The sequence below is a fragment of the Pelophylax lessonae genome (genome assembly GCF_965119305.1).
Source record: "Pelophylax lessonae genome assembly, chromosome: 8".
NCBI lineage: Eukaryota > Metazoa > Chordata > Amphibia > Anura > Ranidae > Pelophylax > Pelophylax lessonae.
In genome coordinates this window covers 215,037,776-215,280,524 of record NC_138775.1, presented here as the reverse complement: position 1 = coordinate 215,280,524, position 242,749 = coordinate 215,037,776, and the positions used below count along the sequence as shown (strand labels likewise).

The 242,749-nt window shown below is 42.7% G+C and overlaps 2 protein-coding genes across 2 annotated transcripts; both read right to left on the bottom strand.

Annotated features, from left to right (window-relative positions):
• Positions 1-354: 354 nt before the first annotated feature.
• Positions 355-119,274, bottom strand: LOC309561256 (putative ferric-chelate reductase 1). The gene is made up of 16 exons (XM_082265056.1): positions 119,118-119,274; positions 100,087-100,288; positions 84,461-84,600; positions 74,308-74,399; positions 62,973-63,036; positions 60,017-60,208; positions 54,176-54,277; positions 53,940-54,087; positions 53,174-53,287; positions 52,236-52,348; positions 34,823-34,909; positions 33,071-33,168; positions 13,186-13,244; positions 12,921-13,058; positions 7,064-7,089; positions 355-758 (listed from the first exon to the last, which is right to left on the bottom strand). The coding sequence occupies exons 2-16, from the start codon at positions 100,280-100,282 to the stop codon at positions 675-677; spliced, it is 1,653 nt and encodes a 550-aa protein (XP_082121182.1). The 5' UTR covers positions 100,283-100,288; positions 119,118-119,274; the 3' UTR covers positions 355-674.
• A 58,196-nt stretch (positions 119,275-177,470) lies between these two features.
• Positions 177,471-209,142, bottom strand: LOC309562228 (putative ferric-chelate reductase 1; the record flags this gene model as incomplete). Its single annotated transcript, XM_082266352.1, has 7 exons — positions 177,471-177,521; positions 178,694-178,826; positions 186,836-186,927; positions 189,549-189,679; positions 198,253-198,468; positions 207,734-207,748; positions 209,124-209,142. 7 exons carry the CDS (start codon positions 209,140-209,142, stop codon positions 177,471-177,473), a joined length of 657 nt encoding a protein of 218 aa, XP_082122478.1.
• Positions 209,143-242,749: the final 33,607 nt, after the last annotated feature.

Sequence of the window (242,749 nt, the reverse complement as noted above, 5' to 3'; positions counted from 1 at the left end):
AAGCTTAATTGAACAAGCTAGCCCTCATTCACATTGGAGACGGGTTTGAAATCTTGTGAGTTTAGCTGAATTTCAAAGGCACCAAAAGTAGCGCAAGAACTACTTTTGGAAATCGTTGCTGCGCCGCAAAGCCAACATCGCACCGATTCAGTCGTGCCATTGCCGACAATAGGGTGCGATTTGACATGTCAAATCGCATGTCTAATCTCCCCGATGTGAACGGGGCTTAGAAGCTGATTGGCTACCAAGCACAGCTGCACCAGATTCTGTGTGCACCAGTTTTAGTAAATCTCCCCCACATCTTAAATAATAATAAGCAGTCACATACTTATTTTAACTATGCTAAAAAAACAAATATGGACATACACATGGAATAATATTTATAAAACAAAACATAAGCTTTTTACACTTTATATAAAAACTTAGTAGGTACAATTTTGACTTGATTTTTGTAAATACAGTCATCTATCCCAGTGTTTACTCATTCATACCCAGATATCAGTCATTGTAAACACTTTACATGGATTCTGCACAATGAAAATGTATCTGAACACATCGGATATGGACATTGGTCATTTGCAAATGAAGAAGTAGAAATCTATTATAGGAGGAAATAATTGTAAACAGTCTTTTGGCAATTAAAAGAGTAGCCCCTCCAAATAGCAATTCTTCTACTACGATTGTCCAATGCCCACCAGTAAGGCTATAAGGAAGGCCAAGTTTCCAGCGATGAATACATAGAGGACTATTGTTTCAGGCTGTAAATACAGAATAAAGTACATCATTAAATGTTGCAGAGTATTTAGAATTTTACTATCAAAGTGTGCCTGTTCCTTGAGTGGCTAATTCGGAACTGTACATTTTATTTTAGGCGGTATTAACCTCCCTGGCGGTATGATTATGTCAGGAATTACATACCAAAAGCGGTACAATTGTTTTCATGGAAATTTGGCGTTATGTATTATAGGCCTACAATTCTTAGTAATTACTGACTTAAACCTGACCAAAATAAGACTCTAGTAGACATCCCAGATGTGATAAATTTGAAACACAAACGCCGGAATTATAATCGAATCAATAATATTATGTTATTATTTAATATATAATATATATAATAAAATTACATTATTGATCAGATTATAATTCATGCATTATATATTATATATAGATATGTGTGTGTGTGTATATATATATATATATATATATATATATATACACACACACACACATATATATATATATATATATATAATATAACGCATGAATTATAATTGAATCAATAATATAATTTTATATATATATATGTGTGTGTGTGCATATATATATATATATATATATATATATATATATATATATATATGTACCGGTATATATATATATACCGGTATATATATATATATATATATATATATATATATATATATATATATATGCATATATATATATATATATATATATATATATATATGCATATATATATATATATATATATATATATATGCATATATATATATATATATTCATATATATATATATATATAATATAAAATGTGTTTTGTGTTTTGTTTTTTTTTTTTGTTTTTTTTAATTTCCCTCCCTAGTTCCGCTCCCATGCAGCATTGCTGCTGCAGGGAACGGAACTAGGAAGTGATCACACCGACGGAGGACGGAGGAGTGGCGGGACTCTCGGCTGGCGATCTCAGCAATGAGAGATCATCGCTGGATCGCCAGGACAAGGTAAGAGAACACCGCTGCGCTCTCTGCACATCCACCCCGAGCGTGACTCGGGGTTACCGATCCTGATATGAAAAATCCACCCCGAGTCACGCTCGGGATTACCGCCTAGGTGGTTAAACCCAAAAGTAAAAATTCAATATATAGTAGCTTACCAATCATTAGATGTGGTGGCTGCATTATTTTCCTTTTTTTTTTTTTTTAGGCTTTTTTCTCTCTGGTTTTACTGAGGGTTAATTTCCAGTAACACACCTCTTGTATTAGAGTGCCTACTGTCTGGATGAAGGAGTAACAGAGACACAGCTGTTGTCCCCTGAAGACGAAATATGTTGGGCGAGGACTTGGTTGTGATGTCATCACGCATGCGAGTTCAATTGGCAAAAGTAGTTCAGGAACTACTTTTTCAAATCAGTGAAGCACCCCAAGTCAGCGTCGCACAGATTTGAACAGTTCCCTTTCCGAATATAGGGTGCGACTTGTCATGCTATTTGGACCTGTCAAATCGCATGACAAGTCGCACTGGTGTGACCGGGGGCTAAGAAGTGAATGATGTCCATCTTATGTGTTACATTTAGGTGTGTTTAACCTCATGATCTGGAGATGATATTATCTGGTAAGGAGGTGGCGTGCAATTATGGAGTTTGCAGTGTGGAGGGTCAGCACTTGTCATTGGAGTATTAGCACTTTGTTACTCACATGATACATGGACTAGTATTATTAGTATGCTTATGGTCTTTTTTTATATTGGGTTGATGCATTTGTTTATCACTGAAGTTATGATATTTTTACAGTATGACATGATATTTATTATATTTATTATCACATGTTGGGTAGTAATCTTTAAAGAGGTTGTAAACTCGTTCAAACATCGCATACTAGCTCATTATGAAATACTTACCTTAGAACGAGCCCCCGCCGTGCCGCTCTCTTACCTGTATGACGAGCGACATGTTCAGTCGCCAGTCTTCCGGGATCGCGGCATCCGGCCATCTGATTGGCCGGAGCCGCGGTGACGTCACTCCCGCGCACGCGCGCGGGAGCCGACGGTCACGGCACGGGGCTCTGAAGGAACGGCACGATCAGCCGTTCCTTCAGAGCGCATGGGCCAGTGACGTCACTGGCTGCATTAAAGGTAAATATCTCCTAAACCGTACATGTTTAGGAGATATTTACAGTACCTATAGGTAAGCCTTATTATAGGCTTACCTATAGGTACAACTTCCTGAGGAGGGTTTACTTCCTCTTTAAAGGGATAGTGCAACTATTATTGTACTGTTGTTATTATTGGTGTATGTAGTCTAACACTTTTTATAGTTTGCAGCCCCCAGGTAGTTTATTTATTCACTATTCACTAAGTGCAGACTAAAAATGTAAGAGGCAATTTAGAACTTCTTTCTTACCAGAGTAGTCCATTAATGAGCATTGAGTTAGGCCTGGACATTATCAAAACGCCAGTAGAGAGCTGTAGCTGTACAAGGAGTTTTTCAGCTTTTTTGCAGTAGCGTTTTTCAGCAGTAGCCTTTTTTTGCCTTTTTTAGCAAAACTATACTCCCACAAAAGCTTATTGCTTGAAAATGCTGATAAACGCCTAATAGCCACATTTTTCAGTGTTTTTTTTTGGGTGTTTTTAAGCTTTTTTAAGCTTTTATCAGAGTTAGAGCATTTTTACAGCTGAAAAATTCCTCTCAAGACCCACTAGTTCTGGGTTTATTTTTTTCCAGCCAGAAAATGCCCCTGCCAAAAACTGCAGATAACAGCTTTTGTGTGCATGGACACATACGATAACATGCTGGGGAGTTTATTGGCTGCAGAAAAAAATGCCTGACACCCAAAACAGCAACTGTAAAAACATTCAGTGTGCATGAGGCCTTAAAGTTAGGACACCACAGTAGAAAAAAAAATTGGACATCAGTGGCGGCCGGTGTGTTGGGGGCGCAGGGGCGCCGCCCCCCCCATCCATGCGTCCGGCCCCCTAGTCTACATGCATTGATTGGGGGGCACGCTGTGGCATTCTGCATTGATGGGGGCATGCTGTGGCACTCTGCATTGATTGGGGGGCACGCTGTGGCACTCTGCATTGATTGGGGGCATGCTGTGGCACTCTGCATTGATTGGGGGGCACGCTGTGGCACTCTGCATTGATTGGGGGCACGCTGTGGCACTCTGCATTGATTGGGGGGCATGCTGTGGCAATCTGCATTGATTGGGGGGCACGCTGTGGCATTCTGCATTGATTGGGGGGCAGGCTGTGGCACTCTGCATTGATTGGGGGGCACGCTGTGGCATTCTGCATTGATTGGGGGGCACGCTGTGGCGCTCTGCATTGATTGGGGGCTTGCTGTGGTGCTCTGCATTGATTGGGGGCATGCTGTGGTGCTCTGCATTGATTGGGGGCCCGCTGTGGAACTCTGCATTGATTGGGGGGCACGCTGTGGCATTCTGCATTGATTGGGGGCATGCTGTGACACTCTGCATTGATTGGGGGGCACGCTGTGGCACTCTGCATTGATTGGGGACACGCTGTGGCATTCTGCATTGATTGGGGGGCATGCTGTGGAACTCTGCATTGATTGGGGGCACGCTGTGGCATTCTGCATTGGTGGGGGCATGCTGTGGCACTCTGCATTGATTGGGGGGCATGCTGTGGCAATCTGCATTGATTGGGGGGCACGCTGTGGCATTCTGCATTGATTGGGGGGCAGGCTGTGGCACTCTGCATTGATTGGGGGGCACGCTGTGGCGCTCTGCATTGATTGGGGGCTTGCTGTGGTGCTCTGCATTGATTGGGGGCATGCTGTGGTGCTCTGCATTGATTGGGGGCCCGCTGTGGAACTCTGCATTGATTGGGGGCATGCTGTGGCACTCTGCATTGATTGGGGGCACGCTGGTCACTAATTTTTCTGTTTGCGCCCCCCCCAAAAAATTTTGAGCACCAGCCACCACTGTTGGACATGCACCTAGTTTGATTATTCCAGCGCACCACCAAAGTAGTATATTACTGGGCACACTGGTGTAAATAGGCCCCCATTGCATGTAACTGTAATGTGAATACTGCGCAGTGGCGCATTGTGGAGCCATTCATTTTAAATGCTACACTAACACACCCCCAAGGCACCGCACAAATGTGAATCTTTAAGAAACTTTACAGAAGGAAGAAGAGAAAGCATATGACAGGCATCTTTCCACCGCAGTTTCCAGCTAGATTGCTCAGGTGTCAGCACCCATCTACTCAAACTAGTAGTAAGCCCTCGTTCACATTGAACGTGGCTTTGAAATCGTGCGACTTTATCTGAACTCACAATTTCAAGGCTGCATTTCCGTACAACTTCGGGGGGCAACTTGAAAGACATCTGTGAGGGTTCATGCACAGGTGTCTATTGAAGTCGCCCTCAAAGTCACCAAAAGCTTTTGGAAATTGGTTCAGCGCCGAAAGTCCGCTTCTCACCTATTGGGATGGTGCCATTGCTGGCAATAGGCTGCAATTTGACATGTGATTTGACCTGTCAAATCGCATGTCAAATCGCGCCGATGTGAATGGGGGCTAATGAGCATACTCTCTGGGGTGTAGCTGGGGGGATAAGGGGGTCCAAACCCCAACCCCCATCCCTTCTCTGAGCATCAGAACCAGGACATGTGAGCTGTTTGCTGGCTGAGCATTACCTTTCCAACCTTGCAGCATCTCAGTAGCAAACAATGACACCTGCCACAATTCCCTGCTTCCGAACTCCCCTGCCAGCTTAGAGCATCCAGCTCTTAGTGTAGGTTCACATTGGGGGCAGGTTTGAAGTCGTGCAAATTTAGCTGAACTCGAACTGTTTCAAACCAGCATTTTCAGTCTGACTTCGGGGGGGGGGGGGCGGGTTGGGGTGGTGATTTGACAGACATCCGTGCGGGTTTCTGCACAGATGCCGGGCCATCTTACCGAATGGGCATGCTGGGCACTTGCCCGGGGGCCCCACTTGCCCGGGGACCCAGCCCCAGTCAAGAATTATTCCTGATTCCTTTGTGCATCCTGCCGCCGAACTTAGCAGGTGGCAAGCGCCTGTTGGCCCTGTGCTGCTGTCAGACCACTTGGGCCATGGAGGGGGAGCCCACAACTGCAGGAATGCCTGTCTGCCTCCACGGAAACAGGCACACACAGGACAGTCTGACTCCCGTCCAAGTGTGTTCACCGGACCCAGCCGCCGAACTTGGAAGCTGTCATTAGCCTGGTACTGCTGTACCAATAAATATAGCCTTATTGATAAATTGATAATTTGCATTTTTATTCTCGTGGATGATTGTTTAGGCAGGGCCCCAGTGCACCGCATTGCCTGGGGCCCTTTAATGCTCTTACAGTAAGATGGCATTGCAAAGATGTCTATTGAAATCGGAAGTCACCAAAAGTAGTATAGAAACTACTTTTGGGAATCTGTGCGACGCCGCAAATTCGGAGTCACATCACAGACAGTGCCATTCACATTAGGCCAATTTGACATGCAATTTTACATGTCAAATCGCATGTCAAATCAGAGCCTATTGCTGGCAACGACACCGTCTCAATCAGTGCGACGCCGTCTTTGCAGCGCTGCACCGATTCATAAAAATAGTTTCTGCACTACTTTTGGCGACTTCGGGGGCAATTTCAATAGACATCTGTGCAGGAAACCGCACAGATGTCTGTCAAATTGTCCCCAAACTCGCAGCTGAACTTCCATGATTTCGAACCCACCCCCAGTGTGAACAAGGGCTAAATGTAAATCATGTGAAAAACAACTAAAGGTGAAAAACTTGTCATTTTATTTTATTTTTTACATATGAAACCATGATGTAATGTATGGATGAACTAATCTGCCTATCTGCTGTTCCATGGTATTTAAAGGGACACTTGTTATAATTACACTTTCCTATTTGATTGATTTATATTTATTATTGTGTTTGAGCACTGCATTGTTTTTACTTTCACTGAATTGAACTGCGTAGTTGCTATTTGTTGTCCCACATTATTCATAGGGACACTAGTCATTACTACACTGTTTCATTTTTCAGTTGATTGACACACAGGTTTTGCACTGCTTTTACTATATTATTCAGGAGAATGAAGAGTTCAAGCATCCCCCCTCACCTCCTTACATGAAAACACTGCATCGGGGCAGCTGCCCATCCTGTTCCCCACCTGTCACAGCCCTGAAAGTTGTAATTTTGTAGATGTGAACATTTTATCAGAATATATGTTATGAAGCTACTTAAGCTGTGTACTGACCCAACACAACAAGTATGTAACTCCTAGAGATGTAACCTAATGAAAATTACAATGGTTTTATTCTATTCAAAATATCACATAACTTACCTTCATACTATCATGTTCATACATATCTGAAAGACAGTGAATACAAACACATAAAAATGAAGTCTTAATATATTATCTTTATAATATTTGTTCACACCATTATCCAACACCCCTCAACTGTATGCTGGCTACATGATCATGATTTTTAGATAATGCTCCGGATGCTGCAAACTCTTTTGTTCCATTTATAATTTTAGCTTTGAAAAGTAAAACAACAAATTCAAACACTGCTTGTCTGATGAGAATTGGTAAAACTGGGATATATTACTCAAACGAATAAAATGGCGACTAGGGATGACAAAATGTGCCCAGGTTCGGTTTGTGAACAGTTGTCAATAATTTTCCTTGAAGTCTGGGCACATTTTGGCCAACTTTTTTTAAGTCTATGAAGTGCAAACCTTGCTGAATTCTGGCCAATTTCATACATCCCAACTTTTTGAGATTGGAACAAGGGACACCAATTAGCAAAAGTCTGTAGGACTGGGACACACCCCCTTAACCGGTTCCGGAACGCCCACCGCATATATACTGCCGCAGGCTGGCCCTCCTGCGCAAACCGATGTAGGTCTACGTCGGTCACGTGCCGGCAGCTAGGGGGTGAGCGCGCGCGCCGCTGGAGCGCTCCCGTTCCCACTGGGCAGCGGGGACACCGATGCATGGGGCAGGCGGCTCCAATTGCCCCATGATCGCTCCCCGCTGAGAGAGAAGAACAGTCAGCTGTTGTAAACACAGCTGACCGTTCTTCTCTCTGGAATGATCACAGAGCTCCTGTGATCCTTCTATATAGGATCACAGGTCTCTATGGTCATTCCATAAGCCCCGCCCCCATACAGTTAGAATCACTCCCCTAGGCTCACATTTAACCCATTGATCACCCACAGTGTTAACCCCTTCCCTGCCAGTGTCATTATTGCAGTAACAGTGCATATTTTTAGCACTGATTACTGTAGTAATGTCACTGGTCCCCCCAAAAGTGTCAAAAATGTCAGCGTCCGATCTGTCCGCCGCAAGGTTTAGCCCTGGGAAACACTTTTTGAAAGATAAATAGAGCATGTTATATACAATTACATAGATCAGACCAAAATGAGGGACAAATGAGGAGGAAAGAGGGACAGAGGGACTTTGTTCCAAATCAGGGACAGTCCCTGGAAATCAGGGATAGTTGGGAGCTATGCAGGGTTATAAGCAAGGTATTATCAACAAACAACTGGTCGTGGGAAGCTGGGCACTGCTGAGTGGGGCACGTACCTATGTCAGAATGAAAAAACAAAACAAAAACATACAACAGGGAAAAGAACCTTTCCATGTTGTTTTCAGGGCAACTTTAAAAATACTATAACTTGAAAATTTAAGATACCTGAAAATGTTTCAAAGCTGTGCATTATATTCCAAAACAGTACAATTTTTCCTAGAGAGGATGAGGCAAAAGCCTAATGGAAACTTCACATAGTTACCTGCCTCGGCTGGCGTCCGTATATAGTAACAAATGAAGAAATGGCTGCACACCACGACTTGTTCCAAAAATCTTTTATTGGAGTACCCCAATATGACACCACAGGATACCAACAGGCTGAATGGTAGACATGTTTCATGCAATGAAAACGTAAAGGCAAAATTTTTGTTTAATTTTGGACAGAGGGGAGAGGGATTAGACTCGTGTCCCCCATTAGGGAGATTCATCCTCTTTCTTTTGACCTGTTTACCATTATCATTGAAAGTACAAAAAAATCCCAAATATTGAATTGTCCCCAGAAAAATAATAGAGGGAAAATCTTCCAATGGGGACACTAGGGTCCCCAAGGAATTCCCCTAATTTGCAGGGATTTTATGTCACTTCCTGTTTGGCTATGGGACAGGAAGTGAACTAAAATCTCTGCTATGGGAAATAGATGGTGGAAAAAAATACTGACTGGGGTCATAACCCTCCCTTACCCTACCCAAAATGAAAAAAAAAGTTTTGCCTATAGTTATGCTTTATTCATTATGACTAAGCACATTTTCATTGTGTGAAATGTATCTATCATACAGCCTGTTGGTGTCCTGTGGTGTCATATTGGGATACTCCAATAAAGGATTTTTGGAACAAGTTGTGGTGTGCAGCTATTTCTACATTTGTTACAATTTTCATAGACAGCCCCAGTGATTTTAGAATAAGTGCAGAAGCAGCACCTCCAAACTGATTTATTTTAGCCACTTAAGCCCCAGCCCTATTTCGGACACTTTTTTTTTACAAGTTAAAATCAGTATTTTTTCCTAGAAAACTACTTAGAACCCCCAAACATTATATATATATTTTTCTAGCAAAGACTCTGGAGAATAAAATGTCGGTCATTGTAATATTTTTTGTCACGCGGTATTTGTAAAAACGCCATTTTTTTTGAAAAATTACAAAAAATCACATTTCACTGCATTTAAAAAATATTAACAGTAAAGTTAGCCCATTTTTTTTGTATATTGTGAAAGATGATGTCACGCCGAGTAAATAGATACCCAACATGTTATGGTTTAAAATTGCGCACACCCGTGGAATGGCGACAAACTACGGTCAATAGAAATCTCAATCTGCGACGCTTTAAAAAGTTTTAATGGTTACCAGTTTAGAGTTAGAGTGCAGCTCTTTTTTTTTAATTATTGCTCACGCTCTGGCAATTTTTTTTTCCTATTTATTTTATTTATTTTTTTTAACTTTATTACAGGTTTTTAAAAAAATAAATAAAAATCTGATCACTTTTATTGCTGTCACAAGCAATGTAAACATCCCTTGTGACACCAATATGCAGTGACAGATACTCTTTATGGAGGGATCGAGAGATCCTAGACCCCTCCACTACACTTCCATGTATTCAAAACGCCGCAAACTGCATTTTTGAATACAGTCGTTTTTTAAATCTGCCGCCTTTTGCAGCAGAGTAACCCGGAAGTGACGTCATGGACGCCGCCTCCGGGTTATGTCATCGGAGACCCGATCAAAGCCACTTCCGGCTTAGATCGGGACTCCATCCAGCCGGCGGACGTGTCGGCTGAGTGCCTGGGACAGGAGGCCCGGGCAAAGTCACGGAAAAACAAAAAACCTTTGGGTAATTTTAGAAGCAGCGCATTTTTTCATCAGACTGTACTAAGAGTGTGGAAGCATCAGCTGCGACAGAAGATCTAAAGGCCATATAAGTGTCTTCTTAAAAAAAAAAAGCTAAAGCAGGTATAGTCTGGTAAAAATTGGCCAATGGCACAACAGTTTGATGGCACAGTTTGTGAGCTTCTTTTTATCACACCTTAAAAAAAAAAAAAAATTCTATCATTTGAGGCCTGACTCAAAAATTTACAGAGTCAGCAATAGGTTAAATATAAGTGCAAAAGTCTTTATTTAGTTTCAGAGAGAGTGGAGAGGGATTAGAATATCTGTCAGGTTTTTTTAACTGTTTTCTGTGCCCCTTTTTTTAACCTATTTGTCCTGATTATCATTATTACTGAAATTTTGGGTTGTCATTGTGTAGCACCTTCCTAGGTAGGTGCTAGTGAGAGAGAATCGTTTTTGGCTCTGTCTGCCTATCAGAGGAGCAGCAGGCAAATCTATATTGCTCTCTGCCTATTAGAGAGCAGGATTTGTTAGTGAGGTCTGCCCTTTGTGCTCAGTATGTGATTCATTATGTCTAAAGAGTGTTTCACACTGGTTCAATAGGGAGGCATGATGGACAGTGGGAGCAAACCTGACAAATGGATGCATAGCCTTTGGTACAGTCCTGATGATTGGCAGGGGCAGGTCGCCTCTGTGCATTCTGGGATACTGTATAAAAGCCAGAAGCACATGTGCTGCGGGGTCTTTGGCTGGAGAGCAGAGTCCCAGAGGGAGGGTGGCGGCTGCCTCCTCCTCTGTAGCATTGGAACCTGGCTTCAGGAGGACATACTGAGGGCCAGATGAACGGAGCTGAATCCAGAGGTCCAGGAGAGCTGACTGAGGGGGAGACACTGGAGACCCTAGAAAAACAGTATCGTGAGTACAGGAGCTCGTGTCAAGGGGCCTGACCTGAGGGGGACCCCCCCAAAGAATAGGATAGTGGAAGGACGGGTGTCGGCAGTTGAGAAAGAGGATACTGAGGAGAGTGTCCTGAAGATAACCTTAGTTCATCAAGTCATCTTAGGAAAGAGACTTAAAATTAAATCCACCTCAGTGGCAAGGTGGATCAACAGCCTGGCTGTACCGAGAGATAGAAGTCCTCCAATATTGTGCATAGTTAATTTGGAGTATTCCACTATTCCCTTCTCCCAACCCCAATTTATTATTAAACATAAAAACAACTACATACCCCTGGACTGATTATTGGACGAGCCAAGAAGGAAAAGAGAGAGACTGTCCATGTCAAGGTTGCTACTGGTAACTCAGGGGGACCCGTAAGTGTGACATCTTGCAGTCCTTAAGGGGGTAGTGCTACAATCAGAATAGAGGGGACATCTTCCAACGGGGACACTAGCTTTGGTGACCCTATTGATATCCAAGGATTTGCTCACTTTGGAGGGATTATCTCTCACTTCCTGTTTTGGCTATTGGACAGGGAGTGAATTTAAATCTCCCTAATGAGACACACATGGCAAGAAAAAGCCTACAGAGGTAATAACCCTCCCTTACTCTACCTAAAATTAAAAAATTGGAATTGTACAGTCCTCTCCTCCAGGAAAGGGCTTTATTAAAATTGGTTGTTCTGCAGCAACAGTGAGCCTCAGACGAGCCTGAATGTATGCCCACAGGACTAGAACTCTCAGAATTCAGAGGGGTGGGCAGGGTTGCCGTATGCGAGGACAAACTCTTAACCCAGCCATAGACGATTCAAATCTTGGCCAGTTCAGCAGGGACCGGCCACTATTCGAACCATGTATGAGCAGGCTGATTGTACCAAACTTGATTGATCAATCAACTTGGGTACAACGAGCCTGTTGGATTTTTCATGCAATTTTTGCCAGTGGCTATAGCCATTAGGAATAATCACTGTGTGTTTTCCAGGCCTAGACAGCTCCCCCCACTGGGAGAACACAATAGCTCCAAGGAAGAAATCATCAACACTGACTGTGTTGATGGGGGAAATCGAACGGTTTTCTTTCCTGCATTCCATGGTTGCAGAAAAGAAAATCACTCCATCTCTGGCTGGCTTTAGACACCAGGGAATCATTTGTACCAAATGCCAAATCAGCAGTTAATAATGTAGACTACAAAACATACAGATGAGGGAAGGCAATTATAGGATAAGAATCAAAATACAAATAGAAGTGTGTTTGGCACATGAAAAAAAGGAATCCATAAGACAGGCTTGGGTTATGGTCAGAATGATGAAGGCAATTGCAAATTAGCATACTAAAGTGTCAGGAAGGAGCAGAAGGAATTAATGCTCAGAAAATATCTCTGTGCACTGAGCAAAATTATTCTGTGCTGCCTAGTGATGCCAAAGGCATGCCTATTAGAGCCTGGGCTGGTTTCTTTGTTTTAGCCAACAGGTGGCATAGACACACTAGCAATCACTTCTCCCTGAAAAGCCATACTTGTTAGTGAGAGTGATAATATGAACATATATATCCTGCAGGAAATAAAGAAAATGGCACCTGTACATTTTACCTAATATAGAGATATCAAAGGGGGAATTGAACAATTGAATAGGAATACAAATAACATGACTTTAATTGGAGAAACTACAAAAAATACCCATTCAGCAAAGTGGCCCCACAAGCCAAGTTCCCTAGCCACTCTCATCTCATTTTGTCTTTAGGGTGTAACAGTTTTGAGCATCCTATAAATTATAACAAATTGTTAGAGTATCATCATAGTAGTATTAGCAGGTAAGGTTTTACTTAAAGGAATCCATGTGGCACTTACCTTCTTTTTTTAAGTGCAAGGTAATCTCCAGAATGATATAAAACAGAACCTCCCATGCAAAAAATCCACCCATAGCCTTAGGCATCCATTTGGTGGAGGTTGTGTCTATCAGAATCAGCCCAAGAAAGATGGTGGCCACTACAGAAAAAGGTCAAGTTTATATTAATTAGCACAAGGTGTTAATAACAATACTAATCATTTTACAAAAAAAAAAAAAAATAAATAAACCCGTATTCTTCATATGTGAAGATTACAGAACTCTTACCTGCAAGCACTTTTATAACCAGTGCATTGAGTCTGTGTCCCCAGTTAAAGATATAGCGCCTGCAATCAAAAGATAGATGAAAATATGCACAGGAAAAATACAGATTTCAGAATTGCTTTGAGGTTCTTACATTGCCCTAAAAAGGAGTAGTACTCTGGATGCAAAAATGGCAGGTGGAGGGCAAAGAACTATTCACCAGCATTGCTTGTGGTCCTCCTGCAGCTGATCTTTCCCTATTACTGGCTTACAATGCATTGATCTAAACTGTGTCTTTGTGTGGACACCATTTTGGTAGAGGCTAGTGTTGAGCGAACACGGACTGTATTATTCGTGTTCGTACCGAATAATTGGATTTTTTTTACCCGAACACGGACACGGACACTTTACTGTATGTTCGGGTAAAAATCCGTGTTCGGTCGTTTTATTTCCGGGTTTTGCATGCTTTGGCGCTCTTTTCATGGCGGGCTTTCAACAGCCAATCAACAATCGTTTAACTGGTGTGCCTTAAGCCATCCCAGCCATGCCTGCAAATGTCTTAGTAGCTGTGATTGGCCGTCTGAAGCATGTGACCAAGTCTTTATAAGTTCGAGGCAGCCGCCGCAGCAGCGTCATTCTGCTGCTTAGCTAAGGGACAGAGCACACATCAATGTGCTGGCTGCTGATTAGGGAAAGATAGGCAGGAAAAAACCATTTGTGTCCGGATAGAATTGAGGGACAGGTCGGAGTGTTTAGGCAGGGCGAGTTGCTGTGTGGGGGGTGGGGTGAATCTGCACTCAATCCTGATCTACGATCTCTTCTCAATCCTGTTAGGGACAGAGTCTGCTGAATTTTAGGGAAACTGTGTTCTACAAACTACAATCGATATTGCTGTGTGGTGTGGGATTGGAGATAGGCAGGTGTCAGTGATCCACATCCATTTTTCTGTGTGTGAGCTGCAGTGAACACAATCTTTTTGGGCTGCAGTGAACACAATCTTTTTGGGCTGCAGTGAACACAATCTTTTTGGGCTGCAGTGAACACAATCTTTTTGGGCTGCAGTGAACACAATCTTTTTGGGGTGCAGTGAACAAAATCTTTTTGGGGTGCAGTGAACACAATCCTTTTTGGTGTGCAGTGAACACAATCTTTGTGGGGTGCAGTGAACAAAATCCTTTGTGGGGTGCAGTGAACACAATCTTTTTGGGGTGCAGTGAACAAAATCCTTTTTGGGGTGCAGTGAACAACATCCTTTTTGGGGTGCAGTGAACACAATCTTTTTGGGGTGCAGTGAACAAAATCCTTTGTGGGGTGCAGTGAACACAATCTTTTTGGGGTGCAGTGAACACAATCTTTTTGGGGTGGAGTGAACAACATCCTTTTTGGGGTGCAGTGAACAAAATCCTTTTTGGGGTGCAGTGAACAAAATCATTTTTGGGGTGCAGTGAACACAATCTTTTTGGGGTGCAGTGAACACAATCTTTGTGGGGTGCAGTGAACACAATCTTTTTGGGGTGGAGTGAACAACATCCTTTTTGGGGTGCAGTGAACAACATCCTTTTTGGGGTGCAGTGAACACAATCTTTTTGGGGTGCAGTGAACACAATCTTTGTGGGGTACAGTGAACAGAATCTTTGTGGGGTGCAGTGAACACAATCTTTGGGGGGTACAGTGAACACAATCTTTTTGGGGTGCAGTGAACACAATCTTTGTGGGGTGCAGTGAACACAATCTTTTTGGGGTGGAGTGAACAAAATCATTTTTGGGGTGCAGTGAACAACATCCTTTTTGGGGTGCAGTGATCAAAATCCTTTTTGGGGTGCAGTGAACACAATCTTTTTGGGGTGCAGTGAACAAAATCCTTTGTGGGGTGCAGTGAACAGAATCTTTGTGGGGTGCAGTGAACACAATCTTTGGGGGGGTACAGTGAACACAATCTTTTTGGGGTGCAGTGAACACAATCTTTGTGGGGTACAGTGAACAGAATCTTTGTGGGGTGCAGTGAACACAATCTTTGGGGGGTACAGTGAACACAATCTTTTTGGGGTGCAGTGAACACAATCTTTTTGGGGTGCAGTGAACACAATCTTTGTGGGGTGCAGTGAACACAATCTTTGGGGGGGTACAGTGAACACAATCTTTTTGGGGTGCAGTGAACAACATCCTTTTAGGGTGCAGTGAACACAATCTTTGTGGGGTGCAGTGAACAACATCCTTTTAGGGTGCAGTGAACACAATCTTTGTGGGGTACAGTGAACAGAATCTTTGTGGGGTGCAGTGAACACAATCTTTGGGGGGTACAGTGAACACAATCTTTGTGAGGTGCAGTGAACACAATCTTTGTGGGGTGCAGTGAACACAATCATTGTGGGGTGCAGTGAACTCAATCTTTGTGGGGTACAGTGAACACAATCTCATACTTCTGAAGATTTGAGGGTGCTGCCTGTTCCATACTCCCCCTACTCCTCATCTAGCCTTTTAGGGGTACAAACAATAGTAATTGGGGCCCAGTGTGGTTGTGTACGTGTGATATACATACACTTTTTTTGGATCATATTTTCTATTCCGCTATTTAATCAAAAACCTTTGGGGATCAGTTAAATTGGGGGATAGTCTGTGTTGGTACGTGTGAGAGAGATCCACCTTTCCAAGTTGTTGGGGTTCATCTCATACTTCTGAAGGTTTGAGGGTGCTGCCTGTTCCATACTCCCCCTACTCCTCATCTAGCCTTTTAGGGGTACAAACAATAGTAATTGGGGCCCAGTGTGGTTGTGTACGTGTGATATACATACACTTTTTTTGGATCATATTTTCTATTCCGCTATTTAATCAAAAACCTTTGGGGATCAGTTAAATTGGGGGATAGTCTGTGTTGGTACGTGTGAGAGAGATCCACCTTTCCAAGTTGTTGGGGTTCATCTCATACTTCTGAAGGTTTGAGGGTGCTGCCTGTTCCATACCCCCCCTACTCCTCATCTAGCCTTTTAGGGGTACAAACAATAGTAATTGGGGCCTAGTGTGGTTGTGTACGTGTGATATACATACACTTTTTTTGGATCATATTTTCTATTCCGCTATTTAATCAAAAACCTTTGGGGATCAGTTAAATTGGGGGATAGTCTGTGTTGGTACGTGTGAGAGAGATCCACCTTTCCAAGTTGTTGGGGTTCATCTCATACTTCTGAAGGTTTGAGGGTGCTGCCTGTTCCATACTCCCCCTACTCCTAGCCTTTTAGGGGTACAAACAATAGTAATTGGGGCCTAGTGTGGTTGTGTACGTGTGATATACATACACTTTTTTTGGATCATATTTTCTATTCCGCTATTTAATCAAAAACCTTTGGGGATCAGTTAAATTGGGGGATAGTCTGTGTTGGTACGTGTGAGAGAGATCCACCTTTCCAAGTTGTTGGGGTTCATCTCATACTTCTGAAGGTTTGAGGGTGCTGCCTGTTCCATACCCCCCCTACTCCTCATCTAGCCTTTTAGGGGTACAAACAATAGTAATTGGGGCCTAGTGTGGTTGTGTACGTGTGATATACATACACTTTTTTTGGATCATATTTTCTATTCCGCTATTTAATCAAAAACCTTTGGGGATCAGTTAAATTGGGGGATAGTCTGTGTTGGTACGTGTGAGAGAGATCCACCTTTCCAAGTTGTTGGGGTTCATCTCATACTTCTGAAGGTTTGAGGGTGCTGCCTGTTCCATACTCCCCCTACTCCTCATCTAGCCTTTTAGGGGTACAAACAATAGTAATTGGGGCCCAGTGTGGTTGTGTACGTGTGATATACATACACTTTTTTTGGATCATATTTTCTATTCCGCTATTAAATCAAAAACCTTTGGGGATCAGTTAAATTGGGGGATAGTCTGTGTTGGTACGTGTGAGAGAGATCCACCTTTCCAAGTTGTTGGGGTTCATCTCATACTTCTGAAGGTTTGAGGGTGCTGCCTGTTCCATACCCCCCCTACTCCTCATCTAGCCTTTTAGGGGTACAAACAATAGTAATTGGGGCCTAGTGTGGTTGTGTACGTGTGATATACATACACTTTTTTTGGATCATATTTTCTATTCCGCTATTTAATCAAAAACCTTTGGGGATCAGTTAAATTGGGGGATAGTCTGTGTTGGTACGTGTGAGAGAGATCCACCTTTCCAAGTTGTTGGGGTTCATCTCATACTTCTGAAGGTTTGAGGGTGCTGCCTGTTCCATACCCCCCCTACTCCTCATCTAGCCTTTTAGGGGTACAAACAATAGTAATTGGGGCCTAGTGTGGTTGTGTACGTGTGATATACATACACTTTTTTTGGATCATATTTTCTATTCCGCTATTTAATCAAAAACCTTTGGGGATCAGTTAAATTGGGGGATAGTCTGTGTTGGTACGTGTGAGAGAGATCCACCTTTCCAAGTTGTTGGGGTTCATCTCATACTTCTGAAGGTTTGAGGGTGCTGCCTGTTCCATACTCCCCCTACTCCTCATCTAGCCTTTTAGGGGTACAAACAATAGTAATTGGGGCCCAGTGTGGTTGTGTACGTGTGATATACATACACTTTTTTTGGATCATATTTTCTATTCCGCTATTTAATCAAAAACCTTTGGGGATCAGTTAAATTGGGGGATAGTCTGTGTTGGTACGTGTGAGAGAGATCCACCTTTCCAAGTTGTTGGGGTTCATCTCATACTTCTGAAGGTTTGAGGGTGCTGCCTGTTCCATACCCCCCCTACTCCTCATCTAGCCTTTTAGGGGTACAAACAATAGTAATTGGGGCCTAGTGTGGTTGTGTACGTGTGATATACATACACTTTTTTTGGATCATATTTTCTATTCCGCTATTTAATCAAAAACCTTTGGGGATCAGTTAAATTGGGGGATAGTCTGTGTTGGTACGTGTGAGAGAGATCCACCTTTCCAAGTTGTTGGGGTTCATCTCATACTTCTGAAGGTTTGAGGGTGCTGCCTGTTCCATACCCCCCCTACTCCTCATCTAGCCTTTTAGGGGTACAAACAATAGTAATTGGGGCCTAGTGTGGTTGTGTACGTGTGATATACATACACTTTTTTTGGATCATATTTTCTATTCCGCTATTTAATCAAAAACCTTTGGGGATCAGTTAAATTGGGGGATAGTCTGTGTTGGTACGTGTGAGAGAGATCCACCTTTCCAAGTTGTTGGGGTTCATCTCATACTTCTGAAGGTTTGAGGGTGCTGCCTGTTCCATACCCCCCCTACTCCTCATCTAGCCTTTTAGGGGTACAAACAATAGTAATTGGGGCCTAGTGTGGTTGTGTACGTGTGATATACATACACTTTTTTTGGATCATATTTTCTATTCCGCTATTTAATCAAAAACCTTTGGGGATCAGTTAAATTGGGGGATAGTCTGTGTTGGTACGTGTGAGAGAGATCCACCTTTCCAAGTTTTTGGGGTTCATCTCATACTTCTGAAGATTTGAGGGTGCTGCCTGTTCCATACCCCCCCTACTCCTCATCTAGCCTTTTAGGGGTACAAACAATAGTAATTGGGGCCTAGTGTGGTTGTGTACGTGTGATATACATACACTTTTTTGGATCATATTTTCTATTCCGCTATTTAATCAAAAACCTTTGGGGATCAGTTAAATTGGGGGATAGTCTGTGTTGGTACGTGTGAGAGAGATCCACCTTTCCAAGTTGTTGGGGTTCATCTCATACTTCTGAAGGTTTGAGGGTGCTGCCTGTTCCATACCCCCCCTACTCCTCATCTAGCCTTTTAGGGGTACAAACAATAGTAATTGGGGCCTAGTGTGGTTGTGTACGTGTGATATACATACACTTTTTTTGGATCATATTTTCTATTCCGCTATTTAATCAAAAACCTTTGGGGATCAGTTAATTGGGGGATAGTCTGTGTTGGTACGTGTGAGAGAGATCCACCTTTCCAAGTTGTTGGGGTTCATCTCATACTTCTGAAGGTTTGAGGGTGCTGCCTGTTCCATACTCCCCCTACTCCTCATCTAGCCTTTTAGGGGTACAAACAATAGTAATTGGGGCCTAGTGTGGTTGTGTACGTGTGATATACATACACTTTTTTTGGATCATATTTTCTATTCCGCTATTTAATCAAAAACCTTTGGGGATCAGTTAAATTGGGGGATAGTCTGTGTTGGTACGTGTGAGAGAGATCCACCTTTCCAAGTTGTTGGGGTTCATCTCATACTTCTGAAGGTTTGAGGGTGCTGCCTGTTCCATACTCCCCCTACTCCTAGCCTTTTAGGGGTACAAACAATAGTAATTGGGGCCCAGTGTGGTTGTGTACGTGTGATATACATACACTTTTTTTGGATCATATTTTCTATTCCGCTATTTAATCAAAAACCTTTGGGGATCAGTTAAATTGGGGGATAGTCTGTGTTGGTACGTGTGAGAGAGATCCACCTTTCCAAGTTGTTGGGGTTCATCTCATACTTCTGAAGGTTTGAGGGTGCTGCCTGTTCCATACCCCCCCCCTACTCCTCATCTAGCCTTTTAGGGGTACAAACAATAGTAATTGGGGCCTAGTGTGGTTGTGTACGTGTGATATACATACACTTTTTTTGGATCATATTTTCTATTCCGCTATTTAATCAAAAACCTTTGGGGATCAGTTAAATTGGGGGATAGTCTGTGTTGGTACGTGTGAGAGAGATCCACCTTTCCAAGTTGTTGGGGTTCATCTCATACTTCTGAAGGTTTGAGGGTGCTGCCTGTTCCATACTCCCCCTACTCCTCATCTAGCCTTTTAGGGGTACAAACAATAGTAATTGGGGCCCAGTGTGGTTGTGTACGTGTGATATACATACACTTTTTTTGGATCATATTTTCTATTCCGCTATTTAATCAAAAACCTTTGGGGATCAGTTAAATTGGGGGATAGTCTGTGTTGGTACGTGTGAGAGAGATCCACCTTTCCAAGTTGTTGGGGTTCATCTCATACTTCTGAAGGTTTGAGGGTGCTGCCTGTTCCATACTCCCCCTACTCCTAGCCTTTTAGGGGTACAAACAATAGTAATTGGGGCCTAGTGTGGTTGTGTACGTGTGATATACATACACTTTTTTTGGATCATATTTTCTATTCCGCTATTTAATCAAAAACCTTTGGGGATCAGTTAAATTGGGGGATAGTCTGTGTTGGTACATGTGAGAGAGATCCACCTTTCCAAGTTTTTGGGGTTCATCTCATACTTCTGAAGGTTTGAGGGTGCTGCCTGTTCCATACCCCCCCTACTCCTCATCTAGCCTTTTAGGGGTACAAACAATAGTAATTGGGGCCTAGTGTGGTTGTGTACGTGTGATATACATACACTTTTTTTGGATCATATTTTCTATTCCGCTATTTAATCAAAAACCTTTGGGGATCAGTTAAATTGGGGGATAGTCTGTGTTGGTACGTGTGAGAGAGATCCACCTTTCCAAGTTGTTGGGGTTCATCTCATACTTCTGAAGGTTTGAGGGTGCTGCCTGTTCCATACCCCCCCTACTCCTCATCTAGCCTTTTAGGGGTACAAACAATAGTAATTGGGGCCTAGTGTGGTTGTGTACGTGTGATATACATACACTTTTTTTGGATCATATTTTCTATTCCGCTATTTAATCAAAAACCTTTGGGGATCAGTTAAATTGGGGGATAGTCTGTGTTGGTACGTGTGAGAGAGATCCACCTTTCCAAGTTGTTGGGGTTCATCTCATACTTCTGAAGGTTTGAGGGTGCTGCCTGTTCCATACTCCCCCTACTCCTCATCTAGCCTTTTAGGGGTACAAACAATAGTAATTGGGGCCTAGTGTGGTTGTGTACGTGTGATATACATACACTTTTTTTGGATCATATTTTCTATTCCGCTATTTAATCAAAAACCTTTGGGGATCAGTTAAATTGGGGGATAGTCTGTGTTGGTACGTGTGAGAGAGATCCACCTTTCCAAGTTGTTGGGGTTCATCTCATACTTCTGAAGGTTTGAGGGTGCTGCCTGTTCCATACTCCCCCTACTCCTAGCCTTTTAGGGGTACAAACAATAGTAATTGGGGCCTAGTGTGGTTGTGTACGTGTGATATACATACACTTTTTTTGGATCATATTTTCTATTCCGCTATTTAATCAAAAACCTTTGGGGATCAGTTAAATTGGGGGATAGTCTGTGTTGGTACGTGTGAGAGAGATCCACCTTTCCAAGTTGTTGGGGTTCATCTCATACTTCTGAAGGTTTGAGGGTGCTGCCTGTTCCATACCCCCCCTACTCCTCATCTAGCCTTTTAGGGGTACAAACAATAGTAATTGGGGCCTAGTGTGGTTGTGTACGTGTGATATACATACACTTTTTTTGGATAATATTTTCTATTCCGCTATTTAATCAAAAACCTTTGGGGATCAGTTAAATTGGGGGATAGTCTGTGTTGGTACGTGTGAGAGAGATCCACCTTTCCAAGTTGTTGGGGTTCATCTCATACTTCTGAAGGTTTGAGGGTGCTGCCTGTTCCATACTCCCCCTACTCCTTATCTAGCCTTTTAGGGGTACAAACAATAGTAATTGGGGCCTAGTGTGGTTGTGTACGTGTGATATACATACACTTTTTTTGGATCATATTTTCTATTCCGCTATTTAATCAAAAACCTTTGGGGATCAGTTAAATTGGGGGATAGTCTGTGTTGGTACGTGTGAGAGAGATCCACCTTTCCAAGTTTTTGGGGTTCATCTCATACTTCTGAAGGTTTGAGGGTGCTGCCTGTTCCATACCCCCCCTACTCCTCATCTAGCCTTTTAGGGGTACAAACAATAGTAATTGGGGCCTAGTGTGGTTGTGTACGTGTGATATACATACACTTTTTTTGGATCATATTTTCTATTCCGCTATTTAATCAAAAACCTTTGGGGATCAGTTAAATTGGGGGATAGTCTGTGTTGGTACGTGTGAGAGAGATCCACCTTTCCAAGTTGTTGGGGTTCATCTCATACTTCTGAAGGTTTGAGGGTGCTGCCTGTTCCATACCCCCCCTACTCCTCATCTAGCCTTTTAGGGGTACAAACAATAGTAATTGGGGCCTAGTGTGGTTGTGTACGTGTGATATACATACACTTTTTTTGGATCATATTTTCTATTCCGCTATTTAATCAAAAACCTTTGGGGATCAGTTAAATTGGGGGATAGTCTGTGTTGGTACGTGTGAGAGAGATCCACCTTTCCAAGTTGTTGGGGTTCATCTCATACTTCTGAAGGTTTGAGGGTGCTGCCTGTTCCATACTCCCCCTACTCCTAGCCTTTTAGGGGTACAAACAATAGTAATTGGGGCCTAGTGTGGTTGTGTACGTGTGATATACATACACTTTTTTTGGATCATATTTTCTATTCCGCTATTTAATCAAAAACCTTTGGGGATCAGTTAAATTGGGGGATAGTCTGTGTTGGTACGTGTGAGAGAGATCCACCTTTCCAAGTTGTTGGGGTTCATCTCATACTTCTGAAGGTTTGAGGGTGCTGCCTGTTCCATACTCCCCCTACTCCTCATCTAGCCTTTTAGGGGTACAAACAATAGTAATTGGGGCCCAGTGTGGTTGTGTACGTGTGATATACATACACTTTTTTTGGATCATATTTTCTATTCCGCTATTTAATTTAACTGGGCCTCCATGCGAGACCTGTGTGCCTTGTTGCGCTGTTTTGAGTACTCCACCAACATGGCCAGTGGCAATGACGCCGTTCTCAGCTTAACTATCCCACTTCTATGCCTCCTTGAAAAAACAATTCGGGCGATGATGGAAGAGGATGTGGCACAGGATGAGGAGGAGGAGGAGGATGAAGAGGTAACATTTCCAAGGCTTTCAGGGCAGTCATTCGCAAGGGGCTCCGAGGGTGGGTTCCTGCACACGCAAACGCCAGGGACGCAATTGTCCAGCAGGGGCACAGTTCTGGAGGATGAGGAGGATGAGGAGGAGGAGGAGCTGGAGGAGGAGATGGAACCATGTTCACAGCAGGGTGGCACCCAGGCCAGCTCATGGCCATCACTGGTGCGTGGCTGGGGGGATACAGAGGACACGGACGATACACCTCCCACAGAGGACAGCCTTTCGTTGCCTCTGGGCAGCCTGGCACACATGAGCGATTACATGCTGCAGTGTCTCCACAACGACCGCCGAGTTGCCCACATTCTAACTTGTGCTGATTACTGGGTGGCCACGCTGCTGGATCCCCGTTACAAGGACAACGTACCGTCCTTAATTCACTCACTGGAGCGCGATCGCAAGATGCGCGAGTACAAGCGCACGCTGGTAGACGCCATGCTGCTGGCATTCCCATCTGACAGCGGGGCCACAGTGGAAGCACAAGGCAGAGGAGGAGGAGGAGGAGGAGGAGGTCGCCAACGCAACCAGGGCACCGCCAGCACCTCAGAAGGCAGGGTTAGCATGGCCGAAATGTGGAAAAGCTTTGTCAGCACGCCACAACAAACAGCAGCACCAGCAGCTCAGATGGAACGTCTTAGCAGGAGGCAGCATTTTACCAACATGGTGGAGCAGTATGTGTGCACACGCCTACATGTAGTGAATGACGGGTCTGCCCCCTTCAACTTCTGGGTCTCCAAATTGGGCACATGGCCTGAGCTTGCCCTTTACGCCTTGGAGGTGCTGGCGTGCCCTGCAGCCAGTGTATTATCTGAACGGGTATTTAGCACGGCTGGGGGCGTTATAACAGACAAGCGCAGCCGCCTGTCCAGAGACAATGTGGACAAGCTCACGTTCATTAAAATGAACCAGGCATGGATCCCACGGGACTTTTCCGTACCTTATGCAGAATAGCAATGGATACCGACCTTACCCACCCATTGTTCCATTTTTGCTCTTTCTCACTCTTTTGGGGTGTACCCTCATTTAAAATTTTTGAAAAGAAGCAGTGTTGGCTACCTCGTCCTCCTCCTCAGGGCCAGATTAATGTAGGGGCTATTGGAGCTGCAGCTCCAGGCCCCTACCTTTTATATAGGCCCCGGGTTGGCCATATTCACTGTTACCGCTCTTCTGTCACTTGTAAACACAGAAGTCTGGCTTCTATGCTCGCTTCCCCAGGCAGCACCCTCAGAACCTCCCCACACAGCGTGAAGGCCGGACAAGGAGGGACAGTTGGCGATGCATGGATGTGTTTATGGGCTTCAGAGACAGCATCCCATGTTGAATTAGGCATGCATGGCTGCACCCTTCCTCCTCTGGGTGCATGGCAAGGCACGGCCCTTAAGGCCCTTCAAAATCCTCAGCACCAAGCCCATGATGCTGTTAATCCGGCCCTGGTCCTCCTCCACCGCCGCTTCCACCTACACCGCCCATAGGTGTGCGCAGCCTATTGCATTAAGGTGTGCACCCCAAAGTTGAAATACACATGCATGTGTTTGCCAGCAGGGAGAGTAATGTATCGGGGCCATGTACCTGTAGGCAAGGAGAAATAGAGCAGAGCAGGTCCCAGGGAGATCTTTCCCATCTCCTCACTGGCAATGCTATGTGCCCTAGGTGATTAGGGTGTGCCCAGGCACACCCAGCACACCCTGTGCGCACGCCTATGTCACCGCCACATCCACCACCACCTCAACCTCCCTCCTACTCCATATGGGCCTCGTCCTTCAGAGATGAAGAAGAACATTGTTTTATTTTTCTGTTTTTTTTTGTTGTTTTAAGTTATTTCCCTATCCACATTTGTTTGCAGAGCACTTGCCATGCTCTTAATTACGTTTTGCTGCCATTTGCAGCACTCTAGCCCTTTCCTTTGGTGTTTTAGAGCCATTTTAGTGCCTTAAAGTTCGGGTCCCCATTGACTTCAATGGGGTTCGGTGTCCGGGAAAAGTTCGGTAAAAGTCCGGGACACGGACCCGGACTTTTTTTTAAAGTTCGGCCGAACCCGTCGAACACGGACATCTAGGTGTCCGCTCAACCCTAGTAGAGGCAAGGTTTTACTATGTCAGAGCCTCAAGCAAGGAGAGCAATGGACAGCCCAGTAGTGAGACTACTGCAAGCTATGTATGGGGATGTACAGTGTGGTCCAGTTGCAGAAACAGAACTGTATTGAGGTTAAAGTTTAGCAAAGTACAACTAACCCGGCGGGGAAACCACCCGACACAAAATGTTACAGCGTTGAGTAAAGCAGCTGGTCTGGGCTGCGCCACCAGCTTCTGTCTTGAGGGGCGGAATGCAGCCTGGCTGGTCTGTACCCAAGTAGGAAGCTTCCAGGAAGGATGGCATGTCCCTGTACTTTCCCTATTTATCTGGAACCTCTCTCTGCCACTAAATATGTCCCTGACCTGTCCCTACACTGACCACATGCAAAATGCGCACCAAGCCTGGGAGCCAGGGTCTTAAATAGAATCTGCCTGACCCAAGATGGCTGCCAGAATCACATGGAGTGCCAGCATCCAATTGGATAGCTCCCCAAGTGACCCAGGAAACCATAAAATAACCATGTTTCTCTTGGCTCCCTCTCCCTCTGCAATGCCGCTGCCTTTTCAGTGCTACCTGCAGTGGAGAAAGCAGACTGCACCTGCCTACACATACATTGTACAACGAATGGTTGAAGGAAAGATTGCTTGATTCCCTCATCAACACAGTCAGTATTGTATTATTTCGCTATTGTATTCTGAAAGTGGAAAGTTTCCCAGCCGCCAGAATTCAATTATCACTGCCGGCAGCTATAGCCACTGACAGGGTGGTTTTACAAAAGTCGATCAATGGATCAACATCAGTACAACCAGCCTGCCCATAGATGGATTCAAATTTGGTTGGTTCAGCAGGAACCAGCCAAATTTTGATCCTTCTTTGTCTGGCTTAACAGAGGCAGCAGTTCCTAAACCTGGCCAAGCACCAAGTTTTTTTAGCTCAGTCTACAGAATTAAAAATCTAATTTAAAAGAATCCTCTATTCAAGCAATACAACGTGGGTAGGCAAATCTGCAGTGCAAGCTACTGTATTCAGACAGAAGCTGTCGGCAATAGTCAGAATACCCCAACAGCAGCTGCATCTGCTTGGATGCAGCCACTGTTTAGCCAACAGCTTTCCGTCCCGCTCCTTTGATTTTTTAGTCCAAGGATGTCGGATGGGAGGATGTGAACAAGGCCATCCATGAAGCAAATTTTGGCTGCTTTATCAGGAACTCACTGAAATTCACTCAGTGTATGGGCAGCTTTACATTTACACTGCTGATATACAGTTATGCCGCTGTCAGTACAGGAGTACTTAGACACCCCACATAGCAGGGCATGCACTGCTATTATTAACCACTTAAGCCCTGGAAGATTTTACCCCCTTCCTGACCAGGGCCTATTTTGCGATTCGGCACTGCGTGACTTTAATGGACAATTGCGCGGTCGTGCAACGCTGTACCTAAACGAATTTGACGTCCTTTTTTTCCCACAAACAGAGCTTTCTTTTAGTGGTATTTGATCACCTGTGCGATTTTTTGATCATGCGCTATAAACAAAAAAAGAGCGTCAATTTTGCAAAAATAACAATATCTTTAACATTTTTTATATGAAATTCCCCAAAAAAAATGTAAAAATCAAATTTTTTTAACATTTTAGTCCAATTTATTTTATGCTACATATGTTTGGTAAAAAAAAATTAGCAAAAAGCGTATTTTGATTGGTTTGCGCAAAAGTTATTGCGTTTACTAACTAAGGGAAAGATTTTTGTCATTTTTGTTGTTTTTTTTTAATGGCGGCGATCTGCGATTTTTTTTGCGGTACTGCGACATTGCGGCGGACAGATCGGACCCTTGACTGACATTTTTGACACTTTTGGGGTTACCAGTGACATTACTACAGTAATCAGTGCTATACATATGCACTGTTACTGTAAAATGACACTGGCAGTGAAGGGGTTAACTTTTTTTTTGAGAGGGAGGGGTTATGTGTGTCCCTAGGGGCGTGCTTCTAACTGTGATTGGCTGTGGCTTGAGGTGTAGGAACAGTGATCAACGGTCCTACATAGTAGAACCGTATGATCACTATTCTTACAGAGGGGAGAATGACAGGCGCCTTGTTTACATTAGCCGCCTGCCTTTCTCCTGCTCTAACGGACGATCGGCGAGTGACCGGCAGACATCGGGTCCGCCGGGCACACGCGCGGGGGGGTCCGTGACCGCGTGGGAACGCGCCTCCGGCGGCGCGTGCTCGCTCCCTAGACCCTCACAGGCTAGCGATGTAGCTCTACGTCGCTTTGCCTGTGAGGGGCTGACTGCCGACGTAAATAGTCGTGCGGCGGTCGGCAAGCGGTTAAGGAAGAATTCAAGACAAAATAAGGAAACATTTTCAAGGTATTGGTTGAGCGCAATAACTTTTTTTGTTTCCTATAATATAGCAAATTGCAAATAATATTTTCTTTGAGTTAGGTTCACTTTAGGTTGGAGAATATAATACGCTTTTGCAGTGTTTTCTTTTTTTTTGTATTTTTAGAGACCATTGACAGCGCATTTATCCTATTGTGATGCATTAACATGCCTGTTGGGCAATACATGAGTTAATGTGTCTTTCATTTTGAATGGCACCCCAACACTGTAGGTCAACGCACCTGCATGCAGCACACTGTAGCGCTTTGCAGTGCATTGCAACACACAATTTTGTGCATTCTAAGCCTATATATTTCAATGTGCTGCCCTAAGGCAATTCACATTATCGTACGTTAACATAGTGCATGTTAACGTACAGCAAAAATGTACACGGGCCCCTAAATCACCCACATTAGTAACACCTAGTAATATATGATTTAGAGATAAAGTCCCTCCCTTCTCTGTGTTTAACAAGTATCTTCTTTGTAGCACTATCTGGTGATGGGAAATAACTGGAATAGATATAATAGTTTGGCAAACAGAAACCCTATACTTTTCTTGTTTACCATAATCTTACATTAGTGATAAGAGAGAAGCTTTTGTGCCAAACAAAAAAACTCCAAACAAATTGGAATTGATTGCTAATCATGTCAATAGTGGAAAAGGGTTTAAGGTTTAAATGGTTGGAGAGATATACTTATTAAACCTGTTTCTTGAAGAAAATATGCATGATAATGTATAATCAAGACATGTGGGGAGAAGGACATCTTTGGAGAAGTGGTCACAATCTAGTGATTCCCAGAGGGCAGGGGTGCGCTTTTTATTCTTAAATCGTTAGATACCAGCAGATACCATATTTTATGTATATAGTATATGCTATGACGCATCTAAATTGATTTTATTAACAGGATATTCTTTTAATCAGTAGGTACAAAGCCGTAGTCCAATGTGTGATTGTTATAAAAAACATCACTTTATGCTACTCTTTACTAAAGTCAAGGCTATAGTTTGACTTTAAATTTCTCCACTAAATGCATGGGGGTTGAGTTACGAAAGGCAGAAAAACTGTGAACTTTGCAAAGTGCAGTTGCACACTGCATGAGCAGTTGCTCTAGAGTTTAGTGAATGAGCAGAGGCTCTTCTAACTTCCATCATCCAATCATGTACAGGCCAAAATTGTGTTTTTTTTATTTCCCTTGCACATGATGGGGTATTCTTTGACAAATGAGGCTTTACCCCATTTACTAAGCTCTGGAGCAACTGCAAGTGCAAAGTGCACAGTCTATTCGCCTTTAATAAATCAACCCCATGGAGTCAGGAGTCCTTGGCACTACTTTCCCCTACATACTAATAGTAATTATTAACCACCTCCCACCCGGCCATTGTACATATACGGCCGGGTGGGAGTCTCATCCTTCTGATCGGACGTTCCGGAACGTCCTTCAGAAGGAGAGAGATCGCGCCGCCGCGGGCACGCGCATCGGCGCGATCTCGATGTGCCTGTGTCCCTCGGACACAGAGCAACAAGATGCAGCAGGAGGGCCCTGTGATTGGCCCTCCTGATCACATGACGGCTGTGTCCTATCACAGCCGTCATGTAATGTAAACACAGCCGTTGTAATGGCTTCGATCTCTTCTCCTCCTGACAGATCCTGTCAGTGAGGAGAAGAAGAAAGGGTCTGTTCTGCAGCCGGGGGGGATCAGTGAGTATTTCTAATTACTCACTGATCACAGGGGGGGGTCTGTGCTGGTAATCAGAACATTGATTACCAGTGCAGCCCTGGGGGGGGGGGATGCCACTAGACAACCAGGGATGCCCAGTGCCCACCCATGACCACCAGGGATGGCCACCAGGGATGGCAAACAGGGCTCAGAGAGCCTGCCAGTGGTACCCTCCCTATCAGTGCTGCCCACCAATGCCATCTATCAGTGCTGCCCACCATTGCCCATTATTGCCAGCTATCAGTGCCGCCCACCAGTGCCCATTATTGCCCACCAGTGCTGCCTATCAGTGCCCATCAGTGCCGCCCATCAGTGCCGATCAGTGCCGCCCATCAGTGCCGATCAGTGCCACCTATCAGTGCCCATCAGTGCTGCTGATCAGTGCCCATCAGTGCTGCCGATCAGTGCCCATCAGTGCTGCCGATCAGTGCCCATCAGCGCTGCCTATCAGTGCCCACCAATGCTGCATATCAGTGCTATCTATCAGTGCCACATATTAGTGCCCATCAGTGCTGCATATCAGTGCTACCTATCAGTGCTGCATATCAGTGCCACCCGATCAGTGCCACCCCATCAGTGCCACTCCATCAGTGTCTCCTCATCAGTGCCTGTCAGTGCGGCCTCATCAGTGCAGGAAAAAATGTATCTATTTACAAAATTTTATAACCTAAACAAAAAAACTTTTTTTTTTTCCCCAAACTTTTCGGTCTTTTTTTATTTGTGCACCAAAAAAGAAAAAACCTGGCGGTGATCAAATATCACCAAAAGAAAGCTCTATTTGTGGGGAAAAAATTACACAAATTTGGTTTAGGTACAGTGTTGCATGACCGCGCAATTGTCATTCAAAATGCAACAGCGCTAAAAGCTGAAAATTGGTCTGGGAAGGAAGGGGGTTTAAGTGCCCAGTATTGAGGTAGTTAAAAACGGACAAAACCCACAGTAAAATTAGCAGTAAATTATAATATTAGCCTTACACTGACAGATAATCAACATTTATTATTCAATTACTAAACTGCTGCATCTCAAATTGCTTTTTTTTTTTTAAAGTACCATCTATCCTGCTTTTTGGGTGTAGCAGGGACTCGCCTACTATACAGGGCCTCTGATCCCTTAAATAAGGTAATAATATTAAATTGTCCTTTGTTACAATATGAAACTTTTACAAAGATAAGCTGGTCTGATGTACTGGCACAATACCAAGGTCTGTAATAAGAATAACACTCAACTATAGTTCAACCACAGCTTCCTTCCTTTTTTGCCTATAATTTAGAGGAAAAAGATGTTGCAGAATTGTACGTGGAGGCTGTTTCTAACAGTCGTTTCCTCTTAAGTTTCTAAAAAGATCACTGACTTGAGCCCAGCTTGCACCCCTTTTACTGAGTAATTTGCAGGATGTTTGGCTTTCAAACTGTGCCCCAGCTTATCTACTAATATCACCTATATACAGTGCTGTATCTTGGCCTAGGCCAACGAGGCAGAGGCCTAGGGTAGCACTTTCCAGGGGGGCAGCAAAAAAGCTGCACCCCGCACAAAAAAAAAAAAAAAAAAAAACAGCCTCCTCCCTGCTCCCGCACGAAAAAGGGTCCCCGCAAGCTTGCGCTACACTTTTAGTATAGTGCCAGTCTTATGGGGCGAATTGGGCTAGAGGGCAGGGTCTAGGAGGCAAATCAGTCTGGCACCCCCATAAAGCGGTCACACTGCTACTTGCCAGTATGATAATACCGGCCGGTGAGGACATTCGAACAGACCGCAGGCCACCAACCACACTTAATTCAACTGGCCCACCGGCCGCCAATGCTAATAAGTGTGGCACTCCCTAATGCTCTGCCTACCCTCCTCCACCCCAGGTATGGCAGGCATCATGTCAATAATATAATTTAATTTCTTTAAACTTCCTTGTCCTTGAGCGAGCATATTGAATTGCATCATATACAATTAAGACTTTGATTTGTATATGATGGCAATAATATTTTGGACCTGCTCACCTCATATGTGCTATCGCAATATGTCACTGGATTAGTAAGATTACTCCTATTTTATAAGATATTTGGACTTGTGTTTGCTGCCACTGATTATTTCACTCTATTTGTATAATGACTCTGGACGTCCTAGTCATTATACAAATAAGTGAAATATTCCTATAATTACAATCAGTGGCAGCAAACACAAGTCCAAATTTCTTAGGCTGCACTGATAGGCTGCACTGATGGCCACTGATGAGGCTACATTGATATGCTGCACTGATGAGGCTGCACTGATGGGCACTGATGAGGCTGAACTTATGGGAACTGATGAGGCTATGCTGATGGGCACTGATACACTGTGGTTGTGGTCTGTGGTTAACAGATGACAGAACGGGTCAGAAACAGGAAGGGGTGTGGCCTTTACATGAAGGGGTGGGTCGTATTTAAATTAGGGGGTGCACAAGTTTATTCGGGCCTAGAGCAGCACAAAACCTAAATACGCCACTGCCTATATAATATGGCTACAGCTTTGAGCTTCCATAGTTGAGCCTGTAATGCTCTATGACACATGTTAGGGGACCTCACAATACCCCCAAAGTATTTTTTGCTAGGTTATGAGCCAGCCAGAACATTTTAACTGATTGCCAATTTCTACCATGAAATTATTGTATCTGCAATATATTTGAGCATGTATACATTTACAATATAAGTGAGTGTGTTTGGAGTGAGGCTTGGTTGGCTATCAGCTTATGTTAAATTTATATTTTATTTAGCTTTCTCATATTGCATTTACCAAGATATAAACATGGAATGCAGGTGCTATTGTTGTAACAATGTTTACATCCTTTAAAACATTTTCTTTTCATTTAGGCTGGGTTCACACTGGTGTGAACAGAGACATTGGGGGGGATTTACTAAAACAGATGCAATCAGAATCTGGTGCAGCTGTGCATAGTAACCAATCAGCTTCTAACTTCAGCTTGTTCAATTAAGCTTTGACAATAAAACCTGGAAGCTGATTGGTTACTATACACAGCTGCACCAGTTTTAGTATATCTCCCCCATTGTATGTGATTTACTCTGCATTGCAGTGCAAATCACATGCGGTTTCAATGCAATGCAATGAATTTGCATAACATTCAGACCAAAATGATGCAGGACCTTTTTTGCAATCCAATTCCTGTACTATTTCACAGTTCGCACTGCAATCTGCAAACCATTTGAGGGTTCATTAACCACTTAAGGACCAAGCCTATTTCTGACACATGTTGTTTACAAGTTAAAATCAGTCATTTTGCTAGTAAATTACTTAGAATCCCCGAACATTATATACGCATATATATATATATATATATATATATTTTCTTTTCCTTTAGCACAGACTGTGTAGAATAAAATGGCGGTCATTGGAATATTTTTGTAACGTGGTATTTGCGCAGCGGTCTTTCAAAACGCAATTTTTTTGGAAAAATACACTTCACTGAATTTAAAAAAAAACATTAAAGTTAGCCCAATTTTTTTGTGTATTGTGAAAGATGAGGTTACGCCGAGAAAATAGACATGTTACGGTTTAAAATTGTGCACACTGGTGGAATGGTGACAAACTACGATACTTAAAAATCTCCATAGGCGACGTTTTAAAAATTTTAATGGTTACCAGTTCAGACTTGCAGAGTAAGTCTTTTGCTAGAATTATTGGGTAATTATACAGGTACGTCAGTTTCCGGAAAGTGGTTACGTTTACATTGAGACCAGCAGCGGTTCGCAGACGTCAGTGGGAACCATCTTTGATTGAGGTTCCCGCACAGGATTCACAGAGTTTCCCCCATCGCACTAGTGGGAACCCAGCTTTAGGCTATTACGATAACCATGGGAATTTAGCAGAGTCAGAGGATTAAAACATTTACCTTTTGCTCTTTGGGTCTGGACGGAACATCGCAACAATTGGTTGGAAGAAGGACAAGATCATTACAATGCACCCGAGAACAGGATGGGCCCCTGCGTCCTAAAGAATAACAATGTTCAGTTATTTCTATGCTATCATATGCTTATGTAACTAATTAGGATATTTAAGCTAGAGTGTCAGAACTAAAAAAGGAAAAGTAATGTTATACATGTAGTTAAATACCCCGTACATGGAGTCATTCCTATCTTCCTATATGTTTCAGATTCTGAAACATAAAGATCACCCTGCTTTCAAGGCTGACTCCTCCCAGAAACTTAGGACGTTTCCATCCACCATTGCAATCTCTATAATATGGTATCAAACAGGGAGAGAGGGAACATCTTATAATGCCCACAACACTGCAGGTATGCAGAGCCAGTAATTCAAGCACAGAGGTATTGATAAGTAAATTGCCTCCAGCACAGTAACCAAGCTGTCTCTAGTAATGATGGGACCGGCGGAACTACCTCCTGGCCATATGACCACTGTCCTAGACAATCATAGTGGTCACATAATCAAGCATTCTTTCCTGCCCCCGGGTGTAAAGACCATGTTAAAGGAATGCTGTTACTGAGCCAAAGGGGTTGTCTACCCAGTATCTGTAAAAACCAGAAATATCAGTTTTGTTTTGTATAATAGGCAGTTTTGTATGATTTAATAGGCTAGTATAAAGAAATGTGTATGAGGCCACAAATATTTACTGACAATGTCACAATATTCAGGGTGTCAGTAACAGAACTTTTCAGTCTTTGCAGTTGAATAGGAGAAGAACCTTGGTCTATAACACTGCAATTTGCAGGAATATTTTTTTTTTTACTGTTCCTACAATTATTAGTGATTAGAGACTTCCTGACAACCCTTTAAATATTCTTATACATAAACATAGATAATATAGTGATAGGGATACATTTAACTGCACCTGCATAACAATATTATTATTACAATTGCTAGTAACTAATGCTTCATTCACATCAGTGTGCTGTAGTAATCAGTGCAAAATTGTGTGCTTTCCTGCAACACAGACAAACACGCTGCCCCTTTGTAAACGTGCAGAACCCGCGAACCTTGCAAATGTGTTCATGTTCCAAAACTGAGGTACGATTCTTAACATGGTGCAGGTATCCTTTCTGCATGTTTCTAATCCATAGGGAAGCCAATTAAAAATAACAGAATGTCCTAAATGTTGACACACAAGAAAGCGCAAAAATGCGCAAAAAAAAAAAAAAAAAAAAGTGCGTTTGGCTTCACCAAGGGAAACACTACAATATTTTATGGCTGGCAAATCACCAGGAAAAACCGTGGCTCAGTTTGGATCTGCTATTAAAGTATATCTAATCCCATTATCCCAAGAATGACAGTTTAATATATTGCAGTTTACTAGTCGTTAGATATGGTAGGTGTATTTTTATTTTTATTTTTTTTTTTCAAGAGGAGATACTGTAATTTTTAGCGATTACAGAAAATATCTGTTGATCCTGCCAGAACTGCCATACCCTGTCCTTCACACTTCTTGTGAAATATACTGGAAGCAAAATAAAAGGGAACAAACCTAAATAACAACACTATTGCAAGCACCTTATTTATGAACTAGTAACTTGCAATGTATTACTATTTTGTCTTTTGGTTTAGATACACTGAAATGCTTACTGGCAGTGAACTTTCAAACTAATCCAAAACGAAAAGGGTTTGAATTAGGAAAGTAGAAAATACATACCCCACTCCATCCAGCAGCCTCAACAAAGATCATGATAAATGCTATGATGGTTAGAATTACAGTCAATATCATCAAGAAGAAATGAGTCTGCAAAAAACAAATAAAAAAAAAGAAAAGAAAATAATAAGAAAGCATTAAGTTTGAAATGTAAAAGAAATTAATTAAAATAGTAATAAGTAAATTCTTTATACTTTAGGCTTGGTTCACACCTGAGCAATCTGGATTGCGGGCAGAATCGCGGTGATTCTGGCCTCAATTCCAAATCTCAGGACGCTTGTGCAATGCCATTACTTCCTATTGGCACCCCAATCGCGCCGCGATTTTGCCACAATTGCAACCGCGGAAAATTGCAACATGCGGGGCTTGATGCTCAAAAAGAAGCAGGAGCTTCTTTTGAGCGAAGCGCATTGCAATTTGCTGCAATTGCAATGGGATTTATTGCGCAATCGGGGTACCATTAAGAAGTAATGGCATCGCACATGCCTCCTGCGATTTGGAATCATAGGCAGAATCGCAACCTTTCCACACGGGATTCAAATCATTCAGGTGTGAACGGAGCCTTAAAGTAAAACTTTACTTACCCAAATATGTAAACAGTGAAATTATAATTCATAATCTGATTCATGCACAGCCTAAACAGTCTAATTGCTATTAGTGATATATTTTTGTAAAGATTCATCAGCTAAGCTTCACTCTCCCTGACCACTGACATAGGTAGAGATAAGTGACACATAACTATCACATTTAAACTGCATTCACACTTATGTAGTCTTTGAGCCTACTAAAAGTTGTGAAGTTTTGCTTTTGTTTACAAATTGCGCAAAAAATGCATGATGTGTTTGCAGTGCCATTCATTGGTAATGGCACCCCAAACATGGCAAGCAAGACTCACGGTTTTGTGCTGGAAAAACATGTAGAAAAATGCATAGTTAAAGTGCTACTAAACCCAAAATAGTAAAATCAGTCTGTATATGCAGTAAAGCATGCTAGTTTTACTCACTGCGGAACCTAAGGGGTTAATCCTCTGCATTGTGTAAAAAGGCTGTTTGATCCTGTATGCACAGATCCTCCCCTTCTCGCATTGTCCCCATAACATGCCCAGATTGGACAGTTACTTAACCTTCCTAGCGGTATTCCCGAGTGTGACTCAGGGTAAGATTTTAGAGCCAAAAGCGGTAACCCTGAGTCACACTCGGGGTAGCGCTAAGAAGATCGCTGGATGCTGGAAGAGGTTTTACTTACCTTTTCTCCGGGATCCAGCGAAGACTGCGAGCGGTATGCGGCGGCGGAGCTCTCTCCCGATCGTCTGCGAGCCCCGGCTTCCGTCTCTGGCGACGTGACGTCCGCCGGGGGGTGGAACCGGCGGCAAATTCAAATGTAAAATGCACCAAACACACTGATACCGTTCAAAATAAAATAAAATCACATTACATTGCCCCCCCAGTACCCTTTCCTGCAGTTTTACTGTACTTTTTATGTAAATATATGTATATATATATATATATATATATATATATATATATATACATATATATATATATATATATATATATATATATATATATATACAGTATATATATATATATATACATATATATATACACGTAATTCTTGTGAATGAGCAGCCCAAACCAACTGTATACATTATATATATATATATATATATATATATATATATATAATAATATATTAATGGGGGACTTTGATAATGGTGGGCTTGAGCACGATATGGCCATATGGTGGGACTAAACCCCCATTTTTATTTATGGATTGTCTCCATATTTAATAGTCATTTCTTTTGCATGGTTGCGCTATTTTTTTTAATATACATGTTGCTTGGTCCATAGCTGCACCGGCTTTAGATATACATGTTCAGGGCTTGCTCCCCCAATTTTTTGCTTGTTTATTATGTATTCAGTCTGACCAGACTTCTGTGGTTGAGCATCCCACCCCCCACACACACCTGTACTCTATCAGAGTCCACCATCAAGTAGATACAGGAGGAGTCCTTTGTAGTGCATTAGCACATCCATCCCAGCAAGGAGTGTTGTCTCCAAGGGTTGGAGAGGCTGGATTCACCCCTTTTCTATGGATAGTGTAAGACCCACTGATAATGGGGTACTTTGACGCAGTGGTGGGCTTGAGCACGATATGGCCATATGGTGGGACTAAACCCCCATTTTTATTTATGGATTGTCTCCATATTTAATAGTCATTTCTTTTGCATGGTTGCGCTACTCTTTTTTAATATATATATATATATATATATATATATATATATATATATATATATATATATATATATATATATATATATATATATATATATATATATATATATATATATATACATATACGTATATATACGTGTGTATATATATATATATATATATATATATATATATATATATATATATAATATATGTATACATAATATATGTATACATACATATATATATATAAAATATATATAATAAATGTATACAGTTGGTTTGGGCTGCTCATTCACAAGAATTACATGCAAAATAATGGTACCGCTTTCAGCACCTAAAATCCAAAAGAATCATACCGCCAGGGAGGTTAAGTCAGGCTGCACATGCTCAGTTTTGGTCTGTATTGCTAGAGAGTTTTTTTTTCTTGGAAGGGTGCATGTGATCAGCCCAGGGCCAATTAGCACAGAGGGTCAGGGGTCCTGCATCCTGATAGTACAGCCAGTGCTGGATGAAAACTCTTCCTACAAGCTTTAACCAGGCACTGATAGAAGTCACAAGACTGCTATATACTGCTAATGAGAAAAGGTATTTAGCAGTTTATATTTTCTAAAATAATGGTTTTTCCATGTTCTGTGTATGTGTACTGCAAAAAACTAGATAAAGTGAATGAAGGGTCCTGGGCTCAGTAACACTTGGGGGTTTAGTAACAATTGGGGGCTAAGGGTAGAGGTGTTAAAAGTGTTGGACATTATTGTTGGACATTATTGACCTCACCCTGTGCGAGAGGGCACACTGATTTTGCTCTAATCATTTATTTTTTAGCTGACTAATTCATATTTGGAGGCATTTTCTGTAAACATTAGCAGAAAAAAGGGTTTGTTCAAGGTATTCTTGTGGAAAGTGGAAAGGCTGACAGATTTCTAAAGATTTTGCATTTTAGTCTTGTTTATTGGACAATGCATTGTTTGACCGATGCAGGAATTAGCGTGACCATTGGAAAATAGGACAGCAGAAGTTTATGTTGCTGCAGAGACTCACTGGAGCAAAGATAACATATCAGTGAAGATAAGTTTTATATGTAACAGTCACCTCCAAGTGCCATTGGATTTAGTCCCATGTCTTTTCCAGTGCAACAAGTGCAACTTTAGGAATACTTACCCATAAGGCCTCTTGCACACTGCAGCTTGAAAAAACTCAGTACAGCTTTTTTTTTTTTTTTTACTGAGCTAAAGTACAGCCCATTATTTGTAATGTGCCTATGTATACAAGCGCCGTGCATTCTTCAGTAAAAAAAATAATAATTTACGCCTTATGCGCAGAAACACGTGTGATTGCGCACATGTGCGCAAATGTCCATTTACATATTGTGCAGAATAAGAACGCGAGAATAAGTTTTCGTGCATTTGCACGAAAATACGCTGAAATACATACGGAAAAAAAAATGTCTGAAAAAGTAGATGCTCAAATAGGAGTATCATGTGCAAGGGGCCTAACAGGTTTCAGGTCTGAAACTCCTAGTAAGAATAGATTACACCAAGTTTGTGGGAAGCACAAAAGATTTTCTGAAAGATTAGTGGGGGGGCTAGCTCAAGTGTGGATCACCTTCCTCTGGAAAAAGACAGTCTAAACAGCAGGTCTTTTCTTAAAATTCTGACTTGTAGTCAGCTTTATTTAACCAAACTTTGCCAACAGCCCTTTAGCAGTTTGACCCCTGCAATGCTGGGTATCGGGTGCGAGTACGCACTGCCGGTAGCTCGCTTCCGCTGTGATTTTACACAGTGGGAGCTGATCAGCGAGTCCCTCGGACTCGATGTCTGTGGGAACCACAGATCGTTCGGTACACAGGTAGAACGGCGATCTTCCTGTGTAAACAAGGCAGATTGCTGTTCTGTCAGTACAGAAGGCATGGATCCTGTGTTCCTGTAAAGCAGGGACACCGATCTATGCCTTCCACTAATAAAAACACTGGCAAGGCACAGTTAACCCTTTAACTGCCCCCTGATGTTAACCCCTTCTCACCCAGTGTCATGAGTACAGTGACAGTACATATGTTTAGCACTGATCACTGTATTAATGTCATTGGTTCCTATAAAGTGTTAAAAGTGTCAGTTATTGTCCGATTTGTCCACCGTAATATCGCAGTCCCACTATAAGTCGCTGACTGCTGTCATTACTAGTATAAATAAATAAAAATTCCAGAAATATATCCAAGAATTTGTGGATGCTATAACTTTTGCGCAAACCAATCAATATACGCTTAGTGGGATTTTTTTACCAAAAAAATGTAGCAGAATAAATATTGGTCTAAATTGATGAAGAAATTCGTTTTTACATTTTTACATTTTTTCTTGGATATGTTTTATAGCAGAAAGTTAAAAAATATTGTTTTTTTTTTTTTTTTTTTTTTTTAAATTGACAGTAATTTTTTGTTTAAAGCACAAAAAAATAAAAACCACAGAGGTGATCAAATACCACTAATAGAAAGCTCTATTTGTGGGGAAAAAAAGGACATACATTTTTTTGGGGTACATTGTCGCACTACTGCACAATTGTCAATTAAATTAATGCAGTGCCATATCGCACAAAATGGCCCTGTCATGAACGGGGGTAAATGTTCCCGGAGCTGAAGTGGGGAAAAGGTTGCACGCAAAAGAAAAAAAACAGAAAAAAAGGCCTTGCCATCAAGGCACTAACTCAACAATACAGATTCATCTCTCAGAAGTGAAGGGCTTCTCCCAGTCACCAACACAAAACAAGCATTCCCAGAATGTTTTTTTTCTCTTAAGCCAGCTATACACGGTTCAAATCTTGGCTGGTTCAACAGGGACTGATTGAGATTGGAACCATCTATGAGCAGGGTGTATATAAATATATAAAAAAATATATAAAAGCAGGAATTGACCAGCGCTATGGAGTGTGCGGTGAAGCGTGAAGGAGTAACAGGTGTAAGCGGCCAACAACCAAACCCCAAAAGGGGTCAAGAAATTAGTGGAGTGCAAAGAAAGGTTGTAAACGGCGCTACCTGGTGCAAATAAATATTTAGATAAAGATAAAGTGCAATCTCTTATAATCCATATTAAAATGAGGGGGTGTGTCCCATAAAACCAAAGGAATAAAGATATATACACTGTGTATCAAGTGATTATAAATAAATTAACCTGGTATGTGATGGATAAAACCCAGAAAGTGCTAAAGTGCAACAAATAAATAGCATAGACAGTGTTTTTTATTTATTGTGATATACAAATAATAAAATCATCAACTGTGAGAAAAAAACAAATATTGGTGAGTACTTCTGGCAATGTTACTGTCAAGGGTGCAGCATGCCAGTAGAAACCATTTAAGTGAAAAAAGGTGAAGTCAGGGATTTAACCCTAGTGAAAATAAACCAACAAAAAGAAAACCAGCTGCAATCACCTGTGTGACCACTAGGTGTCGCGCTGTATATACAACCTGCCCTAAGCAAATGTTCAGGCAAGATGGATCCTCACAGGTCCCCTCTCCACAATCAGCCAAGCACCAATTGGCGAATATCCATATGGGGGGAAGAAGAAAGGGGGAGCCTCGTGAAGTATACAATCAAGCGGCCGCTCCAGCAGACGTCGATGACGAAACGCGTAGGGCGGGTCCATTGCATCACAGCGTCACTTCCGGTTTGAGACTCTACCGCCGTGGAACGCGGAAGCTTCCCGGCGATTGCAACTGATGCGAGGCAGCTACCACGGCTCCATACAGTGAGTGGATGCTACGTTCTTTTCACTGCAGTTTATGATTGTATACTTCACGAGGCTCCCCCTTTCTTCTTCCCCCCATATGGATATTCGCCAATTGGTGCTTGGCTGATTGTGGAGAGGGGACCTGTGAGGATCCATCTTGCCTGAACATTTGCTTAGGGCAGGTTGTATATACAGCGCGACACCTAGTGGTCACACAGGTGATTGCAGCTGGTTTTCTTTTTGTTGGTTTATTTTCACTAGGGTTAAATCCCTGACTTCACCTTTTTTCACTTAAATGGTTTCTACTGGCATGCTGCACCCTTGACAGTAACATTGCCAGAAGTACTCACCAATATTTGTTTTTTTCTCACAGTTGATGATTTTATTATTTGTATATCACAATAAATAAAAAACACTGTCTATGCTATTTATTTGTTGCACTTTAGCACTTTCTGGGTTTTATCCATCACATACCAGGTTAATTTATTTATAATCACTTGATACACAGTGTATATATCTTTATTCCTTTGGTTTTATGGGACACACCCCCTCATTTTAATATGGATTATAAGAGATTGCACTTTATCTTTATCTAAATATTTATTTGCACCAGGTAGCGCCGTTTACAACCTTTCTTTGCACTCCACTATGAGCAGGGTGATTGTACCCAAGAAGATCGATCAATCAACTTGGGTACAACCAGCATGTCTGATTTTTATGCAGATTATTGCCAACGGTTATAGCCGCTAGCAATAATCACTGTATGTTCTCCCGGTAAAGACGGCTCCCCATGCCCCAACGTCGGGAGAACACAATAGCTTCACATAGGGATTCCCCCATCTACACTGACTGTGTTAATGCAGGAATCTAGTGATTTCCTGCAGGAAAGAAGATCGCACCATCTATGGCTGGCATTACAGAGAGATTTCCACATGTAGCTCTAACTCAGGGTAGCTTCCTGAGTCCCAGGCCAGAGCAACCCTTGCTCCAGCCCTTCCCTATTTATCTTACCTACTGGTCACAAGTGGGAAGCAAAACCCAGTTCAGATCTCACCCTGTCAAGGTGACCCAGAAAACCCGAAGCAGATTCCACCTTAGTTTCCCACATAAGAAAGCATGCAAAGTGAAGCATACTGTCCCTCCACCACCTCGCCTTTCATTATGTCACTTCAAATAAAACATTTTTTGTACTACACCTGGATTAATAAATTCATTCATTGCAGAAGATTGAGCTGACAGTTTTCCTTCACCTTTATGTTTGCTTAGGTGCTAGGAGGACACTACAAGCCAGTTCACCAACCACTCACCAACTCTGGGAAATGCAACAGGTTTTTTCTACTATATTTAATCTCTGATACCAGCACCTTTATAAATGGATGCTTTTAGAAAATCTATTTTTGTTCCCTAGATGTCCAACTTCTAAAACCAGCTCATGGTTCGCAGACAGGGATCAGGAGTATGCAGAGCTAAGGTGCTTCAAAAAATACCTTCTTTCTGCAGCTTCTGGCCACCTGTACTCCATTTTGCATTGTAAGCCTTCTAAAAGTGCTGCTAGTTCTATGGCAGATCTCAACTTTCCAACGTCTCTAATGAGATGTTTTCTTCAGAAGTAGCACTGTATCTAGAAATCAGGTAATGGTAGCCTCCAGCCTTGGAGACCCAGGTGTGCAAGTTAACCGTTGCTCTTTCCTTTAAAAAGGTCTTTTAAGAGTGGTAACCATACTCCTTTTATGTCTGATTTCAAAAGTTAATTGTTTAATCATAACTTGATTATTATAGCATATTTTCAACATTTTGAAAAGGTTCGTTAAAGGGCTTAAGTTAACAAAAAAAAAAAAAAATGAAAAGCAGCTTATAGGATTAATGTGCTTGTACAGCTAAACCTTTTGAGAATAGAGACAACAGAGTTCAGAGGACTTAAAACAGGTAAGCCTTGTAATCTGCCATGAAGAGATTTCTAACAAAGACCTACCCTGCTTTAAATGTCTTCAATAGTAGCAACAGAAATATAAAAAAGAATTCTAAAATCATTCATATACTGACAGTAGCACAGCCCGTCATTGTCTTTGTATTATATTTTTTATATGTTGTCACCTCGTGGCCTTTTGGTTTTCCAGGTGCATCTCTAAAAACATGCCCTTTGAGATCAGGAATCCTAGGGCTTTATAGAAGGAGACTGAACAGATTGAATCTAGTCCCACAGAACCCACATGGGAACGACGGGTAACACTCATAGAGATTATGGACTTCCACGTCTGCTACATGGCTTATGTCCTAGCAAATTGCTATTTTGGACACTTCCAGTTCTTCTATGTGACATCAGTCCGATTTATCCATATACTTTATCTAAATTTTGCAGGGCTATATGTGACAGGCATCTGTATTGTGGTCAGACAATGAGAGCATACATGGCACAAAAATTATCTATTGAGCTTGACATTTTAATTGGTGGTCACGTTTCATTTTAATTTTATATTTTTATATTTTAATTGTAAGGTTTTAAGCTGTGCGTGTGTGTGTTTATGTGTGTATTTTCTCAAAAGTTGCTTAATACATTTATTCCTGCTGGACAAGAAGTGTTCTTGAAATTAGCATTTTTATTTTACTTGTAAACTTTATCTCTAAATAAAATCTTGTATGGAGCCATCTGAATGAAGGGTGGAGTCATAGGATGAGTTACTGCTCCTCTGTGCATAAAATGTCAGCTGTAGCTATGGAGCTCTATAAACAAGCGATTTTAAAGGACTTAAAGTATACCTAAAGTCAAAACTTTTGGATAGAGTGCAGAGGAATTAGAAAGCTTGTCAGTTTTTATTCCTATCTGTGCCCCCCGATTCACCCTCTCTATTTGTCCTGTTTATCATTAACATTGAAAGTGAAAGAAAATTGTAAAAGTAATAGGGGAGAAATTTTCCAATGGGGACACTAGTTCTGGTGAACTGGGAGTCCCCAAGGAATTCCCTTAAGTTGTAGGGATTTCCTCTCACTTGCTGTTTGTCTATGGGACAGGAAATGAAGGGAAATCTCCCAATGGGGCACAGATGGCGAAATAAAATCTGACAGCGGTTATAACCCTCACTTGCTCAGTACTTTGCCTTTAGTTCTACTTTAATGAGACCATTTTAATTTGAGCCTAGATACATAATTAAATATAAAATATTATAATTCAAAATTGTATATTTAGCTGATTAAATTTGATGTGCATTGTTGTTTACTTAGTCCTGGCTATAGTACCTATAGACAAAATATATTCAAATGCACTACACATTACCTTTAACATAGTCAATGGCTAACCTCAACGATAGATGCTTCCCCTGTTTTTTTATGTCTAAGGCTCCGTTCACATATTGGTGTCCCAACGTCTGCCCGTGATCCGGAATTATGGCAAATCGATGGACGTCCGTTCCATTCCCGTCACTTCCAATGGCATCCCAAATGTGGTGCAATTTTGCCGCGATTGTCGCCTGATGAATCGTGGGACGCCTGGCGCCCAAAAAAAGTTCTTGTACTTCTTTTGGGTGACAGGCAATTCTGCCTGTGATCCAAGACGCCAATTTATGAACAGAGCCTTAGTGATGTAGAAGTTTAAAATACCTCTGTTGAGGTCAGAATTTATCTAAACACTAAATCTTGTAAATAAGGGAGACCTGCACACTGGATACCCTGCATAGAAAATTTAAACTGAAAGGCTCTTGCTAATTGGTTAAAAAGGATTAACAATCTGTTATTTTTTATAATTAAAGTGCAAGCCCATCCAAAACGTTTTACATTTTTTTTTTGTTTTGGTATTGTATTAAAGGATTTATAGCCCAAATCATCATAAATAAACCTTTTACATGTGTTTGTATTTTACATTTTCACCTCTTGCCAACTGCATAATACATAATTTCATGGGCAAGAAAAGTTGGTTTTAACCCCCAGCTGCCACATAAACTAGATTACCAAACGTATTGGGATGCACATGAACTTAAAAACCATCCCAGTCTAAAGCCCCGTACACACGCGTCGAAAATTGGCAGGGAATTTTCGGCCAACGTCCGATCTGCCGATTTTCAGCTTGTTAGTATGATGCTTCCGACAACCAACTCCGACTTTTCGGCCGAAAAAAAATCTGGTGTGCAGACTATAAAATTTTTGTTGGCCGTCAACATAATGGCCGATTTTCGTGCAGTCCGTACAGATTTCGACAGGGAAAAATCTGATGAGCAAGTCTGGGCATGCTCAGAGAAGAAAAAACACAAAGAAAACTAACCAACACATGACATCACTTCTGAAGTAGAATTTTGTTGGCCGAGAAAATTCGTGTGCAGTCTAGGCACATTCCAACCAACAAAACACAACTTGGACAAAAGTCGGACGATCGGTCGGCCGATAATCGTTGCGTGTGTACCAGGCATTAGTCCGTAGAGTTTATTATTGAGTTGGCCCACCCTTTGCAGCTATAACTGCTTCAACTCTTCTGAGAAGGCTGTGCACAACGTTTAGGAGTGTGTCTATGGGAATGTTTGAGCATTCATCCAGAAGCACATTTGTGAGGTCAGGCACTGACATGGATGAGAAAGCCTGGCTCACAGTCTTCGCTCTAATCCTTCTAAAAGGTGTTCTAATGGGTTGAGGTCAGGACTCTGTGCAGGCCAGTCTCCACCCTAAACTCGCTCATTCATGTCTTTATGGACTTTTATGGACCTTGCTTTGTGCACTGGTCTAAATCATTTGGTGAAGGGGGATATGGTGTGGGGTTGTTTTCTCTCCTCCAATTTTCCCCCTAGCAGACAGCAAAAAAAAAAAAAAAGGTTGCCATCCAAATCTATCCGAATACAAAATAAGTTTTTGTTTTTAGATACTCTCAATTTAACTGATACATACAGTACAGGTCAAAATATGTAAGCGCAGACAACATTAGGTTTCCTAAACTGATTATTATTTTAAATGCTGATTACCCTGCACTGACAAGTGGGAGAGTAATTGCCGTATGTCAAGATGGACAAGTATGCTTTACAGTGGATATAAGAAATGCCTTCCTCTTTATTTGGCTTTTCCTAAAATAATTTCTACTGCCATCATAACATTGCTTGCTTGGGTGGAGCTCTATTAGCGTACAGTTTAAAATTGAAAGAACTAATGTATTAAACTGATAAGAACAGATACTACACTTGATCTGAGCCAAAAGGCTGAGAAGCGATTAAAGAACTAATGTATATACCTACAGTATATCATCTTGCATTGAACTATGCACATAGTAGATATAACAAAGTTATGTAGCCCCCTTGTCCTAAACAGGGGCTACTGTGTCAGTTTAGTTTTTGGTTGAGCTGTGGTTAGTTCAGACTGATTGTATAGCTTTTTCCCCTAAGCCTAAAGTGGAACTTTAGCCAGAAAATGAAGTCCTGCTAGATCACTTTAGAATGGCCCATTTTGTAGGTATAGCATTTGTAAAACATTAAAAATAAGTGTCTATACTGTTTAAAATCCAGTAATACACTGTTTCACCCTGCTCTGCACATGCCCAGTTGTTCTCCATTTTTAGGCACTGTGCCAGGTTTATACTTTACTGCCAAGGAGGCTGCTTCTATTTAAACTGCAACTGCCATGGTGCTGCACATGTGATCAATGATCAGTTATGACATATGACCATTTCATGGTTTGACAGTTTGGTTGAGCAAATGTGCCAGTTAGCAATTCCAGCGTTCCAGAAATGTAACTGTTTTTTGAAACTGTTAAATCAATGGGTTTGATCACACTTTATGGTTTACTGCTGTTTGGGGGCTCTGGGCTTCAGCAAAATGGCAGCCTCCAGCAAAAAGCAAATTGTTATGTGTAAAGTTCTGCTTTAACCTCCCTGGCAGTATGATTGTTTCTGATTTTAGGTGCTGAAAGCGGTACCATTATTTTGCATGTAATTCTTAAAGCGGAGTTCCACCCAAAAGTGGAACTTCCGCTTTAGGGAGTCCTGACCCCCCGACATGCCACATTTGGCATGTCATTTTTTGGGGGGGGGAGCGGGTACCTAGTTTTGACAGGTACCCGCTCCCACTTCCGCTCGGAGCGCCGCGGCGCCCTGAGCGGAAGTTCTCCTCTCCCCCTCCCTCCCTGCAATCTTCTGGGACACGTCAGAGGTCCCAGAAGATTGCCGGCCAATCACGGCGCGCAGCGCGACTCGCGCATGCGCAGTGGGTACCCGGCTGTGAAGCCGCAAACTGTAACAGCCGGGTGCCCACAGCAGTGATGCCGGCGCCGAGGGAGAGGATCGAGGCTTCCGGCGGCCGCATCGCTGGACCGTTGGACAGGTGAGTAAATGGCTGGAACTCCGCTTTAAGGACAAGCAGCCCAAACCAACTATTTACATATGATTTATTTTCACTGTGCGTTCTTCTTTATAACATCTCGGGTATGATAAAGTTTGAAACACAAAACCATGAATTATAATATAATAAATAAATAAGTTAAAGTATATATATATATATATATATATATATATGTATATATATATGTATATTTATATATATATATGTGTGTGTATATATATATATATATATATATATATATATATATGTGTGTGTGTGTGTATATATATATATATATATATTTATGTATGTATATATATATACGTATATATATATATAAAAAGTACAGTAAAACTGCAGGAAAGGGCACTGGGTGGCAAACTAATGTCAATTTATTTTATTTTGTAATGTAATCCAATAGGATTACAATATATCAGTGTGTTTTACTTTTCAACTTTGCCGCCGGTTCCACCCCCCTGCGAGCGTCACGTCGCAGGAGACAGAAGCCGGGGCTCACAGCATCAGGCGGAAGATCCAGCTGCCGTATGCTGCAGTGACACATCACAGGATCCCAGAGACAAGGTAAGTAACCTCTACCAGGATCCTGCGATACTCCCTGGTTGTACCCCGAGTGTGGCTCGGGGTTACCGCTAATGGCACTGAAATTCCACCCCCAGCCACACTCGGGAATACCACCAGGGAGGTTAAAGAAGAACTGCAGTCTGCTCACATAATTTGTAATAAAAACATCTTTGCCATTCTGAAGCTTCACTCCAACAATATTGCATAATATTTTATATGTACTGTGATTTTGTACTTGCCAAATATGCTGCAGAAATCTCCCTCCACTAAGTCTGGCTGCAGCCATTTTAACTGTGGGCAGCTGAAGCTGCTGCCTGTTCACTTCCTGGCTTTACACAGACACACAGAGGCACACAGACACACCAACACACACACACACACACACACACATACACATACATACAGACAGACAGACAGACAGACACACTCACACCACTGCTAGCCTGCACATTTCTCGTCTCTTGATAAATACTCATGGATCTTTTCAGTCTCCTGTTATCTCTGCCCTCATCCAGCCCCCTCCAGCTCTGCAGCTTTCATTGGGTCTCCTATGACTCACCCCTCCTCCCTTGCTGGCAAACTTTTATGAGTGAGAGAGAGAGAGCCATGTATGATGCCATTAGCCTAGGCTAATGACCAGACAAGAAAAAGGAAGTGGGCTGTATAAGGTATTTACTGGTAAATGTTTACTATTCAAAGTTAAAACAACAAAGGCAGAAGATTTAATAGATGGAAAGATGAAAAAATGACCTTATGATTTCTCACTGTCACTAGTAGATGACACTACTATTCTTGGTCATAGTATGAGATTTCACAAATAAAGCAAAGTTATATATATTTATATTTACTTCAGCCAATCCAGTGGGAGGTTTATGTCATTGGTGCCTGCTGGAGAAGGATAAAAATATTTCAAACAGGCCATGTGCTTGCTCTCTTTCCCTGGGCTGAGGCCTAAGGAAGTGCTGCTGGATGAAGCACTACTGTTAGGCCCAATAGCGTGTTTGGGGGCCTAACGTGTGCTGAAGTGGTCATAAAGCTGTCCTGCTTGGTCTGGAGGAAGCTATGCCAAGAAGGAGACTCAGGGGAGGCCCCTTGCTGGATAGAGCCAGGAAGAAGACTGGTCTTTCAGAAGGGCCTGGTGACTCACTTGGAGAATGCAAGAACGTGCTTACAGTGTTGTAGCATCAGCTTAAAGGTTTATCTGGGACACCTAACCCTTACTTCCCTAATCCCTCCCCCCTTTAGCCATGGACTCAGCCCTGGGTTGAAATGCTAGCCTTCCCCTGCCTCTGGGGGTGCTATCCTGCCTTTGGGTTGTCGGAGGGGTTCTACAGTTAGGTAAAACAGAAAAAATAAATGTTTGCAGTGACAAAAATAGACAGATACAGTGTGCAACAAAAACTTAGTAATAATGAAATAAAATGTCATTCAATCTTATCTTATCTTAAGCTTATCCATGAGATATATGAATGAAAGCACATTATTCATAAATTGCCCATGGTTAACTAAGTGCCAGTGTGCTTATTGCTGCCAAATTACTAGATGTCTCTGGAGAATGCAGGTGCTGATACTCACTGACACTTCTTTTAGTGCTTTAACACCTTGGATGCTAAGTGCACCACCTGAGATGTGTTTTATAATAAATCACGTGCAAGCAGTAGACATTGCTATTCCCCAGAGAGAGCAAATTCTCACTTGACAACACATAGTTAGCAAAAAGAAGATCTTTCAAAGTGCCATTTTTTTTTTTAAATATACTAATGATCATATCCCTAAAATACATACCTGATCACATACTTAAGAAAAAACCTATTCTAACACAACAGAGCTGATAAAAGATATTACACATATACTACTTGGAAACAAAGAAGCGCGCCATTATAAAACCCATAAAAATATAGTATTAGGGCCAGTTCACACCATAGAAACACAGTATGGATGTGTTCCATTTTTTTTTTTCAAATGCGCATGTGTGATGCATTTTTTACCAATTTTTGGAGCATTTTTTGATGCGTTCCAATGCTTTTTTTTCTCCCTCTTTTTTTCTTCACATTAAATAAGGACATGCATGTTCCAGTGAGTTTTTTGGTGAGTTTAGGTGCATTTGAGTGAGTTTTACCACGTTGCAGTAAAGTTCAGTGCAGAAAAATGCAGCATGTTCTACTTTTTTTTTCTGGAACTGAAACACACTGAAAATTGACTGCACTGGTGTGAACTATGCCACTGAAAAACCATTGAAAACCATATAACCTACTGTCCATGCATTTTTGATGCAGAAACAAAAAAGCATGGGACTGCATGTGGTGTGAACTGGCCCTTAAAGTAGAACTATGGGCAAAACTTTTTTTTTTCATTTTGGATAGAGTAAGGGAGGGTTTTAACCCCTTTTAGATTTTTTTTCGCCATCTCCCATTGCGGACAATGGTTTGGAACCGTTCATTATTATTCTTCCTTTTATTATCTCCCTCTGGTAGCTGTTGCTGACTGGCTGTTTTACACAGGTTAGTTTTGTACTAGCTACATGGGAGCCTTACTTACTCCATGTTGTTGATTACACTGCTCTCTCCTTTTCCCTCCCCCCCCTTTTTTTCCCCTTTTTCATCCTTCCCCCCCCCCTCCTTCCTCCTTCCCCCCCCTCTCCCCTTCCCCCCCTTCCTCCTCCCCCCCTCTTTCTTTCCTTTCCCCCTCCCCCCTCCTCATTGTTGTTCCTCCCTAATAGACCCAGAGTTCTAAGTCTGTACACTTACATTTTGCTATGACTGTTATACAGCACTACAGCATCCACCCATTATTGTCCCCCACGTCCGCCGTAGGGGGATTTTGGCGGAGCAGCTGTCTGATTGGTAAGCACCTGTGCCTCATCCTACAAAATATTGGATTACCTTGTTTGCATATAGTGGTAATTACTTTTTTATTCCTTCTATTGTTCATTTGTAATACTAGCAATCTATGATTATATCTCCGAACTGTCCTAGTGTTCCTCATGAGCAGTATCCAACCGGGAAAAATGTAGCGGAAACTGCACCCAGTGAGGATCCATCATACTTTTTTGTTTCCTTATTAGAGTGCATTTAGTACTAGTGGAATCAATGTCAGACTTACCTTCAATGGTTTTGATGTATGTTTGTATGTTTCCATTTGCTATAAATGTATTTGCTTATGCTACCTTTATCCTTTTGTATAAATGACAATTGTATTTTATTTTTACTTCATTTACATTTTTTAAGGTACAGAGAGAGTCCGAAAAAAACTCCCCCATTTTCCCCTTATCCTTGGAGACTGCTTTTGGGGAACAATCTCCTTTTTTTGTTTTTTCTATTCTACTATATGAATGATGGTAACCCCAACTGATACTTGACTTTAAAGTCTTGCTTCCTATACACTTGCCCATTCTATCCAAAACTGAAAAAGAACATTTTTTCTTTAGTTAAACATTAATCTATTTAATTCACTGACTAATCCACCTGCCCCTTCAGCCTATAAAGCATTTTACTTAATGATGAGCTCACAGGCTAAACTCATCTTTCAGGGAAAAATAATATTGCACATATTTTTACAGAGAAAAAAATTTTAATTTTTGTTAATTTTCCTAGCAGGAACCTGCAAAGCATTGCATCTGCGATCAGTAAATCAAGGGTGCAATATTAGGCTCTTGCACACTCTTGCTCTAGTTTCTCGCCCATACCTCTGGACAAGTTTTCATTTTGAAAGCTGGAGGAAGTGTCAATGAACTACAAGAGTGTTCATAAGCACTCTCGTAGTTCATCAAGAACCACAAGCTGTCTACCGTGGTGGCAGACAAGACTTGTAGTTTATTCATTCACAGATCTCTGTGACTTAAAGGCAGAGCTGTGTGGGTGGAGCTCCACATAGCCCCGCATATTTTAAAATGTGACAGCAGCTGTGGCGGAAAATATCCCCCGGCCGCTGACACAGGGAAGGTCAGGGTAATAGGGTGCTGCTGGAACATGGTACAGCCTAAATATGGGTGTAACATGAAGTGTTCCAAAGGTGAACCTATCCTTTATTTGTAGAGTGGGGATTTCCAGGTCAGAGGATACAGTTGTTTAATTTTAATTTTGGGCGTGAGCAGTAAGTGACATAGGGGGAAGTAACCTAACGGAAGTGTTGGAGAGTCGGCACCCATTAGTCGGGAGGGTTGGAGCACAGTGTTTAGAGCATAGCAGTGAACTCTTCCTTTTATGCCCAATTAAAGATACTCTATTTTGCCTTAGATTAAAGATGTACATAGCATGCTAGGAAAAAATATCCTTATTGCATGATTACAAGGGAACTCTGGGGATGCCATGGATTTTTTATGATGTTTATATCAATTTCCTTTAGTAAAACAATGTTACCTCTTCAGACTGTATGCCCGTAATATTGTGCAGTTACTGCGGAGGTAAATAAAAAAACTTCATGTGGTACTTCAGCTCGCTGTAATATGTAGTTTAGAACAAAAGTGGACACTGTTTGGCTGTGCTGCACACCTGCTCAATACCAGATTAAAAGGTACCCTACTACAAGGTATATACACACACGCACACAGTATACTATATGCACACACACACACTGTTGGTGGCATTAATGTAATATCAAGGGCTCTGTGTAGTCTTACCTGGAACCATATGGCCTTCCCAAATATTGGCTTCCCAGCTGCACTCTTCATATAGCGAGCCATGATCATCCCAATACCGCCAGTAGTCATCCAGGCAATGAGCATTAGTGCACCTGAAACATAAGACATTCTATGGGATAAAAAATGTACAACACCTTTTTATAACTTATATGGGTGCTCAAACAATTAACTATCAGCAACTTGAACCTCATGTTCTTTGAAAATGTTGTGAAATAATTTATTTTGTGTATATGCTTGTGATGTACAGTTTAAACTCTGAAAAAAATCATCTTTTCTAATAATAGGATACTATATGCAACTGCTACTGAAGATGGCAAGAGAAAAATGTAGATTTACAAAAACTTCTCTGAAGCTTTCTTCCCTATGGCGGTATGGCTGTTTTTGCTTGTCACACTACCAATTTGCTATCTCAAAACCAATGTTGCTACAAAGGGGAAAAATCTAAATTATTTTTCTGCCTTTCTTGCGTACAATGATGACTAGACATACAACCAATAACCACAGTTTTTACTCCAATCTCTTCTGCAAAACAATATTGCAAGCAATAGGGCAATGTAACTAACTTGCCATCCTGTACCAACTTATGAGATGAGGTCTTCAAAAGATCTAATGGAAAGAGTAGGCCTTTACAAAGTCACGTCAATGGCGGGGGCAAATTGACACATATAATGTAAAATCTCCCGTTTTCAAACTACTGCTGCCTTATGTAATTACCTGTTTTAGAAAGTATCAACTAAGTGGATGATTGCACTCAGTCTTGCACTCTGTGAGATGAAAATACTGGGAGGATAATTGGAAGTACCCCTTTACTTCTACTATTCTTTGAACATTGCCCCAGAGGAATCCATTATATCCTCCCCCATAACAGGAACTAAAATAAAAAAACAACATTAATGAAGTGACAATTGAACACTCACCATGACCAAGAACTAAAGGACTTGATCCACTTGGTGTGCTAGTCACATTGGAAATTGACAGCATATCAACTGTAGCACTGGATATCCGAGTCTTCGTGTGTAACTCGATTTGTCCTATTTACAATGGATTAGAATAAAATTTACTTACAAAATATTAGTGCATTTAAGAGATACAATTTCCAGGTCAGTACTTATTTTATATGCTGTCTGTGATTTGTTTAAGGAGAGTTTCTCTCACTTCCTCATGGGCATCAACAGGAAGTAAAGGAGATCTCCAAACAAGTCAAAGACAGCAATAAAAAGGTGACAGAGTTTGAAAGTTTTGCCCACTGGATCGAAAACTATGGAAATGATGTGGTAATGATGGATGATTTGATCAGATGAATCTGAAATTTATTTATTTTTGCTTCTCGTAACCATTTACATGTAGGCATGTCTGATGTCCACAGTTGCCAGTTTTAGGAATCCAGGCATTCTCATTTTATACATTGTAATGGCTGTCTGCAAATTTGAGAAATCCACATGCAAGTATTGATAAGAATCAAAACATACAAATTTTGTTGACTTTTAATCTCGATGCAGTATATTTGATATGTGTTTGGAAAAGTTACCACCGTATAACACTTGGATTCAGTTCAGTTTGCTGTAGTACCAGATAGATTAGATCTGAGCCCAAAATTGTGATAAATAAATAGCACAGAGGAGGTGTACTAATAGAATTGACTATGCATTGGTTGAACTTTAGATACATGTGTTTTACACTTACCATTATTAACTGATGGGCCACTGACTAGAAAAATGTAAAAGCTTGAATTGGCACTAGATCGTTGCTGAGTAGAAATGGCACTCTGAGTAATAAAGGAACATTTCAATACGCCATTTATATAGGATGCGACAATATATCCTGCTGTATTCTGAAGCAGAGAGAAAAAAAAAGTTACATTAAAAAAAGGTTAGAACTTCAGACTGAATATTTTGAAGCCTTGTCAAAGAAACACTTACTGTGTTGCTGATTTGAGGTGCCACATGCCCTGTGGTATACCCATGCTGTACTAGAATGTTTCCTGATGAATTTTTGGTACAGATATACACATCATCATTGCCCTGGAAATTAAAATAAATCATATCAGTGCATTTGAACATATGAGAAATATGCTAATTACTTTTAATGTATAGTGGAGAAAGTGAGGAGTGCCGGACTCCTTGATGTCTTATGGTTTTTGATGAGAGGTATATGAAGATCGGTAAGCATCTCTTTGGTCCTAGGGACCTTTTTTGAGGGTTTCTCTTTGTAATTGTTTTAAGAAATTGGAAGATAATGGAGCTATCCCACTGGAAAAGACCAGTATAGACTTTGTGTTCAACAATATGTGCTTTATGCATTTTAAGGGCTACGGGGATCCTTCTACGTCAGCACTGGAATATTACAGTTTTAGAGTTTGGACTGGGCTCAGGGGTCAGTGAAACAAATAGTTGCTGGGAACTGTGTATATCACCTATTTCAGCTTAAGTTCACCTGTCTTAAGACTCTTTTTTGGGAAGGTCTCTGTGGAATTGTGGAAAGAAATTGAAAGACGAAGGCACAACTCTACTGGTAAAAGACCAGAATAGACTTTGCGTTCAAGATGTGGCAATGTGTTTTGGGGCTACAGGAATCTCCCTTCATCAGGGCTGGAATAATAGATAGTTGTAGTCTGGACTGAGCTCAGGTATCAAGGAAACAAATAGTTGTTAGTTACTATGTATATAACCTGTTTCAGCTCAATTATGGCTGCCAACAGCAGGAACTGGCTTTTTTACAGTCCTTAGCAAGTATTTATTTCACAGATCCCTCACCCAGTCTAGAGTCTTATCTATGAATATAATCTAAATCTTTCAAAGGTGCTGCTTCCATTTTTGGCAAAAAATTAATTTTACCATACATACATATATTTTAACAAATAAATTGTCAACATCTGGTGTTAAAAAAGCAACTTATTTTGTCAAAAAATAACCATTTTATTCCAGAAAAGCAGCTTTTAGCAAACTCAGTTTAGGACTACATTTTTAGTTCTTGGGACTAAAAAGAAGAAAACTTGCCAACACAAACCTTTATTCTTTAACAAAACTTAAATACATTGACTGTAAATATGGCTAGATGGTTAATTGAACTAAAACTCCAAGGTCTTTTGTAAACACAGTGCTTTATTTTCCCCTCCAAAAGTGCAACTTTTAGCATACTGAGTTTAGAAATAAATTGTCAGTTTCTTTGGCTAAAAACTGCATCAAGAAACCATGTATTATTCCTAATTAATACATCAAGTCTGGAAATAAGCTTACAGCTGCTTAGCCTGTAACAGAAAAATATTTTTTTAACACTCAGTCTGTTTTTAGTACATCAACTGCCGAATTGTAAAAAAAATCTCAACATTTTTGACTAAAAATTCAGCTTTTACAAGGACTTAAAAAAGCGCATACACGCAAAACGCGTAGTCCCTGCAACGGGGACGCTTGCTCTCCACACTGGTTCTCTTTCAGATGAGTGGCCTTCCTTCTGGATACTGCACGTTTGCCTTGAGCGCCACAGTGATGGCTTATCCATGTGCCAGCAGACTCCGGCTTGGTTTACCTCCAACCACCATTCCTGTGAGACTCGGCATCTGGCATCCTTACTTCAATCAGTGCTCTTGCCCCCTCTGAGACCTGGTGTGTTAATGTGCCTCTATGTTCCTGGTTTTATTCAAATAAAATATTTATTGTTCATTGATTGTTCCCTTTTGATCCTTCCATGGTATTCATGTTTGTCAGTTCCTGTGCACTGTCAACTATCCTTGTGTATTCTTGTAGCATCAATTCCTATGCTTCTGACTGGCAGCACAGTGACACTGACTTTGCCCATTGGAGTCCATCTGTGTTCACCCTTCCGCATAGGGGTCACACTGGAGAACGCCTGGAACTTTTTGGTTTGACTTATTTTGTAAGGACAGCATTTAAGGGGTTAAAAATACAGACTTTAATTAGTGTAGGAACAGATTTTCAGCTGCTGGGACTTAAAAAGCAGCATATTTAATCAAATTCTGCAAATAGTTCAACTTCTAATAAAATGACCCTGGAAATGGAATGTCAAAAAAAGTGGGTCTTAACGTAGTGTATATCTAATCCATAGAACAAACCTTTAAAGCGTTTGTTACCCCAAAACTTCCTATTTCTAATATGTGGCTGCTGCAACATGTACTTGTATGAGAAAGTATCCTTTTCTCTTTGTATTGCTTCCTTTATGTGAAATCCCTGGTGTTCCTGTCAGTCCCTCTGCTTTCTTAATATGAACTGAACCCACTACGCAAGAGAACACTCGGTGGTCAGTTCTCTAGCTATGCTAGGCGTGCTCTCCTCCAATGATCAGACTGATCACACCCCCGCTGTACAGCCAATCACTGGGAAGCTCATTGTGCTGCTGCTTACTCTGCCCCCAGCTCTTAACCTCTCTGGTGGTATTCCCGAGTGTGGCTCAGGGTGAGATTTCATTGCCATAAGCGGTAACCCCGAGCCACACTTGGGGTACCGCCAGGGAGCATCCCTTGATCATTGTAGAGGGTTACTTACCTTGTCACCGGGATCCAGCGATGTGTCCCTTCAGCATACGGCGGCCGGATCTTCCGCCCGATGCTTGTGAGCCCGGCTTCTGTCTCCTGCGACGTGACGCAGGCGGCAAATTTGAAAGTAAAGAACACTAACACACTGATTTCATTACAAAATAAAATAAATTGATATTAGTTTGCCCCCCAGTGCCCTTTCCTGCAGTTTTACATATATATATATATATATATATATATATATATATATATATATATATATATATATATATATATATATATATATATATATATATATATATATATATATTATATACAGCCCTTTCTGCAGCCCTTTCCTGCAGTTTTACATATATATATATATATATATATATATATATATATATATATATATATATATACACAGTATATATATGTATATATTATATATACACACACACACATACATACATATAATATACGTATATATATATATATATATATATAGTGTGTGTGTATATATATACTTTAACTTATTTATAGTCATTTATTATATTATAATTTTTGATTTTGTGTTTCGAACTTTTTATCATACCCGAGATAATATGAAAAAGAATGCACAGTAAAAAAAAATCATATATAAATAGTTGGTTTGGGCTGCTCATCCTTAAGAATTACTAGCAAAATAATTGTACCGCTTTCAGCACCTAAAATCGGAAAGAATCATACCGCCAGGGAGGTTAAGTAGCTGATAACAGAGGGAATGTGATAACTTACAAAAAAGAGAAAAAAGGTATTTATAATATATTTTTATATCTATACAAAAATATTTTGCCTTTCATTTCGATGTTAAACTGAATGGGTTGTTTTACAAGGTGATCGTTTACAATCACTTTAAGCTTACGAGTCCTTAGAAGTTGTGACTGCATTCTTTTTCTTTTTCAGTCTAAGCTTATTTTCTGCAGGGGAAGAAAATGCTAGTTGATTTTGGTAGAAATCTCCCTTGTAAGTTTCTGTGCACTGAACTGAATTCTTAAAGAAGAATCCCAATTATTGCAGAAGTTTTATAAAGCTGCTTGCTTATAAGGGATTAAGTCCAATGAAGTGCATGCCACCATCTCTTTTATTTACTATTTACATTTTTACAGCTTTTGCTGTACTCCCAGCGCTCTGACAGGAGAGATAAAGCTGCTGTCGGTTGTTGACTGTTGGTCTAGTTTAAAAACAAAGTTATTAAATCAGTAAAGCAAAAGTAAATTTCTGGAGAACAACCCTGTGAGTACCACATAAGAACTAATACAAAGGGAAAGGGTGGCCTAGAATTTCAAATGACGGTGACTACAAGCATCCAAATAGAAGCTAACCTCAGTCGTTAACAAGATGGCATTGAAGCAACAGAAGGCATTTCGGTTTCCAGTTTATCAAGACTGAGTCTATAATAATGACAGTATGCAGCATGTGTTTCAACAGCATTTGGGGATTGATCCACCAGTGGCAAAGAACATTAGTTGTTGGTATAAACAGTTTGAAGAACTGGGGTGTTTATGTAAGGGGAAGAGTCCAGAGTGACCACGCACTTCAGAGTAAAATGTGCAAATAAGGCTTTCAAATTTGTTATCCCTTATACGACTGGTGTGTGTTGAGATTCTGAGGCCATACCAATTGCAACTCGTGCAAGCTACTTGTGTAAGTGACAGAGGAAAATGTTTAGATTTCTGTCATATGCTTAGAGGACATGGGGGACAACAGATTCTTATAGCGGTTGATGGTTTATGATGAAGCACTATTTCATCACAATGTTCGCATAGAAGATTTTGTTTACAAAGATTTATGGTGCTTTGCTTTTTGAGGGAAACACTGTTACTGGGCATTCCTATCTTGAAATGCTGAAGGACTGGCTTTTCCCACAACTTAATGAAGACTCTAAAAATTTAATTTTTCAGCAAGATCCAGCACTGCCACATTGGCACAACCAAGTCGGTTTCTAAATGAAACATTGCCTTAACGTTGGATAGGTTGGACCCCAAGACATGGCACGACACTCTTGGCCACCAAGATCTCCAGATTCTACCATAACATTTTCTTGTGGGGATTTGTATTGTTTATGTTCCACCATTAGCTGCTGACTTGGATGTGCTCAAAAAAAGAATCACAGCTGCAGTAACTTCTGTGGAAGAAGACACTCTTAGATGTGTTGGGGACGAATTCAGCTATCGTCTTGATGTTTGTCTATGCAGCAGGTGGAGGGCACATAGAGCATTTATAACATGGTAAGTGAAACTTGAGGACTTACTTAATAGTTTGTAATTTGTTATGTAACTGTAACACATTTTCATTACTAGATATAACTATTTAAAACTGAGTCATTCTTTTTGAAACACACTGTTTTACATTTTTATTCAAGGGCGTAACTACAGGGGTTGCAGGGGTTGCAATTGCAACGGGGCCCTATTCTCCAGGGGGGCCTGTGCGGCTCCCCTGTACACCTGGATAGGGTAGGATAGGATGACACAATAAAGAACCAGGAAGGGGTCGGTAAATATGTAATTTGCCAGCTCCTTCCTTTTCCAAATGGACAGAGTCATAGTCAGTGACATTGTAAAAAAAATAAAATAAAATGATAGAAAATAATACAATTAAAATACCAAAAAATAAAAAGCTACTGACACCAGTGGATGAACTAGCAGGATCGCAAAGGTCACACTTGCAACCGGGCCCTTGCATTCCACCACTGAGGGGAGGACCCAAGATGGCGGTAAGGGGGCCCACTACAGATCTTGTGAAAGGGTCCCGCTGCGGGACTGTAATAAAGGGCCCGGCAATGAGAGTAAAAGGCCCCAGGATCAGTGGGAGAGCCCCAGGCTTGAAGGGAAGGGCCCCAGCCAGGGGTCCGGGGGGCCCTTCATGGTTTCTTGCACCGGGGCCCTGAAGGTTCTAGTTACGCCTCTGTTTTTATTGTTGGGTTAAGGTTTAGAAATAGTATTTATACACAAGTAGGCCTATATGCTTGGGGATTTGTCACCCACCCATGGAAAGCATACTCCCACCCTCTCCCTCCCTCACAGGGGTAGTGGCTTTTTATACAGGGAGGCACTGTGCACTTCACCTCTGCTGAACCGCTGATGCAGGTGTTTCCTAGGTTAAAAGGGATTATCAGTGACAGTAAGCACACATTTGCTTGTGGGTGACACCACAAGTTTCTTCATAGTAAAAGAAATAAGATCACTGGTTTTGTCCATTTGTGGCAATACAGGCTAGTAAATACTATTATAGATTTGTAAGTTATTCATACCATTATTGTATCATATGAAAATCCAATAGCCACATATCCCGAAGTTGGCCCACTTATTTCAAACACATAGCCAATGCCATTACTGGAGGGAGATGAGGACATGAAAAGACAACCGCTATCATTTGGACTGCAGTTCGCTGGATCAGTCAGGCAATTCTTCTGAGTACCACAGGTGATATTGGACATCTGTGACTTTAGGAATAAAGGAAGAAGAGATTGACATACTTTATTATGACAAAAATACAGTTTCATATATCAATGAGTTTCTCAAATTTATCTTATTACCAAAAAATGCTGAATATCCCCAATCAGCTATAAACATATTTGCCTTCAGCACCTAATGGAATGTGTATCCTAATACTACATATATATTATTTGTTCACATTTAATTTGGAATAGTATATCATGTGTATGTGCTCAGAGTTTACATGCCCCCCCCCCCCTCCAAAAAAAAATAGGTTGTAAGACGTGGACCATCTTTTAATAAAACACGAGTGATCAGAGCAAACACGTATAATGTGATTCAAACTAAACTATTAGGCATCACAGTATATCACAATTATTGAACAAACTAAAACTCTGCATTCTCAATATTGTGCATTGCTTCCCTGAGCAGCAATGACAGCTTGCAGTATTTTCTGATAGTTATGAATGAGGCCCATTATTTTCTCATGTGGTAAAGCTGTCTATTCTTCTTGGAAAAAGCCTCCACTTCCTGTAAATTGTGTGGTTGTCTAGCATACATGGCAAGCCTAAGATCTCTCCAAAGTGGCTCTGTGCTGTTAAAGCCTAACTCCATGTTTACTTTCACTTTACATACTGTAGTTCATTTGAGCCAAGCTAGTCCAAACAAACTATTTCCTTTATTAATTGATGCAGTGGCTGTCAGTTTTGTATGAACTGTATGTAGCACAAGTTTCAATTTACAGCACTGTGTTCCATCAGCAGTACAGGGAACTCTCATCTAATGCCAGAACAAAATTAAGTCAGTCTGAGCACAGCCTAGCCATTCATAGGAAGCTTTGTAATTTTATGAATGAATACGGGGCTTCCTGTGATTGGCCAAGGTGGAGATTGTCATGTCATCTGCCCACCTCTCGCCTTTTATTCATTGATAAAATACAGAGCTTCCTGTGAGTGGCTGAGCAGCTCTCATGTAGACTCATTTAAAAAAGAAGTCACGCTGGCAAATGTGGAAAAAGCCACTAGCAAAGGTACAGTCGGATATGCTGTACAATCAAACATAGAAACAAATTTTTGCAGCGCTAATAATGATTATTTCCTATGTGCAAAAGTGTGCAAATACAGGAAAGTAAAACAAACAAAAGTCCAACAGCATATGGTAGCAATGGTAATCCCAATAATGTAATAGAAGACAAAAGAGATTCAAGATTTACCACATGGACCATCACCAATATAAAAGGTAGACTTTTACCAGAATCAATGGACTCTATTACGGAGGTATATCTAATATGCTGTTGGAGAATTTAGACACCGTGAGGATTTGATTGAACCATGCCATTCTACATATTGTGACAGGTTACTTGTTTCACTCTAATTTGACTCTGTAATAGAGTCTGTTGTTTCCGATAAGATTCCACCTTTTATATTGGTGATTGTCCACATGGCGAATCTGGAATCTCTTTGAAAACATTTATCCTCCATTACACGGCGGTGTATGTAATACTAGATTAGGATTACTATTGCTATCACATGCACTACAGTTGGACTTTCCTTTGCTACCTGAAAAAAGTTGAGTCTGGATGAGAAAAATAAACAAACGAAAGTCCAAATGCAGTGCATGTGATAGCAGTGATAATCCCAAACCAGTATTACATACACTGCTGTGTAATGGAGGACAAAGGTTTTCAAAGAGATTCCAGATTCATTACATGGACCCTCACCAATATAAAAAGTGAACTCTTACCAGAATCAACAGACTCTATTACGGAGTTATATCTAATATGCTTTTGGAGAATTTGAAACCCCACGAGGATTTGATCGAACCATGCGGATCCAGCATATTGTGACAGGTTACTTGTTTCAGGCTAATTTGACGTAATAGAGTCCGTTGATTCTGGTAAGAGTCCACCTGTTATATTGGTGATGGTCTATGTGGTGAATCTGGAATCTCTTTCAAAACAATTTTCCTCCATTACACAGTGGTGTATGTAATAATGCATTGGGATTACCATTGCTATCACATGCACTACAGTTTGAATTTCTTTTTATTTATTTTTTCTCATCCAGACTCGACTTTGTTCAGGCAGTTTGTTCAGGGACCTAGTGGTCCCCGTACCACTGCCAAACATGGCACTGTAAACTGTATGTAGCTATTTCTGCATATTGTTTATACAGCCCACACAGCTGTTGCATCAATTAGTAAAGGAAATCGTTTGTTTGGGCCAGCTTGGCCCAAAAAAAACTATTTAAAGTGAAACTAAACATGGGTTAGTTCACCTTTACCAAAAAACTTCCTGTGCAAATAAGGGATGTCTGCTTGAAAACCAGCTGACGGTTTTGACCAAAACTGAATAATGCCCTTGCTGTTGGTGTAAGCTATTTACATATCTCAAGAAGTCTGACTAGAAAACTCCCAAAGAGTGGCTAAGAAAATCCCAGCTTTTACTGTTCACCTTAACCTTTGTGGTTAAAACATGGCCATAACCAGCCCTAAAAAGGTATCACCTTTACCAAAGGTAAGTGACCATGTTCCTACCTCTGACAGCCCTATCACCCTAGATCACAGTTTTTATTGGATAGCCAAAAGTCCATCTGCCCCTGACAGCTCTACCACCCTAGACCACAGCTTATTTTGGCTATAAACAAATCTGTCCCTGTCCACAGAAGTGTCTGTAAATTAGACTGACCACAAAATCAGTACGTAGTGCTGCCTCAGCGCCAAGCAATAGCAACTAATAATTGACATAACTGATCAGTTCTAGAGAAAACTTACTGTTAAGATGATGTCACTCTTAACTCCAGTCCAGAAGGTAGAATAATCTTGCAATACAGTTGCTCTGAAAAGAAAAAAAAGAATATAAATGTAATGTTATGTTCAGGAAACAGCCCACTACCTTGTGACTGGTCTTCCCATAGTTTTGTTCTTGCTCATGCTGACAGCACTTAAACAATGATTGAACCAGGGTAATGAAATCAAAATACTAGTATGGGTATAGTTGTCCACTACCGCATTTAGGTAGAAAAAAAAAAAATATTTAAAAATGTGAACATTTCCTTAAAGCGGAGTTCCACCCTAAAAAAAAATATCAAAAAATACCCCTAGGGCTATTGCATTTAAGCAACAATAGCCTCTGAACTGTCCCCTGTTTAACTTACCTGTAAGAAGAAAAACTTACCTTGAAAATGTCTTGTCCAGTGCTGCCATCTCAGGTGTGGGCAGCTGAAGCTGGAGCGTCCCTCTTCGTGTCCTCTTCCGTGATGTCGGAGACTGGTTCTGCGCATGCCCAGAAGCTTTTCAGCAGGGAATGACGCGCCTGCACCGGAAGTGACGAGTGACACCGGTGCAGGCGCATTGACTCCTGGGATCGATGACGCTCATCTCTTAGGAGTCAATGCAAAGGAGGAATTGATGTCGGGGGGCCGCGGCCGCAGAGGGAGGAAGTGGAAGGAAGGTAAGTTAATTTTCTGAAAAAATAAGGTAAGTGAAAGAAAAAAATAATAACTATCCAATTCTTTTTCAGGTTTTTTTTTTTTAAGCTAACGGACGGTGCAAAGTTTATTTTTAGGGTGGAATTCCGCTTTAAATTGACACAAAGGGGGAGAATGACTAAAATCGGTGCACATAGAATCTGGTGCAGCTGTGCATAGTAACCAATCAGCTTCTAACTTCAGCTTGTTCAATTAAGCTTTCATGATAAATCCTGGAAGCTGATTGGTTTCTTTGCTAAGCTGCATGCAGTTTTAGTAAGACTTCCCCAAATGGACATTATTTAAAAAAAAAAACAATCCATAAATATCCACTACTTCATAGTCCTGTAATCTATTTTCATTAAATTGTTTATTTCCGTGTTTTTCTGCCTCCTTATGAACTCCCAGACCACTCTTTTTACTCTTACTTCATTTGTTCGTAATGAGAAGTGCACATTAGTTATGTCATGTGCCCTGCTCTTTGCAAACTACATATCCCATAGTCTGATCTCTGGAATGAGAGAGGGTGGCTTAGTTCCTACATTCAGTGGGACCATAGAGAATGAACGTAGCCACCCTCTACAATATGTAGTAAAAATAAATGCAATATGTTTAAAGTAGAATGTACTGCTGTCTCTCTCTTCTTTTGTTTTATCTTTTAAATACAAGCCTTTTTTCTGCTATTCTCAGAGTTCCTGATCTAGGGTGGCTGTGTTCATTCTCCATGCCCTCCTTTGTGTATGTGAATGTAGCCACCCCCCCCCCTTTGTGTATGTGAATGTAGCCACCCCCCTTTGTGTATGTGAATGTAGCCACCCCCTTTGTGTATGTGAATGTAGCCACCCCCCCTTTGTGTATGTGAATGTAGCCACCCCCCTTTGTGTATGTGAATGTAGCCACCCCCCTTTGTGTATGTGAATGTAGCCACCCCCCTTTGTGTATGTGAATGTAGCCACCCCCCTTTGTGTATGTGAATGTAGCCATTCTCTGAAGCTCACCTCTACACATTTACCACACATTTAGCTCAATGGAATTTGTAGTACGCATAGAGCGAATCATGTGACCAGAAATAGCGGCACTGTTTCTCTAGTAGTGTTAACTCCTTTTTTATCAAGAATGAATCTTGTGATAATAATAAAATGTTTTCATTTTGTACCCTATTTGCTTTATTTTTTTGTCATAACAATAGCCTCTTTTCATCTCTGTCCTTGATACAGGGACCATTTTTTCTGTCAGTAGTAAAGGAAGGCCTCTTCAAAGTGAGGAAAAACTGTGAGGAAAATGTCACCAGCCTGTCGACATTTTTCCTCACAGATTGACCTCACTTTGAAGAGGCCTGCCTTTTTTGTTACACAAATCCTCAGGTTTTTATTGTGCAGAATTACAACTTTGGGCACCGTGCAGGCCTGCTTTCCTGACATTGAGGCTGGGTTCACAGATATGCGGCCACAGTTTAAGTGTGGCTGTCCGGGGCGGTTCTGTTCACCAGTCCAGGAGCAATTCAGGTGCAAATTTTTACCTGAAATCGCACCTGAGATTGCACCAGATCCAAAATTGCACAGGACCCTTTTTAAAACAGCACCGTGGCCGCCCCCCACATATGTGAACCGGCTCTATTGAAAGCTGGTCTGATTGACATGTTATGCGAATTGGAACTGGTCAAAAATGCTTCCAGTTCACATATATGTGAACCAAGCCTTTATTACTGAATGCACAGGGCCCTAAACACTGGTATCACTTGCTACAGGCTGTCCACAGTTGAGCTGGACATTGCACCTGTCCCTTCTGTGTATAGTAAATGCTGGGAGGGACCCACTGCAGCTGGACAACCCATAGTGCAGGGGGCCCAACTCGTAGGTGTTTGTAGTCAGTCACAGTAACTTTAGTTATGCATTAAGTAAAGCTGGCCATAGACGGTGCAAATCTCGGCCAGTTCAGCAGAAACCAGCCGAGATTCAAATCATGTATGGGCAAGCTGAATATACCCAAGTTTATCAAGTTGGGTACAACCAAGCTGGGTACAACCAAGCTGTCAGATTTTACATGGGATTATTGCTAGCGGCTATCATAGCCACCAGCAATAATCACTGTGTTCTCCCGGCGGGGATGGTGTCCCCTGTCCCCCAGCCAGGGGAACACAATGGATCCACGACAGGGATTACCCCATCAACACTGACTGTGTTAATGTGGGAATCAAGCAATTTTCTTTGTATATAAAAAATTGCTCAGTCTATGGCCGACTAAATGGCTTGGTTGGCAAAAAAGAGAAAATATGGAACGCAAACAAAATTGTTGGCTTTGCAGCATATTGCCTGAACAGTGAACATACACATTGGGGGGATGTAAGAACCGTCTGAACTGTTTGTTTCTGAATATTCAGATTCCTCTTTATGTTGCCACCCCTTTAGCCTCCACGGCCAAACAAAGCCAAAATGCTTCAGCCATTTATGGCCAAGACTTTGCTCTGCTAATAGTGTACATACTGCTTGAGTAGATATTTACACTGTCACTTCAGTCATCTTTAGTTTATATAAGCCATTAAACAGACCGCAAAGAAATGGAGCACCACACCTCTGCAAGCCAAAGAGTGGAGATTACATTATTTTTGCAGTGACGTAAATGATAGCAGGTTTCTGCAAATGTTAAAAGGTTATCCAATATCACAAAAGCATCATCAGGTTCCTGGCCTGTTCCTCCTTTTTAGCGACTACTGTAATCTCCTAAGTGATAACATTAAAGCAACACTAAACTCTTTAGGCTGGGTTCACACTGATGTGATGCGGGAACCACAGGGATTCCTGTGCGGGTTACTGCACCGCATTAGACTCCCAGGCAGTTCACAATGCGCTCTGTGAACCGCTGCGGGTGTCAATATAAAGTTAATTACACCCCCAAATCGGTTCTCAGAACGCAGTATTAACTGTGGAATCAGACGGAATCGGATTACATGGGTCTAAACACCCATGTTATCTGATTCCAGTGCAAACAAAAAAAGGGTCCAGGACCTAATTTGGTCGAATGAGATTTCAGCCATACAAACAATATGGCTGCATTTACATTGCACAGACATCGCATATGATGTGTACAGTAATGCGGTGCGAATCACATGCGATGTCTGCAAACGCATAAGTGTGAACGCATAAGTGTGAACTTTGCCTCAAAAAGAAAAATTCAGGTATGTATTCTTAAAGTGTTACTTAACTCAGGACCCTGCATTCTGGTCTGCCGCAGTGCACAGAACATGGAAATGCAATTATTTCGTAAATATAAAAGGATAAATACCTTTTTCTCATCAGCAGTATATAGAAGCCTTGTGACTTGTATCGATTCCTAGTAAAGCTTGTAGGAGGAGGTTTTTATTTCCCCCGATTCTCTGTCTGGACAATGCTGATTGGCCCTGTGCTGATCACATGCACTCTCCCAAGAAAAAAAAAACTTTCTAGCTATACACACCAACTGAGCATGTGCAGCACGTCCCCTGGGTCTGTAAATATCAGGGTTTTTTTTTTGCAGACAGTGAAAGAAGAGGAGGATCAGAGGAGCCAGGATCAAATAGCCTTTATGCACAATGCATAGGATTAACCCCTTAGAATCCACAGTGAGTATAACAAGCATGCTTTACTGCATATACAGACTGATTTTACTGTTGTGGTTTTAGTAACACTTAAGGAGTAGTAACTAAGGACCCCCCCCCCCCTTTTCTCCATTACCCTACATGTTCCTTCTCCTACATTCTCTTCTTCTCTTTCTTTACATTGTTTTTATTTTACTTGAAAATGAAAACCCCTCACCTAATAATCTTATTGTCTAAACCCATCTGCACCGCAATATCGTCTCTTGGGGTAACTTTATAGCATAACCCATGATCGTACACATCAGTGTTGCCAACCGCCCGTAGATTTACGGACAGCCCGTAAAAACAGGGCACTTTTCTCCTGCCCGTAAGTGCCCGTAAATCTATGGCGGCGGCGGCACTGTCAGAACTGCGCGTGCGCGGCGCGCAGTTCCGAAGATCCCCGAGCTCTCTCGCACTCGCAGAGAGATGCAGACTCGCACTGGATGATGATCGTCGCCGGACGAGTGCCACGGCCCGCCTGCGCCCGCCCCTGCCTCCGCCCCCCGCCGTCATTTAAATTTTCCCGCCGGCCGCCAGGCGCTGCGCCAGCAGTATGGAGTGGAGTCTGTGCTCCAGCGCAGCTGTGGAGTGTGGACAAGAACTAGAACTCTAGAAGATGCCGCTGGACGGACGGATGGTGGAGTGGAGTGGACAGAGCAGACAGGCTGCGACAGCAGAGGCAGAGAGAGCACACAGAAGAGCAGGAGGACTGGTCTGGTGAGTGGGGTTCTGAGCCACCGAGGCTCAGACACTCAGTACACTGAAGTAGTAGAGAGATGAGTCAGGGGGCAGAGGACATCAGTGTCCTGCTCCTGTGCCCCCTTCACCTCTCCACAGGCAGTGTCACACAGCTTCACTCTGCAGTAATGTCACTGATATTGCTATGGAGAGGTGAAGGGGACTTAGGAGGAGGACACTGATGTGGAGAGCTAAGGTAAGGGGGACAGAGGAAGAAACTACTGTGAGGGGGTGAGGAGGGCACTTCCATTGTCCACGCAGGCTCTGACCACCCCCTGTACCATGACCGCAGTCTCTGACCACCCCCTGTGCCATGACCGCAGTCTCTGACCACCCCCTGTGCCATGACCGCAGTCTCTGACCACCCCCTGTGCCATGACCGCAGTCTCTGACCACCCCCTGTGCCATGACCGCAGTCTCTGACCACCCCCTGTGCCATGACCGCAGTCTCTGACCACCCCCTGTGCCATGACCGCAGTCTCTGACCACCCCCTGTGCCATGACCGCAGTCTCTGACCACCCCCTGTGCCATGACCGCAGTCTCTGACCACCCCCTGTACCATCTCCGCAGTCTCTGACCACCCCCCTGTGCCATGACCGCAGTCTCTGACCACCCCCTGTGCCATGACCGCAGTCTCTGACCACCCCCTGTGCCATGACCGCAGTCTCTGACCACCCCCTGTGCCATGACCGCAGTCTCTGACCACCCCCTGTACCATCTCCGCAGTCTCTGACCACCCCCTGTGCCATGACCGCAGTCTCTGACCACCCCTGTACCATGTCCGCAGTCTCTGACCACCTCCTGTACCATGTCCGCAGTCTCTGACCACCCCCTGTACCATGTCCGCAGTCTCTGACCACCCCCTGTACCATGTCCGCAGTCTCTGACCACCCCCTGTACCATGTCCGCAGTCTCTGACCACCCCCTGTACCATGTCCGCAGTCTCTGACCACCCCCTGTACTATGCCGCAGTCTCTGACCACCCCCTTCACCATGCCCGAAGTGTCTGACCACCCCCTTCACCATGTCTGCAGTGTCTGACCACCCCCTTCACCATGTCTGCAGTGTCTGCCCACCCCCTTCACCATGTCCGCAGTGTCTGCCCACCCCCTTCACCATGTCCGCAGTGTCTGCCCACCTCCTGTACCATGTCCGCAGTGTCTGCCCACCTCCTGTACCATGTCCGCAGTGTTTGCCCACCTCCTGTACCATGTCCGCAGTGTTTGCCCACCTCCTGTACCATGTCCGCAGTGTTTGCCCACCTCCTGTACCATGTCTGCAGTGTTTGCCCACCTCCTGTACCATGTCCGCAGTGTTTGCCCACCTCCTGTACCATGTCTGCCCACCTCCTGTACCATGTCTGCCGTGTCTGTAAGGGGGAACTCTGTGCTGGCTGGGTTATGGTAACCCAACCTTCATGTAAATTTGAGAAATATGTTTTTTGACTTTTGTTTAACTTTAACACATTGCTAATAGCACTAGCTATATGTTTATAGTTAAAATATTGATATTTGCACGGTTTAGCACTGAAAATTTTTATTTTAGGTACTTTTTTCAGTGTCCGTAAAAAATTGGTGCTGTCCGTAAATTTTGGACGTTCTGCCAGTAAATTTCCCTCCGGGGGGTTGGCAACACTGGTACACATCTCCATATTAGCATTTTCAACTGAAGAGCTTCCACCAACATATAGAAAACAGTTATAATATTAAATGCTGACCTAGCCTTGCTCTTTGTCTTTTGATGATAAATGTATAATATACAGATACATTTCGATTCCTGTCTCTTGGATACTTTGTGTAGGGAGGTGTTTTCCCACCCTTGCCTGCAGCCTTTTATGATTATACAGGTGGTCCCTGGGTTACAAACAAGATAGGGTCTGTAGGTTTGTTCTTAAAGCAGAGTTCCGGGCACAAAATCGACCTAATCGATTTTGTGGCCATCAGCTTGCTCTTCTTCACCTGAAAAGGAATTGGATAGTTAGGATTATTTTTTTTTTTTACTTACCTTGTAATTGTAGAAAGAAATACTCACCTATTTTCCACTTCCTCCCTCTGTGGCCGTCGGCCGCGCCGTCACTTCCGGTTTGCAATGATTCCTGGGAGCTGAACGTCATCGCTCCCAGGAATCAATGCGACGGCACCGGCCCTGATCGTCACTTCCGGTGCGACGCCGCATCCCCTGCTAAACAGTTTCTGGGCATGCCCAAAAGCTGTGTAGGAATGCGGCGCCGCACCGGAAGTGACGAGAGGGGCCGGTGCAGGCGCATTCTGGGAGAAGAAGACACGGAAGAGGACGCACTGGCTTCAGCTGCCCACAACAGAGATGGCAACGCTGTAGAAGACATTTTATAAGTGAGTATTTCTTCTTGCAGGTAAGTGCGAACCGGGACAGATCAGAGGCTAGCCATTGTGGAATGTACTAGCCCTGACTGTCCCGGGGGTATGTTCATTGAAAAAATATTTTTGTGCCCAGAACTCCGCTTTAAGTCAAATTTGTTTGTAAGTCGGAACAGGTACACTTTTTAGGTGTAGCTCCAGCCAAAAGACTCATTTTTAAGTTTTTTGAATAGCATAGGGAAGGGTTACCACCCCTGTACCATTTGTTTTGCTGTCTGTACCCCTGTTCAGAAGATTTCACTTCACTTTCTGTCTCTTTGACAAATGGACTTTGAAAATTTTGGGCTGTTGTGGAATCAAGGATTGGTGATAAAGCTTCAATGGAGACACCTTTTCCCCATGATAACTCTGAGGCTCGGTTCACACTTATTGATTGATCGCATATCGCAGTGCGATCTTGCAGTTCGCACAGGATCGGATCGCACAAGTGTGAACCGCTGTGCGATCCGATCCTGATGCAGCTGCCAAAAAGGGTCCTGTGCAAGTTTGCTGCGGGTGCGGGTGCGAATTTAGCCATACAAAGTGTATGGCTAAACTCACACCGCACAGCCGATCGCATTGCAGTGCGCTCCGACATTACATGTGAACCCCGCACTTGCACAAGTGTGAACCGGGGCTTATAGGAGTGAATTTCCCTTCCTAGGGGTAGATTTGCTCTCACTTCCTGTTGTCTCCCTCCGTTTCTAAGTAGGAGTCATTTGTAAGTCGGATGTTTGTAACCCGGGGACCGCCTGTATGTCCAATAAATATACATTTTTGTTTTTTTGGTACCCCCCTATAGGTGTTTTTTTCCTTTGGTGGTTTCCTTCATGTGTTCATTGTTGGAAGCACCTCCCCTCAATATATAGGGTGCGGGCACCATTTCAACACTCAGCACTTTGTAAGGGTATTTTTATATACCCAGCAAGTATTCCACTTGGCATGGTGCACTATTTTATTTTATGGTGTTATGATTATTGATTGATGTTATCACCTTTGATTGTTTTGGAATTATGTTGGATTATTAATTTAGTCCACACTTCTATATACACTGCACAATTTGGCACCACAGTCCCCATTTCCCTTGAGCAGGTAGCGCCATATACCAACATTGGTTTTTATTTTTGTCTATTGGACCCCAGGACTTCCAGGGGTAGGTTGTTGGCAGCTTACACCTGACGGTTATACTTAGGCACACCATAGCGCTGGTCACACCTGATTTTTTACTATTTCATCACACTCCCAAAATTTTTATTTTAGTTTTTTTACAAACATTTTGATTCCTGTACACCAGTTAAAAGGGTTTTCTCAAGGGACTGCAATTTTACATGATCATATATTGGAATAAGAATGTAAGGTTATATTGCAAGACTGTTGGTCTACATTATCATTGCATATTGCAAATAATATAATGTACATGTTGCATACTTTAAATAAGAGTTTGTTGAAGCAGAGAACACCTTCTATTTCTCTCAGTCTCTTCCAAATCTCCACACTTTTTTTATTTTGCTGTGACTTGACTTTCTGTTAGAGGGTGGCTACATTCGTCCTCCATGTTCCCCCTGCATGTAGGAATGTAGCCACTTTCTCTTGCTTGCTCACAACGTGGACTAGAAACTATGAACAATGGGATTTGTAGTGTGTAATGAACAGTAATGCATGTCAAAACATTTGTTATAAACAGTCAACCATTTTTTCTTACTGAATAAGTATAGTTCTCAACATAACACAAAAGACGTTCGCCATAGTCAGTGAACGAGTAGTGAATGAGTAGTGAATCTGAGCATTAAATGGAGGTAGAACAAAGAAAAGTGAGCATGCTGTTATTTTTGAGTATGGTGCATTCAATAACGGCATTTACTAAAATGAGATTTTCATATAACTCAGGCTCAGCGCCAGATTTCCCTATAAAACAAAAGGTGTGACACTAACCACAATCCACCACCACAAATTGTACCTTCTGCCTCTGTGTGTTTTGTATCACAATGAATTCATCATAGGTGTGTGCAACCTATTGCATTAGGGTGTGCACCCCAAATATCTGTGTGTGTGTGTGTGTGTGTGTGTGCACACACACAGACATTCATATATAAATGTAAACAAACATTTCACACTGTATTAACTACCTCAATACTGGGCACTTAAACCCCCTTCCTTCCCAGACCAATTTTCAGCTTTTAGCGCTGTTGCATTTTGAATGACAATTGCGCGGTCATGCAACACTGTACCTAAACCAAATTTATGTCATTTTTTCCCCACAAATAGATCTTTCTTTTGGTGATATTTGATCACCGCCAGGTTTTTTCTTTTTTGGTGCACAAATAAAAAAAGACCGAAAAGTTTGAAAAAAAAAAAAAGTTTTTTTGTTTAGGTTATAAAATTTTGTAAATAGATACGTTTTTTCCTGCATTGATAAGCACTGATGACGCCGCACTGACAGGCACTGATGAGGAGACACTGATGGGGTGGCACTGATGGGGTGGCACTGATATGCAGCACTGATGGGCACTGATAGGTAGCACTGATATGCAGCACTGATGGGCACTGATATGTGGCACTGATAGATAGCACTGATATGCAGCATTGGTGGGCACTGATAGGCAGCGCTGATGGGCACTGATAGGCAGCACTGATGGGGACTGATCGGCGGCACTGATGGGCACTGATAGGCGGCACTGATAGGTGGCACTGATGGGCGGCACTGATCGGCACTGATGGGGGGCACTGATAGGCAGCACTGGTGGGCAATAATGGGCACTGGTGGGCGGCACTGATAGATGGCAATAACAGGCACTGGTGGGCAGCACTGATAGATGGCATTGGTGGGCAGCACTGATAGGGGGGCACCACTGGCAGGCTCTCTGAGCCCTGTTTGCCATCCTTGGTGGTCATGGTGGGCATCCCTGGTGGTCATGGGTGGGCCTCCCTGGTGGCTCTAGTGGCACCCCCTCCCCCCAGGGCTGCACTGGTAATCAATCATCTGATTACCAGCACAGACCCCCCCCTGTGATCAGTGAGTAATTAGAAATACTCACTGATCCCCCCGGCTGCAGCACCGATCCTCTCTTCTTCTCCTCACTGACAGGATCTGTCAGGAGGAGAAGAGATCGAAGCCGTTACAACGGCTGTATTGACATTACATGACGGCTGTGATTGGACACAGCCGTCATGTGATCAGGAGGGCCAATCACAGGGCCCTCCTGCCGAGTCTTGTTGCTCTGTGTCCTAGGGACACAGGCACATCGAGATCGCGCCGCTGTGCGTGCCCGCGATCTCTCTCCTTCTGAAGGACGTTCCGGAGCGTCCGATCAGAAGGACGAGACTCCCACCCGGCCGTATGGTTAAAACATGGATGGTGTCAGTAGAGTAGTTGACGTGTCAGTAGGGCAGAGGATGATGTCAGTAAGACAGTGGATGGAGTCAGTCAGTAGAGCAGAGATTGGTGTCAGTGGGGCAGTGGGTGGTGTCAGTAGTTTTTATTATTTCATTTCTTTATTATTTTTTTTTTAGAATATTATCCTTTATTTTTTCCAGTTTTTTGAGAGCTTCCTTGGGGGCTTTGGTGAAATATCAGCACCAGACAGTAGGGGGAATTGGCGCTGCACAGGGTAATTAGGGTGTGCCCTGCGCATGCCTATGAAAATCATATAAATGGAATATATTTTTTTTATAAATTTTATTTATATGTATTTATTGTGATACAAAACACAAAAAAGCACAGGATGCAATTTGTGGTGGTAGATTGTGGTTTGCCTCACACCTATTACTGTATTTGTTTTTGTTTTTTTGCTACTAGACACATATGAGAATGTTAATGAGTCGAGGCAGCTTTAAGGAATTAAGGTTGTCATTATAGCAGCCCACAAGTTTCAAGTACTGTACATATATAGCCGGATTCCCCTATACCTACGTGAATCGCACAGGTCCTGCTCCTTGGGGTGCTGTCCACACGGCTGTCACAGACTGTTTAAATAAACTGTTGGTATGGCTGACAGCTGTATTCTGCATAGAAAAAATAAATAAATAAATGAATAAAAAGGAGTTCAGGAATGTAAACCCTAGCTGCAAACGTCTTATTTGCTCCCTTTTGGTCTTTTAAATTTACCATTAAAGCATTTTGACATATCTTTTTGATAAATGTAAAAAAAGTATTGAACCTGCCATAAATATTGAGCTGTCCTGTCTCCTATATACTATGCAGTGCTACGTGACAACATGTTATCAGAAATCTGTGTAGTAAGATTACAGAGCACCTTCATCTGCGTTGTTAAGTAGAAGTAATGACTAAAACAAAGTGTAAAGCCTTACTTCCCTACTGATGATAAACATGCTACCTACTGTTTGCAATAAATCACAGTGTAACTACCTAGTGTATTAGCATGACAATCAGGACACCATTCACAAAGGGAGGTCAACAAAAGCAGTACAGGTTTCCCGAAAGGCTCGTACACACTATAAGAAAATTGGGCGAACATTTTCATCCAAAGAATTTTCGTATAGTGTGTACAGAACTTTCTACAGACTATTCAGAATTTTCTTACGAAAATTCTCGAAGGGACAAACTCCAAAATTCTTCTTGTGCGGGAAAAAACAAACAGTACCCTTTTCGTACAATTGTTGTACAAGAAAAATCAGAAAAGAAAGACTGCGCATGATCACAAACAATAAACAACAAAAAAAGCCTTTGTCGTACGAGAGTTTGCGTACAAATTTTCGTAAGATAATTCTTTCATCGGTTCCGATTTGCTGTTAAACAACGAGGAAAATCAGACAATCGTTCGCCCGATTTTCTTATAGTGTATACCCCACTTAAATCTGCATTGTACAGTGAAATTTAAAGCCCAAGTTTATTCACCTGTACCGCTCCTCACCAGAGCTGTCATGGATATTACCCTGCACAATAAAATGCTGAATTTTACTGTGTGGGTTAAGCCTAGTATACAACATTAGACGCTGACAGCTGACAGCTCAGGTCCGAGCTGCTGTAAGAACAAATGTTTTTTTTCTCAAAATTGTCGGTATTTTTTGTTTGTTTAGCAAAAAAATAAAAAATCCAGTGGAAATTAAATACCAACAAAAGAAAGCTCTATTTGTGTAAAAAAAACAGATAAAAATATCATATGAGTACAGTGTTGCATGACCACGCAAATGCCATACAAAATGCAACAGTGTTGAAAGCTGGAAATTAGCCTGGGCAGGAAGGGGGTAAAAGTGTCCAGTAGGAAAGTGGTTAAAAAAGAAGTTTGGGAAATTAAAAAAAACAAACACACATACTCACGTAAGTGAATGCGGCATTGATCTGATGCTGCATCTGTCCCCTGCTGCCTCTAATGGGCCATACACACTATAAGATTTTCTGTAGACTTTTTCCTTTAGACTTACCAAAACCATATAATATGAGGTCAAACCTAAACACTTTCAATTTGTATGCAATCAGGCAGGCCCTTGCACTACATAGAAAAGGTAAATCTGAAGGAAATCTAACCACAGAAGTTGGATAGTGTGTATCCAGCTTAATGCCCTGTACACACTATCAGATTATCTGAAGACTTTTGTCTTCAGATTTACCTTTTCTATGTAGTGCAAGGGCCTGTCGGATTGCATACAAATTGAAAGTGTTTAGGTTTGACCTCATATTATATGGTTTTGGTAAGTCTGCAGACAAAAGTCTTCAGATAATCTGATAGTGTGTACAGGGCATAAGACTGAAAACCAAGCAATCAAAGACAGCTGATTGTTCAGTTCATGGTCTTCAGTGAGCAGAGAGAGGTGACTGCTTTTCCCCTCCAGCGCTCACTGAAGCACTGAACTGTAGAGAGAGCGGAAGCGACTGGTTCAGGCTTTCAGCTAAGCAGTGAGAGGTGGCCGGTCAGGGATCAGGGTGAATCACGACATTAAAGTTGGGATCTCTGCAGAGCCTGGACCAGCTGAGTGACGTCAGCCAACAACATGCTTTATGCTGGTGTCGACTGAATACAGGGCACAGGACTGCAGAACAAAGTGCATTCCTGTAACCCATTGAAGTAGGGCTAAAAGAGCGTTGGCCCTACCTCTCCTTTAAGTAAAACTGTGTATTTTAGTCCAGATAGGCATGATGTCTGATAAATATCAATCATTGCTAAAGTGATTCTAAACCTCAGTTGTTTTAAGCACTTTCAGCAGCTGATTTAAATCACTTCCTGAGAATACTGCTTCTTTATCTTGTAATCCTTGACTATGTTCCAGTTTAAGCTGGTGCCGTTTTCACCATCCCAGGTTTCCCATTTCAGGGTGTCTTACTGCAACATCCTATGGAGCACCCTTGTAAACAAGGACTAGATTTGTGTCTCCTGTAGTCCTCTGTGCAGCCATCGCTAAACTGTTGAGTTATCCATGGACTACACCTACCAGTGGGCCATCCTCTCCAGGGGAGAATTATGCGAGAGGCTTTAAAGGGATCTGATGAACAGGCCCACTCTCTCTTGCTTCCCGGGATCCATCAAGCATCGGTTCATCACTCCTTCTGGAGGATTGCGGCCTACCAAGCCACCCACTGCCACCGTGGTTCCAGCCCAAATGGGACGAACTTTGCTCCTCCACATCAGGGGTATCCTTGTGTAGAACTGTCCCCGTAGGGCTTGCTGTATGATGACTTGTTAGGCCCTTCTCTGACTACCAGCAGACGGGCACTAAGGTATAGTTCACACATTCATCCTTACTCCCAATGGCTCGTCACTCAATAAACAGTCCAGGGGTTTTGGGTTTTTGTATTTATTGTGGAACTTGGATGGGAGAAGGGAATAGTGGGATTCTCCAACTGGAACTATTTATATTGGGTAAGGACAAGTCTCACTTGACCTCACCAGGTTGCATGTGGAAGCAGTACCACTGCTTAAACCATACTGCCACGTGTATGGAAAGAGTTAAGTCTCCTCGTGCTTTCTCTAACAATAGACTTGGTGATCTACATTATCTTCAGGATACTCATTAGCATCCCCTTTACTGACACCCGTCCATTGACTCTTCTGAAGGGATGGCCTCCTCAGATCAGGCCCATTGACACAGATCTGTACTCACTGTATGCAGAATCAGATCCTTCGAGTCTCCATTCCAGTCAGCTTTACAGGGCCACACAGCAACTTCTACAGAAGAGGAGACAGCCGCCCCATCCCTCCGGGACTCAGCTCTCCAGCTGAAAGACCCCAAGCACGTGTGCTCCTGGCATTTATACAGTATCTCAGCATGCACCGAGGCACTTTCCTCTGCTAAATCACCAAGGCTGTAATAAATGCCTGTGCTCTAATTTGTCAGGTTTCCTCCCACTGTCCAATATGCTTCCCTATTGGACCAGTGTGAAGCTTCAGACAAACTGAGGTGCACTTGAGCAAATTGAGCAGACCTCACTAGTAGGGATGATCGAACTTTTGAAAAGTTCGGTTCGGCCAGAACACCCGAATTTCCCAAAAATTTGGTTCGGATTCCAGAACCTCATTGAAATCAATGGGACCCGAACTTCTGGAATCAAAAAACACAATTTTGAAGCCCTAAAACCCAATAAATGGCCCTAAAAAGTGCCTAGGGTTCTGGGTCATGCCCCAGGGACTATGAATCAGGCAAAAAAAAGTTTTAAATTCTTAAAAATTGTCGTTTTTGATAGAGAGCCAATTCTTGAAAAAATTATTGAAAGAATGCGTTTTTCAGGCGTTTTTTTTTTTTTTACTTCTGTATAGGGGTATATATATATATATATATATATATATATGTGTGTGTGTGTGCGCGCGTGTCGTGTGTGTGTGTGTGTGTGTGTATATATATACATATATATATACACACATATATATATATATATACATATACCCCTAACCCAGAATCTGCATAGTGGGGTCACCCTGACATGGCAGAGTTCGGTCACCCTCACATGGCGGAGTCAGATCACATTAAACTACACTACGGTCACCATGACATGGCAGAGTCAGATCACCCTAAACTACACTACGGTCACCCTGACACTTAAAGCTATCCCTACAAAAACTAGATTTTTTAATCTAACTATAGTGGTATATAGTACCCTAACTACACTGCATATCCCTTTCCTCACACTAATAACTGCAAAATGACACTGGAGCTTTACAAGCAGCAGGAGTAACAGAAATGCTTCCACTCTCTTCCACAGCCCCTGTATTACAGTGCTAGAGGTTTGGCGGGGCTATGTTATATACTGGGGGGCGTATGGGGGGCGTATTCACCACTGATTGGCCTCTGGACCCCGTAGTCACTCCAATCACATTCCTAGCAGACTCCTGCCCCCTCAATTGGCTTTTACTGATGTTTCTGGGCCAATCACGGGCTTTTAAAGCCCAGTTCCTGTCCCATTGCATTTTGGGTGGTTCTGGTGGCCGAATTCCGAACTTTTACTGCAAAGGGTTTGGAATTCAGCCGAATTTCGAACACCCAATGTTCGGGTCGAACCGATGGTTGACCCAAACCGTTTGATAATCCCTACTCGCTAGCAGATCCTGCTATCTGGTAGGCAGGGAACAATATAGATTTACTTGCAATCCCTCTGGTAAGCAGAAAGGATTCAAGACTATACTCTCTCTCCAGCACCTACCTAGGAGGGTGCCACATCTTCATCATCGCTGACAGCAGAGGTGCCAAGCAGATCGCTGAATCAGCTGACCAAACAGCCCTCTCGACCTGATCACTAGGGAAGGACCGACTTGCAAAGCTTACAGGATAATCGTTTGTGGTCTTCAGGATTGGTGAGAGGGCATCACTTTTGAACACTGTACACAGACATCACAGGCTCGGATTGGCAAGAGGACCTGTCATTAGTCAGACCAAGTATCTTTGCACTGATTACTGATCACTTTTGCCTTACTTAACCACTTCAGCCCCGGAAGGTTTTACCCCCTTAATGACCAGGCCGTTTTTTGCGATTCAGCACTGCGTTATTTTAATGGAAAATTGTGCGGTCATGTGACACTGTACCCAAATACAATTGATGTCCTTTTTTTCCCACAAATAGAGCTTTCTTTTGGTGGTATTTGATCACCTCTGTGGTTTTTAGATTTTGCACCAATTTTGAAAAAAACGCCATATTTTTTACTTTCTGCTATAAAACATTCCCAATAAAAAAAATTTTAAAATGTTATTTCTTTATCAGTTTAGGCCAGTTTGTATTCTGCTACATATTTTTGGTAAAAAAAAATCCCAAAAAGCGTATTTTAATTGGTTTGCGCAAAAGTTATAGCGTTTACAAACTACCAGATAGATTTTTGGACTTTTTATTTTTTTCATTAGTAATGGTGGTAATCAGCATTTTGTAGCGAGACTGCAACATTGCGACGGACAGATCTGACCCCTAACTGATATTTTTGACACTTTTTGTGTACCAGTGACATTAATATAGTAATCAGTGCTAAATATTATGCACTGTTACTGTATAAACGACACTGGCAGGGAAGGGGTCAATACTTGGGGTGATCAAAAGGGTTATATGTATGCCTAAAATGCTTGCTCACTGTGTGGGGGGATGTTTCTGTGACAGGCACAGAGAGATCGAAGTTTCAGCTCAGCTGAAACTTCTGATCTCTCCCTGCCTGTCTGACAGAAGATCTTCTTGCTTTGTTTACATAAGCAGGCGGGTCTTCAGTCAGTTTCTCTGACGATCGCAGGAGGACAGTGGCAATTGCCGCCGCTCCTCACCCGGCCTGCCTCCCGCTGTGTCAAAACACAGCGGGAGCACGGCTCTGCACAATATCACGTAGTACTGCGTTATTTTGCGCAGCTGAGCCGCCCTGCCGCAGTAATACTACGGTGGGTGGTCGGCAAGAGGTTAAGGATCCTTTGCTTCTCTGAGATTCAACTACCGGTAAAGATAATTACAAGGCCTTTTTTTTTTCAGAACACTACCCTTTTTGCTCTTAAAGCGGAGTTCCGGGCACGAAAACGTTTTTTAACTAAATATACCCCCGGGACAGTCAGGGCTAGTACATTCCACATTCCACAATGGCTAGCCTCTGATCTGTCCCGGTTCGCACTTACCTGCAAGAAGAAATACTCACTTATAAAATTTCTTCTCTAGCGTTGCCATCTCTGTTGTGGGGAGCTGAAGCCGGCGCGACCCTCTTCTGCGTCCTCTTCCGTGTCTTCTTCTCCCAGAATGCGCCTGCACCGGCCCTCTCGTCACTTCCGGTGCGGCGCCGCATTCCTCCACAGCTTCTGGGCATGCCCAGAAGCTGTTTAGCAGTGAATGCGGCGTCGCCCCGGAAGTGACAAGCGGGGCCGGTGCCGTCGCATTGATTCCTGGGAGCGATGACGTTCAGCTCCCAGGAATCATCGCAAGACAGGAAGTGACGGAGGAGCCACGGCACAGAGGGAGGAAGTGCAGAATAGGTGAGTATTTTCTATCTAAAGTTACAAGGTGAGTGAAAAAAAAAATATACCTAACTATCCAATTCCTTTTCAGGTGAAGAAGATCCAGCGGATGGGCACAAAATCGATTAGGTCGATTTTGTGCCCGGACCTCCGCTTTAAGGGGGACACGCTTCTGGTACCTGTGCTACACATTCTCTCATTAGGATTAGAGGTATTATAGGCTGGCCCAGGTTTTCCCTTTAGTAGTAGTAGTACTGACATCAACTAATGATAATCTGATTGCCTAATGCCTGTTAATGTCTGTTACTTTGGATACATTTGTCATTCATTTGTTATTGCTATTTTTATTCTACTGCTCTGAGAGTTACCTCAACTGAGTCTTGGTTGCTGTTTTCCAGGATTTGGCTGATTTAAAAACTCTTATAGCTTCTTTCTCTGACTAAATAAAACAGTTCCGACAGGGCTGCACATATGCCACAGCCACAATGATTTGCTTCTCAGTTGTGCGAACTTTACTCAGGCTGCAGAGTTTAACAAGTTGCACCCCCAGACAAACTTGCCCATTGAGTTCAATGGGGTCACACCGCAAACCATGAAAAGTCCAAATGCAATTGCCATCCTGTAATTTAAATAGAAACGGAAAAACAAAAAAAAAAAAACACGTCAGCAGCAGCACCTCCTGAATGCTTGCCAGCTGCTGCTATCATAGGTGTGCGCAGCCCATTGCATTAGGGTGTGCACCCCAAAGCTCAAACCCACATGTCTTTCTCTGTAGCCTCAGCTGCACTGCACAGTGAATGAATGGGAAGGGCTCTGTACTGAGCAGCTTCCTGTTCATTTACAAACGGAAGCATAGTAACCACAGCTTACTATGCTTCAGTCATGACTGAACACAACGAGTGAGTGTGTTCATTTAAAAAGGGAGAGGTTGGTAAATGACATATTGATTAGCCCCTTCCCCCACTCTCCATACTGAAACATCCCCCGCAGCAGCCAGGAGGAGAGGAGAGGAGGGAGGCCAGCAGCACTGTGGTGGGGGGATCGCAACACAGGGGGAAGCCAGGGCAGAAGGGGGGAATGAGCACTGCACAGAGTGATTAGGGTGTACCCAGGCATACCTGGCACAACCCCTGCGCACGCCTATGGCTGTTTTACTGTCCTTTAGAAAGAGATCCATGGTGAATCACTTTTCAGAGGGTGGTAAGCATAACTGCTTTCTGAAGAGCCCTAATATTTGCATTTGTGTACTGTAGTCTTCAAACTAATGATCATCTATGATTAAGGAAAAGATTCACTCTTTACTACCCTAAAGTCACTTTAACAAGCAACCTATAGCAATAGCATTGTTTTCCTGCAACTCCCAGCATCTGAGAGAATGTAAATATATTTTCCCTTTAGGACTGGTTCACACTGGCATTAAACGCAGGCCATTGAGGAACATTTTTATAACGCCCCTCAAACGCCTAGTAAAGCAGTCTGAAATGAACAGTGCACAGAGCTGTTCACATTATCAAAACATGAAGTGTTTGCGTCATGTCACTGCGCTTCAAAAATGAAACTACATGTCGAGTTTGGTTAAAGCATCTCAACTCCTTCCATTTAAGTCTATGGTTAATGCCCATAAACGCACTGATGTGTTACGCCTTTGTTCACAACAGCGACAAAAAATAGGCATATGGGTGCGTTTTTTTAACGTGCGCCAAGCGTTTGGAGAGCGGTTTTACGCAAGTTAAACACTCAAGAAAAGCGCCAAACAATGCTCATTAACCAATTGGCGACCGCATGTGGTTTCGGCGGATTGTGAATGCTGCTGCCCTCCCACGATCGTCTGGGAAAATCGGGAGAAGACCCGCCTGCTTATGTAAACAAAGCGAGCGGATCTTCTGTCAGACAGGCAGGGACAGATCTGAAAACTAAGCTGAAACTGCGATCTGTCTGTGCCTGTCACAGAACCCCCCCCCCCCCCCACACACAGTCAGTAAGCATATTAGGCATACATTTAACCCCTTTGATCATCCCCAGTATTAACCCCTTCCCTGTCAGTGTCCTTCATACAGTAACAGTGCATATTTTTTAGCACTGATTACTGTATTAGTGTCACTGGTCAACAAAAAGTGTCAAAAATGTCAGTTAGGGGTCCGATCTGTCCGCTGCAATGACGCAGTCCCGCTAAAAATCGCAGATCGCGTCCAAAAATCTATCCCGTAGTTTGTAAACGCTATAACTTTTGCGCAAATCAAATAAAATACGCTTTTTGGGATTTTTTTTTACCACAAATATGTAGCAGAATACAAATTGGCCTAGCCTGATAAAAAATTTAATTTTTACATTTTTTTTTATTGGGAATGTTTTATAGCAGAAAGTAAAAAATATGGCTTTTTTTCCAAAATTGTCGCACTTTTTTTGTTTATTGCGCAAAATCTAAAAGCCGCAGAGGTGATCAAATACCGCCAAAAGAAAGCTCTATTTGGTGCAATTTTCCGTTAAAGTAACACAGTGCCGAATCCCAAAAAATGGCCTGGTCATTAAGGGGGTAAAACCTTCCAGGGCTGAAGTGGTTAATTATGGTAAAAGTGATCAGCAATCAATGCAAAGCTACTTGGTCTGACTAATGACAGATTAACCACTTGCCGACCGGTCACGTTGACCGTACTGCGGCAAAGTGGCTCGTTATCGTCCAGCGACGTAGACCTACGTCGCTGGACTCCTCCCCTTGTGGGCTGCGTGCGCGCGCCGCCGGAGGCTCGCTCCTGCTGTATTCAGTTACAGCGGGAGTCGGGCCAGGGGAGGAGCGGCGGTGATCACGCGGTGATCACGCAAACCAATCAAAATACGCTTATTGTGATTTTTTTTTTCCAAAAATATGTAGCAGAAAGCAAATTGGCCTAAAATGTTAAAAAATTTTGATTTTTACATTTTGGGGGGGGGGGGGGGGAATTTCATATAAAAAAAATTTGAAAAATATTGTTATTTTTTCAAAATTGTCGCTCTTTTTTTGTTTATAGCGCAAAAAGTAAAAATCGTACAGGTGATCAAATACCACCAAAAGAAAGCTCTATTTGTGGGGAAAAAAAAGAACATAACTTTATTTTCCGTACAGAGTTGCATGACCAGGCAATTGTCCATTTAATTAACGCAGTGCCGAATCGCAAAATATATCCTGGTCAGGAATGGGGTAAAATCTTCCCGGTCTTAAAGCGGTTAAAAATATGCTCATTGAGAATTTTTTTGTCAAAGACATGTAGCTAAATACATTTTGGCTTAAATATATGACAACAATTGAATATATTGGATATTTTTTAACTGTCAAAGTAGAAAAATATTGTTATTTTTTCAAAATTGTCAAAATTGTCACTTTTTTTTATTAATATCGCAAAAAATGAAAATCACACAGGTGATCAAATACCACCAAAAGAAAGCTCTGTTTGTGGGGAAAAAAGGACGTAAATTTCGTTTGGGTACGGCGTTGCATGACCGCGTAATTGTCAGTTAAAGTTGCACAGTGCCGAATCGCAAAAAGTGGCCTGGACTTAAGACAGCAAAATCCTCCGGTGGTAAAGTGGTTAAGGTTTGTTCAGCTATAGTATTTTGAGCAAGTGTGAACAAGGCCTCAGTTATACTTTAAATTAAGAAAGTTCAGTTGGGCTTGAAAAATAAATAACATCAGTTCACTTATGGAATGGATAACAAAAAAAAAAGCTTACCGCTCCTGCGCTGCAAGATAGTAATTGAGTGTTCTTATCTGTAGTGCTGAACGTTCCAGTCATCCCATTTCCTCCCATTAATCGAGCTTCTAAAAGGAACCCTTTAAAACCACTAGGTGATCCATTGTTTTTTATGGTTACTAAATGGAATGAAGTAGAAAGATTAATGACTATGTGGATACATACAATGAGGTAGATTTACTTAAAGTGTATATGGTCAATACGTAAAATCATATATTACTTTTCACAATGTATTTCAATTATGTCTACCCTACTCCTATTATTATGATCAATTTTGAAGTGTGTAAACTTACTTTGTGAAGTCCCACACACATTTACTGCCTTGACTTTTGTGACACGTATTCATTATGCCCTGTGGGTAGCCACTCTGTGTCACAGAATTCACGGAGCCTGCATGGAGGTGCTAAAGGAGGAGTTACAGGAGGCAGAGTCAGTACAGGAATTACTGCTTGCAGGCAACAAGGGACCATGGGATATGTAGTCCTTAGAAATTGGGAGTAAACACTGATTTCTAGGGTCTGTCCCTGATTTGAAACAAAGTCCCTCTGTCCCTCTTTCCTCCTCATTTGTCCCTCATTTTTGGTCTGATCTATACAGTTTTACATGACCAATGTAGAATAGATGTCACCCCCAAACTCTTAGGCTGCTTAAAGCCAAAGGCTCCACCCCCATGCCATAAACCTTTCCCTTTACCTAAATAATTGAGACCACACCGTGCTTGGAGTTAATTGGCCACAGCAGCCATTTTATTAACCCTTTTACCTTAAAATTAACATAAGGAGAAAAAACATTCCTTACAAACATAAAACAATCAGTCATTAGGCCTGTTGGTCTTTGAGGCTCCTCCAAATAATTCCAAATCCTGCACTGCGGGACCTGTGCCCTGATAGGCCTCCAGCCGCGTCACCGGCTCGGAGACAAACCACTCCCCGCAGTGCCACCATTTTGAATTCCATTTAAACTGACATTAAATGGAATGCACCATAGGGACCCATACCAACGATGAGTCCCAACCATACCCTTATCCTAAACTGTTCACCTCCCCCGCCAGCAAAGACCAACAAAACGCCCAGCTGCCATGACAATATAAAATTCCCCCAGAAAGGACAGAAAGCACAAAAGACATGAATCAAAATCAACCATAACAGTCCCAGAAATTAGGGAGGGCGGGTGGGAAGCTTCTTCTTCCTTCGTCCGTTGAACTTCCACTGACCTCCAATCTGAGGGGCCACCCCTCCTAACTGTACCTCAACCCCTCCCAAACCTGATACACCAATCCCTGAATACCCCCCAACTCAAAACAATTTAATTTAACTCACACCTGCCCTGTCTCCCCTCTTCACATGGTCATGTCTGCCCTGCGCTATTTTTTTTTTTTTTTTTTTTTTTTTTGCTTCGGGCCTTGCTTGATCAATGTAGAATAGATGTCACCCCCAAACTCTTAGGCTGCTTAAAGCCAAAGGCTCCACCCCCATGCCATAAACCTTTCCCTTTACCTAAATAATTGAGACCACACCGTGCTTGGAGTTAATTGGCCACAGCAGCCATTTTATTAACCCTTTTACCTTAAAATTAACATAAGGAGAAAAAACATTCCTTACAAACATAAAACAATCAGTCATTAGGCCTGTTGGTCTTTGAGGCTCCTCCAAATAATTCCAAATCCTGCACTGCGGGACCTGTGCCCTGATAGGCCTCCAGCCGCGTCACCGGCTCGGAGACAAACCACTCCCCGCAGTGCCACCATTTTGAATTCCATTTAAACTGACATTAAATGGAATGCACCATAGGGACCCATACCAACGATGAGTCCCAACCATACCCTTATCCTAAACTGTTCACCTCCCCCGCCAGCAAAGACCAACAAAACGCCACCAGCACCCAAGGGTGACACCTTACCCTTGCGTGCCCCTCCAAACCCTCAAGGCTCGCTGGATCCCATCCTGTAATCCCAGGGCCCATAAATCTATACCCACCGCATTGAGGTGGACTCCATCATCCCGCAGATACCGCCATGTGTCCACTTCCAACTCCAGGTGGCGAACCACCAACCCCCCATTCCGACACACAAAGCGCCCCACTTCCTTGTTCAACTTAATCCGAGCCTTATTAAGGCGCGCGACCGACCTGGCCATGCGCCAGGACGTGCGGGCCACCATATCCGACCAAACTACAAGCAGCGCCGGAAAAGCCGTGCGCAGCCTAAGGAAATCCAACTTTATGTCCCTGATCAAGGCCCGCGCGGACCTGGCCCCCAAATCGTTGCCCCCGGCATGCAGCACCAAAACATCTGGCTGCCTGTCCAACCGGGCGAAACGATGCACTTCGGGAAGGACCCTGCCCCAAGTAAGCCCCGGCACCCCCAGCCACCTGACACAAGCCTCGTGCCGAGAAAAACCAAGTTGTCTACCATTAGGACGCACATCAGCTCTCCGGGCCCCCCAGAAAACATACGAGTGTCCCACGATCCAAACAAGGCAGGGTTCCAAACCTACAAGAAAAGGGGACAAAAGGAAAAGAAAACCAACCAATAATCAGATAACCAGCCGGGCCCACACCCCCCCAGCGACAAAACCACCCCCCGTACATACCCTACACCAACAGCTGTGGACGAACGTACAACAAGAACCTCCTAGACTCCCAGCGCCCAATGCGTTTGACCGCATCGTCATTCAATCCCCAGCGTGCAGCCTCAGTGGCCGCCCCGATCCGAAAGGAATGAGATGCAAACCTACTGGCATCCAAACCCAAAGAGCCCACACACCTTCTGAACACCGATACAAATTGAAAACGAGATAACGACGACCCGTCCGCATGCATTAAAAATGAACCGGGCCGCGAAGGGCGGATTGCCCAGTAATCCCGAACCGCCCCTACCGGGCACAGCGGTGAAGACGGCACCGCGAACAACCGGACACGGACCCCCTTGCCACTCTGGTCCGTTTTGGACCGTCGAAGGAGGATAGTAACCCCCTCCCGACCGACAGAGACATCCTGACCCAATAGGCCCCCCGGCACCGTCCGGGAGGAGCTGACCAATTCCCCAATCCAGAAAGCCCCGAAAAAAGCGAGAGAAAAGGCCGCCCTAAACAACACCACCTCGTAACTCGAGGCGCAGTGCTCCCCCAATTGCCGGCAGACGTCCTGCAAAAGAGCGAAGGACACCGGGCGCCTAGTGTCCCTCCTCCGATAAGCCCTGGAATAGCCCCGTAACGCTTGTCTCACCACGAAGTCCTTCGTGTAATCCTGACAACCCAGAAATTTAAACAGAAAGGCCAAGCCGGACAACTTGCGAGCCACAGCGGAAGCCGACGCGCCCCTCTCAAAATGATCAGAGACAAAAGAAAGCAACACCCACCTGACCTCCGGACCCAGAGGATCCACCGATGCCACCCGCAACACCTCCAGCCACTCCAACCATACCTTGCAATAAGCCGACCACGTGGACTCGCTCACCGACTTCCTGATCCATCCAGCGAGGACCCCAAGGCAATCCCCCATAGCCACTCCGGACACGTGACTCCGCGTTGCTCCGCTGCCGGTGCCAACTCCCGGAACCTGTCCCACTGAAAACGAGACAGCGCGTCAGCAATATCATTCTTAACCCCCGGAATGTGCACAGCGTACAGGAAAACATTCAACCGTAGACACCGCAAAACCAAATACCTGAGGAGGCGCACCACCGGCTGAGACGAAGCCGACGCGCGGTTGATCACCTGAACCACCCCGAGATTGTCGCAATGGAGGCGAACCTTCAGGTTCCTGAACTCCGCCCCCCAAATCTCCAGGGCCACCACCACCGGGAACAGTTCCAGCAACACCAAGTTGCTGACCAGCCCCGCTACCTGCCATGCCCCCGGCCAAGGGGCGGCGCTCCACGCCCCCCGGTGAAAAGCCCCGTACCCCGCCGAACCAGCAGCATCGGTAAACAGTTCCAAATCAAAGTTGCTGATCGGCCCGGTCATCCACAAGGATCTACCATTGTATGTGGCCAAAAAACCGTGCCACAGGCGCAAGTCATCCCTGTGTTCCCTGTTGAGCCTGACGAAGTGAGTGGGCAACTTCACCCCCGAAGTCGCCGCCGACAGCCGTCGGCAGAAAACCCGGCCCATGGGCATAATGCGGCAGGCAAAATTCAATTTACCCAGCAACGACTGCAAGCTGCGCAACTGAATCTTGCGCAAACCCAGCACCCCTTCAATTTCAGCTCTCAAGGCCCCCAATTTATCCTCCGGTAGGCGACACTCCATGGCCTCCGAATCCACGACAATGCCCAGGAAGCTGAGCACCGTGGTCGGGCCTTCCGTCTTGTCGGGGGCGAACGGAATGCCGAAGCTCCCGGCCACATGCTGCAACGTGGCAAGCAGGATCGCGCACCCGTTGGAAGAGGGCGGGCCCACACACAGAAAGTCGTCCAAATAGTGGATCACCGAATTCACACCGGAAACCTCCCGAACCACCCACTCCACAAAGGAACTGAAGGTCTCAAACAGCGCGCACGATATGGAGCAGCCCATAGGAAGGCAGCGATCCACATAATACGCCCCTTGCCACCGGCAGCCCAGCAATCGAAAACTGTCCGGGTGAACCGGGAGCAACCTGAACGCCGCCTCAATGTCCGATTTGGCCATCAAGGCCCCCCGCCCATAATGTCGCACCCAGGCCACCGCGGCGTCAAAGGAAATGTAAGACACCGTACAGGCATCCGGGTCGATGGCGTCATTCACAGACCCACCCTTGGGGAAGGAGAGGTGGTGAATGAGGCGAAACTTGTTGGGTTCCTTCTTGGGAACCACCCCCAACGGCGAAACCACCAAGTCACGCACCGGCACCTCCGAGAACGGGCCCGCCATGCGACCGAGAGCCACTTCCTTGTGCAACTTATCCGACACCACCAAAGGGTGGCGCAATGCCGAACGCAAATTCCTCGCCACCGGCGGCACCGAGGCCAAAGAGCAAGGGATACGAAAACCCACCGCAAAACCCTCCCCCAGAAGTCGGGCAGCCGCCCTATCGGGGTACCTATCTAGAAAAGGCCGCAGCCTTTCCACCCTCACCGGCGTCGTCCCCTTTGTGCGAAGGCTCTCCGGACCGCCCTTTTCCGGACTTAAAACACCGAGCCAAGGCATGGGAACCTCCGCAACCGGAGCATTCATGTTTGAAGCGACATGTGCCACCGAACTTACAGGAACCCTCATTAAATTGCCAGCAGAAACCCCTCCTCTTTGCGGCCGGCTGTCCCGGGGTCGCAGAACCACCGGCCCCCCCTGGAAAAAACTGAGTCGGAGCCTTCGCAGACGACATGAGCCGCATCCACAGGCTGATGTCCTTGTGGTCCCACCGCAAGGACGGCCTAACCGCCTTCCGCTGCCGGAACTGTTCGTCGTACCGCAGCCCGGCCGACCCCCCGTAAACCCGATAGGCTTCCCCTACAGCGTCCATGTAGCAGAACAGGGCCGAGCAGTTTTCCGGCGCCTTTTCCCCTATGACGCCCGCCAGAATGGCAAAGGCCTGCAGCCAATTGGCGAAGGTCCGAGGGATAAGCCGATAGCGTCGCGCCTCCTTGTCCTCCTTCGTGCGCTCCTCCGGTTTAACCCTGTCCAGGTGAAACTTCTCGAGGGGCAACAGCGTGAAGATTTCCACGTACTCACCCTTCCAGATCTTCTCCCGGACTTCCTGCTTCAAATGTGCCCCCAATGGGCCCTCAAAACAAACATATACCTCACCTTTCGCTGAATCGTCCAGGCGAACAGCGTCCGCCTTCCCCTCCTTCGCCGTCCCGGTCTTGTCCCCCGCCGCCCCGGCCGTCACTGCCACCACTGCCGGCGCACCAACAACCTGGGGAGGGGCCCCAGCCCCCCCCGCAACTAGCCCCGTGGAAGACGGCCCCGCCAGCCCCGGGGCCCCCCCCGGCTCCGTGCCCGAGCCCCCCGCCGGAGGCACCCAAGCCGCCGCTGGAGACAAGCGGCCCCCGTCCCCCGGGGGCAAACGCCCCAAGAGGTCCCGTAGACCCAGGAGGAAGCCCCTCAAACCCCCATCATCACCCCCTTCCGGGGTCCCCGCCCCCACTGGCCGGGACACCCCCACCCCCCGAGCCCCTCCAGCACTCCCACCCCCCACATCAAACAAGCCCCGCAAATCAGACAAAGCCAGAGAAGGAATTGTGACCTCACCTGTCTGCCCAGGGGGGGCGCCCCCAGCCGCCGATCCAGCCTCCCTCGTCGCCGACCGACCACCGACATCCTCTTCCACATCCGATCCGGACACCTCGCCTTCCGAACGATCGTCCCCGGGCACCGCCGACATCCGTCCACCAGGTGTCGCACTCCCGCCATCTGCAGAGCCGAGCGACAGGCGTCCACGCCCCCGTACTCCAGCTCCGCCCGACGGAGACCTCTGTGAACCAGCCGAACTTCCGATGACCCGGCCACGTGACTTGCCCCGCCGCGTCATCTCTCTGCGCCCAGCCGAGGCCGACTCCGAGTCCCGTCGATCACTGCTGCCACCGGCCGCCATGAAGCCGCTCCCACGCCGAGGCACCCCTCCGACCGGAGCATCGCCAGTAGGGGAGCCCGCCAGTCCAGCAGCACCCCGGCGAGAGGGACGGGGAGAGACCGAAGGCCGCCTCCCCCCACTACCCCCAGAGCTCCGTCCATGCAGAGGATTCCTCCCAGAGGCTCGCACGGCCGCAGCAGGAGTACGCTTAGCCGGCGGCCCTGAAGGGTCCCTGTCGGGGCTCCTAGGATGACGCTGAGCTCGAGGGGAAGGGTCCGGTGAAAAACGCTCCGGCGGCCGTGACCGCCGAGCCCGCGGGACCGCAAGCCCCTCCGAATCCTGTGCAGAGTCCTGAACCCCCATCAACGTGGAGACCTGGGACCGGAGCCACGCAGTCCCCTTCACCGCGGCAGCGGCCTTGATTTGCTCCAGCAAAACGTCCAAATCCGCCATCACAGACCAGGGAAGCTGAGGTGAGATGCTCTGCAGAGAAAAAGGTGGGTGACCAAGCTTCTTCTTCCTTCGTCCGTTGAACTTCCACTGACCTCCAATCTGAGGGGCCACCCCTCCTAACTGTACCTCAACCCCTCCCAAACCTGATACACCAATCCCTGAATACCCCCCAACTCAAAACAATTTAATTTAACTCACACCTGCCCTGTCTCCCCTCTTCACATGGTCATGTCTGCCCTGCGCTATTTTTTTTTTTTTTTTTTTTTTTTTCGCTTCGGGCCTTGCTTAAAATTCACTATTTATTTTTCAAAATGTGTTTCCCAGTGCTAAACTCTTCATCCAATTTCTAAATTTCTGCATTGGTAAATTTCAAAAGTCAGTATAAAGAAATGGTAGTGGTAAAAGAAAAAAATGCACTTGTGGATTTAACCAATTGTAGAACACTCCTAGGTAGGTGCTAGGCAGGGGAAATATAGTTGCTCTGTCTGCTTATTGGGGGAGCCTGATTAGTAGTTAGGTCTGGTGCATGTGTCCAGGGTATGATTCATCTGGGCTAAGGGAGTGTCCCCACTGTATCCATTAGGGGAGCCTGTTGGACAGTGGAAGAAACCCAGCCAGTGACACACAGGCTTTTGTAACTATCTCAGTGGGTTGGCACAAACAGTGGTGCATCCTGGGATACGTTATAAAAGCCAAGGGCACATGTGACAGATTGTCTTTGGGTGGGAAGCCAGGTCCCAGGAGGAGGGTGATGGCTGTCTCTCCTCCTGTTTGCTGTGGATGATGGTCACAGGCAGTCAACCTAGTGGACCAGAAAGTGTGTCTGAACCCAGAGGTCCAGTGAAACTGACTGTGGAGGTGAAAGCAGAGCAACTCTGGAAAAACAGTGTCCGTGAGTACAGGGAAGCTTGCCAAAGGGTCTACCCAGGAAGGGGACCACTCCAGTGGCTAGAGTCAGCGGACAGGTGTCAGCACACAGGCACTGAGAGAGTAAAGAGGGTGCCAAGTTGTTAACCGTGAAGAGAATATTCAAGCGGGAACAGTGAATTTATCTTCACTTCAGTGGCAAGGTGAAGCAGAGGCCATGCCGCATTCTGCAGTCAGTTGTCCTCAGAATTGTGCATAGTTCCTAAGTTGGAGTATCCCAGTCATTCCTTCTCCTATCCCAGTTCTAAATAAAACATAAAAACCAAATCCCCTGGACTGATCATTGACTGAACCAAGAACTTTTAATGCCGTTTATCTATTGTCAGTTGCTAATGGTAACCCAGGGGACCCAAGAAGTGTAATTCTCAGCAGCCCTCTATGGGGCAGTGCTATGCAATCATTTTTTTTTTCTAATTCTCCTTTAACCACTTCCTGCAAACCGATGTACGTGTACGTCGGCTTGCAGAAGTTGTTGTACCAGGATGATGCCTGCAGCTGCAGACATCAACCCGGTACTGTTTTTTAGAGTCAGTGGTCGGCTTTCAGGAGATAACAGCTGATGTGTCTCAGCAGCCACACGGCCGTTATCCCAGCAAGCGGGAGTCCCCACCCTCCCACAGCTCTGCCCGGGTCTCCCATCCCACCGGGAGATCCGAGCAACCAGCCAGCACATCTGCCGGCTGGTTGGAGCCCCGAACAAAGTCAGGTTCGGCTTCGATCGGGTCTCCGATCATGTAACCAGGAAGCAACATCACAAATTCACTTCCGGTTTACTCGGCTGCTAATGGAGCCAATTTAAAAAAACTGTCATTATTCAAAAATGCTTATTTTGGCATTTTGAATACTTTGAAGTGTAGTGGAGGGATCGGGGATCTTTTAGACAGGTACCTTCCATTAAGGGTACCTGTCACTGCCTATTACTGTCACAAGGGATGCTTACATTCCTTGTGACAGCAGTAAAAGTGATCAGATTTTTAATTTTTTTTTAAAAAAGTGTTAAAAAATAAAATAAAATAAATAGGAAAAAAAAGAATAATTTGAAAGCGTCCCTGTCCCCGTGAGCTCATGCACGAAAGAAAACGCATAAGTACGTAAGTCACGCCCGTAAATGAAAACGGTGTTCAAATCACGCATGTGAGTTATCGCCATGATCGTCAGAGCGAGAGCAATAATTCTAGAAAAAAAGACCTCCTGTGTAACTCTAAACTGGTTGCCGTTAAAATTTTTGAAAGCGTCGCCTAAGGAGATTTTTAGGTATCGCAGTTTGTCTCCATTCCACGAGTGTACGCAATTTTAAACTGTAACGTGTTAGGTATCTATTTACTTGGCATGACATCATCTTTCACAAAATACAAAAGAATTGGGCTAACTTTACTGTTTAGTTTTTTTTAATTCAGTAAAATATATTTTTTCACAAAAAATTGTGTTTGAAAGACGGTTGCGCAAATACCGCGTGACAAAAAATATTGCAACAACTGCCATTTTATTCTCCAGAGTCCTTGCTAAAAAAAAAAAAAAATATATATATATATATATATATATATATATATATATATATATATACTGTATATATATATATATATATATATATATATATATATATATATATTGTTTGGGAGTTCTAAGTAATTTTCTAGCAAAAAATACTGATTTTAACTTGTAAACAACATGTGTCAGCAGGGCTTTTTTTCAGTGGGAACGTGGGGGACGTAGTTCCGGCACCTCCAGCACTGAACAGGGTGCTGGGATATGCTGGAGGGTTTATTGATTCTGGTTGCTGGGGGATCTATTGTCACTGGGGGGGTATTTTGTTGCTAGGAAGGTCTATTGTTGCTGCTGGGGATTTTGTTTTTTGTTGGGGGATCTTATGTTGCTGGGGGAATGAGTTTTGCTAGGAGGGACCTCCTATTGAGGGAGGGGTCTATTGTTGCTGGCTGCTGTAGGGTCTATTTATGTTGGTTTCAGGGAGATCTACTGTATTGTTACATTGGAGGGTCTATTGTTATTGGGGTGGTATAATGTTGCTTGGGGAGAATCTATTGTTCCCGTGGGGGATCTACTGTATTGTTGCTGGGGGGGGGGATTTATTATTCCTGGCTGCAGAGGATCATACTCAGAGGTGGGTAGGGGACAGAGACAAGGGGTGACTCAGATGGGGGGAGTACCTGCACCTTTTCTCTGAGAAAAAAGCCCTGTGTGTCAGAAATAGGCTTTGTCCTTAAGTGGTTAAATGGGCGTGACGGGGGGGGGGGGTCCTATGCCTACATACTTTTGCTAATAGATGTCCCTCATTCCCATCTCAAAAAGTTGTGAGGTATAGTAAACAGAAGAGGGGAAGCTGCAACTTTAATCAGCCATAATGAGTCAACTGACTTACCAGGATTGACATACTAAGTGCCGGTTCACACTTGTGCGATGCGGGAACGCTGCGAATATGCAGCGTGTTACCGCATCGCATCCGCACATCTGGCAGTTCACACTGCCATATGCGATACGCAGGGGGTGTCAATTAAAAGTTAACGACACCCCCAGTTGCGATCGCATATCGCAGTGCGATCTGCAAGTACGCACAGAATCCGATCGCACAAGTGTGAACCACTGTGCGATCCGATTCTACTGCGGCTCAAAAAAAGCCTCATGTGCCTCTTTGGTGCGGATACAGTGCGAATTCAGCCATACAAAGTGTATGGCTAAACTCGCATCCGCACATCAGATCGCATGTAATTAGGAGCATGCAATCTCCGCAAACGCAGAAGTGTGAACCGGCACTAAAGGAGCAAAAGAATGTTTGTAAATAAGGTGCAGCAGTGTTTACTTTGAACATTTAATTAGGTTTTAGAAAAAAAATTGTTAATTACATTTCCCTTGCACAACTGGGTATTCAATTTTTTCAGTGAGCAGGTTTTACTCCTTAAGTAAAATCAACCCTAAAGACTTGTATTGGGAAAAATCCCAGTAAAGTATAACTATTGTGCAGCACTGCAAAATGGGGAGCAAAGCCTGCAGAAGTGGAGAGACAGCAAGGGAGAACTGCTACCTATAAACTTTAAAAAATATTAAGTAACTACATCAAACAGATTTATTTCAGATATTTATTAAAAAAAAAAAATTTGACAAGCAAATCTGAATTGACTCATGAACCAGGCCAATTTGCAAATTGTGAATTTTTTATTTGCCTGTGTGCTTGTATTCAAATTTGCCTTAATTAAGCCATACAATTAAAGAACGCTGAGTGCAGAATTATTGCAGCTCAGGATAAAAACCTTGTAAAACCTGTTCTGCTAATAAGGTGTGCATCTCCTCCTTCCCCCATATTATTGTGTGGCAGCCATAAAAATGTTCCTGTGAGGTCACGCAGTTTTTCACAATAGTAGATATGTCATCACTTTATATCCAGGGTGTAACTGATGAAAGTAGCTGTGTAGGGACATGTGACTTTTATTTTTCCCCTTCTGTAACAATATTCCGAGAAACCTGCAGATCTGTTGGAGTTCCCTCGCGGTGAAGGTTTCATTACGTCGGCTAAATATACGACAAACCTGAAAACAGATGTTCTTTGCCTAGTAAGGCATTTTCAAACTCTAAATTCTATGCAGATGCACAGTTTATCTCAGATTAAGCTCTTATTATAGAAGAGAAACTAATATTAACATAATCAACTTGTTGGTGTTATGTATTGGTAATACGTTTTACACAACTCTGACAGCAAAATGTATTGACATTTCAGTATTCAGCCAAAGGAAGTGTGACTTGTCTTTGAATTGGGAAGGTACTATATAATCAGAACGCTTGATGTTACAGGTGCCCAAGATGTCATGTTTATGTAAAGCTCTCAACCCTGACAAACAACAAAAAAGGCACAAAGGGCACAAATGCCTAACGCATTACCTTCAAGAACTTTAAGAAATAATAAAAGATACAACTTATACTCACAAAGTCAATGGCCTGGTATGGTATATACATAAATTACATTGGCCCTAGTTGAATCAATGTAACTATGTATAAAACAGCCATACCTGGAATTATTCTTTAACCTTCCTAGCGGTATTCCCGAGCGTGGCTCGGGGTTAAATTTCAGAGCCGAAAGCGGTAACCCCGAGCCACACTCGGGGTACCGCCAGAAGCATCGCTGGATCCTGTAAAAGAGGTTACTTACCTTGTCACCGGGATCCAGCGATGTGTCCGGCGGTGTCTAGCGGCGGTTCTTCCTCCCGATCCTCTCCGTGCCCCGGCTTCCGTCTCCTGCGACTTGACGTTCGCAGGGGGGGTGGAACCGGCGGCAAATTCAAATGTAAAACACACCAAACACACTGATACCATTCAAAATAAAAAAAAAAAAAATCACATTAGTTTGCCCCCCAGTGCCCTTTCCTGCAGTTTTACTGTACTTTTTATGTAAATATATATATATATATATATATATATATATATATATACACATATACAGTATATATATATTATATATATATATATATATATATATATATATATATATATACATACACACATATACGTATATATATATATATATATATATACGTATTTCTTGTGAATGAGCAGCCCAAACCAACTGTATACATTATATATATATATAATAAATGTATACAGTTGGTTTGGGCTGCTCATTCACAAGAATTACATGCAAAATAATGGTACCGCTTTTCAGCACCTAAAATCCAAAAGAATCATACCGCCAGGGAGGTTAATTAGGCCAGGAAACCTGCTCCAATCTCAATTCTTTCCCCCTAGAAATAAGCTGCCTTGACATCATCTCCCACCAGTGCTCATCAACACTTTTTGATTTGAGTACTGATACTCTAATTGTATATGTTCACGTTATTCATTTTATTATAAACTATATGTCAAACCAAAAACTTTCTTTCAATTTTTGGATGGGGAAGGGTTACACCCCCTGTCAGATTTTTATAGCTATCTGATGTTAAGAGACCCTCACTTCCTGTTTGGCCAACTATGAAAAATGTTTATTTTTGTCTGTTACCTCACTTCCTGTCTGGATAAACTGCTTGTAAATCTCCAAAAGGTCAAGTAAACATATGGGTTTGTTCAATGCTATATATTACCATTTCTAACAAATACATATACCAAACGTATTATCATGTGTAACAAATATTTAAAACTGTGCAATATTTTTTTTTTTAAATGTAGCACCCTCTAGCTTAATGTGCTAGTGTACCTTGGAGAAGCTTCCAGAAGAATGGATGGGTAGTTAGGAGGGGCTGCCTGGAGTATTGATGAGGGCCCCAGCCAATCCCCCTCCAAGTGGGCTGGCATAGGGAAAGCACCTCTTAAATACTCCTGGGTCATGCCAGCAGGGGCAGTCAGGTGAAAGATGGAGAAGGAGGGTTGAGAAGGCTGTTGGTGGCCCTTGAGGGTAACCCACTAGTCTGTTAAGGGGGCTAGTTTGAAGACAGCAGCGGAGAGAGTAAGCACATCTACGAGGTCTCTATGAGAAGTCAGCCGGGTGGGCTGGTGAGTGTGCAGTCTGGGAGGAGTGTGGGAAGTTTCCAGGAGGGTTAGTAAGAGAGGCAGCTGCAGTGCCTGAAAGGTGGTGCTGGGATCAGTAGCCACAGGAGGAATGTAAGCTGGACACTGAAGTTTGCTACACAACCAAAGGGGCCCGCGTTCCCTCCCTGTAAAGGGCTTTTGCTTGATCTGGCTGAGTGCTTTGCCAGATTAATCAAACAGTGTCCCAGCTGGATCTGTGTTTTTTTTTCTCCAAGCAAGTGAGTGCTGGAGGAAGAGGAGTGTATATAGATTATATATAGGAAAGTTGTCCCTGAAGAGTTCTGAAGTCAAGTGGGCATCCCATAATTTCCCTATCCCCTATCTAAGTTTTATCCCCTCAATAATACATAAAAACAAGCACTGGACTGTATCTTGACTCTGGGGTACTGTGAAGATTTGGTGTGCCTGGCTGTGCAGGGTGGGGGGTCCCACTTCACCAGCGGCCCCTACGTGGGATGCGCTACATAAATAAAGTGCAAAGTTCATGTGTCCTCATAAAGAATGCAAATACAAGTTCTGTGATCATCAGAAAAACATGTGCACTCCTTTTCCTTGTAATCTTCTTGTGAACCAGAGAACACCTCCTCCATTAACACCACCATGTGACATGTGCGTTTGTGAATCTGCTCACCTTGATACTGGCCTTCAGATTATAAGAGGTCTGAAAAGGCACAATAGTAAATTGAATTGAATGATGGTATACATTTCCTTCCCTGTGGGTAACACCACCAATTCACTACCATCCAAGTGGATCACTCCACATCATGTGTCCCTCAAAGCAATAAAACTAAATGTAATGCTCTCTGTTTAAAATACTTTTATTAAAATAAAGAACCCCATTATACTCACATAGATCAAATAATAGACCGGCATATAAATGGCTAAAAAACTCTGCTTCCTTAGAGAATCTCTAGATCCCTTAGGCCCTGTTCACACCTGAGCAGTTTTCAGCTCGTAAAACGCTCATCTCTGAAGTCTCAAAACGCACAACAAGCAAAATCCCCTTCACTTCAATGGCCCCTGTTCACATATGAGCGCTTTGTCGCCTGAAGCAAAATGCCTGAAGCTCACATAAGTACATGAGCTTCTTTTTTGGCAGATTACAAGCATTTTTTGTTAGATGTCAATGCCTTCCTCCAAACACCTGCAAAAAACGCCTAAAAAAACACCTGAAAACGATCCGCTCAGGTGTGAATGGAGCCTTAGAGATTGGGGCCAATCATGTCAAGAAATAGATCACAGCGACACTGCTAGCAGTTCCAATGTACGGTGGCATTTAATATTAAAGTGGTTGTAAACCCACCCTAATAACTTGTACCTATATGTAAACCTATAATAAGGCTTACCTATAGGTGCTGTAAATATCTCCTAAACATGCACTGTTTAGGAGATATTTACATTGCATGCAGCTGATGATGTCATCGGCGCATGCGCTCTGAAGGAATGGTCACCCGTGCTGTTCCTTCAGAGCCCTGTGCCATGAACGGTGGCTCCCGCGCATGCGCAGGAGTGATGTCATCGCGCCTCTGGCCGATCAGATGGCCGGAGGACGCGAGCCAGGAAGCAGGACGGATGAACATGTTGGCCATTTCACCGGTAAGCGGGCGGCGCTGCGGGGGCTTCATTCTAAGGTAAGTATTTCTTTCAGGGTTTTTTTTTTTTCTTTCTGAGGTTTACAACCTCTTTAGTGAAATATCCAATGACAGTAAAAATCAGACAGGAGTTCTAATCCTTTCCCACGCTATAGAGAACTAAAAAAGGGTTGGGGCTTGACATACACTTAAATTAAAGTTTAAATTGACAGACTGCATAGAAAAAAACATTTTTTGTCATTACATTTACACAGCGGCAACAAAGAATAGTTAAACATTTTGCACAGGGGCGAGTTCTACTGTCTCTGCATCACATAACATATAAAAATAGTAGCTTTGCTATGGCTGCATATGCATTGGCTATAGCTCACACCATATTGTTGCTGTATGGGCAAATTTGCTAATATGGACAGCAAAGCAAAGTACAGTGTCCCACAACAACAAATTTTTGCCCAGTACTGTAAAATTTAATTGAATGATGTTTTATACTTTGCACGTTACAATTATGCTCTACACAGATTTTTTTCAACATCATACTGGCTTTCTAAAAGAACATCATTTGGACTTTTCTACGGACAGTTTTTCATGCAATTTTACTATTAAAGCCATTACCTGTTATAGTATCACCAGGCGTGAATGTGGTATTAGATACTGTGATGGCATAAGGGGCTGATGATGATTGGGGACCAGCATTCCCATGTACTGGAAGCATGGTGTCACACGAAGCACTTATTTGTCCTCCTGGATACCCAAATACAGCAACCAGACATCCAGCAACATAAAAGAGCAGCAGAAATGTGTTTCCCATGTCCTCCTGAAAATACATAGAATTCAAAATGCTATTTATAGATAACAATCCTCAGATACTTTTTACAACAGGAAATCAAATAGTTACAACATACTTTAATAAGGTACTTTCAAGTAAAAATGGCTAAATGCCAGAAGTCTTTAAAGTGGTAGTATACTCAGCCCTTATTTCTCTCCAACTCAACTCTAAGCCTGTAATATGTCATTATAAATCAAATAGCCTGTAAATAATATAATAAAAATGTTCCGTACATCTGCTATTTGTTCCATTCTGGTGGGTTTTTTCTCTTGTTTAGCGCCGCCATCCTTGCTGTGGTTTCTGTCTCCTGATCTGTGCAGTATTTCCGCCCTCATTGTGTGTAGTGTTCGGAAATCCCGCGCATGCGCACTAGTGGGGTAGTGGAGGATTTTCTGAATGGGGACGGTTGGAGTTTCGCGTGAGCACGGGGCTGACGTCCAGCAAAGGAAATGACGCAGCCCGGGCATAGACCCTGCATTATTCCGGTGTTCCGTGAGAATTACCTACCCCGTGAGAAAAACCTACCCTCGTCACTTCCTGCCAGGAACAGCTGAGCAGCGCAGCAGTGCGCATGCTCACAGCACCGGATACGTAATGGAACAGCTGAGGAGCTGACTAGTGCGCATGCGCACTAGTATGAAATGATCATGGTGTTCCGTGAAAAAAACCTACCCACGCGGCGGTTACATTAAAACAGCTGTGCTGCAATATGAGTCCTCTCCGCTCCTGTCCCTGTCACTTCCCTGATCTTGGCTAGTAAATATAAAAGCGGCTCTCGACTCCGTGATTTATCTTTTCATACACCCGCCGCCGCTTTTATATTTACTAGCCGAGATCAGGGAAGTGACAGGGACAGGAGCGGAGATGACTCATGTTGCAGCACAGCTGTTTTAATGTAACCGCCGCGTTACACACACTGCCGTGCACCGGAAGTGACGAGGGTAGGTTTTTCTCACGGGTAGGTAATTCTCACGGAACACCGGCAGCAGCATTAGCTTGCCGGAAAATCAGGGTACACAGAGCATGCGCGGGTGACGTCATTCGCAAGTACTACAGAAATATCAAGAGAACGGCAAAAGTGAGTGGCAAAGGACGAGGTTAGATATTTAATATGCACAGATATGATTTAAATTCTGTAAAGTACCAGAAATGAGTATACTACCGCTTTAAGTTGGTTGGTCAACTGATCCGACTCGATCTTGACAGCTTTAATAGATATGGCAATTGACATGAATTATAACAGGTATTGTTTTCTCATTATTTAAATGGATATGATGTAACATGATTTATGGAACTCATTATATATGCTGTTATTGTTTGCGTTTGTATAACAAGTTCTATATTGCCATATATAATGTAATACTTTTACTTACTTTTAATGAAGATCTATTGTGAAAAAAACAAAAAAAATCAGGGGTGCATTTAAAAAAAATAAAATGTAGAGCTATTCATCCCATAAAACTGCATGTTGGATCTGTGTATATTGGGGCAAAAAAGATGGTATTAGGTTATTTTCTCTCTTTGGCCCCTTTCACAGTCCATTCTGCTCAGCGGTGGATCGATCCGTCGATCCCTGCTGAGCAAGCGGATGACCGCTCCGTCTCCACTCTGTCCTCTATGGGGAGATCAGATAAGAACGGACCACCTGTCCGTTCTCATCCGATCCAATCCGATCCGATCCTCAAGACGGATGGAAAATAGGGTTTCCATCCATCCGGATTTCACAGACAAGGATCAGATAGCAGATAGAGATGTCTCCGCTGACACCTGCTGCCCCATAGGGATGCATGGAGCATCCGAACAGGTGAAAAACTTACAGGCGGATCGGATCGGATCACCCGTGGGAAAGGGGCCTTAAGGTCAAATAAAGGAGTTATAAAGTCAGAATGTTTTTTTATCTTTGTGCATTGTTTGCATTAAGATAAAAAAACCTTCTGGGTGTAGCAGCCTCCCACAGCCCCCCTAATACTTACCTGAGGTCCTTCTCCGCCGGGGACTCTTCCTCCTGATTGGCTGGCTCCCATTGCTGTCAATCAGGAGAGAGAAAGGGGGTCGAGCCAAACAGAAGCTCTGTGTCTGAATGGACACAATGAGCTGCAGCTCGGCTCGGGTGCCCCCATAGCAAGCTGCTTGCTGTGGGGGCACTCGACAGGAGGGAGTGGCCAGAAGCAGCAACGAGGGACCCGAGAAGAGGAGGATCCGGGCTGCTCTGTGCAAAACCAACTGCACAGAGTAGGTAAGTATAACATATTTTTTTTTTTTTTTTTTTAAGAAGACTTTACAATCACTTTAATCAATTATACAGTAAATCAGAAAAATACTGTTTTACGACCATTAGATAGAGCTGATGTTCATAGTAAATAAATGCATATTTACTATGGTTGTCGGTTGCATCTGCCGGTCATAATACATTTTTTTTTTACTAATGCATTTTACTTTTTAAAAAAACTGTAGAAAAAATACTGGAGAACTGGAGAAAAAATAGCCTAACAATATTCAATTTTCCCTATGTTAAAAAAATATAGAATGTACATGAAGTTTGAGAGGATGAATTATTTTTTTTTTCTTTTAAATACACCCAAAGACTTCATAATACACACATCAATATTTGATAACAGGTTTTAAACAATGTAATTGATTTCTGTGTCAGCTGGGGACGTTATGCAGTTACAGCCCATTCACACTGCTGCAACAGGATTTTGTGGGGCGACCTGTAAAGTGAAGTCAATGCAATTCGCCTCCAGGTCGCCCCAAAGTAGTACAGGACCCTTTTTCTAAGTCGGAGCGACTTGTGTCGCTCCTATTAGAATGGGTCCTGTACTATTCAATGGCGAGCGACCGACCGCGACTTGTCAGGCGACCAAGTGGCCTGACAAGTCGCGCTAGTGTGAATGGACCCTTAACTTAATTGGCATCAACATAGCATCACATAGTTACATAGTTAGTCAGGTTGAAAAAAGACACAAGTCCATCAGGTTCAACCAACAAAAAAAAAAGCAAACAGTATTGAAAACCCAACCATACAATCCCATATACACAATCCTATGCCTGCAGTTGATCCAGAGGAAGGCGAAAAAACCCCAGCAAAGCATGATCCAATTTTATACAGCAGGGGAAAAAAAATTCCTTCCTGATCCCCCGAGAAGCAATCGGATATTCCTGGATCAACTTTACCTAAAAAAGTTTTAGTACCCACTTATATTATGTACACCTAGGAAAGAATCCAGGCCTTTTTTTAACCACTTTACGACCGCCCACATTGACACTACTGCGGCAATGTGGCACGATCCCGTCCAGCGACGTAGACCTACGTCGCTGGACTCCTCCCCCTGTAGGCGCGCTCCCGCTGTTTTCAGTCACAGCGGGAGTCGGGCCAGGGGAGGAGCGGCGGCGATCGCCGCTGCTCTTCCCCAATCGTCAGGGAATCGAGTTTGGAGATCCGCCCGCTTGTGTAAACAGAGCGGGCGGATCTCCTAAGTGACAGGCAGGGTCAGATAGCATGGTTCAGCATAGCTGAACATGCGATCTGTCCTTGTGTCACTCAGTCACCTCCCCCCACACACATCAGTAAGCACCAGGCATACATTAACCCCTCCCTCTCCAATAAAATTAACCCCTTCCCTGCCAGTGTCATTTTTACAGTAACAGTGCATATTTATAGCACTGATTACTGTAGTAATGTCACTGGTACCCCCAAAAGTGTCAAAAATGTCAGTCAAGGGTCCGATCTGTCTGCCGCAATGTCGCAGTCCCGCAAAAAAAATCGCAGATCGCTGCCATTACTCGTTAAAAAAAAAAAAAACACCAAAAATGACAGAAATCTTTCCCTTAGTTAGTAAACGCAATAACTTTTGTGCAAACCAATCAAAATATGCTTATTGTGATTTTTTTACCAAACATAGGTAGCAGAAAACAAATTGGCCAAAAATTAAAAAAAAAATTGATTTTTAAATTTTTTTGGGGGGGGAATTTCATATAAAAAAATGTTAAAAATATTGTTATTTTTTCAAAATAAACGCAATTTTTTTGTTAATAGCGCAAAAAGTAAAAATCGCGCAGGTGATCAAATACCACCAAAAGAAAGCTCTGTTTGTGGGAAAAAAAGGACGTAAATTTTGTTTGGATACAGCGTTGCACGACCGCGCAATTGTCAGTTAAAGTCGCACAGCGCCGAATCGCAAAAAGTGGCCTGGATGTAAGACAGCAAAATCCTCCGGTGGTAAAGTGGTTAAAGCAATCTAGTGAGCTAGCCAGAACCACCTCTGGAGGGAGTCTATTCCACATTTTCACAGCTCTTACGGTGAAGAAACCTTTCCATATTTGTATACAAAATCTGTTTTCCTCTAGACCAGGGTTTCCCAAACTACACCCTGCAGAGGTTGCAGAACTACAGATCCCATGAGGCATTATAAAACTCTGACATTCACATACATGACTAGGCATGATGGGAATTGTAGTTCCTGAACAACTGGAGGGCCGTAGTTTGGGAATCCCTGCTCTAGACGTAAAGAGTGCCACTTTGTCCTCTGTGTTGACCTTAAAGTGAACAACTCAACACTAAGTTCACTATATGAACTTATACAGTCAGGTCCATAAATATTGGGACATGAACACATTTCTAATCTTTTTGGCTCTATACACCACCACAAAGGATTTGAAATGAAACAAACAAGATGTGCTTTAACTGCAGACTTTCAGCTTTAATTTGAGGGTATTTACATCCAAATCAGGTGAACAGTATAGGAATTACAACAGTTTGTATATGTGCCTCCCACTTTTTAAGGGACCAAAAGTAATGGGACAAATTAACAATCATAAATCAAACTTTCACTTTTTAATACTTGGTTGCAAATCCTTTGCAGTCAATTACAGCCTGAAGTCTGGAACGCATAGACATCACCAGACGCTGGGTTTCATCCCTGGCGATGCTCTGCCAGGCCACTACTGCAACTGTCTTCAGTTCCTGCTTGTTCTTGGGGCATTTTCCCTTCAGTTTTGTCTTTAGCAAGTGAAATGCATGCTCAATCGGATTCAGGTCAGGTGATTGACTTGGCCATTGCATAACATTCCACTTCTTTCCCTTAAACTCTTTGGTTGCTTTCGCAGTATGCTTCGGGTCATTGTCCATCTGCACTGTGAAGCGCCGTCCAATGAGTTCTGAAGCATTTAGCTGAATATGAGCAGATAATATTGCCCGAAACACTTCAGAATTTATCCTGCTGCTTTTATCAGCAGTCACATCATCAATAAATACAAGAGAACCAGTTCCATTGGCAGCCATACATGCCCACACCATGACACTACCACCACCATGCTTCACTGATGAGGTAGTATGCTTTGGATCATGAGCAGTTCCTTTCCTTCTCCATACTCTTCTCTTCCCATCACTCTGGTACAAGTTGATTTTGGTCTCATCTGTCCATAGGATGTTGTTCCAGAACTGTGAAGGCTTTTTTAGACATTGTTTGGGAAACTCTAATCTGGCCTTCCTGTTTTTGAGGCTCACCAATGGTTTACATCTTGTGGTGAACCCTCTGTATTCACTCTGGTGAAGTCTTCTTTTGATTGTGGACTTTGACACACATACACCTACATCCTGGAGAGTGTTCTTGATCTGGTCAACTGTTGTGAAGGGTGTTTTCTTCACCAGGGAAAGAATTCTTCGGTCATCCACCACAGTTGTTTTCCGTGGTCTTCCATGTCTTTTGGTGTTGTTGAGCTCCCCGGTGCGTTTTTTCCTTTTTAAGGATGTTCCAAACAGTTGATTTGGCCACACCTAATGTTTTTGCTATCTCTCTGATGGGTTTTTGTTTTTTCAGCCTAATGATGGCTTGCTTCACTGATAGTGAAAGCTCTTTGGATCTCATATTGAGAGTTGATAGCAACAGATTCCAAATGCAAATAGCACACTTGAAATGAACTCTGGACCTTTTATCTGCACCTTGTAAATGGGATAATGAGGGAATAACACACACCTGGCCATGGAACAGCTGAGCAGCCAATTGTCCCATTACTTTTGGTCCCTTAAAAAGTGGGAGGCACATATACAAACTGTTGTAATTCCTACACCTTTCACCTGATTTGGATGTAAATACCCTCAAATTAAAGTTGAAAGTCTGCAGTTAAAGCACATCTTGTTTGTTTCATTTCAAATCCATTGTGGTGGTGAATAGAGCCAAAAAGATTAGAATTGTGTTGATGTCCCAATATTTATGGACCTGACTGTATATATCACAGTGAAATATAAAATGGGATATCCTGACTGCTTACAGTATTTGATTGCAAAAATAAACAAAAATGTCAACTTATTTAATACAGGTACTTATATAGATCACTGTCAATTTACACAGTGATTTACATACTGTATATTTTGTAAAGTTACATCAGTCCCTGGCCCCAAGGAGCTTACAATCTAAAGTCCTGAACTCACATTTATATAAACACATACTGGGGCCAATTAGCCTACAAGCATGTTTTTTGAGTATGGGAGGAAATCCCCAAAGCACAGGGAGAATATGTAAAGTCAATGTAGGTAGTCGTTGGGATTAGAACTAATGACCCTAGTGCTGCTGGGCAGAAGTTCTAACCACTTAGTCACTGTGCTGCCTGCAGACTTATAATAAGCCTAGCCGGAAAAATATTGGAAAACAACAGGATCACATCGAATTTTGGTAAGATTGTGGTAATAACAACATTAAAGGGTAACTTCAGTTTTGTGGGATCAAAAATAGCAAATAAAGAAAAAATAATAAAGCATATACAATTGAGACACAAGTCATATTATAACCGAAAGTTTATTAAAAATTACCTTTCCTTTTTAATCTGAAGCACTTTATTTTCTGTAAATGCAATGCAATATGGCAACCTTGAGACATTCTGTAGACAGTTGGTGTACAGAACACCCCCAGAAATGTCATTTTCTTCTAGTGTGATTGGCTTACTGATTTTCCCAGAAGTCTGCACTAAGATACAAATCAGATTTTGATCATCCTCTGCAACAAAAATTTCAGTTTTGGTGAGATTCTAATAAAGGGAAATCACTGCTAAAGGGATGCAGACTGTGCAGTTTTCCTCATTATAGCCCTGCAGGTGCAGCAGCTGATTGATTACAAAAATCATTCCCATGAACATTCATTTTCCACAATGGACACAGACAAACAAACTATTTCTTTAGAATAACAAAAAGGACTCTGCAACAAAGTTTGCAATGTACATTGATCACCCCGAGGGGAATGTCATTTCTCAACAAAAGCAGAGCCACTCTTTAACCACTTAAGCCCCGGAAGATTTTACCCCCATTCCGACCAGGGGGTACTTTGCGATTCGGCACTGCGTGACTTTAACGGACAATTGCGCGGTCGTGCGACGCTGTACCTAAACGAATTTGGCGTCCTTTTTTTCCCACAAACAGAGCTTTCTTTTGGTGGTATTTGATCCCCTGTGCGATTTTTTGATCACGCGCTATAAACAAAAAAAGAGCGTCAATTTTGCAAAAATAGCAATATTTTTCACATTTTTTTATATGAAATTCCCCCCCAAAAAAATGTAAAAATCAAAATTTTTTAACATTTTCGGCCAATTTGTTTTATGCTACCTATGTTTGGTAAAAAAAATCGCAAAAAGCGTATTTTGATTGGTTTGCGCAAAAGTTATCGCGTTTACTAACAAAGGGAAAGATTTTTGTCATTTTTGTTGTTTTTTTTTTAACGCGTAATGGCGGCGATCTGCGATTTTTTTTGCGGTACTGCGACATTGAGGCGGACAGATCGGACCCTTGACTGACATTTTTGACACTTTTGGGGTTACCAGTGACATTTCTACAGTAATCAGTGCTATATATATGCACTGTTACTGTAAAAATACACTGGTAGTGAAGGGGTTAACTTTATTTGGGAGGGAGGGGCTGTGTGTGTCCCTAGGGGCGTGCTTTCTACTGTGATTGGCTGTGGCTTGAGCTGTAAGGACACTGATCAACGGATCTACATAGTAGATCCATGTGATCAGTGTCTTTACAGCGAGGAGAATGACAGGTCGCTTGTTTACACAACCTGCCTGACATTCTCCCTCTCCCCCGCCGATCGCCGAGTGGCCGGCGGACATCGGGTCCGCTGGTTACACGCGCAGGGGGGTCCGTGACCACGCGGGAGCGGGAGCGCGCCTCCGGTGGCGCGCGCTCGCTCCCTAGACCCTCACAAGCAAGCAACGTAGCCCTACGTTAGTTTGCCTGTGAGGGGCTGACCGCCGACGTAGATAGTCGTGCGGCGGTCGGCAAGTGGTTAAATGCAATCAGTGGAGCAAGAATTGGTGTTGCCAGTCACAGCTATCAAAAGCCCTTCGCTGTAGGAAAGTGTGTGGGTGGGGGGGGGGGAGGTTTGCTACAGTTTTTGCACATATTTACCAATTTCCTTGGCAGCCCCCTATCTCCCTAATTTTTGAACTGTATAACCTATGGCATGATAGACTTTAATGTATCAAAGAAAACACATCTAGGGCAGGGACATGCGGTGAGGTCAGTGGCTGGTGAGGCACTGGCTAGTATCAGAGCCAGATACACACAGGTTACATATTCACAAGTTACGTATTAGATTCTCATTATGTAGACGATTGCAGTTTTACTAGTTCTACTAGTTATACTAGTTATACTCATTTAACAAAAATGTTTACAAACGCTGTCCCTTTAAGATGTTTTTCAGTCACCCTTTTTGTTGATGCTGGAAACAATATAAGTAGCAAAGATGACAATAAAGAATGTAGAAAAAATAAAACATTATATTTCTGAAGCCAGAAATATAACAGTAATATTCAGTAATAAACAAGTAAACAGTGAAGGGTTCAGGGCTATTTACTTAAGGCTCCTTTCACACGGCCGCTCCGTGTGTCCGCAAATCATCCAATCCGTTTGCGGGTGATTTGCGGACATAATGTAAGTGAATGGCACTGCGGGTGTCAGCGGAATACCACCCGCTGACACCCGATTTTCCTCCATTCAGTTCTGTTCCGTTTTTACAAATGGAACAGAACCCATTTTTTCTTCCGTGTAAAACACGGAAAGGAAGGAAAATCGGATGTCAGCGGTGTCATCCGCTGACATCCGCAGTGCCATAGACATACATTATGTCCGCATATCATCCGCAAACGGATGGGATGATATGCGGGCACACGGAGCGGATGACAGAAATGTCATCCGCTCCGTGGTAAAAAAAAAAAAAAAGTCCCGCAGCGGACCTTTCACATGGAGCGGCCGTGTGAAAGGAGCCAAAAGGTGAAATGCAGGAGAATTTAAAACAAATGGTAAAACAGTGAAACAGTAAATATATATATATATATATATATATATGTAGCACCCTACAGGTAGGTGCTAGGTAAATGCATAGTGGGCCTTGTCTGCCTAACAGCAGGGCCATGATTTATTTTTGGTTAGGGTGCCATGGCTTTCAGGTGTGTCTGCTGAGGGGGGAGTCTCCCCACTGGCTCTGTAAGAGGTTTCTCATTGGGCAGTGGAGGAAACCCTATCAGGGACACATTCAGGCTTGTAACTACCCCAGAAGGCAGATGCTGCCGCAAAGGATTCTGGGAGTGGGTATAAGTTTGAGGGGAGCGCATGACTCATGGTCTTTGGCGGGAAGCAGAGTCCCAGGAGGGAGAGTACGGCTGTCTCTCCTCCTGTCAGAGGAAGCAGATGCTGCCTGAGAATCCAGAGAGTGCTGAGTTGAGCTGAAGGGGATCCGGTGTGCCGAGAACCAGCGGAGAGAGAGAGGGGTCCAGTCCCAGGAAAGCCTACACAGGTCTTGAGTACTGCGGATTGCCCCTGGGGGTCTACCTAGTGTCAGAGGGGACCACTCCGGAGAAGGTTCTGGGATCCAAGAGTCAGCTAGCTGTAAAGGGGGTGCTTCTTCGGAGGACCCTGAAGTGTTAGAGGGGGTACCTAGGTTGAGGACCCTGAAAGTGCTAAAGGGGGCGCCTGCAGTTTGGGCCCTGAAGAGTCAGTGTACAGTGTGGAGTGTACAGGTTGAGAGTTGCAGCACAGGAATTTACAAAGAGCTACCTCAAGCTAGTACAGGGCTGGAGGGAGGTACTCAGTGACTCTTGAGCAAAGCAGTGTCAGAAGTCAAGTATTCTACAGTCCTGGATCTTCTGAATTAGAGTCGAGGTTCCAGCACAGTTTTCAGTGATACAGTATATTCAAGCGTCAGGAAGCGTTGGCTAGCGTCGGCTGGCATCAAGACAGCGCTAACAGGCATTGTTCTAGAAGAGTCACAAAATTGTACCTAGTTGAGCCAGAGGAGTATCCCACTCATTCCCTTCTCCCCTCCCCTAAATACAATAAAACAAACAAACAAAGATGCCGAACTGGTCCTTGTCTCAGTTCTCACACCTGGGTTCACAGCTCAAATGTGCTGAGGGTTTTACCGGTAACAATGGCAGTCCCACCTTAGGCTCAAGGCCTAGAAAACCTGCTACATATATAATGTTTGGGAGTTTAGAATTGGTCTGGGTGGCAAGTGATTAATTACCATAAGTAAGTAATATACAAATAATTATTATATATTGTTTTTAAGGTAATTTACTATATTTAAAAAAAACTGTACTCAAGCAGGTGGCTTAACGGACGAAGTACTGACGTTTGAAGTTATAGCTTCAAACCAGTAATTTCACAGTAAATAGATACATAATAAATGATTATGTTATAACACAGTGTTTTTCAACCTTTTTTCAACCAAGGCACCCTTTACAAACTGGCAAAATCTCAAGGCACACCAACCAAACATGTCGAAAAATTTTAATTGTTACTTACGTAAATGAGATACTTGAGCCAAAAAGACCCCCAAATCTCTCCTTTTACTTTTAAAAGCAAAAAAAAAAAAAAAAGCAATCACCAATTTTTATGTAATATAAATATACATAAGATATGTGGGTTTTAAATACTGTATTATTGATAATGGAAACTGCACTTCTTTTTTATGTTGTATGATGTGCAAGCAGAATACAATATAAAAAAAGAAGTGCAGTTTCCATTATCAATAATGCAGCATTTAAAACCCCCATATCTTATATTACATTAAAAAAAAAAATAATAATAATAATTGGTGATTGCTTTTTTTTTTTTTGCTTTTAAAAGTAATCACTAATTTATTTTTATTTTTTTAATGTAATATAAATATACATAAGGTATGTGGGTTTTAAACTATGTATTATTGTTAATGGAAACTGCAATTCTTTTTTTTATGTTGTATTCCGCTTGCACCTGCACTGCGACCAAACAGCAGATGTGCAAGCGGAAAAAGACATAAAAAAGAAGTGCAGTTTCCATTATCAATAATACAGTATTTAAAACCCATGAATATTTATATTACCTAAAAAAAAAAAAATTGGTGAAAGCAATAACAGGTAAAGTTAACCACTTGCCGACCGCCGCAAGTACATATACTGCGGCGGTCAGCCCCTCACAGGCAAACGTCACTAGCCTGTGAGGCTCTGGGGAGCCGGAGGCGCGCTCCCGCTCCCTGTCGGTCACGGACCCCCCGGCGCGTGTGCCCGATGGACCCGATGTTCGCCTGTCATTCTCCCCTGTGTAAGAGTAGTGATCATACGGTTCTACCACAGCCAATCACAGTTAGAAACACGCCCCTAGGGACACACACAACCCCTCCCTCTATAAAAAAGTTAACCCCTTCACTGCCAGTGTCATTTTACAGTAACAGTGCATATGTATAGCACTGATTACTGTAGTAATGTCACTGGTAACCCCAAAAGTGTCAAAAATGTCAGTCAAGGGTCCGATCTGTCCGCCGCAATGTCGCAGTCCCGCAAAAAAATCGCAGATCGCCGCCATTAAGCGTTAAAAAAAAAAACGACAAAAATCTTTCCCTTAGTTAGTAAACGCAATAACTTTTGAGCAAACCAATCAAACTACGCTTTTTGCGATTTTTTTTTACCAAAAATATGTAGCATAAAACAAATTGGCCTAAAATGTTAAAACATTTTGATTTTTACATTTTTTTGGGGAATTTCATATAAAAAAAATGTGAAAAATATTGTTATTTTTGCAAAATTTACGCTATTTTTTTGTTTATAGCGCATGATCAAAAAATCACACAGGTGATCAAATACCACCAAAAGAAAGCTCTGTTTGTGGGAAAAAAAGGACGTCAAATTCGTTTAGGTACAGCGTCGCACGACCGCGCAATTGTCTGTTAAAGTCATGCAGTGCCGAATCGCAAAATAGGCCCTGGTCAGGAAGGGGGTAAAATCTTCCGGGGCTTAAGTGGTTAATGACAGTCCATCCATGTAATTCTCATGTAATTTCATAACTCACGAAGCCAGAGTCACTGAAGAGCCGCCTGTTATTCCTCTTCTCTGCTGGAACTGGAAAAGCGCGCCAGCAGCAGCTCCCGGGACCCGCGGCTTTCAACTCCCAGCAAGCACTTGCCGATCCTCCCATAGCAACCGATGGCGTCATTGGTTGGCACAACGCGGTCGCGAGGCCTGCGCAGCTTCCAGAGCACATGTGCCAGCGGAAAGGGAATTTACCCGTCCCTTCTGCCATAATCAAATGGAAGACTGTTTTTCTTATAAGATTGCTGCAAGTAAAACTTTGTTTTAATAGGATTGCTGCAAATTGGGTTCATTTTGCCGCGGCACACCTGGGGACTCTTCATGGCACACCTGTGTGCCGCGGCACACTGGTTGAGAAACCCTGTTATGACATATAGAATAATATATTATTTTGCTTAATTAAAAAAGTACCTTTTCAGCAGCAGCAGATTCTCCCTCTTAGCTATGAGAAAAACATGGGATTATGGGTAAACCTTATACCCATAAACCCATGTTTTTTCCTTGTAGTTAAGAGGGCTGGGCTGGAAGGGAGCATTTGTATTTTAGACACATGCCCCCTTCTATGGCACTGCAGTGAGAGGCGAGCCTCCACTGCAGCATTTTTTATTGGACAGCTTGGACCAATGGTGCTTTACCATTGGTTCACGGCTCCAAGCTTTCCATTGAGTAAAGTCAGAGGCACTGTCAGCTCATCCTCTCAGTCTGCTGCAAACAGTGTGGGCCAACTTTTATTTAAACTGGCCGCGCTGTATGTAGCTTCTGACAGGCTGCACAAGGAGCCCCGTATCTCCAGAACCAAAGGTGCTAGGAGCCCCAACATTTGACCAGTGGTGGAGTAGGTACATACCCCCCAAATTTGGGGTCTCTGTGACCCCAGAACAGAGTTTTTGGGGATTTTTTTTAATGATCAGCCTCACCTGCCTCCCCTGACTGCACGTCCCTGATCTAGGATACTTCTGGACCACTGCACAAATCTTGGGTAGTGACTGCTTCAAGACTTTGAGGTAAAACGACTAAAAGAACTATATGCTGAAAAAGTACAGTGTCTAATTATTCTGGGTACTTCGACTAGCAGAGAATTGTACTGCAGCGTATGGTCAGGACCAGCATAAAGGGCTGTGATGTGCTGCTGGGGCTGTGAGCTGTCACTGATTTCATGCCAGCTAATGTGAATTACCATTTATCCTGAGAGTCATTAACAAACAAAAACCTGGGCCATACATCCCTGAGCACTTCAGGTGACTACTTCACCCTTTTAGCCCAAAAATGTGCAGCCCCGTTTACCTATTAGTTAATCATAGGTGTTCCCATATCATAGAGGCCCATTTGTACATTCCATCCTCTCTGCTTGGCACACTCTGATTTAATATGTCTACAGGGGTGCATTAGAAGACCAGCAAAAGAGGGTGGACCCCTAGATCTATGAACACATTTGGCTTGATCTACTAAAGGACCAAAGGCTATTCATTTAGCACAGTTAATGTTTCCTTCAAGGTGAATGTCAACAAAAACCTACATTAATTTTAAAAGCCCAATTAGGTAGAGGAAATTTTAACTACAGACAACTACTTATGTGGTGTTCAGGGCCTACCTGAATTGGTATAGATTGAATAATTTAAACGTCTGTATTTTACACCTTTTTGACAAAATCCACAGTTGATTGTCCAAAAATAGTGATGTGTATGATGACCTCAAGGCAAACATGAACTGGAAAATGTCTCTCTGACATCAGTATAATTTACACTATATTACCAACAGTATTGGGACGTCTGCCTTTACACGCACATGATATTTAATGGCATCCCAGTCTTAGTCCGTAGGGTTCAGTATTGAGTCGACCCACCCTTTGCAGCTATACAGCTTCAACTCTTCTAGGAAGGCTGTCCACAAGGTTTAGGAGTGTGTCTATGGGAATGTTTTACCATTCTTCCAGAAGTGCATTTGCGAGGTCAGGCACTGATGTAGACGAGAAGGCATGAGTCGCATTCTCCACTATTATTTATCCCAAAGGCGTTCTATCAGGTTGAGGTCAGGACTCTGTGCAGCCCAGTTAAGTTCCTCCACCGTAAACCTAAAATGGACCTTGCTTTGTGCACTGGTGCACAGTCATGTTTAAACAGGAAGGGGTCATCCCCACACTGTTCCCACAAAGTTGGGAGCATGAAATTGTCCAAAATGCCTTGGTTTGCTGACGCCCTAAGAGTTCCCTTCACTGGACCTAAGGGGCCAAGCCCAACCGCTGAAAAACAACCCCACACCATAATCCCCCTTCCACTAAATGATTTGGACCATTGCACAAAGCAAGGTCCATAAAGACATGGATGAGTGGGTTTGTGGTGGAGGAACTTGATTGGCCTGCCTTTAACCCGATAAAACACATTTGGCATGAATTAAAGTGGAGACTGCGAGCCAGGCCTTCTCATCTACATCAGTGCCTGACCTTACAAATGCGCTTCTGGAAGAATGGTCAAACGTTCCCATCGACACACTCCTAAACCTTGTGGACAGCCTTCTCAGAAGAGTTGAAGCTGTTATAGCTGCAGAGTGGGCCAACAAAATATTGAACGCTACAGAATAAGACTGGGATGCCGTTAAAGTTTATGTGTGTGTAAAGTCAGGCGTCCCAATACTTTGGGTAATATATTGTGTATCCCAAATTATAAAAGTGCCTGATCCCCTGCGCTACTATGTGCAAGAAAAAAAAGTGTATATGTAATTTGTGGGGTCAGCCGCTATGCACCTATATGTGTTCCCACATAAACTAAAACTTGTGAATGATAAATGGTAAAGTGCTACCCCTATATTGTAATAAAACATAACAAGTGCTCCTCCATGAATTAAATACACAACCAATAAGGCAAATATAACAAATGATAAAATGATAATAATATGTGATTATGTATTCATTGTCTTGTAATCACATACAGTAGTATTATCATTTGATCACTTACTTGTTATATTTGCCTTACTGGTTGTGTTTTTAATTCATGGAGGAGCACTTGTTATGTTTTAATACAATATAAGGGTAGTGCTGTACTATTTATCATTTACATATCTTAGGGCTCTTTCACACGGCCGCTCCGTGTGCCGCAAATCATCCTATTTTTTTGCGGATGATTTGCGGACATAATGTAAGTCAATGGCATTGCGGATGTCAGCAGAATACTATCCGCTGACATCCGATTTTCTTCCTTTCAGTTCTGTTCCATTTTTTGGAACGGAACAGAACCCTATTTTTTAATCCATTCAAAAAACGGAAAGGAAGGAAAATCGGATGTCAGCGGTGTCACCCGCTGACATCCGCAATGCCCATAGACTTACATTATGTCCGCATACTCTCCTGCAAACGGATGGGATGATATGCGGACATACGGAGCGGATGACACAAATGTCATCCGCTCCGTGAAAAAAATAAAGTCCCGCAGCGGAGCTTTCACACGGAGCGGCCATGTGAAAGAGCCCTTAAAGTATAGTGATACTTTTTTTAAAAATATTAGGTGGCAAGCTCAGCCCATAGCACAGAGATGCCATATTTTTATTTAGAACTAAAAAAGAAACAACGGCAGCAGTTTTGATCGGTTTGAAACTAACAAAAAAGGAAACGTGCATATGGGCCGGACAGAATACAAAACAATGCTAATATGTTTCAGCTACAGAAAAACCTTGGATTGTGAGCATAATTCATTCCGGAAACATGCTTGTAATCCAAAGCACTCTTATATCAAAGCGAATTTCCTGATAAGAAATCATGGAAACTCAGATGATTCATTCCACAACCATTAATTCATAAGTCCTTCAGTTTATAGTCCATATAAAAAGATTATAGCAATGCTACAGATTGTGTAACCATAAAATGGCTCTCACCACTGTCAGTCTGCAATCGTGACCGAGAAGACTACCCTGCAGTGGAGCGATCTGAAAGCGAGGCTTGAAGCTCTAGTGGAGCGCAACACTGAAGGGATGAAGTTGATGGCGGTGCGGAGGACGGTCCATGTGGACAGTTTTACCCCGGATGCCTGCATACTTAGATGTGTCTCTTTTAATCATCAACCATGTGAGTTGCTAAATGTTGTACCTTCATTAAATGTAACCATATTGCTACACTTAGAGGCGCCTCTCTTCTCTTTTTTTTTTGTACTCAGCTGTGACATGACACTACTTGTATATCAAGACATCGCTTTTTTATCAAGTCAAAATGTATTTAAAAAAGTTGCTAGTGTTGCAAAACGCTCTCAAACCAAGTTACTCTCAATCCAAGGTTTTACTGTACTCAGGTTACAAACAGAGGGTTTTTTTTGCATACATTTGTGGGTGCCATTTTGCCACATCAGTGCACCTCTAAGACGAAATTTACATCTAAGTGCACTCATTTTTGTGCATGCAAAGAAGCGCGGTAAAAAAATGCATGAAGCCCAAATGCCCAAAAAGATGCAGGAGCTTGTTTGGCATGTGTTGGACAACCCATTCAAATGAATGTACTGTCCGTTGCGTGTAGCATGAAAACGCACACAAAAAAAAAAAAAAAACACTTGAAAAAATGCATGTTGACGCGATGCAGAGATGTAAATGTAGCCTAATACACGTGGTCTTGAACTTTAAACTTTTCTCCCAGCTATGGGACACACATATATCAATGTACAAGGAGCAGGCTCACCTTGAGGCTTCCTCTTTTTGGATTCCATCACACCAGCGACTAGCGCTGAGCACCCGGCTGCTAGTGTGTGTTGGGAGACACAGTGCCAATCTTGGTGCATCACATGGTTTCCAATTTTTAAATTTTATTTTACGTAATAGAAGCTTACTGAAATCGAGAGACATTTTTAATATTGTTCCATTCACTGCAGTGGAATTGCAATGTGGTGGTTATGTTGAAACCCGCTGCACTGAAGAAGTACTGCATGCATTACCTTTTTTTTTTCTGCGAACGCCACAACAACAATGTGGCGTGAACTGTAACCATAGGAAACAAGGTATTTTGCCTTGGTCATCTGTTTGCTTTGAGGTTGGGTTGGCACTGATGCGAATTGAATTTGGGTTTCCCCGCATCCAATTGGCATAAAAGGGGACTGTGCCTGGCTCTCAATGGAGCCAGTTCACACATCTCCAGGGCAGCCGCGGAGCGCATTGCACAAGGGTCCTGTGTGTCTTTGGCTTCATTTCAGGTCCGAATTCAGCCAAAAATTCAGTCCGCACACAGTGTGAACCCAGCCTTAAGGTATAGCACCACACCAGAAGATCAGCAATCATCCTTGCACAGTGCCATCGTAAGAGATTTAAATGGCCCTGGGCAATGCAGTGCACTGGGGCCCTGCCTACACAATCACCCACGAGAATAAAAATGCAAATTATTGATAAGGCGATATTTATTGGTACAGCAGTGCCAGGCTAATGACAGCTTCCAAGTTTGGCGACTGGGTCCGGTGAACACACGGACGGGAGTCTGGCTCAACTTTCCTGTGTATGCCTGTTCCCGTAGAGGCGGACAAGCATTCCTGCAGTTGTGGGCTCCCCCTCCACGGCCCAAGTCGCCTGACAGCAGCGCATGGCCGACAGACGCTTGCCACCTGCTAAGTTCGGCAGTCGGATGCACACGGGAATCGGGACTAATGCTTGGCTGGGGCTGGGTCGCTGGGCAGGTGGGGCCCTCAAGGCAAGTGGAGCCCCTGGGTAACTGCCCAGCTTGCCCATTCGGTTAGATGGCCCTGTCTTTGCAAGGTAGCTGAAGACTTCTAGTGTGGGTTTGTACCAAAATTAAACAAGCAACAATGACAGCCCCTTTGATCTGTTTAAAACTAGCAAAAAGGAATGGTATTTACAGTTACAGGTGTGGGTTGCACACATTTGTTTTTAATCTGAGTATTTGAAACTGATTGTTTTTTTTTTTCTTTTTGGAAGTGTGCTAGAAATTCCCCTGCATTTAAAATGGTCATGTGCCTGGTTACATTTAGGCTCCTTTCACAGGAGCAGTCAGGGGGTGATAAAAACAATTGTTTGATCTGAGCTTTTACCTCTTCTCCTCCCCAGACCACCAACCTACAAGCAAATATGGTGCCCCATGAGGAATACACATTGCCACGGCTGCAACGATTGGCATCGTGGTGGGGCAATTTTAACACTACATGCAAAGCTTGACGGGTGGCACTGCCTGTCAAATTCCCCGATGTAAGTGAATGGGGCAGCACCATAACCGGGAACCAAATTGTCCTGCAATGAAAATAGGCATTTAATAATTAATAAAAAAAAATGTACAAAAAAAAAAAAAACAGGAGTCGACAGTATCACTTCCTTAACACCTGCAAACCTCTCTTCACTGTCCTCTACCTCTACGTCTACCTCAATGAATACTACCGATTGTGTGAAAGGAGTTGTACTAATTGCATACATTTTCCTGAAAGAGGTCGGTTACATCTCTAAAAATATTCCTCTGAATATGTTTGAATGCTACCAATAAACACAACAGAAACCACAGAAAAAGGCTTACCTGGAATACTGCGTCACTGATCTTTAATTCTGTAGACTGTTAGTTGTACAGAGCGATGTTGAACGCTAAAAAAAGAAGTAAACCTGAGTCGTACGGCAGCAGTATTGTCTCAGTCTTAGGTACTTGTAGAAAAGACATGCAGGTTGTGCTAGTTATCCTTCACATGACAGGGAGTGGTGTATGTAAATGACGGTGTGATGTATGTGTGCTGGCTGTAATAATAGAATTCTTGCCTCCTTTCTTTCACAACTCATTTCTTCATTGACAGGGAGCTTTTAAATGAAACTGTCTGGACCCCCATGGTGTCTGGTAATGGAGCATAAATAACGATAAAGTAAATTACTTAAAGAACCAAATAAAAGTTTAACAATTCCAGACAGAATATAAAATAATAAATCCAAAGTGCTGCGTAGGATTCATAAAAAGAGAGAAAAGTGACAGCAGAAAAAAGACCAAGTGCTCCATAGAATTTTAAACTTACAGTTAAAATTTACACTTAAAATAACAGCTGTCTTACAATAAAATTGTGTCACTTGTCTCTCTTTTCAGTATTACCTAACCACCCTAATTGTCCCAGCCTGTAATTTTAGCTGGATTTTACTCCCATTCAAAAATGCTGCTGGGCTAATAGCCCAGAGGTTTAAGAAATTAGGTGAAGGGTATCATAATCAGCAAGCATTTACAAAACCTCCTTGTGCAGCAGGCTCAGGGCTTTTATGATACAACCACTTTCATGTGCAATAAAGTTAAGTAAAAAAAATATATATATATACAAAGTGTTAAAATGTACAATATAATAAAAATAAAAAACAACAAAAATATTTGAAACGTTTTAAAACATAATGTGTCTTTCAACACACATTTGTAGCGATACCCCCTAGGGAGCCGCTGGATTTTTGGGTCCCCTTTTGTGAGCACAGCAAAATCAACAGGAAATTTCAGGCATTCAATTAGTAATCAAAAAAAAGAGTTCAGGGTGTTTTTTTGTTTTTAGGGAAAAACTTGGATGGGGATGGGGATGGGGATGTAGATGGGGATGGGAAGGTATGGGATGCCCAGAACTGTTGTTAAATAGCAATGGAGGACAAGGAAAACTGTCTCACACAGCTGAAAAAGATCCCAGGGCTGTTTTCCTGTAGGACATCTCATTAGCCCAACTGTTAGAGCACATCTCCAAATTCTGCCTACAGGTACTCTATCTCAGTAGAATAATGCTAAGACACCTGGCTTCTCTTTAGGATTCCCAAGCAGGAGGTGCATGGTAGCTGTATGGGCTTTATGGCTCTAAGCTGTTCTAAGCTAGCTGGGTAATGCACTTGGCTGCTTCTCCTCCTATAGGCTTTGGGTGTAGAATTAAAGCTACTCACTCAGTACCTTGCAAAGATCTTGTAGTTCATGTGATGATTGCTGAACAGACCTCCTGCTAGACAGGTCCCAATGGCTCCCAGGGTGACTCAGCTAAGCCTAGCTCCTAGCTGAGGCTGAAAGGGGGAGGCTTCTCTCTCTCTTCCACTATGCCTCTCTCTGGTCTCTCCCTCAAAGAGACAGGACCCAGGACTCTGCTCCCACATGGCTAGGTTCCAGAATACTTATCGGCTAGCTCTTCACATTTTTGGCCAACCTCACCCATGAATATTCAAGCTTCATCTCTGCCCCTCCACCTTCTATGTTCTAGAACTCTCCAGGAGCTTCTAGTAGCCAGGGGGAGGCTCAATCTTTGGATCTCTGCCAACCTAACTCTAAACAAATAAACCCTGTAAATGGTACAATACAAATGCAGCTCCATTTTGAGAGTTTTGAATAATCTTAACGTACATCGGGCGTATATGGGCTCTTCCATTGTTAATCATAAAAATTGTTTAGTAAACTCTAGGAAATTGAAAAGGGTCAGCATGACAGCCAGACAACTAAATATTAGTTGCATTCCTATAGGAGGGCATGGTCTTCAATTGCATCCTCATCATATTTCTGATGATGTTTTTACATTTTTTTCCATATGTTCCTTGTTATTCAAGTTTAATGCCAATAGATTGAACTCATCACTTCTTTAACCACTTCCTGCCGGGAGGACGTCCGTGGACGTCTCGCCGTTTGAGGGGTTACACCAAAAGGATGTCTGCACCTACAGGCATCATTCCGGTATGTATATTTTGAGCCTGCAATTCTCTTTCATGCAGAAGTGATCCGACTGGCTAATTAGCCACTCAATAACCTCTGCAGGTGGTGGAAGGGGGTCTCATCCCCCTCCCGCTGCCGCCGCCGCCACCTCTTCGAGGCTCTACCATACAATCACAGTACCCAGGAGTGATGCAGCCAGTGGTGACAGCCCATGCTGTCACAAGGGATGTTGTTCATCCCTTGTGAAAGGAATAAAGTTAATAAAAAAAAAATGTATAAAAAAATTATAAATTTGTAAAAAAAAATTAAAGCATCCCCGTCCCACCCTGCTTACGCGCTAATGCAAACACATATGTTACTCCCGCAAGCATATGTAAATGATGATCGCACCATGTGAGGTATTGTAGAGTGAGAGCAATAATTCTAGCACCAGACCAGAGCACGTGAGTGCAACTCTAAACTGGAAACCTGTAAAGGCGTGTAAAGCGTCACCTATTGAGAATTTTAGCATCGTAGTTTGCTGTTTTTCCACGGGCAGATGCAATTTTAAAGTGTGACATGTTAGGTATCTATTTACTCGGCATAACATCATCTTTTACATTATGCAAAAAATTGTGCTAACCCTAGTGTTTTGTTTTTTTAATTCATGAAAGTGCTTTTTTTTTTTTTTTCAAAAAATTGCATTTGAAAAACCACTGCGCAAATACCTTGTGACATAAAAAATTGCAACACCCACCATTTTATTCTATAGGGCCTCTGCTTAAAAATACATAATATTTAGTGGTTCTACTTAATTTTCTAGCAAAAAAAAGTATATGTAGGAGCGAAGTGTCAGAATTGGCACCCTATATTTGTTTTCTAAAATAATTTAAATTAATAAAAACATTGTAACACATTATTTCAAACAGCTATAAATTAATAAATATTGGACAATGTTCCAAAGTCACTGGACTAATTTATGAATGGTGCAACAAAAATAGTTCTACATGGTGATCAATAAAAAGCAGAATAAATAACATTGACTTATGCTTCCATGCAGAGGCTTAACTAGAACCTTTAGGCCCCCGGTGCGGGAAACAATGAAAGGCCCCACTGACCCCTGGCCAGGACCCTTCCCTCTGGGCCCGGGGCCCTTCCCACTGATTCCTTTACTCCTGTCGCAAGGCCCTTTACTATAATCCCACAGCGAGACCATTTTACATGTCCTGCAGTGGGCCCTCTTCCTGCCATCTTGGGGCCCCCTCACAGTGGCAGAATGCCAGGGCCCAGTCACAGGTTCAACCTTTACGACCCTGGTGTCAGTAGTTTTTATTTTTGTTATTTTATCTGGTAGGCAGCAGGACCATGAAAGGAGGGGCAGTGGGAGAGGCATGTAGAGTAACTGATGCCCTCCATTTTCCTTCTGCAGACACTGAATGCCTGTGGGAGGGAGAGGAGGAGAAACTGGCTTTTAGAGATGACACATGGGCTCCCTGGGGCATGGGTCTGGGTAACAATTGCGACCCCCTGCAACCCCTGTGACCCATGTTGGTATGTCCCTGCTTTCATGATCAATTAAACAAATATTTCATTATAAAATGATAAACTAATTTCAAAAATAAAAATTAAATAATAATTTCTAATAAACAAGCTGTGTAAAATTATAATAACAATTTCTGATTAATAATAATATCTACCATGCATTATCAAGTTTTAAAACTTAATTATTAACTATTTGTATGATTTTTTTCTCCAAGCCTCAAATGTTTTATATTGTCATATTACTAGTATCCATTATACTGCAGACTATGACTGGGATCACCTGGCATCTGTCTGCTCTTCTTTAACTTTTCGCTATCTAGGGGGTTACTACAGAGCCACTAATGTCCAATCCCGTCTTAATAGCGATGTTAACCACCATACCAGAAATTACGAGAGGCATTCAAGTCAAACCGGGACTTTTGTGTTTATATAATAAAGGAACAAAATTTCAAGGAGTGAAAACTTCTTTTATTTTTCTACATACTCCCCTGCTATATTTATACACCTATCCCAGCTTTTAAAGATTTGTTAGAGCACTTGAACCATCCTAGGACAGCCATCTTCACTTCGTCATCAGTGCTGAAATGCTGACCTTGGTACCCAGCGCGCTAACTTTTTGAAAATGCAAATGTTTGCGAATGATTGTGGCCATCTTTGAAACTTTTACACTATTCAAATATCTTACTGCGGCTTAGCGTCTCATCACCGTACTGTGCTTGAAGTCTGTCTGTAGTCTGTAGATATCTGCAGTAACGCCTTCGTTTACAATAAACTTCATCACCACACACTGTTCCATGCATGCACTAACACTATTGTCTGCCATCTTGATTAACGGTCTCTGGACTGGGCCGCAACACAATTGCCACTTACTACTGTGTGTAGTACTGCCACACTACAATCCCTTTTTATACCTGTAAAATTTAAAGTCCCGGTTTAACTTGAACTCCCCTCGTAAATATATCAGCACAAAAAAAAAAGGGATAATACGGACACGAAAATTGCTGAATAATGTAAAGGAAATTTGTGCATCCTGTATATTATTGTATTCTATTTTGTATGCACTCATTGCACTCATTGTGCACACGGCACTAATAATGTTTTCATTACATGTTCACATTCTTTTGAGTCCTGATTAGAATTAGCCTGTGTATGTTACACCCTTTGTTACCATGAAAGTACAATTGTAATATTAATGTGATACCTGTGTAATCATGTGTATAAAAGCCTTCAACTGCGTCAAAAAAAAAAAAACAGAACAGTTATTTTGGAAAGATGCGGGGATTAATCTTTACCCGAACACGGACACGGACACTTTACTGTATGTTCGGGTAAAAATCCGTGTTCGGTCGTTTTATTTCCGGGTTTTGCATGCTTTGGCGCTCTTTTCATGGCGGGCTTTCAACAGCCAATCAACAATCGTTTAACTGGTGTGCCTTAAGCCATCCCAGCCATGCCTGCAAATGTCTCAGTAGCTGTGATTGGCCGTCTGAAGCATGTGACCAAGTCTTTATAAGTTCGAGGCAGCCGCAGCGGCGTCATTATGCTGCTTAGATTCAGGGACAGAGCACACATCAACGTGCTGGCTGCTGATTAGGGAAAGATAGGCAGGAAAAAACCATTTGTGTCCGGATAGAATTGAGGGACAGGTCGGAGTGTTTAGGCAGGGCGAGTTGTAGGCATTTTAGGGATAGAGTCTGCTGAATTATAGGGTCAGTGTCTTCTACAAACTACAATCGATATTGCTGTGTGGGGGGTGGGGTGAATCTGCACTCAATCCTGATCTACGATCTCTTCTCAATCCTGTTAGGGACAGAGTCTGCTGAATTTTAGGGAAACTGTGTTCTACAAACTACAATCGATATTGCTGTGTGGTGTGGGATTGGAGATAGGCAGGTGTCAGTGATCCACATCCATTTTTCTGTGTGTGAGCTGCAGTGAACACAATCTTTTTGGGCTGCAGTGAACACAATCTTTTTGGGCTGCAGTGAACACAATCTTTTTGGGCTGCAGTGAACACAATCTTTTTGGGCTGCAGTGAACACAATCTTTTTGGGCTGCAGTGAACAAAATCTTTTTGGGGTGCAGTGAACAAAATCTTTTTGGGGTGCAGTGAACACAATCCTTTTTGGTGTGCAGTGAACACAATCTTTGTGGGGTGCAGTGAACAAAATCCTTTGTGGGGTGCAGTGAACACAATCTTTTTGGGGTGCAGTGAACAAAATCCTTTTTGGGGTGCAGTGAACAACATCCTTTTTGGGGTGCAGTGAACACAATCTTTTTGGGGTGCAGTGAACAAAATCCTTTGTGGGGTGCAGTGAACACAATCTTTTTGGGGTGCAGTGAACACAATCTTTTTGGGGTGGAGTGAACAACATCCTTTTTGGGGTGCAGTGAACAAAATCCTTTTTGGGGTGCAGTGAACAAAATCATTTTTGGGGTGCAGTGAACACAATCTTTTTGGGGTGCAGTGAACACAATCTTTGTGGGGTGCAGTGAACACAATCTTTTTGGGGTGGAGTGAACAACATCCTTTTTGGGGTGCAGTGAACAACATCCTTTTTGGGGTGCAGTGAACACAATCTTTTTGGGGTGCAGTGAACACAATCTTTGTGGGGTACAGTGAACAGAATCTTTGTGGGGTGCAGTGAACACAATCTTTGGGGGGTACAGTGAACACAATCTTTGTGAGGTGCAGTGAACACAATCTTTGTGGGGTGCAGTGAACACAATCATTGTGGGGTGCAGTGAACTCAATCTTTGTGGGGTACAGTGAACACAATCTCATACTTCTGAAGGTTTGAGGGTGCTGCCTGTTCCATACTCCCCCTACTCCTCATCTAGCCTTTTAGGGGTACAAACAATAGTAATTGGGGCCTAGTGTGGTTGTGTACGTGTGATATACATACACTTTTTTGGGATCATATTTTCTATTCCGCTATTTAATCAAAAACCTTTGGGGATCAGTTAAATTGGGGGATAGTCTGTGTTGGTACGTGTGAGAGAGATCCACCTTTCCAAGTTGTTGGGGTTCATCTCATACTTCTGAAGGTTTGAGGGTGCTGCCTGTTCCATACTCCCCCTACTCCTAGCCTTTTAGGGGTACAAACAATAGTAATTGGGGCCTAGTGTGGTTGTGTACGTGTGATATACATACACTTTTTTGGGATCATATTTTCTATTCCGCTATTTAATCAAAAACCTTTGGGGATCAGTTAAATTGGGGGATAGTCTGTGTTGGTACGTGTGAGAGAGATCCACCTTTCCAAGTTGTTGGGGTTCATCTCATACTTCTGAAGGTTTGAGGGTGCTGCCTGTTCCATACTCCCCCTACTCCTAGCCTTTTAGGGGTACAAACAATAGTAATTGGGGCCTAGTGTGGTTGTGTACGTGTGATATACATACACTTTTTTGGGATCATATTTTCTATTCCGCTATTTAATCAAAAACCTTTGGGGATCAGTTAAATTGGGGGATAGTCTGTGTTGGTACGTGTGAGAGAGATCCACCTTTCCAAGTTGTTGGGGTTCATCTCATACTTCTGAAGGTTTGAGGGTGCTGCCTGTTCCATACTCCCCCTACTCCTAGCCTTTTGGGGGTACAAACAATAGTAATTGGGGCCTAGTGTGGTTGTGTACGTGTGATATACATACACTTTTTTGGGATCATATTTTCTATTCCGCTATTTAATCAAAAACCTTTGGGGATCAGTTAAATTGGGGGATAGTCTGTGTTGGTACGTGTGAGAGAGATCCACCTTTCCAAGTTGTTGGGGTTCATCTCATACTTCTGAAGGTTTGAGGGTGCTGCCTGTTCCATACTCCCCCTACTCCTAGCCTTTTAGGGGTACAAACAATAGTAATTGGGGCCTAGTGTGGTTGTGTACGTGTGATATACATACACTTTTTTTGGATCATATTTTCTATTCCGCTATTTAATCAAAAACCTTTGGGGATCAGTTAAATTGGGGGATAGTCTGTGTTGGTACGTGTGAGAGAGATCCACCTTTCCAAGTTGTTGGGGTTCATCTCATACTTCTGAAGGTTTGAGGGTGCTGCCTGTTCCATACTCCCCCTACTCCTAGCCTTTTAGGGGTACAAACAATAGTAATTGGGGCCTAGTGTGGTTGTGTACGTGTGATATACATACACTTTTTTGGGATCATATTTTCTATTCCGCTATTTAATCAAAAACCTTTGGGGATCAGTTAAATTGGGGGATAGTCTGTGTTGGTACGTGTGAGAGAGATCCACCTTTCCAAGTTGTTGGGGTTCATCTCATACTTCTGAAGGTTTGAGGGTGCTGCCTGTTCCATACTCCCCCTACTCCTAGCCTTTTAGGGGTACAAACAATAGTAATTGGGGCCTAGTGTGGTTGTGTACGTGTGATATACATACACTTTTTTTGGATCATATTTTCTATTCCGCTATTTAATCAAAAACCTTTGGGGATCAGTTAAATTGGGGGATAGTCTGTGTTGGTACGTGTGAGAGAGATCCACCTTTCCAAGTTGTTGGGGTTCATCTCATACTTCTGAAGGTTTGAGGGTGCTGCCTGTTCCATACTCCCCCTACTCCTCATCTAGCCTTTTAGGGGTACAAACAATAGTAATTGGGGCCCAGTGTGGTTGTGTACGTGTGATATACATACACTTTTTTGGGATCATATTTTCTATTCCGCTATTTAATCAAAAACCTTTGGGGATCAGTTAAATTGGGGGATAGTCTGTGTCGGTACGTGTGAGAGAGATCCACCTTTCCAAGTTGTTGGGGTTCATCTCATACTTCTGAAGGTTTGAGGGTGCTGCCTGTTCCATACCCCCCCTACTCCTCATCTAGCCTTTTAGGGGTACAAACAATAGTAATTGGGGCCTAGTGTGGTTGTGTACGTGCGAGATACATACACTTTTTTTGATCATATTTCCTATTCCGCTATTCAATAAAAACCTTTGAGGATCAATTGAATTGCGGGATAGTCTGTGTCGGTACGTGTGAGAGAGATCCACCTTTCCAAGTTGTTGGGGTTCATCTCATACTTCTGAAGGTTTGAGGGTGCTGCCTGTTCCATACTCCCCCTACTCCTCATCTAGCCTTTTAGGGGTACAAACAATAGTAATTGGGGCCTAGTGTGGTTGTGTACGTGTGATATACATACACTTTTTTTGGATCATATTTTCTATTCCGCTATTTAATCAAAAACCTTTGGGGATCAGTTAAATTGGGGGATAGTCTGTGTTGGTACGTGTGAGAGAGATCCACCTTTCCAAGTTGTTGGGGTTCATCTCATACTTCTGAAGGTTTGAGGGTGCTGCCTGTTCCATACTCCCCCTACTCCTCATCTAGCCTTTTAGGGGTACAAACAATAGTAATTGGGGCCCAGTGTGGTTGTGTACGTGTGATATACATACACTTTTTTGGGATCATATTTTCTATTCCGCTATTTAATCAAAAACCTTTGGGGATCAGTTAAATTGGGGGATAGTCTGTGTCGGTACGTGTGAGAGAGATCCACCTTTCCAAGTTGTTGGGGTTCATCTCATACTTCTGAAGGTTTGAGGGTGCTGCCTGTTCCATACCCCCCCTACTCCTCATCTAGCCTTTTAGGGGTACAAACAATAGTAATTGGGGCCTAGTGTGGTTGTGTACGTGCGAGATACATACACTTTTTTTGATCATATTTCCTATTCCGCTATTCAATAAAAACCTTTGAGGATCAATTGAATTGCGGGATAGTCTGTGTCGGTACGTGTGAGAGAGATCCACCTTTCCAAGTTGTTGGGGTTCATCTCATACTTCTGAAGGTTTGAGGGTGCTGCCTGTTCCATACTCCCCCTACTCCTCATCTAGCCTTTTAGGGGTACAAACAATAGTAATTGGGGCCTAGTGTGGTTGTGTACGTGTGATATACATACACTTTTTTTGGATCATATTTTCTATTCCGCTATTTAATCAAAAACCTTTGGGGATCAGTTAAATTGGGGGATAGTCTGTGTTGGTACGTGTGAGAGAGATCCACCTTTCCAAGTTGTTGGGGTTCATCTCATACTTCTGAAGGTTTGAGGGTGCTGCCTGTTCCATACTCCCCCTACTCCTCATCTAGCCTTTTAGGGGTACAAACAATAGTAATTGGGGCCCAGTGTGGTTGTGTACGTGTGATATACATACACTTTTTTGGGATCATATTTTCTATTCCGCTATTTAATCAAAAACCTTTGGGGATCAGTTAAATTGGGGGATAGTCTGTGTCGGTACGTGTGAGAGAGATCCACCTTTCCAAGTTGTTGGGGTTCATCTCATACTTCTGAAGGTTTGAGGGTGCTGCCTGTTCCATACCCCCCCTACTCCTCATCTAGCCTTTTAGGGGTACAAACAATAGTAATTGGGGCCTAGTGTGGTTGTGTACGTGTGATATACATACACTTTTTTTGGATCATATTTTCTATTCCGCTATTTAATCAAAAACCTTTGGGGATCAGTTAAATTGGGGGATAGTCTGTGTCGGTACGTGTGAGAGAGATCCACCTTTCCAAGTTGTTGGGGTTCATCTCATACTTCTGAAGGTTTGAGGGTGCTGCCTGTTCCATACCCCCCCTACTCCTCATCTAGCCTTTTAGGGGTACAAACAATAGTAATTGGGGCCTAGTGTGGTTGTGTACGTGCGAGATACATACACTTTTTTTGATCATATTTCCTATTCCGCTATTCAATAAAAACCTTTGAGGATCAATTGAATTGCGGGATAGTCTGTGTCGGTACGTGTGAGAGAGATCCACCTTTCCAAGTTGTTGGGGTTCATCTCATACTTCTGAAGGTTTGAGGGTGCTGCCTGTTCCATACTCCCCCTACTCCTCATCTAGCCTTTTAGGGGTACAAACAATAGTAATTGGGGCCCAGTGTGGTTGTGTACGTGTGATATACATACACTTTTTTGGGATCATATTTTCTATTCCGCTATTTAATCAAAAACCTTTGGGGATCAGTTAAATTGGGGGATAGTCTGTGTCGGTACGTGTGAGAGAGATCCACCTTTCCAAGTTGTTGGGGTTCATCTCATACTTCTGAAGGTTTGAGGGTGCTGCCTGTTCCATACCCCCCCTACTCCTCATCTAGCCTTTTAGGGGTACAAACAATAGTAATTGGGGCCTAGTGTGGTTGTGTACGTGTGATATACATACACTTTTTTTGGATCATATTTCCTATTCCGCTATTCAATAAAAACCTTTGAGGATCAATTGAATTGCGGGATAGTCTGTGTCGGTACGTGTGAGAGAGATCCACCTTTCCAAGTTGTTGGGGTTCATCTCATACTTCTGAAGGTTTGAGGGTGCTGCCTGTTCCATACTCCCCCTACTCCTCATCTAGCCTTTTAGGGGTACAAACAATAGTAATTGGGGCCCAGTGTGGTTGTGTACGTGTGATATACATACACTTTTTTTGGATCATATTTTCTATTCCGCTATTTAATTTAACTGGGCCTCCATGCGAGACCTGTGTGCCTTGTTGCGCTGTTTTGAGTACTCCACCAACATGGCCAGTGGCAATGACGCCGTTCTCAGCTTAACTATCCCACTTCTATGCCTCCTTGAAAAAACAATTCGGGCGATGATGGAAGAGGATGTGGCACAGGATGAGGAGGAGGATGAAGAGGTAACATTTCCAAGGCTTTCAGGGCAGTCATTCGCAAGGGGCTCCGAGGGTGGGTTCCTGCACACGCAAACGCCAGGGACGCAATTGTCCAGCAGGGGCACAGTTCTGGAGGATGAGGAGGATGAGGAGGAGGAGGAGCTGGAGGAGGAGATGGAACCATGTTCACAGCAGGGTGGCACCCAGGCCAGCTCATGGCCATCACTGGTGCGTGGCTGGGGGGATACAGAGGACACGGACGATACACCTCCCACAGAGGACAGCCTTTCGTTGCCTCTGGGCAGCCTGGCACACATGAGCGATTACATGCTGCAGTGTCTCCACAATGACCGCCGAGTTGCCCACATTCTAACTTGTGCTGATTACTGGGTGGCCACGCTGCTGGATCCCCGTTACAAGGACAACGTACCGTCCTTAATTCACTCACTGGAGCGCGATCGCAAGATGCGCGAGTACAAGCGCACGCTGGTAGACGCCATGCTGCTGGCATTCCCATCTGACAGCGGGGCCACAGTGGAAGCACAAGGCAGAGGAGGAGGAGGAGGAGGTCGCCAACGCAACCAGGGCACCGCCAGCACCTCAGAAGGCAGGGTTAGCATGGCCGAAATGTGGAAAAGCTTTGTCAGCACGCCACAACAAACAGCAGCACCAGCAGCTCAGATGGAACGTCTTAGCAGGAGGCAGCATTTTACCAACATGGTGGAGCAGTATGTGTGCACACGCCTACATGTAGTGAATGACGGGTCTGCCCCCTTCAACTTCTGGGTCTCCAAATTGGGCACATGGCTTGAGCTTGCCCTTTACACCTTGGAGGTGCTGGCGTGCCCTGCAGCCAGTGTATTATCTGAACGGGTATTTAGCACGGCTGGGGGCGTTATAACAGACAAGCGCAGCCGCCTGTCCAGAGACAATGTGGACAAGCTCACGTTCATTAAAATGAACCAGGCATGGATCCCACGGGACTTTTCCGTACCTTATGCAGAATAGCAATGGATACCGACCTTACCCACCCATTGTTCCATTTTTGCTCTTTCTCACTCTTTTGGGGTGTACCCTCATTTAAAATTTTTGAAAAGAAGCAGTGTTGGCTACCTCGTCCTCCTCCTCAGGGCCAGATTAATGTAGGGGCTATTGGAGCTGCAGCTCCAGGCCCCTACCTTTTATATAGGCCCCGGGTTGGCCATATTCACTGTTACCGCTCTTCTGTCACTTGTAAACACAGAAGTCTGGCTTCTATGCTCGCTTCCCCAGGCAGCACCCTCAGAACCTCCCCACACAGCGTGAAGGCCGGACAAGGAGGGACAGTTGGCGATGCATGGATGTGTTTATGGGCTTCAGAGACAGCATCCCATGTTGAATTAGGCATGCATGGCTGCACCCTTCCTCCTCTGGGTGCATGGCAAGGCACGGCCCTTAAGGCCCTTCAAAATCCTCAGCACCAAGCCCATGATGCTGTTAATCCGGCCCTGGTCCTCCTCCACCGCCGCTTCCACCTACACCGCCCATAGGTGTGCGCAGCCTATTGCATTAAGGTGTGCACCCCAAAGTTGAAATACACATGCATGTGTTTGCCAGCAGGGAGAGTAATGTATCGGGGCCATGTACCTGTAGGCAAGGAGAAATAGAGCAGAGCAGGTCCCAGGGAGATCTTTCCCATCTCCTCACTGGCAATGCTATGTGCCCTAGGTGATTAGGGTGTGCCCAGGCACACCCAGCACACCCTGTGCGCACGCCTATGTCACCGCCACATCCACCACCACCTCAACCTCCCTCCTACTCCATATGGGCCTCGTCCTTCAGAGATGAAGAAGAACATTGTTTTATTTTTCTGTTTTTTTTTTGTTGTTTTAAGTTATTTCCCTATCCACATTTGTTTGCAGAGCACTTGCCATGCTCTTAATTACGTTTTGCTGCCATTTGCAGCACTCTAGCCCTTTCCTTTGGTGTTTTAGAGCCATTTTAGTGCCTTAAAGTTCGGGTCCCCATTGACTTCAATGGGGTTCGGTGTCCGGGAAAAGTTCGGTAAAAGTCCGGGACACGGACCCGGACTTTTTTTTAAAGTTCGGCCGAACCCGTCGAACACGGACATCTAGGTGTTCGCTCAACCCTATTCCCTACTGCAGTAGTTATTATTAATTTGGGAAAAATCTACATCTGGAGAAAAGGCATTGACTTGATCAGGGTAGATCAGAGCTCACCTCCATACTTAAAGTGGAGTTCCACCCATTTTAATAAGTTTAGACGTACCTAATCCCCTTTAAAAATGCTTTTACCAATGTAAACTATGTATTTATTTATTTTGCAAGGAAATACATTTTTTTCTACTTTATTCATCCACACTTCCAGGTCCGGCCGCCTATAGGCGATTACATCACTAGGTGTTTCGCAAGGGTTGCTGGGATGTATCCCAGCAGCCCTTGCGAATCGCCTAGTGATGAAATCTCACATTATTACACCGGCATCAGCTGTACTCCGGGATGTATTGCTTTGAGTCCGCGCTCCGCCCCGCCTCCTCTCAGTGAGCTCGACGGGATGTATTGCTTTGAGTCCGTTCCGCCTCCGCCCCGCCTCCTCTCAGTGAGCGCAGACTGAAAGCATTACATCCCGTAGAGCTCACTGAGAGGAGGCTGGGTGGAGGCGGGGCGATGCGCGGACTCCAAGCAATACATCCTTGAGTACAGCTGGTGCCGGTGTAATAATGCGAGATTTCGTCACTAGGCGATTCGCAAGGGCTCCTGGGATACATCTAAACTTAAAATTAAAATGGGTGGAACTCCACTTTAACCTCAAAGCTGCCCACAACTACACTTTCCTATAACCCCTAGGAAAAAATGCACTACTAGTAATTGGAACTAAATTACCAAATGAGCCTTTTATTAAACATAGGCTTATAAATAACAAAACATAACAATAAACATATTAATCCAGGTAACAATGGTTACAGTTCCTTGACGGTACTATTAAGCTAAAACTTTGTGTCTGTGGCACCAGTTAGCCAACCCGGGGGACTAACCCGGCTGACCTCAGACACCCACCGGTCTTACCACAACCCGTTTACTATGAATTGAACGAACCAACTAGAGGACGCCATACCTAAGATGGGTCCCCACTGTTTTACCAATAACACCAGGTATAAACCACGGTCAAGGTCCCCTTCTGACGAGTTCTTCTCTGCAAGTGAACCTAAACCACTCCTCACTAGAATGATACTCTCCTGCTCCTCCCAATCACCTCATCTACTTGACTAATCAGTACTGACCCCCTACTAACCCCTTCTGCCTGATTGCCCTTCCACCCAGTCATGTATGCCCTCTGCCAATTTCATTCCTTCTCAGCTCTGAGCATACCTTTCTCAGAAACAAGATGAGTAGTGACAGTGATCTCAGATGTGCGAGGGTCCAAACTGTAAAGAAGTATATAACCTGTAATTATGGCTAGGTCAGTAGTCTGGAAAGAAAGGCACAGAGGTGCTAGTGAGAAAGCAAAGAGCAGAGAGCATGTTAAAAAGGCTTTAATGCTAAAAATAAAATAAAAACACAAGATAAAAAAAAGAAAGGTCTTGGTAGTTGTAAATAATTTTGTTTTTCTTCCTTCATGAAACTAAAAAATGTAAAGGGTCCCATGCACTTTACCTACATGTGCGTAATAGAAGTCAGCAATGAAGGAATATCGTTCGGGACACGTTTAAAATGCAACTCAGTGTCAGAGCCGGTAAATTGGAATGCCAGAACTCCTTCAGTTGAATTAAAGTGATTGTAAAATCTTGTTTTTTTTTTTTTTTCTAATAAAATAACAAACATGTCATACTTACCTCCTGCAGTGGAGCAGCCTGGATCCTCCTGTTCTTGGGTCCCTCTTCAGTGCTCCTGGCCCCTGCCTCCTGTTCAGTGCCCCCACAGCAAGAAGCTTGCTATGGGGGCACCCGAGCCGAGTCACAGCTCCCTGTGTTCATTCAGACACAGAGCCCCAACCCGGCCCCACCCCCTCTCTCTCCTGATTGACCAATGGCACAGCTGCTGTGTCTCTGCCAGTCTGTAGGGAGAATCTCAGACTGCTGCGACACTGGTGGACATCGCTGAACAGAGAGGGACCTCAGGTAAGTATTAGGGGGACTGAGGGGGGGCTTCTGCACACAGAAAGCTTTTTATCCTAATGCATAGAATGCATTAAGACTAAAGAAACCTGACTTTACAACCCCTTTAAGTGTCACCATACAAAGTGTTATCTGACTGTACAATCTTTGAACAACCAATTTTAGATTCACTGAAACCATGTAACACGAGGGGCTACCTGAACTATCCAATCAATCTGCAATCAGGCCTGCCCTGGCATTATATAGTTGTTGGTAGATCCAAAGGATATTATACAAAAAGATTGTAATTTGTGTGCTGAGCCTCAGGTTAAAGTGACACTAAACATTTGTTTATATTATATTCCATATTATGTATTTAATAAAGCTCCTTCTATTTCTCTCAGCCACTTCCAAATTCCTTTTATTTACTGCTGTGATCCAACTTCCTGTTAGAGAGTGGCTACTTTTATCCTGCATGGTCTGGCATAGCCACCTTCTCTTCTCACTCCTGAGATGGACTTGAGACTATATATATATATATGTAGTGTGCATAGAGCAGTGCAAAGGACTGCAACTAACATGAGGAGAGAAAAAAGTGATTCGGGAGCTCAGAAGGATGTTACACAGAGATAGAAAACACAGTAATGCCTCGTTTCCACTGAGTGGTACGGTACGGTTCGGTTCAGTACGGTACGGTTCGGAACGGTACACATTGCGTTTCCACTGCCAATAGTACCCTTTTCATGATAGGCGTGGTGTAGCAGGAAAGCTGTGATAGAGGATTCTCTGTCAACCAATCAAAGTTCTGCAGAGTGTAGCTCCACCCTGTTGGTACGGTACTAATGTGCTTGGTACCCCAACGAAAGGGTACCAAAAAGTGGTATGGTACGGTTCGGAATTAGGGTACCATTCATAATGGAAACGGCATAAATAGCGTACCGTACCGAACCGAACCGTACCAGAAAGCTCAGTGGAAACGAGCCATAAGAAACTATTTCATTACATATAGATTACAGGGCCATTAAGTAGTGGATGTGTGTGGATTAATTCTGGAGAATAATGATATAATTTAGTGTCACTTTACCTATAACCGTAAGTTCAACTAAAGGCAATTTTTTTTTTTAGTTTTGGATAGAGTGGAGATACACATATCCGTTTTTATTGCTGTCTGTGCCCCTGTTAGGGAGATTCATCCTCTCTATTTGTCCTGTTTACCATTATGATAGTAAGTAAAATTAAAAGAAAAGCCCAAATTTCGGGTTGTCCCTAGCAAAGTAATAAAGGGGACATTTTCAAATGGGGACACTAGTTCTGGTGATCTGGGGGTCCCCAAGGGATTCCCTAATTTGCAGGAATTTCCTCACACTTCCTGTGTTGGCTATGGGGCAGGAAATTAAGGGTAATCTTCTCAATGGGACACAGATGGCAACACTGTACTAAAATGAAATTTCTATCATTTTTTCCCACAAATAGAGCTTTCATTGGGTGGTGTTTGATCACCAATGTGTTTTTTATTTTTTACTAAACAAATGAAAAAAGACCAAACTCTTAAAAAAAAAAAAAAAGTTTTTCTTAGTTTCTGTTATAAAACATTTTTTTAAATAAGTATGTTTTTTCCTTCACGAAGGAGCACTGATGAGGTTGCACTGATGGGCACTGATGAGGTGGTAGTGATGGGCACTGATGAGGCGACACTGATGAACACTGATGAGGCGGTACTGATGGGCACTGATAAGAAGGCACTAATTTACAGCACTGATGGGTGCCACTGATAGGCACTGATGGCAATGATAGGCAGCACTGAAGAGGAGGCACTGGTAGGCATTACTAATGGCCACTGATTAGCATCCCTGATGGCCACTGATTGGCAACCTTGGTGGGCACTGATTGTCATCACATGTGGGCACTGATTGGCATCACAGGTGGTCACTTTTGGACAATGATGGGCATCACAGGTGGGCACCGCTAATGGGGACTGCACTAAAAATCACTGCACATATTACCAATGCAGATCCCCCCCTGTCAGGAGAGCCACTTATCGGCTCCCCTCTACTCACGCCCTGTCTGTGCGAATAGCACTTCCTAGTAACGCTGTGATCAGCTGTGATTGGACACAGCTGATTACATGGTAAAGATCGGAGATACACCGCACTACCGATTGCCATGCTGAGTGAACAGCTTGTTCTGCTGGACATCATATGACGTCGAGTCAGGATAATGAAATCCCCACCCAGTTGTCATTCTGCTATAGACCGGTTGGGATGTAGTTAGGAAATGTAAGATGGAGGAGCAGACAGTAAGCGGGGGGAGTTTGAAGAGGACTGAGGGTTTTTTTTTCTTTTTTCGTGTCCGACTGTGGCGGCGGGCAGCGTGATTGACAATAGATCTACATCAGTGGACATTGTTTTTTATTTTTTAGTAAAGTAATAGTCAAAAACTTGTGTACTGTCTTTATTCATTTTTTACATATTTTTTTGGTAAATGGGTAGGGGCATGTGGCCTGGTATGGTTCAGGAGGGGGAAAGCCACTCGATTGTCCCCCTCCTTTCCTGGCCTGCCGGGCTGCATGCTGGGATAAGGGTCTGGTATGGATTTTGGGGGGACCCACGTGGGGTTTGGCATGAGGTTCCCCTTAGAATCCATACGAGACCCAAAGGGCCTGGTGTGGATTGGGGGGGGGCATGCTGTTTTTCTTTTCTGAATTTTCTAGCCCGCTAGGGAAGCCTGCTGACAGGTGATGAGTCATTGGTTGCTAAGGATACGGCGGCCGACTTCCCGGCCCGCTGCTTAACAACCAGCTATTCTTCACACAGAGTTTGAATCAGTGGATCATTTTTTGACTGATCCGAATTAGAATCTTTACGAAAATTTGGAATTCATTGGAAAACGAATTAAACAAAACAAATCCATCAATTTCAATGAAACTAGTTGCTTTTTTCAAATAACCATAAATTTGTCCGAATTTGTATTCAGGCTGAAACTAATTGCACATGTCTATTTTAAACATCCCCAAAGGGCAGTACATCAGGTTGAGAAGAAACTGTACCTTTGACATTAATTACAACATCCAAGAAGCTTTACTGAAGAAAAAGTTTTTGAAAAAAGCTTATGACGAGGAGGTTATAGTCAAAGCCCTAACTAATTTTTACTGTAAACACAGGCAGATGGAAAGGATAATAATGAAACCCTGGAACATTATGACTAAAGATCCCAAACTTAAGCAAGTGATCTCATCCAGAGCCCATTTGGTATACATAAAGGTCCCCAGCATCAAAACATCATAGCCCCAAATAAACTCAAGGAGGCCCCCAAGCCTGTATCCCATCCCATGGCAACCTTCTGTAAACTGGAAGGGATGTTTCTTTTTTTTTTCAAATATCAACTTTTTATTCAGGAATTTGCAAAAATATACATGACTTTTTCAATATCTCATACTTTTCCATCTTAATGTATATTATAACTTCTTCTTTTGCTATTACATTAAATTCCCTTCTTTTTCCTATTTCCCTTCCCTCCCCAAAGAAAGAGAGAAAAAAAATAATTTTTTTTTTTTTGGAAGGGATGTTTCAATGAAAAATAATCTTTGTAAGATGTGTCCTTATTTATAACATCGCCAAAACAACATTTACAAATCTTAATGGACAAGAGTATTCCATCTCTAAATTTTTTTTATGCAGCACTGAGTTTGTCATTTATGAACCTACCTGTCCATCTAGCCATCTTTACGTGGGCCCTACTATAGGTACCCTGAGAGCTAGGTTTGGGGATTATCAGAGATTGATCGGGGATGGTGATGTGGACCATAGTATCCCCAGACACTTCACCCTTCAGTCTACCAATGGTCTCCGGGTCTGAGTTATAGAGCACATTCCAGGTGGCATCCCTTTTATTGAGAGGTTCCAGAGACTTTGTATGCGTGAAACCTTCTGGAATTTTATGCTCAATACCCTTGCTCCCAGAGCAAAGAAGAATGAAGAATGTGAAATTTACACCATCTTATGAAGTCTTTTTTTTTCAGTGTGGCCCTTTAGATAATCCATCTCCATTTATGAATATTTTAAGTGATACAGTGTTAAAACTTACATACCACAGAAAAGGATAAAATAAAGTTTCCCTTTTCAGGTTTATTTATTGATCATAAAACAAAATAAAATACAGACATTAAAATAATAAGGTAATCTATCTTTGTTTAGGAATTTAATATTATCCAAGTGTCTATGCAAGGTATCTTTATTTATATATTTCAGGTACTTATATAGTGCTATCAATTTACACAGCGCTTTACATATACATTACACATTCACATCAGTCCCTGCCCTCAAGGAGTGTAAAATTGAAGGTCCCTAATGCCCCATACACATGTGCAGATTATCTGCAGACTTAGCTTTTCTATGTAGTGCAAGGGCCTGCCGGATTGCATACAAATTGAAAGTGTTTAGGTTTGACCTCATATTATATGGTTTTGGTAAATCTGCAGACAATCTGCACGTGTGTATGGGGCATTACTCACATTCATAGTAGGGCCAATTTTATACAGGATCCAATTAACCTACCAGCATGTCTTTGGAGTGTGGGAGGAAACCAGAGTACCCGGAGGAAACCCACGCAGGCACAGGGAGAACATGCAAACTCCAGGCAGGTAGTGTCGTGGTTGGAATTTGAACCAGCGACCCTCTTGCTGCTAGGTGAAAGTGCTAACCACTACACCACTGTGCTGCCCAACAGTTGTGTGTTTTTTTATATTTTTTACTAGAGATTTATTAGCATTTTATGACATTTAGCAGGTTGTCTCCAATGTCCAGCTTATTAGTTTAAATAATGACACTGTGCTTGTTACAATAAAGTGTGTTTCTTATTTTTTTTCTTTGACAGCTAAGAGCCGGTTCACACTGGGGCAACTTGTCAGGCGACCTGGTCGCCTGACAAGTCGCCGTGAGTCGCCTGCCATAGATTAGCACAGGACCCGTTCTAATAGGAGCGACACAAGTCACTCCGACTTAGAAAAAGGGTCCCTTACTAATTTGGGGCGACCTGGAGCGACCTGCATTGACTTCAATGATATGAAGTCCGTGCATTCCGCTCCGAGGTCGCGGTGCGAGCTGCGCACCGCGACTTCACAGGTCGCCCCGGCAAGTCGGGTCGCGCCTATGTGAACCAGCTCTAAGACGAAGGGATGTGATAAACAATTAAAAAAGTGATCATTAGGTCAATATAAAAGGTATTGCTGTTATTTATAAGTTGATCACCATGAGCTGGCTGGCGGAAGTCAAAATTAATTTAAATTATTTTATTATTTCAAAATATAAATTTAGTTTTTTTAGTCAATTAATTAATAATCTTTTTTTTTTTTTTTGGCTTATAGTTTTTTCATTCATTCCAATATGCACTAATTTTGCATTTTTAATTTTTCCCCATTTGAGCCTATCTTTATATCTCTTAAAGCAAAAGTAGTAGCCAGCAACGCCAACATTTGTATGAATATCTTTATTTCTTGCACAGGAGTAGCCTTGTTCACAGCAATATACACACTAAAATCATAGACCAAATAGGCCTCTTTTACACATGCAGACCGTTCATTTCATCAGTTCAGTCACATTTTATCAAAGAAAATCTGTTGAAGTTTACATGAGTTTTGCATCAGTTTCTCATCATTATTCTCATCGGTTGCTACCAATGCCGAAACAGACCGTTTGCCGGTTTACATCCGTTTTTCGTCCATTCCTTTTTTTAATGGAAGAAAATGATGGCTTTGATCTGTTTAAAAAAACTGATGTTGATAGATGCAGATGTAAACTGATGTAAATGGATAATCATTCGTTTACATTTGTTTTTACATAGAAATGTAATGATGTTGGTTTTTCATCTGTCAACGGATGGATGAAAAACAGACAAAAGGTCAGTATGTGTGAAAGGGGCCTAATGGGTTTGGCAGCTGTCAATTATCTATTCCCTCGTTTGTCGGCTTAAATAGACTTGTTTATACCCTGAGTGGCATGACGTTGACAAAGGGGTGGGTCCCTGAAACATGTTCATCCACCCATGCAACCTTCTGCCTTCGGTGTCTCCCAGCATTTCAGAGGGTAGCCTCACACGCTGACAGCGGTCTGTACACCTGAAGGTCCAGCATTCCATCCCCTGGTCCCAAATCTCACACTGTTGTTGAGTGGATCCCCCACTCAACCTTGCCGTTCTGAGTCCCTGTGAGTCCAACTCCAGTGCTGCTCAGACCTCCTGGTTTGAAGCATCGATCCTACCAAGCTGGGCAGGGGTCTGTGTGCACAGCTTCTTGATCCACAGTGGTGTGGCATACCACCATCCAGCTTAGTGGTCTCTGGTTCATGTCTGCTGTTTATAGCTTCACAATTTGTAATATAAGTCTACCAGTGACAATTTTTAATAAACTTTGACTTTTTCTTTAATTCTGACTATTTGTGTGCACCCTTCTTTGGATCTTTTCCTGATCTGAATCACCTAAAGCTGCCGATCACTAGTTATGCCTTTATTGGTATTTTTTACCCAGTTTTTACTGCATAGCAATTGATTTAATCCTGTGGTTCCCTTTGACAGATGCTAATCCTGCCACCTATTGACTGCCATGTCATGCTTTGAGATAATAGACTTTTGATGTTGTGATTAGTGTTGCCCGAACATTGGCTGGGTGGTTCGCGAACGCCAGCCGCAAATTTTCTCAAAAGTCCGCGAACCGCGAGTTTGCGGCTGGCTCCATTGACTTTAATGGGAGGCGAACTTTTAAAACCTTTAGGTCATATTTGCAGCCACAAAAGACATACTAGCTGTGCACAAATAGTCCCAGCACATGGACAATGTCATAACAGAAGTATTGCAATTGAAAAAGTTGCCCTAAATTTTTATTTTTTTTTTTTACAGCAAAAAATATATATATTTTTTTTTTCATAAATCAGCCAGAACTGACAGCAGACGGTAAATACATTGTCTAATACATATAGGGTCCATTCACACATCTGTAAAATGGGTCCGCATCCATTCCACAATTTGACGGAACCTTTACAGACCCATTGTTTTTCATTTCCAGTCTGAAAAATTAGGCATTCACAGGATAAAGAAGTTAGTGTCGGCCATTCCAGGCCCCAAAAATTAGCCCACATGGGTTTACCTGACAGCTAAGAATGTAGTATTCTGTGGCTGAAGGTACATTAGGCATTGACAGGATACAGAAGTAAGTGTTGGCCTTTATAGGCCCCAAAAATTATCCCACATGGGTTTACCTGACAGCTAAGTACGTGGTATTCTCTGGCTGAAGGTACATTAGGCATTCACACAGTATACAGAAGTAAGTGTCGGCCTGTATAGGCTGCAAAAATTAGCTCACATGGGTTGAACCCGACAGCAAAGAACGTAGTATAGGAAGGCTAGAGGTACAGTAGGCGTTCACAGTATACAGAAGTAAGTGGCGGCCTGTATAGGCTCCAAAAATTAGCTCACATGGGTTGAACTGACAGCAAAGAACTTATTTTTTGATGGCTAGAGGTACAGTAGGCATTCACAGTACAGAAAACGGTAAGTGTCGGCCTGTATAGGCTCCAAAAATTAGCTCACATGGGTTGAACTGACAGCAAAGAACTTAGTTTTTGATGGCTAGAGGTATGGTAGGCGTTCACAGTACAGAGAACGGTAAGTGTCGGCCTGTATAGGCTCCAAAAATTAGCTCACATGGTTTGAACTAACAGCAAAAATTTATTTTTTGATGGCTAGAGGTACGGTAGGCGTTCACAGTACACAGAACCGTAAGTGTCGGCCTGTATAGGCTCCAAAAATTAGCTCACATGGTTTGAACTGACAGCAAAAAACGTAGTTTTTGATGGCTAGAGGTACGGTAGGTGTTCACAGTACACAGAACCTTAAGCATCGGCCTGTATAGGCTCCAAAAATTAGCTCACATGGTTTGAACTGACAGCCAAAAACTTAGTTTTTGATGGATAGAGGTATGGTAGGCGTTCACAGTACACAGAACCGTAAGTGTCGGCCTGTATAGGCTCCAAAAATTACCTCACACGGTTTGAACTGACAGCAAAAAACTTAGTTTTTGATGGCTAGAGGTACGGTAGGCGTTCACAGTACACAGAACCGTAAGTGTCGGCCTGTATAGGCTCCAAAAATTAGCTCACATGGTTTGAACTGACAGCTAAAAACTTCGTTTTTGATGGCTAGAGGTACGGTAGGCGTTCACAGTACACAGAACGGTAAGTGTTGGCCTGTATAGGCTCCAAAAATTTTCTCACATGGTTTGAAATGACAGCAAAAAACTTAGTTTTTGATGGCTAGAGGTATGGTAGGCGTTCACAATACACAGAACCGTAAGTGTCGGCCTGTATAGGCTCCAAAAATTACCTCACACGGTTTGAACTGACAGCAAAAAACTTAGTTTTTGATGGCTAGAGGTACGGTAGGCGTTCACAGTACACAGAACCGTAAGTGTCGGCCTGTATAGGCTCCAAAAATTAGCTCACATGGTTTGAACTGACAGCTAAAAACTTCGTTTTTGATGGCTAGAGGTACGGTAGGCGTTCACAGTACACAGAACGGTAAGTGTTGGCCTGTATAGGCTCCAAAAATTTTCTCACATGGTTTGAAATGACAGCAAAGAACTTAGTATTTGATGGCTGGAGGTACATTAGGCATTCACAGAAAATATAATTGTCGGCCCTGAAAGGCCCCAAAAATTTGCCATTCAATGGACATGAAATGCCTTTTATGCTGCTGTATGTAGCGAAACCAAGGACCAGGAATTGTTGCGGGTGGAGGAATTTCGATGAAACCTGGTCTACTGGTCACATGTGTTGAATTCTTCAGAGATCCATGCCTCATTCATTTTTATAAATGTGAGGTAGTCTCCACTGTCATGAGCAAGGCGAGTGCGCTTATCGGTCACGATCCCCCCTGCTGCGCTGAACGTTCTTTCGGACAGGACACTGGATGGGGGGCAAGCCAACATTTCCATTGCAAATTGTGCAAGGTCTGGCCAGAGGTCAAGCCTGCCCACCCAGTAGTCCAGGGGTTCATCACTCCTCAGAGCGTCCACATCGGCCGTTAACCCGATGTAGTTGGACACCTGTCGGTCTAGGCGTTCCCTCATGCTGGATCCGGAGTACAGCTGTCGATGGTTCGGCTGAAAGAAGGATCTCATATCTGAAGTGACCAAGACATCTTCCAACCGCCCTCTTCTTGCAGGCGCTGTTGGATTGCTACCCGCAACTGTCTCTCTGTGACTGGAAATTCCTCTGCCAGCACACGGAAAAGCAGAATGCAGCATTTCCCGCAGCAAGGCCTGGAAGTGCTTCATTCTAACCGCCCTCTGTGATTGTGGTAACATTTCCGCCATTTTGTGTTTGTACCGGGGGTCTAAATATGTTGCCACCCAGTACTGGTCCTTGGCCTTTATGCGTTTTATACGGGGGTCCCCCTTAAAACAATGCAGCATGTAGGCCCCCATTCCCACTAAACTGGAAGCGGTATAGTGGCCTGCTTTCAGCTCATTATCCAGGATAATGTCATCCTCGTTCTCCTCCCCCCATCCACGGATGACACCAGGGATCCCAGAAAGGTTTAAAGCATGCTCTTCTTGCTCCTCCTCATCCCCCCCAGCACCATCCTCCTCCTCTGACTCCTCTTCAGACTCCTGCTGTTGATTTGTCTCAGATGGAGTAGCACCCCCTGGGAATTCATCCAACATTGCGACTTCCTGATCTTCCTGCTCCTGCTCCTCGATGGCTTGATCAATGACACGACGCAATGCACGCTCCAGAAAGAAGGCGTAAGTGCCGTGGCTGCAAAGCAAATCATTATAGTCTGATCTACCAACAATTATGTAGTACAATAACTAATCCAATTTGGTTACACATTTAATGAGTTTCTTAAGCTGGCTATAAAGGACTTCATTTTTTTCGATCAGCTAGGGGGCTGATTGAAACTAATTTCACCACACAAGCCAGGTGGATGGAGGAATCCTCCCAGTGCAGAGAACCCCTTTATCAGAATACACTGATCAAGCCACTGATTGAACAGAAATTTACCAGCAGTCCTGTTCAAGAGGAGATCATCATTAGATTGACACCTCTCACACGGGATCAAAATTTGGCCGCTCCTTGCTGAATGGGATGAATTTCAATCCATCTATGGCCAGTTTTAGACAGGCCCTGTCTTTACATATGTTTTGTGAAAGGGTAACTGCAGTTTCGTTTGAAAAAAACATTAGCAAATAAAAAAAAAACAATAATAATAAATAAAGTAGCGTATACAATTGTGACACAAGTCATATTGTATTGAATGTTATTAAAAATTACCTTTCCTTTTCAATCTGCAGCTCTGTAATTTTCTGTAAAATGGAATGCAATATAGCTACCTGGAGTTGTTTTGTAGGCAGTTGGTGTACAATACATCCCCAGAAATGTAATTTCCTGCTTGTGTGATTGGCTCACTGATTTTCCCAGAAGTCTGCACTAAGACAGGGCATACACGGTTCGAAACTCGGCTGGATCAGCAGGAACCGGCTGAGATTTGAGCCGTATATGTGTATGGGCAGGCTGAATGTACCAGGTTGATCGATCGATCAACTTGGGTAAAACCAGCATGCCGGGTTTTACCTGCGATTATCGCTAGTGGCTGCTATAGCGGCTAGCAATAATCGCTGTCTTCTCTCGGCAAGGACAAAAGTGTCCTAAAATCTAAAGGTGTTTGTACAGAGATCGTATGATTAATATTATACGGGATTTATATATCGCCGACAGTTTACACAGCGCTTTACAACTTGAGGGTAGACAGTACAAATACAATATGCTTTAATACAGTAGGAATAGAGGGCCCTGCTTGTTAGAGCTTACAATCTAGGGTCAGTTTGTAACATGGTCAGCTTTATGCTATCCCCCACCTTGTAAATGCGAGTCACTTTTGTAGTTTTCAATTCGCTTTTAATCACTACTTACTAGTTTCCAGTGTTGGATGTATGTCAATTGAAATATTTATGTGGAAGTAGAAAATTTAAGTGGTGCATTTTTCTAGGAGTGTCTTCTTGCAATGCATGTTATGTTACATGCTTAGAGCCTTAGATCTTGCTAGTTTTGCAGTAAGATCGTATCTATCAAGTTTCACCCTGAGGTCAGTATAGCATGACTCAGCATTCTTTATTCTATGATGTGTACTCACTCTATGTACTATATTAGGCATTCTGTTTAACCTGAGAGGAATGTCACAGGTAGCAGCAGGACGAGCTTAAAGTGATATTAAACCCAAAATTAAAAATATAACATTTTGCAGCTTACCAATCATTCGAAGTGGTGGCTGCATTCATTTTCTTTTTTTCAGGCTATTTTTCCGTACTATTTTCACCTGGTGATCCGGTCAGTAACACACCTCCTGTATTCACACCCCATTCACATATGCGCATGCATGAGTCAAGTCATGCTTGCCCAGCCAATGAAAGCGGCTGGTGATTGAGACCCAGTAGCCGCCCAACCGAAGATGTCAGCAACTGGTGGGACACTGCATCACGGGATCCAAGGTGAGCATAGTTACGCTTTAAAGAATTATAGCCAGTTTGCAGATTAGGAAACTGGCCGTAATTAAGATCAAATCAACATTGGAGCACAGAGAGGCTCAGTCCTCATAATAGGAGATTTTGTGCTGGGAAGTTGTCAATAATGTGACAGTTTCCCTCACAGGTTTTGTGGTAGATTCCACCAGCCGCCGGCTTCTTAGCAACCAATGAATTAGCCCCATTCAGCTGCCAGCCTGAATAATTTCCAGTTGCAAGCTGAATTTAAACAAAGGGACGGGGTTCTGGATGATTTCATTACCTCAATATGACAATGTCTATATTTGGCCAAAGACAAGTTAAGTGGAAGGCAGACCTGATGGCAAGCTAGTCACAGAGTTCTCCATAAGGCCCCATCCATCCAATGCCATGCCAGTCCACTGCTATGCGCTGTCAATTATAGGCAGGGTGGACCTAAAAGAGAACTAGTTTCTCAGTTTTCGATCTGACTCCACACACCCCGCTAAAAAATACCAGTGTGTCGAAACCGCATTCCACGTGACTGCAGGGCACCGCATTCAGTTGTACGGGCCATGTTCGGCAGGAGTACTTTGCGCCAGCAGTGCTAATTTTACATTGTGCTGCAATGCAAAGTATTGCAACCTTGGCATTATGTACACACCTGTCTTTTCCTTTTGCAGCTTAAGGGGAAGCAGTTGGAGAGCAGTAAAAACAAGGCTCCACCACAGTTTTTTTTTTCTTTTCCCCAACCACAAGTGTAAACAAGACCTTTATGAATTACCCCCATGCCTGTATACCATTACCACTATATTAAAGCAGTATTAAACCCAAAAGCAAACATTTATTATATTGCAGCTTATCTATTCTTAAATGTGATGGTTGTATTGGTTTGCTTTTTTAGACTTACTTTCTTTTATTTTCACCTGGTGATTTGGCCAGTGAGTCTGTTAACTGTATCAAAACAATATCTACAGGTTTGTGACAAACCATTTACAACTGACAGGAGTGCTTACAATGATCAGCCTTTCTGTATTCATGTAGTACCCTCTAGCTAGGTGCTAGTGTAAATAGGATTTTTCTATAGTGTAGGAAAATTTGGCCTGGCTAAGATACAAGCCTGGGTGGAATCTGGGTCAGGGCTGAGTGACATAGGGAGGCTAGAAGAGTCAGCAAGCAGCGTCTCTGGTGACTTCCCCTGCTTTCTGAAACCTTGGAGAAGCTTCTAGAAGTAGAGGGTGGAGTCTAGGAGGAGATGCTTGGAGAAGTAATGAGGACCCTGGCCAATCCCCAGCAAAAGGGTCAGCATGTACAGGAGTTTTCCAGGAGAAGTCAGCCGGGTGGGCTGGTAACTGAACAGTCTGGGAGGACTGTGGGAAGTAGCCAGGAGGGCTAGTGAGAGAGGCAGTTGCAGCCAGGTGGGCTAGCAGTGCCTGAAGAGGTGTTGCTAGGATCAGTAGCCATTGAAATGTATGCTGGACACTGGATTTTTTCTTTACACACCAAAGGGGCCCGCGGTCCCTGCCTGTAAAGGGCTTTTGCTTAGGCTACGTTCACATGTGGGCGTAACGGATCACGGGCAGAATCACCGCAATTCTTCCTGCGATCCAGAATCATTGCAAATGGTGGGACGCCTGTGCGATGCCCGTGATTTGCAATGGCACCCCAAACGCTGTGCGATGTTGCCGCGATTTCCACCTGCCGAATCGTTGTAATATCGCGCAAACAGAATCACGGGACGCATGACGCACCAAAGAAGCTCCTGTACCTTTTTGCGTGTCATGCATCCCGCGATTCTGTTTGCGTGATCTTACCGCGATTCGGCAAGCAGAAATCGTGGCAACATCGCACAGCGTTTGGGGTGCCATTGCAAATCACGGGCATCGCACAGGCGTCCTGCGATTTGCAATGATTCTGGATCGTGAGCAGAATCGCTGTGATTCTGCCCGTGATCCGCTACGCCCACATGTGAACGTAGCCTTAATCAGACTAAGTGCTTTTTGTCAGATCCACAAACAGTGTTCCAGCTGGGTCTATGATTTTTCTGCAAGCGAGTACTGGAGAAAGAGCCGTATATAAAGATAGTGTATAGAAAAGTTGTCCCTGAAGAGTTCTGAAGTCAAATAGCCATCCCATAATTTCCTTATTCCCCATCCAAGTTTTCTCCCCTCAATAAAACATATAAAACAAGCACTGGACTGTTTCTTGGCTCTGGGATACTGTGTAAATTCAGTGTGCCTGGCTGTGCAGGGTGAGGGATCCCAATTTACCAGCAGCTCCCAGTTCACCAGCCATCAGCACATGCCACACCAAACTTTTCTCCACTATGCTAATAGGAACCCAGAGACAAACCTAGAACTCTAAAAAATTGTTGCCAAGTATCCTGGATCCTGAGGGACAGTCCTAGGATTTTGGGCACTTAAGCCCCGTACCGTACACACGTACCGATTGTCGGCCGTAAAGATTCGGCCGACGACCGATCGGCCGATTGTAGGCTTGTTAGTATGATGCTTCCGACAGCGCACTTTCGGCCGAAAAGAATCTGTCGTGCAGGCATTAAAATTTTTGTTGGCCAACACCAGAACGGCCGATTGTTCGCCAGTCAGTACAGAATTCGGCCGACAATCAGCAGATTTGCAAGACTGGGCATGCTCAGAGAAGAAAAAACACAGGGAAAGTTAACCATCACATGACATCACTTCTGCAGTCGGCGGACAAAATTCTTGTGCAGTCTTTTGCACTTTTCAGCGGACAGGACAGCCCTGGACAAATGACGGCTGATCGGTCGGCCGACGATTGGTACGTGTGTACGAGGCATTACACACAATGTCAGAACCCCGTAGGATCCAGGACATTGTGCAGAGAGGTAGCAGGGTGTCGAATTCTGGAATGCAGTGTGCTCCAGGGTCTGGCCCTGCAAATTATGTCAGCACTACTATTGGGTGGAGTGATCTCCTGCCCAACATTAACAGCTTCATTCCTTCAGAGAGAAGGAGTGAAACAGAGCTTGAGCATGTGATGAGGTGATGAGGTGGGTAACCACTGAACACCAGTGCAGACATACGGCATAGACAAGCAATACATTTTTTTTTTTTTGTGGGTTCAAACAGTGGGTTAAACGAAAATAGGTGACCCAATTCCCCCATCCATCCACACACTCAATGTGGATGGTGGCATCATTCTTGCTTTTTTTCTGACAGTAGGGAGCCTTCCCCACCATCAGAATACGCTAATCAGTGCTTCCAGCTTTAGCTGGCGGTTCTGATGAAGCATGAAAAACCCGACAGGTTGTACAGAAGTCAGTCAGTAGATCAACTTCTGTAGAACTAGCCTGTCCATACATGGATGGAAATCTGGCTGGTCCCTGCTGAAGAAGCCAAATTTCGGTCCATGTTTGGTCGCCCTATTCTTGCTTCTAATGACACCAACAATGAGGTTTATTTTATTCCACTGACACCAATAGCGGGGGTTTATTGTATCCAACTGACACAAATAGCAGGGTTTATTGTATCCAACTGACACCAATGTAAAAATGGATGACAACGGATGATCATCAGTTAACATCCGTTTTCATCCGCTTCCGTCAATGTCTGTTTTTTTGAACGGATGAATGCCCCATTTTCATCCGTCAAAAAAACGGATCGGATGAAAAACGGATGACAACAAATGAAAAACGGATGACAACGGATGAAAAACGGATGACAACGGATGAAAAAAAGATAACAACTGACGAAAAACGGATGAAACACGGATAACAACTGACGAAAAACGGATGAAAAATGGATGAAAAACGAATGAAAAATGGATGAAAATTGGATGGAAAACTGATACATTTTGACGTGACTGAACTGAAGAACTGAATGGACCGTATGTGTGAAAGGGGCCTAAAGCTTTGAACATGAAAGGTAGAAGCTGATTGGTTGCAATGCACACCTGCTCCATATTCTGGCTGCTTTTCCTTTGAAAGTACTCCTTGATGTTTCCCTATAAAAACTATTTTTTTTTTATTTGTGCTTTACTTTGATCTAAATTCTAAAGATGATTTATTTAGAAATTGATCATATCTGATTAAACTGATATTAAACTGGATTGTAATTGTACTGTCTGCCCTTATGTTGTAAAACACTGTGTAAACTGTCAGAGCTATATAAATGCTGTATAATAATAACAATATATATATAAAGATGATCTGCACAACTGCTGTTGCTCTAAAATCTTGCTTTTATTCAGGAAACCACAGTGTACAGTACGCAGGTACAGTCAGTTGACGCGTTTCAGCATACATGGCTTTAATCATAATATCTACCTATAAAATCAATATATGAAAAAGAAGTGCAATCACAAACCATTGTAATTCTTAGTTCTTACCACAAGATGTCCTCAAAGGAGAAAAAGTCTGTTTCACAGTTTTTTAAAAACAAAACACACACCGACCTTATATGCTTTTGTAGAATTTTTCCACACAATAGAAGGTGGTGTGGTATTACTTCATCCTCGCTTTTGTTCTGCTTCACCATTATTCATATTTCTCATACTATTCATGCATTCATTTGTGCCGTACAAAGCTCTCTTGTCTCTCTCTGTCTTACTCAAAACTGGCCAAGCTGCTGCCGCTCTATATAAAACACATTCATTAAAAAATCTGTATCACGCCTGTACCATCCAGGTGAATGTAAAGAAGTTCGACCCATTTTGTAACGTTTGCTCTTCTATTTCAATCCACAACTCTGCATGTCTTTTTTTTTTTTTTATTGAACGTTTATTCATTTACACATTTACAAAAAAAAACTATAGGGACCGCAAATTCACATGACAAGTCATACCCTATGATTTGCAATGAGTACTGTGCGACTTTAAATAGCAGCAGCTTCAAAGTAGTCTCTGCGCTACTTTGATACGTTTTGAGGTTCAAAGTCGCCCCCAAAGTTGCCAAAAGTTGTGCAGGAACTACTTTTGGAAATCCGTGCGGTGCCGCACCGATTGGGACGCTCCAATTGCCAGAAATAGGCTGCGATTTGACATGCGATTTGACCTGTCAAATTTCATTTCAAATCATGCCAGTGTGAGCGGGGGCTTACACGGGTTTTGCTTCAAGTTGCGTCAAATTTGCGTGGCAAAGTCACTCAACGTTCAGGTCGCACAAGTGTTAAAAGAGGCCTTAGTTCCCTTTTGACACTTGTACGACCTAAAAATTGGGCGACTTTGATGCAACTTCAACAAGACTTAAAGCAATGCCTGAGTAATCTTGAGGTCTTTGAACCTCAAGTCACATCAAAGTCGGACCAAAGTAATGCGGGGACTACTTTGAAGTTGCTGCAACTTGAAGTCACACAGATATGAACAGTACTCAGTGGAAATCATTAGGTACAACTTTTCATGCGACTTTGCAGGCCTTAGGTCCCTTTCACACTTGTACGACCTAAAAGTTGCTAAAATACTTAAAGTGGAGTTCCACCCTTAAAAGTCACTTTGCCCCATCTACGTGTCACCTGAAAAATAAATGGATAATCACGATTTTTTTTTTCTTTACTTACCTTGTTTTAGAAGAACATATACTCATCTTACTTCCTCTTCCTCGCCGTCACTTTCTGCTTGCATTGATTCCTGGGAGCTGAGCGTCATCGCTCCCAGGAATCAATGCGCCTGCACCGGCCCCGCTCGTCACTTCCGGTGCAGGCACGTCATTCCCTGCTTAACAGCTTCTGGGCATGCCCAGGAATGACATGCCTGCACCGGACATGACGAGCGGGGCCGGTGCAGGGCATTCTGGGAGAAGAGGACACAGAAGAGGACGCCGAAGAGGATGCGCTGGCTTCAGCTGCCCACACCTGAGATGGCAGCGCTGGACAAGACATTTTCATGGTAAGTATTTCTTCTAAAAGGTAAGTGCGACCCGGGACAGTTCAGAGGCTATCCATTGTGGAATGTACTAGCCCTGACTGTCCCGGGGGTATTTTTATTCATAAAAACTTTCCGAGGTTGGAACTCCGCTTTAACGACTTTGACGCGACTTAGACGGGACTTGAAGCAATGCCTGTGTAATCTTGAGGTCTATGGCCCTTAAGTCGCATCAAAGTCAGACCAAAGTAGTGCAGGGACTAGTCGCACAAGTGTGAAAGGGGCCCTAAAGGGACTCTATTGTTTTGGTATGTAGCCAGCCAGGCTGCATGAGCAAAGCCTCATTGTAAAGGGGCATTTGCACTGTTTAAAGCGGTTGTAAACCTCAGAAAAAAAAAAAAACCTGTAAGAGAAAGGCATAATGAGCTAGTATGCATCGCATACTAGTTAAGTATGACATATTCACCTTCGAACAAAGCCCTCCAGCGGCGCCTGCACACCGCTGAGACAGCTGACATCTTTACCGGTGTTTTTCCGGGTTTGCGGGTTCCGGCTCTGTGAATGTCCAGAGCCGTGATGACGTCACTCCCGCGCATATGCGTAGGAGCCGTCATTTACGGCATGGGCTCTGAAGGTTCAGCATGGTAAGCCGGACCTTCAGAGCGCATGTGCCAAGGACTAGGGATGATTGAACTTTTCAATTGAACGTTTGGTTCGGCCAGAACATCCAAACTTCCGGGAAGTTCAGCCCGGATTTCAGAACCCCATTGAAATCAATGGGACCCGAACTTCGGTAATCAAAAAACACAATTTTGAAGCCCTAAAACTCAGTAAATGCCCCTAAAAAGTGCCTAGGGTTCTGGGTCATGCCCCAGGGACTATTAATCACACAAAAAAAAGTTCTTAAAAATTGTGATTTTTGATAGAGAGCCAATTATTGAAAAAAAAAAAAAAAAAAGAGAACTTTGGATTTAGTTTTTGGGGGGTCTAAAAAGTGTACCTGTGAAGTTTCAGCTCTGTAGCATGTCCAGAACCATAAAAAAAAGATTGTTTGTATTTTGTCACTTAGAAGTTAGAACACAGGTTGTTAGCTTCTCGCTTTTCACACATTGCCGGTTTAATAGCAGGCGTTTTTTTGGGTATTTTTTGGGTTCTTTTGAGGCAGGAAAAACATCTGAACTTGTGTATACGGGTATATATACCACTATACACAAGTTCAGATGTTTTGCCTGCCTCTAAAGAACCCAAAAAAATGCCCAAAAAACGCCTGCTACTAAACCGGCAAGGTGTGAAAATAGCGAAGCCATATTACAGATCTATAATTGCACTAATACAAATGATCTTTTTTTTATGGTTCTGGACATGCTACAGAGCTGAAACTTCACAGGTACACCTTTTAGACCCCCCAGACATATTTGGATTTAGTGTCTGGGGGGTCTAAAAAGTGTACCTGTGAAGTTTCAGCTCTGTAGCATGTCCAGAACCATAAAAAAAGATCATTTTTCAGTAGAGCAGGGATGGTGGGACCCTCCTTTTACACCTATATGATCTTTTTTTTTGGGGTTCTGGACATGCTACAGAGCTGAAACTTCACAGGTACACCTTTTAGACCACCCAGACACAAAATCACACAAAAAAAGTTCTTAAAAATTGTCATTTTTGATAGATTTTTGATAGAGAGCCAATTATTGAAAAAAAAAAAATAAAAAAAAATTTCTTTGGATTTAGTATCTGGGGGGTCTAAAAAGTGTACCTGTGAAGTTTCAGCTCTGTAGCATGTCAAGAACGATTAAAAAAAAGATAGTTTGTATTAGTGCAATTATAGATCTGTAATATGGCTTCGCTCTTTTCACACATTACCGGTTTAGTGCAAGCATTTTTTTGTGCATTTTTTGGGTTCTTTGGAGTCAGGAAAAACATCTGAACTTGTGTATAGTGGTATATATACCACTATACACAAGTTCAGATGTTTTGCCTGCCTCCAAAGAACCCAAAAAATGCCCAAAAAAACGCTAGCGTCAAAAAAAAAAAAAACGCCCAGGTGTGTTGTTGCAGGCATTTTTTGGGGGTTTTTGGAGGCAGGCAAAACATCTGAACTTATGTACACACACATACTTATATGTATTTTACACTTAGACAGATATAGGTGTTATAGGAGCGTAACTATATTAGTGTAAATGATTTCATTAGCGCAAGCATATATTTCTGCTACTATCACACCTATATATGTCTAGGTGTGTATATACATATAAGTATGTGTGTATATATACCCGTATACAGAAGTTCAGATGTTTTGCCTGCCTCCAAAGAACCCAAAAAAATGCCCAAAAAACCGCTAGCGCCAAAAAAAAAAAAAAAAACGCCCAGGTGTGTTGTTGCAGGCATTTTATGGGGGTTTTTGGAGGCAGGCTAAACATCTGAACTTGTGTATACGGGTATATATACACACATACTTATATGTATATACACACCTAGACATATATAGGTGTGATAGTAGCAGAAATATATGCTTGCGCTAATGAAATCATTTACACTAATATAGTTACGCTCCTATAACACCTATATCTGTCTAAGTGTAAAATACATATAAGTATGTGTGTGTACACAAGTTCAGATGTTTTGCCTGCCTCCAAAAACCCCCAAAAAATGCCTGCAACAACACACCTTGGCGTTTTTTTTTTACTCTAGCGTTTTTTTGGGCATTTTTTTGGGTTCTTTGGAGGCAGGCAAAACATCTGAACTTGTGTATAGTGGTATATATACCACTATACACAAGTTCAGATGTTTTTCCTGACTCCAAAGAACCCAAAAAATGCCCAAAAAAACGCTTGCTACTAAACCGGCAATGTGTGAAAAGAGCGAAGCCATATTACAGATCTATAATTGCACTAATACAAACAATCTTTTTTTAAATGGTTCTGGACATGCTACAGAGCTGAAACTTCACAGGTACACTTTTTAGACCCCCCAGATACTAAATCCAAAGAAGATTCAAAAGATTTTTTTTTTCTTAATTTTTATTTTTTTTTCAAAAATTGTCTCTCTATCGAAAATCTATCAAAAATGACAATTTTTAAGAACTTTTTTTGTGTGATTTTGTGTTTGGGGGGTCTAAAAGGTGTAGCTGTGAAGTTTCAGCTCTGTAGCATGTCCAGAACCCCCCAAAAAAAAGATCATATAGGTGTAAAATGAGGGTCCCACCATCCCTGCTCTACTGAAAAATTATCTTTTTTTCTGGTTCTGGACATGCTACAGAGCTGAAACTTCACAGGTACACTTTTTAGACCCCCCAGATATTAAATCCAAAGAAATTTTTTTTTTTTTTCAATAATTGGCTCTCTATCAAAAATGACAATTTTTAAGAACTTTTTTTGTGTGATTTTGTGTCTGTATTTTGTCACTTAGAACACAGGTTGTTGGCTTCTCGCTTTTCACACCTTGCCAGTTTAGTAGCAGGCGTTTTTTTGGGCATTTTTTTGGGTTCTTTAGAGGCAGGCAAAACATCTGAACTTGTGTATAGTGGTGTATATACACACATACTTATATGTATATACACACCTAGACATATATAGGTGTGATAGGAGCGTAACTATATTGGTGTTAATTATTTCATTAGCGCAAGTAGTTTTTTCTGCTCCTTTCACACCTATATATGTCTAGGTGTATATATACAGACATGAGTGTGTATATATACCCCCTATACACATGTTCAGATGTCATGTCTGACTCCAAACATGTGCTCAAAAAATCACTAGCAACGCCTGCAGCCAAAAAGAATGCTGGCGGCGGCGAAGCCATATTACAGAAGCGAAAGTGACTTGAGAGAAACTAGCTTTTCTCTATAGCGGTCACCCTGCTATGGAAGGATTTGGTCACCCTGCCATAGCAGTCACTGTCAGTTAACCCTACACTACACTACACTACGGTCCCCTTACACTTAACACTTTCCCTACAGAAACTGAATAAATTAAAGCTAACTAAAGTGTAAAAGAGCACTCTAACTACACTAGATATCCCTTTCCTTACACTAATAAATGCTAAATGACACTTTGTAACACTTTGTAACAGAAGTAACAGAACAGCATTCCACTCTCTTCCATGTCCCGTATAAGAATGCTAGGAATTTGGTGGGGGCTATCTTATATACCGGGGGGCGTATTCACTAATGATTGGACTATGGACCCCCTAGTCACTCCAATCACATTCCTAGCATTCTCCTGCCCCCTCAATTGGCTTTTGCTAATGGTTCTGGTCCAATCACAGGCTTTTAAAGCCCATTTCCTGAACCATTGCATTTTGGTCGGTTCTGGTTGCCGAATTCCGAACTTTTTGGGCAAAAAGTTCTAAATTCGGCCGAACCTCGAACACCCAATGTTCGGGCCGAACCGATGGTCGACGCGAACCGTTCGATCATCCCTACCGAGGACATTATCGGCTGCATGCACTCTAGATATCTCCTAAACGGTGCAAGTTTAGGAGATATTAACAGAACCTACAGGTAAGCCTTATTATAGGCTTACTGTAACTGTAGGTAGAATAAAAAAAAATAGGACTTTACTTCCACTTTAACCTACTGCTGCCCAACATCATCTGGTCCCCTAGACTTCCTGAGGTGCCAGGGCATTGGGTTCCTCCTTTGGGCACACCGCCAGAAGCATCCCCTGGAAGGCCCCAGGCCTGGCCCCACCAGCACCAGTGGTATTCCATCCCATACCCTCTTCAAGCTTCAGGGCAGTGGACCCCAATAGCAGCCTTTCTGCACAAGGATTCCAGAAGACGTTCCTAGAAGCTAGGTTAAGGAAGAGTCTGTACAATGACAGCCTTTTAAAGCCAAGGTTTAGTTATTACTTTTTTTTTTAATATATCAGCACAAGGGATGGTAGTAACATTTAATGAGACAAGTAAGAAAAAATAGGGGGTGATATGTGCACTGTCACTTGGGTATCCAAATAGGAGGAATTCCTATAATGTGTTGCAGCTGATGAAGATTATGAGATTAGGATCAGATCATATCCCACATGCAGCCAGATCTAGTATATTCACTAAATACCAATATAAGTATAGAATTGCATAAATGAGTCGGCGCTAGTGGGAAACAATCTCAAAAGGGGCTCAAAAATGAGCTCCCTATTGACATACAAATAGTGCGAACTTCCTCTGATGAGGTATGGCGGGAATTACCATGTAAAAAGTTCCATAAAAGATGATTAAGATGAAAAAGTGTAAAACTACTGATAAATAACAAGATCAATAGGACTGTAAAAAATATATAGTAAAATCCGAATCATAAAGAATATGTATCCAAATCCTAAAACAAATGGTGTGTCTGTCTTCAATATAAATAGATCAATAAAATAGTAGTAAAATCCGAATCCTAAAAAATATGTATCCAAATCCTACAACAAATGATGTGTCTGTCTTTAATATAAATAGGTCTAGAAAGGCTGCTTCAATATATGTCTAAATCCTAAAAAATATGTATATCCAAATCATAAGCCAAATACTATGTCTACCTTCAATATAATAGAGTCTAAAGTGGCTGTTCCAATTATATCCGGTTTCTATTCACGGAAAAAAACACATTGATAAATTCTCATGAGAAGAATGCCAAATAGCAGCACTAAGCGATTAAAGTCGCAGTAGCAAGCGATCGCTGTAGACGCTACTTCAAATAATCCGATTTCACAATCAAAGAAAATATTCAATGTAAACTAATGTGATAACCACTCAATTCTGAGTAAACATCTATATATAGTACTAATAAATATCCATCAGTGCATCATAATCATAAATTTCCATAGTGCATAAATATAAACGGTGACAGATGTATTATACTAAAAATAAGATAAAACCATAAAATAAATTCTTCTGCAATAATTAGTCCGAGTGCAATAAAACAATCTAGTGTAGTAATCAATAAATATATAAATCAATAAATAGATATAGTACAATTAGCAGTCCATGTGCAATAATGAAAAAAAAGCTGGTGCAATCAAAACTGGTGTAGTGAAAAAATATAGTTCATCGGTGCACATATAATAAAGTGACAATTGGTGAATTTCTGGGGAAACTTGTGAACATCCAGTGATGTGATCCGGAGTGAGCCGTGAAAATATAGAAGCAGTGGCCGATCACCTAACTGCACCTTTTAAGGCGCTTTTAGCTGGTATCTAGCCTTTGGATAATGGGCTTCTCCGGTGGCTCCGACCTCCACTTTTAGTTCGATAGCTGTCAATCCCAACTTTACTTGCACGGTACCAGTATACTCCGGAAAAGCGAAGCAATAATGCCCAATAGTGAAGTATGTTGAACACTCACTTTTATTAATAAAATCAGGGGAACAGGAACATTCACATTTGCATCAAATAAAACGGGCAGGGATCCCTTGATAAAGTCACGTGATCTGTGACGCAACGCGTCGGGAGGCATCGGGTGACGTCGACTTCCGGTTTGACGGCCGTGGCCGGAAGTACCCAGAGGAATCATACCGCAAGAGTGCGGCTGTTTGATCGTTTCTGCCTGTTTTATTTGATGCAAATGTGAGTGTTCCTGTTCCCCTGATTTTATTAATAAAAGTGAGTGTTCAACATACTTCACTATTGGGCATTATTGCTTTTCTTTTCCGGAGTATACTGGTACCGTGCAAGTAAAGTTGGGATTGACAGCTATCGAACTAAAAGTGGAGGTCGGAGCCACCGGAGAAGCCCATTATCCAAAGGCTAGATACCAGCTAAAAGCGCCTTAAAAGGTGCAGTGAGGTGAGCGGCCACTGCTTCTATATTTTCATGGCTCACTCCGGATCACATCACTGGATGTTCACAAGTTTCCCCAGAAATTCACCAATTGTCACTTTATTATATGTGCACCAATGAACTATATTTTTTCACTGCACCAGTTTTGATTGCACCAGCTTTTTTTTCATTATTGCACATGGACTGCTAATTGCACTATATCTATTTATTGATTTATATATTTATTGATTACTACACTAGATTGTTTTATTGCACTCGGACTAATTATTGTAGAAGAATTTATTTTATGGTTTTATCTTATTTTTAGTATAATACATCTGTCACCGTTTATATTTATGCACTATGGAAATTTATGATTATGATGCACTAATGGATATTTATTAGTACTATATATAGATGTTTACTCAGAATTGAGTGGTTATCACATTAGTTTACATTGAATATTTTCTTTGATTATGAAATCGGATTATTTGAAGTAGCGTCTACAGCGATCGCTTGCTACTGCGACTTTAATCGCTTAGTGCTGCTATTTGGCATTCTTCTCATGAGAATTTATCAATGTGGTTTTTTTGTGAATAGAAACCGGATATACATTGGAACAGCCACTTTAGACAATACTATTATATTGAAGGTAGACATAGTATTTGGCTTATGATTTGGATATACATATTTTTTAGGATTTAGACATACAGTATATTGAAGCAGCCTTTCTAGACCTATTTATATTAAAGACAGACACATCATTTGTTGTAGGATTTGGATACATATTTTTTAGGATTCGGATTTTACTACTATTTTATTGATCTATTTATATTGAAGACAGACACACCATTTGTTTTAGGATTTGGATACATATTCTTTATGATTCGGATTTTACTATATATTTTTTACAGTCCTATTGATCTTGTTATTTATCAGTAGTTTTACACTTTTTCATCTTAATAATCTTTTATGGAACTTTTTACATGGTAAATCCCGCCATACCTCATCAGAGGAAGTTCGCACTATTTGTATGTCAATAGGGAGCTCATTTTTGAGCCCCTTTTGAGATTGTTTCCCACTAGCGCCGACTCATTTATGCAATTCTTCAACATTTAATGAGAAGTGTCCCTTGTGCTGGAGGTTGCTCTTTTCTCTTGAATCTTCCATCCTCTGCACTCCCCATACCCCCGCAGTAGTAATCTTACAGTCCTGCGGGGGTTAAAGTCATATTACCACTTCTGGACCGGATGCATTTGCCCCCTTAATGACCAGGCCATTTTGTGTGATTCAGCACCGCGTTACTCTAACTGACAATTGCATGGTCGTGCGACACTGTACCCAAATAAAACTGATGTCCCTTTTCCCCCCAAATAGAGCTTTCTTTTGGTGGTACAAACAATATTTTTCACTTTCTGCTATATAACATTCCCAATAAAAAAAATTTTAAAATCAAATTTTTTCATCATTTTACTGTAATCCAATTTGTATTCTGCTACATATTTTTGGTAAAAAATCCCAATAAGTGTATATTGATTGGTTTGCACAAAAGTTATTGTGTCTATAAACTAGGGGAAAGATTTTATTTATTTATTATTTATTTTTATTTTTTTTTATTTTTTTACTAGTACTAGAAAGATTTATGTCATTTTTATTTATTTATTTATTTTTTACTAGTAATGGTGGCGATCAGTGATTTTTAGCGGGACTGCGACATTGCGGCAGACAGATCGGACACTTAACTGACATTTTTGGGGGGACCAGTGACATTACTACAGTAATCAGTGCTAAAAATATGCACTGTTAGTGTACTAAGGACACTGGCAGGGAAGGGGTTAACACCAGGGGTGATCAAAGGGTTTAATGTGTCCCTATGGGGTGCTTTCTAACTATGTGGGGGATGGCCTTATGGAATGAACACAGAGACCTGTGTTCCAAAATAGGAGGAACACAGGAGCCCTGTGTACATTGCTGGCAGAACAGCGGTCTGCCCTGTTTACAACAGCAGAACGCCGTTCTGTCTCCCCGGGAAGCAATCACGGCCGCCGGACCCCGAAGATCAGCTTCTGCTTTGGTGAATGGGCTCCCGTGAATCGACATACGGGTACATTGTTTCGCAGGAACCTGCCAACCTGCCGCAGTATATGTAAGGCGGCTGGTCTGCCATGTGTATTCGCTCTCTCTAACCGCTTGAATGGCCGGTTGGTGATGACATCAATCCCTCACATGTGCACAGGAGTCACATCATCACAACATAGAGCAAGTGCCATAAATGTGATCTGAGCTGTGCCTGCTGACAGGCCAGGGGAACTGTCACCAGTTATTATAATTTTTACTTAACCAGTTTCCGACCGCCCGTCGCCTTTTTACTGGGGCAGTGCGGCTCTCTTGCGCAAACCGACGTAGACCTACGTCGGTCACGCGCCTGCAGCTAGGGGGCGAGCGCGCTCCCGCCCCAACTCTCCGATGCATGGGTGAGGCGACTCCGATTGCAGCCTGACACCCGTGATCGTTCCCCGCTGAGAGAGAAGGACAGTCAGCCGTTGTAAACACAGCTGAGCGTTTCTCTCCCTGGAATGATCACAGAGCGCCTGTGATCCTTCTATATAGGAACACAGGTCTCTGTGATCATTTCACAAGCCACGCCCCCCCCACAGTTAGAATCACTCCCCTAGGCTCACATTTAACCCCTTGATCACCAACAGGGTTAACCCCTTCTCTGTCAGTGTTATTATTACAGTAACAGTGCATATTTTTAGCACTGATTACTGTAGTAATGTCACTGGTCCCCCCAAAAGTGTAAAAAATGTCAGTTAGGGGTCCGATCTGTCCGCTGCAATGTCGCAGTCCCGCAAAAAAATTGCAGATTGCCGCCATTACTAGTAAAAAAGTAAAAAAACAATAAAAATTAAATAATTCTTTAACTTTTACGCAAACCAATCAAAATCTGCTGATTGCGATTTTTTTTTACCAAAAATATGTAGCAGAAAACAAATTGGCCTAAAATGTTAAAACATTTAGATTTTTAAAAAAAAATTTTGAGAATGTTATATAGCAGAAAGTGAAAAAATATTGGGTTTATTTTTTTTTGCTTTTTTTTGTTTATAGCACAAAAAATAAAAATTGTACAGGTGATCAAATACCACCAAAAGAAAGCTCTATTTGTGGGGAAAAAAGGACATAAATTTAATTTGGGTACAGTGTCGCACGACCATGTAATTGTCCGTTAAAGTAAAATATGGCCTGGTCATTAAGGGGGAAAATCTTCTGGTCCACATTATTACAAGTCGCTGGATCTGTGATAAATACATGTGCTGCAGAGCTGGTGTGGAACTTCAAGTCCCAGGAAAACCAGGGATCTGTAGAGGAGGAAAAGGGCTGACATTTCCAAGTCGGTGGGAACGTCATCATTGAGTCCAGTGTGGGGATAAGGTCATCCAGCTACCAGGACAGAGATGCCAAACCCCCACCCCCCACCCTATTATATGCAAGCTTAAGGGAATCCTACTCCCAGCAGTCATCCACTTGTCAAAATCACTGCACAGCTCCCGATCTGTCATTCAGGTTGTGCGTGGACCTGGAAGTGCGCAGTGATGGTTTGGGATCTTCCTGCTGTGTTTTCTGCCTCTGCTGGTCTCCTTGTGCCAGAACCAAAACGTCAGAGCACACAAGCCAGTCACAGTGAAGCTATGGGTTGTTTATGTCAGATCACCCAGCTATGAATTAAAGAGGAGCTCCAGGTCCCCCCCCCCCCCCCAAAAAAAAAATGTAAAGTCAGCAGCTTCAAATACCATAGCTGCTGACTTTTAATATGAGGGCACTTACCTGTCCAGGCATCCAGCGGTGTACTCACCCGGGCCGATTCTTCAATCAGCTATCGGGAGCTGGCGCCGCCATCCTGACTAAGGGAAATTGGCAGTGTAGCTCTGTGCTTTGTGAATGGGCCACAGTCTTCTGGGACCTGTGAAGTGTCCCAGAAAGCTGTGGGTGGAGGAGGGGGGGCTGAACTGTCAAAACCACGTACCCGCTCCCTCCCAAAAGGTGCCGAATGTGGCAGCGGAGGGGGGCGGAGGCAGACAAGCGGAGTGGGGCAGAGGCAGTTTCCCCTTTGGGCGGAGCCCCGCTTTAAGTATTTAGCAGCTTATAAATTCGGAAAAAAAGAGATGGAAAATAAAGACTTTTGCCGTTTTAATGCTGGGAACATGCTTGTGTTGATGTCTCTTTACATTTTTATGCCACTATAAATTTTGAAACCACCAAGCTACTCATTTACTCTCCTCTTATCCCTCGCCTTGACTATTGCAACTCACTTCTCATAGGCTTACCTCTCTATAAGCTATCCCCTCTTCAGTCTATCATGATGAATGCTGCTGCCAGACTTATCGACCTTACCAACAGCTCAGTGTCTGCTACCCCTCTCCGCCAATCCCTAAACTGGCTCCCAATCACCTAGCGAATTCAATTCAAAATACTAACCACAACATGCAAAGCCATTCAGAACTTTGGCCCAATCTTGTCTCCAAATATCATCCAAACCATCCTTTTTGCTCCTCTCAAGACCTCCTACTCTCCTCCTCCCATGCTCTCCTACAGGATTTCTCCAGAGCCTCTCCCATCCTCTGGAACTCTCTACCTCAACCTGTCTGGTTATCTCCTACTCTAGCTGCCTTCAGGCAATTCCTGAAAACTCATCTCTTCAGGGAAGCCTATGACACCTCCAGCTAATATTTTACCACTTCCATCAGCTCATTCCCCACAGTTACAACCTTTTGTACCACCTGCCCCACACTATTAGATTGTTAGCTCTTCTGAGCAGGGCCCTCCTAATTTTATTGTTTTGTAACTGTATTGTCTTTCCTTTTATATTGTAAAGCGCTGTGTAAACTGTTGGCGCTATATGAATCCTGTATAATAATAATAATCATCATTTTTTTAAGCTACTATTTGGACTTTTTTTTTTTGTTTAAAGCGGAGTTCCGGGCACAAAATTCAATTTCTAATAATTACTGCATTGTATTCCTTACTCTCCGCTGAGTCAGAATTGGATATTCCCATAGTTTTTTTTTTTTCACTTACCTGTTTACAGAGGTTTGTATACTCACCTTTCAAAGGACTTCCTCCCTCCTGTGCCTCGGCTCTCCTAGTCACTTCCTGCCGCAATGCGTCCTGGGAGCTCTTCCTCGGCCCTCCCATGATGCACTTTGCAGTCACATGGGCGGCCGACCACTGTTCTCATTTCTTGACTCACAGGCCTACGCCCACTGGAATCAGGAAGAAGGGAAGACATATCCCCACAACGGACTCGGCAATCCACAACAAAGATGGCGCCGCACATCAGAAATTATATAAAGTAAGATTTTATTCTTGCAAACTCATTATTTCACCATTCTAACCAGGATTAGCGGATGTATCGATGTGTAAGGGTGATTGTTAGGGGGAGATTGAAAAAAAAAAAAACGATTCTGTGCCCGGAACTCCGCTTTAAAACAGCTTACAGTAAATAGTAAAATACGGTAAAAACATGCAACAATTTGTGAGGGTTGATTCACACCAGGTGTGGTAGGACTGTTTTGGGTGGCTATTCCAGTGCAGTTCCAGTGCAGTCCCACCACAGAATGCCTTGTCTCCTACCTGGAAGACCCACACCACTTAGTTGTAGTGGTGCGTGCTGGAAAAAGTACTGAATGCACTACTTTATTCAGCGCAGCACAGTGTGAGGCAATCCATGCTGCAGCCTATAGAACTCTACTGCTCTACTCACTGCTGCCAGCGCTGACAGGAATGGTGATGTTACTGTCACTACTCCTGTCAGCAATGTAGTCAGAATGACAGCGCCCTGATCCCTACATTATACCACTGCGCCCCGGGCAGCCGCCCTCCTGCCCCCCTTGTCACGCCATTGGTTGAGACTGTTGTCACTGCCAGGTCTGTGGGAACATTATTGTTGAGTCTGGTTATGCCACCAGATTGTGGAGGATGTCATCGAAGAGTTGTGTCGCAGGTGACGTTGCTGAGTCCAGGAGTCCTCAATTTATTTAGTAGTGTGTGGCCGCTGGCCGCAATCTTCTGCCCACTGTCAAAAGGGATAGTATTACCCATTTAGGGCATAGTATGTGTGCTTGCCTTTGGTTTTGTGGGACAAGCCAGGCTTGCCTGCATGCATAGATGTGTCACATTGTCACTAGGAATGAGCTGAACATACCACTACATTTCATTTAATTTAAATGAAATACCATTTCATTTCATCTTAAGTTAAATTGTCAGAGTTGGAACACAATAACAGTTAGAAAGAGCCAATTAACCTACAAATTAGCTCTGCTGGGCTTTCCTATTCAAAAGGCAAGCATTCTCTGAAAATGAAATGTAGCACCCTCTAGCTAGGTGCTAGTGTACATAGTTGATGAAAAGACAAAAGTGACCAGCGCTATGGAGTTTATAAACAATGTGTATAAAGTAAGTTGTATAAAGGTGTAAGCTGCCAACAACCAAACCCCTAGGGGTTAGAAGTGAAATAAAAATGCAAAAAGGATGATAAAGGCGCTACCTGTGAATAACAAAGTGCTAGATAGAGTGGAACCAAACATTTAAAATATAAATATAAAGTGCACAAGTGACAATGTTACCCCAATGGTCTGGGGGAAACCCCAATTATTGTCCTGAATCAGACAATGTACCGTAAACCAAATGAAGTGCTGTGTGCAATAAATAAACAGAAAGTGGAGAAGCAGTGATAAATTTATTTCAAATCACAAACACTATACAGTGCACATTCCAGTGAGAGTATGCTGCTCACCGAAGTTCAAATAAATATATAATAGATAAAAATTAAAAGTAGCAAATAAAATAAAGGAATTCTTCCTTAAAGTGCTGTATGCAAAAGTAATAATCAAGAACTATTGGTGGAATTCTTATTGGTGGAATATAGATAAAAAATTCCAATGAAAATGAAAATGAAAAAGGTGCATCCACCTGTGTGACCACTAGGTGTCGCACCTTTCATACAACCTGTTTATTGCGATTAGCACTGTTGAAAAGCAGGTAAATTTTCGGGGTAACCTCCAGTCTAGATGAGCAGAGTTCAGGCTATCTGTATGTTCAAAAGAAGAGGAAGCCCCATGATGCAGTATACAAGTGCAATCCAATGACACAAACAAGTAGTGACGAAACGCGTAGGGTGGAGACTATTACGTCATACGTCACTTCCGGTCTTTGGAGCCGAGCCGTGGAACGCGGAAGCTTCCCGGCTAGCACACTGATCTCGGACAGCTTACACCGTGAGTCACTACTTGTTTGTGTCATTGGATTGCACTTGTATACTGAATCCCATTTCAAAAATCAGTAGTTGCTCTGGAACAGCTATAAGTCCCGGTTCACACTGGTGTGATACGGGAAACCCTGCGAATTAGTCACACCTGACTCGCACACTGGTTCACACTGACATCTGAGAACCGCTGCGGGTGTCGGTGTAAATTTAATGACACCCCCAGATCAGTTCACAGATCGCAGTGTGAACTATCAAATAGTGCAGGAATCGGATCCTATAGGTTTGAACAGCCATGCGATCTGCCTCCAGAGAGGACCAAAAAAGGGGTCCTGCACTATTTTAGTGCAATTGTGATGCGATTTTAGCCATACAGTTTGTATGGGTGAATTCAAATCGCACAGACATTGCATGTGATCTGCACAGCAATGCGGGGCGAATCGTATGCAATGTCTGTGATCGTAGAAGTGTGAACCCAGCCTCAGTTTGGAAAAGAAGATGGAAACAAATAAAGCAGGAATGCAAAAATGTTCATGTGCGCAATAAAAGGCACATAAAAAGAGATCTGTTTGGTGTTGTAGAGACACAATGCAACCATTGTATAGCAATGCACAGTGATTGTATACATATGACAAAAAGAACTGATAACAATGCAAAGGAACTTTAACACTAGATAATGGCTAATCGGAAGGATGTATAGATCTACCTGTAATTCTATCTGTAATGTAGGTGTTTATGGACATATTGTACACACTGAAAGGGGATGTCCTATTTTGAAAAGACTTTGATGGGCTCCATTGCGTGAGAAGCATTACTCATAAGAAAGACAACACTATGGGGGATGGGAATAACCTGCAGATTTATAGCCCAGTAAGGAGGTTATATTTAAAAGATATTACTAAAATATTTCCATACTATATTATAAATATGTACAAAATAAATGCACGTGATTTTCTGTCAAACAACATTGTATCTACCTGTAAATCCATTATTTACATTTTCAAAGGAATAAGACAAATTATGGAAATTGTTATTGTATAATTAAGGCTACATTCACACCTGAGCGTAGCATTTTTTACAGCGATTTTACCGCGATTTTCAGGCGTTTTTACAGACGTTTTTTGTGCAGGCGTTTTTAGATTGAATAGAGACTTAAGCCCCGTACACACATACCGATTGTCGGCCGTAAATATTCGGCTGCCGACCGATCGGCCGATTGTAGGCTTGTTAGTATGATGCTTCCGACAGCCGACAGCGCATTTTCGGCCGAACAGAATCTGTCGTGCAGGCATTAAAATTTTTGTTGGCCAACACCAGAACGGCTGATTGTTCGCCAGTCAGTACAGAATTCGGCCGACAATCAGCAGATTTGTAAGACTGGGCATGCTCAGAAAAGAAAAAACACACGGAAAGTTAGCCATCACATGACATCACTTCTGCAGTCGGCTGTTGTTGGCCGACAAAATTCGTGTGCAGTCTTTTGCAGTTTTCAACCGACAGGACAGCCCTGGACAAAAGACGGCCGATCATTCGGCCGACGATCGCTACGTGTGTACGGGGCTTTAGGCTCCGTTCACATGTAGGCGTTTTGGGGCGTTTTTGGGGAGTTTTTCTGCTCTAGGATCAGCTCTCAAAACGCCCAACAAGACAGATCCTATTCATTTCAATGGCCCCTGTTCACATCTGAGCGTTTTGACGCTGTGAGCAAAACGCCCAACGCTCAAAAAAGTACATGAGCTTCTTTTTGGGCAGATTACAGGCGTTTTCCATTGGTCTCTATTCATTCTAAAAATGCCTGCACAAAAAACGCCAGTAAAAACGCCTGTAAATCGCGGTAAAAATCGCGCGAAAACGCTACGCTCAGGTGTGAATGTAGCCTAATGGAAAACGACTGTAATCTGCTCAAAAAGAAGCTCTTGTACTTTTTTGAGCATTGGGCGTTTTGCTCACAGCGTCAAAACGCTCAGATGTAAACAGGGGCCATTGAAATGAATAGGATTTGTCTTGTTGGGTGTTTTGAGAGCTGATCCTAGAGCAGAAAAACTCCCCAAAAACGCCCCAAAACGCCTACATGTGAACGGAGCCATACTGGATTTGTAAAAAAAATTGATATGATTTTATTGTATTGTGAAAATGTTAACTAGCCCCTAGCATTTTATTTTTTATTTCAACAGCTTTGTGGGGAAAGCTAAGCAGTATGTATGGCACTAGCACATGTTAAAGTACAGCGAGTACAATTCACAAAAGCTTACCGCATGCGTTATGTCAATCACGTGGTGATCACTTGTGTGTGATCTCTCCTAGTGTGTGTTCTCCTGAATATGGATCTCTTGGCTCTATATATCTTACATGTAGATGTCATAACTTCACATGGCATATATAATTTCTGCTAATTTCAGCTATTTCTATACAAGAGGAGGTACTAAATTAATAAAGTCATATAGGGACTTTGACTGACAAGCCCACATGTAACACTCTTATTCTTGTTCTTGTAATGTGCCTAATGTCATGTTATGTTATGTTATATCACCAAAGATCTACTTAACCACTTAAGCCCCGGAGGATTTGGCTGCTCAAAGACCAGGGCCTATTTTGCGATTCGGCATTGCGTGAGTTTAACGGACAATTGCGCGGTCGTGCAATGCTGTACCCAAATGAAACTGACGTCCTTTTTTTCCCACAAACAGGGCTTTCTTTTGGTGGTATTTTATCACCTGTGCGATTTTTATTTTTTGCGCTATAAACAAAAAAGCGCCAATTTTGAAAAAATAACAATATTTTTCACATTTTTTTATATGAAATTCCCCCAAAAAAATGTAAAAATCTAAATTTTATAACATTTTAGTCCAATTTGTTTTCTGCTACATATTTTTGGTAAAAAAAAATCACAATAAGCTTATTTTGATTGGTTTGCGCAAAAGTTATTGCGTTTACTAACTAAGGGAAAGATTTATGTCATTTTTATTGTTTTTTTTTTTAACTAGTAATTGCGGCGATCTGCGTTTTTTTTTTGCTGGACTGTGACATTGCGGCGGACAGATCGGACCCCTGACTAACATTTTTGACACTTTTAGGGGTACCAGTGACATTACTACAGTAATCAGTGCTATACATATGCACTGTTACTGTAAAAAATGACACTGGCAGGGAAGGGGTTAACTTTATTAGAGATCCAGGGGTTAAGTGTGTCCCTAGGGGCATGCTTCTAACTGTCAATGGGCGTGGCTTTTGATGTAACCACAGAGACATACGATCCTACATAGCAGGATCGTATAGTCTCTACTGTTACACCAGGGAGAATGACAGGCGACTTTGTTTACATTAGCCGCCTGCCTTTCTCCCTCTCCAGCGGGAGATCGCGAGTGACCGGCGAACATTGGAGCCGCCGGTCACTCGTGCAGGGATGGCCTGTAAACGAGCAGGGGTGGGAGCGCGCCTCCGGCGGCACGCGCTCGCCCCCTACAGGCTCCTACGTCGCTTTGCCCAGGAGGGGCTGACTGCCGCAGTAAATGTACTTGCAGCGGTCGGCAAGTGGTTAAGTAACACATTATTACCATGTTATGCAACATTAAGTAAATACATACAAATACGATTAATTATGACTGAGATTACACTAATCCCAACTAATATTATTTAACCACTTATGGACCGTAAGGTTTTACCACCTTCATGACCAGGCCATTTTTTGCGATTCGGCACTGCATTACTTTAACGAACAATTGCACGGTCGTGCGATGCTGTACTCAAATAAACTTGATGTCCTCTTTTTTTCACTAATAGAGCTTTCTTTTGGTGGTATTTGAGTACCTGTCAAGTTTTTATTTTTTGCGCTATAAACAAAAAAAGTGACAATTCTGAAAACAAAAAACAATATTTTTTACATTCTGCTATATAACATTCCCAAAAAAAAAATCTTTTCATAATTTTAGGCCAATTTGTATTCTGCTACATACTTTTGGTAAAAGAAAAATCCCAATAAGCGTATTTTGATTGGTTTGCGCATGTTATCGCTTCTACAAACTAGGGGAAAGATTTATGTCATTTTTATTTTTTTTACTAGTAACGGTGGCGATCAGTGATTTTTAGCGGGACTGCAACATTGCGGCGGACAGATCGGACATCTAACTGACATTTTTTACACTTTTGGGGGGACCAGTGACATTACTACAGTAATCAGTGGTAAAAATATGGACTGTTACTGTAATAATGTCACTGGCAGGGAAGGGGTTAACTCAGGGGTGGTCAAAGGGTTAAGTGTGTGTATGCCTAGGGAGTGCTTTCTAACTCTGAGGGGGATGGGCTTGTGGAATCAACACAGAGACCTGTGATCCTAAATAGGAGGATCACAGGCGCTCTGTGCTGATTCCTGAAAGAACAACGGTCTGCTGTGTTTACAACAGCAGACCGATGTTCTCTCTCCACGGGGAGGGATCGCAGGTGCACAGTGGCAATAGTGGCCGTCAGCCCCGTGAATCAACTTCCCCACTGGTTAATAGGATCGCTCCCTCGGATCGCCGTATAAGTACGGCGATTCGCGCAGCTGAGCCAGCCTGCCCCAGTATATCTGTGACGGGCGGTCAGTAAATGGTTAAAGAAATATATGTATTATTTCTCGTATTACTTAGATCCTGTCTATTCTTGACTTCCCATGATATTCCTTACCGGGTGAGATACCTTTTATGTCATCCTCCAACTAGCTACATACACCAGAAATATTCGACATTTTACTGCCTCAGCTGAAGTACTTTATCACTAATCACCTGATTAAGGTCATTCACACACATTAATATTATGATTAATCATAAAACAACATATATTTTGCAAGCTTGCCATGAAAATAATATAACTCCTATAAGTGCCGAATTATGAATTTGGAATAATTATCTAACAATAACATACTGCACAATGTCATGCAGTCTTTTCAAATAGATAACACATGCGAGTTTATAATGAGTATTTCTTCGTGAATTGCTTTTTTTTTTTTTAACGTTTTGTGAACATGCTTGAATGCGGTAACATATCGCTTAGTGAATTGTGCCTAATATTTTCCAATGCTATGTGAGAAATAATGTAGTAATATCGTAATTCCATTAATACTAAAATTTCCTTTTAAATGCAGTTGTCAAATGCGTACATAATGCTATGCAGGGGCTAGACTATTTTACACCCTAGGAAAGACCAGCTGCTTGCACCACCTGGCCCCTGCCCCCACCCCAAAAAAAGTGACAACAAGTAGGGGCATCCCTGTGTTCAGTATGAAGTTACAGCTGGGTTCTGAAGTGACAGAGCCCTTGTATGGGCTGCCATGGTGTCATAAAGCAGCAGCATAAGCTGTAGCGGGGTGAGGGTCCAATTAGGCCCAGGGAACTGGATGTAGGCTTGGGGTGGTTGCTGTCCAGCACTTGACCAGCCTCGTTAGTTTCATGGGATCATATAGCCCAGATTCCCAGGAAATGAATGGGAATAAGTGTGCCCCCCGCTGGTAGCTGCGACTTGGGGTATCCCAGAGAAGAGGCATAGGGGTGGATCCAAGAGCTGGATATGATCTCAGCCATCTTGGAGCTCGGATCAAACAGGGAATAGGGACTGGAGGAAATACCGACTGCAGAGAGTCAGTCAGCATACCGGTCCCGTGTATAGTGGCGGCCTTTAACCCCTCTTGTTCCCCGGCCAGACTATGGGGCATGGGGAAGGGAAACTTGTCCTTCTTCAGTATGATCTAGGGCTTCCTCTGGGGCCGGTATTCATAGTCGGGATGCTCCTTCACGTGCATTGTGGGGAGTGGGGAAGCTGGCAGAGAGTAGGGAAATCACTAGCCATGGCTGCGTCCTAGGCGGCTGCCTAGTTTGCCTAGCATTAGCACTGGCCCTGTGTACTTTAATATTGAATGTTTAATACGGCCTGGTGGTCTTAAACACAACCAGAGGTTTTGAAAACCAGTAGCAGCTGGAGATCTGAAACACTGTGATGTTTTGGGCCATTGTCTGGCAGAAAAGTATTTATCTTTTTCTTTTACAAGCTGGTCTTCGTATCATTATGTTAACTTAATATCATACAGTAGTCACTTTAAAGGATAAGTGTTATTTTTAAAATATATTCTTTATTTAAGAACAGCATCCAAAGTAATTATACTACATGTAAAGCGTAAAGTATTACAATACACAAGAGGTAGTTAAAATCCAGAGAAATACAGGATAAATATACTTTTTTATGTACAGTTAATCCTTTTTTTCTAGTCTTCTGGGTGAATAGGACCCACCCTTACTGTGCACAAACCTTTACTTACCTCAATAACATGAACACATCTTCCTGAGCTTTGTCACCTACCATAGTAATGAGGGTGTTGTGCAATTGTGGTTTTTTTTTTGTTTTGTTTTTTTTGTTTTTTAGGGAGTTTTTTTGCTGTTGGTGGCCCAATAAAATGTTTGCTATTGGGCCCTGTGATTTCTAGTTACACCCCTGTCTCTATTGTAATGTTGAAAGCAATATAGAATTAAAAAAAGACTTTATGAATATAAACCCTCCTAGATACTGCTCTATTTTTTGGTAAGTCACACAAAGATGACCACAATATATAATATTGTAATTTATATATTTCACTTGTCTATGCATCCACAAAAGTGTGTAAAAGCATACTTTGATTTGTCTAGGCCGAGATGACATCAGTGCAGACAAATCTAGTCATTTGTATGTTGTCATACAGTATATATGGGACAGACCAGTGGAATAGATTTTGATCTGTGATCATCAATATATATTTTAAAGAATGAATGAAAATAGGGATGAGTAATATTTAAAGTAATATGTTAGATTACCTTAATAACCCTAGAACCAAATACTTACAAAGATTTCACCAAGAGGCATTTCCTAATTGTTTCGACCATCATACCTTTGGCTACTGGCTACACATACAGTAATACAATTGTGTTACCAAAATGATGTAGCCCAACTTTTACTTGTAAGCTAGAAACATAAAGATGAGGCAAAATTCTTTATATATAAATTATATATTAAATAGTTTGTACACCAGAAACATACTTCTATAATAAATTTTATATGGTTTGTGTGTATATAAAACAAAGTATTCTATTACTGTCTAGTTTTATTAAATGTTGTCATTTTAAACAGGTTACAATTTAAAACAAATACAATTTAATTTGTGTCTGAATTGTGTGTAGTATAACATTATTCATAATTACAGTATAAAAACATTAGAAACGTAGATGATGATACTGTATACAGGTCCTTCTCAAAAAATTTGCATATTGTGATAAAGTTCATTATTTTCTGTAATGTACTGATAAACATTAGACTTTCATATATTTTAGATTCATTACACACAACTGAAGTAGTGCAAGCCTTTTATTGTTTTAATATTGATGATTTTGGCATACAGCTCATGAAAACCCAAAATTCCTATCTCAAAAAATTAGCATATTTCATCCGACCAATAAAAGAAATGTATTTTTAATACAAAAAAAGTCAACCTTCAAAAAATTATGTTCAGTTATGCACTCAATACTTGGTTGGGAATCCTTTTGCAGAAATGACTGCTTCAATGCGGCGTGGCATGGAGGCAATCAGCCTGTGGCACTGCTGAGGTGTTATGGAGGCCCAGGATGCTTCGATAGCGGCCTTGAGCTCATCCAGAGTGTTGGGTCTTGCGTCTCTCAACTTTCTCTTCACAACATCCCACAGATTCTCTATGGGGTTCAGGTCAGGAGAGTTGGCAGGCCAATTGAGCACAGTAATACCATGGTCAGTAAACCATTTACCAGTGGTTTTGGCACTGTGAGCAGGTGCCAGGTCGTGCTAAAAAATGAAATCTTCATCTCCATAAAGCTTTTCAGCAGATGGAAGCATGAAGTGCTCCAAAATCTCCTGATAGCTAGCTGCATTGACCCTGCCCTTGATAAAACACAGTGGACCAACCCCAGCAGCTGACATGGCACCCCAGACCATCACTGACTGTGGGTACTTGACACTGGACTTCAGGCATTTTGGCTTTTCCCTCTCCCCACTCTTCCTCCAGACTCTGGCATCTTGATTTCCGAATGACATGCAAAATTTGCTTTCATCTGAAAAAAGTACTTTGGACCACTTAGCAACAGTCCAGTGCTGCTTCTCTGTAGCCCAGGTCAGGCGCTTCTGCCGCTGTTTCTGGTTCAAAAGTGGCTTGACCTGGGGAATGCGGCACCTGTAGCCCATTTCCTGCAAACGCCTGTACACGGTGGCTCTAGATGTTTCTACTCCAGACTCAGTCCACTGCTTCCGCAGGTCCCCCAAGATCTGGAATCGGTCCTTCTCCACAATCTTCCTCAGGGTCCGGTCACCTCTTCTCGTTGTGCAGCGTTTTCTGCCACACTTTTTCCTTCCCACAGACTTCCCACTGAGGTGCCTTGATACAGCACTCTGGGAACAGCCTATTCGTTCAGAAATTTATTTCTGTGTCTTACCCTCTTGCTTGAGGATGTCAATGATGGCCTTCTGGACAGCAGTCAGGTCGGCAGTCTTACCCATGATTGCGGTTTTGAGTAATGAACCAGGCTGGGAGTTTTTAAAAGCCTCAGGAATCTTTTGCAGGTGTTTAGAGTTAATTAGTTGATTCAGATGATTAGGTTAATAGCTCGTTTAGAGAACCTTTTCATGATATGCTAATTTTTTGAGATAGGAATTTTGGGTTTTCATGAGCTGTATGCCAAAATCATCAATATTAAAACAATAAAAGGCTTGCACTACTTCAGTTGTGTGTAATGAATCTAAAATATATGAAAGTCTAATGTTTATCAGTACATTACAGAAAATAATGAACTTTATCACAATATGCTAATTTTTTGAGAAGGACCTGTATTTATTAGTGACAAAAATAAAAAGTGAGGTCAATACAGGTGCAAGAAATGTGAGAATAGGTCAGATATCAGACTGATAAAAGAAGGAGGGGAAAGAAAGGGACAACAAGGAAGGGTCAACACCCGATTGTTGGTAGGGGAAAGGGAGGTAGAAGGGGGTAAAAAAGGAAGTGGGGTTATCTTGCCTCCCCAGCTTTGCCATGGCCATGTTTTAAGTGAGGTAGAAAAAGTATTTGGATAAAGCATCTTGGAACTCTCAGGAATGTCTAAATACTGTCCATGCGGCTTGGATTGTTCTGTTTTGTTATATTCTACAGCAGTTAGATGCATGATAGTGTCTAATTCAACCACTCATTTCACAATTATTGAGATTACCAATCCCAGGGAATAACAGCCATAGTTGCCTTTAGAAAACTGTAATTACATACAGAGGAGAGCTGGCATATGAGGGGCATGAAAGTGTCTTAGTCCCGATATGTATGAATACAAAAAAGAAGAATGCCCAAGGGACTTTGTAGGACATAAACCAAAGGCATAAAATGTACAAAATGTATTACATTTTAAACACTTTAATACATACAATTGAAATAATTCTGATAAACATAGGTACATAGATATATTCATGGGTTTCCATAGTCACATAAATCAAAATATGACTGACAATTCAAGTATATATGTTAAAATGTCTCTACACTTTTCCCAAGACCATGCTCGCTTCCTCAGGAAATACATATATAAAATTTTAGGCATTTATATATGTATCTCCTGAGGAAGCGAGCATGGTCTCGTGGAACGCGTAGAGAATTTTTACAATTTATATACATTTACACCTTGGACTGTCAGTCATATTTTGATTTATGCGACAATGGAAACCCATGCATATATCTATGTACCTATTTTTATTAGAATTATTTAAATTGTATGTATTAAAGTGTTTAAAATGTAATACATTTTGTACATTTTATACCTTTGGTTTGTGTCTTACAAAGTCCCTTGGGTATTCTTCTTTTTTGTATTGAAACTGCAGTTACATCTTTTTTTAAATCTAGACAAATTTAAAGCTGAATTACAGTCAAACTGTTAAAGTTTCCCTTTGCCCTCTGATCTTGTGAGTGGACAGTAAAAGGAAAATTAGCAGACCCCATCACCACTTTTATTATGAAATTGCACTAATTTGTGACTTTAATATCTACCTGACAGTCAGTGATGATTTGGGGAGCCATGCCATCTACTGGTGTTTGTCCACTGAGTTTTATCAAGTCCAAAGTCAGTGCAGCCCTCTACCAGGAAATTCCAGAGCACTTCATGCTTCAGTCTGCTGACCATCTTTATGGAGATGCTGATTTTATTTTCCATCAGGACTTGGCACCTGCCCACACTGCCAAAAGTACCAATACCTGCTTTAATGATCATGGTATCACTGTGCTTGATTGACCAGCAAACTCGCCTGACCTAAACCCCATAGAGAATCTGTGGGGTATTGTAAAGAGGAAGATAAGAGGCACCAGACCCAACAATGCAGACGAGCTGAAGGCCACTATCAAAGAAACAGGGCTTCCATAACACCTCAACAGTGCCACGGGCTGATTGTTTCCATGCCACGCCGCATTGATGCAGTTATTTATGCAAAAGGAGCCCCAACCAAGTATTGAGTGCACACTATGCTGTACATGGACATATTTTTTAGTAAGCCAACATTTCTGTATTAAAAATCCTTTTTTTATTGGTCCCATGTAATATTCTAATTTTCTGAGATATTACATTTTGGGTTTTCACTAGCTGTAGGCCAAAATCATCAAAATGAAAAGAAAGAAATGCTTGAAATATATCACTCTGTGTGTAACGCATCTCAATAAAATAAATTAGTTTCACTTTTTCAATTGATTTACTGAAATAAAATAACTTTTTGATGATATTCTACTTTTATGAGATGTACCTGTATTCCTAGACACAGATGCATAGAATTACAGTATTGTTAGCCCAAGTTTGCTTGGAAGCTGAACCATATACAGCACACCTAAATTTATATAAAAAAAGTGGTTTCACAACTGCATGTACGTTTTCACAGCTGGAATGTTTGTATTTCACTGCAAATCTTCCCATCTGATCTATTAAGCCCAGGGCTTTTTTTTCTACAGTAAATTGCGGGGGAATGTAGTTCTGGCACCTCAAGCACTAAATGTATGTAATGGCAAGGGGTGCTGGGGCATGCTGGAGTGTCTATTGATCCTGGCTGTCGAAGGATATATTGTCACTGGATGGATATATTGTTGCAGGGGGTCTGTTGTTGTTGTTGGAGGATCTATTGTTGCTGGGCCGTCAATGGTTGCTAAAAGAGATCTTCTATTAATAGAGGTGTCTACTGTTGCTGGTTGCTGGAGGTTCTGTTGATGCCGACTTCTGGGAGATCTTATGTTGCTAGTGGGGTATATTATTGTTTTTGGGGGGGGGGGTGTAATATTGCTCGAGCAGATCTATTGTTGCTGGGGGGGTGTCTACTATTGCTGGTTCCAGGGGATCTATTTTACTGCTTTTCTTGCTATTATTAACACATTAACATTAACACATCATTAACACATATCATACAAATTACAAAGCCCCACAAAATTATTCATTGTTCTGTATTCTCTAAAAAGGGAAGTACTGGGAGATGGGTAGAGAGTGCAGCCAAGTGCCTGAAAGTGGATAGGGGGCAGAGACAAGGGGTGACTGGGAAGGTTGGAGTATCTGCACCTATTCTCTGAGAAAAAAGCCCTGATTAAGCCCTATGACAGACTGACACGGAGAACACTGCCTTCAGCTCCACATAATTGCCACAGTCAGGATCAGCACAAATGGGAAGGAAGCCTAGGAGAAAAATGAATACAGTCAGAGAAATTCTGATACCTCATAAGAGAATTTATTTTTTATTCATGTATTTGATAGAGACTTGTGTAAAAATATTTAACGTTCAGTTGCATATTTAGCTGTTTGCATGAAGCTCTTCTGAAGACTTAAGCTGGCCATGGATATTAAATATTTGCCATTCATTCCGCTCAGTTTGTTATAAGATATTGAGATGACAATCTGTGGACCAGCAGACAAAAATGCCAACCAATCACAAGAAAATAGTAGTCGATCATGCATGCTGCCATTTCAGCCAATTGCTTTTTTCCTTTGAGAAAAAAACTGTGGTAGAAGTGTTTGACCCAACTGCCCCACTTGACCTTTGTAGGTCAGATCATGCATAATTATTTGTCATCCTCTAATCTCAATGTAAAATTCCAGTAGAAACATGTTTTTTTTTTTTTTTTTAATTAATAAAGATGGGAAATTTAGGAACCTTTCTAAGGTTTTCAGTATTATCTGTGTCCCCATTGGGTAAGTTTTCCATCACCTTCTGTCCCTGTGATCACTGTCATTTGGACAGGAAGTAAAAGCATCAAAAAGGTTTTTAACATGTTCTTACTCTACTAAAAATGCTTTTTTATTCCTTTTTACCCGTTAAGGAAATTCCCCATCACTTGGCAATAGTCACAGGTAGCATGATAGGGAAATCTTCCCATTGATGGCGGAACTGAAATCTATAGGAATACTTTGTATGAAAACTCAGATGCAGGGAATGTTTTTAAGTGCCAAGATCCTCATTTTGAATATCAGCCAATTGTTTTTCATTTTAAAAAGAGTGGGCGATGGCTGAAAACCTTGGAGAGACCTTTGTTCTTTTTGTCTGTGTCCATGACAGAGACATTTCCTCTCACTTCCTGTGCTAGTAATAAAACTCTAGTTTTGGTTGGAGTTGCACTTAAATCTTTCGATCTCCCTGCTTCTGTGTTTACATAAAAAGTGTCCCCAAAGCATCCATTCAATATATGCCAGAATATATCTTGCCTGCTAATAGGGGAATTTGGTTATGCAAATTCAAGTGACAAGAAAAAGAAAAGCGAGCCATATGAGGCTTCAAGGGTATTTAATATACAATATTTAAGTCAACGGATTATGATTGTATTTTTTAATTAAATATACTTGATGATACTTACTGATGTTCTGAAAGAATCATTTGAACCAGAAGTGCAACTTGTACCAGATCCGCTTGATGATGTGGAGTTGTAGGCAATCGTGCAGCTTGCAACATTAGTCCAGAAGACCTTCTCTGTCTGCACCACGGTCGCCCTTAAAAAGGAAATATAGTTGTTTGATTTATTTTAAAAATATATATATATTACAGTATATATATATATTTATATATATATATATAACAGTATATATATATATATTTTTATATATATATATATATATATATATATATGTTTGTCCAATAAAAGAAAGAATATTTGTGCAGCAATCCCTGTGGACTTTTCTCTCTCTCTCTATATATATACATACACATACACTATATTACTAAAAGTATTGGGTTACCTGCATTTAAACACACATGAACTTTAATGGCATCCCAGCCTTAGTCCGTGGGGCTCAATACTGAGTTGGCCCAACCTTTGCAGCTATAAAAGCTTCAACTCTTCTGGGAAGGCTAAACCACAAGGTTTAGGAGTGTGTCTATGGGAATGTTTGACCATTCTTCCAGAAGCGCATTTGTGAGGTTAGGAACTGATGTTGGATTAGATGTGTTCTATCGTGTTGACTCGTGTGCAGGCCGGTCAAGTTCCTCCACCCCAAAATTGCTCATCCATGTCTTTATGGACCTTGCTTTGTGCACTGGTGTGTATATATTTATATACATACACACACACACGAAAAAGGCCAAGTGAATTCCAGGCATAATATAAATCACATATAGTAGAAGAAGAACTCCAAACAAACATAGAAGTATAGTGCGTTTTTTTTTTCCTATCCCCCAAGCTTTCCTTAAATGGAATTAACTTTTTAACCCCTAATTGCAGCTATGCTCTGTTCTGGGGTACTTTGTTCTGATATATTCCCATAGGGTTTTAGAGATAGCCCCTTCATTGAGGGCCTTGTCGACTTTTTTATAGAAGGTTTCATTGTAGGACTTTATCATGAGCGGTGATATTTGCTTGTAGCATTTACGATTGTCCAAGATGTTCATACACATCTCTTTATATGTTGTATTATCCATAAGGACGATGTTTCCGCCCTTATCAGCCGGTTTTATGGTGATGGTATCATAGCTTTTCAAGTCTTTAAGTGCTTTTCTTTGTTCTTTTGTTAGATTGTCCTTGGTTTTGTTGATGCTGAGTCCTTCAATCTCCCTGGTTGTTTGTTTGACAAACAGGGCGACTGCTGGGTTTTGGCTCAGTGGTGGAAATTTCTGTGATTTTTTCTGGAAGCGGGGTGTTTCAGAGTCCTCCCCTTCTTCATCGTTGTCCCCTTCTTCTGATGTGGGCGTGGGGTCTTCCCAATCATCGTCAAGTCCTCCTTCCTCTAGTAGAATGTTTAGGTCTCTTATTGCGCGAAATTCCGCAGCTGTAAGTCCAGAACACACACCACCATTACTCCTTTTCTTTTTGAAAAGTGGCGTACCAATGGGGGGGGCGGGGGGGCGGCCCGCCCCGGGTGCCACGCTCTGGGGGGTGTCAGCCGGTGTCCTGCCCGGTGTGTGTTCAGAGTCAGACAGATCCCGCAGTGTGAAGGCAGCTGCAGTGGCAGCTCCTTCAGTCCGTGCTGCTAGCGGGGGGCGGAGCCGCGGTGGGAATAAGGGGCGGAGCCTCGGCATGAATAAGGGGGCGGGGCCTTGGCGGGAAGAAGGGGATGGAGGCTCGGCGGGAAGAAGGTGAGTGCCCATTGCCCAAGTGTGTGTGCTGGATAGGAGGGGGATGGGGCTGCTGCACATAGAGGAATTTATCTTTCTCTATTCTTCCTGCAGCTGCCTGCTGAATAACTGATTGTCCTCCTCTCCCTCCTGCAGGAAGAATAGGGAAAGATCAATTCATCTATATGCAGCTGCCCCATCCCCCTCCTATACAACGTCTTTTGCTGGCCCCCCAGTGTTCCTTAACTCCCCCCCTCGGTGCTCTTAGCCCCTCCCAGTGCACTAGACCCCCCTGTTCTTTAGCCCCCCCCCGATGCTCTTCAGCTCCCCACAGTGCTTTCTCCCGCCCCCCAAGTGCTACCTGTCCCCCCCAGTGCTCTCCACCCCCCTGGTTTTCCTTGCCCACCCCCAAGTGCTCCCTGTCTCCCCCTGTGCTCCCCACCCCCCTGGTTTTCCCTGCCCACCCCCCAAGTGCTCCCTGTCCCCCCCAGTGCTCTCCACCCCCTGATTTTCCCTGCCCACCCCCCAAGTGCTCCCTGCCCCCCCGTGCTCTCCACCCCCTGGTTTTCCCTGCCTGCCCCCAAGTGCTCCCTGCCCCCCCCAGTGCTCTCCACCCCCCTGGTTTTCCCTGCCTGCCCCCCAAGTGCTCCCTGCCCCCCCCCGTGCTCTCCACCCCCTGGTTTTCCCTGCCTGCCCCCCAAGTGCTCCCTGTCCCCCCCCCAGTGCTCTCCACCCCCTGATTTTCCCTGCCCACCCCCCCAAGTTCTCCCTGTCCCCCCAGTGCTCTCCACCCCCCTGATTTTCCCAGCTTGCCCCCCAAGTACTCCCTGTCCCCCCCAGTGCTCTCCACCCCCCTGGTTTTCCCTGCTCGCCCCCCAAGTGCTCCCTGTCCCCCCAGTGCTCTCCACCCCCTGCACCTTCCAACCCCCCTACAATGCTTTCCAAACCCCCTCTTAATTCTCTCCAGTCCCCCCCCCCCCCCACCGTGCCCTTCGGCTCCTCCAGTGCTCTCTGCTTCGTCTGTGCTCTCCGCCCCCCCTAGTGCTCTTCTATCTTCTATCATGTCCTCAGTCTCTGACCTTCTCTTGTATCATGTCTGCAGTCTCTGACCATCTCTTGTATCATGTCTCCAGTCTCTGGCCATCTTCTGTATCATGACTGCAGTCTCTGACCATCTCCTGTATCATGTCTGCAGTCTCTGACCATCTCCTGTATCATGTCTGTAGTCTCTGACCATCTCCTGTATCATGTCCTCAGTCTCTGACCATCTACTGTATCATGTCCTCAGTCTCTGACCATCTCCTGTATCATGTCTGCAGTCTCTGACCATCTCCTGTATCATGTCTGCAGTCTCTGACCATCTCCTGTATCATGTCTGTAGTCTCTGACCATCTACTGTATCATGTCTTCAGTCTCTGATCATCTACTGTATCATGTCCTCAGTCTCTGACCATCTCCTGTATCATGTTTGCAGTCTCTGACCATCTCCTGTATTATGTCTGCAGTCTCTGGCCATCTTCTGTATCATGTCTGCAGTCTCTGAGCATCTCCTGTATCATGTCTGCAGTCTCTGACCATCTGTTGTATTATGTCTGCAGTCTCGGAGCATCTCCTGTATCATGTCTGCAGTCTCTGACCATCTACTGTATCATGTCTGCAGTCTCTGACCATCTACTGTACTAATGTCTGGAGTCTCTGACCATCTCCTGTATCACGTCTGCAGTCTCTGACCATCTACTGTATCACGTCTGCAGTCTCTTACCATCTGTATCATGTCTGCAGTTTCTGAGCATCTCCTGTATCATGTCTGCAGTCTCTGACCATCTAATGTATCATGTCTGCAGTCTCTGACCATCTCTTGTATCATGTCCGCAGTCTCTGACCATCTACTGTATCATGTCTGCTGTCTCTGACCATCTACTGTATCATGTCCTCAGTCTCTGACCATCTACTGTATCATGTCTGCAGTCTCTGACCATCTCCTGTATCACGTCTGCAGTCTCTGACCATCTACTGTATCATGTCCTCAGTCTCTGACCATCTACTGTATCATGTCTTCAGTCTCTGACCATCTCTTGTATCACGTCTGCAGTCTCTGACCATCTACTGTATCATGTCCTCAGTCTCTGACCATCTACTGTATCATGTCCTCAGTCTCTGACCATCTCCTGTATCATATCCTCAGTCTCTGACCATCTCTTGTATCATGTCTTCAGTCTCTGACCATCTCCTGTATCATGTCCTCAGTCTCTGACCATCTCCTGTATCATGTCCTTAGTCTCTGACCATCTCCTGTATCATGTCTGTAGTCTCTGACCATCTCTTGTATCATGTCTGTAGTCTCTGACCATCTCCTGTATCATGTCTTCAGGCTCTGACCATCTCCTGTATCAGGTCTTCAGTCTCTGACCATCTCCTGTATCATGTCCTTAGTCTCTGACCATCTCTTGTATCATGTCTGTAGTCTCTGACCATCTCCTGTATCATGTCTTCAGTCTCTGACCATCTCCTGTATCATGTCCTTAGTCTCTGACCATCTCTTGTATCATGTCTGCAGTCTCTGACCATCTCTTGTATCATGTCTGTAGTCTCTGACCATCTCCTGTATCAGGTCTTCAGTCTCTGACCATCTCCTGTATCATGTCCTTAGTCTCTGACCATCTCTTGTATCATGTCTGCAGTCTCTGACCATCTCCTGTATCATGTCCTCAGTCTCTGACCATCTACTGTATCATGTCCTCAGTCTCTGACCATCTCCTGTTTTATGTCCTTAGTCTCTGACCATCTCTTGTATCATGTCTGTAGTCTCTGACCATCTCCTGTATCATGTCTGTAGTCTCTGACCATCTCCTGTATCATGTCTTCAGGCTCTGACCATCTCCTGTATCAGGTCTTCAGTCTCTGACCATCTCCTGTATCATGTCCTTAGTCTCTGACCATCTCTTGTATCATGTCTGCAGTCTCTGACCATCTCCTGTATCATGTCTACAGTCTCTGACCATCTCCTGTATCATGTCTGTAGTCTCTGAATATCTCCTTTAGCAATTCTCCAATCTCTTACTCAAACTTAAACACATTTCTAATAATATTAGCTATCTATTTATGCTGAAGGTAGGACTGTGCAGGGGAGGCAGAGAGTGCAAAAGGGGGAACTGTGATTTGAGAGACGGAGGGCAGACTGCAAGGGGCACTGTGATGGGGGGCTGTGAAATTTGTGCAAAAAATATTCTTGAACACATTACAATTTTTTGTGGGTGTTTTTACATTTTAAAGTTGGGAGGGGGGGGGGGCCAGATATAGGATCCGCCCCGGGTGCCAAATGCTCTAGGTACGCCACTGCCTCCATACATACCGATCGAGAAACTGTACAAAAAATTAAATGTAAGCAACTTTATAACACAGACTATACAAGCTGAAATTGCCTTAAACATTTTTGACACTAATAAAGACTAATATCTTTATAGATATGGTGAAATCCTTGAAAAAGGCATAGCCGCTTAGGCAGCCGAAACGCGTTGGAACAGAGACGCTTCCTGCAACATCCAACACCCATGGATGGCAGGACATTGTGTTTCTAAAAGTCACCAATATTCACAGTGTCACACCTTTTTTCTTTTCGTGCACCACCACAGATGGGCCTCTTACCCACCCAGCACCTAATACCTCATGTAATATACATGCTGTAATTTATGTGTTTTATGATAAACGTGAAAATCGCATACTGCTTTTTGCTTCTTACTTCATTGCCTCAAAGTCCCACACACTGGTCCGAGGAACCAAATAACTACTTGTCATATTACCAGGGATGTTGGCACAACTATACATAGGAATCTTTAACCTATTATTATTACAAAAAACTTTGGTTCTCTAGCCGGTTGCCGACCGCCGCACGACTATATACTGCGGCGGTCAGCCCCGGCCAGGCAGAGTGACGTATCGGTACGTCACTCGCCTGTCACTGACTTGCGAGCCTATCGCGGGCGGGCGCGCGCCCGCCGAGGCGCGCACCCGCCGCGGCTCGTTCACAGGCAAGTCAGTGCGTGTGACCGGCGGACTCGATGTCCGCCGGCCACACTACGATTGCTCCTGTGAAGGGAGAAAGACAGAGCAGCTTGTGTAAACAAGCTGCCTGTCAGTTCTCCCTGTGTAAAAGTGAAGATCTGACCGTTCTACTATGTAGAACGGTTGATCTTTGCTTTTACACCAATAGCCATGTCCCTACACAGTAGAAAGCACGCCCCTAGGACACACTTAACCCCTCCCTGTCCAATAAAGTTAACCCCTTCCCTGCCAGTGTCATTTTTGCAGTAACAGTGCATATGTATAGCACTGATTACTGCAGTAATGTCACTGGTAACCCCAAAAGTGTCAAAAATGTCAGTCAAGGGTCCGATCTGTCCGCCGCAATGTCGCAGTACCGAAAAAAAATCGCAGATCGCCGCCATTATGCGTTAAAAAAAAAAACACCAAAAATGACAAAAATCTTTCTCTTTGTTAGTAAACGCGATAACTTTTGCGCAAACCAATCAAAATACGCTTTTTGCGATTTTTTTTACCAAACATAGGTAGCATAAAACAAATTGGCCGAAAAATGTTAAAAAATTTTGATTTTTACTTTTTTTTTTGGGGAATTTCATATAAAAAAATGTGAAAAATATTGTTATTTTTGCAAAATTTACGCTCTTTTTTTGTTTATAGCGCGTGATCAAAAAATCGCAAAGGTGATCAAATACCACCAAAAGAAAGCTCTGTTTGTGGGAAAAAAAGGACGTCAAATTCGTTTAGGTACAGCGTCGCACGACCGCGCAATTGTCCGTTAAAGTCACGCAGTAAAAAATCGCAAAAAAACCCCTGGTCCTTTAGCAGCCAAATCCTCCGGGGCTTAAGTGGTTAAAGCTCAAAACCCAAATCGCATTACAGATTTTTTGAAAATGTAAAAAACATCATATAAAATTGCATATACATATGCCAGTACAGACATTATTGCAGTACGTGATAATATACATGCTAGTAAATTACAGTTGTAATATTGCATAGGGGATTTGAAGCATCTTTCTAACTCAACGTGTTTCGTTGCTCACTCTTCAGTAGATGCACATGATCATGTACATCGGCTAAACCAGGACGAACAAAACAACACAATCAAAAGTCACTTACTTTTCATTCACATGGAGGACACTCTACATGATTTTTTCTCTCACAACACTATGTCAGGGATATGGATACTAAGGGAGATCCTCAAATACATACGTGTCTTATCTATCCTTCGCCTGTTACCCAGTGGGGTGCTCTTGGTCCCGCACCTTTAGCTCCCGGACCAGACTTTTTTGCTGCTACCGTACGGTTGTGTTGTTTTGTCCATCCTGGTTTAGCCGATGTACATACTAAGGTGCATCTACTCCTGAAGAGTGTTCAATTTTATATGATGTTTTTTACATTTTCAATAAATCTGTAACCATATCTACTTTACTACAAGTGGCCATTTGTGCTCACCCCACTTAAAGTCCCAGGGCAACATTCTTTTTATGTATTTATTTTTTATAGGATTAAAAAAGGGGGGTACCTGCCCAAAGATCTATGCCCAGCATATGAACTTGTGCTACTATACCTGGAGCATCAAGGGTTTACCAGACCCCTCTGTGCTGATATCAGCTCACATAAGCGTGCATATAGGGTATGCTGGCTGGGTGTGCCTGGGCACACTCTAATCACCCTGTGCAGTGCAAATTCCCCTGTTCTACTGACACAGACCACTGCTCTACTTACACCGTCCATGTTTTCATGTTTTAATACATTTTACATTTTTTGTTTACCTTTATTTCTTAAAGAGGTTGTAAACCCAAGCAACCTTTTTTTTTCTTTTCTTGCAGCCTGTAAGAGAAACACATAATGAGCTAGTATGCATCGCATACTAGCTCATTATGAAATACTTACCTTAGAACGAGCCCCCGCCATGCCGTCCGCTCACCTCTATGACGGGCGACATGTCCAGTCGCTCGTCTTCCGGGATCGCGGCATCCGGCCATCTGATTGGCCGGAGCCGCGGTGACGTCACTCCCGTGCACGCGCGCGGGAGCCGACAGTCACGGCATGGGGCTCTGAAGAAACGGCACCAGCGGCAGCCTCAATTTCCCTATGATACTGCATTGAGGGGGGTGTGTCCATCAACTCAGGTCTCAGATTACACTCTGCTCCCTGGTCTATGCTGTGCAGTGTGTGACATCAGATCCCCACCCCTGCCTCCTGAAGTTCAGAAATGCTGCATAAATGTGTGCTTTGGGAGGCCGTAGAGAAGAAAAGGCGGCAGATAACAGGGTACAAGGTATGTAGTAACATTTGTTTCACCTGAGACTGGTTACTTTACTGGGTATATGCAAGGATTTATAGCCACCCTAATGGAGGGAATCAAGCTGCTCAAAAAAAGTAAAAAAAAACCTACAGATAAAATCACCTTATTTGTATGTCTGAGTTGCCGCTTGATGGAGCCGCCCATTTCAACTGTACATTTGATTTTAAGGCGGAAGATGTTTGACTCACTGCACTCTGCAAAACAAATGAAAGTGTGATAAAAGTTGTATTTTCAGAGCATGTAACATATGTGACCAGCCTTAACCACTTGCCGACTGCCCCATGCAGATTTACTGCGGCAGGGCGGCTTGGCTGCACATAATCACGTAGATCTACGTGATTATGTGCACGCGGTCTCGGCAGCGCATGCGCGCCGCTTGAGCCACGCTTCTGCTGTGATTAGACACAGCAGAGGCAGGTGAAGCGGGCACAATCGCCGCCGGCCTCCCGCGATCTTCACAGAAACTGACAGAAGAGCCGCCTGCCTTCTGTCACACAGGCACAGGGAGATCATGTGTTTCATTGAAGCTTAAACATCAATCTCTCTGTGCCTTTCACAGAGCCCCCCCCCCCCCCACAGTCAGTAAGCACAAATAAGCATACATTTAACCCCTTTGATCACCTCCAGTATTAACCCCTTCCCTGCCAGTGTCATTTATACAATAACAGTGCATATTATTTAGCACTGATTACTGTATTAATGTCCCTGGTCCCCAAAAAGTGTCAAAAATGTCAGTTAGGGGTCCGATCTGTCCGCCGCAGAAGTCCCACTAAAAATCGCTGATCGCCGCCATTACTAATAAAAAAAAATTGAAAGTCCAAAAATCTATCCCGTAGTTTGTAAACGCCATAACTTTTGCGCAAACCAATTAAAATACGCTTTTTGTTTTTTTGTTTTTTTACCAAAAATCTGTAGCAGATTTGGCCTAAACTGATAAAAAAATTAGATTTTTTAATTTTTTTTTATTGGGAATGTTTTATAGCAGAAAGTAAAACATATTGTGTTTTTTTCAAAATTGTCGCTCTTTTTTGTTTATAGCACAAAATCTAAAAACCGCAGAGGTGATCAAGTACCACCAAAAGAAAGTGCTATTTGTGGGGAAAAAAGGGAAAACCAATTGTATTTGGGTACAGCGTCCACGCAATTGTTAGTTAAAGTAATGCAGTGCCGAATCGCAAAAAATGGTCTGGCCTTTAAAGGGGGTAAAACCTTCCGGAGCTAAAGTGGTTAAGGGCTTAATGCCAGGCAACATCAAGTGGTCCAATAAAAACCAGCCGTCATTCGGCCCATTTGTATGCCAGCCGGTCCAACAGAACCCGGTTGTTTGGCTGACTTCTGTTGGATTAGTATGCTGGAAAACCAGCAGCCGACTGGCTCCCGATCAGCGCTCTCAGCCAATGGCAGAGAGCACTGATTGAAGTGTTCTGGCAGAAGAGAGAACTGATTTAACTGTTAGTACTGCGGCTCCGACAGGAGCTGACAGTTGATTTTTCCTTCAACCCACTGGATTGAATGGAACAAAACTCATAGTGTGTACCAGGCTTTAGACATAAGAAAACAGCTGAATATTAAACCTGTTAGAGTGTAATCAAAGCTATAACAATACTTTTGAAGGGAGTTTACCTTAAGAGCCGGTTCACATTAGCGGTACTTGTCAGGCGACTTGTCAGCCTGACAAGTCGCGCTCCCTCGCGGTCCATTGACCACTACAGGACCCGTTCTAATAGGAGCGACACAAGTCGCTCCGACTTAGAAAAAGGGTCCTGTACTATTTCGGGGCGACTTGCATAGACTTCCATTATGTGAAGTCCCTGCAAGTCGCTCCGAAGTCATGGTGCAATGTAATGCACAAGTCGCCCCCGAAGTAGTAAGGAGTCGTGTCACCTCAGTGTGAACCGACTCTTAATGCGAAAGCTAGTCCATAATATTTAAAGCACAATTTCTGACCCTCAATCAAACCCAGCTCTTTCTGATCGCTGGGTTGAAAAACAGCCTCTTTGAGTCCCTCTTTTCACATACCTGTCATGATCATCCAGTGCCAGGTCCTTCATCTTTATGTTTACCTCCTACTGGGGCCTCTCTTCAGGGTGTCCACATCACTGTTTTAGTGAAATGGACAGTTCCCATTGACCTACCAGCAGAGGGGTCATCTTGGATCCTGAAGAGATGGGGGAGAGGAGGGGGGGGGGGGTACTCTAGAGCAGTGGTCCTCAACTCCGGTCCTCAGGGCCCACTAACAGGCCAGATTTTAAGTATTACCTTGGGGAGATGCAGACTAGAATACTGCAATCACTGAGCAGCAAATTATATCACCTGGGATGTATTTCAGTTATCTTGCAAATCTGGCCTGTTAGTGGGCCCTGTAGGCCAGGGTTGAGGACCACTGCTCTAGAGAGTAGAAATGATTGCACAAGGTAAGGAAAATGTAACAGCTGGCATGATGGGTAGGAGATTGGTGGGAGAGAGGTATGGAGAATGTATGGATTTTGCCTTGAGCTGGGTTTTAAACTATGCTGTGTCTGGTAGTGACATAAGGGTCAGCAGGTGAAACCATAGAGTACAAATGGTGGTGTAGCATCCAACAATAAGGGAAAATGGCATCCACAGTAGGGAGCATAATAGAAACGTTGAATACAATACTGTAAAGGAGTGATGACTGGAGTGGCTGCCTTCCAGATTTCTACTAGCAATCTTTTTTTTTTTTTTCAGGCTGCCTGCAGTTTGATGTTTTTACTCTAGTGAGAGGGTTGCATAAACTTCGTCAGCATTTAAATTTTTGAAGTTTAGCTAATTTTTCATGATACATTAAACTTACTGCAGCAGTGGTACATGTGAGGGTCTGTGCACTGGTGTCCGTGACCTCAAAGGAGCCCAAAGGGGTTGCTGAGTTGCCCGAGCGGGCTTGAATCAGGAAGCCCTCAAATTTGGAACTTCCACTTAGAGAGACTGCAAAGTGAGAAAAGTATAAATCATGTTCGGGTTACAAAAGTTAACATAGGAACATTAATATTCAGTACATATTAGTAATTAGTGATATTAAAATGATAGCAATGTGTGCTCAAACATTCTTGCTCAAATGCTCTGCGATCTAAGAAACTCCTTTGTTTCTGCTAATTTGGTATGATGTTCAAATTTTGGTATGATGTTAGCAGTGCTAACTATATATCGTTCGTCTTTGGCAATCACTAGCGAGACAATGCGGAATGGCCACATGATTATCTCATACGGGGTTCCTCGACCTATACGTACATTACGTCCAATAGTCGGGACTTCCTCAGGACCCCTTGGGAGCCCTACTGAGGGAGTCTTGACTATTGGACGTAATGTACGTATAGGGCGAGGAACCCCATACATGATCATCATGCAGCCATTTCGCGTTGTCTCGCTAGTGATTGCCAAAGTCGAGCGGTATATAGTTAGCACTGCCTATAGTGCTGTTTTCTGTAAGTACAATATGTATCCTTTTAACAAATTCAGTGTTTTAAATGGAGAACACTAGGGTTGAGTGCTTTCTCTCCCCGCATATGTGTTGCTGTGATTGGAGATCCATTCAGCCATCCATCCACTCATGTGATTAGGATACAGTGAAGACTCGGGAAGGGGTAGTTCTTTTTGCTTCATCTACAGAGAGGGAAAACTGTATGGTGTGACCTACTGGTAAAGCAGGGGTCATGTCAGTCAGGTGAGAGACCATTCTGTATGGGTGATGGGTTCACTCTACTTAATGCATGTCACAGTGGTGATGTCAGTGGATTGAAGCTGAATATTACTTCCTGTTTTTTACATATCTTGCACATTTAGACACTTATTGGACTTTATATAGAATCCTGGGATAGAATCTTGGGAACAAAGAACACTGTGGAAAAATGGGAGTGCTTTAAGTACATACTTAGTAAAGGTATTGGCCAGGTCATTTCGACAGGGAATAAGTTTAGAAGAGCTAAAATAAAGCCTGGGTGGTTAAACTCCAACGTAAAAATGCATATAAAAACTAAAGAAAAGGCCTTCAAGAAATGCAAAGCAGAGGGGTCATTGGCAGCATTCCAGCACTACAAAGAATGCAATAAGAAATGTAAGAGCGCAATCAAGGCAGCTAAGATAAAACACGAAAGGTACATAGCGAAAGAGAGTAAGAAAAACCCCAAGAAATTCTTTAAGTATATAAATAGTAAGAAAGTGAGGTCAGAACATATTGGCCCCATAAAGGATGATGAAGGGAATCTGACTATAAAGACAGGAGAGGTTCTAAATAAATTCTTCTCCTCAGTCTTCACAAAAGAATTGGGGGGGGATACAGTAACCTATACTGTAATGTTAAAGTTAATAACACGTCACAGGAAGCACCCTCATGGTTAACAGAAGACAGGCTGAGAACTAGACTTGAAAAACGTAATAGGTTATGGGACCCGAGGGTCCTTAGGGAGCTCAGTCAGGTGATCGCCAGACCATTGTTCCTAATTTTTAAGGACAGTCTACTGACGGGAATGGTACCAGCTGATTGGAGAAAAGCCAACGTGGCACCAATATTTAAGAAGGGGCGAGATATATCTCTGGAACTACAGGCCGGTTAGCCTAACATCAATAGTCTGCAAGCTATTGGAGGGGATGATAAGGGACTATATACAAGATTTTAGCAATAAAAACGGTATCATTAGTAGTAATCGGCATGGATTCATGAAGAATCATTCTTGCCAGACCAATCTATTAACCTTCTATGAAGAAGTGAGCTGCCATCTACTGTAGATAAAGGAAGGCCTGTAGATGTAGTGTATCTTGACTTTGCAAAGGCATTTGATACAGTTCCCCACAAACGCTTACTGTGCAAACTAAGGAACGTAGGTATGGACCATAGGGTGAGTACCTGGATTTAAAACTGGCTTCAGGGGCAAGTCCAGAGTGTGGTGATAAATGGGGAATACTCGGATTAGTTCGGTGTGGAAAGTGGGGTTCCCCAAGGATCTGTCCTGGGACCAAACCTGTTTAATTTACTCATAAGCGATCTGGAGGATGGGATGACCAGCACAATTTCAATATTTGCGGACAATACTAAGCTATGCAGGGCAATATCTTCTTCATAGGACATGGGAATCTTACAAGAAGAGCTGAACAAAATAATGGGGTGGGCAACTACATGGCAAATGAGGTTTAATGTTGAAAAATGTAAGGTAATGCACTTGGGTGCCAGAAATATGAACGCAAGTTACTACATCGATAGTTTAAAAAAACTATTAGATGGGCACCTTAATGACCACAACATACAGGGGTATACGATTACTGTTAACTGCAAACACACACACACACACACACTCATCATAGGTTGAACTGGATGAAGTGGTGTTTTTTTTTCAACCTCTCTAACTATGTACCTGTGTAACTATATATCTTTGGAGGCATTTTGTATGATATATAGAGAATATTAGCCATAAAATATTTTTTTGTATGCACATTATTTTTTGTATACACATTGCTTTTTATTCACATAATATGGATGTGTTTGTATACTATTGAGAGAAGGTATTTTTATGTTGATTTTTTAATGAGAGTTGCGCTACACCATTTTGGTTAATAGTTTGGTTAAATAAGTTTTGAATCACTTATAGGTGTTGGCTTGCAACTCATTCAGCACAGACTGTATTTGTATCTATTGCATTGGATTGCGCTGATTGATCACTTGTACACATGTTTATAATGTGCGCCTCTTAAAATCAGATCCTGGAAAACAAATATCAGTACCATCATATTTTTGTTGACTTCAGTTATACAACCACATAAACTGAGAGAAATGTTAATCAGCTATGGGAGGCTGAATCAGTACCGCAACTGTGGACAAGGTGCGGTGCTTGGTTTAACCCCATTTTTCCTAAGTAGCTGCATGGACTAAGCGGCAATAAACCCAAAACCAAAAATGAAAATTTTCTTATTTATAGTACGATAAATATCTTTATCTTTGATATTATTCATTTTCTGGCTAGCTGCTTGTTTAGCTTAGAAAGTCTTGTCTAAACTAGACAAACCGCTTCTTCCTGTTCTTCACCAACAACACTCCTTCCTTTTATCTGAATTTGCTAAGCTGTCTTTCACTTCCTGAAAAGGTTTTCGGTCTTTCTTAGACAGACATGCCTAGAACTGTCCAGCCCCACCCCCTTCCGTCCTAATGTTGACAAGAACATGATCTCCTCCTGTCTTCATAGCTTTGTTTAGGCTAGCAGCTTTTCCTCGGGGGGGGGGGGGCACAATATATGAAAGAAATAAGGTGCAAAGGAGCATTCATTTTTGAAAGTTTAGAAGGATACAGATTCATTTCTATTGCTCATTACATGTGAGAAATGAGTTTTAGGTTCAGTTTCCACTAGTGCGACTTGTCATTCGACTCTGGACACATAAAGTCGCATGGCAAGTCACAGCCCATTGATTTCAATGGCATCCATTCCCATCTATACCACTTTGAAAATCAGCGACTTTGAAAAGGTGCCTGCACTACTTTGATGCGACTTTGATCCAGAAAGTGTAAAGTTGGTTCAAAGCTGCACTCAAAGTCGCATCAAAGTCGCACTCTAAATCGCACAACCTAAGAGACGCACTAGTGGAAATGTAGCCACTAGGCTAGAGTGTGAATTTGGAGTGTGAATTTGATGCAACTTTATGTGTCTCTGGATAAAAGTTGCATCAAAGTAGTGAAGGTTTTCAAGGTTGCTGATTTTCAAAGTCGCATAGATGGAAATGGGTGCTATTAAAATCAATAGGCTGTGACTTATCAAGCGATTTTCTTTGTCCAAAGTCGCATGACAAGTCGCATTAGTGGAAATGTAGCTTTAGTCTACATTTCCACTATTACGATTTAGAATGTGACTTTGATGTGACATTGATCCAGATTTACACTCTCTGGATCAAATGTGCATCAAAAGTTGCATCAAAGTAGTGCAGGTACCTTTTCAAAGTTGCTGATTTTCAAAGATGCATATATGGGAACTGGTGCCATTGAAATTAATGGATTGGGACTTGTCATGTGACTTTGTCAAGTCACACTAGTGGAAATGTAGACTTAGTGCGGTTGCCTGTACAATGATCATTGTAGACTGTGAGCTGAGACCCCAGAGCACTTCCAGCTACCTTGACAGTCCCCCCCCCCCCTCCCTTCCTGTGTCCAGCTTCCTTCTCCTATGGTAGTCTTCATTGAAAGCCCTGCACAGCTATACTGTATATGTGCCCCTTTACTGATGAGAGAACACTGGGCGGGACCTATGATCAGCTCCACCCATTCTGAATATGCCCACTGGCTATATAGGAACAGTGCCCCTCCTTGGAAGTGATGTTGCTAGCTTTCAGTAACCACACCCACTTGCTGCTCTCAGCAGGAAGAGGGATTGAAGTCATGTGACAGCACTGAAAACTGCAAAATAAAGGTAGAAAAAATGGGATTTTTTTATTTTGAGACATAAGGCTGAACTCCGCTCACATTGTTGATTGCAGGGGAGAATTTAAAGTATTGGGCTGGACTTCTGCTTTATTGATCTTTTTTTATTTTTGTTTTGTTCCTCTGTTTTAACCTGGTGATATGACTAATTACACACCTCCAGTATTAGAGTGCCCCCACTCTGCACTAAGCAGAGCACAGGGTCTCTGCAGACAGCATCAAATGAAATTTGAAAATGTGTTACTGGCCAGATCACCAGGTAAAAATAGAAGGAAACAAAACCTAAGGCTCCATGCTCACTGTTCTAAAAATGACTACTTCTACAGGAGTTTTGTGTTTTGCCTGTAGAAGAAGCTCAATGTTACCCTTTGTGTCCATGCACATTAAGACGATTAGAGGCATATTTGAAACTCACTAGTTAGATCCAGGAAAAAAACTCCTTTTGGTTTGCATTTCTGATTGGACCTTTCTGGCAGAAAAAAAAACCTCAAAACTCTCCTAAACTCGCCTAAACTATATACAAAAAAGTGGGGTCCCCCAAAGTTCTGTCCTGGGACCAATCCTGTTTAATTTATTCATAAATGATCTAGAGGAGGGGGTATCGAGTACAATCTCGGTATTTGCGGATGATACTAAACTAAGCATGCCAATATCTTCTATGCAGGATGTGGAAACCTTACAAGCGGACCTGAACCAAGTAATGGGGTGGGCAACTACATGGCAGATGAGGTTTAATGTTAAGAAATGTAAAGTAATGTACTTTGGCGTCAGAAACACAAAAGCAAGCTATTCACTAGGGGGGGGGGGGGGACCTCTGGGTGAGTCTAGGATGGAAAAGGACCTGGGGGTACTGGTAGACAACAGGCTTGGCAGTGGCATGCAATGCCAAGCCGCTGCAAGCAAAGCCAACAGAATACTTGCATGTACAAAAAAGGGGAATCACTCCAGAAATAAAGAGATTATTCTCCCACTCTACAAGACTCTGGTCCGGCCACATCTGGAGTATGCTGTCCAGTTCTGGGCACCGGTCCTCAGGAAGGCTGTGCGTGAACCGGAGAGAGTCCAGAGAAGGGAAACAAAAATGATTAGGGGAATGGAGGACATCAGCTATGGGGAAAGACTACAAGCACTGAACTTATTCTCTCTGGAGAAGAGACGCTTGAGGGGGGATATGATATCAATGTAAAAATACTGTACTGGCGACCCTAGCATAAGGAACAACATTTTCAGAGAAAGGGAATACAATAAGACACGTGGCCACTCACTAAAACTAGAGGAAAAACGGTTTAACCTTAAAATACGTAAGGCGTTCTTTACTGTCAGAGCAGTAAGGGTGTGGAATTCGCTTCCACAAGCAGTCGTATCAGCAGGGAGCATCGATAGTTTAAAAAAACTATTAGATGGGCACCTTAAAGACCACAACAGGGGTATACAATGCACGGTTAACAGCAAACACACACACATCATAGGTTGAACTGGATGGACTGGTGTCTTTTTTGCAGCCACCATATCTAATGATTGGTAAGCTGCAATATATTACATGACTGGCTTTGTGTTAATACATACCCCCTCAACCATCCCGGATTTGCTGGGACCGTCCTGGGATTGCAAGTAAATCCTGGCATCCTGTGAAGCCCGGCTGGAGTCCCAGAGACCAGTACCTATTTATTTATTACAGGCATCTCACAGATGCGCACTGTAGCCGATTATTAGGGAACCTCCCCCCGCACCTCCCACACACTAACCTCTTGTAGGGAGCCCGAGTATGCCTCAGCCCGCCTCTAGAGAAGATGTCATGAATGCAGGCTGAAAACATCGCAGGAGATGGACAAACTTTGAGACCCGCCCACCTGTTGCTGATTGGAGGCAAGGGCTGGAGGTGGGGACTGGCCTTTAAACCCAGGCAGCAAAACATAACTCCGGCCCCGCCCACCTGCTGCCAATCTGAGAGCAGGGAACTGAGTTTCAGCAACTTTCCACTGACTGGATTGGAGAGGACTGGGGGTGAGGATGGCCTATTCAACACCCTTCAAGCAGAGGAAGTAGGTGTGTTTGTGACTGTGTATATGTGTGTGTGTGTGTGTGTGTGTGTGTGTGTGTGTGTGTGTGTGTGTGTGTGTGTGTGTGTGTGTATGAGGTTGTATGGGTCTGTATGTGAGAGTGTGTGAGCATGTCTGTGTGTCTTTCTGTATGTGTTGCACAGCCAAATAATAAATAATGTGAACCCACCATAAATTCAATAAAATACATAATATACTGTAACTACCACCATAAATATAAAGTGCAAAACCCATAAAGTGAAGTGTAATTTTTCATGCAGTACTGCACTTGGTTGTTTTTTCATCATCTACAAATTTTCATGAACTTCTTCAATCACCTATTTATTGATATATTTATATTTTATGAACTTTCCAAATCACTTATTTATGGATGTATTTATTACACTTCACTTTATACAATATCAATTTTGTACTTTATATTTATTTGTTGTTTATGGTTGTAGTTACATTATGTATTTTATCGAATTTATGGTCTTCTTTGTATTATTGTGTGTAGATACAGTGAGTGCTGCCGTCATTTGTTGATATTTTTTGTGATTTCTGTTATTCACACTTTAGCACAGGATATGTTCCCCTATTTTGTTATATGTACACTTGGAGGAGGGATTTGGCAGGGCTGGTAGTAAGAGGATATGTGCTGGAGGGCAGCTTTTGGAGGGGAGAGGACTTGTGCTAGAAGGGGGGGGGGGTTGGATTTGAAATCCCCCCACCCCCACCTTCTAGCACAAATCCTTTCCCCTCCTAAAGAGCCCCCCTTCACATATCTGCCCCCCCCTCCTTCTAGCACAAGTCCACTCCCCTCCTAGATCACTCCCAGCACATATCTAACCCCCCCCCCCTCCACCCCACCTTCTAGCACAAGTCCTCTCTCTTCCCAAAGCATCCCCCCAGCACATATCTAAAGCCTGGGTTTTGGTTTAACCATGCCCTTTAAGCCCCTCCAACTGTGAAATTCGACCACACCCACTTTTTGCCACAGCACTCATAGTGCGCCGCAAGTCTCTGCCTCCCTCAAGTGTCCCTCATTCTCAAGTCTGAAAGTTGGGAGGTATGTTAATAGAACTTTCATTTCCTACTTTTAAAAGCATGCCCTTTGTCAACACGGTGATAGAATTACTTTAAACAGTATGATATGCAATGCAGTTCCCCTTTCCTTTATAAATTATTAATGACTGGCACTTTACTTTAAAGTTTACATTTAAAGTGGTTGTTAAGGCAGTGCTCAAAATCTCTGGCAGCCTCTCCGCTAGGATATTATGTAGTATATAGTGTATGTAGTTTTTTTTTTATTTTTCTTCTAAAACTTCTTCTCCCAGATCAGCAGTCACGTGACCGCCCATCGCTCTCTTCCTCTGATGTATTTACTACAAAGGGAGGTCACGTGACTGGCCATCGCTCTCTTCCTCTGATGTATTTACTTCAAAGGGAGGTCACGTGACCGGCCATCGCTCTCTTCCTCTGATGTATGTACCACGGAGGAAGGGGCCGATATCTCCCTCTGATATCTGCCAGGCGGTCACGTGACCTCCCTCTGTAGTACATACATCAGAGGAAGAGAGTGATGGGCAATTACATGACCGCTCATCGGCCAGAAGAAATAAGGTGTTTAGAAGAATTTTAAAAAACGACATACACTATATACTACATGTTATCCTAGCAGAGGGGCTGGCAGTGATTGTGAGCTGTAATTTTTGCACTGCTCAAAACCATGCTAGAAGGGGAGGGGAGGAGCGGCTCACACACAGAGCTGACGGGAGGGGGAAGGAGGACAGAGGAGGACACAGGAGAGCAGAGGGAAGAGCTGGAGATGATGGAGGCACGTAAACTGACCATGGTGTCAGGGATCAGCAGCCATGATAAACCATGGTCCGTTTACAGGGGGGAGGGCAGAACAGGCAGGATCAACCAGGTATTTTAGGTTATAGAAGGGGGCCAAATTACACAGCACAAGGGCTGTTCTGTTATTCATGCTTTAAAGGAGCAGGATCCATTTTATTTATTCATTTATTTATTTATTTTTAAGGTAACAAACGCTTTAACATTACCTGAGATTTGTTCTCCGGCACTGTAAGTGGTTTTAGAAACAGTCAAACTATAGGGGGCACTGGAGGTCTGAGCGGAAGCTCCATGCTCAGGAAACATTGTAGCACATGCTACCTCGACTTTTCCATCTGGATAGGCATTAATGGAGCCATAAAAACAGAAAATAAGCAGGATGGTGATACCATGAGCTGAAGCTGAAATATCCATCTGCGTGAAGTCTGAAACATTGAGAATGAACATTAAGAATCCTTACAAGTATTATCTTACATGGGCAGATGTGTAGAAGTGTACAAAAAACCTTTCAGACACTGTATATAAAACATCAGTTGAAGCAGTTATGTATTTACTAAAAATGTTTAATACTACTAGTATAAGTATCTGATACCTACCTGGGTATCCGCCTCTTGCAGTCTCCTGTACATCAGCAGTTAGATAGGGTGAGGGATGGTCAGCTTCTTTAGGTGCCAACCAAGCATGTTGATAGGAAACAAGCTGATAGGAGGAGAGAGCACAGTGATGTCTCATTTTTCTGTATCTGCTCTTTCACTGTCCAGTCACAGACTGGGTGCAAGAAGGTGACCAGGTTGGAACTGCAGCAGACAGAAGTCATGGCACCTACCCCCACACTATTTTTTCTAAATTGTTTGCCTTTTTTTGTAAACCATTTGTAATGTCCCATTGAGAAATAAAAAAAAAAAAAGCTTGTCCTCTGTCCTCTCCTCTCAAAATGCATGCCAGATCCCCAGGTATGCAACCTGGGCATAGGGAAGGGGGTGTCAGAAAGCATGCAACCACCCCTCTCCTGAACTCTTCCAGGTCACATGCCTTTAACACTGGGAGGATACCTTGCAAGGCAGCAGTAAAGCTTCCCTCCTTGAAAGACACCTTGTCTCCATCTAGATAGGGACAAGGACCGACTCCTAACATCCAGTCCCCCAAAATAAATATAGGAGTCTGTCGGCGGAGGGGGGGGGGGGTTATCAGAATCTGGAAACTCTTAAAATAAGGGGCCTTCCAGATTTCTACCTCCGCTATGTGACTGGGAAGGGGTACATAGTATGCCTTGTTATAGATGGAAAAAAGATAACACTATGCTAGTGTATCTCCCCGCGCCTCGGGAAAGGTTTTAAATAGATAAAAGATAAAAATATATATAAAATTGTGTGTATAGTTTGTGAGATATAAATATAAAAATATAAATTATATATTGTGTGGCAGCAGCTATAGATTAAAAAAAATGAGAGAAAAATAACCTAGGCTGTATACAGCGCTTGCCGCAAAAAGAGTGATGAGCGGTGTCTTCTGTATAAATACTAGCCAGTGCGCAGTGCCTTCCTACCTTTTGAAAACGTCACAGGAAGTGAAGAAGCGCATCAAGGTTGTGTAACGCACGTCAGCACGCTACGCACCACGTGAAACGCACGCCGGAACACTCCGCTCACCACTCTGCTAGGAGGTGTTTGTAAGCGGTTTCTTTGCCTGCAAACTTGGAGTTGAGTCTTTCTTCGCTCCGATTTTTATGAATATTTGATGAATAGACTTTTAAAATGATTAAGTACTATCTGGAACCTTTCTTTTAACTCATATCCTGAGGATCGAGATCGGGTAAGGAAGAACCTAACCTGTATCCCACCAGGACCATCCAAAAAGGGGATCCCTAATCCGGCCTGAACGGCCTCCAAGCGCTGTAGGTCCTAGTGCTATACAGCACATAGGACCCAATAATTCTGGTAAGTCATTCATTTTTACCACAAGCCACAGGAAAAGAGGAATCCAAGTCACGAAAGTCACAAACTTTTATTTATTGAGCACGAAGCACTTTGCACCTGATCACCACCTGAAAATACTTATTTATTGAATTTTACATTTATTTTATTCACATATATTGATCACCACTGGAAAAGACTTATTTATCTATTTATCAATTTCTTGGAACTTTTCATTAATCTTCATATGCTTAATTGATTTGTATTTTCACTTATACTGTAAAGATAAGTTTTCAATATTGTTCACATACATTAAGTTAATTGTTTTCTTTTGCGGCAATCGCTGTATATAGCCTAGGCTATTTTTCTGTCATGCCTTTTTATACATTCATAAAAAAATAAAATAAAAAACATATCAATTAGAAAAGTAAAAAAATATAGAAACCCCAGAAAAAGACTTCTATGGGAAAAAAAAGAAAGAACGAACAATGTCCCTAATATAAATCAAATGTCAATTACATCATCCTGCATTGTAGGTCCAGTATCAATCAAAATGAGCGATACCTAATGATTTGCCACCACTCCAAATCTTATCCTTCCACTTCTCCTGTCGCAAATGTGAGTTCATCTGTGCCACAGGGATGTACACAACAGTGTTGAGGAACCTGTGTGATGTCAGGGACCTATTATGGTTGTGACCCTATTTAGTCAATTATTTCACCAGGATTCCTGCCACCTTACAATTTTAAGCAAGCTGGCAAGTCTCTATCATTTTGTGGTGTCAGTGATACCACCAATCAATGACAGCTGGAGGTTGAGGTGATGGGCGCATTGGCTAGATCTCGCCAGTTTGTTGACCCATTTTCTAAACCGAGAAACCTAAAGATCATCCTTACTACTAACCACAAATACTGGGGGTGTTATAAATGTTAATGACACCAATGCATGGGATTATAATTGTGGCTACTGACACCAATGCTGAAGACTACTTTCGCATCTACTGACAGCAATGCTGGGGGGTATTTTTACATCCACTGACATCAATGCTTTGGGTTACTATTACAGTCAGTGTGACTACCTACACCAATGTTGAAGGTTATTATAGTATCCACTCACACCAGTACTGGGGGTTATTTTTGCAGCCACTGACACCTGACACTAAAATGGGGAGGCTATTATTATGGTCAGTCACAAATGCAGGGGGTCGTTATTGCTCTAACTAACATCACTGCTGGGGGTATTATTACTGACACCGACAATGGGGGTTACTTTTGTTGTGGAATCTTTTCCTATTTCAGGTATAAATACCTGACACCTATTAGCCAGTGATACCAAATCAGATATGTAGCTACATAGAGATCAGCAAGAGTCAGTAGTTTGAATCAATGTGATCTGAGTTTATTATTCTGCGTTTGAGATTAAATATACAATATGACGTATGGAAAATAGGTTGTATCAAGATATTATTTGACCAATCAAAAGTTAGTAAAAAGTTTGGCAAGCCTAGGGTTAAAAGTCTATATTTCGGTGTTCGCAGTTTTGAAAAGGTTTTTTCCGTCAAAGATATCAAAGACATATACTGTATATATCTCTTGTCGTCCAGACAGTGTTCCTCGTTCTCCAAGGAGGGGGGTTTTTTGTTGCAAAATATATTTTTATCGCTTTTTGCAGGGTTGCATGTTGCATAGACATGAAATAATGAGAAAGAGAAAAGATTAATATTACATGCCATCTGTGTCTTAGCAGCCATCTTTCCACCTCATTATACTTCCACTTTTTTCTGTGTACCCCCAGACCCTATTTTGTCTAAAAATCAAGGAACCTATGCCATTATACAAGCCATATGCCATCAAACCTTATTAACTATGCTTTTGGGCAATGTCCACAGGTGTTCAGTGGGAGGTGCACTACATGAGCATGTTCTTATTCTCAATATCTTCAAGGTGTGCTTCCTATGTATTTTCAAATATCTGCAACTAAAATGAAGGATCCCATCATACAATCATTTCTGTGTTTTTTATGAGGAATAGTGGGAAAAAGCATGCTGCAAGCACCTGTCTGCTAGCTTATCATAGAAAAAAAAGTGTCATTGTACAGAATGTCTAATTGCTTCTACCCATGACACACCTAGGCAACTGGTTTCTGCTGATGCCCCAAAGACATTAGGTCATCATCTAATCTCTATAGACACCTGAAGTACATGCATACAGTATATCCCTTTATGAAGCATTAGAAATGATTGGTTTGGGTGTCATTCTGTTTCATTCAGTCTTAACAAGCAGAGGAAGCAATTGTTCATATTACATCTCTAGGGAAAACACATACACCTGCTTTGTCATCTACTGTATGGGATGAATCATACAAAAGAAAAGTGAAATGTGCTAAATCTGTTTATAGCATGATTAACCTAAAAACATTTTTTTTTTATATATTTTTACAGCATATAACTCCTTGTTTGGACTACAGTAATGGAAGCCCTGAGTACATATAGCACACACACTATATAAACATTATGTAACCTGACCATAAATGCTTGTTGCCACAGTATACAGGCTAACATAGCAACAGTGGATTTTATTCCACAGAGTAAATGCTTTAGTCAAGCGATGAGCTTCGGGGGCCGGGTCACACATATGCAACGTCAGACATCGCATGTGATTTGCACCGCACCGCTATGAAAAATCCCATGCGATGCCTGTGCCATGCCTATTCAGCCATGCAGATTGCATGGCTAAATTTGCATCGCATATGGACCAAAGTCGCACCAGAATCAGATTGCATGTTCACACCTATTCCTGTCTAAACCGACAGTTCGCACTGCGATATGAAAACTAATCTGGGGGGATCGTTAACTTTGTATTGACACTCCCAGCAGTTCGCATAGGGCAGTGTGAACTGCCTCCGAGTCGGTGCGATGTGGGATCCCCGCAGGGCATTTGCAGGGTTCCCGCATCGCACCAATGTAAATCGGCAATTAATCATTTTGACAATGCTTAATAGAACTACAGGAATTACAATTTCAGACTACACATAGGTTCTATAAGTAGCAGAACTTCTAAAAAACTGAAGATTAGTAGAAAAAAAGAGTCCACACATGGTTGCTCATTTATACATGGTTAAGTATGAAAATTTAAAAATGAAAAAGGAAAAAAGGTAAAAAAAAAGTGTAGCAATACCCCCCAAACGGCTACTGATAGGTGATTATTGAATGTAGTAAAAATACAGTCAGTGCGCAGATCTTGATAACGGCAGCACAATGATGGTGATGACCAGAATTCTTTTTCTGATCATGTAGAGGCTGCCTGCACTCACCCAATAGGGACTCCATGCACTCTGACCAAGTACCCAGTCTAGAGGAAGTAGTTTAAGTTTTTTTATTATTTTTTTTTTTTTAGTTTGAGTTTTTAACCACTTCTGGACTGGAAAGGTTTTGCCCCCTTAATAATCAGGCCATTTTTTGCGATTCGGCGCTGTGTTACTTTAATGGACAATTGCGCGGTTGTGCGATGCTGTACCCAAATAAAATTGATGTCCTTTTTTTTCCCACAAATAGCACTTTCTTTTGGAGGTTTTTAATCACCTGTGCGATTTTTATTTTTTGCGCTATAAATAAAAAAAGAGCGACAATTACGAGAAAAAAAAACAAGATCGGACCCCTGACTGACATTTTTTACACTTTTGTGGGGACCAGTAACATTACTACAGTAATCATGGCTAATAATATGCACTGTTACTGTAATAAGGACACTGGCAGGGAGGGGGTTAACCCAGGGTTGAGCAAAGGGTTAAGTGTGAGCCTAGGGGAGTGTTTTCTAACTGTATGGGGGAGGTACTTCTGGAATTAACACAGAGACCTGTAAACCTAGATAGGAGGATCACAGGCTCTCTGCGTTAATTTCAGAGAGAACAACGGTCAGCTGTGTTTACAACAACAGATCGTCGTTCTCTCTCAGCAGGGAGCAATCGCAGGTGCCTGGCAGCAATTGTGGCCACCAGTCCCATGGATCAGCTTCCCTGCTTCCTAATGGAGAGCTCCCGCGAACGTACGTACTTATACGTCGATTCGCGCAGCCGAACCAGCCTGCCGCAGTATATCTGTGGTAGGTGGTCAGCAAGTGGTTAATGCTAAAAAACTTGAAACTCGGGAAGGGTATAGAACATGGGATACTTCAATCAAGGTTAGCTCCAAAGAAGAAAAAACTAACTTCTCTGTCCTGAAGAGCACTTCCTGACCAGAGACTGGAGGGAATGGCCAAATCAGGAACACTGTGGGAGTTGTACCCTGTAAAAGTTATATTGGCTTTCATATCCTTAAAGCATGAAACGTCACCTGGATCAGCATACCTGTCCTTTATTCATGAGTCCACCAAATAGCTGCCCAGACTTAGCTTCCTATTGCCTTCTAGTGAAATGTTAGTAGTCTGGATCCCCAAAAGTGCCCTAAGGGTGCCTTCTTAGTTGCAGGTATGGGCCCCCCGGCTCTGCTACAGCGGGGACTCTGATGAGCATTAATATAGATCGGCATCCAAGCCTTGAAGAGATAACAGCTTCCCCAGCTGGTGAATCTCCTAGGCCAGGTGTGTAGGGCAGTTCACCCAGTGAATGGTGGACCCCAGTCAGGTATCTGGATCCAGAAGCATAGACCAGAGAGCAAACACATGGCCTGCCAAAATCATGCCCCCCTATCATGCTCCAGTGGCCTGAACCTTCTACTGGGATGGCTGGAGGAAATACAAATATTCATAACTCAGCCTGGCAGGGAAACTCCATACTATAACCACACCTACTGACAACAGTGAGAAACCACAACCTTGCTGAGCTTAGGGAGAAACCAAATGCACACCTATACAAATCAAAAACTGGGCTGACTACATACCAGCAAAAACTGTAATTTTCTTATCACTTAGCAATTTATCTAAGAGGGTGCTACAAAAGCATATACCGCATTTCTTTTGAAGTCCTTGCCTGTAGCAAACTGTTTAGAAAATGATCATCAAGTTGATTTTTTAAAGAGAAAAGTAAACACTGTTAGAATCTTAGAAAATATCTGAACTTACTGTATATATACAAAGGGAGATGCATGGGCAGTATCAATAAAACACAGTAAGATAGTAAATAGCAGATATCAACATGAAAATAATTTTATGGTAGTGTAGAGGAGAGCAAAGAGATCAGTGATGGAGCTAAGCTGTTCAAAGTGAATCTAAACAAGATTGTGGAAAGAGCTAAGCATGAATCTTGGCATTTTAATGTGTACTGTTCTAATGAGTGATCATTCTACAAACATGCATCTGGTGAAGAGCCATGAAGAGAAACCTGCAGACAGGCCTGGACTGACCATAGACAAACCAGGTACTTGCCTGCTGGCCTGGGGCAGCATGTCCATGTGGGGTCCAAGGCAGCTGGGCTGCTCTTTGAGCCAGCGCCGCTCACCCGGCCTCTTCACAGCCACCCACCGGTGACTAGTTGAAGATATGAGAGAACCAATATTTTAACCCTTACACCCTTGACCATGAAGGGGGGATGAGACTAAAAGAGACAGCTGCAGCAGACACCATATATATATATATAGCTATATATATATATAGCTATATATATATATATATACACTGTGTATCAGTAAGAAAAAACTTTTTTAACAGACAGCCGAAGTTTCAGTGGGAGAACAAAACCACCCACCAAAATATGAAATGCCTATTAAAAGGTTTTTTCTATTTGATATTCCTTGTACTATGTCCAATGCTTATAGCATTGGACATAGTACAAGGTACATTTATAAACTTCCTGATATTTAAGGGGTTAAAACAAGTTCACGACTGCTGCTGCAGCCATGAGATTGGTATGTATTCTAAAGCCAGGGATGACCTTTCAGGTAAAAGTGATCTGTCTGGCTCTAGAGAGTTTTATGAGCTCTTAAGGTGTGCCCACCCGCTCCCACCTTTTACTGGCACCCACAGGAGGTTCCCAGACTCTGCCATTTCTACCGAGAGCTCAGATCATAGTAAGCGGTTGTGACAGTGATAGCAGGAGGCAGTCAGGGAACATCCATACCCCGATCCCCCCGGGGGTATGGCTGGAAGCAATATGTATTACTTTACTTCCAGGTTCAGAGCTGTCATTCCCCAGCTAAAATAGCCAGGGTAGTAGCTGATCATGCACAGTCTGTGCTTTGTTAGCTGCAGTGGAGGGCAGGGGAAACATTGGCGGTTTAATAGACCCCCAATGTTTCCATAAAGAGGACCTGTCACTTGCCCATGGTATCACATATGTCACTTGTTAGCGCCATTGTGATTGCAATAAAGTTAAATTAAGAAAAATTTGCTACATTTGCAAAAAAAGTGTACACAACAAAATAAAAAAAAAATTAATACAAATCGTTTTAACATTTAAAAGCACTCCTGTCACCCTGTATACACCCCAAAGCAAACGCAGTGTTGGGCACGCACTTGAATGTCAACATAAATTGCTCCACTTATGTGAGTTATAACTGTGAACGTTGTTCTGAGCGCCATTATTGTAGGACCACAATACATGGTTAACTCTAAATCTAAAGTATGACCTATGAAGAATATGGGTAGCATTTTTTGGGGTTTTTTTTTTTGCAATTTTACAAGCACATGCAATTTTAATGTGTGACATTTTTGGTGACGCAACCCTATCTTTAATATGTGATAAAAAAAAGTGCATCAGCCCCCGTTCACACTAAGGCGACCTGTGAGGCGACCTGGTCGCCTCACAGGTCGCCGTAGGTCGCCTTCCATAGGGAAGCTGCGGACCCGTTCTAATAGGAGCGACACAAGTCGCTCCGACTTAGAAAAAGGGTCCGGAGCTTCTTTGGGGCGACCCGGAGGCGACCGCCATAGACTTCAATGTTATGAAGTCCGTGGCGGCCGTTCCGAGGTCGCAGTGCGCTGCTCGCACCGCGACCTCGGAGGTCGCCCCCCCGAAGTCGGATCGCCCCTATGTGAACGGGACCTAATAGTGTGTTTGTTTGTATAAAAATTCATTTTAGTGTATCTTTCCTTAAAAAAACTATGTGTTTGATAAACAGATGCTCAAATATTCTGCAACATAAAACAATTGCAACTGCTTCTGTTTTATTCTCAAGAGTTCAGGACATTCTGTATATAATTGTTTGGGGATTTAAAGTAATTTCTAGCAAAAAAAAAAAAAGAAATTTCATATTTTAACATGTTTGCAAACGATTTGAAAATGCCTTAGTGGACAAGAGCAGAAATGTGTTATGTGTGTTATAATAGATTTTCATATAAATATATATATATATATATATATATATATATATATATATATATACATACACATCTATAATAAATAGTGCACTCTTTAAGACTGGATAATTAAACATACAAAACATTTTAGACAAAATAAGTGCATTTAACAATTTTGTAATAATGTTAATTAGTTTCGTAATAATGTTTCGCTAAGTGCTAAAAAAAAATGTACTCTTCTATATAGATGTAAATGTCACAGTAGTAGGTTCCCAGGTCCCATAAATCATTGTAATTGTCTGTAATTATCTGTGATGTTCTCTGCATATACTATGCTGTAGGTAGCACACTTACCTGTAATCACAGAAGCACAGCTGCTCTTAGTACAGGTAGACTGTTCCTCTGCTCACAGTTCAGTGACTGTATCGCACACACAAGCACACACTGAGCAGACGTTAATAGTCGTCACAGGGAGGCACCTGGGAATATATGTTCTAGTGACCATAGATATATCAGCTTACAGCATTCTTTCAGCCTATACAACTTACAGTTAACTGCCAATCCTGAAAAATAAACCATATAAGTGAAAGTAATAAGAAAATATTGTACAACAAGCTAACTCACAATAACATATGGTATTTTAATACTACATATTATTACTGCTAACACTATTAACAATAAAAAATAACAATAGAACAATAGGGGCAAAACAACAAAGAATTAATCAGGTTACAGAAAGTTTTTGTCAGCCTTCTGACCCAAGAGGTAGATTTATTTTTTATAATACATTGCTTAGATTCCGTGTTGGGACACGTTTTTAAAATGACAAATCAGTTGACCGATCATTCTCCCCTATTTTATTATGGAATGCCAACTGTATCTTTGCCGGATCATAAAACAAATTGGAGCAACATTTGACCACATTGGGATTTTCTTAGGCTGAGTTTACACTGGCATTAAAAATGCCCCTCAAAAACCTATGCACAAGATACAATAGACAGTTTTACACTATCAAAACGTGAAGCGTTAGCGTCACATTGCATCAAAATTAAAGCCTCATGCCAAGTCTGGAGGCGTTTGAAGTCTTTCAACGCCTCTCATTCAAGTCTATGGTAATGCTTCCCAAATGCTCTGGCAGGCAGTGGCGGGGCGTTAAGATTACCCTATTAACTGTAATGGAATAGGTGTTTGTAAAGCAGTTTTACCACGCCTTAACGCTCGTCAAACGCTTTAGAACTGCCCATAGGGCGTTTGGGGAACATTTTTAACTCCTCAATAACACTTGTAAAACCCCTGTCTAACACCAATAATAAAGCACATTAAAGCGAGTCTAATGCCCATACTAACACTATAGGAGCAGGAACAAAAGGGGTGCCATACTAAGTGAAGCATATAAAAACAATGGTTTAATTAAAATGACAATTAGCAACTCACGAGATGGTGAAATAATAAGAGCATTTTCATGTAAAAACGTCCCAAAGCTTCTCCTGACTGTCCCGAGGTCGTGGCAGCTTGGCGTGCACGCTGTGTTCCCTGTTGTTGCCTGGATGAAAGCAGGATGTGGACGGACACCGCCATAACCAGGGTGGAACACAAGATGGCGCTGGGCCGGATGTGACGTCAACAAAACACTGCCTGATTAGAGAGATACGTGGTATATTCAGATAGAATTAGGGTATTTACCAAATTAGAATAAAAAAAGAGTTGATAGGTGGTGTTTAAGGTACGGGTCAACGCTATAGGGGAGCGTTTGTTAAGCGTTAGAAATTTAGTCAAGTGTGAACAAGCCCTTAGTGATCCTTTTGCAATGATATTTAAAACTCACCACATCTTCGTGGTCAACCTCAATAAGTGAGGATTATAACTAAGAATATGTGAAAGGGGGGCTCCTATAGCCCCCACTTTCCCATGGGATGGCGGAAGGGAACAAGAACCTACTAGGTTTAATGTCAGCCATCTTATCTTATCTGTTTGAAATCTGAGGCAGTGACCTTTTGACTCCTTATCCTCCTTAGCCCCCTTCCTGCTCTAATATCCCGCTCTTTCCCTGTATCTGGGGAGCTTAGGCTAGGTAGCTAGGCAGGTTCCAGTCTCCTCTAAAATTAGTGACGAATAAAGTCCCTTCCCGCCTTTTCTGCCCGCCCTAGTAGCCCACCAATACCTGAGTTTGGGGCTATTTAGGCAGGGTTTCGTGACCAGGGACTCCATCCCACAGGATAACTAATCACAGCATTCCTGTGCTTCTCCAGATGAGTCTTCTTAGGCAGCTGATTGAGCTGGCGGGCGAGGTCGGAGGCGATGACTGGATAAGAAGATACCTGGACTTGCCAAGGGAGAATGCTTGTGGAGCTCCGGTGGATTTTGCGTCTTCTTCAGCCATTTTGGAGGAAGCCGTGGTGGAAGTCGGGAGCCCGGAAGAAATTGTCATCGGGGACTTCAGCGCGTCACCTCCGGCGGATGCCATCATCAGTCACCGGGTCACGGAAGATGGACGGCTCGCATCACTTCCGGAGCGGACGGCTACACAAAGAGGAAGAGGACACCCAGGCGCCGGTACTGACCATCTGCCACCCGCTGCTTCCCCAACAGACCGGTCGAAGGAGCATCATCGCCGGGACGTTCAGCGGACGCTTTTCCCGAGGAGAGGAGCAGCACCCTGGTGGGTTCTAGGCCACCTAGTCGTCACTCGTCCGGCCATTATCAGACTGGAGGCAAGTCAGCTGCTGATCCTCAGAGCGTGGCTACAACTCAGGTCAGGCCCCATCCTTCTCCTTCTTCTCTGCAGGACTCACGGAGCGCTGTTCAAGCACCAGAGGGTCCCGGTCTATCCCCACATCAGCCCGTCCAGGGTGGTGAGTTTTCCACAGAATGATGAAATGTTTGAATTTTTTGTTAAGTTTTGTCAGAGTTGTCAATCCTTGAAAAATAATGTTAATCCTGCTTCAATTCCAGTTACCAATGTGTGGGCGCCATCTAGTGGCGTTTTAAGGAATGATGTCTCTTCAGTTTTTAACATGGCTATGGCACAAAATTTGCCTGAAAATTGCTTGAAAGAAGCTTTACCATGTGAAGTTTCTCCTCTGGGGTTTCATTTACCTGACACCTTAAAGGAGAAGATTTGGCAGGGAATGTATATTGATATTTTATCTTTATTACCATCTGCCAGGGAGTTTATTGCAAAGAATGATAGAAAGGATGAGGAAAGTGACAATTTATTCCAAAGTAAATTTTTAACTGGTTGCAGGCTTTCTGCATTTTTTCGTCCATTTTGTGTGAGAAATTCCCTGGTAGGAGTGTTGGTCTTTTCCATCACCTAGAAATTATTTTGGAAGCTTACAAAAGCTTTGGTGGCTTAGCATGGTTTAGTTACGATGTTGCATTTCGTCAAAAAATGGCTGTGCACCCTAATCTAAAATGGGGTACTAAAGACGTCGGCCTCTGGCTGGACCTTTTTCTGACCCAGAGACCAACTTTTCAAAAAGCAACAGCAGTGTCACAACAGCAGGCTCCTGGCCCATCAGGATATAAGAAGGGAATTTGTTTTAGCTACAATGATTCCCAGTGCAAATGGCCAGGTACCTGTAAGTACAGGCATGAATGCGCCTTCTGCACTGGGACTCACCCAGTCTCTAAATGCATTAAGAGGCTGGCTGGGGTCCAACAGTCAGGAAATATTCTTAAAGGCCCCAACCCCAGTGATATTGTCAGAAATGTTGCCTTGGCTCCAAGCATTTCCAGACAAATGGAAAGCGCAACTAATATCTGAAGGTTTTCAGTTTGGTTTTAGACTCCCTCGGTTCACTGGTATAGGTTGTAGTATTGTAAATAATTTAAAATCTGTAGATGGTATGTTTGATGTAGTCTTAGAAAAAAATTAATAAGGACGTTTTAGAAGGTAGGTATGTAGGTCCCTTTAGGTTTCCCCCATTTAGTAACTTTCGGATCTCGCCCATAGGAATTGTACAGAAAAAGGAGCCCAATTCCTATAGGCTGATTCATCACCTCTCATACCCCAGAGGAAATTCTCTTAATGATGAGATTAACGATGAGTCAGTGTCAGTTAGCTATGCTACATTTGAGGATGCCCTTGTTAAGATTAAAAGATTGGGTCAGGGTGCACTTTTAGCGAAAGTGGACATTAAAGCGGAGTTACGGCCACAAAATCGACATAGTCGATTTTGGTCCATCCGCTTGCTTTTGCTCACCTGTAAAATAAATGGATAGCTACGATTTTTTTTTTGTTTACTTACCTTGTTATTGAAGAAAAATATACTCACCTTTCTTCCACTTCCTCCCTCGGCGGCCGCGGCCCGCACCGTCACTTCCTCTTTGCATTGATTCCTGGGAGCTGAACGTCATCGCTCCCAGGAATCAATGCGCCGCGGCACCGGCCCCGCTCGTCACTTCCGGTGCGTCGCCGCATTCCCTGCTAAACAGCTTCTAGGCATGCCGGAAGTGAAGAGCGGGGCCGGTGCCGGCGCATTCTGGGAGAAGAGGACACGGAAGAGGACACAGAAGAGGACGCGCTGGCTTCAGCTGCCCACATCCGAGATGGCAGCGCTGGAGAAGAAATTTTAAAGGTAAGTATTTCTTCTTGCAGGTAAGTGCGACCCGGGACAGTTCAGAGGCTATCCATTGTGGAATGTACTAGCCCTGACTGTCCTGGGGGTATTTTTATTGAAACATTTTTTCGTGGCCGAAACTCCACTTTAATTCAGCTTTTAGACTACTTCCATTGCATCCCTCTTGTTTCAATTATTTTGGTATCTTTTTTGCAGATAGATTTTATTTTGACAGAAGTCTGCCCATGGGTTGTTCTCTTTCATGCTATTACTTTGAGTGTTTCTCCACTTTTGTTGAATGGGTTTTAGTTCAAGTGGTGGGCACTTCAAATGTGATACATTATCTTGATGACTTTTTATTCATGGGGGAGGCTGGCAGTACAGAGTGTGAATTTATCTTGAACACATTCTGTTTTATTTGTAAAAAGTTTGGGATCCCCCTAGCCAACTAAAAACTGTTCTGCCAAATAACTGTATCGAATTTTTAGGGATAACCATTGATTCGGTACTAATGGAATTCAGACTGCCGGTAGAGAAGATTCGCAAGTTGCGAGGTATGTTAATTCAGACTATTCGTAAGAAAAAGGTTTGCCTGGGTCTTCTCGCCTTTGCCTCTCGGATCATTACATAGGCAAGGTCTTTTCCAGGAGATTGTACCTAGCAATCTCAGGACTCAAGTCTCCTTCTGCTCATGTGAGAATCTCTCATGACATGAGGGAAGATTTGATGGTCTGGTTACAATTTCTCTTGCACTTCAACGGTAAGGCTATCTGGTAGTCTGATTTTGTCCTAGACAAAGATTTCCTTCTTTTCACTGACCCTGCAGGTTCGGTGGGCTTTGCCGCCATATGGCAGACCCATTGGTGCACAGAACGCTGGTGTGAATGTTGGAAAAGGTTTAATTATGTCAAAAATGTAGTTTTATTAGAACTATTCCCTATTGTAGTGGCTTTGGAAATCTGGGGGGGGGAATTTTTTCAAAATAGGCGTTTATTGGTCAGGACTGACAATAAAGGCGTTTTGTATGCTATTAACTGTTTGACTTCGAGATCCCTGCCAGTCATTGTCTTATTGAGATATCTAGTTTTTAAGTGCTTAGCACTTAAAATCTGGATTAAGGCTTCCTTTGTTCCTGGGAAAGACAATGATCTGGCGGACTCTCTGTCTCGGTTCCAGGTGGATCACTTTTTTCAGCTGCATCCAGAGGCAGACCCGGTGGGTATGTTCTGCCCAGCGCATCTTTGGGATCCGGTCTAGAGTTGGTGGTGGAGAATGTGAGGAATTCTTTAGCGCATAGGTCATGGTCGGGATACCAATCCGCCTTTTCTATGTGGCTGTCTTTCCTGGATTCTGTAAACAGTCCTCGATGATGCTTTTTCAGAAGAATTGGTTCTGTTGTTTTTAAATTTCTTATTTTCCAGGAATTATTTCTGGACACATGTAAACAAGATTTTGGCTGGTGTATCCTTTTTTAATAAATTGCATAATCGACCTTCTTGCTCCTCCTTTTTTCCGGTCCAACAGGCTATGACGGGTTACCGTAGGGTTAATTCGCAGGTCGACCAGACCCATTACCCTAGTTATTTTGCAGGATACGTGCAGGGTTTTAACCAAGGTTTGTTTCTCCCTCTATGAAGCTACTATGTTTAAGGCAGCTTTTTCTATGTTATTTTTTGCTGCGTTAAGAATATCAGAACTGATTCCAGTTAGTAATGTTTGTAGTTCGGGTTTATTATTTGCTAATGTTTATTGTTATGAGGTTAAACCAAGTATTTTTCTAAAACCGCCTAAAACTGATCAGTTAGGTTCAGGTCATTGGTGTCATCTTAACAAATATGACGGTTCCCCAGTATTCCTGGCAAATAAATATTTAGCTGTCAGGTCCGGTCAGCATGCCTTTTTCTTTGTACACGTGGATGGTAAATCTCTCACCAAATTCCAATTTGATTTCATTTTTAAAAAATATCTTCAGACCCTTGGCCTGGGCCAGATGCCTTGACATTCCTTTAGAATAGGTGCTGCAACAGAAGCAGCTAGGCTTGGTTTAGATGTCAGCATGATTAAAAAGCTGGGCAGATGGAGGTCTAACTGTTAAACTTCTTATGTTTGCCCTAACCTTGTCTCTTCTCCTTTCAGGTGAAAGGTACCAAGTCTGGATACTGGGTCACTCTTACATTTTCTGGGCGCAGCAAAGAGCAAGGAGAAGGATTTACTCTGAGAGTCTCGGATTAGATACATCAAAGTTTAAAATATCTTGGTTAAGTAAAAGAGGAATGTCCTGGTCTGAATTAATTCCTAGTTTGAATAGAATTTTTCTTACCTGGCCTCCCCCTGATATTTTAGCCATACACTTGGGTGGGAATGATGTTGGGAAATCTAAGACTTTGGACTTCATTTTGCAGACGAGAGACGATTTGCAGCAGGTAAAGTCGTCGTTTTTTCAGAGATAATTCAGAGGTTTATCTGGTCATCTAGGTCTTATTTGAGACCGCTGGGGAGAGTCAGGAAAATAATTAATAGAGCTTTAGAAAAATTATTTAAAAAGATTGATGTTCTTTCCTATAGGCACTCAGACCTGGAGGGTGGTATCCGTGGTCTATATAGAGATGACGAAGTCCACCTTTCCAGCATTGGTTTGGACATATTCAATGCCAACCTTGGTACCTGCATTGAACTGGCCGTGCTGCGGGGTGGTGACAGGCGATAAGGTCTCGTCTGTCTCAGTGCTGTATCTTGGCCTAGGCCAACAAGGCCCAGGCCTCGGGCGGCACTTTGCAGGTGGGGCAGCAAAAAAGCTGCACCCCGCACAAAAAAAAAAAAAGCCTCCTCCTGGCTCCTGCACGAAAAGGGTCCCCACCAGCTTGCCCTACACTTTTAGTGCCAGTCTTATGGGGCGAATTGGGCCAGAGGGAAGGGTCCAGGAGGCAAATCAGTCTGGCACCCACATAAAGCACTCACACTACTACCTGCCGGTATCATAATGCCGGCGGGGGAGGATAATCGGACAGACCGCAGGCCGCAAAACACACTTAATACAACTGGCTCGATGGCCTCCATAGCTAATAAGTGTGGCACTGCAGCCTAATGCTCTGCCTACCCTCCTCCACCCCTAGGTATGGCAGGCATCATGTCAATAATATAATTTCATTTCTTTAAACATCCTTGTCCTTGAGCGAGCATACTGAATTGCATCATATACAATAAAATTTTTTGATTGTATATGATGGCAATAATATTTTGATCCTGCTCACCTCATATGTCCAATCGCAATATGTCCCTAGGTTAGTAAGATTACTCCTATCTTATAAGATATTTGACTGTTTGCTGCCATTGATTATTTCACTTATTTGTATAATGACTATGGACGTCCTAGTCATTATACAAATAAGTGAAATATTCATATAATTACAAATCAGTGGCAGCAAACACAAATCCAAATATCTTAGGCTGCACTAATGGGCACTGATAGGCTTCACTGGTGGCCACTGATGGGACTGTACTGATGGACAGTAATGAGGTGGCACTGATAAGGCTGCACTGATGAGGCTGAATATATGGGAGCTGAGGCTACGTTGATGGGCACTGATACACTGTGGTTGTGGTCTGTGGTTTACAGATGACAGAACGGGTCAGAAACAGGAAGGGGTGTGGCCTTTACAGGAAGGGGTGGGTCATATTTAAATTAGGGGGTGCACAAGTTTAGTCAGGCCTATGGCAGCACAAAACCTAAATACACCACTGGTCTGTCTTTTGGATGGTAAGTTCATCTGGATATATTTATGGTACAACCTGAGTTGTTTATGACTGGGTTGTGGTTTGTGATGTCATTTATATTTGGTAATTTTATTAATGTTTTGTTAAACCAGTTAATAAACAGCCGCGGCCTTTATACATCCAAACCACTTGTCTGATGTGCCTTATTTATTTACTTATTTATTCATTAACAAATTATATTTAAAGGTATAAGGTATCTATCTCCGCTCCTTCCTGCCATTCAATCTCTATGTACAGTAAATGCCAACATTCTCCATGTTCAACCACTGCTGGAAACATGTGGATTGTCACTGCATCTGAGCACTCCAACCCAAAAACAATATTTCATTTATTGTTAATATTTAATGCAAACTCCCCCATCTATCATTGTCTCTATACTTCATTTTGTAGAGAAATCACTTTAAAAAAACAACCCCCTAGAATTTCTGGTCATGGCCATCTTGAGTAAGAGCAAATGATTAATTTAGCATTTAATTCCTGGAATCCATCTGCCCTTAGCTCAAGCATGCATGCAGGAGAGTGTGCTTAACCACTTGCCGTCTGCTCACTAGAGCTCTACTGCGACAAAGTGGCTCTTGTAGGTCTGACGACGTAGACCTACGTCGGCAGACACTCCCCCTTCTCGGCGGCGTGCGCGCGCCGCCGGAGGCTCGCTCCCGCAGGTATTCAGTCACAGCGGGAGTCGGGCCAGGGGAGGAGCAGCGGCGACCACCGCTGCTCTTCCCCGATCATCGGGGAATCGAGTCTGGAGATCCGCCCGCTTGTGTAAACAAAGCGGGCGGATCTCCTAAGTGACAGGCAGGGTCAGATTGCAGGGTTCAGCATAGCTGAACCCTGGATCTGTCCTTGTGTCACTCAGTCACCTCCCCCCACACACGTCAGTAAGCACCAGGCATACATTAACCCCTCCCTCTCCAATAAAATTAACCCCTTCCCTGCCAGTGTCATTTTTACAGTAACAGTGCATATTTATAGCACTGATTACTGTAGTAATGTCACTGGAACCCAAAAAGTGTCAAAAATGTCAGTCAAGGGTCCGATCTGTCCGCCGCAATGTCGCAGTCCCGCAAAAAAAAATCGCAGATCGCCGCCATTACTCGTTATAAAAAAAAACACCAAAAATGACAGAAATCTTTCCCTTAGTTAGTAAACGCAATAACTTTTGCGCAAACCAATCAAAATACGCTTATTGCGATTTTTTTACCAAAATGATGTAGCAGAAAACAAATTGGCCTAAAATGATAAAAAAAAGTTTGATTTTCACATTTTTTGGGGGGGGAATTTCATATAAAAAAATTTGAAAAATATTGTTATTTTTTCAAAATTGTCGCTTTTTTTTGTTTATAGCTCAAAAAGTAAAAATCGCACAGGTGATCAAATACCACCAAAGGAAAGCTCTGTTTGTGGGAAAATAAAGGACGTAAATTTTGTTTGGGTACGGCATTGCATGACCGCGCAATTGTCAGTTAAAGTAGCACAGTGCCGAATCGCAAAAAGTGGCCCAGACGTAAGACAGCAAAATCCTCCGGTGATAAAGTGGTTAAGGAGTTGTAAAGTCGGGAAGGTTTTTTTATCTTTATGCATTCTATGCATTATGATAAAAAGCCTTCTGTGTGCAGCAGCCCCCCCCCCCTTCTTATACTTACCGGAGCCCCCTCTCTATCCAGTGATGTCCATGAGTCCCCCAGCCATCCTGGGACTTTCCCTCATAATTGGCTACAGCCATGACCTTATTGGCTCTCACAGCTGTCAAAGTCAGTGAGCCAATTAGGAGAGAGAGGGGGGGAGCGGGGCCGAACGGCAGCTCCGTGTCTGAATGGACACACAGAGCTGCACCTTGGCTCAAGTGCCCCCATAGCAAGCTGCTTGCTGTGAGGGCACTCAATAGGTGGGAGGGGCCAGGAGCAGCAACGAGGGACATGAAAAGAGGAGGATATGGGCTGCTCTGTGCAAAACCAACTGCACAGAGGAGGTAAGTATAACATGTTTGTTTATAAAAAAAAAAACAAGACAATTACTTTAGCTGAGAAAACCCCTCCTCCTTTTCTCCCCTTCTGAAGACTCCCGGGATGTATGACGTCATTTGCCTAGGGAAGAAACCAGGAAGTATCTAAAGGATTGAAAAAAAAAAGCAAGTAAATATGATATAATTTCCTGTCTATTTACTAATGCTAGGAGCATGGGGATTAAATATAATCAATATTGATTGAGAGAGTGAAGTTCCACTTTAACTATAGGAAAAGGTTTGTGAATGTGAACAGATTACTGTATAAGTGTCAGTTCTGTGTCAAATGTCACATTATGGAAAAAAAATCACGCTCCTCCTTATACCCAATCTACATGGACAGTATGGTGGCTTTCTAATAGGAAGACCCAGAAGTAAAATCCAATATTGTTTTCTTAACCACTTCCCGCCCGCCCTATTACAAAATGACGGCGGGAATGTGGTTGTGTTATCCTGACCGGACGTCATATCACGGCGGCAGGATAACACAGCTCTGGGCGCCCCCCGGGGGCGCGCAGAGCAGCGATCGGTGATGCGAGGTGTAAGTCTGACACCCTGCATCTCCGATCTCGGTAAAGAGCCTCTGACGGAGGCTCTTTACCATGTGATCAGCCGTGTCCAATCACGGCTGGTCACATAGTAGATAGGAACAGCCATTGATCGGCTTTCCTTAGTTCGTGCCTGACAGGCACTAGCAAAGGAGCGCCGATCGGCGGCTCCCCTGACAGGGGGGGGGGTCAGCACTGGTAATCAGATCATTGATTACCAGTGCAGACCCTCAGGGGGGGATGCCACTAGATCCACCAGGGATGCCCACTATGACCCCAGGGATGCCCACTATGACCCCAGGGATGCCCACTATGACCCCAGGGATGCCCACTATGGCCACCAGAGATGGCAATCAGGGCTCAGGGAGCCCCCCATTGCCCTCCCCATCAGTGATGCCCACCAGTGTCCTCCCTATCAGTGCTGCCCACACGTGCCCATCATTGCCATCCTTTAGTGTCGCCCACCAGTGCCCATTATTGCCCACCAGTGCCGCCTATCAGTGCCCATTAGTGCCCATCAGTGCCGCCCGTCAGTGCCACCCATCAGTGCCCATCAGTGCCCACCAGTGCCGCCTATCAGTACCCATTAGTGCCCGTCAGTGCCACCTATCAGTGCCCATCAGTGCCACCTATCAGTGTCCATCAATGACGCCTATCAGTGCCCAGCAGTGCCGCCTATCAGTGCCCACCAATGCTGCATATCTGTGCTACCTATCAGTGCCGCATATCAGTGCCTATCAGTGCCGCATATCAGTGCCGCCTATCAGTGCCACCCCATCAGTGCTACCCCATCAGTGCCACCCCATCAGTGCCTCCTCATCAGTGCCTGTCAGTGCAGTCTCATCAGTGCTCATCAGTGCAGGAAAAAACTTATTCATTTACAAAATTGTATAACATAAACAAAAAAACTTTTTTTTTTTTTTCAAACTTTTCGGTCTTTTTTTATTTGTCTAGCAAAAAGTAAAAATCGCACAGGTGATCAAATACCACCAAAAGAAAGCTCTATTTGTGGGGGGAAAATGACATAAATTTGGTGTAGGTACAGTGTTGCATGACCGCGCAATTGTCATTCAAATTGCAACAGCGCTAAAAGGGGAAAATTGGCCTGGGCAGGAAGGGAGGGAAGTGCCCTGTATTAAAGTGGTTAAAGCTTGATACATATAGAGGGTGTTATTAGGTAAAGATACAAATTCTTTAGGTATTATGCATAGGTGAGAATTATGGTGCAAGGCTAGCTAGGGACAGTACTATCTAATAGCAAGGGCTTTACAGGAACATACCAAAAAAACAAAATTACAAACAGGAAAAAACAGGCAATAATGTGAATGTTATAAATTATAGGGGCCTGAACAGAAAGGGATGGATTTCTGTGAAGAGCGAATGAAGTGTAACAGAAGGTAGTGTTACTGGCTGTACTGGATAGCAGTAGCAAGTGTGCTTTATTTAGCTTTCAACTAACTTTAGGCTGTGGCCCACTGGGAGATGTAGTCTGGAGGAGGATCTAAGCCATGGCCATCACTGGGAACCCAACTACAATACCCAGGGATACCTGAGAGCAGGAGGGTTCTGATAAAAGAAAAAGCCCAGGAAAGAGTGGGACAGTTGGGCAAGTGCTAAAAAATGCATCTTCAGCTCTGGCAGTCCTGACCACAACAAATCATATATATGTATGTATATATATATATATATATATATATATATATATATATATATATATATATATATATATATATATATATATTGTATATACATATATACTGTACATGGGGCTCAAAATTTCACATCCTGAGCTACTGGCCAGGCTTTAAGAGTTACTCACCAACAGTTGCCCCACCCAACCCCTACCCTGCTCCCCTCCTTAGTTCGCCCCTAATCTTGCTCTCAAAAATGATCTCATAAAATTACACTGTTAAATTTTTTATGCAGAATTAAGTTATAAGATAAATATTATGAACAACTTTATTAGTGCCCATCAGTGCAGCCTCATCAGTGCCCATCAATGCAGCCTATCAGTGCCCATCAGTGCAGCCTCATCAGTGCCCATTAGTGCAGCTTATCAGTGCCCATCAGTGCCTCCCTATCAGAGCCGCCTCATCAGTGCCCATCAGTGCAGCCTCATCCGTGCCCATCAATGCAGCCTCATTAGTGTCCAACAATGCAGCCGTACCAGTGCCCATCAATGCAGCCTATCAGTGCCAATCAATGCAGCCTATCAGTGCCCATCAATATATAAACATATACTGTACTTACGTAGTGGGTGTGGATGTATGTATGTACAGTATGTGTTTATGTTACGACCATTTCCCATATCCCTGTATATTGCATTCACTTAGATGCCCATCATTTTCAATTTGAAATCATCAACACTCCCTGCTGGCACCACCAACTGTGAAAGGGAGTTCCACATCCTTACTTCTCTAACAGTAAAGAACCCCTTACAAAGGTTAAGGTTAAATCACCTCTCGTCCAACTTCATGGCCACATGTCTTTTTAAGTATCTGACTAAACAGTTACATTCAAGGCATGCCATGAATGATAACTGTCACATGGGCTTGTGCTCTCAACCAAACTATCAAGCCATCCAATGGCTGGTGTCAGAACTGATCACATATGCAGCACCATGGCAAATGCAAATCAAACAGAGGCTAAGATGACAGTTTACTTGGCTGTAAAGGAGAGGAGGGTTTAGTTCCACTTTATTGTTAATTGAGAGAGTTTAGTTCTGCTATGAAGGGCATGGGACATTAATTATGAAATACATGGTCAGGTTAGTCCAGGGTCTATAAATACCAATATCCTCTTGGCACAGCAACTCAAATAACATTATTAGGCCTAAAGAAAAAAAAAAGACTCAGGTCCTTCATACCATTAAATCACATAACATAGTCAATATTTTTTATTTTATTTTTTTATTTTTCCCAAAAAAAAGACACACTCTAGGAAATCTTTTAAAACCAAAAACAACCATTACTACATATGTATCTAACAGCCAATGTTAAATGCCTGTATACTAAATGTAGGTTGTTACATATAAAGGGCTGCAAGAAAGCAAGGCAATCTGTGAAATTAATACTTGTGTTGTCTTGGAGACAGTCTTTTACAGACTCACTGACCCTGGTTCATTAGGATTTGATATTTCACACCACTTGCTAAAAGTGGCTTATCTATTTAGACTATCACCTGCAAATGGTTAAAATTCAGTAAAATATACAGATAATATTGTATAAACCTGGCCATACATTTTACAATTTTCTTCAATTTCCTTTAGATTTACCTTCAACCAGGTAGTGCAATGGCCTGCCTGATTGCATACAAATGGTAGGTGTTTAGGTTTGACCCCATATTATATGGTTTTGGTAAATCTAAAGGAAAATTGTATAAGGAAATTGTTTATTGTATGGCCAGCTTAAGCCTGCATTCATGCCTGAGCAGAGTGTATGCCTGGTGATTCTGAAGCATTTTTTTTCAGATGTATTATAGATGTTTTACAGGCTTTTTTGCATGTGTATAACATTTAAAGAGAAAGTAAACTCTTCCTTTTTTTATTTTTTTCCTTCCCTGCAAAGTAAATGCATACTAGCACATTATGGGACACTTACCTCCAAACGAAGCCCTTGTCGCCCCTGCTGAAGGCAGCATCCATCTTCAGCCATCTTCCTTCCTGGTCTGTGGACTATGCTACTGGCTGGAAGGCGCATGACGTCATTTCCGCGCATGCGCGCAGGAGCTGCCAGTCATGGTGCAGGCGGCCGTTTCTTCAGAGCGCATGAACCGCTGACGTCATTGGCTGCATGAAATGTAAATATCTCCTAAACGGTGCAAGTATTAAAGGCTTCCCTATAGGTAAAAGTTAGAAGAGTGGGTTTACAACCACTTTAAGAAATATTCCTCTTTAAGAAATATTTCCTGGGGTGGGCAAGGGGAGAGCTATTCTTTAGGAAAAGAAGCGTCCGTAAGGCTTAAAAATGTGTACAAACATGTGAATTGAGTTTTTATATGCATCATTAATGTCTAGTGGACCAAAAGTGACTGAATATGTTCAAAAAAAAGCTCATGTACTTTTTTGGGATAAGGTGTAGAGCAGGGATCCTCAAACTAGAGCCATCCAGCTGTTGCAGAACTACACATCCCATGAGGCATTATAAAGCTCTGACATTCATAGACATGACAAGGCATGATGGGAATTGTAGTTCCTGAACAACTGGAGGTCCATAGTTTGAAGACCCCTGGTGTAGAGCAACTGGACATACAAGTGTGAACATTAATTAGAAAGAATGGGATACTGCATTGTCAGGCACAGTAAGGCGGTAGCACATTTATGGTATGTATACAGTGGGTTGGTTTAGGTTATATTTAACTTTATATTTAACTTTGCTACTTTTAGATATTTTGTTATAATTATTCATTTTCATCATGGTCATTTAGGTCATTACACACCCAGCTATAATAACTGTATATAGTGGCTTTGTAGTGATTAGCATGAAAAACATTTATTGATTATACAATAATGACTGGGTTAAGGGTTCTTGTAGGATAACACAAAGTTAGCAGCCAGTGGCATTTGGATCTAATATATCATACCCTTGAGTGCACTTAGAAGGTTGCTTTGATTCTGGGCTGGGAAGAATTTCTCTCGTATCTGCTTCACCAAGTTGTGCAGGCAAGAGTTTAATCAAGAGGCCCCATCTGGAAAAAAAATAAAATAAAAGATGCACCCACATTTGCAGAAAATAATGTGAATTTTTTTTATTTAATTTTCTTCATATGGTCCTTGCTACTGGGATCATTGGGCATGGGTGCAATGCATAGGTTCTTGCAGAATTGCAGACTCTTCCTCCATCTGGTTATGGAGCTGGAGGAAATGTCACTAGACTACAGATGTGGTAATCACCACAGTTGTGTTCCATTGATAACTAAAAGTCCTCCTGCCATAGTGGCAGACAACATCTGCAGTTTATTCATTCAGAGATCTCTGTGAATGGATGACGCGGCTGTATAACGTGTAATATGGTATAAAAGGTGGACTTCACATTTATACCCTTAAATTGCAGGGTGACTGAGCTGCTTACATGCTGTCCTGACACACTAAATAATTCTTGTCTATTGCCTCTCCAATAATACACTCTAATTTGCGTTTCAAGATCCTGCTTTTGCCTCTCTGATAATACACTCTTAGATTCTTTTGTTCCAAGACCCTTCCTTCTTAAATTTTAAGCTAAACAAGTTATTTACACACTATCCTGCCACTCTAAAGATTTTTGACTATAGTCCCTCAGATAATACACTATAATGTTTATTTTAAGATAAAACCTACCTGAGCTTGTTCTCCTAACTTGAGAGCTAATCAAGCTGTCTATATGCTGGCCTGCCACTCTAAAAATTTCTGGCTATTGTCTCTTATTTTTAATTCACAGCTTAACCTGTCCTACCTCTCTTTCTTATACTACAGCCCAACCAAGCTGCTTACATTCTATCCTGCCACTGTAATAAATGTAGACCTATTGTCTCTCAGAGAATAGGTGCAGGAACTCACCCTCTCTGCCCAATTCTCCTCCCCAACCACACCCAAACCATGCCCAAACCCTGCCCCAATTATGCACAAGCCCTGCCCCCAGCCACACCTTCTTTGGAGGAGAGAAGTACAGCAGCACCAATAAATTGTAATAAGTAAAGGCTTAGAACTGCGTATCACATAAGGTGTATGGTTCAAGAATATGTACCACACAAAGTACAGGACTCAGGAGTTCATACCACACAGGGCTCAGGAGTGTGTATTGTGCACTTGTAAGAAGTGTGTATCACATAGGGTGCAGAAAAAAAAATCAGCAAAAGGGATAGTACTTAGATTCAATGCGAAGCATCACTTATGCTCAGGAATATGCAATATATAGCCCTCTGCCCCTTTCTTCACCCCCATCTAAAGCTTACCTCAATCCACAGGTTTCACCTTTGCCTTTGTTTTACCTCTGAACCCCCAGCTTCCCCCTCTAAAGAGATGTTTCAGGGCTCTTCGGCTCTGTGCTACAAAGTCAGAGTAGTGGCGGTATAAGGGATGGAAGCTTTCCCCCGAATCACTGCACTAGCTGTAGGTTGGGACCTGAAACACTCACCAGCACTAGCACAGAGAAGCCAGTAGAGGAAGTGAGCTGTGCAGAAAACTTCCTCTACTGGCTTCAGTATTACATGACAGGTTGGAGAGGAGAGGGTTGCCAGAGGTTCCGGAACGCTGTTCTGGCAGTTTCCGGCTGAAAAAAAGCCCTGCTTATAGTGAAATAAAACCTGCCTTGTCTCCCTCTATTTGCAACCTATTTAAGTGCTCATGTAATGTGCTGACGCAAGGTAATTTTTAACAAAACTTACATAAAGTCTTTATTTAAATATTTTTGAAAGAATTGGGAATACAGGAATGGAAGGGGTGTAGGGAATGTGAAGCGATGGTTATGAAGTGTTCTGGAGTGCACTCTGTTTTGAAAGTTACTAAATGTTTCAGCACAATGCAATGTGGTAAATAAGAAGCTCACAAACTATACTATCAGACTGTTGTGGCACTGGCTTATTTGTAACAAGTTGAGTTTTTTAGGAGAACACGTTCTTATGGTTTTTAGGTCCTGTTCACATCCCACATGTACCCGCTCATTATTTTTTTAGTGCAATTTACAGACATTTTCACGTGTCACGAATAGGACAGCCTATTCACTTGAATGGGCTGCCCAATGCACGTTTTCATGGCAAAGAATCTAAAAGACCAAATTTGGCCCTGAGTCAGGTGTGTTTTCTTATGTGCCCTTTGCTGTGGGTTTCGCAAGTTTTATTGCGTGGCAATTGTAAAAATTCACACCACGTTTGGGGTGCTCTTAAGAATAAATGGCACCCTACCTATCCACATGCCCAATGCATATCTTAAAGAAGTCAACTCTACCTTCTCCAAATTCCTCTTGGCCCGAAAACATACTGTCTGTCAAAAACACAAATGGCGGCCTTGCCACTCCAGATATCTTGAAATATCATTTGGCAACACACCTGACATGACTATTAGACTGGTGTAGACACGGCGCCCCTAAAAAAGTGAATTGATCTAGGAAAAACATCCATGTGCTTTTCTCTGAACTGCTTACCTTGGTGTCCATCCCCCATTCCACCCCATTTGAAGAAACACCCACTTATTGGAAATACTCTCAAGAGCTGTACATATCCCCTCTTGAAATATTGACTCTCGACTGCCCACTCTCCCCTTTTCTATTCTATTCCCTTTTTCCCATCCTATTCTGGGCAAGCCTGATTTTCCCCATGTGCATCCCCTGGACCGTTTGATGATCTTATCTATCATAACATTTCTCATGCTTCTCATTTTCTCATAGATAATACAAACCTGACACCAAAAAAGTTGGGACACTGTACAAATTGTGAGAAAAAAGGATGGACTAATTTACAAATCTCATAAACTTATATTTCTTTAACAATATAATATAGATAACATATCAAATGTTGAAAGTGAGATATTTTGGAATGTCATGCCAAATATTGGCTCATTTTGGATTTCATGAGAGCTACACTTTCCAAAAAAGTTGGGACAGGTAGCAAAAAGAGGCCGGAAAAGTTAAATGTACTGTACATTGAAAGGAACAGCTGGAGGACCAATTTGCAACTTATTAGGTCAATTGGCCATATGATTGGGTATAAAAAGAGCCTCTCAGAGTGGCGGTGTCTGACAGAAGTCAAGATGGGCAGAGGCTCACCAATTGCCCTTGAATGGCACTGCATCACATACAGGAATGCTACTGTAATGGAAATCACAACATGGGCTTAGGAAAACTTCCAGAAAACATAGTCGGTGAACACAATCCACCATGCCATTCGCCGTTGCCAGCTAAAACTCTATAGGCCAAAAAAGAAGCCAAATCTAAACATGATCTAGAAGCGCAGCCGTTTTCTCTGGGCCAAGGTTCATTTAAAATGGACTGCGGCAAAGTGGAAAACTGTTCTGTGGTCAAACGAATCAGAATTTGAAGTTCTTTTTGGAAAACCGGGACGCCATGTCATCCGGACTAAAGAGGACAAGGACAACCCAAGTTGTTCTCAACGCTCAGTTCAGAAGCCTGCATCTCTGATGGTATGGCGTTGCATGAGTGCATGTGGCCTGGGCAGCTTACAAATCTGGAAAGGCACCATCAATGCTGAAAGGTATATCCAAGTTCTAGAACAACATATGCTCCCATCCAGATGTTGTCTCTTGCAGGGAAGACCTTGCATTTTCCAACATGACAATGCCAGACCATATACTGCATCAATTACAACATCATGGCTGGTAGAAGAAGGATCCGGGTACTGAAATGGCCAGCCTGCAGTCCAGATCTTTCACCCATAGAAAGATTTGGCACATCATAAAGAGGAAGATGCCACAAAGAAGACCTAAGACAGTTGAGCAACTAGAAGCATGTATTAGACAAGAATGGGACAACATTAATATTCCTAAACTTGGGCAACATGTCTTCTCAGTCCCCAGACGTCTGCAGACTGTTATAAAATGAAGAGGGGATGGAACACAGTGATAAACATGGCCTTGTCCCAACTTTTTTGAGATGTGTTAGGGCTCTTTCACACGGTCCGCCTCCGTAGGCGGATCCTTGCTGCTCAGCGGGGATCGATCCGCGATCCCCGCTGAGCCGGCGGATGACAGCTCCGTCTCCGCTTGCAGTGCGGAGAGGGAGATGTCACAGCCCCCGCTGCTCTCTATGGGGGATCGGATGAGAGCGGACTGCCTGTCCGCTCTCATCCGATCCGATACCTGAACGGATGGAAAAATAGGGTTTCCATCCGTCCAGATTTCACGGACAGGATCGGATACGGGTGGCAGCGGGTGGCAGCGGAGGTGTCTCCGCTGACATCCGCTGCCCCATAGAGCTGCATTAGGGTTTCCGATCAGATCCGCCTAAAAAACTGACAGGCGGATCTGATCGGACCGCCCGTGTGAAAGCGCCCTTAATGCCATAAAATGTAAAATCATTTTTTTTCCCTTAAAATGATACATTTTCTCAGTTTAAACATTTGATATGTCAGCTATGTTGTATTCTGAATAAAATATTGAAATTTGAAACTTCCACATCATTGCATTCTGTTTTTATTTACAATTTGCAGTGTCCCAACTTTTTTGGAATCGGGTTTGTAGTTGGCCCCCTGTGGCAAGCTCGTAGACCCCACAGGCTCTTTCCAGCTACGTAGATTCCTGGAGGGCCTCTGAAGCACGTCATTTCCTCCATATTTTACCCTCTTCTTCAGAATTTCAGAGACCACTGACACCTCTTGAAAAGTTTTGTTCAGACTAAAAACCTATCAACCATTCCCTGTCCATCATATATCTTATTTCTGCACCCCCTGAGGACTATAAACGCCCCTTGATAAGTAAATGGGAGCAAAATTAAAACCTATCCTTCTCTGCGCAACAATTACAAAAGATACCACACCTAGTTTTCAAGTCTTCTACTGTATATGCTCTCACCACCAGGAGCCTATTTTTAAAAAAAATTATCTAGGTGGTACAAATCTCCTAAAATGCTTCATAAATTATTCCCAGACTGCGTAAGGTAATATAGAGAGTAACGGCACCTCCCTTTAACTAGAATCAATGTATGTTGTGAAGCTGCCTTCAATTTAAGTGCAATGGACTTTAAAAAAAATGAAGAAAATGCTGAGGTGCTAACACATAAGTACAACCAATCACAATTATTTTCTAAAATAAATGGAAAACTCAGTAGAGAACGTAATAATACTGTAAATATTACCAAATGTGACGTATATCAGTGCCAAACAAATCAAAAAAAAAATACAAACCTGGATCAATTATTACCAGTGCACAGAGCAACCGTGAAATTGATTAAATAAATGGTAGAAGTACTTGTGCTATATTACTCCCAAGCTCAATAATTCTGGTGCTGTAAGTGGATGCACCAACTTATGCAGAAGAAAAAATAATATTAGTGGTGGGGTGCTTCCACATTTTAGCTCATATTTACTTTGTCCTGGAGACTTCTAGACACGGTTTATTGCATGAAGCACCCCACCACTAATATTATTTTTTTTTCTGTATAAGTTGGTGCATCCACTTACAGCACCAGTATTATTGCGCTTGGGAGTAATATAGCACAAGTACTTCTACCATTTATTTCATCAATTTTCACGGTTGCTCTGTGCACTTGTAATAATTGATCCAGAATGGAAAAGGGGAAGGTACTTGGCGCTGCCACAATGGAGTAGTGTAAATGAATAAATGTAGATCTGTGAATGTGTACAAAATACCAATGTTCCAATAAAGAGTGGTGAATGTAAATGATAAGGTGCTGAAGACAATATAAAAACTATGTAAATGGTAAAGTGCTAAAAGCAATAAAGGTAAATCCAAGAAAAACTGGTATATTAAAAATGCACAATAAAATGCACAATAAAAGTAATATACAAATAAATTATTAAATAAAGTGCAACAGATATCCCATAATTGATAATATGGTAAAGTGCAACTGTGATAAGTGCAATTGCAGATTAAAGTGACTAAGTGCACTAATAAATAAATAAAGGTGACAATGCTCCTTTATAAAAAGAAGGAGGGGTTGGAAGTGTCCCCAGAGATAGCAAAAAAAAAGGAGACAATGTACCAGTGCTGAGAATAAATCACATGAAGTGATGTGTGATCAAAAGTGCACAAAATGAATAAGTGCGTTTGAAAGGAAATGATAAACAAAGGAAGGGAAAAATTATAAATATAATAATATATAGAGAGGAGTAAATGGCAGTATCAATATGATAAGCAGGTGAAAGCCAATGACACTTATTAAATTGTCACGCAGTCACGCAGAATGACACTTATTAAATAGGTAAGTGCCCTGTACAGGGAAAAAAGTGACTAAATAGGTGAGTCCGTGTGGAATTAAAAGTTCATAATCCGTAGAAAATGACAATCATCTGATAACAAGCCGTAGTGGGTTGAGGTGGAACTTCTGTATACGGTGACGCGTGCAGGTGAATCCTTGTGTTCCCCCAATGAATTTCGCACTCACCAGATAAAGGTACCCCTACAGGGGTGACAAGCGTTGAATATCTCAAGGGTAAGTATTCACAATAGCCTCAGTAGGGGCTGTGCACCGTCTTCAAAATCCCATTAACCCTCATGGCATGTAGCGGTCATATATACACCTTTATAGATTTACCTTTATTGCTTTTAGCACTTTACCATTTACATATTTTGTATATTGTCTTCAGCACCTTATCATTTACATTCATCACTCTTTATTGGATCATTGGTATTTTGTACACATTCACGGATCTACATTTATTCATTTACACTACTCCATTGTGGCAGCGCCAAGTACCTTCCCCTTTTCCATTCTTTCTACCACTAGTATATTGCCCCTTTTAAAGGCATATACTTTTATTGAAGGTAGGCTGAAGCCACCCTCCCCATTTTCCCATCAGCACGGATTTCTTTACATTTTCAATAATTGATCCAGGTTTGTATTTTATTTTTGATTTGTTTGGCACTGATATACGTCACATTTGGTGATATTTACAGTATTATTACGTTCTCTACTGAGTTAGCCATTTTTTTATTTTTTTTTTATAATTGTGATTGGTTGTACTTATGTGTTAGCATCTCAGCATTTTCTTTATTCCCAGACTGCAATGTCATTTGCTGATAATGCAAAAGCAATAAGAGCTTGTTCCTACACATCTTTTAGTCATGAATGTTGCTCATACACTACTGGAATGAGGTCAGAGAGATCTCCCAAAAATGTACTAATTTCACTATTCCTGACTGTCTGCCATTTATTTCTCCTGCACCACTCCTGAATCTCTACTAAAACTTACAAGAGATTACTGTGTCACTTCCTGCATACAGCTAAACCTGTATCCCCTTGATATGGAAAGACCCTAACTCTCCTTAAATCTACTTGTAGCTCTGTAAAGCAGAGGAAATCATCCATATGGAAGATCTAGTCCTCACAAAATAAGCAGGAAATCGATAAGAAAACCTGGTTCTATTGTACAGCCTTTTATGGCTCGTTTCCACTGAGCTTTCTGGTACGGTTCGGTTCGGTACGGTACACTATTTATGCCGTTTCCATTATGAATGGTACCCCAATTTCCGAACCGTACCGTACCACTTTTTGGTACCCTTTCGTCTGCGTACCAAGCACATTAGTACCGTACCAACAGGGTGGAGCTACACTCTGCAGAACTTTGATTGGTTGACAGAGAATCGTCTATCACAGCTTTCCTGCTACACCACGCCTATCATGAAAGGGTACTATTGGCAGTGGAAACGCAATGTGTACCGTTCCGAACCGTACCGTACTGAACAGAACCGTACCGTACCACTCAGTGGAAACGAGGCATTAGTTCTCCAAAAAAGGTAAGATTCTACTTGCCAGAGAGAACTGAAGGCTTTTCTCTTTTGCTCATCCTTCATCCTTCCCCCTCCTGCCTCATCCCCCACCAAACATATTTCTCTTACAATTTTCTTCATTAAATGTTCTTTTTAGCATGGAGCAGTTTTGTAAAAGGTTCCTGAACTACTTTGGTGTGATTCCAGCTCAATTTTGTCACCATAGAATATGCAAACCACATCCAAGTAGCTTCCAAGTAGCACTACATAATCGCACTGAAAGTAAGATCATAATCTGATCACAGCAGTGTGAACCTAGCTAAAATATCACTTTATATACTATTTAAAGGCCTAAAACCCTCCGTTAGTAAACTGGGTATGAATATGGATGCTAAGCTCATGAGCCTATAACAGTAATATGTTTTGTCAAAGCAGGCCCCAAAAAAATGCAGCTTGTGCTATACTGATTATGACTATAGATAGTCAGCTCCTCAGCCGAAAACAGCAATAGTTGCAATACAAACCTTTTAAATATGCTTTGTTTTTTGAAGGTGGACTACCTTTGTTTTAAACTATGGTGGGCAGAGTGACTTCCAAGATTCAGTCTCTCATCTACTAGAAAGTACCCTGACGGATTTTTCTTGTTTCATCGGTCACCAATAATCCCAGGTTTGAAGTATGGATTCACAAAAACAGGGTTAATCACACAGTATACACCTTCCTATTGTATTTGCGAAGCAGAGTCAGCCTTTGCATAGTTTGTGTTTACATTCAGTACAGACTTTGCTGAGTCATTGTCATCTTCTTTCAACCAGTGAATGGTACATTGAGGAATGTAACTCTAGAAGGCGCAAAATCTACCTACAAAGAAAACAGATCTGCCAAGAACATTCCCATAATAGACTAGACATTTGTTCTACTTAGAATTAAACTTTTTTTCAACATGTTCTAGAGCTAATACAATATTGGGGCAATCATCCCAGCAATTAGTTAAACCTCTTAGGGAGGTTCCTGTGCTTTTTAGGAATATATTATTTAGACTTTCTGGCTATATAACAAATGTAATATCTGAAAACTGAGGAAAACTATTAGAACTCCTGGGTTTTTACTGATATTGGACTCAATTCCTATCATGGTGACAATGATTTCAGTAGACAGGAAGTGAGGGAATGTCTGCAACAGGTACAGAGACAGAAATAAAAAGCTTATGGTTATTCTAGCCTTCTACTACTTTTGCAGAGCTATTCTGGCAGGGGCCGCTGGTATTAGTTGGTCCCGTATCCCCTCTAGAGCGCACGCAGCTAGGCACACAACATTTTTACTGGCTCAAAAAACATTCTAGGGGTATCTTTTGGATTTTTATTGCTGAAGTAACTTGGATAGGAGGGAAGCATGGGATACCCCTAGTACTAAAAAGAGAAAACGCTGCTCCAGGTGTGTGATGGTGATTTTGAGGTGAAATATCTCACAGAGTGCCAGCCCCGGCCTGCCTCCGTGGATACTCCTAGGGAACTGTAGTAACTGAAGACTTCTTTCACAATCCTGGCAGAGAACTTCCACAAAGTCTATAATTGCTAGGAGAGATGCTAAAGCTTGCTTCTGTGTAAACTGGGGACTGCATACAATCTCTGGGGCATAGGATATAGGTCAGTACTTATAGGCCTCAGGATCATTAGCTGCTATCTTCTGATATCCACTGAGTGCTTTCCTAAGGAGGGAGATGCAAACTCCTGATACCGCAACCACTGGAGTCAATTCCATCCAGCCTCCGCCTGGTATCCAGAGGGCTTCTCCATACCAAAAACACAGGAAACACCAGACGTTAGGGAATCGGCTCCCCAGCCGAAGCCATGGCTGGGACATTAATGAAGTCACAGCAATATCTCCAGCAGACTGCCCAGAAGGGCAGAGCCCCTTAGACAGGGGACTCCTTTGGCAGGCTCACCCAGGATCAAAAGACCCCTGCTCTTGTGCCACACTAATTATGGGCTCTCCAGCCACCTTCTAAGCACACCTCTTCAGGGATTGGCTGGGTCCCCATAAATATTCAAGCTACTCTCTCTTTTTTCCTCCCACTGCACTTCTAGAACCTACCAGAAGGCAGGGGGAAGTAATCAAATCAAGGTATTTTTATTTTAATCTTTATTGCTGTTGAAGATCTTCCATTACTTCCTGTCTGGTGAAACCTGTCACATATGGCAAGGATTGTTGGACATTCTGAGCAGTCTACATGTTAACAAGGCATGATGGACCTCTGCTGTCAGGTTGGAGTCCTCAGACACCCGTCTACAGACAGCAAGGACCTGGAAATGAACCAGAGTCTAGTACAGAATCAGGCAATCTCAGAAATGGGGACAGGTTGAAGGTCAGGACAGTCAACAAACAAGAGATGTCAGATACAAAGCCAAGGTCGATAACTGGGGAGACAGGAGCTCTGTAACAAGCAACATAATTTCTTTAGTCCATGATTATTCTCTCTGCATGTTGATTCATAGAATGCAACAGTTCTTGTAGGATCTTCTCTACTTCTAGTAAGCCTTTTCTCAGTTGCTGAACTCCACCCACTTAATACTACACTATGCATGAGGACAGTGTTCACAGGAACAGAAAGCAGGTGTGTAAGTCTGATCTCATAACATCTCTTTAGTACCTTTTCCCAAACAGTGTGCCATAGATCAACAGTGGCTCAGAAGAATGCAGCACACTGTCCCTGTCTGTCTTCCTGTTATCCTTGGTAGGATCTGATGTGGAATGGTGGAGCATTTTCTGTAGTATGGTGCCACTTTGCATGTCAGTTATGATTGGTATATTATCAATGACCGATAATAGCCAAGACACCATTCTAATCATGAATGGAGAACCCTGCTAACACTGGGAAGGAACCAAAGGGCTTTTGGACTAAATTAATGGTATGTAGGAATAAAGACATTTGGTGGTAGGGTTGGGAAAATGTTTTGTGAGTCTGTGCTGTAACTTCATAAAAATGATTAGCAAATAAGTGGAATGAGAGAAAATGAAGGAGCAAAGCACAGATAAGAAGCAGTGCACATAAGATTGTATAGATATTGATAATATAGAGAAAAAGTATGGGAAGACACTACACAAAAGCAGCAACAAGGTGTCAAGTAAGGCAGAAGAGTAAGGAAAAGAACCACAACAGAGAGTCATTCCTCGCTTGAAATGATTTTTACAGGATAAGACATGCATATAGGCATAGATGGCCTGCTGTATTAGTAGCATGGTTTAAGTTTTAAAATTTACCTTTCGTGAGAAAATAATAAATACACATATTTTTGCATAAAGAAAAATTGCAGTTAATTGTTTTACCAAAAGAGCCTGCAAATCAGTGCACCCACGATCAGGGGATTGTGAGCACAATGTCAGGCTCCTGCAGACATGTCCTCCAGCTTTCTAACTCGTACCCGTAAGGGCTTTCTGTTAGAAAGATGGAGGAAGTATCAATAATCTACGAGGGCGCCCCTCACCGCCACTCCGATTTTGAAATGTGACAGTGAGTGCAGGGGAGAAGAAGCCCTGCCTGCTGTCACAGAGGGAGGAGGATTGAGAGTTGTAAGGGAGAGGTTCTGGAGCATGTTACACGTTACACCCTAAATATGGGTGCAGTGCGTAACATGATCCAAGAGTGAACTGTTTTAAAGCAGTCAGCAGACCTTAGATCATTGAGAATCACTGCTCCAGAGGGAACTATTGGCACTTGGCACAAGTACCGGCTTGGCTCCACTCGGCCCTGCTTGGCTCGGTTTGGTTTTCCACTGCATGGCACCGCATGGTACGGTGTTGGAACGGTTCAGTACGGTTTGGTACGGTTTGCTTTTCTACTAAAGTAGTAGGTGGGTGGGATAACAACGATTCTCTGACCAATCAGTGGCTAGTAGTGACAAACAGTCAAGGCTGCATGCGAAGGATTGTGGGATATGGCATCGGTACGGCCCTCTTGGAACCACAACCGAGGTGGTACTGTTTAAGCGAGCTGTACCGTTCGGTTCCATGCAGTGGAAAAGCACCATATCTGAGACATCTCACCTTGACTCATGACAATACAGGTCTGGGAACCAGAAATGTGCTTAGCAATTGTATACATTCTTTTGAATTGACCTTTTCTCTGACAACAACAAAAGCAGACTATAGAAAGCAAATTACTGATATTCTATAATAAAGAAGCCTAAACCTAAGTAAATCCAAAAGACCATTAACCTTCCTAACGGTATTCTCGAGTGTGGCTCGGGGTTAAATTTCAGCGCCAAAAGCAGTAACCCCGAGCCACACTCGGGGTACCGCTAGGAAGATCGCTGGATCCTGGTAGAGGGGTTACTTACCTTGTCACCGGGATCCAGCGATGTATCCCAGTGATGTGTGGCGGCGGATCTTCCTCCCGATGCTCCGTGTGCCCTGGCTTCCGTCTCCTGCGATGTGACGTTCACAGGGGAGTGGAACCGGCGGCAAATTCAAATGTAAAACACACCAAACACACTGATACAATGCAAAATAAAATAAATTCACATTAGATTGCCCCCCAGTGCCCTTTCCTGCAGCTTTACTGTACTTTTTATGTATATATGGGCGGCTCATTCTTAAGAATTACATGCAAAATAAGGGTACCTCTTTCAGCACCTAAAATCCGAAAGAATCATACCACCAGGGAGGTTAAAAAGCACTTGGCAGGACCACTGGTGAAAAGTACAGATGACATATGTTTGCACTGATGAAAAAATTAGGTAACACCAGCAAGTGAATAAAAAGCCACAATAGAGTTTTTAAAAAATAGTTGTAATAACAAACATTAATTTAATGGCAGCCATTAATAGCAGTAAAACCACATTATTAAAAAACACTCATAAATCACACTGGATAACAAAGCAAAGACTTACTATGTAAACATCTTCCTGCGTGAGGCCGGTGTTCTGCCAAAAACTTCAACTTGCCGAGAACTCGACAATGTCCACTCATTATACAGTGTACGGGAGTGTATAGGCTGCCAGTGTTCTGTAAAAACACCAAGTGTAGAAAATCTCCAATTATTCCTGGTGTAGAGTCACCGAAAGTGACTTGTTGGAGATTTTGGTGAGTTGGAGTTTTCAGCAGAACACTGGCTCAACCTTTAGAGGGCTGCGGTGGTGTGTGCTTTAGAGCCCACTGTGGATGACAGCGTCCCGATGGGGAGGAAGCCCTGATGGAAGGGGAGGAAAGCCGTGCCTTGCTTGAGACTCCAGAGGGTATAGGCAGGTAGAACTGAAGGCTTTTCTCTTTTGCTCATCCTTCATCCACCCCCCTCCTGCCTCATCCCCCACCAAACATATTTCTCTTGCAATTTTCTTTATTACATTTTCTTTTTAGCATGGAGCAATGCTAAGCTCATGAGCTCATGAGGTGGACTACCTTTGTTTTAAACTATGGTGGGCAGAGTGACTTCCAAGATTCAGTCTCTCATCTACTGGAAAGTACCCTGACAGGTTTTTCTTGTTTCATCGGTCCCCAATAATCCCAGGTTTGAAGTATGGATTCACCCAAAACAGGGTTAATCGCACAGTATACACCTTCCTATTGTATTTGTGAAAGAAGAGTCATGCCTTTGCATAGTTTGTGTTTACATTCAGTACAGATTTTGCTGAGTCATTGTCATCTTCCTTCAACCAGTGAATCGTACAATGTAGAATGTAACTAGAAGGCGCAGAATCTACCTACAAAGAAAACAGATCTGGCAAGAACATTCCCATGATGAAATAGACATTTGTTCTACTTAAACTTGACCTTTTTTTTAAACATGTTCTATAGCTAATACAATATGGGGCAAACTTTCCAACAATTAGTTAGACCTTAAACCTCTTAGGGAGGTTCCTGTGCTTTTTAGGAATATATTATTTAGACTTTCTGGCTATATAACAAGTGTAATATCTAAAAACTGACACAGTATGTCCAGCCAAAACCTTTTATTTTTATAAAGTGGAAAATGATTAGAACTCTTGGGTTGTTTCTGATATTGGACTCAATTCCTATCATAATGACAAAAGTTTCAGTAGACTGGAAATGAGGGATTATCTGCAACAGGTACTGTAACACAAATGTCAGCGAAGGGTAGCTTTGCATTAGCGAGATATGAAGTGATCTGTAGAAATAATATAATTGTGGATGTAGTGTAATTTTGAGTTATTAAGAATACAGTATTTAGTACTCAGTCAACATGTCCTGTTATTAGCATCTGAAATGACAGGGCCATTCTCTAGGATTGAGTTGACACCTGGGTGCCAATTAAAGTCTCCCTGAAGCTTCAAAGAAGACTGCCAGTCATCTTGGCTGCGGAGATCCGCAGGGGGTGACGATAGGCTCCCAACAGTCTGCGAGCGTTTATTGCTATCATCAGATCAAAGGAATGTATTTTATCTCTCATAAAATTTAAAATATTAGTGGCTGAGAGATGAAAATAATTCCTTCTTGTGGCTCACGTGTGGGGCTACAAGCACATGTAAATCTGTAATAGTAGCGGGTGTGGAATCCGAGAGAATTGCACAAAACCATTATATGGCGCTTGATTGTGGCAGGCAAGCGGTGTTTGGTACTGTCGCAATCAGACCGATGCGGATGTCAGAATTCCTATCCCTGATTCAGCGGTCAGCGCCGTTCTGGGTCAATTCGACTCTGGTCAGTTCAGAACACAAAACATTGTGTGGGCTGAGGTGGGGACACCCCCTGGGGTTGATTGGTCAAGGGCTAAAGTCCAGCCCACATTCATATTCCAATAAATTGGGAAACCTGAGATTTGTTTATTGTTCTTCCTTGAAGCCAGTTCTAAACTGGGGGGTCCCCACACGGTTTCCGGTATGCTTCTACCAAGGGATAAGCTTCGGCAACGTTTATTTCTGTTTTTATTACTTTTTATTTTCATAGCAAATTGCCAATTGTGTGTCTTCTTATCTTTTTGTATTTTTTGTAACTCCTTTTGCTTTGTATATATATTTTATGCACTGCCCACTTTTGGGATATTAAATTATAAAATTAATAAGTGACTTCTGTGTACTAAGCTAGGACTCTGAAGAGATTGTTGCATTTTAGTGCCTAATTGCTTGGTCTACGCTACATGCCACTCTGTATGCAATTGCACTGTGTGTTGGCAGATTGCATGCAGATTGTAAACCAGAAGGAGATCTGTGTGTGTGTGGTGTCCCAGCAGACCAGTCTGCGGACAAACTGTTGGGTGGTGGCAGGCTATCCTTTGTGGTGTGGGGACAGTGGGAAGAGTGATTTACACAGGGGTTCTAGCTTGTAGGATAGCTGGAGGAATCCTAGTAGTGTGTGATAATTGCTAGACTGCTCCCCAACCCTTACAGTGCACCAGATTGTATGTAAGATTTGTATCTGCCTGTGTGTGGTCAGCCAGCTGGATTGGAGTGGAGTCTCCCTCTAGTGGTGACCAAAGGCAGTGCGGGCTGTGAGAGTGTCGCAGCCAGTCTTATTACTCAGTAGGAATTTCCCTTATTCTCCTATACTCCCCAGTCATGAAACCACGTCCCGGTTAGCTAGTCGCCGTTGGCGTGGCGAATCGTGACAGGTACACAGACAGAAATAAAAAGCTTATGGTTGTTCTAGCCTTCTTCTACTACTTTTGAAGAGCTACTCCGGCAGGAGCCGCTGGTATTAGTTGGTCCCGTATCCCTACTAGAGCGCATGCAGCTAGGCACACAACATTTTTCTTCTCTTTTACTGGCTCAAAGAACTGTCTAAGGGTATCTTTTGAATTATTAATTGCTGAAGTAACTTGCATAGGTATGGGAGGGAAGCATGGGATACCCAAAGGGAACTGTAATAACTGGGGACTCTTTCACAATCCTGGCAGAGGACTTCCACAAAGTCTCTACTTGCTAGGAGAGATGCTAAAGCTTCCTTCTGTGTAAGCTGGGGACTGCATACAATCTCTGGGGCATAGGATATAGGTCAGAACTCAAAGGACTCAGGATCATCAGCTGCTATCTTCTGATATCCACTGAGTGCTTTCCTAATGAGGGAGACTCCTGATAGTACAACCACTGGAGTCTCTTCCATCCAGCCTCCACCTGGTATCCAGAGGGCTTCCCCAGACCAAAAACACAGGAACCACCAGACTTTAGGGAATAGGCTAAATAGGCTCCCCAGCCGAAGCCATGGCTGGGACTTTAATAAAGTCACAGCAGCGTCTCCAGCAGACTGCCCAGAAGGGCAGAGCCCCTCAGACAGGGGACTCCTCTGGCAGGCTCACCCAGGAACAAAATACCCCCTGCTCTAGTGTGCACCATTTATGGGCTCTCCAGCCACCTTCTGGACACGCCTCTCCAGGGATAGGCTGGGTCCCCATAAATATTCAAGCTGCTCTCTTTTTTAGAGGAGCCAAACTAAATGTACTTAGCAACCTGTTCTGAAAAGGAGGGTGCTACACTTTCATAAAAAAAAGGGTATTTTTATTTCAGTCTCTGTTGCTGTTGAAGATCTTCTATTACTTCCTGCCTGGGGAAACCTGTCACATATGGCCAGGATTGTTAGACATTCTGCGCAGTCTTCATGTTTACAAGGCATGATGGACCTCTGCTCTCAGATTAAGGTCCTCAGACACACCTGTGCACACAGTAGGGACCTGGAAATGAACCAGAGTCAAGTACAGAATCAGGCAATATCAGAAATGGGGACAGGTTGAAGGTCAGGACAGTCAACAAACAAGAGATGTCAGATACAAAGCCAAGGTCAATAACTGGGGAGACATGAGCTCTGTAACAAGTAACATAATTTCTTTAGTCCATGAATTTTCTATCTGCATGTTGATTCATAGAATGCAACAGTTCTTGTAGGATCTTCTCTACTTCTAGTAAGCCTTTTCTCAGATGCTGAACTCCACACGCTTAATACTACACTATGCATGAGGACAGTGTTCACAGAAACAGAAAGTAGGTGTGTAAGTCTGATCTCATAAAACCTCTTTAATACCTTTTCCCAAACAGTGTGCCATAGATCAACAGTGGTTCAGAAGAATGTCATAACTTTGCATGTCAGTTATAAATGGGATATTATCAATGAGCGTTAATAGCCAGGGCACCATTCTAATCATGAGTGGAGGGCCCTGCTAACACTGGGGAGGAACCAAAGTAATTTTGAACTAAATTATGGTATGTAGGAATAAAGACATTTGGTGGTAGGGTTGGGAATATGTTCTGTGAGTCTGGTCTGTAGGTGAGAAGAGTCTAAACTGTGACTCCGTAAAAATGAAGAGCAAATAAGTAGAATGAGAGAAAATGAATAAGCAAAGCACAGATGAGAAGTAGTGAACATAAGTTTGTAAAGATATTGATAATATATAGCAAAAGTATGGGAACACACTACACAAAAGCAGCAACAAGGTGTCAAGTAAGGCAGAAGAGTAAGTTAAGGAACCACAACACAACAGAGAGTCATCCCTCCCATTTCATGATTTTTACAGGATAAGACATGCATATAGGCATAGGTGGCCTGCTGCATTAGTAACATGGTTTAAAGTTTAAAATTCACCTTTTGGGAAAAAATAATAAATTCACATATTTTTGCAGAAAGAAAAATTGCAGTTAATTTTTTACCAAAGTACTTTGCAAATCAGTGAACCCATGATCAGGGGATTGTGAGCATAATGTCAGGCTCCTGCAGACCCATCCTCCAGCTTTCTAACCTGTACCCCATAAGGGCTTTCTGTTGGAAAGAAGGAGGAAGTATCAATAATCCACGGGGGCACTCCTGCAAGAGAGTACAATTGTGGTTAAATCCTTCTTCATCTGTGAGGAGCAGAGAGGAGGGGGTTGAGAGGCTGAAGTTACACGGTGTGAGAGCTGACCAGAGGAAAGGAACACCCCCTCCACATAGGCAGAGGATTGAAGGAACATGGAGAGCTGTATTCTGAATAGACAAGTTGTGTGCTGAGCTCCCTCCCTGACACAAATTTCATCTCATGTGTCATGAAAACTTCTTGAAGTGACTTATGATGTTAACAGAGGAACGAAGCACCAGAGAGAAACAGCACTTAGAGCTTTGGAGAGAGATAGGTAAACACTACAGATATATGTGCTTAGTTCACATTTCATGACAGGTTTACAGCCACTTTAAAGAGTAACTCCACTTTTGTTAAAAAAAAAAACATTCCCCTCTGGGTGATCTAAGCACATTGAAATGAGTATAAAAAAGTTTGTTGCAGATTCCTACCTTTTATTATTTTGAAGAAATAGCCGCTTGTTGTTTCATGTGCTGAGTGAATCTGTACAGAAGTGGTTTTATAAGTATCAGTCAGCTGCTGCACCTGCATGGCTCTAATGAGGAAAGTTGCAAGAAGCCCTTACCAAAAATAACATTTTTGTTGCAGGGGATCCTCAAAATCGAATTTATATCTTAGTGCAGACTTCTGGAAAAATCAGTAAGCCAATCACACAAGCAGCAAATGGCATAGCTGGGGGGCCTTCTGTACACCATATGTGTACGGAATGCCTCCAGGTAGCCATATTGCATTGCATTTTACAGAAAATGACAGTGCTGCAGATTGAAAAGAAAAGGTCCTTTGTAATAACATTCAATTACAATATGACTTGTGTCGCAATTGTATATGCTGTATTTCTTTATTTATTTTATTATTATTTGCTAAAGAAAAAAAAAATTCCCAGAAAAAGAGTTACCCATTAAAGAGGAACTAAACTTATTTTTTTTTTCAAATGGCTGACAGGCAAGCTGTCATGTATGTGCAGTTCAGTTAACATTTACGGCCCCTATCTTTGCCGTTGTGATGTGACTCCAGTGCACATGTGCGTGAGTGGCATCACCGCGACCTGGCCTATCAAGTGGCTGAAGGCATGGGACCCGCTGGGAAGACCGGGCAAAGATGGAAGCACCGGTGGCCGCCGGATTGGTCCCAGCGATGTGCTGGGAGGACACTTTATTACATCATGTATACACCTCCCTGAACCCCCTCAATCAATCTGCTTACATTCGCAAATAAGTAAAGTAGCTTAAAATTCAATTTGGGACCGGGTGTACCGCTGCTCACCATCCGCGAGCTGAATCACCTCCTGGGATGTGACAGACCGTGGATTAAGGCAAGTTCCGGAACGCTAGCTGGTATCCTCCTCGGTCTCCAAGGTAGCAATGTACGTGCGTCCTGACGCGTTTCATCACGTGGACTTCAACTGAGGTCCTCTGTAAGCAGATGGATTGAGGGGGTTCGGGGAGTTGTATACATGATGTAATAAAGTTGAAGCAATATTACACTATCCTCTGTTCCCTGTTGTCTGCTTGCATTTACTGGCTGTGATACGGTTCCTGACCCTAGTTTTGGAGGAAGCTAATAAGGTGTCCTGGATAGCAGATCCAGGGGCAGGGGCTCATGCAGCTGATGCATACAGGCTCAGATTGATGTGAGATGTGGTGAGTGTCCATTGCTAAGGGGAGCACGGAAGGTGTGGTGAAGGCTATTGAGCTTTTGTTAAGGAACACTGGTGATATTTCAACCTAGGGGACTGCATTTCCATATCTTCTCGGTCAATACACTGGACTTTCAGAATTTTGGATATTATATATGGCTCATAATATGTGGACAGTATATTAGTATTATGGACTAAAATCATGCTATTGGATAGTGTGATTTAAGCGCCGCTGAATGTGATTTATGCTTTTATTTTGACTAGAACACTGTGATTTGCATTTTTTACATTTTTTACAGATTATCCTTTTACAGTGGCTGCTAGTGCACACGCAGATGCTATACACAGTTTTAACTGAAATACGTTTTAATTATTTATATAATTAAGATTAATTTTAATCTTAAGACCACTCTTAGTATTTATACACTGAAGACCGTCAGCGCCGGGCGGGTGTATGTTGTTTCATCTTCAGACACCTCTTTTTACATGGTTTTATCTTGGTTGACGGAGAACTTGTCAGAAGTTATCATGCCGATAACAGAGCAACGAAACAGCAGAAAGACGCGGGACTTATGCCTCATACACACGATCAGATAATTGTAGCAAATAAATCACTTTCGAATTGATCGCACGATAATCTGATCATTAGTGCACAGCTTTCAACAGCCGATCATGACATTTCGTCTGAAGATCCGAATGGACAAACACGAAAATTTTTCTCGTACGATAGCCTAGCGAAAGACAATCGTTTAATCAGTACAGTATGCGTTCGCTTAAACTCGATAGACAAAGACCACGTATGATCAGAAACATGAAAATAACCCTGAAAAAGCCTGGCTGCCATGTTTTTGCTTTGCACTATCCGATACGTGGCTACACAACCAGGAAGCT

What these genes read in the sequence shown, in the direction of transcription:
- LOC309561256 (XM_082265056.1), bottom strand. Translation starts at nt 100,282, where the DNA reads ATGGGAAACACATTTCTGCTGCTCTTTTATGTTGCTGGATGTCTGGTT. An exon ending in GGTTATAAAAGTGCTTGCAG is followed by an intron (nt 13,059 to 13,185) that starts GTAAGAGTTCTG and finishes CTTTTTCTGTAG; the next exon opens with TGGCCACCATCTTTCTTGGG. An exon ending in CTTGCACTTAAAAAAAGAAG is followed by an intron (nt 7,090 to 12,920) that starts GTAAGTGCCACA and finishes ACTGTCTTTCAG; the next exon opens with ATATGTATGAACATGATAGT.